Source organism: Ixodes scapularis, unplaced genomic scaffold (assembly GCF_016920785.2).
Source record: "Ixodes scapularis isolate PalLabHiFi unplaced genomic scaffold, ASM1692078v2 PGA_scaffold2__306_contigs__length_199485367, whole genome shotgun sequence".
NCBI lineage: Eukaryota > Metazoa > Arthropoda > Arachnida > Ixodida > Ixodidae > Ixodes > Ixodes scapularis.
In genome coordinates this window covers 180,774,619-181,034,885 of record NW_024609857.1, presented here as the reverse complement: position 1 = coordinate 181,034,885, position 260,267 = coordinate 180,774,619, and the positions used below count along the sequence as shown (strand labels likewise).

The window sequence follows — 260,267 nt, the reverse complement described above, 5'->3', positions numbered from 1 at the left end:
GCACGGCACGGGAACTACCAGCTTCAAGGCAGCCTTCCGGTGCGCCGCACAACCGAAGTGAGCCCTCGGTCATTTGATCGAAGCTGCACCACGATTGCACACCGCCAAGCACGACTCACGAAATTTCCGTCGCTAAACTGTGTATCCAAATATATTGCACATGCTTCACTGCAAACCTCGAAGATTCCGATGGTCAACGAGAGCACAGAAACGTCGCCTTAAATTTTATCCTAGCAGTATCCGAATCAATCCGAGGTCCGAGCAACGTAGGTCAGATTGTCTCTTCCGTGTCAATATCCCGGTCGGTCACCATCGAAATGCACACCGTTTCTCCGTATTTTCACGTTATACCTACGTCAAACACAACGCTGAACTCTGAACTCGCTTTCGACCGGCCTCATGTGACGGCTTCCGCGTCTGAAATCAACTCGCCGAGACGAACGACAACCAACAAAGCATCCGACAAGCTCCGGCCCCGCTGGGGCCAGCCGCTGCATGGGCGCTGCCATCTTTCCTGTGACGTCACGTATTTCGTTTTGTCATGTGACGTGTGATCAAATTTGCGTACAATGGCAGCCTCCTTATGGGGGTCACTTTCGAGTGCAGACCGGAACCTCGGTTTATCGCTCTAAGCCCCTCTACCTCGTTGCTCGTCGGCCTGGTTTAATCTCGACTTCCTTTTCCAAAAATGCAGCCGTCCATTTGAGATATCGCCTTACTAGTAGTGTTGTAGGGATTGTAGCGTCCCGCCTACATCTCCAGCACTGTTTTTTTGAAATCCAAATTACGGTCCACAATCCCTTTGAAGAACACAACTGTGATGATTTAATGAATGAAGATGATGTAATAATTTTGACTAAAGAGAGTGACCACAAGTGTACAATGAAAGAATCATTAACAATGATGAAACCTAGAAATCTATTTGTGCCTCCCCTGTGTTTTGCCATCGAGTGCAAAAAGTTTCTTGGCCTATATTCTTGTTAGAAACAGGTGGGATGCGTCCGTCTGTCTTTTCTAAATCTTGATGTTGTGCATATTTTTTATTTCCTAGGTTGAAAGCTCAAGGCATTCCCTGTTGTTTGTTCAATCACATTTACCCAAATGTTAGTAGGTTTCTTTTTTATGTTTACTGTCCTTGGGTATGTCAGGGGTTGTGAACAGTAAAACGCTGTAAGGCCCAAGATGGAATTCCCTTTGTAATGTGGTGGCAAGCAGAGGAGAAATTGAAAAGACTTACTTCATGTCTTCCCCTACGTTTTCTTTTTTGGGTCGCCTATTCATTTTTTGCCCATTAATACTCAGCTGTGTTTGATACTTCTCTGCGTTTGTGTCATCCTTTAGAAAACCCGTCTTTAATAAATTATGTGTTTAGCCTGTTTAGCTAGCTTGCACCCTCGTTTTTGTTTCTGTTCATTAATAAATGACTTTAGGACTCAACTGCAAGCACGGTGTTAATGCATACTAATAAATAGCAGCATAGTTTTATTGACTAGTGCTGATGATTGGACTAGTTGGTAGCCAATTAGTGAAAAAAAATCATGAAGAATATGGAAACAGAGGATATGAACACAACACAGCGCCGTGTTGATCTCCTCCTTGTCCGTGCCATTCACATTCTATGTTTTTAATAACACATTTATTAATAATTTTCTGCTTGGTATCATCTGTATAGAGGTTCACTGTAACGACCCACCTGCTATTGCATTCACTTTAGGGCAGCTCCACCTTCATCATGGTGCCATCGTTCAGGAGGTGCAAGGCGAGTGTCATTCTCACTCTTAGTGGTTCAGTTCCCCAGGTTCCCATAGGTTTCAAGCTGCTAGCCAAACTGAGTCAGGCCTTCCAGCCCTGCAGGAAATGTCAATTCCACTCTTTTAGACGTAGGCACCCACATTTTGCGCGTACGTGAAAGAAGCTCTAACATAGAAGAAACAAAATGATTGGGCTTTTTTTAATGCATCCTTTTCTTTTGCTGAGAACATACATAAACGTTACACGCTATTGTACATTCAGTGGTGCGGCTTAATTTAGGAAGAGCACTTTTTTCATATAACTTTTATATAAAAAAAACTCAATATAATGGGTCGGGCATAAATGGTTGCTATGGACTGCCCTATACATTTACACATTGCCTGACATCATCAAAAGAGTAGAGTAACCTAGGGCTGCACTGCACCAATTACGACTTTGTAACCTATTAATAGTTTGCATTTATTTGTTTATTACTATTGGCTATTATTCTTTGACAGAAAAATAACCGGGCGAGCTGGTACGGTGGTAGCCTTTGAACTCCATCAAATATTCAGGTTTGACATTAGTTAATTTTTTCCGCCTTCTTTCATGTTTTTGCTTTTTCTAGCTGCTCTGATTTTTGTAAGGGCTTTCGCCACTACTAAAAAACGTGACATCTAAACTCCTTTTATTTCTTGCATCACACAATCGTAAACTTAAAAAGTGTGCCGGTTCGGTAAACGAGAAGAGACCTAATTTCCGAGGGTAAAAGCTCTAAAAACAACGGGCAAGAAAAAGAAACAAACAACACAGGGCGTTGTTTGTCCGTTCTTTTTAGCGCCTTCACCCTCGGAAATATGACGAAGAGACGGCGCGTCTCTACGGCACAGGCATTAGCTTATGCGAAAAATCATGCTGCATGCTCGCTCTTGTAACGTTTTTCTCGCTCCCGCTTTATGAAATAAATCGGTGGCGAGCGGCTGTTAGGACAAGACGTCAGAACTAGCACGACCTGTGATTAACACTTTGGGACGGCGACTGAATGCTTGAACTGCCGTCAGACAGCACTTGAACGCTCCGCACAAGCGTCGTCGGACGAGCTCCGCACAACGGCGCCCAGAACATGCCAACGGTTCCGCCGTAAGGGAATCTTACTCACACTGCGGAGCGAGCCACAGGTTTTGAAGATACGCTCTTTTCAAATAACGAAATAACACAGGGCAGAAGCATAGTTAAAATCAAGCATAGCTTAGCAAGCACACGGTACACGACAAAGTTTGAAACAGCAGCCCTTTTCGCAGAAACAAAAGAAAGTTGCTTACTGGCGTTTGCACGAGTCGTGCATGGGCGGTTCTGAACTTACGGGCGTTGGCAAGACGCAGCGTCTCCCAGCTCTCAGTCATCCATTGCTATTCTTGAACACGGTATTCGTAAGGAAGATATCTAAATTATCCACTAAAACGGCTAAAACGCAAAAAAAAGGAGATTTCCGAAGCCTCTGGAACTTGAACGACCATTCGACCGAGCCCAGCGGAAGCTGATTGCAATAGCGATGGTCTTGCGCACTCTTCAAGAGTTTCTTTTCCTTTTTATGTATTGTTATTTTTTTTCGAACGATACTAAGCAAATTATTGTTATATTAGTAACAATAAGAATGTCCTTAAAATAATAATGTAAAACATTACAAAAAGTGAGTAAATCTTAAATTATAGGTTGTTTCTTTTTTGTGTAAACCGAAACCGAAACTAACTTAAGCAAAGTTTCCTTCGTCGTAATTGTTTGCGTGTGTGTGCGTGCATGCGTGTGGGCGTCTTTCGTTGTGCGTGCGTGTGCGTCTGCGCGCGCACGTGGGTTTGCGCGTGTGCATGCGTGTGTACGTGCGTGCGCGCGTGTATGAATGCGACTGCGAGCGCGCAAGCGTCTGTTTGTGCGTTCTATTGCACTGCGCCCGCGAGAAATGGGATGTCCCTGGACACTGTTAAAACACTAACTTCTTGATTATTATTATTATTACTATTATTATTATTATTATTGGCTTTTGACGGACCCGCATTTGTATATATTGTATTTATATTTGTGCAATAAAATTATTATTATTATTATTATTATTATTATTATTAATATTCTTATTATTATTATTGCTTCACCCTTCCAGTTGTGCTCAATGCAATTGTGTTTCAATCCAGTCTGTCGATCACGTAAAATACTTGGGTGTACATTTCTGTTTTGATATGTCTTGGAACACACATATGTCATATATTTGTAGCAAATTACGGATTGTGTCTTGTATGCTTTATAATACAAAATTCTTTATGCCAGTCGATATCAGAATAATAAACGTCCACGCTCTTGCTTACAGTATCCTTCGATACGGTGCTACGGTGTTTGGCAACTGTTCGGGTCGTTGGCAGTCCAAAGTTAATTCTTTATTGAAAGGAATCCTGACAAGCGTTGCATACAATTCGAATTTTTCCAGCAACAGTGATAGTTTTCGAAGTCTTCAATTGCCTAATTTGCGTTCTCTTTTTATACAAACGTAGTGCTCCGTAGCTTTTGGAAAAATGAGTTTAAAACACCATTTCACTCTCCCCGAATACTTCGTCGCGTTCCTCGTTTTGTAGTGCCAGTTTGTTCGACCAGGTACGGTAAATGCACTCGGGATTACTACGTTCCGTGTTTGTTCAACGCCCTCCGTGACACTTTCATTTGCATTACATCACTGAAACAACTGAAGAAAGTACTCAAGTGCACCAACTTTGTTTTCATCTAGCATATCTTTGCTGTGTCTGCAAGCTTCGAGCTTGAACCGTAATTAGCTAAGTTAACTTTAACTTAGTTTCGCCTTTTGTTTATTTTCTATTTCCCCTTTTGCTTCGTTTTCGCTTAACACTTTTCGTGTTCTTTTTTTTTTCTAAGTGCTTTTTTCTTCTTTCGTGCTTTCTTTTTTTCTTTTAACGCTTTTGGCTTTTTTTTCTTGGTGCTTTTTTTCTTCTTCATGCTTTTTTGTATTTTATAGTTCGACTTTTTGTTTTACATTGTGGAATCATGATAATCGTCTTTTGAATTTTTTTATGGGCGCCATCATACAAGCCATCTGCAGGCTTTGATATGCCCGTATCTAGTACATGAATTCCAATTTGTGTGAAATAAATATAATATTATTATTATTATTATTATTATTATTATTGCGCAAGCGCATAGGTTATTCATTAGCCTACACACATTTGTGCTATGGCATAACTGTATTTGGCCATTGCTCGAGACTATGGCACAAAAAAGTGAACGGTATTTTAAGGGGAATTTTGAGAAATGTGTGCTATAGCATGAGTGTTTCCAATTTAGATTTATTTCACACTTTATTGATGCCGAACTTTCGATCTTTGTTCCTAGAGACGGTAGTGCTCAATTACAACTGGAAGACGACTTTAAATCTCCTCACCCCACCACGCGGCAATTACGGAAAGTTCCACTCTACGCCGTTCCAACATGTTATACAGGGCATGGGAAAAACATGCGTTCATTTTATGCCCCTCAAATTTTCAACGAGGTACCACCAAGTCTCTCGAACTTTAGTTCAAAAAAAAAAAAAAAGAAAACTTCAAAAAGAACTACGCAATATATTTATCAACGAAGAAACAAAGTGATCATTTTTTTGTAAATTTTTTATTGTTTCGCGCAGAAACTATCTTGTCTATCAATTATTGTTCTTTATTTGTATGTGAGTGGCACACTCTAACGTCTTGCTATACGAGTAACTACTTTAGCTTCTCTGCAATACACGTTCGTGTTCATTTTCTAATACTCTATTAATCTGCTTGACATGAACTTGATCCTTTAAAATATGACTTTTGATGAAGTGTGACTCTGAATTTGTGCTTTCTTATTGCCCTGTAGTTTTGTCTTTTTTTCTATTACTTTCTGAAACTCTCCTGTGAATCACGATAACCTTTAGGTTCAGTCCCACAAGCCCTTGTTGGCTTAGTCGAACCTGCCTTCTGCTGTTTTGAACTAACACAGCGTAAATAAATTAACTATTACTATTACTATTATTAGACTAAATGCTAAATTATTATTAATTATTATTTATTATTATTATTATTATTATTATTTTCCCACAAGTCATTCAACTGCCTCTGACAAACCCGTATTTCTCCCAAGTATGACATATGCAAAAAATAAAAATTATTATTATAATTATTAATATTATTATTATTATTATTGTTGAAACATAGTCCCGAGTCTTTAGACACAGGGCCCTAAACCTTTCTATAGCTGACTGTAGCTGTATCTATAAATTTCTAAGGCCGACTATGCAAAGCTACAGGGGGTGATAGCCTGCCATTGAATTTTCCATAGACGACCATAGGCCATTTTCGTGTGGGATGTCTCGGACTGGTTTATTATGGGATTTGCCTCTTTATGTGTGTGAGTTTTTGTGCATGTCACCATATTCTCAAATGAATATTTTACTCATGTTGACATGGTCATGTGACAGGTTCTAGCAGCATGTCATTAATATTTGTCAAACATTTTCACTATATTTTGATTTTATGTTGCCAGATACAAACTCGAGACTAACTGATTTTTTTACTGTACACGTCCATCAATTTGTAAAAAATGCTAGTACAGAGCATTTCACCCTACTTTCCAATTTCTGAGCATGGAGTGATTTGTAAGAAAATGAAATATGAACATATATAAAATTTTGTTTGCAAACATAAAAATTGTATGAAAAAGAGGCACTTTATTATCTGCTATGTGCATGAATTACAACTGACATTATAAAAAATTAGACTGCTAACAACTGTTGCTTTTCAAGCAGAAATCTTACCTGTACATTATGGACAGAGTCATATATAAGCTTTCCAAAACCATTTCACATATTTCATTTAGTTCCCTCTTCAACAGCCTTCTCAAATTCTTCACTAAATGTAGGTTGTAACACGAAACAGCACCCTTATGGTAAAATTATGAAATTGTATTCCTAGTTTTTAGGGTGTTAAAAGGGTGTAGCCGAGGGTGTAAGCTGCTACCACACCACTTTTACACCCTTAAAGGTGTAAAAACTTTTACTGTGTAATACGGCCGAGCATCACTGGCGTCAATCACCACGACAGCGTCAATAGCGTCAAGGCGTTGCCCACTACCCGCCAACAACCACGTTGTTAACAACAAAACCAGCGTTCTGCACATCTAGGTCGAGATGTTCATTTTCTTTTTAGAGTGCAGCTCTTAGGGGCCCGTTCCCGACTTGAGCGGCGTCGCCGTCGGCGTTGGCGTCGGCGTAACCAAGGTCATCCCAAGGTCACGCGACCCCCAAGGTCATCCCAAGGTCACGTGACCCCCAAGGTCACCCCAAGGTCACGTGACACCCAAAGTCACTAGACCCCCTGAAGTCACGTGACCCCCCCCCCCCCGAAGTCACGTGACACCCCCAGGTCACGTGACCACCCCAGGGTCACGTGACCCCCGCCGAGGTCACGTGACCTCCCCGATGTCATCGATGACGTCACCGGATCCCGCATCGTCATCGTCATCATCACTGATGACGTCATCAGTGATGATGACGATGACGATGCGGACGCCGGTGACGTCACTGATGACGTCATCAGTGATGATGACGATGACGATGCGGATGCCGGTGACGTCATCAGTGACGATGACGTCATCGGGGAGGTCACGTGACCTCGGCGGGCGTCACGTGACCTGGGGGTGTCACGTCACTTCAGGGGGGCATCCGCATCGTCATCGTCATCATCACAGATGACGTCATCAGTGACATCACTGATGACGTCATCAGTGATGATGACGATGACGATGCGGATGCCGGTGAGGTCATCAGTGACGTCACATGACGTCATCAGTGATGATGACGATGACGATGCGGATGCCGGTGACGTCATCGGGGAGGTCACGTGACCTCGGCGGGGGTCACGTGACCTGGGGGTGTCACGTGACTTCGGGGGGGGGCATCCGCATCGTCATCATCATCATCACAGATGACGTCATCAGTGACGTCACTGATGACGTCACCGACATCCGCATCGTCATCGTCATCATCGCTGATGACGTCATTGGAGTCCGCATCGTCATCGTCACTGATGACGTCATCAGTGACGTCACTGATGACATCATCGGCATGGTCACGTGACTCCCCAAGGTCACGTGACCCCCCCAGGTCACTTCACCCCCCAGTACCCTGCCCTCCTCCTCCTCAAGAGCTGCGCTCTAATTCGTTGCTACAGGGAGTTGTAAACGGCTTTCACTTTTTCTTTTAAGTATGGTTCGATTTTGAACGTTTCCGTTGCGGTTTTAACCGAAGCTGTTAGCTTTCCTTGGCTCAGGAAATCAATATCCTAGCACCTATAAAACATTACCGAGACTAGCTTAAGTTTAATCAATATATGAGAGACGTCTTGTTTAGGCTCTTCCAAAACACAAATCCTGAAATATCCAATCTTATCCGATTCAAGCACAAGCTGATCGGGAAGCGTGGCTAGCGTGGCGGTTTACTAAGCTGAGTGCATTGATACACCTATAGGTTTTTAGGGTAAAGAAGGGGGCTTATGGTCGGTGTACAAGTACACTGGCTGGGTAACGGAGGGTGCGTCTTCCAGGAAAGGGGAGCATGTGCGCCCGTTGCACCCGACTACAACTTTTTTTTCTTCGAGTTCAGTTGGGAAGTAAATATGTGGAGCACTAACCGAAAAATCGCGGATGTGGTATTCGCGCTAAGAGGGCCGCGCAGCGACAGAGCGGTATTGTTAGCGCGAAGATGACGTGGGCGCTTTTTTCGTATTTTATTTTCATAGAACAACGACGGGCACAATATTTTTCACTTCTGGTAATGTTCTAAATGAACATGTCACACGACAGCGCTAGTTAAGACAATAGCCTTTCAAGTCTAACGAAAAGAACTGAATAAAACGGTGATCGTTCGCTTGCGCTAACAGTGTTCGCGCGATGCACGCACTACAATCCTGCCAACCACTCAATTATGATACTTCTGTCGCTGCCCGTCGTCATGCCAAAGTTTCGTCAGCGTGATGAAAGTTAAGATTATGGGTGTCCCTTCGGCGAAACTGAAAATCAACACTTCTGGCCAGATATTAGCCGGCCGTGTTTATGTGTTCGGCGGCCAAGCTGAAAATCAGCACTTTTGGCCGAACACTTGCTGGCCGTGTTTATGTCCCCGGCGGCCAAGTTGAAAATCAGCACTTCTGGCCGAACACTTGCCGGCCATGTTTATGTCCACGGCGGCCAAGCTGGAAATGAGCACTTCTGGCCAAACACTCGCCGGCCGTGTTTATGTTTCCGGCGGCCAAGCTGAAAATCAGCACTTCTGGCCAAACACTCGCCGGCCGTGTTTATGTTTCCGGCGGCCAAGCTGAAAATCAGCACTTCTGGCCAAACACTCGCCGGCCGTGTTTATGTTTCCGGCGGCCAAGCTGAAAATCAGCACTTCTGGCCAAACACTCGCCGGCCGTGTTTATGTTTCCGGCGGTCAAGCTGAAAATCAGCACAGCTGGCCAAACACTCGCCGGCCGTGTTTATGTTTTCGGCAGCAAAGCTGAAAATCAGCACTACTGGCCAAACACTTGCCGGCCGTGTTTATGTTTACGGCGGCCAAGCTGAAAATCCGCACTTTTGGCCAAACACTTGCCGGCCGTGTTTATGTCCCCGGCGGCCAAGCTGAAAATGAGCACTTCTGGCCAAACACTCGCCGGCCGGGTTTATGTTTCCGGCGGCCAAGCTGAAAATCAGCACTTGTGGCCAAACACTCGCCGGCCGTGTTTATGTTTCCGGCGGTCAAGCTAAAAACAGCTAGTTTGTGGCCCAACTCTTGCCGGCCTTGTTTATGTCTCCGGTGGCCAAGCACTGAAAGTGGCCAAGCTGTCCAGACACTGGCCAACCGTCGGCCGATCGAAATTCACCTTCTGGTGCTGCTTGGGAATGCCGCCGACAGCGCTCAATTTTCCCTCCATGGTTAAAGCGTAAACTAAGTGTGCGACACAGCATCGACCAAACAGCACACCTCGACGTAACAATATTGGAAACAACATTTAAAGAGTGGAATAGAAGCCTCCAACCTCGCACATCGCAACTGTGCAGTTTCCTCTGGTTTGAAGCGGACGTTCGTTTATTCTGCCGTTTAATATGGACGGGACGATAGCCTCACATGCGCCAAGTTTTCAGTCACCAAGAGTTATACCTTTTTACACTAATGATGCTAAAATGGCCTAAATTAGTTGAGTCGCGTTTTTAGAGCTAATGAAAACGGCTAGGCGCTGTGGTTGGCCGCGAGATGCTCGCCTATTCAAACTCTCCAACACATGACTCTGTGATGCCCTACAGCTCCTGTGTAGGCTCCCTACGGGAGCCAGAGTTGCGTGTTCATCCCCGTAGCGCTGACTTTCCTGCACAGCCCGGAGATTCAACTCGAAAAACGGCGCCGCGCGCGCCGCCGCTCTTCTTTTTTTGGTGGATAACAGGAAAGGAGAAGGTGGCAAAAGCAGGGGAACATACGGCAGGGCGCGTGCAGCGTCGGCGAAGTTGCCGTATCGGTTGCTTTCCCGCAGGGCCTTTGGGGTTTGCTTTTCACGTGATCGATCTCGGCGAATAGCGGCGCGGCGGCACGTGAAAAACAGACGTGCAACTCTGGCTCCCTTTGGGAGCCTATAGAGGAACTGTCGGCTACCGTCCCGAAGCGCCATCTTCGTCACAACATCCGCATTGAAAATCGCCCTGCATAACCATACGTGCGAGCACGAGCATGTTGCTCTGCAGTTGAACAACGATTCATCGACAGATCGTTTTATTGATACGCGATGATTTATCGCCAGATTTCTTTATTAACAGATCGTTTGATCGACAAAACAGATTATTTTTTTTTCTGTAATGAGCCGCCTCAGACTGCGTCCACAAAGCGGCGAGTACATGTGGGATACACGCGTGACTACATGTCCCTACACCGCTCAATTCACTTAACGAGTGTCGATGGAACGTTAATGTCGACGAACGCGTATCCATGAAACATTAGTCCACAAAACACGTTTTTCGGCGAAACGATAGGGACCCGTTGCTCTGAACGACGCCAATTTTATACTCGCGATCTCGTGCCCATTTGCACTCTCGGAGAACCGGGCACCGCCACCGCGCACACATGACACAAATCGAAAAGCAGGGAAACTCTGCCATAAACAAGAGAAAAAGGAATGCACGTCTTCAACCGGCAGGCCCATGCCTTGCAAAACGCAGCATCGAACGAATGCATGTAAACGGTAGACTTACCTTTATCGGGCGGGTGCGCTTGGTTTGTTACTCGAGTTACTCGCTTATATTTGCCTACGTAAAGGCGACTATTAAAATACGTGCTCAAGCATAAAGTGGCCACTTTCCGAGAAGAGTGTCCAACCCTTAGTTTAATTAAAGACTTGAACGTGTTGGTGATCTACATTCACTTAAAACGAAAAGAACGAACGAAAAAAACCCTTAGTTTCCCTTTTGTGGTAGCTTCTCATTGGCTGGAATGTATATTAATGCCATGCGTGGGAGGAAGAACGGTGTCAATTATTGTTTCGGTGGCACCGATTACTTGAGGAACACTCGTATTGATCTTCCTCCCATTATTTTCATTTTAGGGAAAAATGTTTGTTGTTTTTTGTGTGGTTTATTCGCTATGTTTAAATAGTTTTGTTGCTTTGCAGTTGTCGAAGATGGGACTGATTTAGTAATTGCATTAAGCTTTAAAGGCAATGAGGTCATTGCCAAAGTTCTGTGTTTTTGCTTTCTATCCCCTTTTCCAACAGCAATCTTTTTGCTGTGAATAATCGTGTGTCATAATTACAGTTATAATAGTTTTTATGACACTGTGAGGAACTGCGGGAATTTCTATAGTACTTGCATTGCTTTTTTACGTTTTGATAAACCGGAATCGCGTGCTCTAAAAGCTCAAATGTGGGGGACACGCTACTACAGCTGTGATGAAGCACTCACGCATCTTTTTGCTGCAGATTATACTTCTGAGCATCGCCAGCAATGACGGGGCCCATATGCGGGACAAACCATAGGTCGCCACGAAATTGATTGTTCTCGAGCCAACCGCGGGAAAACAGTGGTTCCTGGGACCCATCTTGGTGGATTTCAAGTTGGGAGCATTTGGAGCCTGCCAGCACTGGTCTTCAGCTATGATGCCTCTACAGAAGCCGCTATCCCACGCCAGTCATTCGAGGCACGCTACCACAGCCATGAAGGAACGCTCGAACATCTTTTGCTGCAGGTTCGTTATTTGAATACTTTAACTTGCCGTCGTTCAAGCAACTACTGTCTGCTAGTGGTATCCTGCCCCAGTATTTGGTTGTGCCGTCTTCGTTGCGTGTGCTCTTTGTTTCAGGACGTCATGTCGGTAAGTTTGCACTGTGAAATAAATTAAATGAAATGTGGGCTAGAAAAGCCATGTTTTTGCTACAATAACTGCTACAAGCAGTTCTTTTGTAGTTTCCCCACTGATCATTACATTTTGTCTGTTAAAGCATGTAAACATTTGCCACATGTGCTTTCTCGCCTTTGAAACATTCTCAGATAAGGATATGGTTTGAAGTTCAACTGCATCATTGTTTACTTTTAGAATGCAACCCGCATCTCCAATGTTGAACACAAAGAGTTCCCCGCAGCGCCCATCTGCATCAGACTGGGCAAGCCTTTGTACATCTTTTGGCATATAGGATACAGCACCACTTATTTCAATCGAGGAGCCTACAAGTAGGCTCCTCGATTAGCCAATAATTGTACTTGGAGTGTGGTTCGGTACAAGGAAAATATTTTTTCTCCTAATGCTCACAAATCTGGTTCCCTCCATATTCAATTTTAAATAAGGGGCTCAGAAACGAAAGATCATAAATAATTTGATCTTCAAAAAAAAAAAAAAAAGACGGAAGTGACACATTATTTCTAAGTTCATAGTTCGCCATTTGCATCTCTGGTTTATTTCTATGGTACGTACTACACAACAAGTAATCACCCTGTGCCACCTACCTTATGTGAATGCTGAGGATGCTTGCTTTTCTTTAATAGTTGAAGGTAATCAAGATCCTTTTGTAACAAAGAGATGGACCGGATGAGGGAGCAGTTGTCGTTGTCACGAGCCAGAATTTCACCAGCTTCGCCATATCCTTGTGATTCTATCCTGATAGCCTGCAGTTATCTGATCTAATTAACTCTGTCATGCAACCGCATCTGGTAACTGTACTGCCAAATGTTCACACGACACCTTGGGCTGTCTTTTATATAGGGCTTTGCATGACCTGCATAGGCTATGCAAAAGTGGATCATATATTGCTCCCACCACACAATGCACCTGGAGGTGAGTTCTCTTTTAACGTTTTTTTTTCGCTCCCCTTCTCTGGTCAATACGCAAACTTATATTCATGTGGTGGTGCCATATGGTTTAAGTCGTCTTCTATGTTTTGTATTTTATTTTTAATTCCCGGTAGCAATTCTCCACTGAGAGTGATCCTTTTGTTTGCCGAGTCACTTCTATCCGTACCTGTTTTTTTTATGTTTCCTTTGTTGCGCATCAACAAGCCAAACTACAATTTTAGTATCCATGGACTTGTATCCTAATTATATTGACGAGTAGGATCACTTGTGGCTTTGTTTTGGTTGTTGGAGCACCATGAAAATTCACACTATGTTTCATTGGAGTTAATTCACCTCAAGTTCAAGTTCATTACCCTCAAGGGCATTCTCGTGGAATGTCCTTATATGGGGAAAACAAGAATTTCTAGCGGCAATAAAAACATACTAAATCGATTAAGCATTAATTTCACCTACACATAAACAATTGCTTATGCGTACGTGTAAAATAAAAAAAACAGCTGTAGAAATTATTTTAGAATTCAACTGGTTCTAGACTTTTCAGGAAGGGAAAAAATGAAATCTAAGCATGTAACTAAAGCCCTTTACATGTTACTATAAAACTGCCAAATTTTTTTTTAGCAAAGAACGCATTCGTTTCACATATAAATTCTAATTAGTTCCGGACCCTCGGATCCACTTATTCAGCGAGCCAGCCATGTTTGCAGGCGTCGGTGACGACATCTGCGTTGTCCCTTTAGTGTCCCTAGTCAGTCCCAAGAGGCAAGGCGGTGCCACTCGTTGATCTCTTGTATGCACTTCCAGGCATGGATCAGAAGGCGCCCAGGCGTCCTTCGTCCCAACGCTCCTTTATCCCACTTTTCCCACCCAAGTTTTCGGCAGTTGGAATATCTGGCACAGCTTGCTCCTTCGAATTCAACATCACTTTTGGAAGGAGATGGCAGAGGAAGAACGAGGTACTGAGCCTGGGTAACGGACATGCCTGGCGTGGCGAACGCGGGTAGAGAACAACGAAAGAGAGAGTGTTCAACATCTCAATCAGAGTCACGTGGTTTATGAACGAGCTGCCGTCGCCACCGTAGGAGTTGTGTCAAGGTATCCTGGTCACCAGATAAAAACGACGAACATTAAAAAAATATTTTTGAAATTATGGGAGTTTTAAATATTCTAAAATGTTTCGTGTATGTCCAATTAGCTATGGTGCTTTCATGTAACAAATACTCTATCTTGCCTAATTTCTGTGCCGGTGCCCCTTTCAAGTAATTTCATTTGGGTTTGCAGCTTTTTTAAATTGCACTGGCACCTGAAGTGCACTTGTAGCTCATAGTTTGCAGATATCGGGATGTTTAGTTTGTCATCGCATTCTATTCAGAACCTAACCACATTCCACATTTTTTTTTCAGGTTCTGTAGTTGTTCAGATGGACGTGATTGCCCTGGAAGTTGTGATGATTGCATTTCACATAAAAGCTAGAGGTGACCCACTAATTAATTCTCAAGAATAAAGGTATGCACGTGTTTTACTCCCTGCTGCATCTTGTGTGCACTTCCATGAAATTTCTTACTAACACGGTGTTCAAGCTCCTGTTTTATCTCTGGGAGGTGCACTTGGCAGTAACATCTGAAATTAACTTGTGACAGCAGGCTTGAAAAAACTCATTGAATGCGGCGACTCTATCTTCGAAAGCATTTTTCAAACTTCCCCTGTTAAAATGGCTTCGTATCATAAGTCACAAGGTGGTTTCACGGTTTAGTGTTCGCCAGAGTTAAGATGAGGCTCCTGCAATGCGCTTACATGTAACTCATAGTTTGCGGAAATTTCGTGGTTTATTCTGTCACCGCATTCTGTTCATAACCTAACCACATTCCACATCCTTTTTTTTTCGGGTTCTGTAATTCTTCATATAGACTTGATTGCTCAGGAAATTAGATATTGCATTCCACATGAAAGGTGGACGTGTCCCACTAATATTTTTTTGTTAAATAAAGGTATGAACATGCTTTACTTAATACTGTATCTTGTGTGCACTTCCTTGAAATTTCTTACACAGTGTTCAAGCAGTGTTAAACTCTGGGATGTGCAGCTGGCATTAACTCCTGAATGTAACTTGGGCCCACGGCCTAGCCACATTCCCTGGGCACTAGATATTTAATTTGAGTTGTTCCCGCATCAAAAATTATTTTACGTGGTGTCTGTAACTTGCAGCGGCAGAAAGCTGTAACTCTCAATTATTGAGCTGCACGTCATGCGTGTCGACGGGAATCGTTCCGACACTAAAAATTAGCTGGCGTGTTGCCCGCACCTTGCAGTAATGACCAGAGCCTGTTGAACTGCTAGCTGCAGTGATTTACCAAACAGACATCTCAGTAAGTAATAAATATTGCAGTAAAATGCTATATTTATTGTTTACTGAGGCGTCCGTTTTGTTAAGTCACTGCAGCTAGTAGTTCAAAAGGCTCTGGCCGTAGCTGCAAGGTGTGGACAACTCGTCAGCTGATCTTGTATGTAGGAACGATTCCTGTTGTCGCGCATCACGTATAGCTCAGTGATTGGGATCTACGGTTTTTTACCGTTTCAAGTTACGGACAAGACGGCAGCTGATTTTCGATTCCGGAACGATTTCCGTCGTTGCACATCACGTGCAGTTCAGTCATTAAGAGTTACGGCTTTCTGCCGTCGTAAGTTACAGACAACACGCCAGCCAATTTTTGATGCCGGAACAATTACCGTGTATGTGGATCACGAGCATGACAGTTACGGTTTTCTGCCATGCTTCTACGGGTCAAGTTACGGACAAAAACTGTAGGGCCTTATCATTGTCATGCACGTAATACCTAGTTAATGTTCTGATCGTGATGCCAGACAACGGAACTTGTACCGGCATCAAAAATTAACTGGCAATTTCTAGTAATTTGCCGGGTTTTTTTACTGTCTAGTCTTTGTCAGGTTAAGAGTAGGGTGGAATCTCCTCCAGGCCCCGTTCTACTTTAGCAGAGCGAGTGGTGGAAGGAGGCCGCGGCCTCTTCACCAATCCCTCTGCTAAAGTGCAAATAGGAGAGTGGAGCTTTTCCTGTACTCTTCACATGTGGCCTCCTACAGCGATTCCTTGGTAGATACAGCCAATCCATCTGCTTCATCATTCCCTGGAATCGCATCGCAACATGTTTTGGTATTTAATAAAGTTTAATGCCTTATACACGTTGAAGAGCTTAATTTATATTACCTCATACACGTTGAGCAATAAGATTGTTCGTAGGAATTCGTGGAGAAACAGAGAGTAGAAAACGTTGTGAATCGACAAGCAGGATAGCGTTCCTCAGATAGTTTTCCATATTGGGTTCAACAGCTAGTCAAATGCCATAAAGTTTCGCAGTAAAAAGGCTTGCTGCACTGTGAAGCTTTAGAGCTTTCGTGATTAGAGCAGAATATAACGCACAGCCAACAAATTACTTGGTGGATACCAAAAAAAAATGAATTGTAGAAAAATGTCAAAGGGCTATGTATTAAGCACAGCTCAGTTTCAGACGTTGCCTATGCTACTCTGTTCCGTTTTTCTTCTAATGTGTATTCTTCGCATTTTCTAACCCTCCTCAAGTGATTTAGTCAAACTTAAACCTTACACTAGTGATGGCCATACTTAATTTTTACTAGCCAAAAGGAAGTCACTGATGCGTCACATTATTAAAGTTCGCCTCCACCCCAACTCCCTCCAACAGATATGTGCCAAAGACGGCATCAGAGATCGTCTCTAGATTCAAGAAAACGGGTTATTTTTATTCCTCCTTTGAATTTTTAGTAGTAAACGGCGATTGCATCCTATTCCTGCACATATATCTTCAAAACGGCTCAGTTCAAATTGATTTCATCTGACTTTTTGCGAGACTTTCCGTTTCCTTCACCAATTGCGGAAGATCCTTGGGCTGGAGAATTCTCCTGGTCTCCTGATCCACGTCGCCCCAATGTTAGTCAAATTTTATTCGAGGGAGTGCTGAAACGCTGAGCGAACAGCAAATGTAACGACCGCAAACAGAAAGTCTTGTCACTTCTTGTGGAATTCGCCTATGAAAATCAGATATCCGTCATTGCATGACCTAACTTATATTTTTGTTACGGTATTTATATTGCAGCGCAGTATTAGGGCCATATGCCTTCAGAAGGCTCATGCAAAATAAGGATGAACATTTGAAGTCTTGGCTAACAATGTTTGAATGCAGAAAAACGCTGCCAACTAGATAATGGCATGCAGTAAGGCCCATTTCAGGCACACGTTAGTGAATCTGAAACCATTGAATATGCTCGAAAACTTCACTCTCAAAAGTGAAGTTTTGAGAGCCTAATATCTCCAGAATAGTTTTTTTAAGCTGCGTGCCTCACAATATGTTTTTTTTTTAGTTCGTGCGTTGGCGCATTACAAGGTGGCCATCCTAAGCAGTGGCAAGAAATGCCACCAACTGTCAAACCCACACAAGAGTGAGCAGCAGGTGTGGTGCAAAGCCATATAAAAAGAAGGCGTTTGTTAAGGCCCCCGGCCGCGCATTGAACGGCAGCTTTAGCTCTGAATATCTCTAGACCGTCAAACCACTTACTGAATGCAATGTGCATTCAATTAATTGAAAATATGTCGAGTTATTTTTATATATCGCAATATTGCTTTCAACAATGGCTGCACCTCCTGTTTCACTTGGCTGAATTTCGCTAAACAATGTGCTAGTAGTGTTCACATATCATAAAGTCAGGCTTTTTGGGAGATCGATACGGCCAAGCGTGTTAGTTCACCTGAAGTCTGAGCATATCGAACAAAAGTTTGGGCTGCAGAACCTACATACACTGGGTTTAATCTCCACGGATGCCTGATTAGATCTGGATGAGAAGCATGCTGGAGTGGTTTTGTATGTCACTACTGTGAGGCACGGGAACAACTTAAAATCTACAACACAAGGCATTGTCGCAAAACCTCACGGTACACCGACCTAATCATGTCCAAGCATTAGTGTTTGTTTGCTTTGCCTTCGAGCTCCGCCTTTCCTAGGTTTAGGTGTTCCTCCTGTGGTAGAATGTAAGTTTGTAAGTACGTTCAAAATGCTAAACAGGTCTCTTCATTGGCCATTCTTGATAGCATTCTTTGTCTATGTAGCAACTGAATTGAACTGTTGCGTTTGGTAACAGTTTCCCGGGAATTATACAAGTCCCTATTTCTACTATTACTATTTTAAGGTCGCTTCGTAAGGAGCCTTCTGAGCACCGTTATGTGTCAGACAAATAATAAAGCAATCTAAATACAGTATTCGCCTTAATATTTTGTGGTTTGATGGCTTATTTTATTATTTTATGGTATTATTTATGTACCAGATAGAAACAAAATTCCCGACGTTTTGAGGCCATTACGGTCTTTTTTCAGGGAGACTGTGAACTGGACGGTGACTGTACAACTTCCAGACCGTCGGTTCATGCAGAAATGAGGCCGATATGGGCATACAAATCACACAAATTATTTTGTATAATTACTGGAACATATAGATGAAGCTAATGGTCTAAATAAAAACAAATCTTCATTGTCCTTTCAGCAATCTGCAAGATTTTCTAAGTTGACCATCCTAAAGAGGAAGACTATATTATTTTTCTTTATTTTTTTTCTAGAATATTAGGTCAAACGTTGATGAACAACGTGCTTGCCTTTCGGTCATTAATACTAGATATTTCTGGATAATAATCTTGACTTCAGCTGCTGCCTCAGAATTTTTCCGCTCTCTGATTTTGGTAAAGAATTCATAAAGACGACGCCGCCGTAGAGATGCTTGTGGGTCGATGTTTGACCTGCGAACAACACAGTAATACCACAAGAACAAGTATAGTGAAAGAGCGTTCGGCTAAAATATGTTTGGCTACAAAACTGGGGCATAGTGTTAATCAACAACTTTTACTTTTTTCTATATTGTTTGCCTCAGAGTATTTACTTTTATGTCTCAAGATATATAAACACAAAATTAGTTCGGCCGCTTTTCTTGGGAGCACCTTAAAGAAGCACCTCCGGAAAAACTTTTTTTATTCGGGGAGGAGGGAGGGGGGGAGGAAGGTCAGCGGGAGAATCGGACAATCTTACGTGTTTGTTTGTTAAATATGACATGATATTCGGGCTTTCACATTCACCAGTTCTAAGAAAAAATTCACTAATGAAATAATTAACTTTATTACCACTGTTTCATATCAATATATATATATATATAGGGTGTTTTTTTGAGCTTAACATAATTTTTAAAAAGAAACCATGAGAGCTAGATTCATGTGGTCTGCGCAGGTGAGTTATACGGCCAGGGGGCCATAATAGAGGAGGATAATCGTAACCATGAGTGGGCTTATTAATTAAAATTCGTTAATTAACTTTTTAATTTATGAAAATACACATGTAGTTTCAATTAGAAACTTGCTCTGCTTCATTGAAAAACGCTAATCAGTAGTTTTCAGAAAGACTTTGAACGCGTGAGAAGCGTAGTTGTGCACTAAAGTTACCGATCGTGGAGCAGGTACAAGGCTGGGGCTAGATAAGAGACGGAAAAATCGCGCGGGTGCCTTATCGCAACCGCTAGCTTTGTACGTGCTCCACGAGTGGTAAATTTAGTGCACTACTACGCTTCTCACGCGCTCAAAGTCTTTATGAAAATGACGGACTTAGGGGTTTTCGATGACGCCCAGCAAGTTTCTAATTGAAACTATATGCCTATTTTCAATAGTTGAAAAGTTAATAAACAAATTTTAACTAATTAGCCGACTGAACGTTACGATTTTTCTCCTCCATTATGTCCCCCTCGCCGTATAACTCACCTGCGCAGACCGCATTAATCTAGCTTTCATGGTTTCTTTTTAAAAATTTTGTTAAGCTTGAAAATAGAAACACCCTGTATATATATATATATATATATATATATATATTTATTTATCTGGTGTGACCCTCGTCATCTTGTCCGGTCTAGTTGCTTCTCCCCCCCCCCCCTTTTTTTTTGTATTGTCCCCATGCTTGGTCATGCTTTCTCGTGACCTCCAAATGTTGTCCCCTCCCCTCCCCCTCTCTCTGTTTTAAGGATTTGGATAAAACGCGTCAGACATGAACTGTGTCGCCATTCCTGACGAAGGCAAGACTCTTGCCGAAACGTTGAAATAAACCTTCCGTGTTTTTGTTTCTCTGACTTGGGATTTTCAACTTTGTATATATATATATATATATATATATATATATATATATATATATATATATATATATATATATATATATATATATATATATATATATAACCAAAGTGGAGGAGCTCCAGGAAAGGCCTTGGTTTACTGCACCAACGCTTCAAGCGGGGACCGCTTTTCTTCAGGGTGGAATGGTTGTGAAATGTCCTCTTCTTCTTGTTAATGTTCGTGAGGAAGAGGAAGAGTTGCTATAAAGGGTATTAAAAATATTCGGAACAGGAGCAAAAAAATTATGGTAAATCTTTGAAATTAGTAATTATAAACAATGTTAATCAAAATCAATAAAACGAAATAAATTGATTTGTAGTATTTGCCGCAGTCTTTGTTACAGCTCTTAAGCACAATCAACCCCTTTTTGCTATATTTACATAGTTTTTCCATTCTCGTTCTAGCACCCGTGTTATTTTGGAGCGGCCAAGTTGACATTTTTTTTTAATTGCAGTCCACCTTGAGTTCTTTAAAAATTAAACAATGTTAAGCAATTTGTGTTATGGTAATAGGATCCATATATGTGAGCGTTCATATTCAATTAGCTTAAAGTAACGATTCCTCCCGGATACAAATGCGTATTATTATAAATAAACAATTATAGGGTGAATCGGCTACATAAAGAAAATCGGCAGCATACCTGCTACAAGCACTTTCAGTTCTTGTTCCAGACTGTCTAGGCTTCTTTCCTGGGTTTTCTTGACAACAACACAAGCGACCGGAGCCTCTCCGTACTTCGAACTGGGTATGCCGACCACAGCGGCTTCCAGAACCGCCTCGTGCGAGGTCAAGATTTCTTCCAACTCGGCAGGAGTTACAATGTTCCCCATACATTTTATCATCTGCTTGATCCGATCCACGATGTAGATCTGTCCATTACTGTCATAGTACCCAAGATCCCCTGCGAGGAAGTCCATAGGTTGCGACAATTATCTGAAGTGCATTGACTGCTGAGGTTCAAGGCAGACACATAACAAATGTAACAACCAGTTTCAATTTTGTCCGACATTGGGCTTTTTTTTTGGTTGCATTGTGAGAGGCGTTTTTTCTTTATAATTTATTTACTCGCACTATTTGATTTTTTTTTAATTACAAATGACAGTATATGATTTCAACAGATATTTTTTGAAATATTGAGCACCAACTTTTTCTACTGCGTAGTACTTTATACCCTGTATCCATCCTGCCTTGATGTTTTTTACTCCTTCATGCCATGATTCAAAACTATAGACCGGCAGTTTTCTTCTGAAAAATTTCTCTTGCTTTATTTCACATTTATTCTGCAAATTAAATATATATATATATATATATATATATATAGTCTATCGTTTTCGATATTAAACCATTTTTTGTCTTCTATTGTTTGATCACTACAAAAATAATATTGTTGGAAAGATGGCAATATTTCCTTTGATGCATTTAATTCAACGTGATGTCATTGACCGTCTCTTCACAGTTTACATTGGCAATTAATACTCGGACATTATACAGTTGAATTGAAATGTTCCTGAAATCGTTCGCATGCACATTGAATAAAAGCGACGAGCTTAAGGGGAGCAAAAGTAAAATAATCAAGTAACGTAAAGCATGATTTTATTTCATTATCAATAATTTCCTGAAATGCTTGGCTTGACGTTTAAAGGTTCAACGCACTCTGTTTCCTCGCATTTCTGAGGTAGCTTCTAATTTCATTATCATCATTTATTAAACCTTGAAGGCCCTTACCCAGGTAGCACACCATGTCGGCCGATACTGGGATTACGTCGGCCAGTACCGGGAGCTGTACGGCGGATCCCGGCCAGGGACGCCGGTGAGAAACCGACGCCGGCCGATATCGGGGACTCGTTGTCTAAACTGGCCAGCACCAGCCGGAAAGTTCCCGATACCGGCCGAAATCGTTTTCTTGCTGTAGTCACCGGCCAGTCTAGCCATGGAGTTTCCGGTGACTGGCCGACATCGTTTTCTTGCTGTAGTCACCGGCCAGTCTAGCCTTGGAGTTTCCGGTGACTGGCCGATATCGTTTTCTTGCTGTAGTCACCGGCCAGTCTAGCCATGGAGTTTCCGGTGACTGGCCGACATCGTTTTCTTGCTGTAGTCAGCGGCCAGTCCAGCCGTGGAGTGTCCGCTGACTGGCCGACATCGTTTTCTTTCTGTTATCACCGGCCAGTTCAGCCACTGAGTTTTCCGTGACTGGCCGACATCGTTTTTTCGCTGCTTTCACAGGCCATTCGAGCCATGCAAGTTTTGATATGTAACCGACATGGCTTTTTCGCTGATATGGAAACTATATGATGGTTACAAATGACCGTTAGGTTGGGTATGTCTTCAATATGCTAAAAGGTGACACCTAATATTATCCTTGGCCTAGTATTAACGCCGCGTCATCCTTAAACCACTTAACAAAGGCTTATTTCAGTTTTGTTAAAAAAGACGGGATCAAACATGGCTGTGGAATGAAAATTTAATTTGGTTTACATCTATTAATTTTTTAGAGAGCAGCTCTTAGGCGCCCGTTTCCGGCTTGAGCGGCATCGCCGTCGCAGTCGCCGTCGGCGTAACCGCGCGTTGCATTATGGGAAACGTCCCATAATGACGGCGTGTGTGACGTCACGAGGGTCCCGCGCGTTGCATTATGGGAAGCGTCCCATGATGCAACGCGCGGTCGGCGACGGCGACGCCAACATCGCCGTTGGCGTAACCGCGCGTTGGGTTATGGGAAACGTCCCACAATGCAACGCGCCGTCTCATTTGTGACCCGCGCATTCCATTATGGGAAGCGTCTCATGATGCAACGCGCGGGCCGGCGACGCCAACGTCGCCGTCGGCGTAACTACGCGTTGAGTCATGGGAAACGTCCTATAATGCAATGTGCAGTCGCATTCGTGACCCGCGCATTGCATTATGGGACGTTTCCTATAATGACGTCACAATTGACGTCACGTGTGACGTCACAAGGGTCCCGCACGTTGCATTATGAAAAAAGTCCAATGATGCAACGCGCGGGTCACTCGTGACCTGCGCGTTGCATCGTGGCGGCGAAACTTGCTTTCGATGAGTTGGGCATTTTTACTGCGGCACTGCGCTTCCACATGTTCCACGTGTAAGTCTCAGGGCTTACACCGGGTTTTAAAGAGCTTCTTCGACGAATGACTACGAACGAGTAGAAAACGTGTCTTCAGCATGTTGCCGCCAGCCTCCGCAACGCTCCAAAAACGCGATTTTTCAACATGCAAAATCGCCGATCGGTGGCTTCACTCTCGCGCTTCAGCTGCAGCGACCAAGCGGGGATGCGCGATCCAGCCCTTTGCCCAGGCAGATGCCGAGCGCTCCGCGCAAGCGGTCGTTGAGCGGTCGGCCTCAGTAAGCGATCCACCCAGTTGCACGCGCTGCCACCGCTTTCATAGCGTCTGCCCTCGCTTTTTAACAGTTTCGGTTCCCATTGCTATCTTGCTGAAAGCATGAAGTTCTGATCGGAACTTCATGCTTTGACAAAAATGTTGATTGTTACTACTTTATTAACGGTGACCCCGACGTTGAGGCAGTATTTATTTTTCCTTACAGTTATATAAACCCGATGAAGACAACTACAAGTGCTTTTGTACGAGCCGCAGGATGCAATAGGCCCTTTGCAAAAATCCCAAAAGCCCGCGCGCGCCGCGCTTCAAATAATGGGAGTCCTCGGTACGCCCCTCCTCCGGCTTCCACGTGGCATACGCGAGCAGGCACAGGTTACCACGGCAACAAAGCAGCCGAGTTGGGCCGTTGGTTGGGCGAGCGACGATCCGACGGCTGCCCCTTTCGTATCCCTCTCCTTTGTACCGGTTCTGTCGTCTGCTGCACCAACGCTTTGTCAAACCTGGTCGAAACCTGCCACGGTTGCGGTGCAAACTAGATGGATTTGGTGACACTTCAATACGTGAAGGTAAGTTCCGACGAATAACGTATTGGAATGAGTTCACCTGTCGCGATGCCTTTACGCTGCCACAGATACGGTACGCCGGCAACGACGTACGACTCGGCGGGATGGCTGCAACGGCTGCTGGCGGTAGCTGCCGGGACGCGCGCGCAGTCGCGGAGGCGCAACGAGAAAGCGCGTGCGCGTGATCTGTACCGAGGGTTCCCAAAATTTCCTGCCGTCGTGGCGCTGTACGTTTTGCAAAGGGTCTATTAAGCAATACCAAACACGTATGCCGTAAAGCGACCGTCATCTCGAAAGGCGAGTTCCATCTGAGGGGAATTTGTCGTATTGTCTTCTAGCCAACGACATACCTAGCTCTTCATCCGAATAGGTGCGCACAACGTCTTCGACGTAACGCCATATCTTGGGCCTCTTCGCTGGCAAGGCGAATGAGTCGGCGACTTCGCCGAGAACGGCTGCCTCGTCGTCACTCGAGCTGGAGCTAAGCTGGTATCTTCGTCGCTGTCGCTGATTTCGCTGCTACTGCGTTTTCTTAGACCTCCTGAAATTAACTGCAGCGATGTCAGCGCCGCAGTATGCTCGAGCCAGTCGGTTATGACAAGAGGAACGAAAGCAAGCACAGCAAGAGAGCCCACCCAGCAATCGAAACAAAAAAAACAGCGAAACTCCTTCATTCCCCCGCGGCAACGTTGATAACGAAACTGAAATGTTGCGAGTGGCTACAGATCGTACTCCCCCGAAAAAGGCTGCGCGGAGAACTACTCCGGGTCCGAGCGGTCTCTCCGAGGAAGACACAGTTCACAGTTCAGGCGGAACATTCGTTTCTTACATCTTTCTGCATGATCACAATCAAAACATCACGTGCACCCTATATTCAACCAGAAAGGGTCACTACATTTAACTCTTACGCGCTTATTAAAACCAGATCTGCTTCTCGCTACCACTGCTAGGGGATTCTATGGACTACTTCCATAAACCCCTGCGTGCAACACGGCGCGCATTGCTCTTTGGGAACTAGTTGGCCAGGGAGGAGAGTGGCATGGTTTCGGTTTCGATCGGCAGCGTGGACTATTAACGGCCGTTATCTCACGTTTTTTGGTCTCGAGAGCATCATTTTTGTCTCTAAACTAACCTAAATGGCCAGACCACGAATCTATAGCACAAGCCCGAGACGTATAGCTTGTCTTCACACAAGCTTGTTGTATTTTTGTACACTATCGAGCCTTTCTGTTTGCGTTTCGAGATATATGTGAACGAGCCAGTGCTGGGAATCTCGATGCTGCGTAGCTCGGGTATCTTGCTTGTGTACGATTCAACAAGCTGTAACGACCAATAAGTTTGCATACATCGAGCTCGCACCTTTACAGCTGGTCAGGAAGTTGTTTTTTTTTTTTGTTTTGTGCGTCCATAGACGAAATATTATTTTTTGCAACTACTGTTTTTCTTAATACGCCTGAGTACGTGAGGTAAAACTTGGAGGCGCCATTGAAAAGCTCAATTTGAACACACATCTTATCTCTTATCTGTACTGGCCCGCAGCACTGCACGAAGCTAAGTCCCCACCCGCTTGCATTCCACTAATATTCAACATCGCATACGCACATAAAATCTTTCTGCAATCATATAGGCACATTCCCACACACAAACCGTTTTAAGAAAGCAAAAGTCGAGCAATTGTGTGAGGAATGTCGCACCGTTCGCCGGAAGTGCGTCGGACGGGCGTGAACCTCTATGCGGTGTGCCAAAGGAACGAAATTATTCAAAGCGCATTTGACGGTTGCTAATGGGCGTAATATTTATATGTTTGCTTTCTTCCTGGCTGAGTAGGCGGAGATATTTTCAAACACACCGTTCAGACACAGATCTTGGGCGTCATTAAAAGCTCATCCAAAAGGCTTAGCGAAGAGTAGGAGACGCTTGTTAGAGCCTCTGTCGTAGCTAGCCGACCTCAGCGTTTGCGAAAACCTAATTTCCTATCAGCGTAAAATTTGAGTGGGCGATATATGATGACACGAGGAAGACATCATAGTAATTTGTGTGCAGTAATTTGTGTGCAAGGAAATTGCCCCAGTTTTCGTTTTGTTTTGTTCGAGAATGAATGTATTGTACATTCGTGAAAAGTCAGATAATCGAAAACTCAAGCGGCGCATTCGGTCACGGCGTGATAGCATGAAAGGAAGCTGCTCAATCGAAACCGAAACTGAGTGGCCAACTAGTTCCCAGAGGGCACTTCGTCGAAGCGTCGTGTATTTCTTCGTGCCCCCGTTTCTTTTTTTTTTTTTTTTTTTATAGAGTAGCACAGTAGCACAATTATATATTTGCGACTTCATGTTTAGACTAGAACAGACCTCATCCAGCATCGAGCCAGCTGTTGATGGACTTTGCTGGAAAGCCGATCCAGCATCCAATCCAAAGCCGGACAAGGTGAGCGAAAACAAATGGCGAGCGGGACGTTGGCGTGGTTTGCGGCATGGTTCAGGTACGGTGGCTCCAGGGTTGAAAAATTGTATGTGACCGTGGTGGAGAGTGAAAGCGCTGCATGTAAATCTATGCAAGGCAGAAGTCGCTTTAAGTTACCGCCTGTGCTTTGATTTTGATGTTCGTGTTCTGTCGGTTTCGTCGTATGTAGGCCTAGTAAACCGACTTCCGCTCAACAACGCTTTCTGGTGGTTGACTCGACGGTGTTGACGGCCCTTCGCCGTATCCCGACGATCGTTTCGTCGGCATGTCCCGCGAGACAGAGTAACCGTCAAGTAAGAGAAAGTACGAGCAGCAGGAAAGGGATGCGGCCGCGTATTATTTCGTAGTGGCGAGCGGCGGCACTTTTCTGTTTACGTTCGCGCACGTTTTTGCATCGGCTTCTGCCCGTTCGTAGTGTAGATGCCCTTTGCCTTTCGTTGCATCGCGCTGTTTCCACGCTTCGAGTCGCACCTTCGGGGCTCCCGGCCGAGTATGGACGAGTGTCGCGCCGCTAGCCCGGCGAGACGGCGATCGGTCGGCGTTGCCTCCGTGTGTTGCTGTAAGCGTTGAAGTAAAATTAAGGGGGGGGGGGGGGGGGATAGAGTCAATCGTGTACGCGCGCTAGGCGCATTTGTCACTGACTTGGGGTAGGGAGAGGGGAGAAAAGTGGGGGAGAAGATAGAAATAGAAGGAGTCGGGCGTCAGGAGCGTCGTCTCACCGTCCCGCTAGCTCGTCATCCCATCGTCGCGCTTAATCCGTGAGTGAGTGAGTGAGTGTGAGTGTGTGTGTGTGTGTGTGTGTGTGTGTGTGGGCGCGTGCGCGTGCGTGCGTGCGTGTGTGTGTGGGGGGGGGGGGGAGGGGGGGTTTAGCACTGGTGGCTGGCACCGCGCGGTGTCCGGTGATCAAGGCGGTCTCCGGGGGCGACCGCGCCGTGTTGGTGGAGGCATGCTAGCTCGCCGAGACGCTGCTGGCGGGGCATCGGTTTGTGCCGTCCGCGAGACGCTTGTCCGTTATTTTATTTATCCTTGCATCAGGTTTTAGATTATGACGGTAACCTTGCATTGTTTGCCATACTTCGCAAAGTCGTAACAATTTTTCTGCAGGCGACTCCTAGAGCCGCTCGTCAAATTTTGCGGCACGCAATACAACTTCTTCTTTTTTTTCGACTCAACATTTTTTTTTTTTGCATTATAACTTAGCGGTATATCGAAACTTTCTGCTCGTAGCGCAATCACACCAATGCTGAAAAATTCCGCACGTACTGGCTAACCGTCATCATCGTAAGCTCGGCTCGTTTTTCCGAGTTCACATCTAACAAAACTAGGTTCCTTCTATGAAAATACGGTGTACCGTTAAATACCGGGCAAGCGCGCACTCAAACTTTGGAAATAATCGCAAAAAAATGGGGGATGGGTGCTTGTCCGGTCGTCAATTTTACATATAAATGTACTGTGCGTATTTCCTCAGATCTCAAAAATTTGGTAATGGGCGCTTAATGTGGAATGGGCGGATGCACGGTATTCTATGGTATGTCCAGGCAGTTAGCGGCATCCTACGCCTTCGTAAGCACAACCGCGCGTTGTGCAGTCCACCACCGGCATGGCACAGGGCCCCGTCCTTACCTAGCGTGTCGTCTTATGCAAGGAATGTATACTTCGTTCGCCCCTAAGCTGAGACTAGAATCTCCGCCTTCAGTGCGAGCTCGCTGGCTTCTGCAGTGCTTTGGTTTTGCGTGCCTGCATGATCGCACTTGTGTTAGCAAGGGCAGAAAGCTTGCGTTGAAGGCGGAGCTTCTAGTCTCAGCTTAAAAATGAACGGAGTATAGTCGAAACGCCATTGCCATTGCTTGAAAAACTGGATGTAAATAAGCTATTTGCACGAAACCTCAATATCACGAAACCGTTGCAAGTAAAAAGCTACAAAGCATGGTGTAAACAGACCTTTACGCGAAATGAGCACCGTTTTTCTCTTTTACTGCTACTTTTATTATTTGGCGTTACCGGAATGCGACGCCGTCGTGTTTCATTGTGGCCGTGCATGGGGATATACCCATGAAGTTATTATAATATATGCTAAAGGTTGCGAAGACCTGACAGTGTGAAGTAACTTGAATGAACATCATGTCTGACCACGCCTTTTATTCTAGTGAGGAGGAGTACTGTTCATCGAAGAGAATGACGAAATAACGGTGGCGCCCGCCCCTCTGTTGTGGTTTGACGTGAGTATGAAACAACGGCGTGAGGCCAAGCAAAATTTTGGGGCGGACATCTTGTCTCGTGTGCAAGCGTACCAAGCACCAGACCCTGACTGGCCTTCGTTCAGAGCATCAAGTTTGCAGAAATGCAGTAAGTATTATTTTGTACTGTTCCTTTTCACCTAATGTCCTGATAATGTGCTAGCACACGTTTTTGATCTGCCCTCTGTTAGCATGCTTGACCAGATTAGCTTGCGTGCAGTTGCTCAATTTAGTTAGCTCCAAAATCTTCGTAGTGACACATGCACAATTACAGTGGTGACCGAGTCCTTCAATACGCTACTGGGCACAAAACGTTCTCGTAATGCTGTGGGAAAGCATTGCATGCTGCCAAGAACGGCCGTGGTGCTGTCCTACTCTGGAGAGGTTCGACGGACAGCGTAGAGGCTTGTTTTTAGGTGCAGCAAGTTCGCTTCGGCGCCGTGCTGTGCAGCTTCTGTTTGTACCTTGAAATGTTGTACTAATGGCCCGATTTTGGTGTTTTGTGAAATTGAGATCTCGGCAGGCTTGTACTGAGGGAGCTGACCTTTCTTTAACAGACACGTCGCCTGCTAACGTGGGTAAAGAGGGAGGGCTTGTCTGCCCTAGAGTGTCATTTCCTGCGGGAAACAAGATGCCGTTGCGTCGTCTGCTACCAGAATCGAAGAAAGGTGGATCATCTGTTACACGCTGTATGCTTCGAGTGAAACAATAGAAAAAAAGTTGCATTGGGAACTTCTGATATTTAACAAGGGGCGCAATTGATGACCTGTGCTTTACTTGGAAGTGCCAATTCATTCTAAAGCGTCATATGCCTAGGTGCGAGGTATCATGTGACCACAGAGCAGCCGCTTGCAGCCAATTTCGTTTTCTATACCAGGGCAAGTGTTCTTAACGGGATTCTCTCCCATTCTTAGACGGTTGATAGTTTAAAAAAAAGGCCGTCCTGAAAGCCCAGAAAATGGCAGTTCCAACAAGGGTACAGGCACCAAGCTAGGCCTAATAGGCACGGACCTATATATCAGATTTTTAAACTGGTGCTTATCGCAGCCAAGCGCAGCGCGTCTTGCATGCGTCGCCGACGAATCAGTATTGTTATTTCCTTTGATTGTCAAAAAACATCATAAAACTTTGTGGAAGCATTCATTTTGACCGTACCAGCCTAAACTGTGAAGTTCTGAAAATTGGGGCTGTGTCTCCTTTTCAGAAAGTTTATTTGATTAACACATTTTTTTTAATTAAATTTATAAATATTGCATACAAAAAATAATTTCTCTTAAATTTTTACAAAAAATTTGAAATACTCACTGTGTCTGGCAACCGTTCCAAAGCTACCCAAACCATCCGAAACACCTGAAGGTTCAAGCGTTCTTCTGAAACTTCCCGAAACCCAAGTTTCTGAAAAAGTTTCTTCGCATCATCAGTGCATAATGTTGATCAGCAAAATGGATAATGCTTTCTTATACTTTGGTTATCTTGCAGCCCTCGACGCTCAGCTGCTTAGGCCGTGATAGACCTGCACATCCAGAATGGGCACCTACAGCAGCAGAACAGGGAACTGCAAGTCTGTTGGGCAGGTGCTCGGGCACGTGGTGTCTTTCAAGCTCCAGGGAGAGCAGGCGAGGCCCGGGGAACAGGCGACGCCCCAGGAACTGGCCAGGCCTGAACCACCCGAGCTGTTCCTGATGCCTCTCCGCAACATGGAACAGCTTATGCTGCAGAAGCGCAGCTGAAGAACTTCACCAACAGGACACTGCCGGTATTTATGTGTCCTCTTTTTCACAATATTGACGGGCATAAGGCTACGATTCTTACTTTGTGGTTTAACTTGGGTTATCTGAAGATTTATGCAAATGGGGTTGGAATGTGGACTGAAGCCTTTTACCGTAATATTTCAAATGGATGCCCACCCAAACTATGTTTGAAGCACGGTCGGTGGCAAATTAAAAATAAGTAAGTTGCCCTACCTTCATTACGGGCGTTCTGTTATTTATAACAGCAGAGTGCATGCACAGCCAATGCACAATGGAAGGCTATTTATTGTAAGGGGTACCCTTAAACTGAACCGTGCGATAGAATTGTGTCAAGGTGACGCAACGCCAGTTGCACGTTTTGTAAGTCAGCTTTAGTAGCCTGCGTAAACTTTTTGCAATTGTTAAACTGCGTTTCATAGAGGCTACTGAAGGGAGAAATGATGGACGGTGGCCACCAAAAATTAAATATTTGTGCATCATTACATTTTTGAACAGTTCTTTCCACCCGAAGGTCGTGTAGACGAGAGGCCTTCATGTGCAACCTCATTGAACGGCATTTTATGTCTTTTTCAACTGCCGCTTCTTGAAATATTTTTAAGTAAAGCATTTCACAACGGGGGAAGTAAAATCGCCCAACATATATGCCTTTGGGTGCTTACAATATGTCGGCCATGCAAATAATCATAAATCATGCTGATTTGCTACGACACTTCTGCCCGTTTTATCCTTAGAAGTTAAATTCCGCACCTGCAACAACTCTCGCCGTGAGTATGTGTGCGGAGCACACACAAACCTGCCTGCGCGCTTTTTGTGTTTAATGCTTGCTTGACAGAAGGATCGAGATGCTGTAGTATATATTGGGCTTCTTTTGGTTTTGTTCCTGTTCTCACTTGAGGCTATAATCAAGAGATCTAAATATTTAGGGCAATAAATTCATTTGTGCTTTCGGCATCTGCTACAGAAGTAAAGGTACATGCTTGAAAATAACTTTTAGCCTGGTCTAAAATCGCTTTTGAGCGTGCCCACCATATGCGAATGCCCAAACAAATTTGTAAGGGGTTGCCAGATAAATCTTATTTAATTCCATCTTTACTTTACATTAGTAGTGCATTTCCAAAATGAGATGTTAGCCAGTCCTAACCGAAGGTCGCCCTATGAGAGGAAATCAAATTTTCCAAGGTGAAAGAGTGACTGTCATTTCATCCGCCACTTTATTCAGGAGGTGTGAGTGCATGCGTAGCTGTGTCTCCAGGCATAGCATACGGTAGTCGCACAAGCGATTATTACACGAGGCGAGCTTGAGCTGAGTAAGTTAGTTCATTGGCCTACAGGGCCACAACTGAGTCAGCACTAAACAAAAATATGGAAAGGTAACTACTCATACTGTGCTGCTGTTGCCATTTTTTGCAACTATGATGACGGTTTAGGTCAATTCCTGCCTTTTTATGCCTTTTTCAATTCCAGTCTTCGTAAAGTCGTAAAAATAGGTGATAAATTTGTAGGGTGACTAGCCGGCAGCTAGACTAAGCTTTAACAAAGTCAAGATGCGCAGGGTCTTGAATGCACTGTTTTCAGAACCACATACATTATTAAAATTACTGAGTGGATGCTGATGGGCAAAGAGGATCCATCAAAACGTTTGCACAATTTGAACGTTGCAACGATTTTGACTGACTAATGAGATTTAGCGGAGTATGGAGGGGAATATTTTAATCTTTGTGGTTTCGTCTAAGACAGGTAGAGATGCCATATATTCTAATATTATTTATTCTCTCTCTAGTAAATATTGTAACATTTTGATGCATGTATAGTGTGACTTGCTGCATTTACCTGGGCATTCACATTCTCTTACTTGAGACATGTTCATACCATTGTATCTGCATATAAATAACTTTATTGACATATTGAGAACACATTTTGTCTTTCTAGGAGGAGCAGCTCGTGTCTCTAGGAGACAGCAAGAACCTGCAGAAGGTGGTACGAGAGATGGTGGGACGCCTGTTCTCAAAGCAAGTCCAGGAGCAGTTCTCCGGCCCTTTTGGGCTACCAAGGAAAGTCAAGGTTCAAGGACGCCATGATGTGTAAGGTGGTCATCGGTAATGCATATTCTTTACTAGCTATTAAATTGATGGTATCTCTATTGGAGCTCAATAGACAAGCACAATCTTTGAAATATGTTGACAATTAAAGGGAAACTGAAACACTTTTTGACAAAAAAACGAGTTATAGGTGACTTCTGGCGTATTTTTGTCCTGTGAATCTGAATATCGCTTTCGTTTTCCCCGAAGGTGTAACTAGACGCGAGAAAACACGAAAAGCCTCAGAGCAGTCGTGACGTCGTACTAGGATCTTTGGGGCGCCAAGCACGTGTCGCTCGTGTGGGCGGCGCGTGCAATTGCAAGCTTGCCAGTTGTATTTTTCCACACTGATGCCAGTTGTGGCGTCTATTTCTGACCTTTTTACAAATACAATAGTTCACGTGCATAGGTTTGACAGGAGCTGAAGATGAGCGAGAGCAGAAATTCCGAAAACTCCCTGCATGACGTCACGCCCCGGGAAGGAGGGGCTTCAGCTGTACTTTAGAAATTAATTTCTGCAGCCTCCGTGCACCAGATTGAAAAAATGAACTCGATATTCGTGATCCTGGATGCCATATCAAGACGATTTCGGTATTCTTCCTCAAATACAGAACAGCTTCAGTTTCTTGTTAAGTCTTGCAATATGCAAAATTTAAGTCGTCAATTCCTGTCGTTATTTTTTTTTTTTTTTTAAATTTGACTTGCATTTTTTATTACGAATATCTCCTGTGTTACCATTCTCGGAACCTTCATACTGAAAAGCAGCGTCTTGAAGGAACTGTGGAAAAAGGTTTTTGTTGCTCTTGTCTTGTTATCCTGTTAGTTTCCAGGTTGAAAATCTAATGACGACCATTTAGAGGCCTTGGTCTGTAGAGTGTCAGTTGGGGAAGTTTTGCTCTTTTTTTAACCACTCATTTCTGCACCCCACCCCTTCTCGCCCCCCGCCCCGTCTCGCCCCCATTTCAGATTAATAGGATGTTGCGTGAAATAGCCATATGCCTCCATAGAATCTGCACCTTAGCGTGGTAGCCAAACCCACAATCTCCACCTCTGTGGTGCTCTCTTTCTGTCACCTTTGAATTGCAGGCTAAGTGAGGGACCTATATTTACACAAAGTAAATGCTCACAAACTGCAGTGTGTGAACAGCACCTTGTGTGTAGCTAATATGCAAGATATTGGCTTCCCCTATCCCTCAACTAATCTGTGTGATCTGACAATTCTCTTTACAGGTGCCATACAAAGTTGCACTCGTGCAGCGTGGACGCGGTGCAGAAGTGGCTGACGGGCAGGGAGTTGGGCAAGGGCAATAGAGTTAAAAAGACGGACACTCCACTGGTGGTTCCAACCGCCCTTGACGATGAGGGACACTCTGGCTGAGGAGCTAGCTGCTATGGATGCACGAGTCACAATAAAGAATGTCACGGTAAAAAAAAATTTGTATGTTCCCTTCTTGTACTAACCACAATATGCATCTGGGCGACAGATGAATGGGACATGTCGTCTCAACGAGTATACAATAATTGCCATGAGTATACTGTATACATGGAGAAAGTCAATTGTTCACACAGCATTGTTTCTTAAAATTGCACAAATACTAAACCGGCTTTTTTCAGTTCAAGTCCGAAAAACATGTTAAAAACGGTCAGCACCTATAAAAGATATGAAAACCAATAAAATAGTTTGGACTGAGAAATTTAGCATTTCCACATTTAAGTCAATTTGATCTACTGAGAAGTTAGCTGTTTAAAAATGCAGTAAAATGTCATTCCTGGGCTTTAAAGCCTGACACAGCTAGATTCTGCTGGTTCTATGGTGGGTACACTGAATGACGCATACGCTGGTGCTGATCCGCAATTTCGCAGGCAATGACCTGCAATTACGCTGGCACTGATCTGTTTTTACGCTGGGACTAATCCGCAATTGGACTGGCTCTGACCCGGAAACACGCTGGCACACTGATGGTTTCCTACCGCACCACCGGTTCCATGCCGGGGATCTGTGTCGGGAGCTCGCTGGGAACATCCCGTATTCCCGGCATCCCGGTTTCCCAATAAGTTCCCAGTACCGGCCGGATTCCGGCATTGGGCCCGGCCAATGTCGCCCCTTGGGGCGTTTCCGGTACTGGCCGGTATCGGTATCCCGGCAGGCCAATACCGCCCCATCCCCAACCCGGCGTGTTGTGCTACTTGGGTACGGGCATTACACAAGCTGGGGGCGTCGTGCTGAAGAAACATTATATAAAGGAACAAACAAAAAGTAAGTTACATGCTGGAGAACATTGATACATAATGCAGCAAAAACAGGAAAAAAATATAAACACTCAAAATATTTTTAAGGAAAAACAGCTGATTAAACATAAAATTGACAAATGAAACATTTCTATAAACACGAATTCACTTTACTATTAGTGCAAATGCAGATAGATGGTCAGTTGGGATATGAATGTGTTATGATCTGTCTGGGTTACGAAACTGTTAGGCGGGCTCGTCTGTTATTGTTAAAGGATAGGTGGAGTTAAGAAACGAACTAGCGAGGCGAAAATTGGACGAACTTCACAGACGTTATCCATTCGAGGAAATATGTGAGTAACTGGGAATAATAGTGAAGTTCTGATGTCATTGTTATGATAATAAATCTTGTGAAAAAGAGACAGGCGTGATCATTTTCTTCTGGGTGAGAGCAGATCAAGGTTAGCTTTCATTCGTAAAGAAGTAATGCTGATGTCTCGTGAGTAATCTGAAGAAATGAATCTCATTGCGCGATTTTTAAGTGCATTTATGTTTGTTATCTTTGAATGTTACCAAGGGGACCAGATGGATGATGCGCATTCAAGTTGCAATCTTACGAGCGTAGTGTAGGCTAGTCGTTTAACAAATGGTGATGCTAGTTTTAGATTCCATCGAAGATAGCCAAGCGAGTGGTTAGCATTAGACAGGACGTGTGTTATATGCGTGTTTCATGAGAGATCGTCAGATAAGTAAACGCCCAGATATTTGTAAGGTGGACACTTGGTAATTACCTGGCTGCTCATAGTGTAAGATAATGAGAGAGGACAATGAGCACGCGTGAAGGAAACGAGATTTGTTTTAGAAAAGTTAACTGGTCATTTTTCAGTGTTTACACCAGTCGGCTATTAGGTTGAGGTCAGCTTGTAGGGTTATGTTATCGTTCAGACTAGATACAGATAGGTAAATTACGCAGTCATCACCAAACAATCGAATACAGGATGTTATGTGATCAAGTAGGTTATTTACAAATGTTAAAAAAACCAGAGGGGCTCCGGATGATACTGGAGAATAAGCTGATGAGAGGTTGTTAATCACAGTAAGCTGAGTACGGTTGGTTAAAAACTGTCCTATCTATGATGTTAAGAGTGGATAAATGTCAAGTTCATTTAGCTTGAGCATCGGTAAATTATGAGATACCGTATTCAATACTTTAGAAAAATCAATGATATGGCGTCTGTCTCTATGTTATTATCGATGTTATGGAGCATTTCATGAAGAAGTTGTGCTAGTTGTGTTTCGCAAGAATATGATTGTCTGAACCCATGGTGGTTTGAAAAGAGGATGAGATTATTTTCGAAATGCTTCATGACATTTGAATATATTATGTGCTCAAGAAGCTTGCACGGCACACTGGTTAGAGATATAGGACGATAATTTGATGGTAAGGTTCGATCCCTCGATTTCTGTACGGGGACCACCCTGCCAATTTTACAACGTGTAGGAAGCTCGCCAGAAGACAAAGATTGTTGAAAGATAATTAACAGAAGACGAGCTGAGTGTAATTTAGTGTTTTTCAGTAATTTGGTGTGAATTCTGTCGTCCCTAGAACTGGACGACAACTGTAACCTTTCTATAGAGCTTGTGATACATAAATATGTTATTCCTAAGCATTTCTAAGACATCCCCATTTGTAGTATTGAGCCCACATCTCCTAAGGTTTTTTTTAAATTATTCCCGTATAATACAGTATTTCTTTAATACACCTAATTCTGGAGAATATTTGCCTACAAAACTCCGCGCTCTTGGATTGTTCAATTATATGTAAGGAGATATGCTCCTTCCATTCAGTGGCCTCCGCTGCGTCGGTGCATCAAAGTGTAGGATGGGGTACTTCCCTTAGTATCTCAATACCCGTACCTGGGGTACACTGCCCTAGTTTTTTCTGCACCTAAGCAGCAGGTGCACGTTAATCGAAAGACCATTTTATGCAGAACTCCGCTAGAACTGCAGATATGCGGTTCAAGTGTAAGGCCACCTTGCATACTGATTCAGTAAACATAAACGATTACTACGTTGTGTATGTCTTTTCAGCCTACGAAAATAGCACTGTATCTTACAGACACAAGGTTTGAAAATAGAAACGAATATCTGTAAGCGCAATACTCAAGTTACATTGAATTACCGAATGAGACTGGTTCACAAATGCTAGATCTCAACGCGTACTCGCACGGCGGACATGACAAGGCCGCGGTTAGGCCCATTATATAAATATAAAATTAAATAATTAAATATCACAAAGAGCATCCTCAAACTCACCCGTGCGAAGCCATCCGTCACTGCTCAGAACTTCTAGAGTAGCTTCCGGGCGACCGTAGTAGCCCTTCATAAGGGTTTTGCTGTGAACCACGAGCTCGCCTTTTTGGTAGGGGCCAAGAGAATCTCCGCTGAAGAGGTCGAGGATCTAGGTAGTTATTTTGAGTACGCTGATTATTAGTTCAGGTGACAACTCATTAAATATATAAAAAAGAGTGAACAACTCAAGAGACCCAAATTTCTTTCTTGAAGAGAGCCTCTATGCACTAGACACGGTGTGCGCTTCGCGTTTGATGATTGACAAACCATAGCAGAACAGAGATGCCTTTTTTCATACATTATGAAAGAAACAGTTCGTCTTTACCAGTTGCGCTGGTAAGACCGAGAAAAGTAACATGTCGTATATCGCAGGAAAAATATATTGTATACTTTATGGTGTCTAGAATGTATAGGTTGTTCCAGAGTGGTTTCTGTTTCATGATCATGAGCCACATCAAAGGCGGATACAAGGAAGGAAATATGAAAGCCCACATTTTCTTTTTGTTAAAGATAACACCAAATGGATGAGGAAAATATGAAGTTTACTTGCAACTATAGCATAATGGGAGCACAAAATTACACCACTCAACTCAAAACAAACCCATATTTTTTTTTGCTATGGAGACGTTTGGCACCATGCGATACCGCTTCGTCAGTGCAGATCACGGTTAGTCGTGGAATGTTCACTACCTGAAAAGATAAACAATAGACCGATCTCACCAGCCAGTTTGACTACGCCACCGCTGCCGCAATGCATCGAGGGAACTTTAGTCTTTCTGCGCGTGCGACAACCTCGCTGGAGCTCTGCGCGTGCAGGGCACGAACAGGCTCGTGCACGGCCGATTGCCTCCTGTGAACTAAAGTTATGGCTGCCTCGCGCATGCGCCAAACGCTTGGTGAGATCGGTCTATTAACCTAATGGAAGATGGAGGCGCTTTCCAGCTTTTCAGATACCTGAACTTCTAATCAAAAATGAAGGAACAGCCAGGTTTTTTTTTTATTTTGTGTTGCTAAGCGTAAATAAGACAGCTTTGACTATGATGAATTGTCGTCGGTCCTCATGACAAAGGCCTGTTCACTCATTCCCCACCACAGCACACAACTGCTGTTAGTCAGCGCTGGAAATAGTGCTTATCTTGTTGACGCAGCGCTGACTTCGCGCAAACAGAATAATGCATCACAGAGAATGGGTTGCTTCAATACTAGCTTAGGTTTAAGTAAGCTCTGCATCAACGCGATCTCTACTATTTATAGAGTGCTGCCATGTTGCGTCAATCGACTTTAAGCCCTCACTAATCGTTAAAGTGAATCAGAAGGGCGTCCAGTAATGACGCTTAAATTAACACTGAAATAATAAAAAAATATTTTAAAGCGCCTAGACAAAACACGTGTTTCAGAAGATAAATTCTCAATGCTTATGAGCAGAGCTCACCAGCCTAACCGTCCTTCACAGGAACAAAAACCCCTTCGCATGTCAAGTGCTGTAGGCCATGGACATTGAAGACACAGGAAAAAGGTTGCGTGAGTGTCTCGTCGATTAAGCTTCACGAAAAAGAACGACAATATTTGCGGATTGCCACACACACCTGAGTGTTAGGCGAAAAGTTTGTTGTACCGTGTTTAATGTGACGTACCCTACTGAAAAAAACCATTTGGCGCCCATATGAAAATAAACGGGTCCATACCGGTAACCGTTTAACCATACTGGTCACCAGTTTGTCAAAGGGGTCGCCCGTATGGCTCAAAGGGGTCCCCCGTATGAGCCATAACGGTCACCTATTTGGCAAAAGGGTCGCTCGTCTGGGCAAATGGGCGACTCGTTTGGGCAAAGTTGTCGCACGTTTGCTCAAACCGGCGACCATGTTGCAAACTGCACCGGTTTAATCAAACGGCTCTCCGGAGCCCGTTTGATATTGAACGTACAGATCGGCGGCGTGGGCACGCCTAGCGTTTCAGCCGTGGCAGCCAATGTTTTCCGGAAGGCTGGGAGCGCCGGTTCATCGATTTCAGATCGTCCGCGTAATGCAAGTAATTATATTTATATTTCAATTGCGCTGATTTTCGATTATACTGCAACTAAAACTAACACCTTTTTTTTTTTTTTTTTAACGTAAACGCGCGACGTTGGTGAGCCGATATTTTTGACAGACCTTTAATACTTTGTCCATCTTTGTTGCCTCAATTTACTTATTCAGCTCGAATCTCTCTCGCAGAAGACGCGACCGCGTGAAAGAATGTACGTCTAGACTCCGTTTCACTTTAATTCAAGACGCAGCGAAGGTAGCACGCGTACACGCGGCTGCAAGAACATCGAGCATTGCGAGAGCACGCCCGCCGTTGCAGCACTAAAACTACGAGCTTGCGCTGAGTTCTTTCTTCGCTCGGGCGCAAGCCGAGCTTCTGGCAGCCCCGCCGCCATTTCCAAAGTTCGAGCGCGCGCGCGCGCGCGCGTTGGTTCTTCGGGACTACAAAAACGCATCTCCCTGGAATGCCTGGGGAGAGGGAGAGGGGCTGTCCCGGTGGTCCCAGCGCCTTGACCGCGCCTCCTCCCTCCTCTCTTGTCACCCCTGTCACGTGACCCACAGCAGCGCGCGAGCTACACGCTGATAAGCATCGAGATCCGGAAGGGCGCGCCTTGCAGCCGCTTTTTTCTTTGTCTGCTAGTTGTCAGTTGCTGCTCGAAGTTCGCTCGTCCTACCTGCTTCACTCTGTCGCCTTACCCTGCGGTCTTATTGGGATGTCTCTGGACAACGTATTGGATGTGCACCAAAGCTATCAGTGTTCGAAAAGACCCACGTGTATGTCGGCAACGAGCGATTCTTCAAAGAAGTCGCAAATTCTCGCGGTTTGGTTGGGTTCGGCAAATGACAGCTTGTGCGCCGCATCGTGTTGAAACTTCCAAGGAGCCGTTCCCTCTCGTTTGTGTTTGTGTGGTTGTCCTGCTTTGACCGTGTCGACAAATATCACGGATTACCTCTTTCAAGTCCGCTATTGTTATGGTAAGTGCACTGCAACCTACGTGTTGGCAACGATTGACCGTTCTTCTACGCGTACTCTTCTAAATTATCTAAAGAATTATGCAGCGCCTATTCGCGCGGCAGCCAGGAGAATAATTTCCCCGAAAGTCTACCTGTATAGTGTTCACAGATCGCTTGCACGTTTGTACTTGTCTACAGAAGAGGTAATAAACTTCGAGGAGAATTGAAAACAATCTTTTGTGTCGGTTTTCCTGTCCACTTACAAGCACCTACGCGAGTGCATTTGTTCTACGTGTTTTCTCCATGTTATGAATACGTTTATGAGTTTCGGGACGTCTTAAATATGTTTAAGATAACCAACCTCCCAGACGATGCCCATTTAGGGCTAGCGCATAATTTGCCATTTCGAAGGGCACGTTCTAACGTGTGTTCACGTGCCAAGTCGAACGGGTACTCGTACCATACGGCACCCGTATCAAACGGGCACCTGTATCAAACCGGTACCGTTTCGAACGGGTACCGTTTCCAAACGGGTACCCGTATCCCATAATCACGTTTGATCCAAACGGATCGACAGGTTTGATTCAAACGGGCGACCAGTTTGCCACCCGTTTGAATTTCAAATGGTTTTTTTCAGTAGGGCCCTACTGAAAAAAACCATTTGAAATTCAAACGGGTGGCAAACTGGTCGCCCGTTTGAATCAAACCTGTCGATCCGTTTGGATCAAACGTGATTATGGGATACGGGTACCGGTTTGGAAACGGTACCCGTTCGAAACGGTACCCGTTTGATACAGGTGCCCGTTTGATACGGGTGCCGTATGGTACGAGTACCCGTTCGACATGGCACGTGACCACACGTTTGAACGTGCCCTTCGAAATGGCAAATTATGCGCTAGCCCTAAATGGGTATCGTCTGGGAGCTTGGTTATCTTAAACATATTTAAGACGTCCCGAAACTCATAAACGTATTTATAACATGGAGAAAACACGTAGAACAAATGCACTCGCGTAGGTGCTTGTAAGTGGACAGGAAAACCGACACAAAAGATTGTTTTCAATTCTCCTCGAAGTTTATTACCTCTTCTGTAGACAAGTACAAACGTGCAAGCGATCTGTAAACACTATGCAGGTAGACTTTCGGGGAAATTATTCTCCTGGCTGCCGCGCGAATAGGCGCTGCATAATTCTTTAGATAATTTAGAAGAGTACGCGTAGAAGAACGGTCAATCGTTGCCAACACGTAGGTTGCAGTGCACTTACCATAACAATAGCGGACTTGAAAGAGGTAATCCGTGATATTTGTCGACACGGTCAAATCAGGACAACCACACAAACACAAACGAGAGGGAACGGCTCCTGGGAAGTTTCAACACGATGCGGCGCACAAGCTGTCATTTGCCGAACCCAACCAAACCGCGAGAATTTGCGACTTCTTGCGAACCCAACCAAACCGCGAGAGACATCCCAATAAGACCGCAGGGTTAGGCGACAGATTGAAGCAGGTAGGACGAGCGAACTTCGAGCAGCAACTGACAACAAGCAGACAAAGAAAAAAGCGGCTGCAAGGCGCGCCCTTCCGGATCTCGATGCTTATCAGCGTGTAGCTGGCGCGCTGCTGTGGGTCACGTGACAGGGGTGACAAGAGAGGAGGGAGGGGGCGAGGTCAAGGCGCTGGGACCACCGGGACAGCCCTTCTCCCTCTCCCCAGGCATTCGAAGGAGATGCTTTTTTGTAGTCCCGAAGAACAAATGCGCGCGCGCGCGCGCGCTCGAACTTTGGAAATAGCGGCGGGGCTGCCAGAAGCTCGGCTTGCGCCCGAGCGAAGAAAGAACTCAGCGCAAGCTCGTAGTTTGAGTGCTGCAACGGCGGGTGTGCTCTCGCGATGCTCGATGTTCTTGCAGCCGCGTGTACGCGTGCTACCTTCGCTGCGTCTTGAATTAAAGTGAAACGGAGTCTAGACGTACATTCTTTCACGCGGTCGCGTCTTCTGCGAGAGAGATTCGAGCTGAATAAGTAAATTGAAGCAACAAAGATGGACAAAGTATTAAAGGTCTGTCAAAAATATCGGCTCACCAACGTCGCGCGTTTACGTAAAACAAAAAAAAAAAGTGTTAGTTTTAGTTGCAGAATAATCGAAAATCAGCGCAATTGAAATATAAATATAATTACTTGCATTACGCGGACGATCTGAAATCGATGAACCGGCGCTCCCAGCCTTCCGGAAAACATTGGCTGCCACGGCTGAAACGCTAGGCGTGCCCACGCCGCCGATCTGTACGTTCAATATCAAACGGGCTCCGGAGAGCCGTTTGATTAAACCGGTGCAGTTTGCAACATGGTCGCCGGTTTGAGCAAACGTGCGACAACTTTGCCCAAACGAGTCGCCCATTTGCCCAGACGAGCGACCCGTTTGCCAAATAGGTGACCGTTATGGCTCATACGGGGGACCCCTTTGAGCCATACGGGCGACCCCTTTGACAAACTGGTGACCAGTATGGTTAAACGGTTACCGGTATGGACCCGTTTATTTTCATATGGGCGCCAAATGGTTTTTTTCAGTAGGGAGCTGAAGCAATTAATTTCGGTCTGTCCGGTTGCAAAGTGGCATCCGACGATCGCAACTGCAAGGACAATTAAATTGCAACGCGCGGAGAAGCATAGATAGATCAGTTTATTTAGCGGTCTCAATTTCCACTCAGTAGATCACACGTGTTTGAAGCACACCTGGTAAGCGGAAAAAAAAGCGTTCAGCCACTCGAACTACGTCGTAAGAGGTTACTGTTTATCCGTTACCAACTGCGTTGTCAGTTTCTTACCTAAATAGGTGATTAATAAAACGTGTGCAAACAACATGCTAGATTACCAGAGCAAGCACCAACCTCTGCAACATTACAAAAACAAAAAAAGTAACGGGAAAAATTAAAGTGCAAACATTTTCCGAGCTTTGCAGAAAAGATGGGGTCCCCATCACAGATGAAAATCAAAAGAAATTTGGAACAGTCGCTAACAACGGCGAAAGAAACAGAAGTTAGCCAGACGATACAAAGATAAAAATCACCCAGCAAAGACATCCTTCATCGACGACGATCGCGCGGAGCGTCGATGGGAGCATTGAAAATTAGCTGGTGGTGGTCGCCGTCCGTGTTCAGTCCACAACATACAAAGCGGAAGCAACACGACGGAACTATTTAAGAAAAACAAAATACATTCACTCTCTTTTGATTTTGAGCTGCACGTTACATGTTAGTTTGTTTGCTTTCGCGGCGTTGGTAGGAACTAAGCACCAAACGGAGGAAAGGAATAACGTAGTCCAACTCACACTGCCCGGGAAATAAGAGTCGCACGCTGCAATCTGCTATGTGCTAGCAGTGTGTAACCTTCTTATGCTTTCGCATTTCTTTTCCGAATGACTTTTGCAAGTTGTTTGTTTGCTCGCTTGACGAAGCAGTTCAAAGGTACATTCAAGTAATTGTTGCCGCACATGTCCAGGCAGTCATTGCACACCGAGGCTTTGGTATGAGTGTCGATTAGCGCCTCAAGTGCCCCTTCAGCTGAACTCTTGTTTGTTTCATTATTTCAGTGAAATGTGTGTCGAAGGCTAAGTGGCGAGCTGCGTCGTATGGCGGCGTCATTTTCGCATGTGAGTATTTCTTGTTCTTCAACAAAATGTCTTTCGAGAGGTTCCATCCCAGGCAGCACCGAGTTCTGGGCCAAAACTTGGCTTGCGTCTGGCAGTTTAGCGCATTAAAAAGCCCGAAGAAGCCAAAGTAGTGCCAAACCTGACCTCCCTTGGCAACAGTCTGGGTATCTTGGCCCTAATTCGCCAAACAAGTGCCAAACTTAGGCTTCGCTGCCGGGTCGTTCGGCTGTCGTCTGGCATCTTCGGGCCTAAATCGCCTAAAAAATGCCAGATTTAGGCTTACTGCCCGGTAGTTCGGCAGATCTTTGGCATTTTTGGGCCAAAATCGCCAAACTAATGCCAAAGTTAGGCTTCACTTTTTGATAGTTCGGCTATGACCTGGCACATTCGGGCCAAAATCGCCACAGATGTGCCAGAGTTAGGCTTACTACCTTGTAGTTTGGCAGAGCATTGGCATTTTTGGGCCAAAATCGCCGAACTAATGCCAAAGTTAGGCTTCACTTTTAGACAGTTCGGCTGTCACCTGGCACATTCGGGCCAAAATCCCCACAAATGTGCCAGAGTTAGGCTTACTACCTTGTAGTTTGGTTGAGATCTGGCATCTTTGGGCCCAAGTCGCCAAACGAGCGCCCAAGTTAGGCTTCGCTTCCCGATAGTTTGGCTGTGATCTGGCAGCTGCGGGCCAAAGTTGCCAAACAAGTGCCAGAACTAGGCTTACTGCCTTGGAGTTCGGCTGATGAGGTATTTGATGTACGCGGGTGGTCTTCATCTTAATTAAATAGAAATCAAGTTTTATTCGGCTGGCAACTTTATCTTATTTTGGGTGTCTCTTGATTTCTGCAGTCCAAAGGTTGGCTGAATGTTTTGACGCGGCTGGAGCAGGGTTTGCAAACGCAAATTGTGCCAGATGTTGCACTCGCGCGTAGGTACACAAGCCAATATCGGGACGCGCCGTGAGACTGGATCGACATTATGGCGCGTTCACACCGGCGATGCGATCTAGTCGCGCCATAACTGTCATCGCAAAAGCGACCATCGCGGGCAAAAAGTGACGGGTTTTAAGCAGTCGCTTGCTGACCCGACTTTTTACGATGCACTCTAGTCGCGGAGAGGCCGAGCCAACCAACGGCGTTCGAAGCGAGAGTTTTTGAGAAGCGACTCGCCAACGAAGGCGTTGGACTAGCTCATCGCGCACGCCAAATTGACCAACTAATTACTTTTATTTATTTATTTTTTTTGCGATGCGATTTAGTTGGATCGCGCGGCTGCTTACATCCCCGGTGTGAATCCGCCTTTACAGAAAGTGCTGCCATTGAGCTAACACTGCGCAAGACGGATGTACGCACGCTTCCACAAGAGATATCATTATTAGGCGGCGCATTGCAAAAGCGAGCGTGGCTCTGTGCGTGTCTTCCATTGTGATTGAGCACTGGCGAATCCTAGCGATAACAAAGAGCGGAAACGACCGGGGCTCCGTGGCGCAGCTCCCGCATCACACTTGGGGAATGAAAATAAAATCCCGTAAATTGTACTATTTTAGCGTGATGATACTTTTTAAACATTAAAAGTGGAGACACAAAAGAAACGATACAGACAGGACAATCCGAACTTTAAAGGGATACTACAACGAAGTTTCGGTGCTCATTTTTTTGGTCTATATGTGTTCAAAAGAGCAGTATCACATGGAACATACCAATATCTTGTTTAAAAAGTCTCGAAAAGTAATATTAAAACGAATTAAACGATTAGCAAAAAGCACCTGGTGGATGTCGCTAACGCCTCGTGAGTCGTTTGTAATTCTCGTCTAGGAACCTTGACAGCTAGTGACGGAGGTTGTCTCGTCTTCGGCCACGACGAGAGAAGGGGGGAAGGAGGAACTCCCCTCTTCCCGAAAATCCCTTTTGTGTGTCGCAGAAGTCGATATTGTCCCCCTAGAAGATTATAGAAGATTAACCCGTCACTCAAAATTTGTACAAAAGCAGCCGCTTCGGTGGCTGGAACGACTAGGCCATCCTCTCTACGTCAGCCTCGCCGTAGCTTTGCTCGTCTTGAGACGACCTACGTCACGATTGCGTTGGATGTCACGTGCTCTAAGCTGGGCCTTCTCCGAGCGCTTGCCAGAGTGGGCCGTTTATAACGAAAAATACAGCTCCAGGATCAAAATACAAACATGCGATTGTGATTAACGGATATTATGGATCATCTTCAACCTATTTTTGAACACGACGGGAATATTTCGAATTTCGTTGAAGTATCCCTTTAAAGGCCGCTGTACAAACGGCACGTTCTACAGCGAAGAACCTTCTGTCCCGAAGCTGGGGGACGGGGAGGGAAAGGGGCTTCGTTGGGTGGAAAGAGCGTCTAGAGAATGGGATTAGCCTCGGGGCGAGCCATCCTCTCGAGAGGGAGTGGGGACGGAACAAAGCTGCCGTGGGGGTTCCGGCTAAAAGGTGGAAGAAAGTTAAGCTTGTCAAACGGCGACCTCGGATCCGAGGACGGGCACGTTAGAGAATTTGAAAAAAGCTGCTTGATTAGCCGGACGACCCAGTGCGGTCTACTGGTTGTAGAAGGTGACTCGGATGAAGAAAACTCGTTTTGCTCGAAAACTCTGAAAGCATTCTGGACGTGAACTCTTGCCAGAAATAAAAATGACACAAGCATGAAAAACTACGAAGCCAACTAAGCTTTCTCCTATGATGGGAGAATGCGTGAGCATTACAGGCAGAGTTATGTTGGCGCAACTTGCAATAAAGAAAGAAAAAAAAAAGTTATGTTGGCGCAACGGATAGCGCGCTAGTTTCACGATCAAGAGGGCCTAGCTTCGAAACCGGGGAGGGGATGGTTTTTTTTCTCGTGTTCTTTTATTTATTTCGTTTATTTTTTTTGTTTGGTCACGTGACAAGAAAAATCACATGAACAGAATTTTTTTTTGGCCACGTCGCCAGAGATTTTTTTTCTTATTTCTCCTTTCCTTCAGCCTTTCTTTCTTTTTTTTTCCTTTTTTTCGGTTTACGCTTTCTATCGCAAAACTCTTTGCACCCATTTTGCGTTACATTGGCGTTAGCCAAATCATTTTATTTATGGCAGGGAATTCTGCCGTACGTACCTTATGTTACTATTACCAACTCTGGCTTGCTATTTCTGCTATCCAAAGGACTGGACTGTGCCCTTGCTCCACGGTACGTTCCAAAACGTGACTTCATAATTGAAATTGAAGAGAAACTCAGACATGTGCACGATGTCACAGGGGTAAATCTCGCGAGAAGCCGCGTTGTCAGTGTTTTGAACAATGCGCAACCGGCCGGGTCAAATTTAGATCAGCAAGAACGCATTGCTCTTAATGAGTTGAAGTCAGACAGCTGCATTATGATTTTAAAGGCCGACAAAGGAAAACGAACCGTTGTGCTTGATAGGGATGACTACATGAAGAAGATGTATGAAGTTATAAATGACAGTCGCTATTTCGTGAGGCTATCAAGAGATCCCGCTGCTAAGTCCGAAAGAGAGTTAGTTGACCACCTTCGAGAGCTGAAAAAGAAAGGACGCATCAGTGACGACCTATACCGTCGTCTCTTCTGCTTTGAATCCGCGACAGCCAAAATGTATGGACTCCCCAAAATTCACAAACCGGGTTGCCCCCTACTCCCGATTGTATATGTTATTGGTTCATCCACTTACAGCCTTTCCAAATATCTGGTTATGATTCTGAGCCCTCTTACGGGAAACATTAAGTTTAGCGTCCGGAATTCCCGTGACTTTGTTGAACTTATACGCGCTCAGACCCTGCTATCGCACGAGGCTATGGTATCCTTTGATGTGATTTATTATTTACGAATGTCCCCAACGCCCTGGCGGTTTATGTCGCCCGTGACCGGTTGATGGCAGACCAGTCGTTGTCCACTCGCACAACCCTCCTTGTTGATGACGTTACACTCCTTTTGCGTTTTTGTCTCAACCAGTGTAATTTTAGTTTTAATGGGGACATATATCATCAGGTCAGCGGATGCCCTATGGGGAGTCCAGTTTCCGCAACCGTCTCGAATCTCGTCTTGGAATATGTTGAGGAAAAGGTAATGTCTGGCATTGATTTCTCCGTGAAGTTTTACCGTCGCTATGTCGATGACACTTTTCTAATAGTTAACAGAGAGAACGTAACCGATTTTCACCGCAATTTGAATAGTGTCCACCCCTCAATTCAGTTCACCTGCGAACATGAAACCGATAGTACCTTGCCGTTTCTGTATGTACGTGTCCATAGAACTAGTGAATCTTTCTTTAAAGGGATACTTCAACGAAATTTGAAATATTCCCGTCGTGTTCAAAAATAGGTTGAATATGATCCACAATATCCGTAAATGACAATCGCACGTTTGTATTTTGAGCCTGGTGGCTGTATTTTTCGTTATAAACGGCCCACTCTGGCAAGCGCCTGGAGAAGGCCCAGCGGAGACCACGTGACATCCAACGCAATCGTGACGTAGGTCGTCTCAAGACGAGCAAAGCTACGGCGAGGCTGACGTCGAGAGGATGGCCTAGTCGTTCCAGCCACCGAATCGGCTGCTTTTGTACGAATTCTGAGTGACGGGTTAATCTTCTGTAATCCTGTAGGGGGACAATAGCGACTTCTGCGACACACAAAAGGCATTCTCGGGAAGAGGGGAGTTCCTCCTGCCCCTCTTCTCTCGTCGTGGCCGGAGACGAGACAACCTCCGTCACTAGCTGTCAAGGTTCCTAGACGGGCATTAGAAGCGAGGCGTTTACTACATCCACCAGGTGCTCTTTGCTAATCGTTTAATTCGTTTTAAAAATCCTTTTCGTGTCTTTTTAAAGAAAATATTGGTATGTTCGATGTGATGTTGCTTTTTTGAACACATATAGACCAAAAAATGAGCGCCGAAATTTCGTTGTAGTATCCCTTTAAGATGGAGATATCCGTATATGGTAAACCATGTGACAGACAAAACTTTCTTGACTACCACTCTCATCACCCTACTCAACACAAAAGCTCAGTTGTAAGATCGTTGCCTTCATCGTTCAGAAACAGTCCCATCTAACTCAACACTTAGCGATCAAGAACTTAGCCATGTGCGGGAGGCTTTGAAGAAACGTAACTACCCCGACCGGTTTATCAATCGCGTTAAGAAACAAATGTCCCGTCGGCGCCCGGATCGAGCCGAACGAACACGTGACGTCGTGTGCATCCCTTACGTTAAGGGGGTTTCGGAGGCATTGGTACGCGCCCGTAGGCCGTTGGGGGTACGGACTGTATACAATCCCTACAGAACAGAAAAAAGTCAAAGTACAGGCTAGCTGGTGGAAGTCAACCATTTCGTCGTTTACCCTGAGACTGGGTTTTTTTAGAAGAGCAGAAGTAACAGAAAAAACAGACAGGTTTACCCCGAGTTTGAGACCTGTCTGTTTTTTCTGTTACTACTGCTCTTCTAAAAAACAGACAGGTTTACCCTGAGTTTGAGACCTGTCTGTTTTTTCTGTTACTTCTGCTCTTCTAAAAAAAACCCAGTCTCAGGGTAAACGACGAAATGGTTGACCTACAGAACAATTGCCAATGTTATCTCCAAGCCAAAAGACCCGACCCCGCCCGAGGCAGAAAGGGTCGTGATCTACCAGGTGCAGTGCAAGGAATGTGACGCTTCCTACATTGGAGAGACGGAACGAAAAAGAAAAACAAGACTAAAAGAACACGCACGGGATGTCGCCAATTCCACGAACGCCACTCGCTTCAAGTCCGAACTCGTCGACCATGCATGGACGTCAGGACACCAATTTGACTTTAACAAGGCGAGGGATAAAAGGTGGGGACCGAGGAAGCTGCTGGAATCTTGGTTCATCCAGAACAACAAACGCGGAAGTGATTCATCGCTGGTAAACAAGAACCGTGGCCCCCTGCCGGACGTGTACACAAACTTTATCCATAAATAGCCGAACTCTTTTGTGCGACTCTCACTCGCTCTGCGCTCTACTGAAGATGCCTCCCGCATGGGAGGCGAAACGTTTAATTAAATTGTTATTTTTGTTATGTCAAGCCGTTTTTGTTATTACATTTATTATGTCTTCGCCCGGCTTCTGGAGTATTTTTGCGCTCCTAATTTCACCGGCACGACAGCCATGGGAGGCCACTGCGAGCGAGTGGGGACAGAAATAATTGAGGCCTATCGGATGGCGACAAGCCCGAAAAACATAACCACCCCGTCCATTTCGCTCTCAAGAAAGGAGATTATCTTTCTGAGGCCCTCAATGGAAGCCGAACGCTGACTGACTAGGCAAGGCGACAAGGTCACCGGCAGAAGCGGCCTTTCCTTTTATGCGTTGTTGATTCCCCTTCGACCTCGCCTTTTGCAAATCCTCCCCACCTGCTTTTGTGTCTTCGTGTGGCTGCCAGCGAGCGCGACAGCCGCTTTAAGCAAATCAAAAGGGTGAAGCGAAACGCGTGACCCAGCGTGACCTCTCTACGTAGAACGCGTAGGACAAAAACGTTTGGACGAAAATTTTTCACCTGACTTTCTCTGTCACGCTCATGGGATTCCTGGGGCTGTAGTTTTTGCCGTTTGCCTAATTATAGAAATAAGCGGGCCACGTAGGTCCGGTTTTCGAACTGCTCTTCAATGTTCTGTTGCTTTCGTGCATTGCAGACGCGGCTGTATTTTTTCGTCGTAAACGGTCGGAATACGTCCATGCCGATTTTTCGGTAACAGCCATTCTTTGCACCGGAGTTCGTGGAATACTTGTGATGTGTTTGTTGGACACGCTTCGACAAAACTGCTCTTCGCCGACGACGAGACGTCAGTCCTCCAATCCTCGAATGTGTTTGTGGGGTGCCTGAGTTGGATTATGCATCTATCAAGGATTACATGATATCGCTCTTTTATTAGTAAGTGCACTGCAAGCATGATTCTGATAGTCGTCCTGCTTTCCTCTTAATCTCCGCGGTTTTTGTGTGATGAGTTTTGCTTGGCATGAGGACAGTGTTAATTGTATTTTATAATTTGCTTTTCGTTTTACAGAGAAGTGTGGCCTTTGTAAATATGTTGAAAATACACTGTGTTCAATGATAGTTGTTTAATAAACTTCTGGGAGCGATCGAAAAAAATTTGTTTGTCCGTATAAGTGATTGGATATGCAACAAATGACATGCAACGTACACATACTTGCACGACGTTCGGCCAATACGAAGCAGACGCATCGTAGAGTTTTCGCACAATATTGCGCGAACGCTAGGCCGGGGCGAAACAGCTGTACGGCAATACATATCGGGTATCAAACGGTGGTGCAAAACTGGACAGTTCAGCGATATTGGAACCGACTTTCGGCCTGCACTGGCACGATACTGCAAAGTACTGCCGTGCTGCTTGGGAACGGAGGTGATGACATCTTACCATCGTGTTTCCAACGCTTATTTAATTTATTTCTCTTCTGGGATGCGTGAAAGAGCACTTCTGTGACACACCAGAGATATTCGAAACTTGGGCAGGCCTTTCGGCTTTCTTTGCCGGCACTTATTTGGCACTTCAGTGGGTAGCCAGAGAAAAGCCAAACTTCGGCATGCCCCGAATCAACAAACTAAGATTTGCTGCGGTAGTTATGGCTCAAGTCTGGCACTTACTTTGGCACAGCTGTGGCGGTCCAGAGAAAAGCCAAACTCGGCGAGGGCGAAATGCCAAAATTAGGCGTTGCTTTGGTAGTTATGGCTCAAGTAGGGCACACTTCGGCACTCCTGTGGCGTACCAGAGAAACGCCAAACTTTGGCGTGTCCGAAATACCCAAATTAGGCGTTGCTCTGGCAGTTCTCGCTGAATTATGGCACTAACTTTGGCGCTCCCCTGGTGGACCAGAGAAACGCCAAACCTTGGCATGTCCCAAATACCGAAATTAGGCGTTGCTCTGGCAGCTATGGCTGAAGTATGGCACCAACTTTGGCGCTCCTCTGGCGGACCAGAGAAACGCCAAACCTTGGCACGTCCCAAATACCGAAATAAGGCGTTGCTCTGGCAGCTATGGCTGAAGTATGGCACCAACTTTGGCGCTCCTCTGGCGGACCAGAGAAACGCCAAACCTTGGCACGTCCCAAATACCGAAATTAGGCGATGCTCTGGCAGCTATGGCTCAAGTATGGCACCAACTTTGGCGCTCCTCTGGCGGACCAGAGAAACGCCAAACCTTGGCACGTCCCAAATATCGAAATTAGGCGTTGCTCTGGCAGCTATGGCTGAAGTATGGCACCAACTTTGGCGCTCCTCTGGCGGACCAGAGAAACGCCAAACCTTGGCACATCCCAAATACCGAAATTAGGCGTTGCTCTGGCAGCTATGGCTGAAGTATGGCACCAACTTTGGCGCTCCTCTGGCGGACCAGAGAAACGCCAAACCTTGGCACGTCCCAAATACCGAAATTAGGCGTTGCTCTGGCAGCTATGGCTGAAGTATGGCACCAACTTTGGCGCTCCTCTGGCGGACCAGAGAAACGCCAAACCTTGGCACGTCCCAAATACCGAAATTAGGCGTTGCTCTGGCAGCTACGGCTGAAGTATGGTACCAACTTTGGCGCTCCTCTGGCGGACCAGAGAAACGCCAAACCTTGGCACGTCCCAAATACTGAAATTAGGCGTTGCTCTGGCAGCTATGGCTGAAGTATGGCACCAACTTTGGCGCTCCTCTGGCGGACCAGAGAAACGTCAAACCTTGGCACGTCCCAAATACTGAAATTAGGCGTTGCTCTGGCAGCTATGGCTGAAGTATGGCACCAACTTTGGCGCTCCTCTGGCGGACCAGAGAAACGCCAAACCTTGGCACGTCCCAAATGCCGAAATGAGGCCTTGCTCTGCCCGTTATGGCTGAAGTATGGCACCAACTTTGGCGCTCCTCTGGCGGACCAGAGAAACGCCAAACCTTGGCATGCCCCGAATTCCCAGATTAGGATTTACTATGGCAGTTATGGCTCAAGTCTGGCACCAACTTTGGCGCTCCTCTGGCGTACCCGAGAAAAGCCAAACTTTGGCATGTCCCAAATACCGAAATTAGCCGTTACTCTGGCAGCTACGGCTGAAGTATGGCACCAACTTTTGCGCTCCTCTGGCGGACCAGAGAAACGCCAAACCTTGGCATGCCCCGCATTCCCAGTTTAGGATTTACTATGGCAGTTATGGCTCAAGTATGGCACCAACTTTGGCACTCCTCTGGCGTACCAGAGAAGAGTCAAACTTTGGCATGCCCTAGGATCGCCCAACTAAGGCTATACTTAGGCACCGTACTTTGGCACTGATGAGTGCCATGGCGCAAAAACCTAACTGCGGCAAAGTTGGGCCCTTATGTTTGCCAGACCTTTGCCCAAGTTGGGCATTCCTCTGGCGTGCTACCTGGGATGCTTCTGGTTGCAGCTGGAGTTTGCACGCATGATGAGATATTTAGCAGGCTGCCCACCCGGCTACATAAAACTGAGTGTTGAGTTGTGCGTCTGGTCTTTCGTCTGTGAAGTTTTCCGCCATCTCCGTGGAGTTGTCATAATCGCCTGTTGAGGCGTGAGTGTTAATTTTGCACTTCCAGTTTACTTTGAAGTTACTTAATTACTCACGTTTGTTCAGTCTTCAGAAAGGGGAAGAAGCACTTTCCGCCACATCGCAAAAACTTGTTTTTGCAGTGGTATGCAGCACATGGCATGCCTGCTATCTCCAAGTATGCGCTGGTGTATGCCCAAAGGCGGCCAGTTGATCAACAAACGATGACCCAAGTCAGACGTGACCGCGTACTCAATTAAAATCCGAATATAACGTGCTTCCACTTTTCAATACATTTATTAAGTATCGAAAGGTATATATGAATATTGCCGATTAGAAACTCAATCGAAGACGAGAATAGGAGGTTATTGCAGAAGGCAGTGAAAAAAAAAAAAAAAAGCAAAATGTTGCAGACGGCTTTCCAGATTTCCGGGCATAGCGTAGCAGACGAACCGACGGTAGTAAGTGACGAAGGGAAGGAGAGAAAGTAAAAACTAAGCCAAACATGGCAAGGCAAAATGCACGATAGTTCGAACGACAACTAAACACAAAAAAAGGCAAACAAACAAACAAGCAAACAAGCAAGCAAGCAAGCAAGCACGCCCGCCCGCCCGCACGCACACAGATAAAAGCACGAGGAATAAAGAACGTGGCGGCGTAGCTTCGCCTCAAACATAAGACGTAAGTAGATTCTGAAAAATGGAAGGCAGTGCACGACTGTCCAACGGGTGCCGGCCTTTATCGTAGAAGGTGCGAAAGACGTCAGTTGTCCCGCTGCTGACAATTGCAATTTCTGCACCGTATATACCGCCAGCGAAATCATTTTATTAGCGCTACAACGATCTCCTCTTCTTTTTTTTTTTTTTTTTTTTTTTGCACGCGCGATAAGTTAGTTTTTTTGTTACTACGCTTTTATTAGTTTCAGTAACAGTGCCAAATTTGCGTGTGTAAAATCAACTTCCTCCAGAGCATACTGGAATCATAGTAACATACGTGGTTCGAAATTGTCTTTTGCTTCTTCAACCGGAGACGTTCTTAGGGTGATTGGCCGGCTCGCCAATTGGACGAAACGGTTTTAAAGCTATACATTCATAAGAAATTGAAATTTAAACAGCAAAACGAATTGATTGATAAGAACAGTAAAGTTGAAACGTAGCTATCTTCTGAAAAATTTTGTACACTGCCCTTTTTCAAGAAACGGGGAGAACGTACACTGGTGTTTTGCCTGGCTTACGTACGTTTTGAAAGAGTGTTTTCTTTGGGAGAGCCAGAAAATGGCACTCGGAAAGCTGTAACATCTTTCCTACGCAAACAGAACGTCCTTCACTCATGATGTGGCACCTATCTTTTCTTTTTTTTTTTAACATTCAAAGCAGTGAATGCCCGTGACAATTGTTTTTCATTGGTCAACTCGCACGGAGATAGGCAAAACCAATGTTTTGCGTGGAATGCGTCTGCTAGTGGAGACTCCGAGCTCGACAGGTGCGCTGCGATCACTTTCGCCCGCGCTCCGCGGGACTTGCCAGTATTGGCTTACATGGTATTTGGTACTAGCCGAAGTGGCAGTTATTGAGGTTGCAAACCAATGCAAGCAGTGAGCTGGTACCGCGCTCGGCGTACGTCGATTTGCGTTCACTTGACTTTTTTTGTTGCGGCGTTCCTGCTCGCTCCCCGTGCCAGCAAAATCGTAGAGTTTCGTTATTCGCTGTATCTGTTATGTAGCGACGAGAAGAAAAGGGTGCTTACTGTATTGCACATAAGTGTGGAGCAGTCCGAGACGACGTGAGAAATGGCGGTGCGGAGACGATAGCAGACGGCAGACTCACAACCCGGCGATACCGAAACCTTAACTTTGCGTTGACAGTCTCCTGCTTCCAGAGTGCACCTTAGCCGCGAGGTGCTCCGCGTTTAGGCATATTGCCCATTTCGCCTGCTCTGCACTGTTTCACATGAAGGCGACGCCCACAAGGCTACTGAGAATGCAGACTCGATATGCCCTAAGCGTGCCATATATGGTGGCGCCAAGCCGAAATAGCAAACTACAGAAAGTAAGGAAAAGGGCGAAGGAAGGTCGAGACATCTTTTGGCTATACATTTGCTCGTCTCCGTTCGCTTCTGTAAGGAAGATAATAGTGTAGAGTAGGGGTGTCGCGAACTTTTGTCGAACCGGATTTTTAGGTCGAACTTTCGGGGTTCGACTAAGTCAAACCGGTTCGACGAAGCTTCGAAACTTTTTACCAGATTCGACCGGTTCGACTTTGCGGACAGTGTGGCCAGACCTTGATCGACACATGTCTAGGTTTGGAGAATTTATTTTTATGCAAATGGTTATTTGATTTTATGAACAGTTGGAATTAAAAGAAACCACTTCTAATCACTAAAGACATTAATAACTTAATTTTGTTTGTACTGTATTAACTGAAATAACCAACCAGCGGTGCCCTTAATTCATCCATTAGCCATTACCATCCAATCCGAAGCCAACTGGCCAGCCTGTCGCGCATGCGCACACGAGTCGAACCTCAATACAAGGTTCGTCGAAATTTCCACGAAAAGTTCGAAAAAGTCGAACCAGGTCGAACTCGAACCTCGGCCGGTTCGCGACACCCCTAGTGTAGAGCACTTCGAGACCAACAGGTGTCTGGGAGTGGAGAGAATTGAGTTGCTTTCGTGGCAACAGTGGACTACGCATTGCTGACAGCTCTCTGTCCACCCAAATGTAGCGCAAGAAGTCGGGATCAGATATCAAAGTTATACCTACAAGAATCAAATATTATATGTAAATACGACTCAAATATTTTCAGTAAGAAAATAGCAACGAACGCAGCTTGCGAATACGTGGAAGTGACTATCGTCTTACGTGGACACCAAACAACAGTTTTTCGTTAAACCTTTGAAAGACAGACAAACAGCATTTTAGCATTTTAAGTGGATAACGTTTAGATCTTTAAACCTGAGGAAGAAACCACAAATAGAATCTCACAAATCTCGTTTCGATCGTTAGCGCAAAATTCGGGCAAATTCTAGGTTTTCGGTCAAGGTTAATATTTTTCTTGCTATGTGAAAACCACGTTTTATTTGTGTATTTGTCGCAGACAGACACATGCTGTGTTTTTGTTATTGCTTGTCTTCTGACTTTATGTTGGTGCATGGATATACGGGTGTTCATATTTGATTCCAGAAACTATGAAGATTTATTAGTAAAAGCTGTTCAACTAACTGTTCTTTAAAAAAGAAAAACAAAATACGTGGTCAAAAAGGCTTAGGGTATAGAAGTGCGAGAAAGTTCCTTTGATCAGACATACTTTGACTTTGGAGCCAGCACAAGGAACGCCGACGTTGTCCAAGCGGATTTTTCCGGCAGGAGTGCAGCTTACAAGAGCAAATGTTTCAGTCAAGCCGTAGAAGTTTACGAACGAGTTAACGCCAAAGAACTCGCATATCTCTGTTCCTAGAGATTCGGCGAGCGCCGTCCCTCCGACCATGATCTTCTTCAGACCCACTGCTGGATGGTTGTTCGTTCTCGCTTCGTTGACAATCCCCCGTAGCAGCTCAGAAGTGGCAAAAATCACGGATATCTGAGGAATAAGATGTGTATTTCACTATATATTTATACTGTCGGGCTGCAGCCTATTGAAATTTGTGTTACTTTTCTTTTTTGTGAATGCTGTATGCTATTTTAGAATGACCTAGCATAGACACGTCTCTCTGACATAAACCACGACCAAACGTTTTGCCCAGCAGAATGTGTTCAATAAAATTTGAAAGAAACGTAAGAATATAGAGACTTTTATGTAATATAGATATTTTTATGAAAGGCTCCAATATTTTAGAGCGCAGCTCTTAGGGGCCCGTTTCCAGCCTGAGCGGTGTCGGCGTCGGCGTAACCGGGGGGGGGGGGGGGGGTCACGTAACCCCCAAGGTCATGTGACCCCCCCGAGGTCACGTGACCCCCCCCCTCCCCCGAGATCACGTGACCCCCCCCCCCCCCCGGGGTCACGTGACTACCCGCAGGTGACGTGACCCCCCTCAGTACATTTCCCTACTCCTCCTCAAGAGCTGAAAGGCTCCAATATTTTTGGTTTTACTAATGAAAGAGATATCTTTATGCGGTATTGTTGCGACCATTGGTGGGGCTTGAAGTGATTTACTGGAAAACCCGCAGCAATCTAGTTTCGCGGGCAAAATATATATGTCCTATTTTTTTTTTCTTTTGGTGTGGGGGGAGGCGTTAGGGGAGGGTTACCCTCACGAGGGTTATGAGGGTTACCCTCACGAGGATCAACAAGGGTACCATCACGAGGGTCACGAGGGTTACCGTCACGGGAGTCACGAGGGTTACCCTCACGAGCATCATGAGGATTACCCTCGCTTGGGTTACGAGAGTTAACCTCAAAAGGGGCACAAGGGTTACTCTCACGAAGTGACGAGGGTAACCTTCGTGACGTAAGACATGATGTCACGTGTAACGTCATTACAGAACGTGCGTGACGTATGACGTCACATGTTTCTTATTGGCGGAAATTTAGTATGAATATTGACAATCTTAGATGCGTGTAACGTCGCGTGACGTCACGCGCATCTAAAATTGCCAATATTCCCGCTAAGCATAGCGGAAAATATTTTCCGCTAAATTTGGCGGAAGAAAGTTTCCGCTAAGTTTACTCGAGTGACGCCACGTGTGACGTCACGAGGGTGAAATGTTCCGGCTAATTAAAAAAAAACAAATTCCCTGCTAAATTTAGCTGGGAAGGAAGAGGGGGGCATACCCTCCCCTCCGTACATCCCCTTCTCCTATGCAAGAGCTGCGCTCTAATTCGGCGTTAGAGAAAATTGTAAACGTCTTAAATTTTTTGCTTAGTCCTTTGCTTTCAACTTCCGAGACAATACCGGTGTGAGTGCCATGGATTTTCCAGTTTCCGTTTCTCCCCCTTCCCAGCAGTGTCAAATGTGCTTGGCCTAGGTTGTCTTACTTGATGTGTAGAGAGGTTCTCCAAGAAATCTTTGCACGATATGGAATGCTCCGTAACAATCAGCCTTACTCCCAGGCACACCCATATGGTGTCGATCACAAACCCGGAGACATGAGTGAAAGGATTCCAAGCAAGCATGACGTCATCTGCAGCTAAGACCCCTGAAGCCCTGTAACATGGCATAAAGCAAGTCAAAAAAACTTTGTAAGAGGTACGCAGGTTAAATAATCTCTGCTCATATAATAAAAATATATATTACATTGACTAATACAAGTGAAGGGCAGGGTCGTTTTTTAAGAAAAGGGCTACTTAAAAAAAAATGCAAGTTAGCTAATAGCAAAACACACGAAAAATTATATGTCTGGCTAATTTGAGGTGTGACACTGATCGGCCAGCATCACGCATCTGTCTTCCGCCAGGATAACTCGGTCAGCGTAGACAATTTTTGATAAAAAATAAGTACACGCTTCACACACCGCAGCCTCGTTATTTTGCATGCCTGAATAGGGATCTTCCTTCCGCTAAAAGTAGGACCGACGTCTCTCGGTCTGTCATATCGCTTCATCTGATGCCCATTCAACTGTCCTCTCTTGGGACAGAACCATCGGATTTGTCATTTCAGGTTATCAACAGACGGAGGCACTTTAAGTCTAGGTGCCCCAATGGCCGACTTCGGTGTGTATTCCACTCGTGTATTGAACTACTGAAAACTACATTTGAAAAATATCAGTGTGCAGCTCATTTTTCTCTAATAACATTCATTCTACTAATGGTCCGATTGTTTATTGGTATATGAGTGAAGTTATGTGTTAGTGGTGAGCTAGGTAGACTCAACTGCTAAAACTGCGTGCACCCTTTTTTACCCTGCAGTTTAATGACCGATTCAAGTGAATGTCCAATTTAACTGTTCAACCCTATTGATAATAGTACTTCAGCCCTGATGCGTTACGGGACCCTCTCAACGCTTCAAATCCCTTCATCCTTTTGAACCCCCTAGCCCTATAAACCACTTCTGCCCGTCAGACTTTCAAACCCCTTGCGCCCGTCAGAACCTTCATTCTTTCAGATCCACTCATCCCTTAAAATCTTTAGCCGCCCAAATGACTGTGAGGAATTGACATAAAATATAGTTTGAAACATCATTGCAAAGAATGATACTATAGCAGAACGTCGTGCACCTCAACCGGAATTGGCTATACGCACGACGCGGAGAGCTGATGCCATTTTGCCTATTGGTCACCCTTTTCGGAGGCGCGTGTATTACATGGGCGCGTGTGAAGCCCCCCTGGCCCCGCCCCCTCCCTCCCCCCTCCCCTCTTTCCGTTTCTATTGCCTGGGATGGACAGTCTGTGGATGGCTCATAAAAAAATATTAATTCAGCTGGCCACCCATATGCGCCGTTTCCCGGCGCCTCGCCGGCGGCCGAATATTCGCTGTCTCCCATTGCACCTCCACAAAGGGAGTCCCATACCAAGTCGTACAGCGACAAGACTTCGACGTTTGTTCGTTACTGTGGCAATCATAAAAAAAAAAACGTTCGTTAATACAACCGAATGTTTGACAAAAAAAGTATACCCGCCGCCTACCGGATTCGATCCTGGGTCCGCATAGTGTAAATCGATTATCTTACCAAAAGACCACGTTAGAGCTGTAGCACACTGTTTTTAAATTTGTTTTATACGAGACCCAACAATTTTGGCGTCGTGCGTATAGCTATTTCTAGTCAAGGTGCGCGACATCGTGGGTATAGACTTACTCCATTGGAAGTGATTTTCAGACATTGAGCTTTACATGCAAGTTGTAGCTTAAAAAGACGATAAGGAGCAACGCAATCGCTGAAACCCGGAGGCAACCAGCTGTAGACGAAAACGCTCAAACCGCATTAAGACTACCGAATTATTTATTGCAAAAAATATCTTTAAGGTACTCAAATTCCGCTGGGTAAATTTCTGAGACGTGGGGTAGTTCAACTAATAAAACCGACCAGGTGGATCGCACGGACCATTCACACTGTAAATAGCAAGTTTAGCGAAAACCACGAACACGCAACAACATCCGCCGCCGTCTCAAAATCCTGAGCACAATCACGGTTTCGTCCCCGGCGTCTTTTTCGCTCGCTTCGGAAACCCGACGGATGAAGAGGCGCAAGAAACACGCCACTGAGAGACCTTCATGATCCACACACCAAGCTGCTCTATAAGATATGTACCCACGCATGGGACGGGAAGCCGTTTTTCAGTTCGTTGCTATGCATTTAGTTTGCTCTCGTTGACGAAAAAAAAAAACAGAGCGAAAAGCTTCTGACAAATGCTGTATTTCGACTGACGAAAATCAGGTTATCTACAAACAAATACCAAAATGACTCCCCTCCCATTTTCCCCACACACTATATTTCCCTCGCGAGCAAGAACTTGGTGAAGAAAAACAGTGCAAGGGGTGCAAACATAGGAAAGCTGAAGGGGAGAGTAGCGGCCTTGTGTCCACAACAGCTTTTCTCGTGCGTGCTCTTTTCATCTTCGCTGATGCCGCGCCACGCCCGCGACGGCAAGGGACGGGGGAACGCCTCCTAAATTTCCGAAACTCGTCGTGGCCGCCTGAAGCTCTGCTGCTTTTCCTACGGGGGCGACTGACCAGCGGAGCTTCGCCCCGATGGTTATGGGTGACTGCGAACAGCCTTAAATAGGCCCATCGCACGGTTGCGGTTGGGAGCGTTTGGCAGCGTACGGTAGCGTCGCATTGCGAAACGGCCATCAGGCGCCAGGTCATCCCTGCTTCGTTTGAGGCGTGGCATCCAGTTTAAGAAGCAGCTTGCCGCGCCGCATGCAAAGCGCGGGTGTATGTCCTGGTTGCTTGTGATCGCGGCGCGTCCGGGCGCTCTCGGTCACAGCTAGGTCTAGGGGCGTTTAGCCTCTCCGTTATTTGTTGCGCTAAATTTATCGGGAAATGTTCATTTGTCTGTAGGCCCCGTGACGTCAAGATACATAACATAAATTTTCCCGTTAAACTTAGTAGGAAAACTGAATTGGTGCATAGGTCACATGTCGTACATTTTTTCCGTCAAATTTAGCGGGAAAACTGAATTGGTGCATACGTCACGTGATGTAAATATTTCCGCTAAATATAGCGGGGAAACGGAATTCGTATACGCTACCGCCGCGGCGAACAAACTCGTATCAGCTCTCGCTATAAAAACAGTTTTTAGCCAGCCACATACATTCAAGCACGGTAGCAGGAGACGTAAGCTTTGTGGGAGATTTCCACGGCTTTTGGGAGGCCCGTGGTTCCGGACGTGTACAGCATCACGACGACCTCCTCCGCTGTGTCAGCAGGCACTTGTGGCTTCAGACTAGCCTCCGAGTAGTCTTGGAACTCGAGCACATCAATGAAACCGGGTGCGCTTCCAACAGAAAACAGCGTCTGCAAAGACCAAAAGAGACCACTCGGTTGCCGCTTGGATTCTTGAGTGCAGCCTCTGCGATTAGGAATCAATGTTGTACATATCCCTTCAGACGAGACAATCTATGTAAAATTATTTAATAATTTCCTTTTTTTTTGGCGAAGTGTATGTAGTAAAATTTTCTACCCGCCGCTTCCTAAGATTGTGTATTTGTCTATAGATGAATCCTGAAACGTTTTGTACTGCTTCACATAAGTTCTTGATTGTACATCACACACAATATAAAATTAAACCTTGAGGCTGACGAAAAACTCAACGAACGAGCTTTTCAAGCTCAAGAAGTTTGAGTTGCACGAAAATAATAACGAATATATTGCCGCGTACATAAAGGAGAATGAACGCTTCTCCGTGCATCTATAAGTTTCGTTTTTATTCTTACCGCAAACGAAAGAGATAAGGAGGCCATATTGACCTTGCGTAGTCAGCTTCCCCCTAGCTAACTCCCGAAACTTCTAGGTTGAATCTTTGAGATGACTGGTTTAGGACATAAAGAGCCGAGCGTGGTAATTGGCGATTGATTCACTGATTCACTCTCACAATAGCCAGCTGTGACGCCGACGCACTGTCTTTCGCCGCTGCTCCCGTCAACGCTCGATGCTGCTGTCAGAGCTCGCGGCTGCTTCCTTGACATGTGTTCTTTATTTATTTTTCTCTGGCACTAATTCGCCGATTAAAGCTTCATTTTCGGTTCATTATTCATTGTATTGTCGCCTTTATCTGTATCGATATAAACAACTTTCTTTTGATCAACCGGAGTTCAGAAAAATAAAGTTCATAGCTACTGGTGGACTGGTTATTCGTATATTCAGTTTAAATGACGCGACGACGCGAATTGCACAATGGAGTAATCAAAGCAAGCTCGAATGCAATGACTATATTTTTTTATTTAGTTTCTCTTGTTTGAAATTGTGAAGAATCGCTCAGTTTCTCTTCAGCTAGAGTAATCATACTAAGCGCATTCTCGACATGCCTACACTACCGCGTTGTGCATACTTGTGAATTATTAAGGTAAAGACTCTGTACCATATTACATACATTATAGATGAAATGTAAGAAACAAACGAGCAAAAATAACATAACTTCACGCATGTTCTCATATTTTATAGAAATAAATATAAATTGAAGAAATCTTGATACATTATTTCTATAATTCACTCCACGTTATCTTATTCAGTACCTAGGAGATTTTGAATAGTGTCAGCCTCCATGCCCTGGCGAAAATTGCCGCGATTATTTTATTACCAGTACGTTTCCTTGATCCGCCAGCGAGCGAAAAGCATAGGGATATTAAAAAATATGATTCTCATTCTTATTAGATTTACGTCTGGCCCAAGCGAATGTCGTCTTCCAGGGACGTTTGCACAGTCGAGAGCCTAAATTATCTGTAAAAACGTATTCTAACTCAAATGAATACAGAAACAATGGAGTGTGTTGCCTTCGTTTCCGCTTACAACTTCAAGGTACCGGACCGAACCCGAGCTCGGAGAAACTGTGGCTGGCCTGCTGATATGAGCATATATTTTATTTATTTATTTATTTATTTATTTATTTATTTATTTATTTATTTATTCATTCATTCATTTATGTCTTTATTTATTTATTCATTTATTTATTCATTTGTTCATTTATTTCTGTATTTATTTATTTCAGTACCCTCAGGGAAAATTGGGCGGTATCGCGATACAAATGTATCGCGATAGTATTTCACAAATACATTTTGTATCTGTATTTCTGTATCGCGATACATTTTTTCACCTGTATCTGTATTCCTGTATCCGAATACATTTCGAATGTTTCTTTGTATCGCGATACAATCAGGATGAAATGTATTTCGTTACATCTCTTGAGAAGTGCTACCCGCCCCCCCCCCCCCCCCCCCCCCCCCCCCGCCACTTCCCCCAAAAAGAAAAATACAGGCCCGAACGTTTTTTTTTTTTTTTTTTTATTTCTGATGGCACCAGAGGTAAGGAGATGCTGGGGCATTGTTACTGGGCTGACCAACGTTCCTTCCGATTCTCCACACTATTTTTTTTATGCGCCCTCTTCTCTCTTCTGAGAAGTGTTGCGTAGTCGGGGACTCGAACCAGGTGGCGTGCCAGGAGTGGAGTCGGAGCATCTTCTGCCTCAGGTCCTTGGGTAGGGATTTCGGGAGCCATTCTATGCTGGCATCCAATGTCCCCTGCTAACCGTCTCTCTTGCCTTAGCGTACACAGTACACCCAGCCGGCAAAGCTGAGTCACATTCCGTTGCAACACGAGCCTGGCGGTGGTTGACTTCAAATAGTAGGATGACTCACGCACTGAAGTTCAACCCATATCCGAATGCATCTGCGGCTGCGCCCGAAATATTGCACGACTCAAGGGTACGTCATCAGTCGACGTGAACGTGACTCGCTGCTCTGGTGATCCGAAACCAAGGAAGGACGTAGACATGGCTTCGCTCTGCCGAACCAGACTTCGTACACTTGTGACTCGTCCAGAGCGCACTGTTTCTTGGAGAGCTCGTACCTGTGACGGCAATATCAGGTCGTAATCATCGAGGTCTCTGTTTGGATGACGCTAGGCGAAACTTGAGGACTGCAATCCATGCGTTGGTGGAAGAGGGTCAGCAGGAAAGACCCTCAAAACAGGGATGCCACCGTATCGTTTTTTGAACCGCAACTTAAGGTAAAACATGTGTTCCAGGATGCTTCAAGTGGTTCACTCTTCGCGAAAATTCCAATTGACACTGCCAGCACGATCTTCAACGAGGTCACCTACAATGAAAGCACAGGGTGTCACAAACGAAAATTAACAGTTTTTTTTTACCGCAAAAATAAACTTGGCATCGCTGAACGCTCCTTCTCCGTCCAAAAATAGTGCTAGATGTCACAACCAGATGCCAAAGTTTTAGCCCGATCCGATACCTTATTCAAAAGTCATAAGTGATTTTCTGAAACGTTCACTGGGAAAATGGCGGCCGACGGAGTTCTCGAATACATGGGGCTCTATGGCGCCACAAACCACTTATAAGTTATAACTTTTGAATGAGGTATCGGATCGCACTGAAATTTTGGCATCTGGTTGTGACCTCTAGCGCTACCTTTGGGCGGAGAATGAGCGTTCAGCGATGTCTAGTTTATTTTTGCGGTAAACAAATACCTGTATTTTTTGTGACACCCTGTATGTATTCTCCTTTCATACAACAGTGTAGGTAAAGTTTCATGTTCAAGGTCGCACCCGCAGATAAAGAATAGCAGTTCATTCCACTGTGACGTCATGTGATCAGTGTTGACAAGCGCGTCCTTATTGGAGAGGGGCGTGGTGACGTTTTGATGTTATTTAGAGTGACATAGAATGTGTTTAGAGGCTGAAATCGTTTCGCATAACTCGTCAGAAAGACAGGATATCAGGGAAGGGACCGCGGTCTATCTTTGATGGAGCTTTTTTTTTAGCCTATTGAAGACTCCTTGTCGTCCGAAACCACTGCCTTCACTGCAAAGTGCCAAGCCTACACACAGTAATTTCCGGATGAAAAACTTCCAATTCAAACTTCAAGCTTCATTTCAGTTAGCGCCTCAAACAAGTTTGAAAAATGTTTTGCAGTATCAAAATTTCTGTACCTGTATTTCTACTCTCTCTCAAATGTATTAGTGTATTTGTATTTCCAAAGACTTTCTGCCTCTATTTAAATAGTATCTCCGATACGTATCGCGATACATTTTTACAGATATATTTTAGTATCAGTATTTTATCTACTATTTTAATGTACCCCAAACTTGTGTTTCCAAATACATTTTTTGTATTTCTGCCCAACCCTGCCTGTGGCCAACTAGGACATTATAGAGGCGAAGTGCAAGATACAGTACAAACTTCAGTGAAAACAAAATCAGATGCAAACAATATATAACATGAGTGCTCAACGTATTATATACAAGCTGTTTGGTTATCGCAGTTTTCAACAAATCAGGTGACCCTATATACATTTTAAGTGCGGAAAGGTGCTTCCACACGGAAGACGTTCTGGGTTTGAAGGAGTCAATGTAGGCGTTGGTACGACGCCGATGAAATCCTACTTTGGATTGTTGGTCATGGCGAGCAGAGATATGCGGGGAGGAAGAAGTAACTTTTTTTTGAGTTGTGTTAGTGTAGTAATTTTGTGAAAAAAGATACAGACGAGAAACGTTGCGACACAAAGACACAAGAGGCAGGGACAAGTTAGTTTTCATAAACGAGGCACTCGCTTTACGGTCAAGGTAATTTATGACCGAAGAAAGCTGTTTTGGCTTTAGCGATAAGTATCGAATAGGTGTTTGCTGAACAGCGATAAGATACCCAATGTTTGTCACGGTTAGATTTGCTTGGCTGTTGAAATAGACGTTTATTTTTATTGGATCATCTTTTAAGGGTGACATTAAACCAGGGGGACGCGGTGTTTGAAGTGACAGATCTAAGCGGATTGAAGAAGCAAATGAGTGAGTTCACTTCACATTTAACATATTTCAGTTGTCGTCAACGGAGCTCCGATGAAAGCGGTGTAAAATTCATGAAGACATAGAGCTAACTGGTTGTTGATTATATCAAATGTAGTCTTATTATACTCAAAGTACTGCTTCATACTTTTATGGGAAGTGCGCACAGTTGCAAGTAGGTTGAAATGTAGCGTCGAGTGTTCACTGGTGCCTTTTAAATTTGTAATAGCAGCTATAAAATACAAAGTAGTAGTAAGAATAAGGTATAATGCATTGGAAGTTGAATTGGTTATTCACGTAGGCTCAGTCACAAACTGATATAAGCTAAAATCAGAACAAAAGTTAAGAACGTCTAAATAGGGCGAAAGGTTGCCAGCGGCAAGGGAAAAGCTCCGGACCAATCAATGTGCGGAAGGTTGAAATTGCCCAAGAGAAACAGTGGTGTCGGTGGGGATCAAGAAGAAATGGCATTCAAAACATCAAGTAAATCTTCCGAAACACTTGCAGGGCGGTCGGCGGTCGATAACATACGCACAGGATGACACTTTTATGTGCATAGTGTAGTCGCACACAAAGAAATTCGAGTGAGGCAGAAACATTTACATGAAAAGATTTAAGATATTCGTTCAGTGCTTGCAGATCCCCGCCCCTTCTTCTTGATGTTCTGTCACAACGATAAAAGTAAAAGTGCACGTCACACTTCCAGATCTCACTGTTGCGGACTGTAATAGAAAGCCAAGTTTCGATCAAAACTACAATATCTCTAGATGACGAATTTATTAGCGACGCCAAATCGTCACGGGTTCAAATGACATTTCGGATATTAGTAAGTAAAACTGGGATTTCACTAAGAAAATTAGCGAGGCCATCATGGTGACTATTTTGTTTTAATAATTATGATGATGCCTTGGAATTATTAGTAAATTTATCGTCGCGAATTGTGTTATTAGGAGTGTGGTCGGGTCGTAGTTCACGAGAGCAGTTACCGTTGGGACAATAGAAATATCACTAATTGTTTAGATATAACATTATATAGTGTAGTTTAAAAGGTTCGTTACTCGTCTTACCAAACTCAGTCAGTATTTGTCTGACATTGCGTGTTTCGATAAGTCTACGAAAATAAAATAAAAAATATATTAGTACCGCGAAATCGTTGTTTAGAAACGAACACTTGATGGCGCTAAAAACACGACCAAACTTATGTGCACGAAAAGCACTTTCAGAGGAAATGTCAAGGTGAAGCTTTGTTTTCAATCATTTCGCATAATTTTACTTCAAACATCAACCACGTTTTAATCCACGAATCGTGGATTCCATAAAAGAAAAAGATATCTCTACGAGAGCGGTCTTCTGATAGTGACACGCTAGCGCGAAAGTGGCGTTTTCTTTAACAAGAGAGTCGACGATTCGCCTTATGGCTTTTAATTCCTGGTGAACGGTGCCGACGTTGGATATATTTTGTTCTACGGTACTGAGTCTGCTGCAGAAATCGTTTGCCTTATTCTCAATTGACTGATGATTGTTTTTGATGACACCCATAGTGTCAAGAAGCAGGGATTGCCCTTTCTCGAGTGTAACTGAATGGGAACTCGGCCCCCGATGCAATAAATTCGTATCTGCCATTTGTTATTTTCACATCCTTAGGGTGACCGGAATCTAGCTCGATATCACCGGACACAACTGATCTCAGGCGCGATACAGAGAGACAAACACATCTTGTTAGATTAAAGCCTTGTTAGATTAAAGGGAAGGTGAAGCGGTTTTAAATATGAGGAAAAAATTAGTCGTCAGCCATCACGAATATCGTATTCGTTTGGTTATTTTCTGCGGAGATTAACCGGAAAAGCGCCTTCAAAGTAACGTTGAAGCAGGCCTCCCCGAAGCAGTGAGAAAAGGGAGAGTGGAGGAAGCCCGTCAGCCGACGTCACAAAAGGTCCGACCCCGCCGCGAATGGCTGCGCTTCCCTCGTGGGCTGCTCTACTGACTCTATGGGCCGTCGTCGTTCTGGCGCTCCATAGTGCTTGCTTTTATCCGTTTAACGGTCGTGCTATTAACTCGATCGCCTGACGTGTTGATTGTTCTCTTTTTTGTTCACGTCTTTTCAAAATTCTCGTGGCACCGAACCAACTTACTCGTGCTGTTGCACGATGCCGTGCTCATGCGTAGCGGTAAGCTTTCACGAACAGCGCTCGTCGCAGTTGTTCTTCCCGCTTAACGCCTCTTCCACTCCAACACCGAGGTTTTAAAGGGGTGGGTTCCCGCTATGCAAACAGACGAGTTTGAGCAAGTACACCGTTTTTTGTTCGAAGCGTGTTTCGGACGGCTCATGTGAAAACAATGTACTTATGATTTAGGGTCTGAAGAAGGCTCGTCTGAACCCGACACTCTGCCGACCATCTTTGGAGGTAAAAAGGAAATGCAGCGCATTAAAAGGCACACGCAAAGAGGAAACGAAACTAGGTGGCAATTTTAGGTTAACTGTTTTACAAAAAAAGCTATTACGTTATTAGAATTGTGCAGTGACCTGGAAAAGCCGCAATCACGTAGGCGTTTAGCGGACCTCTATTGGCTCTTTTGTGTTAACCGCCTTACATTAGTGTTTTAGTGTTGGTTTCTTGTATCGTTGAAGTGACCGACTCCGGGCCGGAAAATCCGGGAAACAAACAAAAACGATCTTGCGTAGCCCAAGATTGTTTTCTTTTGTTTTTAATCTACTCCGTTACCCAGTCACTTGGGAGGCAGGGCTTGTTCTAATAAGTGGTCATGCACTTCATCATGCGACTTTCACAGTGCAACATAATTGTCTTTTTGTTTTGTTCTTTACAGTTGCTGATATTATTCGAGGTAACATATTTTAAATGTAAACATAAATTTTGTTAAATTTTCCTTCCATATGTTCATATTCTCCTCAGGAGGGCTTTCTGGAGATACAAAGCAGGCGACATTCTGTTGTGAATTGAGTTCATCTTTTACAAGTTACGCAGTGTTTTCCGTATAACGTTTGTGTCATCCGATTGTTCTTTATGCCGTAGAAATGCGATCGGACGATGATATTTCTTGGTGGGGGTCTGATGCAGTCAACAAATCTGGGTAGATGTGAATGTAGAGGCCCAAGAAGCTTTGACGAATTCGACATCAAATTAAGGGCTGTCGGGCACACACATCCGCTTTTTTTTTAAAGCTGTAAAGGCGTAATAGTTTTTGGCAAACAAACTAAGCCTAGCATGGGGTACCGCTATCACAAGGGTGGGCCTTCTGCACAGTTACTCGCATAGTACGCAAGGACATGGCGGTAGCAAAACTGCTACCCTGTCTCATCACCCGTCTCATCTGAGGGGAAGCTCTCGCATAGCCCGAGGCCGATTATACTATCCCTTCAAACCACTTCAGCCTTGGTGAACAATGCAGCCTGCACGCTCACTTGTCCAGCAGCCAGCAAGCACAAAGGCCGATGTGTGCCGAATTCTTGTCCTGTGACGACTGTTCTGGAGAGGGTCACGCTAATCCGGCTTGACGCGCCCCGTCAATAGCACTCCGCTTATTGTCACCATTTTACGTTACAATAAGTAGCAGTCAGTACGTTCCTGAACGTATGAAGCCGGGAATGTCGCGTCCGCGCAAGCGGTTCCTCGTGTCTGCGCTCAATACACCGAGGGGTCATTTTTGATTTTTCTGTTTTGCTAACAGCTGGAACGCGTGCTTTGTCACATCAAGGGTCGTCTGGACACATTCTCTTTCGGACCCAGCGAAAGATTTCAAAAAATCCGAAGCCTAAGCCGATTTACAAGAGCAGAAGCCTCGGTGCCCGGCTACTTCCGCAAGCGAATGAGCAAGCGAGAATCGAGATGGTCCTCTTATGACGTAGTGGCGCGTCACGCGTCGCTAGCCAATGGCGTGCAGCTGCAGCGATCGCTTCTGTTTTCTTCGCTTTTTTCGCTTTTGGTGATTACTTTGGGTCCAACGGTTGCGATATTGGGACTCAGTAGGCACGAACACGTCAGAATCAACCATTAACTCTCTTTTGCGAAACGCTCTCCAGCTTCCCTTTCATTGTAACCCGGTTGCTACTGAAATTTGTAGTGCGAAGGTTGAAGCTCGACTGAAGGGGTCCTCAAACAAATGAAAAAAATTATTTCGCATCTAGAATTTCATGCAGTTCACATCATCGCTTTATTGCGAAAAGCTTTCCCGTGCCGATCTTCATCATTCCAACAATATACATGTCAAATGTCGACCGCACTTACCTTAATGGTTAACGGCATGGTAATTTTGAGTATACTAGGAGCTGTATCCTTGTCTGTAAGAATGTAATCACATTCACTGTCTTGAATTGTGTATATTACTTCTCCTGAAAAGAAAAGAAAACGCTAGACATATAAAAATCTGGCTCGCATTGGCAATTTGCTTACAAATACGACCGCCATTCATATAGTTCAAGTGACTAATTGACACTCACTTGCAACGTAGGATGTCTTCGCCATAACAAGTGTCCCTCCTACGAATACAACCGCCAGTCCTGCGGCTATATTTTCGATGGTGTTACGGACATGGGTGCATACCCTCGAGCCAGGCTTCAAGCCATGGTGTTGAAATCCAACAGCGTACTTTCGTATCTTCTTCAAGAGATCATTGGCGGTAATGGTCTGCTGAGAATCAACCTGGAAAGAAGATTACGGCTTATATTGGGCCTTTGTGAAATGCAAAGGCTGCGGCATAAGTTTTGCCTTAAAGCATTCATGTCCAGGCCGGTCGACTTAGAGCATCCAGGTCGTTTTTGTACATTCCAAAAAAAGACGTACAATTAGTATTCCCTTCGCGTCGATTCTGCCTTCAAGATTGATGCTGTTTGCCTGACTCGCTTGACCTGTAATTGAATTCCTAGTTTATGTGGCGCTTTATTTTCAGTGACATACAATGTTTCTCTGTTTTACACAACAGCTTTTGGTATGGAGGGACACTTTCCCAACGATGACAAAGAACGAACAAAGAATGCTTTGGACGGAACGGACACCCTTGGGTTCGTTCCCACCAACGAGATAGGGGGCCTTGGAGCGATAAAGTGGGAGATGAAAGTGACCTCCATTACGCCGACGACGTGTTGCCCAATTTTGACCACTAGACACATGACCTTATTGTTTAACGCCTAGATTTTAACTACGTTCCGTGCACAAATAGTTCCTTGTTGATCATTAACAAAAGCACCGACGAGAAAACTGATGCATCGTTTGTTTTAAGTTCAAAAGGTCGTTTTACGACAAAAACTCTGGCAGCTTCGCAATGCCTCCACTAGATGCCGTCAGCAGCGGTGCTGTACTTTGGTTTTTTATCGGAGCTAGACTCTGATCTCTGGGGCTAAACAGTATTGAAAAAATAGTTTATCATGTTTTTTTTACAGCGATCGCAACACAAATATCGACTCAGTTTCACAACTGCACACTGTCACGTGTCTAGTTGTCAAAATTCTACAACATGGCGGCTGCCAAGTAGGGGTCACTTTTGCCTGGTGAAAGGGATACCAGTTTATCGCTCTAAGCCCCTCTACCTGTTGGTTTCCACCGACCGCGGCCTCTGCTTTCTGCTTGTTGGCACCCTGGCGGCTCCCCAGCCCAGTTGCCAGACTGCAGGGCACAGGTGGCGAACTTTCCCGCGGGGCAGCGAAATTAAGCCGGCCACGCGGACATTGCGTGTGCTGCCTTGATAAGGTGGGTCAAAGGCGGCGCACAGGCAGCCGCTGGCTGGACTCAAGCCCCGGCGGTGCTCGTTGGTTTTCTGTTAGTCTTCTTCATCGTCTCATTGATGTTCAATTAAATGTAGTTTCTTGTTCTTTAAACCGCTGGCTCCGTGTTATTTCTCCGGGTCGGGTATGCAGCAAGGCAAAACGACAAAATGTTTTACTGGGGATTTTCTAGTTTGGCGGACTTCAGCCGGTATGTCGCCTCCTCTGCTCCCTCCCTCCATGTTTCCATACGACTTTTTTCCGTCAAGAAAACGGCACGAACCGTAAGTGTAATTTGAAGGCACGGTACCCAACTGCCATCAGATGCAAGGCGTATATGACTGTAGCATGATTATTAGCGCAGTCTTATTGCATTCAATACTGTTTTAATTTTCTTATTTTAACACCCTCAGGGCCCGGAGGACATTACAAAGGGGTGTGGGTATAAACAAAATAAATAGGAATACGCATAAAAAAGACCAAAGACCAACAATTCACTAGTACTGGGAAGCAAAAACACAAAATAAAACAACAGTTGAGCCAAATTGATCTTAAAAGGAGAAATTATTTGAGACAACTTGAATTAAATTATATTTACTAAGGATGCTGAAAGGCGGTTCCAATCAACGTGCGTTTTAGGAATGAAGGAGTCAATGTACGCCGAGGTTTTGCAGCGAGGTAGGCCTATTTTAAAGTGAGGATCGACGCTCCCCGATCTAAAATATGGACCGAGAAACGTGAGTCGTTATTTGAAGCAATATAATAATACATTTTTGGAAAGAGACATAGTAAAATAAAAGGTAGTGGGAGCGGGGTTTCCATTGATGAAAACTATTCTTCGTTTCAGCTTCAATCTAAACACTCCCGAAGCTACGCATTGATTTGACAAATCAGACCGCGTCAAAATATCGCATTCATGGTCTTTTTCAAGCTTCAGCATGTGTCGCTCATCGCTGATCCAATCATAAACACAAAACGCCTTGTGAGCTGCGCTTTTGATGCTGCTGATTGGTTCGATTACCTCGTAGCGTCGGCTGCGCCTTGACATAAGAGGAAACGAAGTATAGCCGTGTGGTGATAGAACGGAGTTGGAAAGGTAACGAATAAAAGCTGCCATCAAGGTGTACACAAAGACGGCGTCGAATTAACTCCGGACACATTCAACAAAGCCTAGATTAATTGGTACTTGATGATTTCCGCCCTTTGCCTTAAAGTGAAGCGCACTTTACATTTTGTTCTAATTGATCCTTGCCAACGGTCATGTTTGTTATTCACAATTAGAGCCACACCCAGTTCACAGTGACCATTCAATGTATTTGGAAACGAGACACACTTTTACAAGTTTTTCTTTTAACTAACCTAAAGGTCCCGGTGTTTACAGTGTTTTAACAAATTCTCGAATTATTCTCAATTCGAGGCACTTACAATGTCGTTCTATTTTTACGTTCACAAGAAAGGCGTCGGTTACATACTTACAGCAATTATCTTGGTTGACCATTTCATCAAGCATTCCTGGATCATTTGGGAAGCATGACAGTCTCCGACGTCGAAGTCAGGAAATGGCGAGTGGATAACTCGTTCTAGAATGCAGGCTGCCATCCTAGGTTGTGGATTTTGAGGGCGTAAAAGAGACTCCAGTGCCCAACACAAGGGCGTTTTCCTCTAATAGAGACGGAATTGTATTTAAGTTTGTTGATGTCCCTTCCACATTACTGTGACCTGTCTCTGGGCGCGACGTTTGGACAACAATGGGAGGGGAAGATTGAACTCACAAAGCTCGAGTTGGAAAAACCATATAGTGGCGAGAACGCTGGATATATGCCAATCAAAAAGACGACACGCGATCCATAGCGCAGCCACAAGAGCACAGCTGCGCTGGCTGTTGTTTGCTTTACTTGTAAACCCTGACTGACTTCAGCCCACCTGTGGCTTTTGTTGTCACTCATGCGACTTTTTTTTTTCTGGCACGTATCTAACGTGTACTACGTGCAATGTGCTGTGACGCTGCCAACTGCAACAGAAATGAATATACGGGTACTTACGGGCGCATGTACGTGGGCACGAAGAAAAAGAAAAAACGGGCTCCATGGAGCGCTAAGGTTTATGGATTGCCCCAAGGTTTATTTCTTCACTAAGTGACTGCGACAGCATCAGCTAAATTGTTTAGGCTGTAATATTTCACTTGCGTATTTACACCCACGGACAACGTATTATACTTAAAAAGAGGTTGAAAGCGAGAGCTGTAAGTTTACTTGTAACTTGTTCTTTGACATTTTTAGCATGGCGTACTGAAGGACACTGGAAACGTACGAGACTGACAAGAGATTATGTATGAGAATAGATTGCAATTGTAACGCCATAAAAGCCTCCAGTTTTGTAACTTGCCCCCTCAACCCCAGTTGGTTCCCGACTGAGCAATACAAAGTCCCGCCTATACGAATGACAAGTTTCTACTCTGCATTTTGTAAGCAGAGTGGGCAAGAACATTAAAACATTATATATATATATATTAACTTAAGCTCGAATTTTGCTTGAGCGACGAACAGAAGCAACAAACATCGATAATCCTCAAGACAATGCAAAAAGCACGCCAAGCTGCCTTTGGCTCTTGGTGCTCGTGAAGTAAGCACGAGGGTTCGCAAGCCTTACAGAGATACCATTTTATGCATGCTGTACGAGTTTGAGGTTTGTCCGTGTCGGTTGCTTCCGTATGCCACTCAAGTGGGACCGGAGCATTATATGTTATTTCCCTAAAGTTACATAATTCAAGTATGTAACTCGTTTACAAGTTTTAGCCTAAGCAGATAGACGAGGACCCTATCTAACATTATATACTTTCTTACGCGAAGCTTAAACGTGTCTGCAAATAACACGATATCTACACACCTTGAAGGTTAACGGTCGTGGTAAATTGGTGATGGTGCCTAACAAAAGCCACAAGCACGCCACCTTGAGAATTATTGTTGTTGAATTATGTTTATTGATAAGATCAGTGGTTCGGCTGTGTTAGTGGGGTGGCCTGAGGCAGGAAACGGGGGAGGACCTGGGGGCTTAAGGGGTTAAAAGAAAGAATCATGTAAAAAAAAATAATTAAATGTGGGGATGGGTCCCCGTCTCCCTGATGTAGCCCATCAGGGAATCGAGGATTGCTTTCCTGTGCTGCGGTGTTCCTTGGGGTCGGGCCACTCCTCGAGCGTGGGCGGTCTTTCCTCTTCCCGAAGAGATTGAATCGCTTTCTTCCTCAGCCGTTCCAGGTCTGCACAGTCCCAGAGGAGGTGGCGTAGTGTGGCTGTGTTGTTTCCGGCGCAGGCATTGCATCTGGAGCCCTCGAGGTCGACGAGCCCTAAGGTCGCTTGTTTGGCCGGTGTGAATGCTGTTCCGGTCCTGTTCTGTCGGATTCGGACAGCTTCCCATCTGGTATAGCTCGTTGGTATGTTGTCTTCTTGTGACGGTAGCAACCCTCTGAGGTAGGCCTTCCTCGCCTGCCTGGCAAGCTCAGCCTGTTGTTCGGGGTCTACCGTGCGTTTCGTTTCAGATCGAGAGGTCGGGCCAGTCGCGGAGCTGTGAAATATTTATTCCGCTGCGGCCCTGTGTGCCCTCTCATTTCCGGGATTTTCCCGTGCCCGGGAAGCCATGTGATGATCAGGTAAATGCCCCATGTGCGAAGCTGCGACGCCACTTTCTTGTTTTTTTTTTTTATTGTTCGGCCCTTTTGTTTGCTGCTGCGTGTTGCGTTAATCGCTGCTTGCGAGTCTGTAAAAATTCTAGCGTGAGGTGCTGTCGAGCTCTTTCCTGCAATGTCCTCGGCCGCCGCCAATATCACCTTCAATTCGGTCTCCCTCACCGTCGTGCCAGACGGTAGTGATTCGGTTAGTGTCCTGCCTCTCCTGTCGCAACAGGCCGATGTCACTTTGTCACCGTTCTTTGAAGCGTCGGTGTACCGCACGTTTTCGTTTGGCGCACTCTTTTCGCACCATGCAGCGTGCATCTTTGCCGCTCTAGCACTCTTCCCTCGGTTGAGAACTTGAGGTAATGGCCAATAATCAGTTATCATCGAGTCCCGCCCCGGAGGTAGCGCCTCTTCTAATGGCGGCTTGTCCCTTGCCTTGTATCCCAGGTCTTGCAGGAACCTACATCCATGTTTAGTGCGCTCTAGCCTTTGAAACTGAGCGATTGCTTAGGTTTAGGCCCTGTATTTTATGTTGCTCATTTGTGCTTCCTTTTCTAGCATTTCGAGCCGCGAGCATTTGGAAAGGCCCGTGACTACTCGCCTGGATCGGTTGTTAAGTATCTCGAGTTTCTTCCACGGCGTCTGGTTGAGATTCAGTCAGTTACAACTCTACAGTGCTCATGACGTCAAAAGAGCCTCTCTGAAGATACGCAGAGCCTTCTCATCCGCTCCCCAGGAATTACTTGTTGTTTTCTTTATGAGCTTGATACTCTGAGCGCACGCCTTTTCCATCTCCGGGATCCATCTCGTGTTTCTTGAAGTCCAATCGAAGGTGACTCCAAAAATTCTGATATGTGACTTTTTACCGATTTCTTGTTCGTTCAGTTCTAGCCGTAATGAGAATCATATTCCTTTCCTGTGGTCTTTAGGGCGAGCGACCATCATATATTGCGTTTTCTCTGATGACGCTTCCACGCCCACCTCTACCAGGTAGATGGCTACTTCATCTATGCCCCGCTGCATCGTGTTTTCTTGTTCCCTCAGGGATCCCCCTCGGGTTCAGAGCGTCACATCCGCAGAAATAGTGAATCCCAGCCCTTGGATGACTCGAAGCCGAGCCGGGAGACCCGCCATTACCACAGTGGAAAGGGTCGGCGATAAAACTGCCCCCTGCGGCACTCTTCTTTTAATCGGCGTTTCTGGGTCCATAGTGCCTCCGATCTTCACCTGGAAACTCCTGTCTCGCAGGAAGTCCCGTATAAAGTTCAGAGTTCTTCCATAGATGCCGCATGCCTCCGTCTCCCGGACGACTGCCCACTGCGGCACTGAATCAAACGCCTTGCGTATGTCCAGGGCGACCACAAGCCGTGGGTCTTGTTTGTCTTTTTCCGCCAGCACCTCCTCATAAAGCAAGCTGAGGCTATCGTCCCTATTGGAAAGACCAGTTCAAACTGGTACCAGTTTGAAACTTGGTTATTGCTCCAGTTTGACCAGTTTCATAATGGTTGAACTGGTCAAGGTGGTTCGAACTGGTCACACTGGTTGAATGGTCATGGCGGTTGAACTGGTCATGATGGTTGAACTGGTCATGGTGGTTGAACTGGCTACACTGGTTAACTTATCACATTGGTTCGACAAAAAATATTTTCATTTGTTCACGCCACCACTGTGTTTTGGAGATCTTTATTACACACGAATGTTGGCACAATACGCCTACTACAAGCATCAGCTGAACATACATTGGGCACATACAAACTTTAATACAACAGCACACTAACCCGATCACTACTTCCGAGCTCTGCGTTTCATCTTTTATACAGGTTGTTTTGAACGTACGGAATTTCTCGGTGACCGCCTAATCAATAAAACATAGTCCCAGCATGTTGATTTTTTTCTAGCAATGTCATACCTTTGAGAGTACTTTGAATGGCTCAGGGGAGGAATCTCTCAGTAAAAAGTAAACGCTCGATCATGTCGTAGTTATTTGAAAGCCAATAATCAAAGTGAGAAAGCCAATAAAAAGTGAGAAAGAGGGGCCAAACTGGTAACCAGCTGGACCAGTTCGGCAAATCTGGTGACCAGTTCGGCCAATCTGGTGACTAGTTCGGCCAATCTGGTGACCAGGTCGGTCAATCTGGTGACCAGTTCGGCCAATCTGGTGATCGTGCGGTTAGACCAATAATAAGAATAATAAGAATAATGTCTTTTTTTTTATTCCTTCGAAAAAACACTTACAGTAACTGACCCACAAAAGCAAAAAAGATTGCTTGTCCGTGGGACCAGGCAGGCCAAAATCTTTGCAAATAAAATGAATAGAACAGAGTATTACAAGTAGCACTATCAATAAAAAAATGAAACAGAATTGTAAAACACAGCAATATTGGCGCCATGTAAATGAAACTTTTCTCCATATGAAAATCAAACAAATTGCTGAACAATGAAATACTAAAAAATTCTAAACACCGTACGACCTCACGTGAAACATACCATAATAATAAACAATTGAACATCAACATCGGATAACACAGAAATGACTCAGGAAAAAACACATAAACAAAAAGGAAATCAGATTTTATACTCTAGACACCACGTTTAAAGAGCTTTCTTTGCCGTTCGCATGGATGATATACTAAACAAATTATAGGGTATTTTATTGAAAAGGGAAGGGATATAATGCCGTTTTATTCTCTTTCCGTAGTTCGTAAATATTATGGGTATTACGTACCTTTCCGTGCATCTCGGATTTTTTTTTTTACCACAATGTTCGAGTTCTTATTGTAGTAATGCCGTGTTAATATTACATATTCATAAAGTTTAAAAAAAACATTATATTTAGTTTATTCATTTTCATATCTATTACTAGGTTATCATATCTGGTTCCGTACGCAACGTTACTCACAATCTGTTTAAGTAGTCGATCTATTCCTAGTTTTTTTTTTATTTCCTGTACATTGACCAAAAAGAGTAGTACCGTATCGCAAGATCGACCCTCCTAAGGCCATAAAAACAGTTTTACGAACATTTATAGCACAGACGCTCTTTAACCGGTATAGATAGGCTGATACTACGCACAGCCTTTCTTAAATAAATTCTATGTGAGGGTTCCATAAAATATGTTCTTCAAAAAATATGCCTAAGTACTTTACAGACTGTTCGTATGGAAGTGCTATACTTTTTGCAAGAGTTGCCTTGCCCTGAATTTAAATAAATGACCGTCGTATGGGGATTACGAAAACAGTTCTTATTTTAGTTCTTATTTTAGGTTTTCAAAACCTAAAATAAGAACTAATTACGGTACACAAAAAATATCCTACCAGATACCCGATCTTCTTAACAGAAATTATTGTGTATTCGAATTAGCCCAGACAATAGCGTCCGTGTTTCTTTTCAAAAAATACCTTACGGTATACTTCAATGTGCCTAGTGTGTATTCCTAGTATAGTTCACATCAAAATAGATTGTACATTTTTTGAGTGTCATATTTTTATCTTCTCAGATATTGTTTTATTTTTTATTTATGCTGTTTTTGATTGATTTCCTGTGCCCTGCTGCTGAGTGCTGTAAAGGGGGTTGGGGACCTAGTCAGGTGATTCGTTTTCGCCTTTTGTCCCAACCTCCCTGACAGTTGTGTCAAAAATAAAATAAACAAACAAACAAACATAAGTTTCGTTTTGTTGTTATTTACTGAAATAATATTGCCAGAAAACCACAGCAATAACATGTCCACGTCCTTTTGAAATATTGTAATTGCGTTTTCGTATATGGCATATGGTAATAGCAGAACCGTATCGTCTGCATATAAAAAGATTCTAGACTGTAGCGGCAAAAGACTTAACTCATTTAAGTAAACATTAATCAGCAACGGGCCCAAAGTGCACCGCACTTTGGGCCCGTTGTTGGTGCGGTGCACCAAGGTGCACCGCACTGAACCCGAGTTTTATCACTTACACAATTTTCTATTTTCACCAATTAAAATCTCAGTCAGGTAGTCATGGAAACAATCATGAACTGGTGCTTTAAAGCCCATTCCTTTAAGATTTTCTAAAAGTAACGTATGATCGATGCTATCGAGAGCTTTCGATAAATATAGGAAAAAGGCCAGAGCAATTTTATTGTTATTTAATGTGTCGTTGATGCAGTCCTAAAAAACCTCCAAAAGTGCTGTTGTGCTATTATTTTTTTTCAAAAGCCATACTGCGAATCAGTAATAAGAGGAAATTTTTCACAGAAGTTATTAATATTTATATGAACCCATTTTTCCACGATATGTGAAATTACTGGCAACATTGATATCGGTTGGTAACTCCCTAAATCCTTTTTATTATTGCCTTGATAAAAGGCCTAATAGCTGCAGCTTTTAGTTATTTTGGAAGTTTTCCTGTAGTAAGGGAACCGTTAATTATTTTCTGTAATACTTGTTTTAGGTTATCTATATTGCAACGTAAATCTCGCACGCGGATTTCGTCTATACCTGGTGACTTTATTATAGACATAGAAGTTATGAATGTTACAAGATCATCCTCACACATTGGAGGCAAGTATGCCGGGTGTTTTCCTGAACTTGGGATCGTAATTGTTTTGTTTCTACTGTTTTAATTTTCTCTCTTAAATTTTTAACGCCACTGATAAAAGAACTATTAAAAGAGTCCGCTAACATAGTGTAGTCATCAGCCTCAGGGAAATGCTTCTTGATTGTATAATCGTTAATATTTATTTTCGTCCTTCCAATAATTAACTGACTGACAAGATTCCATGTTGCCGCTGAGATTTTTACCGACTGGCTAAATTTGGTGAAGTAATGCTCCCTTTTTGCCAATCGAATTTTAGCTGTTCCTTTATTGCGCACTTTACAAAACTCCTTCTTTAAAAGCACGTCATCAGGTTTCAATTCACATCTCTTCCTGTCCTTAGTGTGACATGATTCTAAAATTTCTTCGGTAATCCACACATTTTCTGGTCTTCGCTGCCTGATTTTTATTTCCCTTTTCGATTTTTGATATACATTCTGAAGTATGTCTACTACAGTATTATATGCTGAAATGTGGTACAGGGATAGTAACAAATTCCAATCATATGCCCTAATTAAATGGTCAATTTTACTGTTATCTGAAATTATTCTCCACCCGTCACTTCCCACTAAACAGTCAGTCTGCCTTTCACCCCATATCAGCAATGCAGTAAAGTAATGAACCGCAACTTTTTCTTTGATGACGCCAGATAGCATATGCAAGTTACTGACTCTGGTAACTAAACGATCTGTACACGTTCTAGGAATTTTATCGCCATAATATTCATCTCTAGTGATGTCATGTATTACAATTTCTAGCCCAAAAGAAGAGAGAGTGTCAAGAGAACTCGTGACTTAGTATTTAGCCTCCTTGGAAACATCAATATTAATATCACCGGCGTGAACGAAATATTTAATGTTATTGTATTTACTAAATAAAGCGGACAATTCTTCGATGAACAGATTAACCTTGGAGCTCGTTGGCCTATACACAGCACAGACAACGTCAGAGAAGATGCTTTTGTGGATGGACACAACACATGCTTCTGAATGTTCCAATGAAATGTCAAGACTATCCGATATACACTTCTCAAGAAACATAATTAGTCCACCACCCTTTTTTTTCTCGGCATAGATAATATATAAAAAGGGCATCCAAGGTGAACGTTTTGCATACTGTTTCTTCTACATTAATCTCAGTTAAAATAAGCACGTCCAAGGAAGATAATCTTTCTGATAACAGCACCATAAGCTGATCCCAGTGTTTGTTTAAACTCCTCAAATTTATGTGCAGAAAGTTTAACTTTATTTCACCGAATTCCTCTTCCCTTGAGACTCGTTTTGTGGGCAAATCCCAGAGTTTAAAGGAACCAAACGAACTCTCCATGATTACCAAATTTTTTCTAAGTCACTTTCGTGCTCGATATGAATAACAGCTGAACCTTCCTTATGGCGTACAAAAATCTTCCGGTTTCTGGTCCACACAAACTTGTAGGAATTTTTTAGCACGGTTTTTAGCCTGCGATAACAAATTCCTGCTTCGCCTTGTCAAGTTTTTATTGATATAAATGTGTTCGTTCCTCAGTGCCACTCTTTTCTGAATCCAGATGTCTCTAATTTTTCTTTCCGTGAACTTAACCAACAAAGGAGTTGTTTCCCCTTCCTTAGCTCTAAGCATGTGAAGTGCCTCAACGACTTCATCTGTTATTGTAGTGAGTGCGCAGAATGGTTCATCTGTTAGTTCGGGAAATTGTAATTTTACGGCTATTTCCTTAATCACTTTCATTGCATCCTCATTTGGCTGCTGAGTGATTCCGTGAATTTCAACATTCTCTCGTCTAGAATATTGTTCAGCCTTGTCCACTGCGGTTTTCAGTTTCTTTATTTCCACATCCCTTTTGGCAATCTCTCCCTCCAATTCACTAGTCCCTTTCTACAGACCCTGAATTGGTTTTTTCAAGGCTACCCAGTCTTGAAAGTATCTCGTCCTGTTGCATGGAAAGACTGTTTAAGGATGTCTCTATCCCTTCAACGGTTTTGCCCTGATTATCAAGTTTCGCCATTATATCATATCCTTTGTTAGTTTGTGTTTCTAAGCGCTTTTCGACAGCCTGTAATTTGGCGCGAACGTCTGTTAGCCACTGGCCGATGACTTCATTTTGTTCTAGTAGTCTTTCAAACTTAGTTCCCTGTGGGCTTTGCTGAGCTAACTGTCCCACTCCTGTAGACGGGGGCTCCTGTGGGGGTGCTAATTGACGGCTGGAATGTACTTAGTTGGGGAAAGAACAATTCTCCAGCTCTAATCGCCATCCCTGCCTCGCTGATATTGAGTTAGAGGGCCAGGTTCTGCACAACGTTTCTTGTATTGCGTTTTGCTCCGTTCAGTTCCTTGTAAGTTCTCCAAGCTCTTCCCAGCCCGTTTCGTGCGTTAAAGGACCCGAAAGGGGTATTCCGCCTCTCGCGCCCGAGTTGTTTAGAGTACTGCCCCGCTTTCGCTGCGGCTCGTTTCAACATAATTTTAATATGTAGCGTCCTGTTCTTTTGGTACCACTGCAGTGCTTGTAGACGCCTGGCCCAGAGGTTTAGCAGGTGATTGTCTGGTGTAGGGCTCCAGCCTTTACTAGAACTTTGGTCTTCGCTGCGCTCAGAGCCATACGAATGCACTCCTCGACGTCTTGGCTGTCCTCTGTCTCAAGCAGCTCCCTAAAACCACTCCATTTCACTACTGGTCTTGGTTCTTTGCCACTGATGCGTTTTCCGTGGTGAATCTTCATTTCTACCGGAAAGTGATCACTGTCAAGGTTGTCTCTCCACGTTGACCAGTCGAGCACTAGGCTTGCAGTGGCGCAGGAGAGGTACGGGGTGGAGTCCTTTTGCCTACTGTGCGTTCTAATCCTTGCCTTGGCTCCCGCTCGTTGGGAAATGTAAGGCCCACAGTTTTCATTGCGTGTTTAACTTGCCGGCCTTTTCTCGTGCTGTTGGAGCACCCCCAATCTTTGGGTCGAGCGTTGAAGTCCCCGGCTATGACAATCGGGTCCCCTTCGGCTGCGGCTGTCTCTCGAATCTCAACCTCTGCACTGCACTTTTGGTTGAAAATGTGTAGCAATTCCATTGGACAATGCGGGTATGTTCTGTTCTGTGGTGGCCTGTCCTGTACTGCTAGAGGCGCTACTTCCCATGACGCAGCAATGCCAGCTCCTTCTTGATCTCTTTAATGACCTCGAAGATCATCTTGAAGCTAATATGTACCTCATTTTTGAGCTCATTCATTTCTTTTTCGGCGTCGAAGTCCGACGACAGCTGGCTTCGCGGTTGTCGTTGGGTAGGTTTCTCCCAGTCCCGTATTCATGTGGGAAGCTCGTCTTGATCGTTTTTCTCTGATGCCTTGGGTCGCTCCGTGGTGGACTTGGCATCTGCAGCGTAACCTTCTTAACGTTGCGCAGGAGGTTTGGGTGTCATCTTCTTCTTCTCTGGAATTCTTCTTTTTGGACAGTCGTTACTGGTGGCCGGATGTGGGCCGTCGCAGTTACGACATTTTGGTTCCCGGTCGCACTCGTCCATTTCTTCGTCGTGCACGTTCCCGCACCGACCGCACCTTTGTTCCTTGCGAGGGCAGACATCCGCCTTATGTCGGAGCTCGTGGCAGCTAAAGCACACGATCGGGCGCGGGCAGTGTTCTTTCACAATCATGATGGCTTGGCAGAAGACGACCCTCTTGGGCAGTTTGTTACCTTCGAAGGTAACTACCAGCGCACTAGTGCCTTTACCCATCAGTCGGGTGGCGATAATCCTTGCCTTGTCGCAGTTGATGTCTGCGAGCAGCGTCTCTGGTGTGTCTTCGCTGTTGTCCCCCGGGGGTATAAGACACCGGGGATCTTGTTCTTCTCCTTTGCTCTGTAGGGGCAAACTGTATACTGCTTGCCGTTTTTTTTCTATTGCCTTAAGCCGTAGCAGCTTTTCTGCCGTGCTTTCTTCTTGTGTAGTGAGCGTAAGAGTGTTGGTTTTCTACTGATACTGGATTTTGAAATTCTATTGGCTTTCGACTCCCGCCGTTTCCGAGGCTGGCCTTATGTCCCTGGCTTTGAAGCCATTTACTGCTTCCTTGTATACCGGCTTAAGGACCATGCTTAGGTAGTTTTACTCTCTAGCTTCTAGTCGATAAACATCCCAGCGGCTTTCTCCTCTGGTTCTTCGACCGACGTTAGCGAGCGTTTCCAGTGACGCCTGCTCTGGACTGGTGTTTAGGAGTTGTCCTACATAATTTTCGCCAAGGGGGCGGCTTCTGTCCTGTCAAGTTTAGCATTCTGGCTTTTTAGTGGCGTCTTTGTCAATTGTGCTGCTCGAGTTAGCATGGGATATTCTTGCCCAAGGCTTGAGTTCACCTTTTCTGCTGCGGCTGGTTGCGCGCCTTTTCCATGCTGTGCGCTAGCGAGGTAGGTCAAGATGCTTACTAAGGTCCTTCCGATATCTTTCCTCGCAACTCCAAATTCTTTCAATTTGCCGAGGGCATTCTGGTCCAGTATAACTTGAAGGCCTTCCGTGGATGGGCCCGCCGTGGTTGCGGTTGTCCCTGTAGCGGCAGCCTGAGGCAGCATTCCGCGCCTCGTATTTGACACGTTAGGTTTAGCAAGGTGTTCATAGTCTCGGGTTTTATATTCACCAAACTGCTCCTTCCCAGATCCAAAATCGAGGGTCGGAGGGTGACGAAGGGTTCCCCTTGATCCATGAGGCAGTTTCTCGGGGCGCGAGTGCCTTTTGAACTCGGCTTTATAAATATTTCTCGGCGGAGCCAACGCTATTAGAACTAACTCATTTCTGGAACTCCGCTCCGGGGGGGAGGGGGGGGGGGGGGAGTCTCTGCGTGGCGCCTGTTAGAGGACGCGAGCTCCGCATTAATACTCGCTATCATCGTCATTGACGGCGCCCTTGTGGCCGTTTCATCTGGCCTACTCAGCTTCCGGATGTTCGTGGCGCTTTTTCTGACAGTAGCAGGCGACTTTCAAATTGTTTCTGCTGCAGTTGGTAGTCATCGGCACATCTACTATACGCCTCGCAAGTGGGCTCATTTTCGTCTTCTGCGCATCAGAAAGGAGGTAGCGGTGACGTCAGAACGCCGAGCCCTGATTGGCTGATCGCGACCCCCTATCTCAACGTCGTCTGCTCCTTTGCAACGTCCTCTGCTCGCAACGTCGTCTGCGTCTGTCTTACCTTTCCTGCGACTTTCGGAGCGAAGTCGACTTCTCCTTTAAGAGAAGGCAGACAAAATAACTCGAGCGGTACGTTGTTTTTCTCAAACAACTAGCAGACGCGCATCAAGGAGGGAACTCAAAGGACTCACTGGCGAGGTGTCCCGAGGCGCCGAGGTTTGTTTGCTAAGAACCAAGAGTGAGCGTGTTAGTGTCCGCAAGTTCCCTCCAAAATTCTTTTTACCTCCTTTCGTGTGCGACGAGACTCCTCACTCTTTAACGGCGTCGGCGGGTTGGCGCAGTTAACGTCGTATGCTTTGCGTTTCCTGCGTCTGTTGGGAGATTCACCGCTTTTTCACCGGCGAGAGTCACCGTTGCCTCGGAAAACAAGGAGATGACAAGAGGAAGAGATTGACCTCTTAATCTAAAATTGTGGTCAGCGATCAAAGTATAAGACGGGAAGGGTTCACAAGGGTCGCGCGGGCATATTTCATTCAGCACGCCAGCCGGTAGTGTGCAGACGGTCGCCGAGTCGGAGTGCCTGCTAAGCCTATCTGCCGAGCTCGCTTGATCGTTGTCGGTGGAATCGTGGCCGTTGAAGCATTTCCCGGGTGTTTGTGGATCCAGCGTTCTTGTTTGTTGTGGTCTGTTTCAAGTAGTTTTTACTTTTTTCTTGCTGTTTGAAGTCGGGACGCGTGAGTAGCGCACGAGGAAATATCAACGTCGGTTGGTCGTTGCGACCGTGACGCTGTCGGCCATGCTGATTTGATCGTAAGAAGTGCGTAAGACGGCTTCGGAGCTGTCGTAGGATTTCGTCGTAACCTGCGCAAAGCTTACGATTTCGTGAACACAAATTTGTTATCAAGTTTTGCCTTACGCTTATTTTTGGCGTAAGATCGTTTTGTGAACCTGGCACTTTCGAAAATCGCAGGAAAGGTAAAACAGGTGCAGGCGACGTTGCGAGCAGACGACAATGCAAAGGAGCAGACGACGCTTAATAGGGGGTCGCGATCAGCCAATCAGGGCTCGGCGTTCTGACGTCACCGTTACCCCCTGCGCAAGGAGCAGACGAACTTGCCCTCCGCATTACAGTATGTACAAACATGCCCTGATTGTAGCCACCGGATTGTTGCGCCGACGAATTTGGGTTGTGCGAAACACTTCACGCTGTCAGCACAGCTAAGGCAGCAGCATTTTACAATAATGCAAAGCGTATGCCAAAACAGTCGTAGCGCGTTTCATGCTCAAATTGTAATTTTTACAGGGGAAAGAGCAAAAATGAACCAAAAACCATGCTGAACCTCGAGAGGAGTCGGGACTCGCAAGCAGCCGCGGAGCAGATGTAGAGGAAAACGTGTGGAACAATGCGCCGGCAGCGCCACCTAGCTGCGAAAAAAAAAATCGGACACCGTTTCGGACCCCCTCCAATGTACAGCGTCTATAGGAAGTTCCATAACTGAGTTGATCTAGTAACGGTGGGCGGAGCTAGGAAAAACAGGTCCGTTAGAACGAGCGCTTCGTCGTCGTCCCTCCCACCTCGAGCTGACTTGAGTGTGAAAAGGCACTTTGAAGGGACCATGAAATTAACTTTCGGCTTCAATAAATTGAAATTTTACTAATTGCATATCGTTTAGTGTGCCAAAACAAAAGTAGTGCACGAGCGTAGAAAGGCAAAGCCTGCTCTTCGGTACAAATATTTCAAGATATAGCGGATATTTTTCGTACCTCTTTTCCATCGAAAGCTCTCCGCCTTTTCGCAGTGATGAATTTGCGGTGCCCAAGCTATCAACCGAACCCAGCTCAACATTGGACATGATCACTGTGTAACTCGGACGTATAAGCTCGTCAACAATCAATCCGTCGACAAATATTTGAATTCACGTTTCGGACAATGAGTTCCACGACGGAACTTATCAAATGACAATAATGACGTTCATCGTGTGCCTAAAGAGCACCTTAGAAGCTTGCTGTCTGACTCGCGTGCCAGCAGTGATCACGCATATAATCTGTTTCATACCGCGACGGACTTCCTCTTTTATACCATAGCCCCTAATGTAAAATCAAGCCAGCAGTGACGTCATATGGCCCATGCATCCTGGTGTAAAATCAAGCCATCAGTGACGTCTGATGACGCCACATATCTGATACATCTTTCCCGTTTGAATTGGAGACGAAGTTCACAAGTTTACGGCACTTGATGAAAGCTTTCATCGTAGCTCAATCTCCCCGGGGGGTAACGCCGTCTAGCTGCCCTGCGGACCTGTTGTCCATGCTGTGGGGTGGTAGAGCTTGAGGCGGTCGGTGTGTTTATGGTGAAAATGGTGGTGACGGTTGGCTAGAAATCTCTGTGGGCTCGGCCATAGGAGTCTCCTCGTCGTCGTCATCGTCACGGTCTAGAACATATTATTCTGGTGTTGGCTTGAGATGCTGCCTCTTTCCTCGAAGTATTCTCTTGTGTTTCAACGGAAAGGCATTTGACCTTCTAGCACCTTAACGGAATACCTTTGCTTTAATTTTCCAGCCAGTCAGGGATGGAACTCTGACGATATCATTTGTCTGAAAAGCCTGCAAAAAACGCCCATCGTCATGTTGCTTGTGTTTCCCCAATTATGCTCCTGGCGTCTGTGCGAAGTCTGGCACGCGCGATCGCATGCTTTCGGTCTATAAGAAGAGCACCCGGATTACTGCCGTCTTCCAGTGGAGTGGTCCGATAATTAAGAACACCGAACCAGAAGTCTTCTTCAATTTCGGTTGTTTTCTTGAGAATGCGCTTGGCTATTTGGTCGCCCTTTTCGGCCAGTCTGTTAGAACGCCGGAAACGAGGACCCGATGTGGTAGGCTGGAGGTCGTAGTGAAAACAAGCGCTCTAAACTTTCTTGATGGAAGTGGGGGCTCATTATTTGAACAAACTTTGATGAAGACACCACGTCTTCCAATTGTGTAACATAATTTCACAATTGTAGTTTGTGCTGTAATGTCCTTAAGTAGATCGATCTCGAGAAAGTTTGTGTGTGTGTCATAAATATTCAAATATAGATCGCTTATGCACGCCAATAAATCTACCCTGACGCGAGTCTACAAATGGGAAGGGGTACTGCGCATTAGTAGTGCAATCGGTTGAGTGTAATCATGTCGCTTACTGATGTTACATTTATCGACTAACGACTCTATTTCCGAATATAGGCCGTGCCAAAAAACAAGGCTACCGAGCTTGAACTTTACATTTCGAAATGCCTTGAGAACCATCATGTATGCCCGTTAACATTTATGACCGTATTGATCGGAGACTAACTACCCGTCCTCCTTCAAACACAATGCCTTTGAGAACAGACAGGTCTGATCTGATGTCTCAAAAGACGCCGTCAAGCGTGTTGTTGTTAGTAATATCGGTAACCACTCCGTGCAGTACCAGACCTTGTGCAGTGGTTTTGTGAAGCCCCTTGGTAGCTGTTAAACACAGCCGGTTGAAAAGTACATTTTTCACGTGAATCTCGACTTTGTCCGCAGCATCTTCGATGCCTGTTGCTCATGGAGCTGTGGACAGCGTGGCAGCGAATACCACTTTCTGTCCTGTAAAAACTTGGAGGTTAAGTTATAAATTTTTAGGCGAAAAAAAAAAACAAAAAAACGCTGAAGACTGTGTGGCATGTCCCCTAACGCATTGCTTACAATATGAGTCACAAGCTTGTGATCAGTTTCGGCTGTAAAGTTGATGCGGTAAAGAAAGGCGTAAAATTTCTCGCAATCAAAGGTTCTAGCGAGGGCTTCCTTTTCAAATTGTGAATGTCAGTGCTCAGCATCGGTTAGCACTCGAGAAAGGCAAGCAGTTTATCGCCACCCTGCCGTGAAGTTGAAGCAACACCGAGCCTAGTCTAAATCTGGATGCATCCGAAGCCACCATGGGCTGCTTTGTCGGGTTGGAAATTGTCATCTGAAATTATTGCGACTAAAGTCACTAAATGATCTACGCTTTGAATATTGGCACTCTGTTCTTCGATAGTGTTGTGGGTGCCGCCATTTTGGTGCTTGTGCAGAGCAGACGTAACTGCCGATCGGCATACATCAAATGGGGCACCTCAATCAGCATTACACTAGGTGTTAGGAAGCTGATCCATTATCGCTCTGCTCTGTCACGAATTGTTTAAACATTAGTGGAAGACAGAAAACCATTTCTTGTGATTTCAGATAAAACTTCAAATAACTGCATGGCAACCATGATTTTAAGCGGCAAGATGGATAAGTGTCATTAGTGTGAAGCGCAGCTTATTTAGCGGCACTAGTTTCGACAACATTCTTTTTGCTCTTCGAAATTTTTTTGGTGAATATACCTGTGACAACACGTGCGGGGCCACGAAGACAGGATATTTAGGGAACCCTCGTTACAGATCACGCGATGTCTAGTTGCGCGACCGCGACGGAGCGTGAGTCGCGTCAACTACGGCCAGCATCCGTCGCAGTCGTCTGCCAACCCGCCCATCTGCCGGATCGTCGTACAACGTTGGGGGCATACCCTATTTGTGGCAGCGTAAAGGCATCGCCGACAGGCGCAGCTATTCACTTATTTGAATACTTTTTTGTTGCAACTTACATCCCGTGCTGCAGTCTTAACGAATTCACTTATTTTGCACCGCAGCCGTGGCAGGGTTTGACTAGATTCGACAAGGCGCTGGTGCAGCAGACAACAGAGCCGGTACGAAGGAGATGAATGAGAAAGGATAGCTTCGCAAGGTATCAAACGCAATACCCTCTTCCCCATTCCCGTGCGCTCGTCGCTCGTGCGATCAGTGCGACTCAGCTGCTCGAACGTTCTTGTCTTGGTAAACTATGCCTGCTCCCTTGTGTCACGTGGTACCAGGAGAAAAGAAAGTGGGAGGGGCGTAACGTGGACTCCTATTATTCGTCGCGCGGCGCGCGCGGGCCTTTGGAATTTCTGCAAAAGGTGCATTGTAAGTCATTCAAATATAACACCTTGTCTTATCCACCCTCTGAGCACACGTTTATATTCAGCTAGGTGAGGCAAGAACTTGCTGAAATATTTGATCATGCCTAGGAGACGCTGGACTGCTTTGTTGTCTTCATTCGCAGGCGTGTTTAACAAACTGCTTATTAACGCACGGCTGAGCTTGATGCATACTGAGCTGAAAACGTTCCCCAAAAAAACGGCTTCTGTTCGAGAAAGTTTGTATTTTTTTGGCATTGAACGTTAACTCGACTTGTTGAGTTGCCTGCAAGGTTTCCCTTAATCTAATGTCATGTTTCTGTTGGGTACAACCCTAAATCAAAATATCATCAATACACATGAACGTTTCCTCATTGCCTTTTGAAATACCTCAGGTTCCTATGAAATGTCAAAAGAAAAACGGAAGTAGCGGTATTGGCCAAATGGCGTAGCAAACGAGCAAATTTTGGATGTTTCTTCTCCTATAAGGAACTGAGAGAAACCTGATTTGACATATAAAGCCGTTAAAACTTCGCTTCTGCTAGTTCCGCCTCTATATCTTTTCTACGTGGTAGCTGATAGTGCTCACTATTGATGCTTTCATTTGCCCTTACTGGGTTCATGCATACCCACAGGCATCTATCTTTTTCTTCTTTTGAACGACTATGAACGACTACGAGCAGACTCACCCAGTCAGTCGGTTCGTCAACTCAATAGATAATCCCTGCATTCTTCATCCGCCCAAGTGCAGTGCGCAAGGTACATAGCGCCAAAGGTACTTGTCGAAAATACTGTAAAAATGGCTTGGCGTCTTCCCGAAAAACTATGTGGTAGGGCCACTTTACACATCCTGGTTCTTCAAACGTTTGGGGGAACTCGTCTGCAATAGATGATTTTGTATGGATGGTACACACACCTGAAACCAGCTTAAAGACCTCGTTGGCCCGGTCCTAAAAGTCCTTGGAGACTATTCTTCACAAGAAAAAAGTCGATGTAACCTCTTCTTATATTGATGTTGAACAGGAGTCGTGTCACGCCGAAGTGCTTTATCGGTTCACCGTCGTAAGTTCAAGGTGCAGCTTGACTGGGCTTCAAATCTAGTACTTGACGCTGTTGATGTACAGTGCGTTAGGCAGAGGGTTTTCCTAAAACCCAGTATCCACTTTCGCTTGATTATTCCTCCTCCAAAGGTTGGCGCGCTTACCATCTAATCTGTCTGACTTTTCAGCTTCTTGAGGCCATCATTCAGGATGCCAAAGTCATAATTACCACGAAGCTGTTCGCGGCATCCCGCTTTAATGTCCTCGCTCATGAAACAGTTCTTCGTGCACGCAAAGTGTCGTCAAGCGAGACAGCTAGCACGCTGCAAAATGATTAATTTTCCCGCAGACGTGGCCGGTTTTGGTAATGGCGAGACAGCATTGGGAATCATGAACAAAGTTACAATGACTGCAACGAGTTCTTTGCTTGACGCGCATCTCTCGGACATTTACTCTACTGACTGTATCGGACTGCATCTCATTTGGTTCTAATGCTTTACTCTGCTCTTTTGAAATTTCAGAAGCTTGGCAGATTTGTATCGCTCTGTCAAGCGTGAGATCGGTTTCTCGCAGAAGCTTCCTTCACAGTCTTTCGTTAAGAATTTCAATCACGATTTGGTCTCAAAGCATCGGATCTGAAACGCTCTCGAACTTGCATGACTGTATCTTGGTATTTAAACCTAAAAAGAACTGTTCCAAAGGCTCATCTTTTGAAACTGGAAGCGATGCAAGACCGTAGTTGCTTCTTATACAGACACTGCATCGCTTGGAGGCCCCGTCACCCTCAAGTTGACTGTCGTAGTATTCCCAGCACTTTGACTCAAGAAAATTGAAGCATCTCCTCCCTTAGTCGGCCTCTACGGGGCCGACTAAGGGAGGAGAACTGACAGCCATTTGCATTGCATTAGAGACGGTCGTCACTCAAGCCATCTACCTCCAAGGGAACCTCAGGATCATTACATATTCCTCGGAGGCGGTGAAAGAGTGTCGAGGCAAGAATACCCCTAGCGTACAAGTACGCAAAATTAAGAAGCTCGCCGCGACACTTAGGTCGAGGGGAATCACTATAAGAATCGAGTGGGTCCCTGGGCATGCAGGGATCCCAAGCATCGAAGAAGCCCATCAACTGGCACGCGACGCCCTTACTACCCCTTCCTTCCGCGGGACCGGAGACGAAACGCTTCCAATTTAAGATCCCCTATATGGCGTGACCGCTCGAGATCGAGCATCCTACGTTGATTGCCAGTCGCAAGTATATGACCCCGCCGAAGAAAGGGAGGGGATCAAAATTGAATACCTGGCGAAACTTGAAAAGCCCAGCCCCAACCGACACATCCCCTTCAACCTTCACGGGGATTTGGACGACGAGGGCAGATTCTGCTCACATAAGTGCGCACAGATATAACTCTATTACCCGCGGGACTCGTGTCGTGGAACACAGGCAAGTGTCTGGCTTTTGTTCGCAGTGCGACGTGAACGCTAGGGCGGACACATACAACCAAGTGTGAGTGCGCCCCAAGTATCATGCAGAAAGTGCGAAATTCCGATTTCAGAACATCGCCGCTCTGGAAGGCTGGACTCATCTACCTGGATATGAGAACCAACAACAAAAGATCCTGCGAAGTCTCCTTGACTTCCTCCACAAGGAAAAGCTGGACTATTTTATTTAGTGTAAATATGTTTTAAATTGTATGTCGGATGCAGCTTCGACTATTAGCCACCGATGCACTCTCACAACCATTTCCATGCTCGTGGTATCATAAACGCTCTTTAAACTGAAATGATCAGATTTGTGAAGTGCCACACAATGAATATTTCCTCGCTAGCCAAAATTAAATTTGGCATGACACACTGAGTGGGATGCAATGAAGACAGCTATGGTGGTCTTGCGATGCTGCTTGATGTACTTTTTTCACCTTCTATTTCCTGCAGTGGAGGGTGACGCTTCTATCCACTTATTGACAGAGGAACTGTATATGCTCCGCCTTGCGAACCAGAGTACCGAACTGGTGCTTCCAGGGTGGCCGAGTTGGATCCAAGGCCGCGCTGCGGGAAGCGACTGTCATTTCTGCAAGAGCCCCGGATGCGGGAGCTACGCGATAGTCTTCTGTTTTGTCTTCTTCCCAGACTCTGAAAACATGTTTTAAATTATCGCTCGCGTTACAAAACAACGCGATTGTATTGTATCCAGTGGCTAAACGTAATGTTGTGTGGTCAGGGAACCTTCCAGTTTGTTCTATTTTAGTGTAGCATGCATATTTCGCAAACGCAAAGCGAGAAACATGATCCACGCAAAACTCGACGCCTGCAAGGTCACTTTCCTGCAAAGAGGGCCGGATTCAACTCGGTGCACGTGACTGCTTCTCAGCCAGTACGGAGCTGGCTGCGAAAGAAAAAGGAACGCGATACCCTGGCTCTGCAAGTAGAGCCTGTACAGTAACTCTACTTATCGATGGCTATCCGCCCCGCTAAAACACACTACAGCTCCGCATGCTAAATTACTGAGTCACAAGCGCAAGCACCATCGTCACACCTCCCCCTTCTAGCCCACCGTAGCGCTATTGCCAACGTTGGCCAACAGAACTGAGGTAGCGCTGTGGTGAATGTGCCAACAGGCCTTTACGCAACAGGCGTGGGCACCACATACTTTAAAATGTGTCTTGAATGCCGGGCTTCATTTTTTCTAGAAGTTCGGCTGTTACGAAACCTTATGAATATTTCACACTATAGTAACTAAGAAGATGAGAGCGAAAAAATAAGAAGTTCTAGTTACTCCGACTCCAGCGCGAGCGTCCTACTTTCGGCAACGCTTAATGAATGGTTTACACAGAACCGTCTTATTACGTTATGAAACTTACGTATGCTTATTGCGAGATATGCCGCTAGTCTCCTGTACATTGGTCCTTTTTACAAAGCCTTGAAACTAGTTAAAGAATAGGGCTCGAGGTGCACTTAAGCACTTCTTATGAGTTGTGAATGCGAAACCATGTACAGTCGGGAGCAAGAGTTTGTGGGGCACGGGAGCGCCAGTACAGAAAAAACTGGCTGCGCCTCCTCACGGCGTGTTTCCGCTCTCGGGACTCACGCTTTGCGCATGCGCTTCCATTGTTGTTCGTGGTAATGTCTTTTTTGCTTGCTTCCGTTTGACACCCACGAGATAACAGGGACTGGCGCAAGGTGCCGCGAAATGTCATCTGTAGCATGCGCGAGTTCCGTCACCCATCACGGTGGCTGAGACAGACGCGCGGCATGACGGCTGTCATGGCGGCACCTTCCGCCGGTCCCGGTTATCTCGTGCACGTCGGGCGGAAGAGAGCAAAGAAGACATGACTTCGAGTACGAAAGGAAGCAAATTCTCGAAGCGTGAATCTTGAGAGCAGCCACGCGCCGTCAGAAGGCGCAACCAGTCATTTCGGCTGACGCTACTGCGCCCGCGAACTTTTGCCGACGACTGTACATCATATATCCTCTCCGCGTGCTGGCGCTGCGTGTTCGGCAAATGTAGAGTAACTGTATAGGCTCTGCTTGCAGAGCCAGAGTATCGCGTTCCTTTTCCTTTCGCCGCCATCTCCGCATTGGCGGAGGAGTGGTCACGTGGATAGAACTGGATCGATCTTCGTGCGGGAAAGCGGCCTTCCAAAGCACCGCTTCGGGGTAACATATTTTCCGCTTTGCGTTAAAAAAATACAGATCCTAGACTAAGCTCGAATGAACCGAAAGCTTCCTAAGTCATTGAACATTATGTGCGTCATTGGGTACAGTACAACCCTGTTTTTTTTTTATAACGCTAGTGATGTTTTAGGACATTCGTTTCCAATGTATGTGAAGCAGACGACACGGACGACGATCGCGATAAATTTTGCATGCGCGCGGAAAGAGCTCCCTGAAAATGACAGGCTGCAGTGTTACGAAGTGCACAAATCGAGCGGACAGCGGCAAGAGCTAATAATGGATTCCGATGGCGAGACACGAACTCCAAGAACTCTATTCGGGCGTCTCGAATTCGCGAAATGGCAAAACCTTTGGATAAAAAAGAAAAAAAAAAAGTTGTACACTATTTTAGCATGAAAGTGCGGGTACTCGACTTTTCTGATTCGCATATAATTGGGACGCACGAAGATAAAGCACAGCTCAGTCTACATTAAAACAAATAAACTGCCTGCTAAAAAAAAAAAAAAAAGAAGTTACAGGTTTAGCAGCGGCATTTGCTCTTCGATTAAACATAAGGGGAAAATAAGCAGGCCTGCGTTCTTTTGCGTCTTGCGATCGCTCGAGGCGAAAGGTCCTCCAAAAGTCGGGCAGACAGCGGGCTCACGGTGCTATATGCGTCCCGGCAACAGCGACTTGGTTACTTCATTTCACACGCGACCCGGGGAACCCGCGGGTGCGATTCTTGCAATCGAGAGGGAAACAGGAAACGATGGGAGAGCGATACGGTGCATGCGCGGCTTGTCGCCGCACGCCGCACTATTTTCCTTACGCAGCGCGCCGCAGCACGCCGCAGCACGCCGCCTCGCGTCTGTGCCTTCGTGTCCCCTGCGAAAACCGACCGTGGCTTCCCGCAGTGCTTGGCTTCAGAATGGCACCACTCTAGGCGAATGGGAGCCTCGTCGACGCGCGCCATTCAATGGACCGAAGTGTAAAATGTGCCGTTGGCTGGCTTTGCGCGTGGTTTCATAGCCGGGAACTGGCTAGACTTTGAGAAAGGATTTAAGGTGTCGGTTGGCGCGGTTTCAAAGCTGATGACGTCGGCTCGCTCTATAAGACAGTTAATTCTGTCGCATTAACAACTCTGAATGCGGAATAAAAAGCACAGATGTGCCGGTTGCTCGAGGTCGTATCTGGACTTAAGCGTGCATTAAGGCTGGTTCCCAAAGCTCCGTTTTGTTTGCGTTACGTTGCGTTACGAAAGCTAGCGTTGAAGTCACCGGTACATGTGTGCTTTATATTAAGTGTGGCTACCAGTTCAAGGAGATAACCTAACCCGAGGCACACGGGACACGAATGTTTCGGTGACTTACACCCACCGTAAGATGGCGTATGAAAACCGGGCTGTGTAAACCAGCCTTAGAGGGGCTGTGCAACCACATTCATATTAATGCTTTACACTTTACACGAGTTTACCGGCACTAGTGGGACCCAAATATACTCCCACGCAACGACACTAACCAAGACGCGTCTTCGGGGCGGTGGAACACCAGGGATAAAAACATGCCTTTTTTAGAGTGCAGCTCTTAGGCGCCCGTTTCCGGCTTGAGCAGTTTCGCCGTCGGTGTCGCCGTCGCCGTCGCCGTCGGCGTAACCGCGCGGTGCATTGTGGGTAAATTTCCCTGCTAAATTTAGCTGAAAAGCTTCCCGCTAAATCTAGCGGGAAAATTTCCCCGCTAAATCCAGGGGAGAACTTGCCGCTAAATCTAGCGGAAAAATTTCCTCGCTAAATCTAGTGGGAAAATTTACCCGCTAAATCTAGCGGACAAATTTCCCCGCTAAATCTAGCCGAAAAACTTTACGCTAAATCTAGGGGAACAATTTCCCCGCTGAATCTAGCGGAAAAAATTCCCCGCGAAACGTAGCGGGAAAATTTCCCCCACTAAATCTATCGGAAAAATTTCCCCGCTAAATCCCGCGGAAACATTTTCCCGCTAAATCAAGCGAAAAACTTTCTCTGCTAAATCTAACGAAAAAATTTTTCTGGGGGTCACGTGAACCCCCCCCCCCCCCCAAGTGTCACGTGACCCCTCCCCCAGCCCGAGATCACGAGATCTTCCCCCTCCGAGAACACGTGACCTTTAGTACCCTTCCCTCCTCCTCCTCAGGAGCTGCGCTCTAATTCGGCGTTACAGGGAGTTGTAAACGGCATTCATTTTTTCAGTTTCTTCGGAAAAGTTGAAGACGCAGCTGTGGGGACAACGTACCAATGGTGCCCAAGAAAAAGGCGGCTGTGCCATTGCGCGATTTTATGGCGCAATATTATATCCTAGAATATTTCTTCACGCATTGTGAAGTCAGAGGGAAAAATAGGCTGCTCCAGTGCAATTATGCAAGACCGGTATTGAATGATACTCCACCATCGATGATATTACTGTCGTCTTTCCTGTATGACACTTATTTTTCGGTACAGGCCTTAAATACAAATGTAGGAAATTTGAATCAAGCAATTAAAAAATCGAATGCCTATACCGTTCTTAAAGTTACCTCCCTATAAGAAAAAAAATAGCGGAAAGAAACAAGCAGCTTATTTTTAACCATTTTGTTCTTAGCCCGAGACTGAGGCAGGAAAAAAGGAAAGTTTCAAAGTAGAAGTGTTTGTTGCTTTGTGGAAAACGTCAAGGTCGTTTGACAATTGTGGTGGAAAGATGTGAGACCTTTGTTATCTTTTGGCTTTGGAGATCGAGAAGGTTCTGTGGTTAAGTTCGTGGAGTGTATATAACAAGGTGACCAAATAAACTTGTCTTTAGCTGTGTTAGAGACGTGTCTTCGACTGTTCATTTTTCTTCTACTTTGAAACTTTCCTTTTTTCCTGCCTCAGTCTCGGGTTATGAACAAAATGGTTAACATCCACCAGCTCGCCTGCGCAATCACTACATTATCAAAGCTTATTGTGCTTCCATCAAGATCCAACATATAATCCTATCGCCATACATGCAACCAAAACGGTTCCTGTATCTTGCCGACATGCGTATAATCGCTATACATGTAGCCACAATGATTTCTGTATTTTTCCGGCATGCTTATGAAATGCTACCATCGAGATTCCACTAAGAAGCCGTCATACATAAAATTATTATGCTTACCACTATTATGATCCTACTAACATGCCACAATAAGTGGACCACCGCAAATAAGCGACCACTTTGTTTACGGTTGAAAAGCAGGTATGTGCGGCTGGCGTTTAGCGTAATATTCCTGCGTCAGACGTTCCCGGTGATTTCCTTGCACCGAAGAACACCGGTCAGCTTTGCAAACGTTTGAGTTGTGGATACTACGGTATCCTCCACGATCCGTCTTCGCTGGTCAACGTGCTTCAGCCACTTCAAACCCAACGGTCAGCAAAGGCGCGGGCGAGTTGAAATTTAGTCGGAAAAGAGAGGTCCAGTTATTTTTTCTACGTCAGCGTGTTACCGAGAGCAGAGGAGCGCCTCTCGCTGCCGCAACCAAACGCAACCCCGCAACCGCCGACGGCGTCGGCGAAGGGCGAAACGTGAAGGGCTGTTTATACTCCATCATAACGTCAACAAGCGCACGCGCTCGTTCACGTTCGCTGACACTTTCTGCGAAAGGGGTGTCTATTCTCAACGTCAAGTTGAACGCGCGCAGCTCGACGCGCGACAGCGTAGCTTGCGACGGACTTGAAAATGCTCTCCGTTCAACGTTGGACGACGACGGCGCCGACGGAGGCTATCCCAGAAGCCCTCGAACGAGTACTTCATCTGGGAATCCGGTCGTAGGGGCGTCAGAGCCAGTCGGAGTGTGCGATATGCTGATTTCTGGGAACTGAACCTGTCGTTCTTGCCGTGTGTGCAGTTGCCGTGGTCCCATGTTTATGCGTGTGTTTAACGTTCGTGCGCTTAACTCGGCGAGTGTGTGCATGGACTGCTCTGATGATGCGCTATTCTGGATTCTCGGTAGGCCTATCGACCTAATGAGGGTGCCGGCAAAAGCTGGAAGCTCCATGACGCGCCAAAAACAGGGTTAATTAAAATTAGGGATGACCTAATATATGTGCTATTTATAATCATGTGCTAGTCGCACTCACCGGAAGTCGTCCCCGATCCAATAATCGTCGTCGAATGTACGAAAACAGTGGCACAGTAAAACCTCTGAACCATATAGCCGGACAGAAATTTTGAACTGGGCTGTCTCAGATCGTAAGCGGTCTCAGCTTGTAAACGATAGTAGCGGTACGCGATGACAATTGGACTGAATCCTGTATGGATTCTATGCGCTTTGCAAAGTGCATTACAATTTCGAACGCGTCCATTGCTTAATTTAGGCATCGTCCGCTCCCTTCAGTGCCCATGTCTTAAGTCAGCGTGAAAGTCTACTATGGTGATAGCACACCCGCTATCTGTCAGAAAGAGATCTCCGTGGAATATGGAGTACATCGATTTCATCGAAGCATTCTGCCGGAACCACCGAAGTCGCTTGGCACGATTCCGGCAAACCTGCGAAGCTGCTATGTTCGACGGACGCGATATCACTATTTTTTTTTTACATTTCTGTGAGATTTAGAAGAAAATAAATGCTGGTTTGTACTCGTTATCACCAGCATTCGCTTGTTCTTGAACTGCTAAACGCTACCCCGCATGGTTGTTTTGGAGCGTGACATGACAACACGAGGACGAACCACACTGACCGATTACACCTAGGTTAGGTGGCGCAAGCTACCGCCCATAGATAACCCGTAGAGACGATGCGGTTAGACACAAGTGCAAAGTGGGGCAGTTCGTCGGGGCGCGCTGGACAAGCGTTGGTCCACGCTGGACTTTTAACACCATCGGTCGGGCGCTTCTGGGCACGGCGTATTAGCCGACGAACGTCAGTCTGCGGCGGCCCGCGTTGGGGTCGTCCACGTTGGCCTTAAAGGACTCTAGGACTCGCAACGAATCGACGAGCGGAAGAGGGACTCGCGTTTTCGGAGCGACCTACCGATTCAAAATGGCCGCTGTTCGACGATGACAAGCCGACCAACGCCTCAGCCGACTGAGTTTTCCTACGGCCAGTCACAACTGTCACTGTTTAGCTGCAGAAATAACACGCGACACAGGCCTGGCGAAAATGTCCGTACCGTGAAGCCTGCGTCACAAATAACGAGGAAGACGTCCGCATTCGCCACAGTCACATACCTACCGGCCTCCTCGGAGCGGCGGGGCACGCACAGCGATCGTCATTGGTGGAGATCAAATTGCTGGTAAGACCAATGAACTAAAAGAGGTAACAAACCATCTCTTGCACGGTCGTTGCCTAATGTGTCGTTGATTTACTCTGCGCGAAACGCGAGAGGCATGCATTGTAAAAAGGTAAACAATCAGTGGCGGCAAAATGCACAGGCCTAACCTTGCGTCTGCCTCCGGATTTTTTGTCGTTCTTTTTCTCGTTCTTCCTCTTGCGATCATAGATGTCAGCGCTGACCATTCATCACACTCCAGTCCCGGTTTGGTATCCCTGACCTACGCGAGGTAGAAGCGTTCGAGCCGTCATAACCCCGCTTAAACAACCGACGCATCCGAACAGATCGAACTCGACGACCCGACCGGTCCGGCCACCTCGCCAACCACGCCGCGCATGCGCACTGCGGAGTTAAAGGAAATGACGTACGCGCTTATATCAACTTCTGCCAATATCTGCGGGATTCCATGGAGCGGTTGTGGCTTGATTTGGGGTGCTCCACTGGGCAAGCGCTGTCAGATATCTACGAGCGGAAGATTGACCAACTAGAGCCAGATCTGCGAGCGGAATGTCCACACTTCAAACGGAGCGCATCTGGAGCGCTAGAGATCTTCGAGCGGAATTCACCAATAGTTCAACCAGCGCGGCGCTGCCGGCTGGCCATACCCGACCCCGCGACGACTTCGAAGTTAGGCCAGGCTTACGAAGTCGTAGCCTTGGCTATTGCAATGTGGTCGCGGACCAAGTGAGAGAGAGGAGGAGGTGGAGGGGACAGTAGGGAGGGGACGCTCCACGATAGAAGGTGGAGCGTCCTCTCTAATTTTCATTGCCATTTAATAAAGACAGAGGAAGAAAGAAAGAAGGGGAAAGGTTTTTGAGGGGTACATAATGTATGAACCACGCCTGTCCCTAAGTGCGCAAGTAGTCGAATGAATACAGAGGATGGGAGGATAGATTAATACGGCTGGCTCATTTGAATCGGGCGTTACCTTCGCCACCTGGCCAGCGTTCAGCGGCGAATGGGTGGCCCTGGTGGCGTCCGCCCGTCTGCTTAGCTTTATCCTCTTGCTTTCTTGTACACCTTTTTATATACTGTAAACGACTCGGTTTTCGCGAGAACCTAATTTTTGCAAATTTCGCGAATCGCCTACAATTCGCGAAAAATGAGTCCCGTGAACAATTCTGGTAAAATATAAACACAGTGGAATCTACATTGAGTTCCCTCCGCGTCGCGAAAAATAGAACCCGAGAATTATTTCAAAACTTCAGCTTTGGCTTAAATCGCGAACATGGTTTTGTGAACATGGTAGCAGAAATGATTGCGTGTGCATTTTTTCCACCGTAGTGCTGCTTATACCTGTTTTCACGTCAAGAACCGTAGTAAAAAAAGTCCCTCTTCACGCGGAGCATTACTAATTTCCCTCTTTATCTTGATAATTAAGATATATGCAGGTGAATTTTAGATTGCATATATGCTATCTTGCCAAGACGCAAGCGTTTCGAACGCTAAAAGCATCGCTTTTTCCCCTGACAACCAAATCTCGTGAGAACTACTTCGCGCCGCGTATGAACAATGCGCAAAACTTGCTTTTTTCTTGTGGTGAAAATGGGTATAGTTGCCATTAACACAGGGACAGTGGGCTCGTCAAGCTACTAAGCGCAGCTTTTTTTTCAACCGCCCCTCCATCTGTATTTTTACTAGGTGAAAATAAACTTATTTGATTTTATTTGAATTATTTACATACCACGAGGTACAGCAATGAACACAAACATACAGATTATTACACTGATTTTATAGCATACAATTATTTACACACCAGACGGCACATAGAGACAGAAAAGAAAACTAGACATGTGGCCCACATAAATCCACACCATTACAAATAAATCTGGAAAACAAAAACACGAATCTGGTTAATTAGGCAGTGCGTTTGTTGCAAAATTCAAACTTAATTAAAAGTTACACACAAGGACGATGCTTTCTGCGGGCCAAAAGGGGCTATTTTGTTTTTCCTGCCGTTTTAAAAACGAATCATTATTCTCAGCTATGTCTTATCAACAAATAAAAAAAAGGGGAAGAAAAGCTGAAATCAATCGTATTTCAAGCTCTAGTCCTACTCAGCCAAATGTCAATAGCGTAAAAAGTAACGTTGAGACACGGCGTTGTTTTTCAAGCGCTTTTTTTATAATTACGATCGCCGAAAAATGAGCTGAACGGAGATAGCGTTTTTTCGTTCTCTTGTGGCCTTTTGGCTAATTGGTGTACGATGCCTATCTCTCCTACCTTAATTGAATAGTAATAACATATGCCAAGAACTCACGCTCACGAAACTTCGCAGTAGCGAAGTAAAGAACTTCGGAACCGAAACCATACCTTTTGGGAACAGCATCAGAGAAAAATATGGCGTCTTATTAAAAGTGTCGCATCATCTCGCAGAGCAGTACCTTCCAGGCAATATTCCCACCTCGTTTGTGACCAGACGCGTCACCGCGACTTTTTTCACACAAACCAAAACTAGCGGACCGACACTGCCAATCCAGCCGACCCATCGGCGCATCTGTAACCGACGACACAATGACCGTTCCTCCCGTAAGGCATTACCCTCGCTTCACAGTACGGACAGGCGACAAAGCGCCACTTTTTGCCGCGACCACTTTGTAGGGGTAGTTACATGTGCACGACGTTGCCGGCCTCTACGGTATTTTTTCGAGCGCCGGGAGCTGCGTTTGCCTGGTTAGGCCGAGGATCGTCACAAAACCGAAGACGTCTTTTCAAGAAGCGGTAAGCGAATCTCGTCCCCTTTTCGTTCTAGATTCAATTTATGCAGAAGGCGCTCCAATGTAAACTTGTGCGCCAAGTGCTCGTGAAAATTTTGAGCTAGTATAATTGTGCTTAATTACGTTTTTTTTTCATTTACCGAGTGTGTAAATTGAGCAAATGAACGCGGAGCCATGCTTGAAAACAATGTACGGTGTAAAATTCTACCTAAGCAACTTAAAAAAAAAGGAAAAAAAAAGGAAAGAAAGAAAACGATGGTAATGGCTGGATCCGAGGCTGGTCCCAATGCAGGTAAGCACTTTGAGCTCTTTTCTGAACTGCACGTAAGCAATTTAGCGAGGAACGGGACGAGCGACGGCGACAAGATACGAATGTCAGCGGCGAGCGACGGAGATTTCTTACTGTTGCTGGTTGCGTCGCTCGGATTTCGGATTTCAGAAAACGTCGCACATCGCTGGTCGCCTGCTCAATTCGCTTTCATAAGGTGTGTCTCGTCGCGCGGCTGACTCAGCGACAGGGGGTCCTCGTCGCTGTCGCTTGTCTCGTCGCTCGCCAAATCGCTTACATGAAGTACACCGCCCTACACTTTTGCGCACCGGGGCAGGAGGTGCATGTAAATCGAACGAAGCCTTTATACACCGCGAGTGTCCTCTTGACCAACACATACTAGCGATTGTTTACACCCTGTCAATTGCACTTATGCAAAACGGGGTCTGCTGATTCATCATATAAAACAACAATTTCTCTGTTTAATTAAAACACCTCACTCACCTAAAATTTCTGCTATCCTAGAGTTTATGGTTGTCGGCGTCAACTGTAATATGCTACGCTTTCAAGGTTAGAGTAGCTTCCCAAATGCTCGAACTCCGTCAAGGGTAGTTTTCCTAGACCGTGTAAATGAGATGCAGCGCTATAGTAAACCAGATGCTCCAACAACAGCGCTGGGCTGAAGCACTGTGGAAGCTGCTCTAGCCTTGACAGTGCAGCACAAAATAGTTGACTATGAGTTGAGCTAGTTTTGAGACTCCGTTGTACCAAAAGGTACGTCAAAACAAATCTGCCATCTTATAGGTAGTGCGAAAGAACCTCGCGTGCCTAACATAAAGAAGGGCGTTTTCTTGCATAGGCCATTTTTTTTCTTAAACCAGTACGTTCAGTCTCTTCAAAATGTTCACATCACGTGACACACGGAAGTTCTGTAAACCCCTTAATGCTCGCGAGCATTTAATTTTCGCAGATTTCGCAAATTGAAATGTCGAAAAAAAAAAGGCGCAGGAAAGTTTCAGTCCTTAAGGCTTTCAATGCGGCCTTTAAATTAGTGAAATTTAGTGGCCGCGATTATGTCCTCTGTGATCGATTCGATAAAAAGAGGGGCCATGAAGATGAGGGGTTTACTGTATATCAAAGAAACGACGAGGTCACTTTTGTTCGCATGCAAGAGTAAAACCAACCACAACTATTATGATGCCGTCACCTTGTCAGGCTATTTCTATCGACTGAATGATATGAATTTTATTTTAGTTCAATAAATGTTTTCGCCTGCACTTTGTAGGACGTTGTGTTCAACACTAACAACGCTTTTCCTCTAAAGTAGACACCATGGACGCGTGCAGCAGCACAACAGAGTTCATTTGCAGGCTGTACCGCTGTTTGAAGGAAAATTCGCACAATCAGGGAAGTCACGATTCAGTGGTCTACCTCGGGCGTGAACGAGATTTTCCCATTCTAAAACAATTTGACTAGAAATCAGGGGCTTCCAACAAATGTACTAGCATTGCGAAAAGGCCAGACAAGCCTTGTGAGTGCTTTGTTTTCTAGCCTGTCAGCCCTGAACCCACTCTAACATAGCATGTGTAGATGTTCCGATAGGCAGGAGCATCTATTTGTAAAATTGTGGATGGCAATACACATACACTGTTGTTGCCTTTATCCGAATTTTGTATTATGGTCAAAGGTGGACTGCATGTTTAAATAGTTTTCTCTTTATTAAAAATATATCATAGTACAAAATATATTAAGGCCAATGACAAAAAGAGAATGGCTGGGCGTCCTCCAGCATGCGCTTGTACTTTTCCGCTTTGGACGGATATGCTCACTCGAGTCTCATGAGACGCTGAAACGTCATGGAAGGTACCGGGCGGGCTGGTGGCGGAACAACTGAGATTCCTCCCTGCCTTTATCATCGTATCAATGAGCGTGTAACTTCTATAATCTAGCTCGACTTCACATAGACAGAGCTCAGGAGAATGGGCTTGGCGAGTGCCCTTACTGCATATGCATTTGTACTGCCGAGGCACTTTCTAAATCAAGTACCTTGTGTATCCTGCCTTCAAAAGCACATCTTTTGGGGGGGGGTGAGGAAGTAGTTCTAAGACATAGATTTGTTTGCATTGTCCTATTACGCATCGTGTCCTTTGACTAAATGCGGAGTCGACTCAGCCTGTTGAAAAATATTTTGCCAGCCGATAATTGTTTCGTATTTAATTATTATAGGATTTCCAGAGTCACCAGTCTCGATCCAAAATAGACCGTAAAAATCGACGCCTGCAGGTAGCAATCTAAGCTTTTCGTCATAGGTGTATTTCACACGTTGGTTTTTTATTGTAAGATTACAAAGCGTAGCTTCCTTTCTGTAAAAAAAATACGGCCAAGAAACGTGCCAGGGTCAACGGCGGGCGGCGACGCAGACGACAGAGTCGAGTGACGGGGCGCGTTTGGCGCTCGTACTGATAGACGGTGCTACCTCTTTATTCAGACTGCTCCCGACCACCGTGGTTTACAACGTATAGTCTTCTGCACTGACCTATAGTGCATTCATGCTGAAGCTGGGAGGGGTGCTCTGGCTATGAATAAAGAGATAAATATTTCTTGAAATCAAAACACTGTAGAAAGGACAAATGAATGATATTAGAGCCGTATCTTAGACTTTCTTTTGTTTGGATTATCTGTAATTTTCACTATATTTCACGTGAGTTATTTAATTATTTAGAGCACAGCTCTTATGCACCCGTTTCCGCGTTTTGCGGCGACGCCGTCAGCGTTGGCGTAACCATCCCGATAAATTTAGCGGGAAATCGAATTAATCTTGAGGTCACGTAACGTCAATTTTCCCGCAAAATTTAGTGGGGAAACTTAACCCTCTAAATTTAGCAGAGACCTTTTCACGCTAAATTTGGCGGGAAAAATTAGTCACTAAATTAAGTGGCAAAATTTTCCCGCTAAATTTCGGGAACAATTTTTTTTTTCGCTAAACTTAGCAGGAAATTCATTAATACTTTTCCCGCTATGTTTAGCAGGTACATTTTCGCGCTAAATTGTGTAAAAATCTCCCGCTAAATGGGAGGGGAGCAAGAGAGGAGAAAGAGAGGATAGGAAGGGGAAGGAAGGGCATACCCTCACCTCTGTACCCTCCCATCCTCCTCCTCTGGAGCTGATAAAAATTTCGCATTTAAAAAAAATGCTGAACGTCTTACAATTTTCATTTTATGTTTATTCAATTTTTATATTGCAGGTACGCTCGCGGCAAACATCTGGGTGGTGCTGACCCTCCACCCACAAGTCAGTAGCTACTAAGCGGCAAGAGGGGGAGTTTGGTCTGACAGCTCAAGGGACACCTTTGCTCAGATTTGAATTTAAAATTATCATCTTTCGAGCAAAGTTAAGCTTTTCTGCGTGTAGTTCCTCTAGAAATAAATACCTGCTACCAAATTTACCAAGTAACTACATTTTGCCACTGCTATACTTCATTTCACCTTAGGTCCGAGCGCGGCCGATGTTATGAGCCGAAAGGCCGATCAAACAGCGCAAAAAGCGTAACGTCATGGCGTGCTCTCTGCGCTTGATAGGCCAAGCCGGCGGAGGAGTACACACAGAGACACTGCAAATACCGGCTGGTCCTATCAACTGCAGAGAGCACGCCATGAGGTTGTGCCTCTTTCGCCGTTTGATTGGCCCTTCGGCTCATAACACCGGCCGCGCTCTGACCGAAGCTGAAACGAAGTATAGTAGTGCTCTTCGAGGACCTCGGACGAGAGCTTATTCGTGCGGAAACATCATGCTTGTTTAAAAGCACTCGCTGATGCAAGGACTCGCTGATATACAGCGTTCCAATGGAACGCTGGATGTCCGCGAGTCTCTCCCGCACGATGAAAGTGGGGGGAACCATACAGTCATATCGCATTAGGATATATTCTTCCGGGTACTTTTTGTGTATGCTTTACAATTTGTTGAAGAAAAGCCTTAAAAGCTACACTTACGCAGTTTCTGGAGGTAATATATACGGCCAGGGGGGTGTAGCCTAAAAGGCTAATTGTAATGATGAGTCGGCTTATTAAAGGCAAGCTGCAACACTTCTTAGGCTGATACTAGCGTAGTTTTATCCCATGAATCGGAATATCATGTTCGTTTTCTCCGAAAATATATCTAAACGCGATATATCACAAAAAACATTTGACCAGTAGTGGCGTCAGAAGAGGACCTTTTGGCCGCCAAGCGCGTGTCACTTGATAGCCGTGCGTCCAATCGCAAGCTTTCTAGGTATATTCTCCCGCAGCGGCACCGGTCGTGACGTTTTTTTATGCACTTTTTAAGAATAGCGTGTGCATGCATAGCTTTGATAGGCGCTGAAGAAGGGTGAAACCGGAGATTTGGACAGCTCCTTTTGTGACGTCACTCTCCGAGAAAAAAGCCTTCAGCGGTACTTTGAAAATGATACTATGCAGCCTCGATTCACCAAATTAAAAAAAAAAAAAAACAATAATAATAATTTTGATATTCGAGATCCTGGAGGCAAAATGAAGAATATTTAAATGTGTTTCCTTAAATACAAAACCGCTTCAGCTTCCTTTTATGTACATATTCCTGAAATTCTTAATTATTGAAAATAGACCCGTGGCTTCAATTAGAAACTTACTAAACATCATTGAAAAACACTAAATCAACTTTTTGTTATGAACACATAAGACAGGAGCAGCATCTGACGGATTTCTAAGAAAACGCTCAACCTGGACGAGTTTCTAGGATTCGGTTTCTTACCAGAGCGCGTCTCTGCACCTGCGATACTGCTGACCAGTGGCTGCAGTGCGAAGTCACCTCCCCGCCTCCCTCGCAGGATGGCAGGAAGTAGGGCGCACGTGTATTGGGCGCCTAAACCATTGGGGAGCAGGACCGCGGGCCCAGGGGTCTGCTCCGATAAGAAACGGAAACCTAGAAACGCGTCCAAATGAAGCGTTCTTTCAGAACGCGTAAAATGCTACCCCTGCGTTATAGCCTTCTAAAAAAAGTTAATTCGATGACCCTCAGCAAGTTTCTAATAGAAACCATATATTTATTTTCCCCACTTAAAAAGTTAATTAACTAATTTTACTTAATTATCGGGTCGATCGTTACGATTAGGCTCCTATACCACGTCCCCCTGGCCGTATGCTTTACCTCCACAAACTGCATAGGTGTAGCTTTCATGGCTTTTTTTAAACACATATGTAAAGCTTAGAAAATCACCCTGGATACCAGCGAAAAGGCGATATCAGAATGGCCATGTTGGTATCACATATTTCGGCTGGTGTAGGATATCCCATAATACGAAATGCTTGTATGGATTCATGCCCTACATCGACATGCAATATGTTGGTGTAGGATGTCCCATAATGCGATATGCATGTATGGCTCCGCCCGCCTCCATCGTTCCACGTGCCTAATCCAGTATGCTTGTACCGCCTTTTCGCTGGTATAAGATGTCCGATAATACGACATGGTTGTGTGGGGCTTTTTCCATCATCGTTCTATCATCGAGATTTTCCAATAGGGTAGCCCGCCTTGTCGACTTGAATGCAAGGCCCGTACCCGGCCCTGGCCCTTCATGAATGTAGCCCTGAGGTCCGAGCCCGTCCCGCGGGCTGGCTTGTGCCAGAGCAGATCTTTACCTACGACGCTGACGGCTCGCTGCTTTTTATGACTGGGAGGACACCGCCACCTCGCTTCGAGCAACGGAGTTGGCGCAATTACACCGCGCGCGCTTCGGGATCTCGGAGGCCATGCGCAAGTAGGCCATGGTCTCCGAGATCCCGAAGCGCGCGAACGCTTCTCCGGCAGTCCTCTTCCTGCGGAGAGGCGCTCTCAACCCAGTCATCGAATTCGCCGTTTCAGTTGTTTCAGCGAGGAGGAAGAGTCAATGAAGAAGTCTTGTTATGTCGACTTACTGCAGCCTCTACTTATAGATTTTTGAGTCTTGTAGTAGAACGATGAAGAGCTGGTGGCGGGATGTGAATGGACAGGTTGTAGTGCCTCGTTTTTTTAGATATTCATCTCGACATGTTCTGGCTAGCGCTACAAGCGCGGCTTTTGATATATTTCACTGCAATATTTCGCTCCTCACATAAAAAAAAAGAAAAAATTGGAATTTTTCAATATAAGAGATATCATGCTGTATCTTTTTATCTCAACACTTTTTTTTGTAGCTCTTAGGGCTTGAACATGAGAATGAATACTATATAGAGCAGTCCATGTTGCACTTTTTTACCTTTTATTATTTATTATGCAATTTCTGCGGATCACATTTTCGTGTTTGCTTCTACTAGACTCACCTCTAAGCCGGAGTTACTCTGCTTATACATCATACAAAAGACAGTTTACAGATATCTGTCTCCACGATATCCGTGGTTCGATTACCGCATCACAAGTGTCTCTTTGTAGTCGCTGCCATGCGGCATTGGAAGCGTAGATCTCGTGGTAACTCGCGTTTGAATCTGTTTGCAGACTATCTTTTGTATGATGTATAAGAAGTGTGACCCCGATTTTTGGGAAAAACATTATGGCGGTGAGATACGACCACATCGCAATGGTTTCGCGATATTTCTATAAAATTTGTGAAAATTGTAGGTGCTGAATTGTAGGTGTAGCAAAAACGTTGAGTTTTTGCTACACACCACCGTATCCCGTTATGAACCTTCTTATGTAACTTAATATATATTCAAACAAAATTCCAACCTTGTTATAACCTGGTTTATTCGGCATTCCAGCCTCATATATTTACCGATTCCAAGCCTTGAAATTTTAGATTAGACGCGGGCTACATTGCAAGGAATGACCATGGGACAACAAATTCTGGGATTCTATTAGAAAAGTTTGTTCGGAATGGCTGCACACACTTTTCTAATACAATCCCAGAATTTGTTGTCCCATGGTCATCCCTTGTAATGCAAATAAAACTCCAAAAAAAATTTAGCTTTGTAGAAAACAAGATATATATATATATATATATAAAAACAAGCATGCTGTACTGTTGGTGACTTTTTTACTTTTTTTAAATCCGCACGTTGTTTGACGTAGCTTTTCGATCCTGAGCACAAGGTTTGATACTACAAGCGTCAAGTCCTCGTGTCATCCTTCTTTTCATTTTGTTTTTATTATTTGTTAATTAAATTACGCAAGTCATATTGTGTTTGCCTGTACCATAAACATGTTTCCAACAGGCGGCCCGGCCCGGCCCGACGCTAATTTTCACAAAACAGCTGCCGCTTTATTTTAGCCGAGTATGAATAACTTACAAATTGTGCGGCATAACATCTCGCTTGCCACTGCTACACATAAGCTTATGACGGTACCCGATAGTCGAAGCTGGACGCATATTTTGTTTTCTGCTATTATTAATTGAACTAATCTGCAGGCCTAAGCAGTTTGTTAAAAAAAATCACCCCGATTGTTTTTTTTCTCCGACCAAACCCGCACGGAAGGACGGAAGAACCGAAATGTCAAGCTGCAGTAAACAAAACTATGTATAACAGTTGAAAAGGAACGGAAACGCTGTGAAGGTTTTGACAAAACAGACGCACAAAGTTCTAAATTGCCCACTCTCGCTGCGTAAAACCGAAGAAATAATACGAAAATTATCGCCGCCTTTCACAGTGGTTTGCGAGAAATTTTTCAGGAAAGGCACGCCTCAAGTGAACTTCTTCTGCCATATTGGGGATGCACACATTCGTACGTACAGACGGTTTACGCTGGCGAGGGTGCGCATTGTGATAGCGCGTATCTGTGTGTTAATGTTCATATCTCCCATAATCAAGAACGGCAGTTTGTTGAATTAATGAAGTGTTGTAGGTGTAGAAATAAGTAAAAGAACAGCCTTGTCTTCTACTGGTGGCGTGTACATCGTAAAAAAAAATGTTTTGTATCCGTAGGACCTGACACTAGACAGCTGCCTTTACTACTGACTGTTCTTTCGTGACAATAAATGGAATAGAAGCTTTCATATACACAAAAAAATACGGCCCCCACGCTTTTGCTCTCGATTTATGTTGGCAAAGTTGTATTTATAAAAAACAATGATGGTGCTTCACCTTCTCGCGACCATGTTTTGGTGAACAGTGCATCGAAACGCAGACAAAGTGAATCAACAAATCATATTAAGACCGTCTTGTTTTCTACTTGTACACCCAGTATTTAGATGAAATTCAGAAAAACCTTAGTTGTGGTATCTGAACATATCATAAAATGTTCACTAGTATATTTGTCGCGAGGCTCAGCCTCCATAAACAAAAAAGAAGTACCAAATACTGAACCAGGAATTCTTAGCTGCGTCGTTTTGTCTAAATACTGTATGCCACGCAAGGAACTTTTAGTATTTTCGAGCTTTCAGTCTCTTGTGCCAACACTTTCCAGCTCGCAGTCTAGACATATTTTCCCCTGACGTTTTGTTTTTGCGATACCGAGCATTTGTTTGTCTTGACGCGTAAGATGCTCATTGAGAAACACAGCGTTCTTGTTTCTGTGAAACCAAAAACCTCAGTAGTGATCCTTTTCCTTTTTGCTTTCATGAGGACGGCGTTTCTTTTTGTGCATGGCACGAAACATATTACGCAGTTTTTTGGATAGCCTGGTTTTCACGTTGGTACCCTGTGGCAGCTGTCGATATCAGCAGCTGGAATGGGTTATTTGAGTGCGTCACAAATTTTCGTTTTACGACGTCATAGAAATTGCTTTTGTGAGGCAATCCTTCTATCGCGAGGTTGTTTGAGCGCTGGCATTACTCCAGTTTTTCCATACAGGGATACAGGGTACAGGATCACACCTACAACTGAAGAGGTTGTTTTGCAATGTGCCGCCACGATGACACAGATTGCAGTACGTATCCACTACTGCGCAGCATTAAAAACAATTTGTGGCATGAGCAAGATATCTATAGAGTTTGGATGTATAAAATACGTTGTTGCTTAATGTTAATAAAACTTCTTTGCGTTTCCACCTCTTGCAGGCCAAGGCTGCACCGTTTCAAAATGGCCAGGATCATGTATCGGAATTCGGAAACACCACCGCGTACCAGAATCCATTGGCCCTCTTGCTGGCCAACAGGGCACTTGAGTAACTGGCGCGGGGCCAGCCCGCAGCGCCGGCCAAGACCGTAGCGCCGGCCGGGCACAGATAGTGATTAATTTTTAAGCAGACTAAGTAAGCATTTGAAGTATATTTTGTTTTCTTTATCCTTCTATAGTCACTGGCAGACGAAGAAATTCAAAGCGTGGCAAATCCCAGGCATCTTTTATCGCTTTGCTGCCAATGAGATAGCAGCAATCCACAATAAAACGCCAAATAAGAAATCGTAAATCAAGAATAATTCACCTTACCCTACATATCTTAAAACATGTCAGTGACAAAGTTACTTATAGTATATTCATTCATTTGAAATAGTATTAGTCCAAGTTAAGGACTCTGATAGGAGTGGTAATTACAAGCAGAATTGAGGTTAGTTATGTAGTGACCATGTGAACAATAGCGCCACACTCCATGGGTTGTTGCTTTGTAAGATATCATTATTGAACGGCTATGTTGCATTCCTCTACTTATGACTGAGCCACCGTTTGAAGAGAGGTTGATGTCATGTTGTCTAAAATCTATCCAACTATTGAGTTCCTGGAAACTTTGTTGATGCCTTTCAGGAAGTACCTTGCTTATAAAATGTTGTGTGTTCTATGTTTCGGCTCCGCTGACACGCGTCACGAAAAATGCCGTGAAATCTAAGTGGGAGGAAGAGCAGCAGCACACTTTTGACGAGCTCAAACGACGAGACCAAAGCCCTCCGATCCTCGGCCACTTCGCCCAGTCTGCTGAGACGGAAATTTACTCGGACGCCAGTAACACAGGACTGGGTGCGGCAATCGTCCAGAAATAGAGGGTAAAGTGCGAGGAATCGCCTTCGCAAGTCGGACGCTGGGAAGGGCGGAAAATAATTATTCCACGACGAAGGGAATGGCTCGCATCCGTCTGGACGCTAACTAAGTTCCACCCGTAGTTTTATGGGATACCTTTTAATGTGGTAACAGGCAACCACTCGCTCTGCTGGCTCGCGAACCTAAAAAAAAACCACCAGGATGCTTCGCGCGGTAGATTCTCTGACTCAAGAATTCGACATAACTGTGGTCAACAAGTCCGGCCGTGAGCAAGTTGACCGCAACTGTCTATCGAGGTAACCTGTCGAGTTGGCGCCCGAAAGCAATGACGACGACGACGGCGTCGACGAGGTTTTTCTTGGAGCAGTGACCGTCAGGGACATTGCAGCACTACGAAGAAACGATCCCGAGCTGCGCGCGCTCATCGAGCACCTGGAAGAAGAATGAAATGTAATTTCACAAGAATTTGCACGATCCCTGAGAACATTTACCGTTTGTCATGGTAAGCTCTACAAAGAAAACATCTGTGGCAACAACTTAACGCGAGTGCAAGTTTTCCCCACAAGATTCCAAGAGCAAATGTTCCAAGCCTGTCATGACGACCCTATGGCTAGACACCCGGTACAGCAGCGCGCTTGCAAGGATTCGCGAAAAGTACTACTGACCCAAACTCTCAAAGACCGTCCATCTCTACGTCCGATCATGACATGGTCGTCAAAGACACAAGGAACCACCGACTTTAAACCAGTGTTGTACGGAACGGCGTTCCAAAGAACGTAGCTCCTGGAACGCGTTCCTTTTAGGAGGAACGAAGAACGCCGCTGTTCCATTTGGCATCGGTGGAACTGGAACGGGAACGCGTTACATTTTTACTGGAACGGAAGTAACGGCGTTCCTTTTTTCGTCCAGCGGGGTAACTTTTATTTTATTTCTCACAGGGAAAGCATGAAAGTACAAAAACAATATCGTTACGAAGTGCAGGATCTCTTTAACTTTTTGGCTACTAATATTATGGATTATTCTGTGTGGTCCTCGCTTGCTAACAGTTTCGGGTGCAGCAGAGCTGGTGGGCATTGATACTTTTTTGAGTGCCCGAAACTGCGGTACAAAAAAAAGCTTTTAGTCGTAGGAAAAGACAAAGAAAGAGGGTTGTTCCAAACTCAGCTACTTTGGTTCCACGAATTCTCATACACCTAGAAATCTTATTCCGACTAGAGCCATTTTTGAACTTCAATAACGAGACCTACAATTACAACAAGATCACAGATTGCCAGATATCGGACTCGCCCTTTGTATCCCGAACATTATTCACTTAAAAGATACACAAAAATAAATAACCTTTATTCCTTCTCTTGTCCCCTACTTTCAAACTAAACAACAAATCCAACGTTCAGAACGAAGTATTTGTAGCTTTCAAGACTGACTTTCCAAAAGCCCTACCCTCTGCTTCACTTGCTCGTCTTGCGGACAGCAACATAGAGAAGCAACTGTTGTTAAGTTATAACACGGGACTCTGTCAAATTGATGCGTGTGAGGTTGTTGTAAAACGCTCGTGCAATCTTGGGTAAAATTACATTTGGCTCGTCAGAATTGTCCACTACAAACATGGACATGGTTAATAGCTGAGATTTTTAACATTAATATATCAACAATTGAAACCCTACTTCCGCGTGTTTTCTACTCCTGGTGCCCTTCCATCACGACATACAAACTCGTATGTTGACTATTAAAGGGATAGATAAAAAAAACTGGTTGATTGAACTAAATATGGTAATTAGCAAAAATACAAATGTAACGTATATGTAACGATACGTTCCATTTCTTAAACTGTGACGGGAACGAGTTTCTTTTTCAAAAAGTGAAAGCCGTTTACAACTCCCTGTAACGCCGAATTAGAGCGCAGCTCTTGAGGAGGAGGAGGGAAGGGTACTGGGGGGGGGGGGGGTCAAGTGACCTTGGGTGGGGGTCACGTGACCTAGGGGGTCACGTGACGATGACGATGCCGATGACGTCATCAGTAACGATGACGATGCGGATACCGGTGACGTCATCAGTGACGTCATGAGTGATGATGACGATGACGATGCGGATGCCGGTGACGTCATCAGTGACGTCACTGATGACGTCATCAGCGTTGATGACGATGACGATGCGGATGCCGGTGACGTCATCAGTGACGTCACTGATGAAGTCATCAGTGATGATGACAATGACGATGCGGATGCCGGTGACGTCATCAGTGATGATGACGATGACGATGCGGATGCCGGTGACGTCATCAGTGATGATGACGCTGACGATGCGGATGCCGATGACGTCATCAGTGACGTCACTGATGACGTCATCGGGGGTCACGTGACCCCGGGGGTCACGTGACTTGGGGAGCCACGTGACCTTGGGTGTCACGTGACTCTGGGGGAGGGGTCACGTGACCTTGCGGAGTCACGTGACCTTGGGTGTCACGTGACCTTGGGCGTCACGTGACCTTGGGATGACCTTGGGGGTCAAGTGACCTTGCGATGACCTTGGTTACGCCGACGGCGACGGCGACGGCGACGCCGACGCCGCTCAAGCCGGGAACGGGCCCCTAAGAGCTGCGCTCTAAAATGGAACTTGTAACGGGAACGCGTTCCAAAAATCAGAAGGAACGAGGAACGAGCTTCCGTTCCTTTTTTTTAGGAACGTGTACAACACTGCTTTAAACCACAAATTTAAAGAGTCCTGCTGGCTGCCAGCATGACATTTTAAACCGATCGCTGCGTCAAATGCGACCTTCCAGCAGATTGGATTGGATTTACTTGGTCCCTCTTTAACGTCCACGATTAGAAACCGCTCGATAATTGTCGCAACTGATTATCTCACACGGTACGCACAAACAAAAGCGCTTCTGTCGTGGACTGCTGTTAAATTTTCCAATTTTTTTGTTGAATCAGTCGTCCTCCGGCGTGGTACCCCCAAAGTGCGGATCACAGATCGAGGGTTGTCGTTTTAGGCGCAACTGACGCAGGAAATTCTTCAACTCCGCAACGCAAGCCACCGTCGAGCCACTGCGTACCACCCGCAGACCAACGGGCTGACGGAGCGGCTAAACAAAGCTCTTGCCGACAGGGTCTCGATGTACTACGTCGACGTGGAGCACAGAACGTGAAATAAATTTTTACCGTACGTCCCGTTTGCCTACAGCACTGCGGTTCAAGAGCCAACTGGCGTTACACCTTTCAAGACGGTGCATGGTCGGAAGCATGGTAACAACCGTGCTTGATGCGATGCTGCCCCAGGAGCCAGCGGACAATGGGAGCGACGACACCCATGTGGTTTCTCAGCGGGCCGAATTTCCGAATTTCGCCAGCTCGCCCGATTCCAGATTCCAGATCAGCAACGTGTCGACGGTGGCCGCTAGAACCTTCGTCGTCGGGGTGTTCACTTCCAGCCCGGAGACAAGGTCTCAATGTGGACACCCATCAGTCACCACAGCCTCAGCGAGAAACTGTGAAACGGTACTTCGGGCCGTAAAGGTGCTTCGTCGCCTTGCAAAGCTCAACTACGAAGGGGTGCCCCAGAGAATATTGCCACGAGCGTCGGCGAGCGACCGTGTGCGGTGCCGAGTGGTTACCGCGCTTGACTGTCGAACGGAAGGTCTAGGTTCGATTCCATTTGGTGGAATGCTCATTTATTTATTCATTCAACATTGCGTTCTCGTGAGTTCGAGAAGATTCTCGACTGATCAGCTCCGAATGTTCTCGTTGCCGAACGCTCTAGGCCGATTCTTCTAGAAGCCAACGCGCGTACATAAGGGGCTCCACGGGGCGCTTTGCAGTCAGTTTCGGCCCAGCGTTCGACTCTGCTGTCACGCGGACTTCGACGCCTGCAACGCTCTGTTGTTATCGTCTCTTTTTTTGTGTTATTTTTGGGCACAACTTTGCCCCATTAAACGTTTAGTTTCTTCAGCTATAATTGCCTCGTCACTTATCACTCGTGACAATATAAGCAGCATCACAAAGCTGACCACGACCCCAAGTTGTTCACGTCGTTCGACTCCAGCCATTCTGCACTCGATAAGTTTGAGATCTATTTAAGGTGCAGACGACGACGCAGTTTACGGATTGCTGTTTTATTTTTATTTTATTTTTCTTAAGGTTGCATGAGAACGATGCATATTTAAAGGATGTAGTTATGTCGCGTGCATGGCCGAGAAAAAACGCTTCTCCGTGCATCTGAAAGTTTCGCGTTTATTCTTATCCCGGACGTGGATGAGAAAGCCAGCGTAGCCTTGAATGGTCAGTTTCGTCAAAAGGTCTTACTTAAAAGCTTCCTACAAGTAGCGACATTCTTTTGTGGCACCGACTGCGTAACTGTGCAGGTTTTAAGAAACGAGTGGCGGTGCATAGCAGAAGACTAAAGTGCATGACGCAATTTGGTTCCAGCGAAATGAGCTTTGTCTTTTGTATTGCTTGTTGCCACTCCGAAAATCAATCATCAAGGGACTTTAATCTCGCGCTAGCTGACGCCGAATATTCTAGGTTGAAATTTCCAGATGATGGGTGTAGTAGATAAGGACCCGAGTGCGGTGTTGCCGATTCAAGCACTGATTCCCCCTCGCGATAACGAGCTGTCGCGCCAACGCATCGTCGCCTCCTGCTGCCGCCGTTGACGCTGGCTGCTGTATTCTCGACGCGTGTTCTTTAGTTTCTTGTTTCTAGCACACATTCGCAATTAAACCTTATTTTCAGTTAAGTATTCATTGTCTCGTCGCCTTCATCCGCGGCAATATATTGATTGGGCAACAGCCATGAAAGAAGGATTTATGCTAAAGCTAGTCACGTCTCAAGTTTGTCGAGTAGCCACAGCTAGTTTATATTCATTAGTGAAGAGCACCTTGTCGTGTGCGTGCAGATTTTTTTTTTTTTTTTTTGTTGAGGACTTAATAGGCTTGCGGTCTAGTCATGGGTTGCAACAGCAACTACATTTATCTTCTCTCAAGTACCTAAGCAAGAAACTTGATCTTCGTATTTCTTGCTGTTGCATAAATATTTGTCTTACTACCTTTAACGTTGTCTTGCATATAGTATGCGTTCATGTACGTTATTTGATATGCGTGGCAAAATGCAATCTAGAGACGGTGTGCTTTATAATGTGCTCAAATAAGGGAATTATTTTTGACGCAACATCGGTGATATATTTGTTTTCAGAGTGTCAAAAGAGTCAGAAGTCAGTTTGTTTTCAAAAGTAAAATATTGCTCTGCTCAAATAAGAATAATGCTCGACGCAACATTTATAATGTATATTTTGTAGGGACCCAGTGTTTCCACGGTGCACTGTTAGTTACCACTTAATTATTCCGAAACTGAGGAATTTCTCTGGGTAAATAAAAAGAATGTTCGGCGCGACATCGGTGTTATATATGCTATAATAGACCAGTTTTTACCTGGTGCACTGCTAGGCACACCTCAATTTGCTCGAGAATAACATATTATCTGGCTCAAAAAAGAACGTTTGATGCAACATCTGGGATGTGTCTTTATAACGGCTCAGTGTTCATGTGGTTTGCTACGCTAGTCATAGTTATTTTTTTTTTTTGAGATCGATCAACTGCTGCGCTCAAATCAGACAAGAGTATTTTTAGTAATATCTTTCATATGAATTTCAGAATGCCCAAGTATTTACATGGTGCTAATCTAGTCAGTGTTCAGTTTTACTTTCGATAATGAAATATTACATTTCATGCTATCACATAATCTTATTTTTATAGTTTTGCTTTTACATTTAAAAAAGCACGTTAATATCACTCCAGTTGTGCACTCTCTGTAGAGTTTACCTAACTGCCATTAATCTGAATATGTAGGAGCTCACATGTCTTTGATGTAGTGTCCAAAATGAGAAAGTAAAATTAAGCGGAAGTAATAATTGGACGATTTAAACCAAAGGTGAAATAAAAAAACGCCCAAAGCAGCAATATCCCTGGTTAAATCAACCACTAAGATATCGATCTCAGTAAAAAAGCGGCCTCTACAGGCGTTCTAAATTTCAGGTTACTGCCTCGTAGTGAAGCCCTTTTTTTCTAAATTATCCTTCTCGAGTACTGACTCATGCTGAGTCTCGATATACAAAAATTCAAAAGGAGACCATTGCTCTAACCTTTGGCCGCGACAGATATCGCGCCTTTGTCCCCGGCATCAAGTTCACAGCCGAAACTGAGGTAGGGGACGTGCCACCCAGACGTCAATGTTTTTTTTTTCCCTGCTAAATTATGATTTAAACTTTCAGTTTGTCTCATGAAAGGAACTGGTCTTGGCCAACACCCTGTCCAGAGCCACAACCGCTACAGGCGTTGAGAATGCTCGGGACGAAGTAGAGATTCACGTCACCAATCTACTTTTCGACAGGTTGTCTATAGCAATTGTTAAGAGGCTTCAAGAAGCCAATTCACACGAGCCGGTAATGCAGGATGTCGTTACCGCAATTTCTAGCAAAACACTTGACAGCGCTTCTTGATACGTGAGGTCAGTGTTGTCTGTTCTCAAAGGCATTGTGTTTAAAGAAGCCCAAATACTTAATTATTCGCCCATCAATGTGGTCAGCAATGTTAACGTGCATACATAATGGTCACCAAGGCATTTGAATATCTGAAGCTAAGGCTCGTAGCCTTGTTTCTTGGCCCAGAAATAGGAATTCATAAATAGAATTCATGATCGGTAAATGTAGCATCTGTTAGCTGCATGCTTACTCTCAAACGAGTAAACCACTCCTAATGCGCAAAACTCTTTGCCACCCATGGACCCGTGTTTGGAGTAGACCTATTTCCATACGCAACCGATCAATATTTGATTATTTATGAATCACACTGAGACTTAATCGAGATCGACCCTTTTTGGACACTACAGCGCAAACTGCAATTGAGAAATTAAGTTCGACATTTGCAAGACATGGTCTCCTCATCGAGGTTTTCTCAAATTGTTTACTCCGATTTCTTCCAATAGAGTTTGAAACATTTTTTTTTTCCTCTATGACTTCCAGCATTCCCCATCGAGTCTTCGTTTCCCACGTTCTAAAAAAACTGGCCGAAAATGGAGCCCAAATAGCCAAGCGCATTCTCAAGAAAAGAACCGAAATTGGAGAAGTCTTCGGGCTGGGTGTTCTTAATTGTAGGACCACTCCACTGGAAGATAGCAGTAATCCGGGTGCCCTTCTTATGAACCGAAGCCTGCAATCCCGCGTTCCAGACTTCGCACAGACGCCAGGAGCGCAAGCGAGAAAACACAAGCAACATAAAGGTGAGCATTGACTGCAGGATCACCTGCCAGGTAATATCGTCAGAGCTGCATTCCCGACTGGATGGATCATTAGAGTGAAGGTATTCCGTAAAGGTGCACTAAGGTCCTATGCCATTCTGTCGAAATACAGCCGAATGCTTATAAGGAACAAGCAGCATCTCAAGCCAACAGAAGTATAATTTTTTCTACAACGTGACGTAGACGATGACGGCGACGACGAAGCTCTACTGGCCAAGCACCCAGAGTCTCTTACCCCACGGTTACCGCTGTTGTCACTCCCAACAAACCAACCGACCGCCAGAAGCTGTACCACACCGCAGCATGGACAACAAGTCCGCAGACCAGCAAAACGGCGTAACCTCCCGAGAAAAAAGAGCTACGACGCAAGCTTTCATCAAATGGCGTGACCTTGTGAACATTGCCCCAACTTTAAAGGGGAAATATTTTTTTTCAGATATGTGGACGTCATAGTACGTGAGCGCTGGCTTGGTTTGACGCCAGGGAGTTTGGGTGTAAAAGAACAAAAAGAACAAGACCATCGCGGTATTAAACAGAATATATCTGGCAACTGATGCGTGACCACTGTTTGCGCGCGAGCCTGACTGCAAGTTTCCACCGTACTTTTTAGCAAACCATGGGACTTTTCATTCTTAAGTAAAGATAAGTGGGATCAGGACACTCATTCGCCACGAAGGCGAATTCAAGTATTCCTCGAGATATGGATTGTTGACGAGCGCATACGTCCGAGTTACACAGTGATCGTGTGCAATGCGTGGGCTGGGTTTGGCTGACGAGCTTGGGCACCGCGGATTCATAACAGCGAAAAGGCGGAGAGCTCTAGATGGGAAAAGGTACGAGAGAGTCTGGTGTTTTTGCAAATTTTCGTACCAAAATGCAGGCTTTAGGCTTTCTACGCTCTTGCACTAGTTTTAATCTGGCACGCTAAACGAGCAATTTGTGAAGTCCCCATACACCCGAGCCGGAAATTATTTTCATGGCCCCTTTAAACTGACACTTCTTTTACAAATCAGCTCCAGGTGGCGTGCTGGGGACTTGCATGAGGCATCATCAGAAATTTCCGAAGCCCATTAACCTTCAAGACGTGTAGATATTGTGCTATTCGCGGGAACGTATAAGTTTTGCCTAAGAGAAACTAAACAATTCAATAGGGTCCTCGTCCACCTGGATAGGCCGAAACTTGTACAAGGGTTACCGAATTCAATATTTCGATATCTTAGAGACGTCATTTTTATCCTCGCCTCGAAAAGGGTGCAATTATAATGGCTCTTGAAGACCGACGTTTTTCTTTGTGGAACTAAAATATAATGCTGGAGTCCGATTAGAACGGGAGAAAGAAACAACCGACACCGACAAACCTCAGCACGTGCAGCGTGCACGAAAGGGTATCTCTGGCAGACTTTGCGATCACTGGTGCTTAAGAGTTGCTAAACTGAAGGCCATTATTGTGTTACCGTTGCAATCTATTGTCATCCATACTACCTTGTCAGTCATGTACGTTTCTTTTTACCTTTTTTTAGTTCGACGTGCTAAAAAATGTCAGAGACCAAACTACAACTAAACTTACAGTTCTTTTCTTCATCCTCGTCTTTATGTATAATACGTTTTCCGTAGGTGTAAATACGAAAGGGAAATATTGTAATCTAAATAACTTATCTAATGCTGACCCAGTCACATAAAGGAAAAATAAACCTCGGGACAATTCATAAACCGGCAGTTTGATACTTTAGACCCATGTTACGGATAAAAAGAAGAACAGGACCTGGAATAGCCAAAAAAATGCGAGTATTTGACGAGCATTAGACAAAAACGCCGCCGTTTTTCGTCTAATGCTCGTCAAATTTTGAGGCGCTAGAGAAATGCAGCCTTCTGGCTTAAGTCCTTATTTTGAACTCTTTTTGTTCGCCTTCCGCCCATTGATAAGCATGCGGGAAGGGCCTTAGGACGCAGCTGGTATCGCTGCGCCGCAGCGTTCTTCTGCAACATAAAGTTCGTCTTCTTTCCTCGCCGTCACAATGACAACGAACGCCAAATGAATGGAAGCACGCACGGTACCGCCGCGTGAAGCCAGCAACAGCTGACGCCATTTTACGAACGCCGTCTGCTAGCCAAAGTCGAACGCGGTGTGTCAGCTCGACCGCCTCCGCCGATGCGCCACTGGCAAAGACGACGAAGCTGAGACACGCCGACGGTTATTGAGTGAGCAGCAGTACCGCGGGACGATTGCAACGGCGGCATTTATTGGGTTCAAAGGCGTGAAATAAGCAAGAAAAATTTAAAGGGCAGCTCTTAGGCACCCGTTTCGGGATTGAGCGACGTCGGTGCATTATGGGTAAATTTCCCGAAGGAACCCGAGCTCCTCCCGAAGGACCTCGGGTTCCTTCGGGAGGACCTCGGGAGAACCTCGGGTTCATTCGGGCGGACGACGGATTCCTTGAGGAGGACCTCGGAGGACCTAGGAAGGACCTTGGGTTCCTTCGGGAGAACCTCGGGAGAACCTCCGGTTGCTTCGAGAGGACCTCGGGAGGACACCTCGAGTACCTTCGGTGACCTCGGGGGGGGGGGGGGCGGCGGGGGGTCAGCTGACCCCCCTGAGGTTACGTGACCCCCTTCCGAGGTCACGTGACCCCCCAAGGTCACGTGATTCCCTTGAGGTCACAGACCCCTCCCCCCCCCCCCCCGAGAGCACGTGACACTCAGTACCCTTCCCTCCTCCTCCTCAAGAGCTGCGCTCTATAATTCGGCGTTACGGGGAGTTGTAAACGACTTTCATTTTGTATTTGAATCAGAACGCGCGACCTCTAAGTTGGGGACCACATACCTTCGCAGGGACTTTCCTGTGAACTTTTTACAGAGACACGAGGTGCCCCATTCGGAAAACAAGTCCGTTTGCAAAATATAGGGGCCCTGAAAAGGCCCGTTTAGACCGCTACCAGAACCTGTAATTAACGTAACGAGTCCTTGACAAGTGGTTGGCGCATAAGGCGTTTTATGCACGCAGGCGGGCGACGAACTCAGCGCAGCGGATCACTTGAAGTCACCGGGGCCGTCAGAATCCTCGTTCTTCGCACTATAGGAAAGTTCCCTGTCTGCGCCGGGGCTGCAGAGTTTGGCGGCAGCGGCGACGAACGACTGGAATCTATCAGTGTTTCCGCGCGCCTTCTCTTTCCTCCAAAACATGAACTTTGCAAGGTGACAAGTGAAATGGTGGCTCTCGCGCCGTCCAGATGAGAAAGAGTTTTTGGCGTGGGCCCAGGTGAGCACCACGGTATTGGTGTGCGCACCCGTGTTCGGGTCGACAAAGTGCAGCTTGTGGTTGACGGCGAGGTGCGTGAAGCGAGCGTCATCTGCAAACTTGCGATAGCCAGCCCAACAGTCAGTGATTATTCTTCTCTCAGGGCGGACTCACTCGGCTATTAGCCCTTGCAGGGTTTTAGCGTCACGGGTCTCCACGGGAACAAGAAAGCAGCACCGGCTGCCACGCTCCACACCGCCGAAAACTCACTGGCCAGGCCTTAAGTACCCGCTATGGTACTTTCGCCACTCGAACATACCCTCGTCTAGTTCTACAATCACGCCTTCGCCGCCAATCATTTATGAGTGCGTAAAGCCGGCATTTACCACAGCATCCCGACCAAGGCTCGTCCAATTAGTTATTGTCTTACTTGCGACACCATTCTCCCGCTGAATGACGCAGCACGGTAGGTTGTGGCACTAGAGGTCGATGATTTTCATGAGTTGGGAAAGCGTCAGGTGCGATCCCTCGAAAAAGAAACCGCTCCGTACCGAGACCTCGCCCTGGCACTGAAACTTGACCGGCTTCCTTTTGGGCACCTCACCAGTCATCCACACACCGCACCTACCCGAGTAGTCATCTACAGATTTAGCGCGGACTTGCAGCGTCATCGCAGCTTCGCACTCTGGGCACGCACGAGAACCTTGGAGCAGGCCCATGCCCTGTGGAAAATTATTTGCTTCAAGACAGTTTTTAATGGCGTCATGAAGGCGGCACAACTTAAACGCTATGGCACTGCGATGCTTGCCTCTGGCAGACTAGAGCGCGGAGGGGAACTGCCTGCTTCTTTGCATTCAACATTTTTATTTGATCCGCCACTTTATCCCTCGTGACACTATTCTAACGAACTCATTGGTTAATCGGTCGGACCACACCACCGCTTGACAAAACAAATGCCAATCGTTTGACCAGAACGGTTGCCAAGGTCGGCATCGTTACAAAGAAGAGTACAGTCGGGCCCAACAACAAAATGAAGTAAAAAGTGAATAAAAATTAAAAAAAAAAAACAATAAGAAGGGAGCCGTTATCGGGCGGCGTGTTCTTTGAAGAGAGGTGTTGCTCGCAGTGTTCCTTGTTTGTTTTCTTTTTTTGTGTTTTTACTCTAGAGGCTGCCACGACCCTTATTTGAAGCTGATTTGTTGACTCAATAACAAACAACGCGTTAACACGAAGGAGGGAGGGAGTCTTGGAGTCAAAATTTGATGTATTCTAAAAGAAAAGAAAAGTAAGAATGCACAATATATAGCGTATGCCCCAAGATCGTTATACTAAGCACTCGGTGAGGCCTCATGATGCCGCCGACGACCGTTAACTATTTATTTTGCTTCTTTAGATTTTTTATCGCGACGACTAGTCCACCGTGCCACAGAGTGTCCAGTGGACGTCCGGCAGTTTTTAATGATTATTATTATTTTCGATTGAAGGGCTCTCTTCCTATGCTGCTTCGTTCCTGGCGCCTTAAAATATTCTTCCTGTTTAGATTATAGGCGCGAAAAATTCACACTGACTAGGGCCTGAGTAACAACCCTGCATTACTCAGGCCCTAGTCCGTGTGGATTTTTCGCGCCTACAATCAAAAGAGAAAGAAAGACATACGCAGACATCACAGGCGCACGCACTCAAAGTTGGCCCAAAAGTTCAGTGCCCCCGACGCGTTTTTGTACCGATTTCCAAACGATACACTGATACCGCCAAGTGTTCTCCGGCCTAGGATTTTGGTAACATTAAATGGTCTCTTATGGCCGAGCAGTTGCAGAGTTCTGATAACTTCTCGTTGGGTGCTGTAATTCACGCAGGCACACAAAAGGTACTAATAACAAAGCTTAATAATTAGGCTAATTACTTTTGGACTATTTTTATTCACAAACCATTCCAACCATGAACTAAACTTTTTATTATTTTTATACGTGGCTCTAACTTTTTCTGCACATATTTTTATTGCGCCAGGAACGAAGATGAAGCGGCATAGGAAGAGTGCCCTTCAAACGACAATTATAATAATTATTAAAAACTGCCGGACCACCGCTGGAAACTCGGAGGCACGGTAAAGTATAGTGGCCATAAAAATCTAAAGAAACAAAATAAATAGCATAACGGTCGTCGGCGGCGTCATGAGGCCTCGCCAAGTGCGCAGTATAACGGACTTCGCATACGGTATATATTGTGCATTCTTACTTTTCTTTTAGACTACGTCAAATTCTGACGTCAAGACTCCTTCCATCCTTCGTTCCAACGCGTTGTTTGTTGAATTTACAAATCAGCTTCAAATAAGGGTCGTGGCAGCCTCTCGGGTAAAGAAATAAAAAAGAAAACAAACAAGAAACATTGGGAGCAACACCTCTCATCAAAGAACACGCCGCCCGTGAACGGCTCCCTTCTCATTTCTTTTATTTTTTATTCCTTTTGTTACTTAATTTTGTCTTTGGGTCCGACTGTTCACTTCTTTGTAGCGATGCCGACCGTGGTAACCCTTCTGGTCATACGATTGGCGTTTGTTTTGTCACGCGGTGGTGTGGTCCGACCGATTAACCAATGAGTTTGTTAGAATGGTGTCACGAGGTTTAAAATGGCGGATCAAATAAAAATAAGAAATGCAAAGAAGCGCGCAGTTTTCCTCGAAGCTTTATTCTGTCGGAGGCGAGCATCGCAGTGCAAAGGCGTTTAACTTGTGCCTTCATCATGACGCTTTCGAAGATTCTCTTGAAGCAATTAATTTTTTCAGGGCATGGGCCTGCTCCTGGGTTCTCGTGCGTGCCCAGAGTGCGAAGCTGCGATGACGCTGCAAGTCCGCGCTAAATCTACGGATGGCAACTCGTGGGGATGCTGTGTGTGGATGACTCGTGAGGTGCACAAGAGGAAGCCGGTCAAGTTTCAGTGCCGGGGCGAGGTCTCGGTACGGAGCGGTTTATTTTTCGAGGGATCGCACCTGACGCTTCCCCAACTCATGAAAATTATCTACCTCTGGTGCTAGAACCTACCGTGCGCCGTCATTCAGCGGGAGACTGATGTGGCAGGTAAGACAATAAATGATTGGGCGAGTTTTTGTCGGGAGGTCGTGGTAAATGACGTCTTTACGCATTGAGAGATGATTTGCGGCGAAGGCGTGACTGAAGAACTAGACGAGAGCATGTTCGGGCGGTGAAAGTACCATCGCGGGTATTTAAGGCCTGGCCAGTAGGTTTTCGGCGGTGTGGAGCGTGGCAGCCGGTGCAGCTTTCTTGTTCCCGTGAACACCCTTGAAGCTAAATCCCTGCAAGGGCTAATAGCCGAGTGGGTCCGGGAGCAAGAGTAATCACTGACTGTTGGGCTGGCTATCGCAGGCTTGCAGATGACGTGCGCTTCACGCACCTCACATTCAACCACAAACTGCACTTTGTCGACACGAACACTCGTGCGCACACCAATACGGCGGAGGACGCCTGGGCCCACGTGAAAAATCTCTTCCATTTGGACGGCGCGAGAGCCACCATTTCACTGGTCACCTGGCAAAGTTCAAGTTTTGGAGGAGAGAGAACGCGCGCGGAAACACTGATAGAATCCAGTCGTTCGTCGCCACGGCCGCCAAAACCTACAGCCCCGACGCAGACAGGGTCCTTCCCTATAGTGCGGAGGACGAGGATTTCGACAGCCCCGATGACTTCGAGTGATCCGCTGCGCTGAGCTCGTCGCCCGCCTGCGTGTATAAAAACGACCTATGCGCTAACCGCTTGTCAAGTGCTCATTACGTCAGTTATAGCTTCTGGTAGCGGTCTAAACGGCCCTTTTCAGGGCCCTTATATTTTGCAAACGGACCTGTTCTCTGAATGCGGCACCTCGTGTCTGTAAAAAGTTCACAGGAAAGACCCAGCAAAAGTATGTGGTCCCTAACTTGGAAATCGAGTGTTATGATTCAAATAAAAATTGTTCTTGCTTATTTTGCGCCTTTGATCCCAATAAATGCCGCCGTTGCAGCCGTTCTGCGGTGCTGTTGCTCAATCGCCGTCGGCGTGTCTCAGCTTCGTCGTCCTTGCCAGCGCCGCACCGGCGGAGGCGGTTGAGCTGACACAGCCCGTTCGGCTTTGGCTAGCAGACGCCGTTCGTAAAATGGAGTCAGCTGTTGCTGGTTTCACGCGGTTGTACCGTGCGTGCTTCATTCATTCGGCGTTCGTTGCCATTGTGACGGTGAGAAAGAACTTTATGTTGCAGAAGAGCGCTGCGGCGCAGCGATAGCAGGTGCGTTTTAAGGCCCTTCCCGCGTGTTTTTCAATGGGCGAAGGCGAACAAAAAGAGTTCAAAATAAGGACTTAACGCCGAATGCTGTATTTCTTCAGCGCCTCATAATATGACGAGCCTTGCACGAAAAGCAAGTTTTTAGACCAGAGATTGGAGATCGTTTTTTTTTTACAACAACAGGGCTCTAAAGTATCAATGTGCCGGTAAACCTTAGTGCTCATTAAGCCCCACTTTTGTTTTCTCTTTGCGCCCACGCACACGCGCTCGTAAGTACTCGTACATTAATTTCTATTCCAGTGGGAATCATCAAAGCGGGCGTCATTATTAACGAACGAATACAGTGCATGTAGTTTAAAGTTACGGGCCCGCAAAAAAAAAAAAAAAAGAGTTTTCGGAGAGATAACAAACGCCACAGGTGGTCTGAAGTGAGACACGTGTTCTAGGTCAAAAACAACCACAGTCATCGCAGGTGTGATCTTGTTTCTGCGCAGTGCATCACGTGTCGCAATTTTGGGTACTGTATATCCAGCGTTCTCGCCTTTAAATGCGTGTGTCAACTCAAGCTTTTTTAAACACATTATCGCTATTCTATTGGTGTACGAACCTCGTGCTCATGGACAGGTCGCAGTAATGTCGCATCGACAAAATTAAATAACGATTCCGTCTCAATAGGAAGAAAGCACCCTTACGCTGTTCACCGCACTCTTTTACGGCACCGAAATCCACAACCTAGGATGGCAGCCTGCATTCGAGAACGAGTGATCCACTCGCCATTTCCTGACTTTGACGTCAGAGACTGTCATGCTTCCCAAATGCTCCAGGAATGCTTGATGAAATTGTCGACCAAGGTAATTGCTGTAAGTATGGATCCGATGCGTTTCTTGTGTACGTACACCCGCCGGCAATATGAAGGTGAACACTTTACCTGGTTTCTTGCCTGTTTTACGGCTCCCTAAAGCTATATTAACTCTCAATGTCTCAAATGGTAAGTGGCTTGGGGGTCTAAATTTTCCGTTATAGCCCTCTTCTGGACCAGAGCTTGTTCCAAAACATGCAGGAGCGTCAAAAACATGAAGAGGGCTGTTCACTTTCATATCGCTCACGGGTGTACAAGTAGAAACACAATGTAAGTATCTCGAATTGAGAATAATTCGAGAATTCGTTGAAACACTGTAACCACCGGGACTTTCAAGTTACTTTTAAAAATGACTTGTTGAGATGTGACTCGTTCTGAAATATAGCGAATGGTCATTGCCAAATAGGTGTGGCTACAATTGTGAATAAAAACATGACCTTTGGAGAAGATCAATAAGAACAAAACGTTACGTGTGCTTCACTTTTAGGGAAAGGGAGGAAAGGGCCAAGTACTGTTTAATCCGGCTTTGTTGAATGTCACCGGAGTTTACTTGATGCCGTCCTTTGTGTTCACCTGGTGGCAGCTTTTACGTGTTACCTTCAAAACTCGGGTCTATCATCCCATGGCTATGCTTCGCTTCAGCTAAAGTCATGACGCAGTCGACTCTACAAAGTAGTTGAACCAATCAAGCAGCATCAAACGTGCAAGTCATTGGTCATTTTCCGTTTATAATTGGATCGACGATGAGCTAAAGATGCAAAAGCTTGACGAACACCATGATGGCCCGCTTTTGAGAGCGTCTGATTGTCCCTTCCGAGCGTAGCTTCGGCTGTGTTTGGACTGGAGGTGAAACGAAATATAATGCCTCACCAATGAAAACTAAGATAAGACTGCCTCTTATTCTATTACGCCAAAAGATATTACAGCCTTGTCCTTTTTACAAATATTTTCATTCTAGCGCTTCACCGGCTGGCGTACCTTTTCTCCGACCATCACTTATTTTACGGCTCGTTGATCATCAATTTAAAATAGGCTTACCTCACTAAAAATCCCCAACCATACATTGACTCCTTCATTCCTAGAACCTACTGTGACTCGAACCGCCTCCAGGCATTTTAGCTAACATAATTTATTTAAAGTTCCATGGGGTGATTTATTTTGTTAAAGCATAATTGGCTCAATTTTTTTTCAGCAGTGGTGCATTGTTGACCTTTGCTATTTTGTGTGTGTATTCTTGCTTATTCTGCTGTTTTTACCTACACCCCTCTGTAATATCCCCTGCACCCTGAAGATATCTATATAAATAAGTAAATAAAAAAGAATTGAATGCGATAAAACAGGGCTTATAATTATGCTACAGACATGCATGCACTGCATCCGACGACACATAGATAACGTCCCTTCAGTTTTCGCTGATAGTTCGTGCCGTCATCTCAGCGGGCAAACACTGTCTGGAAACATGGAGGTAGGAAGAAGAGGAGGTGATATACCGACTCAAGCCAGCCAAAGGAAAAAAAGTCTCATCTGAAGCAGAAAGTAAAGGTGGCGTCCGAGGGAATACACCCAAAGTTGTACGTTTCGTCCAATAACGTGTTTTGGTTTTGCTCGTTTTGGGCCATCGTTGGGGGCGTGTCTCTCCAGACCAGAAGTCTCCCCCGGATACACGTCTGGTGGCGTCATGTCACCTCCAGAAGCCTCCTACCTCCACTTCTGGAAACCGCAGTTTAGTAAAAGAGAAATATATATAGACGCTTTACACATGCGCCAGATTACATTCGTCATTGCTCACCTTCTCTTGCCTTATCCAGATGTTGAGTCTGTAAAGCCAGCGCTGACGAGATCCCACAAAAGCAAATGCTTGGGAGTAGGACAAGGTAGAATCTAAAAATGTCCATAACCTTTGCCGGCTCTGGTCATGACGAATTGAAGCAAACTTGACAGGAGGAAACAAAAATTGAAGGTCGGTTTTGGCGGCGCCCATGCACAGCTGCCGCAAAGCGTCTATACTACTGAAGTAGAAAGCGCAACATAAATTATGAATTCACTCGGAGGTCAGGCGAGTCAGGAAAAGAGTTTCAAGCCCGAAGGCAAAATTGTGGCGAAGCGAAAGTTAGTTGTGCACGATTTATGTAATATGAATGAAATGACCTGACGCTTTAAGTAGACTGATGTAGACATGAAAGGTTTGAGGCCGAACCTATGCCGCGGCCTTTGATTTTGCCAAGGCTAGTATACACCGGATCATTCATTCCAGGTTGATTCTCAGCAGACCCTTACCGCCAATGATCTCTTGAGGAAAATACGAAGGTACGCTGCTGGGTTTCAACACCATGGCTTGAAGCCTGGCTCAAGGGTATGCACCCATGTCCGGAACACAATCGATAATATAGCCGCAGGTTTGGCGGTTGTATTCGCTGGAGGGACACTTGTAATGGCAAAGACCTCCTACGTTGCAAGTAAGTGCCAATAAGTCACGAAAACGATATGAATGACTGTCGCAATTGTAAACTAACAACCAATGCGAGCCATAATTTTTAATTGTCTCTCTCTTTTTAGGGGAGTTATTATACACAATTCGAGACAGCGAATGTGAATACATTCTTACAGACAAAAATACAGCTCCAAATCTTCTCAAAATTACCATGCCGTCAACCATTAAGGTGAGTGTGGTCAACATTTTACATATATATTACTGGAATTATAATATTGGGAACGGAAAACTTTTGCGGTATTATCGCGGGTGCAGTGAACTGCAGTGAATTCCAGCGACGAGACTATAGTTTTGTTTGTTTGAGGACCCCTGTAGTCGAGCTTGATGCTTCGCGCTACGAATTTTAGTAACAATCAGGTAACTTTTAATCTAACAAGGCTGTCTAATTGTTTTTAATGTTCAATATTCAATGTGGTGCGTGCAACACTTAAAGGAGGCACGCCTCTCTTCGTTGGCAGCCAGAGCCAAATATGGCTCTGGCTGTGGCAACTTTTTGGCAGCGACACAAATAACAGCGTCCACATTACTTAATTCATATTGAAGCGCTGCCCACTCAGATTTTTTTCGAATCCTCGCAAAGTCTTGGTTGTTGTTGAGTCCAATGCGAGCAATGTTGCTCGATCTCCTACCAGAGTAAAGGTGTGGTACCTTGACCTTCATAAAAGTATCCATGTACAGCGTTACTATGTGTATGTTATCAAATTGACTAAAGTAGAAGTTTGGGATAGTTGGTATTTCATGATTAAAGATTAAAACAGCGCAAGGACACGGACAAGAACAAGAAGGTAGACAAACAAGACGGGTCGAATGATGTTATCACATCATTCGACCCGCCAGGGTTGCTGAGAGCTCGCGTTCGATGGGTTACCCTGCAGGTTTTAGCGGAAACGAAGGCACCACACAGCCATGTTTCTGTTAATCTAGGTTCAAATACGTTTTTTCAAAGTGTTTAGGCTCTTGGTTGTGCAAAAAGCACTACTAGACGACATTCAGGAGAGCCAGGAATGTATCAAATACGAATTTTAAACATAATTTTCATTATCAGATTGCTTTTCGCCAGCTGACGGACCTAGGAGACGTGCTGGAAATAAAATGATCGAGGCTGTTTTCGCCAGCGCGTGGATGGGATCGGTGTTATCAATGTGCACGCCTTGGCACCCTTCCAATTGCACTAGGCACTAAATAATTGAATGTAGAGTGACAACGTTAAAGTAAGGCACCAAGAATTAAACAATTTATATTTATTTATGTAAAATGTTAGAAGGTGCCTGAAGCTGCTGTGTTATTTTTTGCTCTGTCGTTTTTGACCTTCTATCTCTAATGCATTTATTATTTTATAACCTCGCTACCTTAATGATTTACGTATGTGCACGGCGTCGTGGTGTACACATAACTAAAATTCGCTTAGTATTATTACTCTAGTTGAACAGAAATTGAGCGATTCTAATGTACAACGGGTATCAATAGAAAATATATAAAAAAACGATAATAATTGCTTTGGAGCTCTTTTTAATTACTCACGAGTGCACTGCTCGTCCTGACGTCATATAAACTGCCGATCAGAATAAGTGCTCCACGCGTGCGTACCTATGGTCTTTATTTTTCTGAATTCCCGTTGATCAAAATAAATATGTTCATATTGTCACGGGTGAAGACGACAGACAATGAATAATACACTAGAAATAAAGGTTTAATCGGCGAACTGGTGTCAGAAACAAAACGAAAGTACATACATAGAGAAACCAGCAGCCAGCGTCGACGGCGGCAGCAGCGAGTGACTGTGAGCAGACGTGACAGCTGGATTTCAGGAGAGTGATTCAGTTAACTAATCTGTAATATCATGCTCGGCTCCTTATCTATTAAACTAATCATCTTAAGTATTTGCCCTTGAATGTTCGGGAGTTTGCTAGGGCGAGACTGGCTAGGCAAGTTCATTCTGGCATCCTTATCTCTTGCAATCGTGGCAGAATAAACACTAAACTTCTAAATGCACGAAGAAGCATTTCTTCTCGTGTCATGCACGCGGCTTTACTCCAACCTATAAAAGTGCATCGCCTCGATGCAGAGCGAAACAAAACAAGGCTAATCAAAAGGAACACTAAAAATGAATAGTTATCGGGAACGAAAAGAGTCCACAGTCCCATTGAAGTGTGGAATGGCTAGAATCGAACGTCGTGAAGTACCTCGGGTCGCGGTCGGCGCCCTCCTGACGACTCTGTTCCGTCTGGAAGCACATCGCAATTCAGGTCTCCAAGACGACGGAGCACAACGTAAGGTCGGAAGTAGCGCTTCTAGAGCTTCTTGCTGAGGCTGCGGAGTGGTATCGGGGTCCACACCCACGCCCTGTTTCCCGGTTGGGATGAACGTCACGTCGGCGGAGGTTGTACTTGCTGGCGTCGACACGTTGTTGGCCTTGAATCCGCTGCCGTGCTAGCTGGTGCGCCTCCTCTGGTCGTTGACTGATCACCTGGGCGTCTACGCTCCCGCCGTCAACTGGCTTATGGGGCACCATTGAGTAGAGCATCGACATCACTTTTCTTTCACGAACCAGCAAAAATGGTGTCACTCCGGTAGCCTCTTAAACTGCCGAGTTATAAGCAAACGTGTCGTTCGGCAACACTTCGTCACACGTCTTGTGCTGCACGTCGACATATATGGAAATCTGTAGGCGGGGGTCTTGTTGAGCCTGAGCCATTCCGTGGGCCCTTTTGTCTGCGAGTGGTACGCTCTCGTTCGTCGGTGGCTTCTGCGACTGAGATGAAGAACCTCCCAAGTCAGCTGAGCCGTAAATGCTGATATTGGCTTCATAATCAGGACTTTAGGGGCGCCCTGACGGTAAACGACGTACTGAATGAAGCACTTGGTGACTTCCAGAGCTTTTTCGAATAGGAGGGCTTTAGTCTCGGCGTATCGGGTAAGGTCGTCCGTCGTGACAACTATCCACCGATTTCACTGCGTCGACTTAGAGAATGGCCCGAGTAGATTCATTCCGATCTGCTGGAACGAGACGGTACTGGTGCAATCGATTGCAACAGTCTTGCGGGCTTCGTTGCTGGTTCCTTGCGTCGTTGAAGTTTGTGGCACGAGCTTGTGTACTGGTGGATGGCTTTTGGGAGGTTGGGCCAGTAGTATTTTACGGGTCGTGCCAGTGTCCTGCAGAAGTCAAAATGCCCTGTCATCGGGTCGTCGTGGGAGGTTTGATGATCACCTGTCGGAGACCGGCTGGAATTACCAGGAGCCACGTAGAATTGTTGTCCCCGAAGATCTCTTCGTAAATCACACCTTGTCTGACGTGGAAGCTTGCCAGGGCTCATGGGAACACACGTGAAACTATAGTTCTCCTCCTTCCATGTGTTGATCAGTGAGCGCAGTTCAGGTTCGTCTATTTGGAGTGCCACCATATCATCGATGTTGACCGCACAGAGAAAAATCTCATCATCGTCTTTGGTGCCGGCGGGAGTTGAATCGACGGGGTCCCTCGACCTATAGTAGCGTCCCTGTGCTTGAGGCCGGACTTGTACATCACGGACATGTCAAATTCTTGCAGTCGTATGGTCCATCGGGCAAGGCATCCTGACATATCCTTCATGTTCGCAAGCCAGCAGAACAGATGTTGGTGTACGACCACTCTGAACGGACTTCCGTACAAGTGGAGACGAAACTTGGTTATCACCAAGACGACCGCAATCTATGTTTTTGTCGTGGAGTAATTTCTCTCTGAGAGGGAGAGCGTCCGACTTTCGTAGGCGATAAATCCGTTCTGTGCCTTCCTCTACTTCTACCCGAACCGTGCCAACTCTCATATTATTGGCGTCTCTGTGGACCTCACTCTCGGCATGCTGGTAAAGATGTCCGAAGATCCGAGGCCTGGAGTCTTTGTATCAGCTCATCAAAAACACGCTGTTACTCCTGTTTGCAGGGAAAATATACGGTGTTTTTCGTAAGGTGGATGAGCGACGCAGAGATTTTTGCAAAAATCTCCTACGAAATACATGTTCTAACACCACGGTCTGAGAAATCTTCTCACTGCGCTCTTGTGCCGTGTTTGTGAAAATTCAGCCACAACGCGTATCTTCTCTGAGTAGGAACAAACACCTTCGTTGCTTATGACGTGGCCTAATGGCTACAGTTCTCTGTAAGCGAAACGACAATTCGAAGGCATGAGCGTCACTCATGTGGTCTTGATGGCTTGGAACATGGGGCAGAGTCATCGCAGATTCTCTTCAAAGGGGCTTAAGAAGACCACGACGTCGTGAAGGTAGACGAGACAACTCTGCCATTTCCCACCCTCCGGCACACCCTCCAGCACCCTCAAGGCATGCTGGAAAGTGGCTGGTGCCGTGCATGACCGAAAGGCATCGCCTTTCACTCTAAGTGTCCATCGGTCGTGACGAAGTCCGTCTCGTAACAATCACGCGCGCCGACTTCCATCTTTCAGTAGCCACTCTTCAGGTCAGTCAATCAGAAGTAACGGGCGTAGCGTAGTCCATCGAGTGCATCGTCGATGCGTGAAAGTGGATATCCGTCTCTCTTTGCCACAGCACTGAACCTTCTATAGTCCACGCAGAGTCTCAGCGTTCCGTCCTTCTTGTTTACCAGCACGACGGGGGAGGACCAGGGACTGTTTGAAGGCTGAATGATATCGTCCTCAAGCATCTCGGGAGCACGGTTTCGGATGATTTTTCGTTTTTTCACAGGTACACGGTACGGCGATTGTTGAATAGGAAGGGCCTGTTTATCTATAACCATGAGATGCATGGCAATCTTCGTTTGGCGCTCCTTTGATGACGTGGCAAAAGATTCGCTGTCTTGGACGAGAAGATCAGTCAGTTGTCGTCGTTCATTGGCTGGGAGGGTCGCGTCGATCTCAAGCTGCAAACACGGCGTTTGTTTGCACAGCAATGAAGGGGACTCATCGGAGCTGGAGGAGATTGCGGCTGAGTCCTGCATTCTCTCGACGTGGCCTACGACTGTGCCCTTTTTCAGGTCCTACGATCCGTTTCGGAAGTTCGGCACAAGAGCTTTGGTGCGACGGTCCTTGATATTCGTTACGGCCCTAGAGATGCATCTCTCCTCTTCCCATGAGTACTTGAACTTTGTCTTCAAACAGAGCTTTACCGCACATAGCTATTGTGATCCCGACCGGCAGAAAGACACTTGACCGCGGTGGCCAGTTCAGATGGTCGGCAAGCACTCGTTCCGCGGCTGATGTTGCGTCGCGATCTTCCGACGGAGGGATAGTTTTTCGCAGCATCAACCTGTTCCTTCCAAGGTCAATTAGGGCACCGTATTCACAGAGGAAGTCCATTGTAAGTGTGACATCTCTTGTATAGGCGAATTTCAATGGAAAGTTTTCCCGGTGGATGTCCATGTGAGCAATGTACCTTCCCATTGGTGCGATGAGACGTCCGCGTGCGGATCGTATTTGCATTCCGTACCATGCCGTCATCACTTTCAGAAGGCGACGGAAGAACTTCCCACTCAAAACGGAAGTCTGCTCCTGTGTCGATGACTGCCGTCGCGTCGTGGTCGTCGAGAATAAAGTCGACGGTTATTCGACACCGCGGCAATAGGGTCGTTTCAGTCTGTCGTGTCGCTAGTGTAAGAAAGAGCCTTCCGACGTTTGAGGAGGGTATTTGCTTCGTACGCCCTTGCCCCTACCACCTCCCAGTATCGCCACGCGTAGCTTCCCGGCAAAGCAAGGCAGACGGGCTTTCACGGCAGGTCCTAAAAAGAGGCGATTTAGGGTATCGCTCTGAAGGCGAGCTATTTATGCTTCTCGGGGAGAAATCTCAGGAGATATCGAGCGGCGAAGGTAGTACTCGATTATCCGACGTCGCTCCCCAAGGCATGGTCGAGGGTGATTGGGCGCAAACCCTAGCATGCCCAGCTTGCTGTGGGGCATCGCCTGTAAACATGGTCGCCTTCTCTGCAATTTTTGTAGAGCGGGCGTCGGTCGGCCGTTCGCCAGAGGTTGGTTTTTCTTGGGGTTGGGTCGCTCTGGGCGGGCGTAATGGACATGTTCTCCCTAGCACCGAGAATACTGCGGCGTTCGATTGTCCCTTCGAGATTGCGCCTGGTGTTGGCAGGTAGCATTGGGCGGTCGTCGGGCCACGGCGGCGTAGCTCAGCGTCGGCTCTTCTCGCGCCACCATGGTGACGGAAACCCCTGGTTGGAGCGTCGGAAGAACTTCTTGTCAGACAGCCTCGGTGATGGAAAGGGAAAGCGGAGGACTTGCCGCAGGCAGCAGCTCTCCGAGAGTTGCTGCCTGCGGACTCTGAACGACGTCGCGGACAACCTCTGTGATGTCCCGGATACTGTCGTCAATGCCGTCGCTAAGCAGCCTCGAGGCAGCGACGCCTGGATCTCATTTGTTGTAGGAGGCGCGTGCTTGGAAGGCGCGTTCCAGGTTCGTTTCTTGCGCGAACAAAGATTCGTCTGTTTCCGGGTGGTTGCGGACGATGCCCCAAAGATGTCATCTCCCGCCACACGCATGAATACCTGCAACGTCTTGCCGTCTGTGGCTTCTGAGTCGGCACGTGATCTCAGGCATCTTCAAAGAAGCTGGTGGCGCTTTTGTGCGGGGCTTGCATCCTCGTTCGAAAGAGGTCATCGGCTTTCTTCCGTCGGTGCTAACTGCAAACATCCGTCAAAGCTCTGTTTTCAGGTGGTTCCATGGCATATATAAAGTTTAATGATCCTCGAACCAGTGCCACACGCGCTGTGCACTCGAGAGGAAAGTAGAAGTCTTGTAGGCTCTGTTCAGGCGTCCACCCATTGCGCTCAGCCACCCGTTTGTACTGATTGATCAAGCCCTCAATGTTTTTGTAGATGTCACCGTGGAAAGAAGCAGGCATCCGAAGTGCGATAGGCATAACGACAACGGAGGGAACGTTCGAAGCCGGTGGCGTCATTGTCTTGTCATTTGGCTTGGAATGAAGTACAACGCACCTCCACCAGGAATGCCACAGATGAAGGCGACGAAATGCTGAAGAATGAACTTAAAATACTGGTTTAATTAGCGAACTTGCGCCAGAAACAAAAGGGAAAGACACAGTCGAGATAGCAGCAGCGAGCATCGACGGCTGCAGCAGGGAGAGATGGTGCGTCGACGTGACAGCTAGCTATCTCGAGAGTGAATTAGTGAATGAATGAGCATTGCTGCGCTCGGCTCCTTATCTGCTTAACTCGCCATCTCGAAGATTTGACCTAGAATGTTTGCGAGTAAGTAACTGACTCGCCAAGGTCCTTCTGGCCTCCTTATCTCTTGCACTCGAAGTAAGAATAATCATGAAACGTCTAGATGCTCGGAGAAACGTTTAATCTTGCTCACGCACGCGGCAATGTATTCGTCCTTATAATTTACGAGTAAGTTACATTTACCTTGCACTTCAAAAGTTTCTCAGCCTTTTCTCGGGCATGACAGACATCGTTCGTTGAGGTTTCTCGCCAACCCCATGGTTTTTTTTTTATTTTGTGTGTTGATGTACAAACAAGAACACCTGTGAATCAGCACAAAACGTTTCAGGCTTTATCTATAGGCGAATAAGCAATCTTAGTAACCGAAATGTAGCAAATATTTCTTATATTCTTCGCCATAAAAAACGATATTATTAATTAATTTCACACATATTGGTTTGCCTGAAGGGATCTGTACAACCTTGGTTCCTAACCGTTGAGCCTGCACTCACGAACCGTACCAGGAACCGAATGGTCGCTTTTTGACTTCGCAGAAGCTGTTTTCTGTTGGAAGAGCACCCGGTTTCATTGACGTCCTCGAATTCCAAGACCACTCGGAGGCTAGTCTCGAGCCCCAAGTGCCTGCTGACACAACGGAGGAGGTCGTCGTGATGCTGTACACGTCAGGAACCACGGGTCTCCCAAAAGCCGTGCAAATGTCCCATAAAGCTTACGTCTCCTGCTACCGTGCACTAATGTACGTTGTTTGTTGAACAAGTGTTTTTAATGCGATAGCTGTCACGGGCTCATGCCCCCGATTTCGCGAAGGCGTGAGCGTATACGTATTTAGTTTGCCGAAAAGCGTTTCCCAAAATATTTACGTAACGTGAAGTATGCACCAATTCAGTTTCCCCGCTACATTCAGGGAAAACATTCATGTCACGTGACCTAAGAAACAATTCAGTTTCCCCACTGAGTTTTGCAGAAAAATTTATGTCACGTGGCCTGTCGTTACGGGACAGGCGAATTCAAGTTCCCTACTTAAGTTTACTGAACCTTTACTTCGCGTAACGTATTCACTTATTCAGTTTCCCCGCTAAGTTTGGCGGAAAAGTTTAGCGACGATATAATGATAGTTATCGACATATTGTCAAATAAGCAGCACACGTAGCGCTGTCTCAACACATCACGCCCCCATGATCGTCTCTCAATATTTATTTTATAAGATTAAAAAGCGGTAAAAAATATGTGCACTGTTCCCTATTGAAAATTGGTCCCTGAGGCAAACTAGGGTTCCTGAGATGTTTTGACGTTCCGATCGAACATGTTTGACGGGTTTGAAATGTCCGGCAAAGATTTGTAAGGGGACTGACATACCTTTTAAGTATTCCCAAGGGTTGCGATATACCTGTCTGAGATCTCTGAGAAACACGTGGGGTCTGTCCCGATCCTTTCCGTGAAACCACGGCACCCATCAAGACCATTTAAGCGGGTCTGTGAGACAAATCACGTGATCCTTCATGATATAGGCGTCAGGAAAGCCGCTTGGTCATTTTGTGAGTTAAGTTGAACAAAACGTGTTTATTTCATGCCATGCATGGCTGCTGTTTCTCTTGAGCATCAGCAGCGGCGGGGAGAGGCTAAAAGCCCCTACGCGCCCTACCGCGCCGCGTTCGCAAGCCACCAGGACCAAGACCTGGGCCTCGCATGCCGTGCACCAAGCTGCTTCTTAAAGTGGATGTCACGCCTCATACGAAGCAGGGACGACCCGGGGGCTGAAACCCATTTCACAATGCAACGCTTCCAAACGCTATCAAACGCTCACAACCGCAACCGTGCGATCGACCTATTAAAGTAAGTTCGCAGTCACCGATAACCATCTTGGCAACAAGTCCGCTGGTTCTTCGCCCGCGTAGGAGAAGCTGCAGAGGTTCGGGCGGCCGCGACGAGGTTTGGAAATTCAAGAGTTGTTCCCCCGTCTCTTCCTGTCGTGGGCCTGGCGCGGCGTCAGTGAGCAGGAAAAGGGAGCGCACTAGAAAAACCTTTTTGGAGAGGAGGTCCCTCATCTCTACTTCAGGGTTCCTTGTTTCCGCCCCTTGCACTGTTTTTCTTCGCTAAGTTCTCGCTCACGAGGGAGAGACGGTGCGTGGAGCAAATCGGAGGGGGACGTTTTGATACTTGTTTCTAGAAAACCTGTTTTAGAGCGCAGCTTCCTATTTCCCGTTTGAGCTACGCCGTCGGCTTGTAAAACCTTTGGCGAAATTAACGATATATCTTTTTTTTTATAATTATCACAGTAAAAAACAAATGTCAACCAAACGTCGCTATACTACCCGTTATGGGGCTTCCTTTCCGGAGGTGCAATGGGGGACAGTGGAGACTCAGCGACAGGCGGGGCGCTCCGGAGTGGTGTTTCCGGGTCAGGTGGTATAAACGAGGGGTCGGGTGGATTAGCGCGTGTCCCAGTAATTAACGTGCCGTCCACCACTGCGCCTCTGAAAAGGGCGACCTAACTGGCATGAGTTCTCCGTGTCGTGCGTATCGCCATTTCCGGTCGAGGTGCACCACGTCGTGCGTACAGCTTCACTCTTTCAGTAACGTTTTCAACTGTATTTTTCGTCAAGGCTTCACTGTCATTGGGGTGTCTAAATGATTGAAGAGATGAGGGGGTCATAAATGCTGAAGGTTTTGACGGACTGAATGTGTTTTAAGGTCTGACGGTCTGAAGGGGATTGTAGGGCTGAGGGGTTCAATGGACTGAAGGGGCTTGAAGCGTTGATAGCGTCGCGTAACATATCATGACTGAAGTATTATTTCCAATAGGGTTGAACAGGTAAATTCGGCGTTTCACGCCTATCATTCATTGAACTGTAGAACAAAAAAGGATGCACACAGCTTTTAGTAATTCAGCCTACCTAACTCACCACTTGCACATCACTTCACTCATACATCAACACTCAATGGGAATATTCGTAGAACGAATTTCACTACAGAAAAATAAGTTTCACGCTGGTATTATAAAATATAGTTTTTAGTAGTTCAATAAACGAAAGGCTTGCACACTTAAGTCGGCCACTCTGGAACCGCGAATTAGTGTGCCTTCGTCCTCTGATATCATAAAACGTCAAAGTCGAGGGTCCTGTTGCAAGAATGGACCGTTGAATGGGCATAAGATGAAGTCGTATGAGAGACCGAGATACATTGGCCCTCTATTAACGGAAGGTGCATAGATATTCAGGCGCAGCATAGATATTCAGGCGCACTAAATAACAAGTTTGTGGTAGTGAAGAATGTATTTATTTTAATCAGAGAATTGCCTGCACTGACCGAGTTCTCCTTGTCGTAGATAGATTCGTGATGCTGGCCGATGCGCAACGCACCCTAGAAGAGCCAGGCATTCCATTTTTTTGTTTCTTTTGTTATTGTCTCCATTTTTCACTTTGAATTGGCCTTTTTCTTAGGAACCGGCACTACCCGTCACTTGTATTAGACAGCGTAATAGAAACTTGATTGTTTTCATTAAATGAACATAGAGAACAATTACGTAGTCCTAGCTCTATTTCCCCACCTAAGAGAAGCGTTCGATACAATTGATCACGGTTGTTATTAAATAAATTAACAAAAATGGGCTTCAGAGGACCTTTTCTTCATTTTTATTAATTACTTCCATAACCGTACACACCGTGTACGCAGAGGAGGAAGCATAAGTGAACCCTTGTCGGTTACTTCCTGCGTACCGCAGGGGTCTATCTCTGCTATTAACATTTATATAAATGACTTAGATAAATTGTCTCTAAGTTCTCAGTTATACCAATATGCGGACGACACTGCAATTGTATTGGCCCATAAAAATTACGAAGATGCAGTTTCCGTTTTCCAAAGTGATATAAACAAATTAGTAGACTGGTTCTCCTGGAATTAAGCATTTGTAAACAAAACCAAGACCAACTTAATGTGCTTCCGGACACATCAAAAAAGAGTGAACCTTAAACGTCCGGTCTATCTGCATTATACCGACTGTGATTCTTGCGACTGCTCTCCGCTCGTATATGCGACCGAAACAACATATTTAAGAATAACTTTTGATGAGTGCCTAAGATGGAGTGCACGTACACGTCGATATTCTAGTAAAGCGCCTACGAATGGTTTTAGCGTTTATGTACAGACTAAGAAATCTCTATAATATTTCACTTAAGAAAAAAGTGTACAAAGCACTAGGAGTCTCCGTCTTGCGTTACGGAATCACTGTTCACAATATGGAACCTGTTCTGCCCACCGGAAGAAAAAAATAGACTAATATTTAGAATTGCAGATAGTATTGCCTATGGCTCGAAATTTGAAACTCTTGATAGGGGTGAACAATTGTCCTCTCAACAAATATTGCAGGTAGAGGAATTAAGGAAATACGTAGTTTTAATGAAGTATCATTATACCGACGATTTCAAGTATAGTGTCAAAAGACAAAAACATCTGAGACATTCTGAAAACGTTTTTGATTTTTATGGTATACACAAATTACGGGAGGCGTTTAAGGAAATGTTATATTCCATTCTACTTTAATAAACTTCCGGAAGAATTTTTCGACCCGCCGTCTCTGAAAGACGCGAAACAGAAATTAATGGAGTGGTGCTCTCGTCATATTTAGGTGTATACATACTGTTCCTTCTTTTGGTGTCCAATTTGCCTGTGTTAACTATGTATAGCCTGTTTTTGGCAAAAATGTTTGTGTCACGATTGTTTTAATTATTTTGAGCACTCTCTTAGGTTGCCACGGTCACGCACACAAGCGCTCGCGCGCTTATGCGGGCCTTCGATCAAAAGTATGTACAAGAATTGCTGAATAAACAATTTATTATTAATGTTATAAATTATTAAACCTACGAATGTCTTCCAAAATTTGGTTGGCTGTTATTGTGCCATGTTACAGGGCTTCAGGGGTTTTCGCTGAAGATGACATCATGCTTGCTTGGAATCCCTTCACTCACGTCTCCGGGTTTGTGATCGACAGCATCTGCCTGTGCCTGGGAGTAAGGGTGATAATTACGGAGCATTCCATATCGTGCAAAGATTTCTTGGAGAGCCTCTCTACACATCAAGTAAGACAATTTTGGTCAAGCACGTTTGTCACTGCCGGGAAGGGGTGAAAGCGACAACTGAAAAATTTAAGGCACTCACACCGGTATTTTCTCTAAAGATGGGAGAAAAGAGGTTAGCAAAAAATAGCGCAATTATTTAGATGGGCGAAAGCTGCCAGAGTTTGTTCTTGCAGAAAATAAATTAAAATAAAATTAACATTTTTTTGTTTGCAAGCGGAACTGATTGCTTCGGGTCTTCCAGTGGATCACTTCTAGCCCCACCAATGTTCGCAACGATAACGAATAAAAAATTGTCTCTTTCAACAGTGAAACTAAAATTCTTATAGCTTTTCATAATAATATGTATATTACATCAAAGTCTCCGTTTTTCTATCTTTACTTTTCTATTGAATTATGTTGAACGCGTTCTACTGGACAAAACGTTAATTCGTGGTTTACGTCAGATCGACGTATCTGCGCCATGTCATTCTAAAATAACCGGCAGCATTTACAAACAAACAAAGAAAAAACAAACTTCTATGGACTGCATCTTGACAACATAAATGTATAGTTAACCACTCGCCTCATTCCCCAGATATCCGTGATTTTCGCCACTTCTGAAATGCTACGAGGGATTGTGAACGAAGCGAGAACGAACAACTATCCAGCAGTGAGCCTGAAGAAAATCATAGTCGGAGGGACGATGACCGGCGAATCGCTAGGAACAGAGATATGCGAGTTCTTTGGTGTGAACTCGTTCGTAAACTTCTACGGCTTGACTGAAACCTTTGCTCTTATAAGCTGCACTCCTGCCGGAAAAATCCTCATGGATAACGTCGGCGTTCCTTGTGCTGGCACCAAAGTCCAAGTATGTATGAACAAAAAATTTTTCGCACTACTATACCCTAAGCGTTCTTTATCACGCTTTTTTTTTTTCAAAGACACAATTAGGCAAACCGCCTTTAGTAATGGATCCTCCTAGTTTTCGGAGACAAATAGGAACACCCTTATATCCATGGACCAAAAAACAGTCAGAAGATGCGCAATAATGCAAACAAGGCAAAAAAAAAAAAAAGAATGTATGGCGTCTGCGACAAAAACAAGAACGTGGTTTTCACATCGTAAGACTAATATTACCCATAGCGGAAAGCCCAACATTTGCCTGATTTTCCCTCTAACGATCGAGAGCTGATTCATAAGAATAATATCTTATCGTTACCGAATTAAAATGCTAAAACACTGTGCGTTTGTTTTTCGAAATTCAAATGAGAAATTATAGTCCGATCTCCGAGTAAGAGTATGCTCAATTCCATGCATTAGCAGGCTGCGTTGGCTCTTCTATTTCTATTGAAAATATTTCAATCGTATTTACACATATTATTTGATTCTGGTTGATATGACTTTGATATCTGATCCCGACTTCTTGTGCTGCATTTCGGCTGACACTGAACGTTCTGCAATGCGTAGTGCATTGTTGCCACCAAAGCAACTGGATTCTCTCTCCTCCCACACACGCGATAGTCTAAAAGTTCTTTACTTTATTATTTTTCTTACAGATTCCAACAGAGACGAGCAAAGACATAACTAAATGATGTCTTGCCCTTTGTTCTTTTCTACACTTTCCGTAATAGAATCTTTCGGCCTAGCACCCACAAGTAAGCGACGATAAGAGAATATCGACTCTGCATTCTCGGTAGTCTTGTGGGTGTTGCCATCTTGTGGAACATTGCAGAGCAGGCGAAATGGGTGATATGCAAGATAGCGGAGGCCCTAGCGGTTCAGGTGCGCTCTGGTAACAAGAGACTGTCAACAGTTAATTTCGTTTCGGGTTCGTTGGGTTGTGTATATGTCGTCTGCTATCGTCTCCACACCATCACTGCTCAGGTTGTCGTGGATTGCTCCACACTTACGCGCGATGCAGTAAGTACCCATTCCTTCCAATCGGTAGATATCAAACACGGCCAATAACGAAACAATTACGATTTTTCTGGGACGGGGACTGAGCAAAAACGCCGCAACGGAAAAGGCAAGTGAACGACGTACACCGAACGATACACGACGTACGCCGAACGCGCTACCAGCTCACTGCGTGCATCGATTTGCAACCTGGAGAATGGTCGCTGAGACTAGCACTCCAGTCTTATAGCACCCTTGCGTTGCCGATCGTTATTTTAAATCAAGCCAAGGCGGTACGAGACGAACCTCCCTGTACGAGAATGCGTTCAAGGGCAAACATGCACCTCTTGCTACGTCTCTTTGAAACAAATTTGCCTACGTGATAGAGCAAATCACAATAGAGGTTTTGATGTGCAATATCGTTCAATGTGGAGTTCGTTTAGGTATACGTATTTTAGCCCTAACACTTTGTGTTTTATGAAGTATGCGGTTATCGAATAGTTTCTCGGAAGCTGTTTCCCGTCCTGCAGGATAACAGCTTTTGTTCATTGATACCTCGAAAAAGTGCGAGTGCGACCCTAACGAATGTGTGAGGTTCCATCACTGGGAACAGGTGCCGATAAACTATCTGATAGTCGCAAACTTAATGAAACGCGAAGTGTTGGGGCTAAAAGGCGGATTCCCAAGACACCTGCACATTCAACTGTATCGTCACACCAACACAACGACTGTGCTTTTGTCATTCGCGTGGCCTCTTTCCTCACAGCGACTCATCAAAAGGTGCATGTTGGCGCTTGAACAAATTCTCGTACAGCGAGGTTCAAGAAGTACCGCGTTAGCCTGATCAAACATAGCGTTGGTGATCGGGTTAATTGAACATAAAAAGAAACACGAGAATAGAAAGAAAAGGACTGTACAATCACAACGGTGTCTAACAACTGACTTTTATTTTATCCTCTTCCGAACCTAGGCACTTACTTCTTCCTACGGCACATTAAACACGATACAAACAACACTTTCGGCTTACCACTCAACGGTGTGTGGCAATCCGTACATATAATAATTATTATTATTTTTATTTGCTCTTCGAAGCCGCGAAATCGCAGAAAGGCAACAGCGAGTACCATGGAGGCTCGCGGTGCCGCGTCCAGTGTTGCTCTTTTTTGTGAACCGTAATCGACGAGGTATTTCGCTTTCTTCAACGCCCAAGGCCTTCAACACTTTACGTGCGGAGGAGTTTTTGTTACTGTGAAGAGCGGTTATGCTTGTGAGCTCTGCCCAAGAGCATTGAGAATTTATATTCTGAAACACGTGTTCATCTAGGTCCTCTAAAATAAGTGTTGTTCTATTATTTCAGTGTAGATTTAAGTGTCATTACTGAAGGCACTTCTAATTCACTTGAAAGATTGGTTAGGGCTTAAAGTCGGATGACGGAACATCGCAGCACTGTATCAGTAGTACAGATTGCGTTGATGAAGAGCTCACTTGAGTTTAAACTAGTATTGATGCAGCCCATTCTCAGTGATGCATTCTTAACATTGTGCGCAGTCCTCGCTGCGCCAACAAGATAAGCACTATTTCCAGGGCTTACTAACAGCCGTAATGTGCTGTGGTGGTGAATGAGTGAACATGCTTTTATCAAGAGGCCGAACAACAATTAATCAGATTCAAAACATTTTTTTTCACGCTCAGCGACGCAAAATGAAGAACCTGGCTGTGCCTCCACCTTTGATATAATGTCAAGTATGTGAAAAGCCTGAAAGTCCTGCGCTCTCCCATTAGGTTATTTGTTTACCTTGTAAGGTCCTCTCCCACCTCGAACCGCGATCTGCACTGACAGAGTGGTGTCGCATGGTGCCACACGTCTACATGGCAAGAGAAATATGAGTTTGGCTCGAGCTCAGTAGTATTTTTTTTTCTGCTCTCATTATACTATAATAGCAAGTAAACTTCATACTTTTACTTATTTGCTCTTAACAAACAAACAGAAAAGTTGGCTTGGATACTTCCCTTTTTGTATCCGTGTTTGAAGTGGCTCATGATCATAAAACACGAACCACTCTTTAACAACCTAAACATTCCAGTTACCACAATGTATACAACATTTATGTCTTGCGAATTATGGCATCTTACTTTGCTGGTCCTTACCAGCGCATCTGGTAAAAACGACTGTTTCTTTCAAAATCTGTCGAGAGAGGCATCCATGTTTCTGCTAAAATTTGTCAAACATCCAACTGGAAAAACCTGCCGTATTTAGTGCCCAGGAGCTCCCTCCTTTATGGAAATTTGGGTCTCCTGCGTTGCTCACTTTGTTTCATACATTTAATGAGTTGTCGCCTGGACGAATATTCAGTCTAATCAAAATCACTACCTAGATCCTCGACCTCTTCAACGGAGATCCTCTCGGCCCCTATCAAAAAGGCGAGCTTGTGGTTCAGAGCAAAACTCTTATGAAGGGCTACTACGGTCGTCCGGAAGCTACTCAAGAAGTCCTGAGCAGTGATGGCTGGCTTCGCACGGGTAAGGTTGGGGAAGGTCTCTGTAATACTCAAATATAAATTTATCCAATGGGCCTAACCTAGGCCGTGAAGCGTCCCACGTGCGAGTGCGCATGGTGGTCTAGCATTGTAAATCAGTCACCTCCTCTAATCCTATGTTAGTTGAGTAGTGCGTTTACAGATATCTTTTTCTATTTTTAAACCCTTTGCGTGTAAGATACCATGCTATTTTGATAGGCTCACAAGGTGCACAAAACTTAGTATTCGTTCATTGTTTCTCAACCAATATTCAAGGCGGCCTTATAATTGAACCGTATGTCTGCAGTACGAGCGGATTTTTGCTCATCATAGGCTCTCTCGATTAACCTGCACCTCCTGCCTCGTTGCAGAACCATGTAGGGCAGTGTACCCCAGTTATGTGTATTGAGAAACTACAGGAAGTACACAACCCTATGCATTTCTGCTCCTGCGCAAGAGGGCAAGTAAATGGAAGAGGCGCATTTCCTTACGTAGAATAGAACCCATCTAGAACGCGGAGTTTTTGAGGCAAATATTTTCGGCAAATAAATGTGTTATAGAATGAATGTTTTACATTGGATAATTGAAAAAGTGGAGACATGTGGGTTGAAGATGACAAAGAGGGACATTTGAGAAATTGTTGGCAAAATAAAAACGAACTCATAAGTACAAGGAAACAGAATGCGTTGGAACTTCAAATGTCAAGCCAACCATTTTTAGATAATTGTCGATGAAGAAAAAATTGGTACTTCGAGGTTACAACATGATTATTTTATTTATGCTCCTCGGCATCTTTTCATTCGTACTCGATATGCATGCGACAGATGGTTGGAACATTTTAGTGATTTCAGTCATTTGGACCAAAGTCAAATGTTGAATGACCGAGTTTTATTTGCCAAATTACCTGTGAAGAAACGGTCAAGGATACATCATTTTGAAATAAATGCATTAGAGGAAAAATTGTCATCTTTTCAACAATATTTTTTCTGCGGTAATCTAACAACAAAGGGCAATAATTGTTTCACATTAAGACCAATTAATTTAACCTTCTTAATTTGCAGAATAAGTGCGAAATAAAGAAAGCGAAATTCTTGAACTATGTAAAATTTAAAAAAAAATTAAAACACCACGTCAGGGTGGTTACAGGGTATGCAGACCTACACAGTAGAAAAGGTACACGTTCAATATTTCAAGAAATATCTGTTTAAACCATTAATAGTAATTTCTCATTAAGAAAATAGATAGTGCGAGAAACTTATTTATAAAGAGAAAAGACTCTAACGATACGGAGCAAACACATCCAATGTCAGACGGAGCTAGGAATATAATTATATTTGAGAATGTCCCTGCATTGAAACTAGTGATTACGTTTCTCAAGTAACTGCCTTTACTTGTCGTAACATATGCAACTTATGCACTTCCTCGCAGGGGATCTTGGGTACTATGACAGTAATGGACAGATCTACTTCGTAGATCGGCTCAAGCAGATGATAAAATGTATGGGGAATATCGTAACTCCAGCCGAGTTGGAAGAAATCTTGACCTCGCACGAGGCGGTTCTCGAAGCCGCTGTGGTCGGCATACTCAGTTCGAAGTACGGGGAGGCTCCCGTCGCTTGTGTCGTTGTCAAGGGATCCCAGGAAGAAGGCCTAGAAAGTCTGGAACAAGAACTGAAAGAACTCGTAGCAGGTAGGCTGTCGATATTTTTCGTGTAGCCGATAACCCAATAAATATTTGTTTATAGTAATACGCATTTCTATCCGAGAGGAAGCGTTAGTTTGAGCTACTTGGACGTGGAAGCTAACAAATATGGATCAGATTATCATAAAAACGAACTTATTGGAAACATGCTATATCTTCGGTAAAAATATAAAAACTCAAGCTAGACTGCAAATAAAGCAACATAGTTTTAACTTGGCAGATATGAATGAGAACGCTGTTAGAACTATAACTGGAAAACTATGTATATAAATAACAAAATGATCCCATATAAATCCAGGTTGTTTACAAAAAGTGGACAAATTCGATATTGCGAAAACTACGCGTCGCAACACAAAGGCTCATTTCGTTTTGGTCCTGGGCCAGGGCCTATTTAGGAAAATTATCAAAGTCCGGGATAATTAGACTGTTTATTATTTTTCCGCAAGTAACTTTTTAACAATGCGTTTAAGGGCATGTTTTAAATTAGAAAATTGCTCAGAATCATTGAAAGACACTAAATCAACAAACTGCAGAACGATAAAGGCACGTGAAGTATTTTACGGCTTTCTGAAAAACCGCACCAGTTCGACGGGTTTTTAAGTTTCGGTTTGCCATTAGAGCGCATCTCGGCCCCGACGGCACTGCGTCCCGTGGAGAAATAGAGCAACCAACCTCTGCTGCGCTTTCCTCACGCAAAGCATCAGAGGCTGGTTGCACTATCTATCTCTCTCTCTCTCTATATATATATATATATATAAGTATATATATATATAGTGGGCATGGTGGCGTAAGAGCCAAGTGGCCGAAAGTGTATATATAACGAAGTGTAAAACTCACGGTGAAAAACAACAAACAGCGGAAAATTAATCGACAGTTTCGCCAAGAGACTCGGCTTCGTCAGGAGATGACGTTCAAGTGAGGGCATATCGCCGGGGCAAAAAAGATCAAAACTAGGAAAAAAAAGAGAAAGGGGGGGGGGGGGTGTACGCGTTTCCACATGGCAAACAAGTTGATCTGAGCCCTCTCCTCCTGCGGGGCGGCGAAATACAAAGTGCGCTTGAGCGCTCAGGACGGTGGCTACAATTGGCCGTGAACGGGCGACGTCTTCGTGGCTGATGACCCCTAACGAGCCAATGCATCCCTGGGACAGTCACCCCTGGGGTGCCGCGCGTTTTAAGAAAACCAAAAGCATGTTTGCCCCGTCTCCCAAGTAAAAAAAAAAAAAAGGGAGAAGATACGTGGTTGGGGAGGGGGAAGAGGGTACGTTTGGGAGATGTTAATGAAACATGAAACACGCGTGTAAGACAAAAGCACGGGAACAGCACGGTTCCCGTGCTTTTGCCGTGCTTTAATCACGTGGTCCAATCCCAGTCGAAAATACAGTACCACTATGAAAAGGTAGTCTAGGTTAATGCTCTTATTGATGCAAGTGTTCCTGGACTCTCATTTATTCCTTTTTCTATAGTATTGAATTTGTATATGAGGTATGACTCTCGCTGTTCGCGCTCCCGGTTAGATCTAAATCCAGATTCCAGTAATGTCACAGATAATTTATCGAAACAATGCTCTGGGAGACGGAGGTGCTTTGAAAGAGGGAGGCCAGGATTAGTTTTAGAGTGAGATCTGTGATTGTTAAAGCGTAGTCTAAACGCTGTCTCGGTCTGACCGTCCTATTGGATTTTGCATACTCTACACTCTAGCAAGTACACTACTTTGGAAATAGTTGCATGTCAGTTCCCCTTTAGTTTTCATTGAGTACTGCGAATACGTGCTCTTGGCTGTGCCTGTTTGCTGAATTTGTAGGCAGATTAAACACTGCGGTGTATTACAAGGCCTGCATTCGTTGTGTCGCGGTGTAGAGTTTAACCGAGAATTAACTAGCGTGTCTCTGATGTTGCGTGATCGTCTATAGATGACCCCCGGTGGGGAGGGAAAAGCGCGTTTGAGGCGGTCACTTTGCTCGAGCATCTTGTAGTGTCGTCTTAAAACATTATTTACGTTAGGATAGTTAGTGCTATAGGTGAGACACGGATTTGTGCGTTGTGTGTTGCTCTGTGGGGGACGGTCCTCCAGGAGATCGCTACGGTTCAACATTCTGGCTTTATCGATCGCATTATCAATTACACGAGGTGGATATTTTTGATGTGTCAACACGTTCTTGAGGTTTTGAGCGCTCGCGTCAAAATCATTTTTGTTTGAACAGATGCGTTTGAAACAGTGGGCCTGGCTATAGGGTATGCTGTTCTTGCAGTGACGTGGGTGGTCGCTCTTTTGTAATGAAGGTAATGTTGCCGATCTGTTGGCTTGCGATAAAGCTTTGTTGTTAATTTCCCATCCTCTATTGAAAGGGTCACGTCTAAGAAGTTAATGTCGGTTTGGGAGTAAGTGTGAGTGAAACGGATGTGTGGGTGGACAGCGTTGTAATTAACTATGAAGTCTTGCAGGTCCGCCTCGCTCTGTGTCCAGATAAAAAATATATCATCTATGAATCTTTTGTACAGCAGTGGTTTTAATCGGTAATCGCATAGACATTTTGACTCTAACTTCCCCATAAAGATGTTAGCATAACTAGGTGCCATCTTGGTGCCCATTGCGGTACCGCTAACCTGTCTAAAATATTAATTATTAAATTCAATTACATTTAGTTCTAAAACAAGCCTTGTTAGGGTCGCAATGACGTGACCATCTGGGCTCTCTGGTTTTCTTTGGGACTCGTACATATCTATTAACAAAAATATTCCGTCGTCGTGTGGAATGTTCGTGTACAATGAAGACACGTCCAAGGTTACAAGATATGATCCTTTCGGTATATGTAAATTTGATATATCCCTGAGGAAGTGGGTCGTGTCCTTGACATGCGAATCGAGGGTTGTAGGTATGTGCCGAATTAGGTCGTTTACATAGCCCGATGGAGGATCCGTTATAGTTCCTATCCCGGATATGATTGGACGGCCTGGATTACCACTTTTGTGAATTTTCGGAAGCATGTAAAAGCGACCGGGGGATGGTTGTTTTGCCTTCATTATATTATATTCATTAGCGGTAATCTCACCTCTGTGTACAAGTTGTTTGAGCTCTGACGTTACGATCTGAGTGTGGCGTTTTGTAGGGTCGCCTGGTAGACGCTCATAAAATTTCTGATCGTTTACTTGGCGGTACCCTTCCCCTACATAATCGTCAGTACTGAGAATCACAATCGCCCCTCCCTTGTCTGCAGGTTTTATTGTGATGTCTTTTCTAGTACTTAGTGATTTAAAAGAGGTTCTCTCGGATTTAGTTAGGTTGTCCCGTTTACCTTTGCACTTGTGGTACTCTCGCATGATATCCTTTTGTACAGCCGATATGTACAAGTCCACGCCGTTGTTGCGATGGGTCTTTGGAGTCCAATCGCTAGTTGGACGTGGCTGTGTGTTTTTGGAGTTGGACGGTTTATCTACAAAGTATTCCCGCAACCTTAAATTTCTGGCAAAGTTATCTAGGTCTCGGAGAACTTGGAACTCATTAATGTAACCAGTGGCAGGACAAAAGTTTAGTCCTTTCGATGGTCATCTGAGGTTCCTGTCACCGCCCTCCTACCCAAGAAACCACCGACGGTCGCCTCTCCACCCCTTTCGAGCGGTAGCGCCCACAAGGACGTCCTTTCCAGAAGAGGACTCTCCCTCCCCTGAAGTTCCTGCGATACGGTTCAGAGCCACGGAGCACCACACTCCACAACCGATGGCACAGTCTTTGACCTCGACTGCAATGACTTCCCCGCGCTCGCTGACAGTACGACGCCAAGAGCAGAGGTCCCGACTCCTCGGGGCTCAAGACCCTCCACAACACACCGCTACAACCTTCGGAGAACCGTCCCGCAAACTCGTCACCCAAACGAAGACTGACTTGTTCCCGGTGAGTCCAATTCCTTTCCAACAAACTACAGTACCACCTTCCTTAAAGTACGAAAATTAACTGACAAGCGAATTAGACATGAACTCCACAAATCAACTCTGCAAGTGTACCTGAATGCGGGGTTCCCCCCGAAGGGCATGTCACTGTCTCTCCCTCCGGCTATTACAAACCTTGATCGATGCGACTAATCGGAATGGGATTCCGTCCTTTTAGAAGCGTCACTTAAACTGGTAAAGATCGCAATCAGTCATAGTGATAAACAAGTAAAAAAATGTAACACCTCAATAACCACTATTATCCGATCGAACGACCCGCTTTCGACGCATGAAACAACCTCCTTACACGAATTTGAAAAAAAAAAAAACGCCGCGAGCTTGAAAGAATCAAGTCACGCAAACTCGATTGAGACAAAGTACCACACCCCATACAACCTCCATCCGTACCAAACCAAAACGATGCCGGTATTCAGCCAAACACTAGAATTACAGACTGCATGCGCCGAGACGAAAATAGCTCTTCAAATATTAACGAGGCGAGTGGTACATGCACTATCGTTAATTTGTCTGGAATTCCCCTATCAGCCGAAGAAGAAAAAGCTATTTCTAAAAGACGAAACTTTTGCCCTGCCACTGGTTACATTGATGAGTTCCAAGTTCTCCGAGACCTAGATAACTTTGCCAGAAATTTAAGGTTGCGGGAATACTTTGTAGATAAACCGTCTAACTCCAAAAACACACAGCCACGTCCAACTAGCGATTGGACTCCAAAGACTCATCGGAACAACAGCCTGGACTTGTACATATCAGCTGTACAAAAGGATATTATGCGAGAGTACCACAAGTGCAAAGGGAGACGGGACAACCTAACTAAATCCGAGAGAACCTCTTTGAAATCACTAAGTACTAGAAAAGACATCACAATAAAACCTGCAGACAAGGGAGGGGCGATTGTGATTCTCAGTACTGACGATTATGTACGGGAAGGGTACCGCCAACTAAACGATCAGAAATTTTATGAGCGTCTTCCAGGCGACCCTACAAAACGCCACACTCAGATCGTAACGTCAGAGCTCAAACAACTTGTACACAGAGGTGAGATTACCGCTAATGAATATAATATAATAAAGCCAAAACAACCATCCCCCGCTCGCTTTTACATGCTTCCGAAAATTCACAAAAGTGGTAATCCAGGCCGTCCTATCATGTCCGCGATAGGAACAATAACGGAACCTCCATCGGGCTATGTAGATTCGGCACATACCTACAACCCTCGATTCGCATGTCAAGGACACGACCCACTTCCTCAGGGATATATCAAATTTACATATACCGAAAGGATCATATCTTGTAACCTTGGACGTGTCTTCATTGTACACGAACATTCCACACGACGACGGAACATCTTCGTTATAGATATGTACGAGTCCCAAAGACAACCAGAGAGCCCAGATGGTCACGTCATTGCGACCCTAACAAGGCTTGTTTTAGAACTAAATGTATTTGAATTTAATAATGAATATTTTAGACCGGTTAGCGGTACCGCAATGGCACCCAGTTATGCTAACATCTTTATAGGGAAGTTAGAGTCAAAATTTCTATGCGATTACCCATTAAAACCACTACTGCACAACAGATTCATAGATGATATATTTTTTTATCTGGACATACAGCGAGGCGGACCTGCAAGACTTCATAGTTAATTACAACGCTGTCCACCCACACATCCGTTTCACTCACACTTACTCCCAAACGACATTAACTTCTTAGACGTGACCCTTTCAATAGAGGATGGGAAATTAACAACAAAGCTTTATCGCAAGCCAACAGATCGGCAACATTACCTTCATTACAAAAGAGCGACCACCCACGTCTCTGCAAGAACAGCATACCCTGTAGCCAGGCCCACCGTTTCAAACGCATCTGTTCAAACAAAAATGATTTGGACGCGAGCGCTCAAAACCTCAAGAACGTATTGACACATCAAAAATATCAACCTCGTGTAATTGATAATGCGATCGATAAAGCCAGAATGTTGAACCGCAGCGATCTCCTGGAGGACCGTCCCCCAGAGAGCAACACACAACGCACAAATCCGTGTCTCACCTATAGTACTCACTATCCTAACGTAAATAATGTTTTAAGACGACACTACAACATGCTCGAGCAAAGTGACCGCCTCAAACGCGCTTTTCCCTCCCCACCGGGCGTCATCTATAGACGATTACGCAACAACAGAGACACGCTAGTTGATTTTCGGTTAAACTCTAAACCGCGACACAACGAATGCAGGCCTTGTAATACACCGCAGTGTTTAATCTGCCTACAAATTCTACAAACAGACACAGCCAAGAGCACGGATTCGCTGTACTCAATGAAAACTAAAGGGGAACTGACATGCAACTCTTCAAACGTGGTGTACTTGCCAGCGTGTAGAGTATGCAAAATGCAATACGTCGGACAGACCGAGACAGCGTTTAGACTACGCTTTAAAAACCCCAGATCTCACTCTAACACTAGTCCATGCCTCCCTCTTTCAAAGCACCTCCGTCTCCCAGAGCATTCTTTCGATAAATTATCTGTGACATTACTGGAATCTGTATTTAGATCTAACCGGAAGCGCGAACAGCGAGAGTCATACCTCATATACAAATTCAATGCTATAGCAAAAGGAATAAATTAGAGTCCAGGAACACTTGCATCAATAAGAGCATTAACCTAGACTACCCTTTCATAGTGGTACTGTATTTTCGACTGGAATTGAACCACGTGATCAAAGCACGGCAAAAGCACGGGAACCGTGCTGTTCCCGTGCTTCTGTCTTACACGCGTGTTTCATGTTTCTTTAACATCTCCCAAACGTACCCTCTTCCCCCTCCCTAACCTCGTATCCTCTCCCTTTTTTTTTTTTTTTTAGTTGGGAGACGGGGCAAACATGCTTTTGGTTTTCTTGAAACGCGCGGCACCCCAGGGGTGACTGTCCCGGGGATGCATTGGCTCGTTAGGGGCCATCAGCCAAGAAGAGGTCGCCCGTTCAAGGCCAATTGTAGCCACCGTCCTGAGCGCTCAAGCGCACTTTGTATTTCGCCGCCCCGCCGGAGGAGAGGCCTCAGGTCAACTTGTTTGCCATGTGGAAACGCGTACACCGCGCCCCCCCCCCCCCTTTCTCTTTTTTTTTTTTTCTAGTTTTGATCTTTTTTGCCCAGGCGATATGCCCTCACTTGAACGTCATCTCCTGACGAAGTCGAGTCTCTTCGCGAAACTGTCGATTAAACTTCCGCTGTTTGTTGTTTTTCACCGTGAGTTTTTCACTTCGTTATATATATATATATATATATATATATATATATATATATATATATATATATATATATATATATATATATATATATATATATATATAAGAAAGTTAAGTGTTTAATTAAGAACGGTTTCGCTTTCCAGTGGTAGATGTCAAATTTGAATATAATGTAATAATTACAGAAATAATCAGTGTGTACCACTCCACGGCTCTACCTTCCGCCTCCTTTACCAAATTTAAAATATTTTGTCACATGTCCATGTTGATCACACCAAAACACCGCGAACCCACAAGGTGCGTACAAATAAAAGATATTGTCACGAATGACAATTGATGAGGCTATAATCATAATTTATTTTTCCTTGAGGGGCCGTGGGGCATTATACAAGGGGGTGGCAATAGAACAAAAACAAATAGAACAGTAAACACAAATACCTGAAGAAGCTAAACGTTTAATGGGGCGAACTTGTGCCCAAAATAAAAAAGGGAACCGAAGAAAGAAGAGCGCCACGGGCCTTGAAGTCGGCGTGACAGAAGAATCGAACGCTGGAGTGAAACGGACTGCGGTTTGCCACGCGGAGCCTATTTTTGTAAACACGTTGGCTTCTGGAACATTCGGCGTTGAAGGTTCGGTGCGGAGAACATTCTAACCTCGTGTCATCAAGACGGTTCTCGAATTTACGAGAACATCACTGCGTCAAGAAAAATGCGTAGACGCGGCCAGGAATCGAACCCTGGCCTTCTGCGTGAAAGACACACGCGAGAACCGTTATGCCACGAACGCGCTTCCTACTTGGTGAGCTGCGCCGGCGGCAGTTTACCGGAACGCTAACACAACAATCCCGCCAAGCATTGCCTTCCCTCCCCAATCTATAAACTACGAAAGTAAGTAATCTATCGGCCTCGATTTTTTTTTTTTTTTTTTTACATTTAACGGGAGTTTGATGGTGCCTAGGAGGGCGACAAAGTTCACTCAAGATTTTTCAACCTCTAGAAGAGAAGGCGCACCGGCTCTTTTTTAAGCGTTGATTTTGTGTTTCTATAACATGAGAAGAATAAAATGCTCATGAACAAACGATATTGGGGAGGAGGACAGACCGTGACGCCCCAAGCGGTTAACCTAACAACTACACGGATGGGGACAACAAATACAATGACGCAGCGTTCGGCCGACATAACCGAACGCGGCGTCAGCGTTCGGCTGGAGTTCGTGTTCTCCGGCGAGGGGGAGGAGGGGCTCTTTTGTTTCCACTCGGCCTGCGTGAACAATGCAGCATGCACGATCCCAGCTCATCACAAAAGCTGAAGTGGGTCAAGCTCGCATTCTCTGAGGATAAATCCGGCACTTAACGTCGCTTCGTCGATTGTTAGTATGTTTTTTATTAAACTGCGCCCCGCGCTCTATTGTAGAAGATGACATGGCCATGCCCATAAGGCCTGTCGGCATGTGCACAGGCCTTGTGTTGAGTAAACACCAAGCGTGGGGAAACCAAACGGGTCAGAGCGCCCCCTATAGTTCGATCTCCTGCCCAATACATAAAGAGAAGCTATTTGTTATTACGAGGCACCCGTTTTCCGCGGCAGATATTTAGCCGAACGTTATTTCACAATCCTTGTTGGTGTGTTGTTACTGTGTTGCTCGCAGGTCAAACATCGACCCACAAGCACCTGTACGGCGGCGTGGTCTTTATGAATTCTCTACCAAAATCTGAAAGCGGAAAAATTCTGAGGCAGGAGCTGAAGTCAAGGATATTGTCCGGGAATGACTAGTGTTATTGACCGAAAAGCCAGCAAGTTTTTTTTTTTTTTTTTTTATCAAAGTTTGACATGAGATTCGAGAGAAAATAAAGGAAAAACTATTCTTCGTCTCTAGCAAAGTCCATTTCTTGGAGAAGGTTGCAGATCGCTGAAAAGTTCAATAAATATATTTTTGTTTTTTAAATTTAGATTATTAGTTTTACCTATATGTTGCAGTAATTATACTGATTAATGTCTGGGGTCTTTGTGTCCATATCGGCCTAAATTTCACATAGAACGACGGGCTAGAATTTATACAAGCACCGTCCACCTTGCATTCGCCCGTGACCAAGATAATGCCAACACGTCGAAATTTTTGTTTCTATCTGCTATATGAAGAATTCCAGAATATAATAAAATCAGCTATCGAACAACAGACAATAATATATTTTACAGTATTTAGACAGCATTATTACTATAAAGACACATTACAGTGATCAGAAGGTTCCTTACAAAGCGACCTGAAAATGGCATATACAATAAACATGCACAGTTCCCAGGAAGCTGTTTCCAAGGGCAATAATTTAATTCAGTTAATTCGGGAAACAATGAATGCAATCAAGATTTTTCTCATGAAAATACCTGTCCAGCATTTTAAACGAACTTCCGAACTTAGATAGTTCAATAGGAAAGGTAACCAAATACAATAAAAGGGTAATCTCGATTTAAAGACCGAAAAAAACATTAATGTTTAGGCAGCATAAGGTCGGTGTGCCGTGAGGTGTGGCAAAAATGCTTTATACATTAAATTTTACGTTGTTCCCGTGCGTTACAGTAGAGGGACACAAAAGTACGCCAGCATGCTTCTCATTCAGATATAATCAAGCATGGGTGGAGTTTAAACCAAGTGTATATAGGCTCTCCAGCCCGAACTTTTGCTCCACATGCTCCGACTTCAGGTGAACTAACAGGCTTGTTTCTGTTGATCCCCCAAAAAGCTTGAATTTATGATGTGTGAACATTAGTATGACATTGTTTCCCAAAATTGTGCCAGATCAAACGGAGGTACTGCCATTATGGCAAAAAAATAAAGATAGAAAAAAATCACTCGACTGAATTTTAATTAAATGCTTGTACCTTGCATTTAGTACGTGGCTTGAGTGTCAAGGGATGCCCAGACGTAGGGCTGCCGTCTGATGCGCGGCCTGTGGTCTTGAACAGCTACCTCATTTTTATATGACTTCGCACCAGATTTGCTGCTCTGCTTGGTATGTGTCTGGCGTTGAGGGGTATCTTCTGGCACTTTTGTCCCGAAAATGTAGAACGAGCCAACGACCCCCATACCGCTACATCTTCGCCATCTCTGCGACGACCGGAAGTGTGGAAGCCGGAAGTTAGAAAAGCCGCGGCAGTGGAAGCCACTGGACGGAAGCTTTACGTTTCGGTTTCGCATTTCTCCGACGCCGGCCACGGTGGCGGCCTGGTGGGTTTTCGGCTGGTTGCGACGACGAGACTCGGAGTCACGAAAAGAAGCCGAGTTGGCAGGGTACGAGTCACGGCCCACGATACGAGCAACGGGCCGTTTGTCTATGTCGACCGGCGATGCGGCATCCGCTGCTTGGTGTCACGATCGGCTTGTTGCCGTGCACGTTGGCGTTGATATGCGGTACAGCTGGTGCGGCCGTCGAAAGCTTGTGGTGCATATCATTCGAGACTAGTCGCCCCAAGGCGTCGCCGTGAAGAGTTGACCGAGAAATTTGTGTGAGCTCAACGTCGGTCTATAGCCTCGTTTACATGAAAGCCACTTCAACGCATTGACTCCACTTGTTCTTCGAGCGAAGCTGACGCGGCAACGTTTCCATGAATGGGCACCAGGACCTACACGAAGGTGGCGCCACACCGTGCCAGAGCTCGAAGTTATGCAGTTCCGCCACCAGCCGTACCACGTTTTCCGGTGCATCGCACGTGGAGGCCTTTCGACGCGTTCAGTGAACGTAAAGATCGTGCCCGCTGTCTTCGGTGCTGTGGAAGAAGTTACGAGACGGAAGAATCATCAAAACCCAAGCGTTTAGGGCTCCAGGCCGGGCCGCTGGGATACTCTGAACCGGAGGCGACGTGTGTGCGCAAGCTTTGAGGACGCCTCCGCGCTTCACCGCGCCAGACCTCGCCGATCGCGACCGGGCCAACCGGACCCCGAGTCTGAAAGGCGCCTGCGGAGCCAAGAACGGCACCGAGGTAGGAGCTGCTAGTTCTGCGCTACCAAGCAGTGCTCTACAGTGCTCGGAGCTCTCGGCGTCGTTCGTGCTGGCGCCGAAGCCTTTCGGACCCCTTCGGACGCGCAAGTCGTACTTCGCCAGGCTTGGGCAGGGGCGCCCTCACCGAGCAGCTCCGTTATATTCCGCTTACTTATGATCGCAATAAAAGCTCGCGTTTGTTCTTGGGAAAAAATTGCGGGACCACTCTCCGCGCCGCTGACGAGGTTGGCCGCCGCCATGTTCTCAGCTGTTCACTCGCTCCTACAGCGAGCGCCTCCCCACAATTCTTCCCGTTCCAAAATGCGATGCGACCTCCGTTTACATTGGATGAATGAATGCGCACTCGCCATCTCGATCCACCTCGGTCTAGCGACTTGAATGCTATGCGCATTCTTTGCGCATTATGCCGTTTACATGACCGCATTTAATGCGACAACTAGATTCTGTTATGATGTCATGAGGCTGTCTGATCTTAGAAGAAGAGGACATCCATTGAGCACGCTCGCAGAGTGTGGCACGCGCTGTTGCGTTTGGAACTGACGAGCAATCGCCATAGCTGCTGCTATGATCCCGTATGTTACATAATAAACAGTTTGCTTATACCATCCTCCTGAGCTTAACCAGCAACGTAACAGATTCGATGCGACTAAGTCGCAATCATGTAAACGCGTTCTGTTTCGACGTATGGTATATGTAACGATACCGGTGGTAAACGATGGACGTTTAGTTGGAAGATGTCGGTCTTCTTTCTGCCTGTATGCTTTGTTATACCGGTGGTCCTGTGGTATAAGCGTTTGCGTGGAAAGATGGCGGTCGCCTATGTCATCGGACGCAAAATCATACCACCCACCCCGAATCATATCGGCAAGCAAACTGGCTGCCTGTATAAACGGACGCGGAGTCATAGCGGTGCCGGCGTCTCCAAGAATGCAGAACGCGAAACCAAAATAGCTGCACCATAATAACAAGAAATTATTATGGTGTCATACCAGAACTGTATAAGCAGCAGGTATGTTTCTTGTACGGTTTTGCAATAGGGTTTTGGAAGCCAGCTTCTCATCGGACGTGCGAATTCCTTTACGGCTTATCACACGCCACAAGTACTCGAGCTGGTCTTAGAAGAACACGCACTTTTCGCGCTTGATGCGAACACCCCGTTCATCGAACCTCTTGAACACCTCCCCCAGGCTTTCAAGGTGCTCCTCTTGAGTCTTGCCCGGAATTAGCACATCGTCCAACTAGCAAGTCACTCCAGGGATGCCCTTCAGCATGTTGTCCACGATTCATACCAGCTGGGTGTGGAAACGGTGTTCTTCCAACACTATCCCGCTTGAGCCGCGACAAGTTGATGGCCCTATTTGACGAGAAACAGGACGAATTGGACTCGTACCATTAAAGACTCGAGCGGGTTGCCACAAGTCAGCAGTGGCAGCAAGTGTGTGATGGAGGTGATCCTATGTTTAACCAGAGACGCGTCAGACGCAGAGTGTTGCACACCAACTCAATACTTGGATTTTTCCACACTGAAAATCGTCATTCTCCAGCGTTTCCGCTGCACAAGAGAATGGTATATGGACATCTTTCGGAATGCTAAACCCGTACAAGGTGAAACCGGAAGGCACTCTTCCGCCCGCTGATCCGTGTTTTGTTTTACCCGTGGCTCCAGATGACAGGACGGGACAAAGCCTTTGAGGTTTTACGAGGTAAAAATATAATCGGAATAACTTCTGAACTGTTGCCATCCCATTTTATAGGGCACGACACTGCCGTCTTTTGAAGGCAGTTTAGGAGCTATTTGGAGTCGCAAGTTCACAGCCATGTGTAAAAAAAAACAACAAGGAATGATGCTTGAGGAAGCCGGAGATCCTATAAAGAGTCAGGGTTAATGACGCAACTCAGTGACTGAAATAAAAAAATATATGTTTCTTTCTCAGCGAAGCTGAGCTTAATGCGGCTAATTGTTGGACCAACACACAATCACCTAGACAACTGATTTGCCGGTACTGTAAAAAGCCTGGGCATATAGCCTAACACAACCAGCAAATACTTACATTCTATCTCCAGGCATCGTGTCTAATAACTTACCCAGTTTCGTTGAGTCTAGAAACACTGAGCAGGCTGAAGAACTCGTGACGGGGAGCAAATCTTCAGCGGCCATGTGTCCGGTCAGCACACGATATGAATTTCGTTGGGGAGGTCTTAATTATTCAAGGGAAGTTGGGTGACCCACACATCACAGTCTAGACAGGCAGCGGGTGCAATAGTGTGATAGTCCTTGTCTTTCTCGACAATTTCACAAGTACGGCCAGCCATACTTTCTATTAGACGAGAGCGGAAAAAATCGAGAGGCGGAAATATTTGTTGGCATAAAATTATACACAGGTAAAGAAAGTGAACGCCAAAGGTACGTCGAACCCCTTGTACGACTTCATTCTAGCAAAATGTTGACGGGGTAAGTAAGAATAACAGCAAACACTGAATGAACAGTCGATTGAGCTGTAGATAATGAGACGGGGTGTAGGACTCCATAAACTGGATAGTTGCCCGACATATAACACTAATATCTAAATGCAACATCAGCACTGCGACGAATTGGGAGACAGGAAGAAATGATCCTGTCTGTTTGCGAGAGTGGTTCAAGCTCCGAGAGAATTAAAAGCTGAGCAGCCACGTACATCACCGCAATCTTCTAATCTGAATGGAGAGATAATTATTGACGCAAAATTGATCGAGCAGTCTTTAAAGAAGTATTTTAAAGCGGATTGTGCAAAATGTGTGTAACCGATGTGTTGCGAACCTAAATTTACAGTGGTAAATAATATGTTTTTCCGGAGCAATCAGCTGTCATCGCGCCCACTTTACAGGATGCTGGTCATCACTCGAACTTTCAGACGAACTTGAAAGCATGTCATGAAGGAAACATGGCCGTACATCAGGGAATCGAATGGGTGGCTATCAGATATACGTAGGAGTTTTACTGGCCGGGTCTGTACGGGGACGTAAAGCGGTTTTTAAAGTTTCGCGACGCCTACCAAAGAACAGTCCCGAAATATCAGGTGAGAAAAGTGTCCCTGAGTAAGTTACTATTAATCAAAATACGATTTGAACGGGTCAAAATAGATATAATTGCCCGCTTTCTCCAAGCTCTGAGAAAAGAATCTGATATATCTTAACCATGGGTGATTTTCGAACGCGATACGCTGATGCCGCTGCGGTACGTAGTATCGAAGATAACAAGTGGCGGAGGGACTTGTAAAAATATTTTGCGAGCGGGCCTTCGGCGTAAAATTTTGAGCAACGAGGGATCATTTTTCACCTCTGCTCTAATATAAGAAGTGACAGAGACTAGGGGGATCGCTAACCGTTGTAGGCTAGCGCACGCCAGCTCAGTGCACGTGGAGAGAAAGCTCGCGCTGCCCAGGATCCTGGGCTCAATCCCCATCCCTGCCCGTTTCAATCTAGATGGGCATTGTACCGCTGTGCGGTTGTGTATTACACCTGCGTGATGCACGTTAAAGACCCCAGGCTAGCGGTTGTACTGCACTGATTAAATTTCTCATCTACAACTGGGAGACTCGTCGCCTGTTAAGACAGACCATGTTCTAGTGTTTATAAATATACAAACAACCCATTTTTTCGGGAGTGACAGAGCTTTTGGCACTAAAACAACTAAACACAAAACCTCAACACCATATGGTCAATGGGCTCGTGGAAAGATTCAACAAAACCTTAGAAAAACAAGAAGATCGCTCGAGTAGAAATCCAAAAACTCCGTCTCCGTTATTTAAAGCACCTTGCCTATCCCCCTGATCGGTTCAGCAAAGGTTCTTTAGGTGTTCTTGACGATTGATGTGTCATCGCTGGGTGTCGCTCTCGTTGAAGCACCTCGGGACCTCCGGCAATTCTGCTCGCTCTGACCTTGCTGGAAAACCACCGTCCACTCAGACGCTTTAAAGAATAAAGTTGATTGAATGAAAAAATATAAAGACTTTCAACTACGCAAGGGTACAAAAGTAATGACGTGCAGTATATCGGCGCACGTTTTGCTGGAGCGTGGTAAGTCCTTCTCCTTCCGCTCCCGAATCTACACTAACCCATCCCCGCGTGTAGGAATCAAAGCAGGCAAAAAACAGCTCAAGAAAACCACGAACAAGGTTCCAATCTGACATACAAGGGACTGTGGAGTTCGAAGGGTCACCTGCGAGAAACGGGACGCACCCCGCAATTTGGTCATAAACCACTCCGACGCTCGTCGGGCTCAAAATTGACCAGACAGCGTTGCGAGTTGCACCTATCGCCGTACACGGAACGTCTCCGCAATTGGCAGATGTCGCTTCCACAGGAACCGCTCTCCGGCATTTCGCTATTTAAAAAAAAAATTGGACGTTTAACGAAAATAGTATGGTAGTATACCTACACCTTACAGGTTCTAGGCAAGTTCACGATATTGTTTTGGATAAAACTTTGCATTTTCTTCGTCTGAGTACACCGCCAGAGCTCCGGCGCTTTTTACTCTTGCCAAAGTACAGTTGTCCTAAGCCCCGTCATAATTCTGACGCACCAATGTTTGACAAAACCCCCAAGGATGCAGGCCCTGACAACTCGAGGCAAAAAAATTCCGAATTAAGGGACACATATACCCAGAACGCCTTTTGCACTTCGCTCCCCGTAAGGAATGCAAGGAAGCCTGACCAGTGAGCACTATGGCAGTATGTTGCTCATTTGGATGGACAAGAAGAAAGAGCTCCCAGGTTTCCACTTGACAGCACGGCAGGACGGACATTAATTTTTTTACCCAGTAGAAAGACGACTAGGAACATGCTCAAGGCAAGCTCCAAAGTAGAAGGCCTCACAGTTATTTACTTTCGAAAAGCCTGCGAAATTACTCAGCAAAATGATTATCTGATACTAACAAAAACAAAAGTGTGGAACTGCCTTTTATATGGCATCAAACAGGTTAGACTGAACAGCATATTAAACCCTATTGCCGTAGACACAAGAAACAGGAACTCCACTGCATCATCGCTACAACAAATTTCGTTTTGCGGAATTGATGTCCAAGAATTACGAGCCTCGTTCCCATAGATCCGCCGTGGAAATTCTTCATAATATCAATAAAACAATTTCCCAAAAAGAACTCCAGACCAAACTGCACACTACACTAGGCGTCACCAAGTAGGATGCCTCAGTCACTCTCAGACAATACTGATCATGTTGGCCTCCACACGACCTCCCGTATATATATATATATATATATATATATGCTTGGTAAGATCCAACACCGTGCGAACATGATCACTGAACATCCAGTGTAGTGCCGGAAATACGGACATCTCGGTTACGTCGGCGTTGTTTGTTTTGAACAGCCCGAACAGAACACGTTACGGCGTTTTGTGAATCAACAAAAACACAATGCTTAAATTGTGGTAAAGAACATTAGACAAGCTCGAAACTTTTTGAAGTTTTTAGTTCTGAAAAGCCACTACACCGGTACCGGCGAGCTAACAACATTGACCTAAAAACTAAAAGATTGGTTTCCGGATATCAAACAAACAAGATGGTCCCGTAAGGTTTCTGAATACTAGCAACATAAAACAGATTCTTTCATCTCGAAGAAGAAACATCGACAAGCCTTAATTCTCCTCCATCTACAGAGGTTCAACAAGTCGAAAGAAAACCCCCGAGAACAAAACCTGGCCCAGTCCACCAGTCCGAGGACTCTGGAAAGGGAACCGCAACTCATACAATTGACCAGTGCTCCGGTTCTACCAGGTCAGTTGGATGAAAGGTCTACTGAAAGGTTTATGTTTGTTTTCGTTAGCAGATCAATACCGGATTGCATCAGTTGTGCCGAGAGTTCTCAGGAGCGTGAAAGTAAAGCACTACCCGACTAGACGTTTGTAAAAATGTCGACAAATGCGTGGAATCTAGATGTTAAGGCAGGCGTGCCTTTATCCTATTTATTTATTTATTTATTTCAAATACCCTCAAGGTAATAATACATTGAAAAGGAGGGTGGACATTAAAATATTAATTACAATGTGCATACGATAGTTAGAGCCCTCTTAAACAAAACAATATCAGCAATCTTAGCTATTGAGGTGGGAAGGTGGTTCCAATTGGATGATGTTTGGGGAATAAACAATATTGAAACAACGAAGTTGTAAAATTTAACATACAAACTTTATGACTATGATCAATGCGAGCAGAGATGTGGAATAGCCGGATAATTAGTTTACGACGAAGGTCAGCATTTTGATTAAATATTTTATGGAAAACACAAAATAGAGAGAACGAAGGATATGTAAAGGATTTCTTTTTAATAGTCAATCTACACAGAATCACTCGTTGAGTCTACAGCTCTACTGTAGACTCATCCAGTGCTGATATTGTGGTTTTTAACCGAAACGTGGGTTTCCTCTTGTGTTAAAAATTCCGAAATATATTGTTGTGAAAAATGTTTCAAGATTTATCCTTGCGATAAAGGTGAAAGGACTGGTGGTGGTGTGTTAATCGCAATTGCAAGTCATATTGAATTGTTTTGTGTGCGCCTGATTAACGAATTGGAAATAACATGGGTTTGTTTGCATTCGAATCCCCAGAAACTTATTTTAGGTGTATGCTACCGTCCGCCATCTAACAATCATTCCTTCGTTACCAGTCTTCATGACGCAATAAACTCATTATTAATGCGCTTTCCTTCCGTTCCAATCATTCTTTTGGGTGAGTTTAACTACCCAAATATAGTCTGGACTGGCTTGCATGCTTAGTCAGCCACTTTCATCAGACGCGGCTGACTTCATAAACTTGTATAACGATTTCAGCTTCAGTCAATTGATGACTCTTCCTACTAGAATTATCCATACAACAGCCAACATATTGAATCTAATTTTAACTGCGTCACCTTTTTTAACATCTTCAATTAGCACCATGCCGGGCATAAGTGATCATGCATTAATACATTTTGTGATCGATGTTCCTGTTAGAAATGCTCCAAAAAATCCCAAAAAATACGCGACTATGCTAAAGGTAACTTCGAGACCATTAACAATGTAATCTTTCTTTTCCTTGATGATTACTTCCCGCTCTTTTCGGAACGTTTAATTCATGAAAACTGGGAGTTGTTTAAAATGTAGGTTGTGCATCTTACTAGTACATATATACCTTTGCGCAATATTTCCGTTTTCCCGCGATTATTATGGTTTAACACCACATTAAAAAGGCTTTCTAACGAGAAAAAACAAAAATTTCGAGCAGCTAAATTTTCAAATGTTGAGTCTAAATGGTCTGCACACCATATTGCTGCCAATAATTATAAAAGTGCTATTGAAAATGCGAAGGCTACTTATTTTAATGTAACTCTACCATCACTTTTAACAAACAACCCAAAGCAGTTTTGGAATGTAATTAATCGAAATGAAAAATCGTCAATATCATTGTTTAGTTTTGAAAATGCTGTGCCTTTTAGTGAGTGTGCCCTTAATTTGAACTCCGCCTTTGTCGTTTCATTTTCAGACGTTAACGTGTCATCTTTACCTTCATTTCAACATACTGGATTTGTTCCTATGTTCCCGGTTGCTATTGATGCTTGTGGAATTGTTAATGTAATCGATAATTTAAACAATATCGTGTTCTTCGGGAGTAGATGCTATTAATTCAAAATTCCTAAAAAGTACCAAAGATATTCTTCTATGAAACTTTCTAAGCTATTTAATCAGTTTTTTAATTGTAGGTGTTTTCCTGACGACTGGAAGGTGGGAAAGGTGATGCCAATACACAAAACGGGTGATCAACATTCTGCTTCTAATTACCGCCCCATATCACTAACGAGAATCCCTTGCAAAATTGTTGAGCACGTCATTTTTTCACAATTAGTAAACTTCTTGGAGTCGAATAACTTCTTTTTTCCCGCCCAACACGGTTCTCATAAGTCATTTTTGTGTGAAACCCAGCCACTAACCTTCACTAACGACCTTCACCTTATACTTGATCGAAGTTCCCAAACTGACCGCATATTCCTCCATTTCGCTAAAGCATTTGATAAGGTATTACATAGTCTACTACTTTATAAACTAAGCAGACTCAGTATTGATTCCGGTACATTATCTTGGATTCACGTCTTCCTAACTAACCGGTCTCAGTTTGTATTTGCGAATGACACGTCTTCTCCTTCAGCTTCTGTGGCGTCCGTGGTGCCGCAGGGGTCTGTACTGGGTCCTCTTCTTTTCCTTATATACGTCAATGACTTACTTCTCCTGTGTTTCATCTTCAATTAGCTTTTATGCTGACGACTGTGTTATATATCATGAAGTGACTAACAAATACACTGTTTCTCCTTTTCAGTGTGACCTTGACCGTGTATCTGAATGGTGTGACTTATGGTGTATGCAGCTTAACACTAACAAATGTAAGGTAATGAGGGTTTCTTGGCTTCACAGTGATGTCTCTTGTTATTACCTTGACCATACTCCTTTACAACAAGTAACAACCTACAAATATTTGGGAGTTCATATTTGATCCAATCTGTCCTGGGAAACTCATATTCAATAAGTAACAACTTCAAGTAACGCCAATCGTATGCTCGGTTTTATAAAACGAAATTTTTCACCAGCCCCCTTATCGCTTAAACTACTTCTTTACAAAACGCTTGTTCGCACCAAACTAGAATATGCCTCTTCAATTTGGGACCCCGGTACTGACGTATTAACATCTGCAGTTGAAGCAATTCAAAATAGATCCGCCTGATTCATATTTAATAATTATCACCGCACTGCCAGCGTAACGTTCATGAAATCAAGTTTGAACCTGCCTAATCTTGCATCGCGTAGAGAAGTTTTCCGTTTGTGCCTGTTTCACAAAATCTACTATCATAATCATACTTTGCGTGACAAGTTATTTGCGTCTCCTTTTTACATATCACCACGTCTCGATCATCGACACAAGATGGGCGTACCTTCATGTAACACTGCTACTTTTCACAATTCATTCATACCCCGAACCACAGTGTTGTAGAACCACCTTCCAGCGTCTGTGGTATCAATATCTGACAGCGTTGCTTTCAAAAAGCGCCTTAAGAATGTTCACAGTTCAGCGTTTCACTAATATGTACATATTGTTTTGCATTCATATGTTGTTATTTATTGTATGTTGTTGAATTCTACTGATGTAACCCGCTCCCCTCTGTAATGCCTTCGGGCCCTGAGGGAACTTTAAAAAAAAAATAAACAAAACATAAATGCGTTTGTACGACTTCAAAATTATTCCTAACGAAGCGGAGAGTGAATATTGTTTGTGCAATTCACATGGTTCGCTTCACTAGAATCACAACCGATATTTGCGTCTAATTATGCGCCTAAATGAGGTGTTCGCGTAAATTAGTATCTGAAAGAAGGGAAATGGCTGGACCTCCTATCCACACGTTATCTTGATCACATATAACAACCTGCGTAATGACTGATGTCTCATGACTCATGTCTTTAATGGACGGGACCTGATTTATATCCGTGATTAGGAAATACATGCACAGCTTCCGAGCAATCAATTACGTTTCTAGTTCGCGGAGGAAATTTTTGCGGCGACCTCTATTTTGAAAGTCACGACGGTTTGAATACCAGACTCAGATGAGAACATGTGTTGCGAAGTCATTTTAAGGCCCTTGTTGATACCCTATCTTGTGGCACAGTTGAGATGTCATTTTAATTGATTTTAGTATGGAAATGCATGAAGCTTTGTTGAGAACGAGAAAAAAAATGAAAGCCGTTTACAACTCCCTGTATTGCCGAATTAGAGCGCAGCTCTTGAGGAGGAGGAAGGGAAGGGTACGGAGGGGAAGGTATATCCTTCCTACCTCCTCCTCACCTGCTCATCCTGTCTGCTACTCCTCCCTCCGAGCGGCGTCGCCGTCTCCTCACGAGCGTCATGTGACCTTTGAGGGGCAAGTGACCTCCCGGGGAATTACTTCATTGTGATGACGTCATCAGTAACGTCACCAGTGAAGTCACTTGTGACATCAACAGGGACGTCACGTAACGTCATCAGTGACGATGACGTAATCATCACTAATGACGTCATCGTCATCGTCACTGATGCCGTCATCGTCACCGTCCCCGATGACGCCATCAATGGCGTCGCCAGTGACGTCACGCGTCCCGCAATGCACCGCGCAGTTACGCCGACGGCGACGCCACTCAAGCCGAAAACGGGCGCCTAAGAGCTGCTCTCTAAAACAGCGACGGTACCTTCGTTTGGAGCTTCTTGGCGTTTCCGTTACGACGCGTGGATTTTACTAAAGCCGCGAATACTCGGCGACTAGAGTCTAGCAAAGTCAACGCTGACGTTACGCAGCGTTTATTGTACAGGGGGTAGTATACGTGGCGATTATAATCTAGCAGTAATTATTTCATGTAAAAATGTTTTGGAGGAATTCTCGTTGACAGATTTGTCAAGAGGAAAACAAGCAAAGTGATAACCGCTTAAGCTCGGCTCAATCAATGATAAATTTATGCACGCCCACAATTTATTTAGGGTGGAGAATAAAAATCAAGAAGATATAAATTATGATTTAAAAAGTGATTTATATACCAGTTCTGCTATATTCATTTAAATTAAGCCTTCACAACCACTCTTATCCAACGGAGAAAAAGAGTCACACGACTCCTTCCTGGTAATCCCCGTGACTCTGTAACAAGACTTGTGAGGACCCTCCTTTTATGAAGAGTCCCCCGAATCTAACGCAAAAGTGTCATGGGAGTGTATGAGCGACTCTCCGAAAGATAGTCAGTGCTCACTCTCACTTTGTCTGGAGTATAGCAGCCCTAGTCAAGTATCCGTCTGTTGAACAAAGGGAGGCATTGTGATCGTTAGGAGACTTCTTGCCGCCTGCGAGGTTCAATTTGAATTTCCCTAAAAAACGGATAGTAACACCAACTTTGTCAGAGTGAAAAAGTTGAAGTGGAAACTTCGATTCCATCTAAAAGAAGCGGTAGCATCAATTGTCTGCAAGTGTAAACGTCGAGATAAGAACTGATATCTTACAATTTCCTGTAATGAAACATAGAAAAATGAAAGATGATGGTCTTAACGATGCTGAACTGAATGCTGCTCTAAAATTTATCATGAAACACAACAGAAGCTTTCAGGACAACATTGTTTTGTTACACTGGAATTCGCACACAACAAAAAAAGTAAAAGTTTTTTTTTTAATCGGCAGCTTAACTTTCTATTAGCTTGACTATATCTATCACTTACAATAGGTTGTATATCTTTTTTATCGCATGTCTGGATTATTGGCAAGAGCTGGTGTGAACGAGCATGTTCTGTTGCTTCATGCCTGCTTTGAGTGGACAGGTAAGTGGCATTAAATTGCAGGAATCTTCAAATTTAACAATAAAGATAGCTGTTTTGTCTCAGTTCCTATCACTGCCATATGTGCAAGTACAACTTTATGAGCCCTACCTTGCAGGTACTGCAAAACAAACCACAATTATTTAAAACAATTACTCTATTAGAAACTAATGTAATACATATTGGCTCAAAAGCCTGATTCGGCTTATCAGAGGTGTTTTATCACAATAACTAAACAAATAACTTCATAAGAAATAATACTAATACACAAAACTGGTATAACTATTAGACAAGAACGAAACTAAATTACAATGACAAGGTTTGTGAAGGATTGCTTTGCCTGCTTGCTGTTGAGGATTAAATTAGAATAAAAAAATGACGTTTCCTAAAAGCGTTGTTTGCGTACTTGCTGTTTTTTCAAAGCTTTGTTTTTCTTTATGCAATTTCTTCTTTTATGGTTTGGATCCTAAGATCAACAGATGCACAAAAAAAACAGAAATCTAACTCAAGTTTTGATACACAATGGAACACGCAAACCTTTGTAATATATATAGCTCGAATATTCACCAAATACATATGGAAAACATTAAAACAGTAACCGTTATTGGTAATTCTTTTTCCCTGTTCTAGGAATTTGCTCCGAGTGCTGTCACAACTTTCACAGCTCTTGCCGAAATCTTTGTAGTTTTTTACCCATGAGGTGCTCAAGCACAAAAAGTGTGCTTCATCGATTCCCCTTCACATACTGACCTTTCTACACAAAGTACATGGCTAGTACCCGAGAGATTCCTGTTGAAAAGTTCAGGACGTCGATTCATAGGTCCTCGCAGACAACGCACATGCTGCCAGATGTCCATGGGTGCTTTCCAGTGAAATATAACGTCGGGTTCCCGAAAGTCTTTCCTGAGTCCTGGGGAAAAAAAAGCCGATGATAAGAAATAAGTTCTGGAAGTAAGACGAAGTTGTAGGTGAGCAAAGTAAAATTGTGGAGGACATGCTAAGTGCCCACAGTGTCATAGATGGAAAGTCCATGCAGCAGAGTGAAGGCAAGTGAGGCAGACGCCCATTGATGCCTTTCTATATTTCGCTTTCCCCAATTCCCACTTGATTCTGAAGTGTTTCATACGGTGGAACCAGCGCATCAGGTTGTCTACCAAATTACTGAATTCAAATTCCTTGACTTTTCTAGAATTTCCGTAGACTATTTTGATAAAAACTTCCTGCCGACTTCTGGGTATAAGAATCATAATTCAGAAACGTTGTTCAGCCCAGTCGTTTCCATGCGCAACCGTCAAGCTTTGTTCCGTATCGCCAATACACTTTTAGTAATAAATTTCCCTGATGAAGCCAACTTTTTCACGATTTCCCTGAGAATTTCAGGTTGGTAGACACCTTGATGTTGTAATAGGTTACAAATGGACACCAAAAATGCAGACCACTGCATTCAAAACTATTTCAGCCATAAGAAGGAACCTCAAATATTCCTATGGAGAGAGATAGAGAGTGCAGGGGAGGAGAGGCTGCTGCTGCTATTGTCTACTTTTTCTTTTAAAATAATATCAATTTAAGGGTGAAAGAGAACGTAAGTAATAAATCAGTAAGTGCACCGTGAGGACTTGAAGCACAAGGGGCAGGGTCCCCACTGAGGAAAGGAGGGAGGGTACCAAGTCTAGCTGTACCTTTAGTACAGCACTCTCGATATGCTAGGTGCTAGGCAAGACTGGGACTTATCTACTGAGAGTGTCTAGTACAGTCAAAGAAAGCATTATAAAATTCTTTGCTGGGAAAGCTGCTTCGTGGCTGCAATGAAAAAAAGAGTACATTAAGACAGGGACAAGGATGGAAGGGAAGACTTTTTTTCTGAATAAACTAGTTGGTACTGAGCGCTTGTTTCTTCCTTTCACGTCCCCATCTTATTGTGCTCCCTTTTTAGTTGTAACGAAAGCAAGCCACGATGGAATTCAGAGAGGGCTTAAAGCTTGCTTTAACATCTGTGTGCCCGTGAGGGAACGCTTCATGTACAAGGCCTACTACAAGGTAGTAATGATCACAATTTTTCATCTGAGTTACAAAATAATGTATCTCTGCATTACAAAGTATTCTATAATTTTTCGTGTGATGTACCGATATAGACATCTTTTGCATGCAGAAATGGCGGGACACTAAAACTAATAATAATTTGTTTATTATATACTTCTGAGGTTTGGCAGGAAAGAACCGCCTTCGAACATGAGCCCGATTCTGGTCTTTTCGTTTGTTTTAAGTCATGGCCAAGTACTCCTAATAAAATATATAAATAACCAGTTGAGAAGACAGCGGATGATACTAATCTTACTTGGTCTCCAGCTTTAAAAAATATATGCTTACAGATTGGCATAGTGGAGACACCCTTTCAAACAGATGTATCTGAAACAACCATAGTTACATGCGATTTTCTTTAGCATCAGCAGATACATCGACCACGCAAACGGCACGGCTTTCCTCGTTCTTGTCCCTTCCCCTATCTTGTTTTCTTTTGCGAAGATCGGCATTGATAAGAATATCGTAAGCCTTGAAGACAGCAAACGGAGCTTGTTAGTGGTTGTCTGCACCCATTTAATCACAACAGTCTAACCCTCTTTTTTTAAGAATGCAAACAAAAAGATGCTCTCCCCTTAAAAAAAAAAAAGGAGCAAAGTCGATTAGAGTATGACTATAGCACCTCTATATTCACAAAGCCTGTCAGTTCGACGACGGAGTCATAGAGTGTCTGGTCACAGATTTGGAACGTGAGGATTTTGTAGCACAGAGCATTAAAGAGCCATTCCTCGGGGAACCTGGACGTCAGCACCCAGGTTTTGCAGTAGCGAGGACCCCGAAACATGCTTTTTTCGTGTTTCGCGTCCGCTGCCGCGAGACTCTTCTCCATCGTATGCCACTCCACCATTTCCATTTCGGCAACCGCTTCTCGTGGCAATCTGCCAGGTTTCGTCAGTATAAAGGAGGCTATGGTACGACATATGCTTGTGCTCTGTAGTGGGGCGCCATCCTGCTGCGTAACATTTGGGCAGCCCCTTAGTCCACAGAACTCTGAGAATGTAGAGGTGATCTATCCTCCCAGTGACATTATCTGGAGCTCGCAAATTTCAGTGCTGCATTGGATTGTTTACAGAAAGGCATGCAAGTGAGTCATGTTTTTTGTTTTTTTTTATCTGCAAAACTTTCAAATGGCCCAATTGTTTACCTCGGCAAAAACTGCTCGGTTCGGGGCACATCTACGCAGGCGGCAAGGCGTTGACACCAAGAGATCCCGTTCTCTTTCCCTCGCTGGCTCTTATGGTACCCTTGTCTCCGTCGACTGAAAGGAAAGTCTCTTCAGTGTCGTGCATACTTGAGCCTCCACTGAAGCAAAAATGATTCCATATGAATCTACTTGCCATTAAAGACAAAAGTTCACTTCTTGACTCTTATTTTCTACCCACCTAATACAATGGTTTGTTAACAGGAACACCACCGTTAACTAGAAAACTCATTCGTAATGCAGGTCCTCCGTAGTAATGAATCATGTTCAAGGTCTAATTAAACAACAAGCATGGGCACTAAAGACACCCTCCTACATGGGTGAGTATTAGTGGACCCGATTCGGCTAACATTTGTGAGGCCTAACTTGACAACATAATAAATGACATTGTTTTTGGTTACATCATTTTTTTACATGCCTTGTCATTAGTTCTGACCTTGGACTGGTTTTGAGCGCACCAATATAATGTTTGTAAGTTTGCCATGGAAACCACGAAGTTATTTCAAAACTAAATTGCAAGCTTTAGAATAAAATAACAAAATAAGTTATACAGATGCACGAATATAATTACTATTGTCTATGCCCGCACCTGCTGGCACCCGTTTCCAGAAAAATCAACAATACAAATACACTGGCGCCATCAATTGGGTAGCAGTGTAAACTTGGCGGTCCGGCATATTTACTAATTCTCCTGCGGATTATTCTTTCTTTCTTGGCTCGAAACACTTTTGTCAACGTTATAAACACGCCTTTCTTATAAGTATTACGCACGTTTGACCTCGGGAATCCCGCGAAACCTTCCTCTTGTAAAATGCTGTTCCAGGGTCACCGCATAGGTGGCGCCAGAATACCAGTGTGCACCCTGGTCCAAAGAACTTTTAAGAAGTTTTAACAGATCTCGTCTCTCTCGGTCGTACTCGGTTGCAAGGGTGTGAACGGGCCTTAAGACTCAAGTGTTTGCCAACTGTGTTCATTTTCTTTAATCTTGAAAAGTGCTTCCAAGATAGCAGTGCCCAGGCATCCTCCCGAAGTTGCTGGTGCATGCTTGGGAAACCCTCGAAAGCTTCTGCCGTTGACTTCGGAAACCTGTGGACGCACACATACTGCGGTTCCATCCTCCGTCAGGGCTACCCGCTTGTGCTTGCACAGCTTTCGCAGTTAGTTCATCCAGAGGCGAGACGAGGTATAGTAGCATTTGCACATTCAAGATAGCAAGACCCACCACATGTCTGCTCCGAGCGGCATGATGATGATACCCAAGAGCTTATTTTGCGTATGGTCTATAAAACCTATATAATGAACCATGCTGAACCTGCCAATCGCTACATAGTTTAGAGCCGGGAAAGCGGACATGCAGCAAGGCTCGCACCTGCAATTGCATCCACTTTGGCAAGTGTAATGGGCTTTCTTCCCACGGCGCCATACTTTGTCACGCCTGGAAGGTTGGCCTGTCACACTCCTATTGACCAGGTCCTCGCCCTTTTAGAGGCACCAAGACAACAAGATCAGCAGCGCGAGTCGAACTTGGCCTTACCTATGGCTCAGTCCAATTTTTCTTCTGGTAGGGAAATTCCGCCTCGGAGGTAACGCTGCAAGTGTAAACATATTCATAAATAAACAGGTGCTCAAGCGAGTTCTAGTACAGGTATAGTACCTGGACGTATTCCCCACTGGTGCAATTGCCATCCTGTTCCTCCCATGTATTAAGAGTTGTCCCAAGGAAGCAACAATGCGGTTACGAAACCGAAAGTGTCATGATGTCGAAAGTCTGCAGTTGCTCTTCAAACCTTTGGTGAATAAGACAAGCAGGCACAAGTGCCGCTGTCGTCATGGCGTCCCAACTTGTGACTGTAAAGTGACTGTGAACTGTCGATGCACCGAAAAGAATGGTGCGGCAAACACACCGGATGGCTAACCCCGCCTAAAACCCCTTGATGAGTTTGTGCTAGTTTCGTAAGTCGCATCAAAGCGCCTGAGCAGGAGGCCCGTGCAGGACTTGGATGCAAATGGCAGTGTAGCCCTGAAATGAGAGGCAGTTGGAAGTGAGTGGCAGCACGGCACTCAATGGTGGCACGTGTCTCTCGCTTTCAGACAATTAAGGATGGACCGCATGTAAGCGATTTAGTGAGCAACGAGACGAGCATCGGACACAGCGACGGAGATTTCTCACTGTCGCTTGTAACGCTGCTCGGTTCTTGAATTACTAGAAAACGTCGCTCATCACATTGGTCGCTTGCTCCTGTCGCTTTCATGCAGTGTGCTTCGTCGTGCGGCTGAGCGATAGCACAAATGGTCGCCATCGCTTGTCTCGTCACTCCCTTCATGGTTGTTTGCGCTTGCAAAATTGTGAAGTGTGAATTTTATGTAGGACTTTGTCCATGCCGGCTCTCAGACTGCTGGCAGAACTTTGGGTTTGAGTGAAATACGACCACATGGTTTCTCACTTTGCTTATGTACTGAGGAGGAAAGCTGACGAGGAAGTAGTTGAAACCTCAGTTCATGATCTCTTCAAGAAAGTTGTTCAAAACACCTCGTTTTCTGTTTTTTTTTTTTTTTGGCTGTCTACAGTGCCGTCCGACGGCACTCCACCCGCGCCTACAAGTGCCGTTCGGAAAAAAAGTGGAACCTCACGTGTATCCCTGGGCAACTCGTTAACCAACGCCCCGCATAGATTCATGCCGCCTCGCGGCAACAGTATGCGGCTGCTAATTACAAAACTACTAACCTACTTGGCCCCGTTGCACATGACGCTTCGCAGCGTCCAGCCCATCTGTCCCATACCGAGCCCCGCTGTCCCCCATGTACCTCCAGAAAGGGGCGCCCATACCATTTTGTTAAAGGGGCCCTGCAATCATATTAAAGCGCCTACCTTTTTTTCTTTTTTTTCTTTTTTTTTTGTTTTTGCGGTTCCACGTTTCTTAGGGCTCAGGCAAGCCAGCGGGCACGGAAAGAGTAACTAAATATCAGTGAGCCATATTTTAACCGGAAGACGCGGAGACCTCCTCCACCAACGGGGGCGACCCCCGTTTCCGAATGCTCGCAATATGTGACGTCTTTGGTCCTCGGCTTACTACTGGTCAGAGCCGCTAAAAGATTGTTTTTAAGTCGAAATACACAATATAAGTGTCACGAACCGTTTCAACTATGCATCAAAGTTGCTTTTCTTCGGTAATTTAGATCAGAAAAGAAACAAATGCAGTTTATAAAGTACGGGAACAAGAAAAGACTCGTCGACAAACCCGCCACCAAGCGGCGGTTTTCCACCACCAAGTGGCGGCGTACATCCGCCACCAAGCGGCTGATGTACGCGGCGGCGCTGCGGTCGTATACCGGCTTGAGGATCTGACCGGTTCCGAGCGTTCCAAAGGATTTCGGCGCGGGTTTGCCTTGCGATTTGGCCATTTGGCGGTATGGCAGCGCGAAGTGGCTCCCGTTCTGAACTGATCTTTACACCGTGTTTGCTGTCGTTTGTGGGCAATGAAGTGTTATACCAAATTAGTCCTTAATCGCGCAGAAAATGCAACGCGAGCCGCCCTGGCCGCCCGCTTCACACAGCGCATCCACACGTGCTTTAGTGGCGCCCTCTCGAGCCGTCAACACGGAGTGCGGCGGCCGTGAACGCTCGCTGGGCTCATTACTCCTCCTCTAGCTCGCGGCCACTCAAGCCGGGACCTACGACGTAATGAAGGAGGTTAGTTTTTGCTTGTTTTGTAATTCTAAATTGCCTATAACTTTTAAAATAAAGCTAAATTTGGGAAAAGAAAAGCTTCTTTAAGTTACTACGTTCAGTGCTGTCAAGTGCGGTGCAAATAAGAAACAGACAAAAAGTTGTTGCAGGGCCCCTTTAGAGGCTAACTGCAAAGAAAAAATATATATATTTTTTTAAACAGCCTAATTGGCACAATCATGTAAAAACAATTTTTCCGCGAGAAAAATAAATTTTTACAGCAATATTTATTGCCCGAGACTGATTTCAGTTTGCGGCTATTTCGCCCGTTTTAAATCGCGCGCCACGAAGTTGGGATTCCGTGACGTTAATTCCAATCGGCTCTCATTGGCTAAGAGTTTGATTGACAGCTTAGATCTTGGTTGTTTAACATTTGTTATTTGTTGCAATTTCCTTTTGAGCGGCATTTTTTTACGTTTAAAGAATAACCCATGTGATAAGAGTTATTATTCTTTACAAAAGGTTTACAAGACGGCGACTTCCGCTTGGATTCATATCATAACAAGCAAAAGCTTCGCGATTCTTTCATGGCCGCCGAAGTCTCTGATCCCGCCTGTCTCGCCTACCTCGACTAATCGTTTCGGCGAAGTGATCAGTGTTTCGTGCTGACCCAGGTGCTTGAGTGAGACTTCTCGAAGTGAAGTAGTATGTGTTTAGCAGCTGTCGCATGTGTTAGTGATAGGAAACGACGCGGGGTTTTGGCTTTCATAGCGCGGTTCTTTCATTTTCCTCTTTGCTAGCTTAGCGTGCTTTTTTGTGTTTGTTTTGCTTGTTTGCGCGTGCAAATGCTGACTTTTCGGAGATGTCAGATGCGTGATACCGACAGTGAGCCTTCCAGCAGCCATGTCGCCCCGAAAGGAATGCTATTTGGCTGGAGGCAATCAGGCGTTCGCGTAGCGACAAACGTGTCCAGTTACGTTCTCGTCATATCGCTCCGGTGCCAATCTCGATGGCTCCGGTGCCAATCTCGATGGCCTCCATCGAGATTGGCACCGGGCGCACCTAACGTCCACAACTAGACACACAAAATAAAAAAAGCACCATGTTCACTACGTAGAAAGTGGTCTCAGTTCATGCATCTGTAGACAGGTACGAAATCTTGCCCAAATTTATTCTCACCGCACGACGAGCGCAACACCTCGCTGTGCACACGCAGTCCAACAACACGAAACATAAAAACGGCAGATTAAGGGGAACATTTCGGAGTCCAGTGTTCAATTAAAATTACGTAATTTATTTGAAAACGCCCGCAGCTTTTTACTCACGGTATGCGTCCGGAATCTTCCACATTTTGAAACAGAACAAAGGAAGATTTACTTTTAAAAACGCTCGCTGCGTCCTCCCGGGCCAGTTTTACTGGATCAGTTGACGACGACGGGATTGCACCCGTTGTACGTCAACCCCGCATAACACACATAGCACCGCATTACACACACCACGAACGTTTCAGCTCTGTCGCATCGCCGTGTTGCACCAAACAGAACGAGATCGCCGAAACCAACGCAGCGCTGTCGTGAACCTTGGCTTGTGGTTGCGCACTGGTGGATTCTGTGACTCCCTTCGCTTTCAAAGCACGCACGAAGATTACGAACGATCTTTCCGTCTTCCGGGAACATCACAGGGGCACTTCTCCCGGTCACGTCTTCGCTACATGTGCTCGCTAACCGCGTCAAACCAAAACAATACCAACAATACCGCGGCCTGGCGTAGTTGCCAGATCTTGCCGGAAGTCGAGACGCTGCGTCGTTCAACTCCGCAACGCAAGGAGAGTGAGGGGCGGGGCGTACTCCTCTTCCGCGGGGGTCGAAAGAGCGGGAGTTTCAAATGTGGAGAGGTTCTGACTCTACTAAATTACGTCCTGTGGCGTAAATATTGACAAAAAAAAATCTTTTTTTTTTTTGCGGAACATTTGTTTTGTGACATGCTTGTCCCAATTAGGCTGTTCAAAAACAAAAACAAAAAAACTTTATTTTCTTTGCAGTTACCCTTTAAAGGGATACTTCAACCAAATTAGAAATATTCCCGTCGTGTTCTAAAATAGGTTGAATATGATCCACAATATCCGTAAATGACAATCGCACGTTTGTATTTTGATCGTGGTGGCGGTATTTTTCGTTATAAACGGCCCACTCTGGCAAGCGCTCGGAGAAGGCCCAGCTTAGAGTACGTGACATCCAACGCAATCATGACGTAGGCCGTCTCAAGACGAGCAAAGCTGCGGCGAGGCTGACGTCGAGAGGATGGCCTAGTCGTTCCAGCCACCGAAGCGGCTGCTTTTGTACGAATTTTGAGTGACGGGTTAATCTTCTATAATCTTCTAGGGGGACAATAGCGACTTCTGCGACACACAAAAGGGATTCTCGGGAAGAGGGGAGTTCCTCCTTCCCCCCTTCTCTCGTCGTGGCCGGAGACGAGACAACCTCCGTCACTAGGTTTCAATGTTCCTAGACGAGCATTACAAACGAGGCGTTACCGACATCCACCAGGTGCTCTTTGCTAATCGTTCAATTCGTTTTAAAATTCCTTTTCGAGACTTTTTTAACAAGATATTGGTATGTTCCATGTGATACTGCTCTTTTGAACACATATAGACCAAAAAAAATGAGCGCCAAAATTTCGTTGTGTATCCCTTTAAAGGGGTGCTCCACAGGTTCTTTCATTGTCTCCGATTTGCTTGAAATTTTGCTAAACTAACCAACATCGCGAAAATAGTATCCCAAATATTAGGGCAAAATATTGTTTTTTTGCGAAGTTATTGAATTTACAGTTTTGGTCCTCACGGTGTTTTTTAAGCTCGAAATCTCTACTGGCAACAATGAAAAAGTGACGTCAGTGGAACGCAGGGGTTCAGTCTTTGGGCTGTAGATTTTGTTTTAAACTGATTCGAAGCAGTTTCATGGTGTCAAATGAATGCTTGGGAAGCTCGCTGCAGTACCCGCGCTCCAGCACGGAACAAATGATTGGCATATTCTATTGATTGGCTGCTTCCTCGACTGGCAAGCCTGCCTGCCAGTGACGTCACGGCACTGAAAAGTGCGCGTATATTTGAATGTTGGTTCTTGCATCATTTTCATTTGCCGATTTCACAATACCTATTATGAATTTCGCGATTCTAAATAGCATGCCGTAGAGAGTAAAGGCCGCAGAGTCAGAAAATATAGTTAGTTGAGGCAGCTCGAAAAATCGGTGGAGTACCGCTTTAAAGGGATACTCCACCGATTTTTTGAGCTACCTCAACTAACTGTATTTTCTGACTCTCCGGTCTTTACTCTCTACGGCATGCTATTTAGAATCGCGAAATTCATAATAGGTATTGTGAAATCGGCAAATGAAAATGATGCAAAAACCAAAATTCAAATATACGCGCACTTTTCAGTGCCGTGACGTCAGTGGCAGGCAGGCTTGCCAGTCGAGCAAGTAGTCAAAAAATAGAATATGCCAATCATTTATTCCGTGCTGGAGCGCGGGTACTGCAGCGAGCTTCCCAAGCATTCATTTGACACCATGAAACTGCTTCAAATCAGTTAAAAAAAAATCTACAGCCCAAAGAGTGAACCCCTGCCTTCCACTGACGTCACTTTTTCATTGTTCCCAGTAGAGGCTTCAAGCTTGAAAAACACGGTGAGGACCAAAACTGTAAATTCATTAACTTCGCGAAAAAACAATATTTTGACCTAATATTTGGGATACTATTTTCACGATGTTTGTTGGTTAGTTTAGCAAAATTTCAAGCAAATCGGAGACAACGAAAAAACAGTGGAGTACCCTTTAAGCAAAGTTTCGTCGACAACATCCGTTTTTTTTCCCCAGTGTTAATGGTAAAAAAGCAATTCGTAAATATCGCCAAATGCCTCGACGAAACAAAATGTTCGAGAAAAAGAATAAAAAAATTAAGCCCACACCGTGGATCGAACCCGGGTCCGGTGCCTATGAGCTGAGCTACGCTACAAGTTCCATTAAGCTACGCTACAACTTCGAAAAACTCATTTTGACAATTCGCTTTACATAATATATTCGGACGGCACTTGAAGACGTGAGTGGAGTGCCATTGCACGGCACATGAACGTCCTGCAAGAGTGCCGTCGGACGGTACTCGACACTACATTATATATATATATATATATATATATATATATATATATATATATATATATATATATATATATATATATATATATATATATATATCAGGGTGTCGAACCGGAACTGAACCGAACCAAAAACCGGAACCGAACCGGTATTTTTCCGGAACTGAACCCGAACCCGAACCGTTATATTGTTATCGCGATGAACCCGAACCGGAACTGAACCGGAAAAAAAAAATAACGGCTACCGGCTGATGTCAAAACGGTTCGGCCACGCGCTGTTGACAATGAATGTTCTATCAATGCCATTTGTTTTTTAAGTGCCTCAACTGACACACACCTCGCTTACATATTTTTCTTCTCCACTCAGTCTTAGGAATATAAACGCTGCATCCATGAATCTTGACAAACGCTGCATCCATGAATCTTGACAAACACTGCATCCATGAATCTTGACATAGGAACCAGTACTGCACTGGTCGCGGCTTGCACGGAAGAAAACAAATTGGAAAACTGTGCACAAAAAAAAAAATCGCCGTCACGGGATTTTATTTTCCCACAATCTCGTAAATCCTAAATGCTGCTGTGTGCTCATTTCATAACACGTTTCTAGAACGCGCGGGTTCTAGAAGCTTGCTTCCATCGGAATGAGAAAAGAAAAGGCTGTGGAGTTTGATAATGCGTAAACGTCGGTGAGGTAACCTTTGAGTGCACATAAAGAAACCATTCCTGGTAGAAATCCCTGAGCCTTACACTAAGATGTATCCCGTTTCGTATGTGCTGATTTCAGATGTTTTATTTGTAATTTATTTTGATGTTGCAATTTGTCATTTATAATTTCCGAACCGGTTCGCGGATCGAATTAATCGAAAAGGAACTGAACCAGAACAAAATTAATTTACCTGAACCTGAACCGTAACCGAACCCGTATTTTTTTCGGTTCGACACACTGATATATGTATATGTAAACATTTATACTTATTTAATACGCGTTTTTTCCCACAATCTTGGCAATAAACTACAGCCAGAGGGCTAGCAAATAAGTGCAACTTATACAGCATTTTGTATAAAACTTTCGTGCCCTAGTCAAAAAAGACCTCTTTATACTCTTCGCAAGCAACATCATTAGGTTAGGATTAAGATTTTAATGGCGCAGCGGCAACGGTGGCCATAATGCGCCAAACAAAATGTGTTTTAAAGATAGAATGAAACAGATGCTAGGCTACAGAAACTTTTCATAACTTGTGTAGATAAAGCAACATCATCAATGCAAAGAACGGAACCAGAATTCGAACACCCTCACTGAAAGCAAACAGGGTGAAAATACGAGCGCCAGCACGTAATGGGTACCTTTAGCAGTCATGGGTTCCTCGAAACACCAGCCTAGTTAGGTGGCACCAAGGCGCCACTCGATTTGTAGAACTCGTCTTGTCCACCGATCCACGAGATAAAGCTCCCGATACACTTACGAAGTCCCGTCCCCCCCTCCGCCTTCGGTGGGACCTTCTCCTCTGTGTGTGTTTCCGCAATCTGACTGCTCGCTCACTGACAGGTCGGTTGCGGGATTTCCTTGGGAAAAGCTCGAAGGTCATCCAATGCGCAAAGCACGTGTGCGACAAGGAGCCCCACACGTTCGCCTTCATGCTTCCTGCACACACACACAAGGACACTTCACAAACGCTCCGAAAAGAAAGCACTGAAAAAGTCAAACGAATAGGCGAGTACTCACCAAGTTGACTCAAACCCACAGCTGGTTCCATGGGCACGCCAGCACCTGGGACACTTTTTATTTATCGAAGAACGTTCTTCGGTGTTTTTTGGAAAGCCCACAGGCCTGAAACCGCCCGAAAGTTTGCAGCTTGCTTTGTTTTTGTTTTTGGTTACAATGGTGATGGCGATGCGGCGACGTTCGCTGGTTCCGCCGACAGTGGTTTCGACGAAACTCATTTGACGAAACGTGAATGTTCCTGTTTTAGAACTCTTAAACGTAAAAAAAAAAAAAAAAACTTTTTAACATTTGTCTAATTCTCTGTAATGAAGTATGTTGGTTGTGAACTAAACTGAACCTCGGCCTGTCTCAGTTTCGTTGTGTACTCAACTGTAGCTTGGCCTCAACGTTATTAGAACAACTCAGTTATGAAACTTCCCATAGACGCTGTACATTGAGGGGGGTCCGAAACCGTGTCCGATTTTTTTGCAGCTAGGTGGCGCTGCCGGCGCATTTTTCAAAGCGTTTTCGTCTGCTACTGCTCCGGGAATGCTTCCGAGTCCCGACTCCTCTCGAGGTTCAGCATGGTTTTTGGTTAATTTTTGTCCTTTCGCCAGTAAAAATTACAATTGAAGCACGAAAAGCGCTACGAAAGTTTTGGCATACGCTTTGCATTACTGTAAAAAGCTGCTGTCTTCGATGTGCTGACAGCGCGAAGCGTTTCGAACAACCGAATTTTGTCGGCATAACAATCCGGAGGCTACAATCAGAGCAAGTTTGTACGTACTGTAATTGTAGATGTGCCGATGACTACCAACTGTAGCGGAAACAATTTGAAGGTCGTCTGCTACTCTCAGAAAAAGCGCCACGAACAACTGTAAGCTCAGTAGGCCTGATGCAACGGCCATGTACGATCTCGATGGCAACGACCACAAGCGCGCCGTCAATGATGATGATAGCGAGTCTAACAGGCGCCACGCAAAGGGACCCCCTCCGGAGCGGAGTTCCAGAACTGAGTTGGTTCTAATAACGTTGGCTTGGCCTGGCTGAGCTTGGTTTTATTTCAACATGGCGGCGACAATCGTTCTCCGTGCGTGCTGTGTCGTGCTCAACCTTATTTTCTGTGCATTTGTTGTCTTGTTACCCACCTTCTGCAATCCGCATCAGCCGCGAGCATGCTGTCGAAGTATTGTGTGCCCGCCGGAAAGAATATCCAGTCTTCTCGGAAGCAAAGCTGCTGCTAGGGCTGCTTGGATCGTGGCTTAGACGTCGTCGGCTCCCACGAACCGCGTCCGCGAGCCTCACGTCGTTTGCTTGGTTCCCTTACGTTTCCGGCGATAAATCCCAAATGCTTTGCCTTGGCTTCATCCCTACAGGACCTAGCTGGTGAAAAACAATTTAGGACAACGCGGCGTCTTTGGAATGCGATTACTACGATCAGTGGCTCTTAAAACCTCAGTGGCCCCCTTCAATCGTGAGTTCTCTCTGTGTGTGTAGGCGTTTTAAAGAGAGTTCTTCGGTGTGAACGCTCTTACCTTCACAGTGTGCAAACTCTTCGAATGGTTATTTTACGGGTGGCGCTGCGAGACGCGAGCCTTCGGCGTTGCTTCAACTCGCAGTGTGGTGGTGTGGTTCTCGAAATGGGCACTTACTTATACTCCTTTTCATACATAGCTTGCAAAGCTGCCAAAGGCACTGAAGTGGTACGCATCAAAATACAGAAACAAAAGTGTTCCTCCGCGCGTTTCGTGGACGAGTGGTAACGCTGCTCTGGCGATACCGACGTCTTGGCGGCAGTGGTTTGAACCCACTAGACGCGCAAAGTTTTTTTTTCCTTCTCTTTTAGACATACTTTTTGTGCAAAATTGTGCGCATTGTCGAGCTGCATATTTCAATTCCTCCTTTCTTCTTGCTTTTTATTTATAAGTCGGCGAGAGGCCACATTTCTACCATCTGCTTTGCCGCTTTGCAAGTGTTATTTGCCTCCAGCACCGAGTTATATTTTTCTTTCGTGCAGCGTGGAATTAGGAATCTCACTGATAGCAGCCTTGTCCCAAAATTTATAATAGGACGTTAATCGACAATAGTTGTGGCCTGAACAGTTTATTTTGAAATAGCTGTCAAGGGTAGGAATCCCCCTCTCGGGGAACTTGCTATGCACCTTGAGGCGAATGGCGTTGTGTGTGAATTCGGCATGCTTGACAGTCCCCGTGCTCGAAACTTCTACGTGGCGAGGTCTTCGCTTCGGGGACACCAGCTTGCCAGATAGACACTGCGCCTTGTACTTCGCGATTGTACGGGCGCACACTCCGGTGTTGTTACTGACCGTCTCCAGGTTTTCACGACCGACTTCTCCGGGAAATGCGTCCTTGTACTCGCGTACACGTTGGCGATTACCTGCCTGCACTCTTTCAAGGTCTGCGCACAACGAATCTTCGAAAATATCCGAGCAGGAGATGTACTTGAGCTTGCTGCGTAAGACGCTATCTTCTCAGAAGCAGCCAGTGCCACACAACTCGAAAACCCGCAGCGGCTGCCGCACGGACGAAAACGAAAACAGTTCAAAGTAGTTTACATTATGTTTTCCTTTTTATTGGAAACAATGTGTGCTCCGTCGAAGTCATAACGCTACTATCAGTTACTAGCTCCAAGGGGGCACATTTTTTACTTCTTTGAAAGTGTTTTTGCAGGGGACGCACTATTTTATGGGGTGAACGTAGACACGGTCGGCGATGCAAACCGGTGTGCTAGCTTTGACTGCGTTGCATGCTATGTATGAAACGGAGGATAGTATTGAATAAGCTGCAGCACCTTCACTCCCTCCCAGAGACGCACCACACGACAGATGTAGAAATATGTCAAATGCAGACGCAGGGATTCGGTTTCGAATAATAAGCACGACGCGAAACTTGTTGAATCTCGTATAAAACGAATTCTCAAAACGAGTACTCGCAGGTGTAGCTATGTTGAAAGATGCCCGCTTCATACGGAGCGAACCCAAATTCGATACAAAAAATAAACATACGTGTTTTGTTTGTGTTTTTTTTTAGAATTATTTTTGAGAAAAATTAATATCGACGAAACATCGTGTATATTTTTTTCCTTCCTTTTTAATTTTTTTTTGTGCGATTATTATTGAAAACAAGTGAAAGCCGTTTACAACTCCCTGTAACGCCGAATTGGAGCGCACCTCTTGAGGAGGAGGAGGGAAGGGTATTGAGGGAGGGTAGACCGCTCCTCCTTTTCCTCCTCCTCCCCCCATTCTTTAATATGCTCCCGGGGGTCACGTGACCTCGGGGGGGGGGGGGGGGGGGTGTCACGTGACTTCGGGGGGGAGGGGGGGTCACGTGACCTCGGGGAGAGGGGCCACGTGACCTCGGGGTCTCACGTGACCTTGGGCTGACCTCGGGAGGGGTCAGGTGACCTTGGGAGGGGTCACATGACCTCGTGGTTACGTGACGTTGGGGGTCACATGACCTGGGAGGGTCACAGGACCTTGGGGTGACCTTGGGGGTCACGTGACCTTGGGGTGACCTTGGTTATGCCGACGCCGTCGGCGATGCCGTCGGCGTCGCCGGAAACGGGCGTCTTAGAGCTGCGATCTAAAATAATGTTGTCGACGAAGCTATGAACTAAATGGTATGGGACTCATTTTGTAGGGGAGCATAGGGAAACGGCGGGGCTTGGGTTGCCGGCTGGACGCCGCGAAGCAGCATTCGTACTTTTTTTTTCGGTAGGGCAAATGCTGCTGACCTGTGACTCCCGTTGAGAAGGGGAAGAGTCAAAACAGAGTCACACGAATCATTGACTCTCTAAGAGAGTCGTGAAGTGTCAAAGGGAGTCATGGAAGCATCGACTCCCTTTGGACTCCTTTTTCTTAAAGAGTGTATTACAAGCAATAGTATTGCTGACAATGAACTACAAAACCCACAGGGTCTCTTGTGTTATCCCTAAGACGACTTGAACGCGAAAGCCCAAGCATAAATGTAAACGTGATAGCGAACCTCCAAAAACAGCGCGCTCTGTGACGACGCACTTCTGGTGCCGTTTTATTGGCTCACTCAGATCGTTGCGTCGGCTGTGGTCCCGGTGACAGCGAACCTGCGACGACAGCGCACTCTCTGACGACGCACTTTAGGCACCATTTCATTGGCTCACTCGGATCGTGGCGTCGGCTGCAACTGCGCCAACTTTCGCGCGCTCTACAATATAATGTCACGCCGGACAGCAAGTTTCCCAAACGGACCCCTTTACACTCCGTTTCATTTTAAAGATGTGCAACAATTTCTGGACTTCGGTCAAAAAGTTGTGGAAGTTGCCCTTTGACACTTAGGTAGAGAACAGAAAACCGATTTTGTCTGCGTGTCCTAGTTGTTGTGTAAAAAGAGAGATAGATATTGGCATTTCTGACAACCCTCAACTCACTCCCAGTCTTCAGGGTCACCCTGGTCGCACTCCTAGTGACGTATTTCGGGGTGCCGTGTAGCTTCCCGTGTGCTATCTCGGAGGACGCTTCCTCTTCTGTTGACATTAGCAGCCGTCAGGCTGCAGCTTAAAGTCGAGTGAGGTCACGTAAGCTTCTCGCCGTAGTTTCTTCGGCTGCCACTCGCGGCTGCAGGTAGAGGAAAAAGCTCGACTTCCTTTGTGATTGTGCAGCGGAGTCTCGAAATTTTTTTAGCAAAATAGATGTTGTCACTATCCTCCAGGACACGAGAAACAACGAAAATATGACGAGATGCCAATTATATTCATCTTAACATTCTTGCACCCGCCTTTAAAGAGGCCCTGCAAGGATATATAAGCGTCTACTTTTTTGCAGTTTACACGTCTCTTGGGGTTTGGGCAAGCCAGCGGGCATGAAAGGAGTGACTAAATATCAGTGCGTCATAATTTAACCGGACGACGCGGAAACCTTTCCACCTACGGAGGCCACCAGCGGCGCTGAAAGCGCTCGAAATGTGAAGTCTTTGGTCTTGGGCATACTACAGGTGAGACCAGCTTAAAAGCTTCTTTTTAGTCGAAATACAAAATATAAGTGGTGCGAACCGTTTCAATTACTTCTAAAAGTAATTTTTCTTCAGCATTTTAGATTGTAAAAGAAACAAATGCAGTTTATAATCTGCGGAAACAAGAAATGACCCGTCGACATACCCACCACCAAGCGGTGGAAAAGGCGGCGCATACTAGAAAGCTGTAGCGGGATCAGGCGCCGACGAGCGGCAAGCCTAGTAGGGTCCCGGATGTATGTGGCGGCGCTGCGGTCGTATACGCGCTCAAGAATCCGACCGGTTCTGAGCAATTCGAACGCCTTCGGCGAGAAGTTTTGTCTTGCTGTTTGGACGCTGGGCGGTATGCAGCGCGAAGTGGCTCCCGTTCTGAGCTGATATTTACTCCGCGTTTGCTGTCGTTCGTGGCCAATGTAGTGTCATGCTAAATTAGTGTTTAACCGCAGAGCAAATGCAATGCGAGCCGCCCTAGTTGCCCGGTTCACACAGCCTATCTGGAATATGCTTTAGTGGCGCCCTTTCGAGCAGTCGACATAAAGTCATAAGGAAGTTTTTTTTTTTTTTTGCTTGTTTTTGTAATTTTAATTTGCCTATAACTTTGAAACTAAAGCGAAATTCGAGAAAAGAAAAGTTTCATTAAGCTACTACGTTCAGTGCGCTCAGGTTCACTGCGAACTAAAAACCAGTAAAGAAGTCCTTGCAGGGCCCCTTTAAAGGTGCCCTGCAGCAACATCTTGAGTATTTTTTAATATGCACCGAACCTGAGTGCACTGAACGTAGCAACTTAATGAAAGTTTGCTTTTCTCGGATTCCGCTTTATTTATAAAGTTATAGTCTAATTAGAATTACAAAAACAAGCAAAAAATAATCTCTTTCATGGCGTCGTAGGTCCTGGCTTAAGTGGCCGTGAACTAGAGGAGGGGTAGTGAGCTCGTCGAGCGCTCACGGCTGCCGCACTCCGTGTCAACGGCTCGAGAGGGCGACACTAAAGCATGTGTTGGATAGGCTGTATGAAGCGGGCGGCACGGGCGGCTCGCATTGCATTTGATGCGCCATTAAATACTAGTTCGGCATAACACTTCATTGGCCACAACCGACAGCAAATACGGGGTAAAGATCAATTCAGAACGAGAGCCACTTCGCACTGCCATTCCGCTAAAGGGCCGAATCGCCAGCCAAGCCTGCGCCGAAAGCCTTCGGAACGCTCGGAACTAGTCGGATCCTCGAGCCGGTATTGGGGAGGAGGACAGACCGTTACGCCCCAAGCGGTTAACTTATCAACTACACGGATGGGGACAACAAACACATTGACGCAGCGCTCGGCCGACATAACCGAACGCGGCGTCAGCGTTCGACTGGAGTTCGTGTTCTCCGGCGAGGGGGAGGAGGGGCTCTTTTGTTGCCACGACGGCCTGCATGAACAATGCAGCATGCACGATCCCAGCTTAGCACAAAAGCCGAAGTGGGTCAAGCTCGCATTCTGATAAGATAGATCCGGCACTTAACGTCGCTTCGTCGATTGTTAGTATTTTTTACATCGAACTGTGCCCCGCGCTCTATTGTAGAAGATGACATAGCCATGCCCATAAGGCCTGTTGGCATGTGTACAGGCCTTGTGTTGAGTAAACACCGAGCGTGGGGAAAACAAACGGGTCAGAGCGCCCCCTATAGTTCGATCTCCTGCCCAATAGGATCGCAGCGGCGCCGCGTAGATTCTGGACCTTTCTACGCTCGCCGTTCGTCGGGGCCTTATACCCCTTGCCCTTTCTAGTATGCGCCGTTTTTTCCGCCGCTTGGTGGCGGGTATGTCGACGGGTCATTTTCTGTTTCCGTACTTTATAAACTACATTTCTTTCTTTTCTGATCTAAAATACTGAATAAAAACTACTTTCACACATAGTTGAGACGGTTCGCGCCACTTATATTTTGTATCTCGACAAAAAAAAAAAATGCTTTTAGCGGCCTTAACCAGTAGTAAGCGCAGGACCAAATACGTCACATTTCCCGCGCTTTCGGCAACGCGGGTCGCCCTCGTAGGTGGAGGCGGTTTCCGCGTCGTCCGGTTAAAATAAGACGCACTGATATTTAGTTACTCTCTTCGTGCCCGCTGGCTTGCCCGAGCTCCAAGAGACGTGAAAACGGCAAAAAAAGGTAGACGCTTAAATATGATTGCAGGGCCCCTTTCACTGGGAACGAGGCCAAAGCTACAAGCACGAGAATGTGGCTTTGCACAATGCTTGCTCTGGACGAGTACGCGTGCTTGGCAGGAACGCTGAAAGCCTGTAGCTTCTGCTATGCTCACAATTAGCTGAGTGTTTACTTCCTCTCAGCTTAAATCCAGATACAGCCGAGGCTACAAGCGCGAGCATGTGGCCCTGAACAGGAGGGAGCGAGCATGCTTGGCAGGTACTGCACTGAAGTCAGGAACGGGTGCCTGTAGCATCGGCTGCGTCTGGAGTTAAGCTGAAACAAATTAAGTATACACTTTTTCCACAAGGGCGCAGCCATCATGAATGTCATCACTTCTGGGTTAAGTGCTAAAACATCGTTTTATCTCTACACGCCGCTAGAAGGTATTCACGAAGAAAGCGTGATTGTCACACCCTCTTCCTGTGTCTTACCTCTATTTTCTCGCAAATATCTGGTTGATATTGATGCATAACCGTAGACATGGGCTGAATTGATATAACCGTAGACATGGGCTTGCTGTCGAACAAGTTACTTTATTCATGAGCGCAGCATTTTATATAGAGCGGATATGACGTCACGGTCAAGCGCGGCTTCCTTGATGAGACCGATACGCTTATCAGCACGCTAGAAGATTCCTTCCCCCTTACACCAAACAGGTCATATCCTAAAGTCTTTAGTTTGAAAACGGTCCGGTGGTTTGGATGCACGAGAACTTTGCCTAAGCGGTTGCTTTTCCGCTTTCGCAAACGACTTCGATGTTGTTGCAGTCGATGGCTTTGTCGAACCTTGTACTTGGGTGGCGGCTGCAGGTGGGTCCGGCGCTGTGGGGTTAGGCGTCGTATCAGCCGTCGACATCGAGGCGGTTGCCCTGGTTGCTGGTGTTGGCAATTGTGCAGGGCAGGTAACGGGTAACGGGCTCGGTAGATCCTCAACCTTTGCGCTTTCCGGGCCTGCAACAGGTTCCGCGTGTCGAGGCCGCATGTGGTGGGCGTGCGTGAAGCGAAGCTGGTTGAGCACCTTGAGAACGTACGTCTCAGCACTCACTACCTGAGACACGATTGCTTCTTCCCAGGAGACACGTTCGACGCGCAGTGTTTTTCACAAAAACACGGTCACCCACATCGATCAAAACTTCAGCACCACGCGACACATCGCATTGTTATTTCACACGAGCTTGCTTGCTTCGCATGCCCTCAGCGAAATCAGATTTAAGCGATGGAGGTTTTGAGTATGGCACTTCAAAAAACGTTCAGCGGGCGACTTCCCAGTCACGCTGCTCACTGCGTTGCTATAGTACATCAGAAGTCTATCAATATATTTCTGCAGCGAACACTGCCTACCGGTTGCTTCACTTTCGAGCACTTGCTTGAGCAAGGCTCGTTTCGCAGTTTGAACAGCGCGTTCGGCTGCACCGTTTGAGGCAGCGTGATAAGGCGGCGTGCGAATGTGTTTAACGCCGTTTGCACTCATGAAGTCAGCGAACTCAGCTGACGTGAATTGTAGTCCTTTGTCGCTCACTAGTACTTCGGGGAAGCCGGAAGCAGGAAGCGCTCCCCGAAGCCTTTCGATGGTTTTAGATTTAGATGTAGAAGTCACCACCCAGACGTAGATCCATTTTGAAAATTAATCGATACCCAACAAAAATACATTTGTACCCTTTGAAGCAAAATCTACATGTACGCGAGACCAACATTTGGAAGGATAGTTCCAGGGATGAAGTAATACCGGGCGGCGGCAGGCTGAACTGCTTGACAGATTTGAAATTTCTTTACATGCTGCTCTATAGCCAAATCGAATCCCAGCCACCACACAAAACTACGTGCAAGCATCTTCATGCGGCTTGCTCCGGGATCTTCCTCGTGCAGCAAGTTCAGTCCGCGATTTGTCAGCTATTTTAAAATCACTACTCGGGCGCCCCAAGTGACGCAACCTTGTTTGAGACAAAGCTCATCGCGGCGCACATAGTAGGGCCTGAGTTCCTGGGCCTGTTGACTCGGCCAGCCGTTAAGAGTAAACTCTGTTCCAAGGCAACACGTATGTGGAGACCATGCAGAAAGCTCGTGTCAACATGTTCGTGCCCAGAACCAGAAGTAACTTTATTCTCTCAAAAATAACCTACGAAGCCGCCCCCACGGTGGCACAGGGTTGCCTGCGGCAATCACGTACGCGAGGGTTGCGCCCTCTACAACATCAAACTGCGTTTTGAAAACTTCTCGATCTCCTCAACGCTTAGAGGAAGATATTGAAAAACAGAAATGAAATCGACAAGTTCGTCTGCGACGACGGATTGAGGCAATTCGGACAGAGCATCAGCCACTTCCATGTTCTTTCCTCAGCGATAGTTGAGCCGGAATCGGTATGCTGCGAGGACCATAGCCTAACGCTGCGTACGAGCTGCTGTCGAGGTTGGCGTAGGCTGATCTGGATCAAGGATGCATAGCAGCGGCTGATGATTAGTGTAGAGTGTGAACTCTCGGTCGAACAGATAACGATGAAACTTTTTTTCAGGTCGAAGAATAACGCCGAAGCATCTCGCTCACACTGAGCGGACTTTTTCCCGGCTGACTTTAACGTTCTCGGGGCAAAAGCAATTGGCCGTTCTTCACCGTCAGCAGTCTCGTGAAAGAAAACTGCGTTAATGTCCTGCAAGGACGCGTCACACATCATGCCTATTGGCTTGTTAACGTCATAAAATATCAGCACCTTGCTGCACGTCAACAACTTTTTATTGTTAACAAATGCCTCGCTGCATTCCTTTGTCCGCGACAATTTTTTGTATTTTTTAAAAGACGATAAAGCGGCTCTACCAATGTTTAACAATTTCTTAGGAACTTCTAATAAAAATGCAGCCTCCCAAGGTACGCCTTCAACACCATGGCGGTGGTGGGCTCTGGCGCTGCCATAATCGTCCTTACCTTTGTCTCAGGGGATAAATTTCATCTGCGGTCACCGTGTGACACCAGTATCCACGGATTTTTGTAACACGCGGTACTTATCTGCATTCAGTGTGATGTTGTACTCACGCAATGTTTTTAAGTCACGCTGGAGTGTCCCTTGGCAGCCTGCCGTGTCAGATCCTGCCACAATCACTACGCCAATGTGGCATCGGACGTGCAGAATGTCTTTAAGCACTTCGTCGATCATGAGCTGAAAGATCGCTGGTGCACTAGCCACACCTTACGAAAGGCGTTGCAATTAAAAAAAGAAACCAAGCTGGTGTTAACTGTCCAATAAGGTCTGAACTCTGGAGAGAGTGGCACCTGCTGATACGCCGCCGAAAGGTTAAGTTCACGGAATTCCTTGCCCGCCGCGATGGCCAAATACGAGTCCTGTGGTCTGGGAAGCGGGCAGTGATCCGTTTACAAGACAGGGTTTATAGTTACTTTATAGTCCACACAGTTTGAGTCGACTGTCCTTTTTTCGGACGACGACAAGTGGTGTCGCCCAGCAACTATGTGCTCCTTGTCGAAGCATTCCTCTTTCTACCATGATGATCAGCTCCTTTTCAACTAGCTCTCACATAGCGACTAGAGCAGGTCTAGCACGACTAAAAACAAGGACCGACCCTGACTTCAAACTTATTCATGATCCCCAGCGTCTTTGAGAAAACTGAAGGGTACTTCCTTTGCAATTCTTCAGCCCGGTCATCCGTGGTAACCTGGCCCATCTCATGCCAGTTAAATTTTTGGGCGGTCTAGCCAATCTCACCCGAGCAGCACTGGACGCCTCTTTTCGTTGTTCTTGACAACCACTACGGGCAAAGTAATTGTTTGACCTTTGTGCGCCAAAGCGACGTTACACTGTCTTTTGAGCTGAACGGGCTCTGCTGTGCACGTGCAGAGGGACAGTTCAGCCGGTTCGCATTTCACATGCGAAAAAGAGAACTCATACAGGTTCTCTGGAACAATTTTGACGGCCGCTCCAGTATCGATTCGCTTCACTTCATAACACGACTGATTCGAATTTACTAAATGTTACACGTCATGATTCGCGTCTTTGTTAGAACATCCTCGAGCATTCGCGTTTTCCGAAATCACGTTTGTGTTTGGACACATGGACAGATGGCGCGACCCACGAGGACGACAACTATGCCGGGCGACGTCATCATCGCCGGGGCTGCCTGTCCCCCTTGCCGGCCCGAAAAGCTGGCAACTTTCGCTGTTGACCAAGATGGCGTCAGCTGTCCTCCCGCTACCTGGTTCCGTCTCCAACCCTGGAAAACTGGAGCTGGGGAATTGGTGTGATACTACAAAAACTTCGAGTGTCATTCCTCGACACTCCGCCGTCACGGCGATCGTGCTAAAGCCCCAACCTGCCGATTTCCGTCCCGATGCCTGGACCCGCCCGCAAGCCACCGGCACGTGACATACATATAATGCAGCACTGCGAGTTGACGCTTGTGCCGACGCCGACGATGGGGCGCGTTGACGGGAGACTTTCCTTGACTTTCCTGCACTTCGGCCGGGATATCGTCCTGCCCCTGCGCCATGGTGAGCTACGGATTTACTTCAACACCGGGAGCGTCACTGAAGACATTTTTGTTTGTTAACTGCGTAATGTGGGGTGGGTACCGGACGCAGTAGTTTTGTTTTTGTTTCTTTTCTTTTGTTTGAGAGTCAATAGGCCAATTTTGTTTCTAGTCCTACCTTGGACTTAAGGGGGGACGAGTGTGGGAACCACGTTGCCCACGTCTCCCTATCAAGGCCTAGTACGCGCAGGCCGCGGGCACCGCTATTGTGGCGGCTTCCCGGATACGAGGTGAGCCCGCATTTCTCGAAGAGGGCGCTGTCTTCCTTGCCCTTTTGGGTGAATGTGCCTCTGGCGCACCCTTGGGAATGACTGTGGACGCGACCCATCTGTGGGACAAACCACACCATCCACCCCTCGAGCGTCAATTTCCCGTAGGCTAAAGAAGCCGGCCGCGAACGGGGGCCAACACTCTCTCGTCGTGGGAGGCCGTGGTATCGGAGCCTCTTTCTTTTTTAGCTTCCCCCTCCCCACGAGTCCGCCTAGTACGGTAGCGTGGGACCCCTCTAGGTGAATCTGTCTGACAAGACAGCGCCGACTTTTTCCGTTCTTTTTATTTATTAGTTTATGCCAATGGGCAAAGTGTGATGGTGAAACGCTGATAAAACAAATCACTCATCGGACCTCCAGTGTTACTACGTTGTACCCCCTCAAAGACGAAACCCAGAAATTCGAGACCGCTATATTGCTTGGGGAGGGAGATGGGGTGGGGGGAGGGGCGGTCGACTGGTACTTTACGTAAAATCTTCGATACCTTCACTGCTTTTACAAGCGTTTTCTCCTCAGTACACACCCTCTGGGAAAAGGGAAAAGATACTTTCACAACATCTATTACGTTCGAACATTTTCAGCCTTGAATGCAAGAGTACGAGTTCCCTCCGACGCCGAGGACGAGGATGTGGAGAAGATCCTGCTTACACTCGAACTCTCATAATAAAAACAGGTATACCTTTTTGCGGAAGATGCACGGTCTGGACGTGGTGGACGATAAATTCGTGCGTTGACAACAGCAAATCGCAAGAACCACACATAAATGGCTGCACCTCATTCTCTGTTATTTCGAACGCCTTCCACCAAAGCACACGGAAACACGAGCTTTGACCGCTGTGGGCGCTGAAAGCGGACGACCAGCAGACGGCGAAGAGATCACGTGACGTATTTACCCGAGTTGATCAGGCGTTACCCACCGATCGAGGAGGGTAGCGTGAGTAATTACACCGGAGTAAACAATCCGCTTCTGGTACGCAAGTAAGTTTTGAAACGCCCAGGTACGAAACCTTTACTCCGTTACTCCGGAATCGGATGGAGTAAATTTTGCAACGCAGCCAAAGATGAAGGGCCCCAGCGATGAAGCGGCGTTTTTAAAATTAAACTGCTCATTTCTTGAAAAGAAATGTGTTAGAGATGAATTGTGGCACATTTTTATCCCGTGATTCTGAATATCAAATTTGTTTTGTGAATATAGAACTTGACGTGGGGGGGGGGGGGGGGGGGGGGGGGAACTCTAAGAACCTCCGATTAGTTGTGACGTCATACAAGGTAGCACCTTTGGGCCGCCGTGCCCGTGTCGCTCGTATGGGCAGGGCGTGCGATTGCAAGCTTGCCAGGTATAGTTTTCCGCACTGACACCAGTCGTGACGTCTTTTTCTGACCTATTTTGAAAATAGCAGGAGTGCGCGGGCATAGCTTAGAAGGCGCTGAAGATTCGCCGCGTGAGCAGAGATTACAAAAACTCCTAGTATGACGTCAGGTCACATAAAGAAGGGGCTTCGGTGGTACTCCGCATATTAATTTGTGCAGCCTCCATGCACCAAATTGAAAAATAATCGCGATATTCGTGATCCTGGAGGCTGAATGAAGGCTCTTAAAGTGTTCTTTCTTTTTTTAAAATATAGAACCGGTAAGGGCGCCGGTTGCGCAAACTCCGTTCAGGTATAGTTCGGTCGCGTTAGCTCGTAAGTGCCAGCAAATGAAGTTGACGTGACTTGACGCTCCTGACGTCGTTTTCGACGTCATCCTACACTGTAAAAAAAAAACCGTAAGTTAACAGCCTTTTTCAAACCTGGAAAGCGCCGTGAGAGGCGCGCACGGGCAAAACGCCCTAGAGGCGACATGACGGCACGAGTCCGTAAATGTACGGCTTCACATATTTCTTAGTTCAGGTCTGTGATCCCTTTTCTTTCAAGTAAAAACAGATAACACACGCCACGTTTGCTCTAGAGATAGTTTTCTTGTTGGCAGATGTCTCATGTTACGTGCCATTCGAGCCAATGCTAAAATCTCTTTCGAACGGCGGAGGGAGACCCACCCGAAGGCCGGCGCACTCAGCTCGCGGACGACGACAACCGAGCGAGGAGCGCCGCCCATCACGTGATGTTCACTTCCCGGTCCGCACGCTTGCTCGCGCGTGAACCACCACGGTTGGATACGGCGGCAGCACTCTTCGTCGTCGCGGCGATCATCTTTCACCATTCAACCGGACTAAGAAGGTAAGCTAGCTCATTTTCGCATGCGCCTTGCGAGATAACCGAAGTGCAGAAGGAATCAAAGACGCGTTACTTAACGCAATGGCGCAGGCTGAGTGAGAAAACGCGCCATATTTTTTGCTTTAGCGTCCCGACTCAGTTGCGCGAGGGAAACCTATCCACGCATCAGACTCGACTCGATGGACGTGTGCAGGCGCAGGGCTCATCGCCATGAGTGTTTGGTTTGCTCTGGGCTGAGTGGGCTCTCCCGAACTTCTGTTCGTACCTTTTTTGCTTTCGGGCGCCGTTACCCTTTCGCTTTCGGGCGCGGTAAGAACCGGAGAAATCAGAATTTAACATGAAAGACTGAATCGCGCTCGTTGAATAATCATAATGAGCGCTGTCGCGTAATGAATTTAAGGGTATGTCGTGTTTTCTCTAGTTTATACACTGACGTTTAGGTCAATTGCTGGATCGCGTACCCCCGCTTGATCGCTGCCGCCCGAGTGCGGCCACCGGACGGCAATCTTGCATGTTGAGAAAGCGCGTTTTTGGAGCGTTGCGGAGGCTGGCGGCAGCGTGCTGAAGACACGGTTTCTACTGGTTCGTCCTCATTCACCGAAGAAGTTCTTTAAAACTCTATGTAAGACGTGAGACTTGCCTTGAGAACACGTGACAATTTTACGGAAGCGCAGTGCAGCAGAACAAAGGCACAACTCGTCGAACGCAAGTTTCGCCGGTCTCGCGGCATGTTCAAAGCTTCCTTGGCACCCCGAAGCGCTGCGTCTCTATGCCTTCGCACGCTTGGATGCCGGTCAAGAATCGACACCGTGTGAATGTGTTTTGCGATTGCAATGTGCCTGTAGCTGTATGTGCCTCTGGAGCAGCGGTTTACTTTACTCTGACGACTGTATTTGTAACTAAGTGGCGAGGAAAGAAGGGGGAAAGGTACTTCTTTTTTTTTTTTGTTAGACGGTTTAGAGAATACCGCGCAGAACAGCTCCTCATCAATGATCAGCGGTCTCTCATTATCAACCTACTTATTTTCACTTTACGTTTGAGCACGGCTCGCCTAATTGTGATTGGTCAACAGACTGCACACGACCATATGGACCGCGCTTCAAAAATCTTCATTCTCGCCGTCTTGTATTTTTGCGTTCGAAACCCTCCTTGCTCTACAGCGTTGCTCTATTTGTGCTGCTATGTGATCTATTAGAGTAGATTTGGAACACAGCCATGGTTATTAGTGCATAAGAGCAACTGTACAGATTGCTTTCCCCCCTTTATTCATAGCAACTCGCCTGAACATCTGGATGCTCCAGAACTCTTTAGCCGATATAAGATGCAAAGACATCTATGCCCGACACACCTGCAAAACTTTTTCGCGGCACCAATTCTTGATCGGTATCCTAGCGTGTGAACGCACAGACTCAGCGCTTTGGCATGCTTTGATCATGCCGCAAGACCGTCGAAACTTGCTTTCGACGAGTTCTGCCTTTCTCTTGCGGCACCGTGCTTCCGTAAAAATTCACACGTTACTCGCTTATATTTGCCTATGTAAAAGAGACTATTAAAATATATGCTCAAGCAGAAAGTGGCCACTTTCCAAGTAGAGTGTCCAACCCTTAGTTTCCCTTTTGTAGTAGCTTCTCCTTGGCTGGAACGATTATTGATGCCTTTCGTGGGAGGAAGAGCGGTGTCAATCATTGTTTCGGTGGCACCGATTACTTGAGGAACACTCGTATGAATCTTCCTCCCATTATTTTCATTTTAGGGAAAAATGCTTGTTGTGACGTGTGGTTTATTCGCAATGTTGAAATAGTTTTGTTGCTTTGCAGTTGTCGAAGGTGGGACTGATTTAGTTATTGCATCAAGCTTTAAAGGCAATGAGGTCATTGCCAAAGTTCTGTGTTTTTGCTTTCTATCCCCTTTTCCAACAGCAATCTTTTTGTTGTGAATAATTGTGTTCATAATTGCAGTTATAATAGTTTTTATGACACTGTGAGGAACTGCGGGATTTCCTATAGTACTTGCATCGCTTTTTACAATGTAACAAACCGGAATCGCCTGCTCCAAAAGCTCGAATGTGGGGGACACGCTACCACAGCCGTGATGAAGCACTCACGCATCTTTTTGCTGCAGATTATACTTCTGAGCAATGCCAGCAATGACGGGGCCCATATGCTGGACGAACCACAGGACGCCACGAAATTGATTGTTCTCGAGCCGACCGCGGGAAAACAGTGGTTCCTGGGACCCATCTTGGTGGATTTCAAGTTGGGAGCTTTAGGAGCCTGCCAGCACTGGTCTTCAGCTACAATGCCTCTACAGAGGCCGCTATCCCACGCCAGTCATTCGAGGCACGCTACCACAGCCATGAAGGAACGCTCGGACATCTTTTTGCTGCAGGTTCGTTATTTGAATACTTTAACTTGCCGTCGTTCAAGCATCTATTGTCTGCTAGTGGTATCCTGCCCCGGTGCTTGGTCGTGCTGTTTTCGTTGCGTGTGGTCTTGGTTTCGGGACGTCATGTCCTTAAGTTTGCAGTGTGAAATAAATGAAAAATGTGCTACAAAAGCCATGTTTTTGCTGCAGAAGCTGCTACAAGCAGTTCTTTTGTAAGCGTCACCACTGATGATTACATTTTTTCTGTTACTGCATGGAAACATTAGCCACTTGTGCTTTCTTGCCTTTGAGACATGCTCAGATAATTATATGGTTTGAAGTTAAACTGGGGGGGGGGGGGGGGGGGTGCGGGGCTTCATTGTTTACTTTTAGAATGTAACACGCATCTCCAATGTTCAACTCAAAGAGTTTCCCGCAGCGTCCATCTGCATCAAATTGGGCAAGCCTTTGTGCATCTTTTGGCATGCAGGATACAACACTACTTTATTTCAATTGTAGGCTACTCTATTACCGTAAAATACCAGGCAAACGCCCACTCATAATTTAGAGATAATAGCGAAAAAATGGGGAATGGGCGCTTGCCTGGTCATCAATTTTACATATAAATGTACTGTGCATATTTTCTCAGATCTTAGAAATTTGGATATCGGCGCTTAATGTGAAATGGGCGGATGCATGGTATTCGACGGTAGCTAAGAGTTGTACTTGGAGTGTCGTTCGGTACAAGGAAAATAGTTTTTCTTCACATGTTCACAAATCTAGCGTGCGAAGGCACAGAGAGTCAGCGCTTCGCCATGCCAAGGAAGCTTTGATCATGCCGCAAGACCGTCGAAACTTGCTTCCGACGAGTTCTGCCTTTTTCGGGCTTACAAAGTGTTTTAAAAAACATTTTTGGCGAATGACGAGAAACAAGTAGAAAACGTGTCTTCAGCACGCTGCGGCCAGCCTTCGCAACGCTCCAAAAACACGATTGTTCGACATGCCAGATTGCCGTCTGGTGGCCGCACTAGCGGAGCGGGCATGCGCGATTGAACAATTGTCATAGAGATCGGTGAGTTTATGTGTAAAAAAAGTTCTTGTCTATGGCAGTTTGTTTTGAGGTGGGCCAATAATATCCACTAGAGGGCTGGATGGCGCATTGAGCGAACAGGTACGAAGCCACCGGAAGTAAGCAGCTTGTCCCTGAAGTGAGCGCTTGAAAGGCTTTCCCACTCTTACGAGCGGTGGTCCAAACAGTGTCCAAGGCGCTTGATTTGATTTTGTTTTAACAATAGAGCCTGCTTGTCGCGCAATAACGTTCATGCAGGCCCGAGAAGTCTTCTTGGAAGCCATTTCATGTCTGAGAATTTCGATATTCTAGTTAAGTGTACACTCCCCAATTTCAAGTGCCTCATTCTCAGGATTGATTACTAAAAGGGATTATTAAAACCCACGTAAAAATGCAAAAAAAGCATGAACCAAAACATTAACTAAATCCACTATAAAACCCAGCAAACACTCGACTTCTGGGACAAGCATCGAACTTCCGATGGCTTCACTCGTGCCCGACTCCGAGCTAGGCTAAGCGCCTTCCAGCCCCCTATATTAGAGATCAGTGAGGTAGGCCTACCACGCGAACAATGGTTGTGCGTGCATGACGTCGGTGGTACCATGGGACGGCACCACCGACGTCATTAGATGCTAGAGAGCCTCAAGAGTGCATTGAACTTAAACCATGGAGTGTGTTCGCAATTTAATGGCGGCGTTAAAGATGGCGGATTGTACAGTTTTCTGCGTCTAAAAAATGCTTAACCTATTCGAACAAAAATGGTGTCTATAGAAAAGTGTTATTTCATTATTCGCGTAAAATCTTCAAGCATCTGTTTATAACCGGATTTACGTTGAAAGACTACACGTAGCCCCGTAACCAGCAGTAAAATTTCGCAATTTAATGGCGCCCATAAACACATGCCTTGATCTAGCAGTTGAACACAATCTTACTTGAGGCTCTTAATTAGATGCTGGCTGGAAGCAGATGACGACATGCTAAATGCTTCGGCTGCTATGATTCATTAAATACTTTCAGCAGATATAATGTATTACCGTTCGATAACAAATAGGACTGAGGTACACAAACCACTTTCGTCCCAGGGTCAGCTTCCATAGACGAAAACAATTTTTTTCTTTCATGAAATTGAGGAACCCCAAGTTACTCGCTTATATTTGCCTACGTAAAAGCGACTATTAAAATATATGCTTAAGCAAAAAGTGGCCACTTTCCAAGAAGAGTGTCCAACCATTATTTTCTCTTTTGTAGTAGCTTGTCCTTGGCTGGAACGATTATTGATGCCTTGTGTGGGGGGAAGAGCGGTGTCAATCATTGTTTCGGTGGCACCGATTACTTGAGAAACACTCATATGAATCAATCTTCCTCCCATTATTTTCATTTTAGGGAAAAATGCTTGTTGTGACGTGTGGCTTATTTGCTATGTTTAAATAGTGTTGTTGCTTTGCAGTTGTCGAAGATGGGACTGATTTAGTTATTGCATCAAGCTTTAAAGGCAATGAGGTCATTGCCAAAGTTCTGTGTTTTTGCTTTCTATCCCCTTTTCCAACAGCAATCTTTTTGCTGTGAATAATTGTGTGTCATAATTGCAGTTATAATAGTTTTTATGACACTGTGAGGAACTGCGGGAATTTTTATAGTACTTGCATCCCTTTTTACAATGTGATAAACCGGAATCGCCTGCTCCAAAAGCTCAAATGTGGGGGACACGCTACCACAGCCGTGATGAAGCGCTCACTCATCTTTTTGCTGCAGACTATACTTCTGAGAATCGCCAGCAATGGCGGGGCCCATATGCTGGACGAACCACAGGACGCCACGAAATTGATTGTTCTCGAGCCAACCACGGGAAAACAGTGGTTCCTGGGACCCATCTTGGTGGATTTCAAGTTGGGAGCATTAGGAGCCTGCCAGCACTGGTCTTCAGCTACGATGCCTCTACAGAAGCCGCTATCCCACGCCAGTCATTCGAGGCACGCTACCACAGCCATGAAGGAACGCTCGGACATCTTTTTGCTGCAGGTTCGTTATTTGAATACTTTAACTTGCCGTCGTTCAAGCAACTATTGTCTGCTAGTGGTATCCTGCCCCGGTGCTTGGTTGTGCTGTTTTCGTTGTGTGTGGTCTTGGTTTCGGGACGTCATGTCCTTAAGTTTGCAGTGTGAAATAAATGAAATATGTGCTACAAAAGCCATGTTTTTGCTGCAGAAGCTGCTACAAGCAGTTCTTTTGTAAGCTTCACCACTGATGATTACATTTTGTCTGTTAATGCATGGAAACATTATCCACTTGTGTTTTCTTGCTTTTGAAACATGCTCAGATAATTATAGGGTTTGGAGTTGAACTGGGGGGGGGGGGGCTTCATTGTTTACTTTTAGAATGTAACACGAATCTCCAATGTTCAACTCAAAGAGCTTCCCGCAGCGTCCATCTGCATCACACTGGGCAAGCATTTGTGCATCTTTTGGTATGCAGGATACAACACTACTTTAGTTCAATTGTAGGCTACTGTATTACCGTAAAATACCAGGGAAGCGCCCACTCAAAATTTAGAGATAATCACGAAAAATGGGGAATGGGCGCTTGCCTGGTCATCAATTTTACATATAAATGTACTGTGCATATATTCTCAGATCTTAAAATTTTGGGTATCGGCGCTTAATGTGGAATGGACGGATGCACGGTATTCTACGGTAGCTAAGAGTTGTACTTGGAGTGTCGTTCGGTACAAGGAAAATAGTTTTTCTTCATATGTTCACAAATCTGGTTCTCTCCATTTTCAATTATATATAAGTGGCACAGATAAGAAAGATTTTAAATAATTTGATTCCCCAAGAAACAGAAAAAAAGACAAGTTACACATTATTTCTAAGCTCACAGTTCACCATTTGCGTCTCTGCTTTATTTCTATGGTACATACTACACAACAAGTAATCACCCTGTGCCACCTACCTTATCTGAATGCTGAGGATGTTTGCTTTTGTTTATTGGTTGAAGGTAATCAAGATCCTTTTTTAACAAAGTGATGGACCGGTTGAGGAAGCAGTTGTGGTCGTCACGAGCCAAAATTTCACCAGCTTCCACATATCCTTGCGATTGTATCCTGATAGCCTGCAGTTGTCTGATCTTATTGAACTCGGTCATGCAACCGCATCTGGTAACTGTACTGCCAAATGTTCACACGACACCGAGGGCTGTCTTTGATATAGGGCTTTGCTTGACCTGCATAGGCTATGCGAAAGTGGATCACATATTGTTCCCACCATACAATGCACCTTTTTTGGTGTTTTTTTTGCTCCCCATCTCTGTTCAATACACAAACTGATATCCATGGGGGGTAGGTGGTGCCATATGAATTAAGTTATCTTCTATGTTTTGTTTTATCTGTAATTCCTGGTAGCAACCGCCACTGAGAGATCCTTTTGTTTGCCGATTTACTTTTATCCGTACCTGTTTTTTATCTTTCCTTTGTGACTTATCAACATGCCAGTCTACAATTTTAGTCACCATGCATTTTCATCCTAATTATATTGACGAGTAGGATCACTTGTGGCTCTGTTTTGGTTGTTGGAGTACCATAAAAATCCACGTTATGCTTCATGGGAGTTACTTCAGCTCAAGTTCAAGTTCATTACCTTAAGGGCATTCTCGTGGAATGCATTAGGGGAGGGAACAAGAATTTGTAGCAGCAATAACAACATTCTAAATAGATTAAGCATTAATTTCACGTAACATAAACAATTGTTTATGTGTGCGTGTAAAACAAATCAACAGCTTTAGGTATTATTTTAGCATTCAACTGGTTCTAGACTTTTCAGGAAAGGAAAAAATGAAATCTAAGTATGTCACCGAAGCCCATTACATGTCACTATAAAACTGCCAAATTTGTTTATCGAAGAATGCATTAGTTTCACACAAGAAATTCTAATTAGTTGCGGGGCCCTCAGGTCCACCTACTCAGCGAACCAGCCATGTTTTCAGGCCTTGGTGACGACATCTGCCTTGTCCCTTTAGTGTCCCTAGTCAGTCCCAAGCTGCGGGGGCGGTGCCACTCGTTGATCTCTTGTATGCACTTCCAGGCGTGGATCAGAAGGCGCCCAGGCGTCCCTCGCCTCAACTAAGCTCCTTTGTCCCACTTTTCCCTCCCAAGGTTTGGGAAGTTGGAATATCTGGCACAGCTTGCTTCTTCAAATTCAACGTCACTTATTAAGGGAGACGGAAGAAGAAGAAAGAGGTACAGAGCCTGAGTAACGGACAGGCGTGGCATGGCGAACGCGGGTAGAGAATAAAGAAAGAGAGAATCTTTAAGGTCTCAATCAGAGTCACGTGGTTTATCGACGAGCTGCCGTCGCCACAGTAGGAGTTGTGTCAAGGTATCCTGGTCCCCAGATAAAAATGATGAACATTAAAAAAAAATAATTTGGTAAATAATGGAGTTTTAAATATTCTGAAATGTTTCGTGTATGTCCAATAGGTGTTGTCATGTAACACATACTCTAACTTGCCGAATTTCTGTGTCCCTGCCCCTTTCAAGTAGTTTCATTTGGGGTTTAGAGCTTTCTTAAATCACATTGGCACCTGAAGTGCACTACGTGTAACTCATAGTTTGCAGATATCGGGAGGTTTAGTTTGTCATCGCATTCTATTCAGAACCTAACCACATCCCACATTTTTTCCTTTTTTTGTTTTCCACGTTCTGTAGTTGTTCATATGGACTTGATTGCTCTGGAAGTTATGATGATTGCCTTCCACATGAAGGCTGGACGTGACCCACTAATTAATTCTCAAGAATAAAGGTATGCACGTGTTTTACTCCCTGCTGCATCTTGTGTGCACTTCCTCGAAATTTCTTACTAACACGGTGTTCAAGCACCTGTTTATCTCTGGGAGGTGCACTTCCTTAAATCACACTGGCACCTGCAGTCCACTTACGTGTAACTCATAGCTTGCAGATATCGGGAGGTTCAGTTTGTCATCGCATTCTATTCAGACCCTAACCACATTCCACATTTTATTTCGAGGTTCTGTAGTTTTTCAAATGGACTTGATTGCTCTGGAAGATATGAAGATTGCTTTCCACATGAAAGGTTTACATGACCCATGAATTAATTTTCAAGAATAAAGGTATGCACGTGTTTTACTTACTACTGCATCTTGTGTGCACTTCCTCGAAATTTCTTACTAACATGGTTTTCAAGCACCTGTTTATGTCTGGGACGTGCACTTGGCAGTAACATCTGAAATTAACTTACGACAGCAGGCTTGAAGAAACTCTGTGAATGCGGCAAACTTTATCTTCGAAGGCATTTTTCAAACTTACCTTGCTAAAATAATTTCGTAGCATAAGTCACAAGTTGGTTTCACTGTCTAACGTCTGCCAGAATTAAGCTGAGGTTCCTGCACTGCATTTATGTGCAGCGCTTAAAGTCTGGGTCGTCTCAGGGGGTCTCGGACCCCCACTGACTTTAAAGGATGGCCTGAGACCCTCCTCCACAGCCCCAGCATTAGTGAAATCAAAATCATATCTTGCAATAAAATAGGTTGTTTTCAGGAATGTGACATTTGGAGATTAGCAATTTGAGGGTTGCAGGTATGGTGCGGACAGAGTCAGCAGTCGGTTTTATTTTATGTGCATCTAATACATTTCGTCAACCCCCCCCCCCCCTCCCGCCCTCCTGCCTTCTTGTAGGGACCCCCCTCAACTTACGGGAGACTTCAAGCACTGCTTATGTGTAACTCATAGTTTGCAGCAAATGGGAGGTTCGTTCTGTCATCACATTCTGTTCAGAACCTAATCACATACCACATTGTTTTGTTTTGTTCTCCAGGTTTGGTAGTTCTCCATATGAACTTGATTGCTCAGGAAGTTAGAGATTGCTTTCCACGTGAAAGCTGGCCATGGCCCACTAATTATCTTAAGAATAAAGGTATGAACATATTTTACTGTGTACTGCATCTTATGTGCACTTGCTTGAAATTTCTTACTAACATGGTGTTTAATTATCTCTGGATGCACAGTTGGCTGTAACTTCTGAAATTAACTTGTGACAACAAACTTGAAGTAACGTATTGGATGCGAATTTTCTGTCTTCAAAGGAATTTTTCTAACTTCCTTTGTTAAAATGGTTTCTTATCATAAGTTACAAGTTGGTTTCACTGTAGTGTTTGCCAGAGTTAAGACGAGGCTCCTGCAATGCGCTTACATGTAACTCATAGTTTGCTGAAATTAAGAGGTTTATTGTGTCATTGCATTCTGTTCGTAACCTAATCACATTCCACATTTTTTGTTTTTGTTTTCCAGGTCCTGTAGTTCCCCATGTGGACTTGATTGCTCTGGAAGTTAGATTGCCTTCCAAATGAAAGCTGGACGTGGCCCACTAATTATTTCTCAAGAATAAAGGTATGAACGTGTTTCACTTCATACTGCATTTTACGTGCACTTGCTTGAAATTTCTTACTAACACGTAGTCTTGTGCGAATAGATGATTTTGAGTTAGAAGCAAATAGAGGAATTGGATGAATATTTTCGATTTGAATATTGAATAGTTTTTCCATGCTTTTTACTATCATGGCATAATTCTTAGACGAAAACCCAGCTAAACTTGTGAACGTTGATCCACTTGTTTGTTTATAAGCTAATTTTAATCTATCTATATTTATGAACTGTGACTTCAGAAGTTCTGATGTCATGGAATGGCAAGTAAACGATGAATTTGACACAAAATGAATCCTATAGAGATGCCCAATTGAGTGAATTTACTAATCTTGCTATATAAAATAATCTTTCGTTAATTTGAGTTAAAAAATGAAAGCTGTTTACGACTCCCTGTGACGCCGGATAAGAGCGAAGCTCTTGAGGAGGAGGATGGAAGGGTACTGAGGGATAGGTGACTCCCTGAGGTCGCGTGACCTCGTCAGGTCACGGGACTTCAGGGGGGTGACCCTCGTGAGGGTAACTCTCCCCTTAGCGAAAACTAATACGTTTGAAATATACCACATTCTAACTTGAGTGTATTTGAATTACAATTCATAATTGTAAGTACACGAAAAATATACCGAAAATATAAACTTCTTTTTTTGTTACTTAGTACTAAAATATACTTCTAAAAATCATTTTAAAATACCTTTACTTAAACTACATTTGAAGTTCCCTTCATGCGTTTTGAAATATGTAAATACTAAATTAATAGGCACAAAATACCTTTCACATATATTTCTTGAAATATTTATTTAATTCATGCAAAATATACTCCAAGCCTAAAAAAATGGAGCGATCAAGAATACGTGCAGAATACTCTTAAAATACCTGAAAATCGTAAATACTGTTGTGTTATACTCTAAGTACCTTTTGACTGCAATACTTTGGTAGTTTGACTTAAACTACCAAAATATTTAAAAGCTCCCCTTCTGAAGTTCACTTCAAGCAGATATGGAGTACACTGAAGCGCCTAAATACATTTGATTAGTTTGGCAATTGAGTTGCGCAGCACCGCACTGATAAATCAGCCCAGTTTATGTTATTGTTTCATTTTTTCTATCAAGAACACACCTGATCAGTTCCTTGCACACCCATCACAAACGGGGTTCGGGAACTACAACCACAACATTTGCTGATGCTGGAAAGCTTCAGCAGGTGCTGTGAACAGATACGTTTGGCATGGTTTTGTTAGCACAATGTTAGTTCACTGAACGTGTATACTCACCATTGTACGTGATGTGAATAGTGACTTTAATACAGTGACATTAACTACCATATTAAATAGTCAACTACTAAAAAGGAAAGGCAAAACAACTACTGTAAAATATTTATTTTTCGCAGGCTCAATATTTCGCGATATAGGTCAAAGTTGGAGTTTTGGAATAATTCGCAAATTCTAATTTTTGCAGCGCGCTGGGATCGCAATATAGATTTTAATGTTTTTACATTTTGCCGGAATTGTTCACGGGACCCATTTTTCGGAATTGTAGGCGATTCGCCAACTTTGCGAGAACACGAAAATAAAGTCGTTTACAGTATTTTAAAGTGAAGAAACTGCCTTGATTCGTTTCGCCCTGAGTGGTGCTACGCAGAGAAGCAATAACATGTATTTCATGAGCCGTTTGTGTGGATATTGTTTTAGGGACTGTGCCGAATTGTTATTAGTTGTACCAATGCCTTTTAGTAAGAGATATCGTCCACGAACTTCAAAACACTGTTTCTCCCTTGACAGACTCCCGAGGAGAAGATCGGATACTCGTAACCTTAATAAGCGCAGAGGTGGTCACCGAAAAAAATATTACCTTCAATATGTAGGCTATATAAGGCTCTAGAGCAGTCAACGGGACTGTGAATGAGCTCTTCAGTGTGTCATGGTGTTTGTGTTTGTGTTCGTTTCTAATGTGGCTTTGTGAGATGTATTTAGTAGTGCCTTCAAATACCACAGGGACACCATTTGCTGACAAAATCGAAAATAAAAAAGAATTGTGTAACCGGTTTTTAATCCACAAATGGCATCTTGAGTGTGAAGGAATAATATTTTTGGTATATCTAAAATATTTTTTGATTAATATTTATAATGCATTTTGAATACATTACGCGCGTATTTCGAATGCGGCCAAAATAATACAGAATAAATACAAAATGAATATTCGTACTAAATATATTTCAACTTCGTTTGAAGTACGGCCTCTTTTTGCTAAGGGTCATAACCCTCTTGACCCTAGTGAGGGTGATCCTCGTGAGAGTAACCGTCGTGAGAGTAACCCTTTCGAGGCTAACTAATTGTCGCAACCCTTGTGAGGGTAACGCTTGTGACCCTCGTGAGGATAACCCTTGTGACCCTAACCCTCATAACCCTCACGAGGGTAACCTTCGTGACGTCATTATGGGAACTTCCCATAATGCAAAGCGCGATTACGGCGACGCCGCTCAAGCCGGAAACGGGCGCCTAAGAGCTGTGCTCTAAAAGAATGAATCGCGCATGAGGAACGCAGGTTGTAAGGGCATCTCTGCCCAGAGTGTCGAACCGATAATTTTATCGGTTCGGTTCGGGTTCGGGTTCACGGCTTTCGGTTCAGTTCCGGTTCAGTTCCGGGGCGCAAAAAATAACGGTTCAAACCGGTTCGAACCGGTTCGAACCGGTTTGAACCGCTAAGTGGAGAATATATTTTCCGCGTTCTTCTGTCAATAGGCACTATTTAGACCGTGAAACTAACTACTGTAAACGGTCTGATTTTTGCGAGGACCTATTTTGAGAATTTTGCGAATCACCTACAATTCGCGAAAAATGGGTCCCGCAAACAATTTCGGTAAAATGTAAACACACTGAAATTTATATTAAGATTCCACCGCGTCGAGCAAATTACAACCCGCGAATTATTCGAAAACTTCAGCTTTGACCTAAATCGCGAAATATTGAGCCCACGAAAAATAAGTCGTTTACAGTATATAGTTTTCTTTTTTTTATCGTTTCTTCAATACAGTTTTATTTTCAGGTAACAAAATTATAAAATTCTGTTATTTATTCCTACACAACAAGAAAATAAAATCTACATTAACATACAAAACGTCGTGTTTATACGACTCAACATCCCTTCGTTCACCAGAGTCACATACATTGTACCTGAATCGAAATGTTTTCGCGAAGTGAAATAGGTTGCCTAAAATACCCGTGATTGGTACAAATTTGTATCGCAGTATCAGATGTTGAATCGTGGTTTTGCCTTTGAACTAAGGAATTAATTACAGTGAATAAAATCATGAAATGGGCACCTCGTTGTCATATATACCATAAAATGTGTTTTACGGGATACGTTTCACAATATATATATAGATATATATATAAATGATGACGAGACGACTGAGCTTAAGGCAATATAATTTTCAAAATGTCACGAAAGTCACGGGACAAGTCCTTCCAGTCTATAGTTTATAGAAACACTAAGCGACGATCGCAATGCTTTTTTTTTCTAACTAGCATTGTTTGCTCTCAGCACCATGATGCGGGCGACGAATCATGCGAAGAGGAGTGGCTGAAATTGTTCACTCTAATCTATGAGCACCTTCGTACTGAGATCGAATCTGACTTAAAACAGTGCTTACCCATGTTAACATTTTCTTATATTGGATAAACTGGCATAGCCTGGATGGTGAGGTTTGCTCTTGACAAAATGCCGGTCAATTTAATTTGCAAATAAGCATCACCCTCGGTAATTGGTGATTTTTGTTAAATAGAACAAAATGGTATTTCATGCTCTACTCAATTCGGAAGCTACTTAATCGGACACTTTCTGAGAGTTTAAGTGTGCAATCGTCATAGTTCTACCATTCGTTCCAGTCAAAAAAGGCGATGATAAAAACACATAAAAAACACGATAATAAACTTCTATATATTTGAGAAGTTATATATGCGTGAGGAACACACAGTTATTTAAATTAGCTTCAAAATAAAAAAAAAGTATTTAAAGCTTTTCCAAGTCACCTATAACGTGTCCATATAGGATAAAAGCGCCGAAAACATTTGCAGAACATCTTTCAGATAATTTAAAGGTGCATTTACTTATATATCTTTGAGGTGAGGATCTTCTATTTATGCTGCCAAATCTTCAGACGGGAATTAAGTATATTTTTATTATCATCGATAAATTTGACTTTATGAAGCTCACATAACCGCCTGAAACTGACACGGAAGGACGATACTCGAAAATACGCCACCTGTTGAGGCTTCGGCAACGTGCTTTTGTTAGCTGTTTTGCAGTGTAAAATACTGGGTTGCAGGGTATGCCAAAAAAAAAAAAAAACACTGTGGTCACATGTCTGGGTTGCAGGGTATGCCAAAAAAAAAAAAAAAACTTGGTCACAATATATCGGAAGGCAAATACACGAAATGGGCAGAAATAAGGAGATGTCACACAATCTTTTCTAAATAATCCCTAACACAACGCTTTACTGCAAAAAGAGATGCATAGAAATGCATAAAATGATATTCCTAATTAAACATAGATTCCGCGTAGGGCAAACGAAGCTTTTTAGAATCCTAATATAAATCCCTTTTGGGCATCAGCTTGCCTCAGCTCGAAACGTCGCGAGATACTACCTCGGGAGGCTAATGTTATCTTAGGTTTTACGTGCACTTGTTTTGGGACCTTACTTCACGACTCTGTTCTTTATCAGTCATGTGCTCCAGCATTTCATTAGGCTGCCGTATATCATCGCGAGACTGCTATAATTAATACACAACTTTACACCTTGGACGTCTACTGCTGGTGTTGCGAACGTCGCACTTCACCAGAAAGCTGAAGTATTTAACATGGTCTGAACGTGACGTAATCGCACTAGATACTGGTTGTCATTGCGAGTTGTTCTTGCTGAGAAAATCAAATCCGGTGGGGAAAAATGCACGCTGCAAACGTTTAGCGCTCAGTGCAAGCTGTGTATTTGAGAGGCACACATTTTTCTTGTTGGTGCATCGTCGTTATGGCACGGCGCGAGTATCTGGCATGACGAAAACGTGCTTTCTGGCAAGAGTGTTTTTACAAATAAAAGTTGTACCAACTACCCATCTGTCACTATCGTTTCCAGGCCACGCTTTCTAGTCTGCGCCGAAAATGCGGGGCAGAGGAATCTTTACGACCCAGTGTGCTTTAAAACTACCCCCCACCCCACTCCCTTTTCTTTTAGTTGCTCCTCAAGATACTTTTTATTCCTCAGGGATTGCCTGCTCCGTATTCAGTGGTGTTCACTCGACAATTATATTTGTGTCACTTGTTAACAGTAATTCTTCCTTGCTTTTACTTTGCACCACACTGTGAAGTTTAAACAAAATACAGGGCGGTCGAAACTTGGAGAACTTGAGAACGACACTCCTGTGAGACTTAGAGCTGCTACCAACGTTCGGCTATCCCCGCGAGGCCAATAGGATCTTTCTTCTCCGGTATCCCTCCCGTACACACTAATAGTTCCATGTAACGTCAGACTAATACGTCACATTTAGATCCTTTAACACTTCTGTTCTCGGTACAACTTTCTGAGGCAGTTCAGCAATAACGAAAACATGTTTGGGAGCCTCAATGGTGTACATACATGTAAAATGAGTCGTGCAGCATTTTTTTTTACCTTAAGTTCAATAAATACTGCTAAGATGTAATCCCTGACGTTGATAACTTGCAAAAGCATCCATTAGTTTGCCCCTCCGCAAAATGGCAGACAGTTGAAAGACAGAAATGAAACAGCTTTCCCCTCCTCAACTCGCAATTAGAACTATCAGAATAATTAAAAAGCGCAACAGGACAACGGACACAGAAGGAGACACAGACACAGCGCTGTGTCTTGTGTCTCCTTCTGTGTCCGTTGTCCAATTGCGCTTTTTAATTATTATGAATCACCAACTCGCCCAACTTTCTACTCTCGTCAGAACTATCAACCACGTGATCTGATCCTAATATATACACCGTCAGCGTTTATCATAGTCATACGCAAGGTTGGCAAAGCAGAGAGCATGGGCTGATCTTCAGATATAGTTTTAGTTGGGCTATAATGCCCGAGCCCCACTAAAGCGACAAACAGAAACAAACGACAGCAACTAGCCTTAAACCAGAGTATTTCCCGATATGACAGGCATTGTAGAATAAAGAAGGCTATGCTCAAACACGAGTATCATGCACACGATGGTACCATTTGCAGGCTTGTAAACGCTCGTGCTAACTTCGCGAGCACCGAACAACTCAAAGCCGTATAAAGGTACCATCGCGAACATGTTGCATGTGTCTGAGGCTTGTCGCTGTCGTTTGTTTCTGTTTCTAGCTCTAGTGGGACTCGGGCCCATCATAATCTTTGAGTTGAACACGAGCCGTTACCCAAATGTTTGGCGATGATGGCTGTCATGAACCAGAGCACTCAACTCGGGATCAAGACAATCGGGTACATCATGGTGTCACGTGACTCTCAGTGCGAAGTTGTGATGTCATGTGACGTCACGGTATCAACAACGTTAATAGATCTAGCGACGTCCTCAATTTGAATCGACTTAACGCGGTGAGTCACGTGATGTCACGGGGTTACGTGATGTGACATTACTTAACAGCATGTCTTGACATCATGACGTCACGTGACGATGTGACACATGGCTACTCATAGTGCCAATAAGGAAGCGCCGCAAAAAACCAGGATTTATTATACATTGCAATTCTGTATATGACGATTTGATCAATACGTAGTGGAATACACGTCCCAACTTTTTTATTCCCAAATAACAAATTTGTAATACTAACAAAAAAAAATACCGTGAACCGTTTTGAACCGGTTACCGTTATACTTTTTTCCGGTTCAGTTCCGGTTCAGTTCCAAGATGGCGGCAAAGATTTTGGTTCGGTTCAGTTCCGGTTTAGCTAAAAATAACGGTTCTGTTCCGGTTTTCGGTTCGGTTCGGTTCCGGTTCGACACCCTGTCTCTGCCTAACATAGTATATACCCTTGCATACAGTGAGTTTAATTTTGAAACTTTTACTACAAAGTAGATATGCACAGTCACAAATTTTCCATTTATTTTCAATGTATGCTTTTCTTCCAAACACGCAATTGTGATAATTCTACTTTCCCAAGTGTTTATTGTGGCGGGTTATCCTGTTGAGTGCGCTTCTTACCGAGCATTGTTGCACTGCAGAGAAGCAACACCCGCGGAGCTCGCTTGCGCAGGTATTGCTTCTCCGCAGTGCAACGTTGCTCGGTAAGAAGCGCACTCAACGGGACTAGCCCGTTGCAACCAATACTTCGAAAAACACGAAGAGCACAGTTCTTCTCAAAGCGAATATAGAATAGTGTATTATTTGAAACTACAGTTCGAAATTCCGAATATTCGCACAACCCCACTAACACGGTGTTTAATTATTTCTGGAAGCACAGCTGGCAGTAACTTCTGAAATTAACTCGTGACAACAAACTTGAAGTAATTTATTGGACGCGGAAATTCTGTCTTCAAAGGAATTTTTCTAACTTCCCTTGTTAAAATGGTTTCATATCACAAGTCACAAGTTGGTTTCACTGTTTAGTGCCCGCCAGAGTTCAGGTGACGCTCCTTCAATGTCCTTACATGTAACTCATAGTTTGCGAAAATTGGGAGGTTTATTCTGTCATCACATTCTGTTCATAACCTAACCACATTCCACATTTTTTGTTTTGTTTTCCAGGTTCTGTAATTCTTCCTATGGACTTGATTGCTCAGAAAATCAGAGATTGCCTTCCACAGGAAAGCTGGACATGCCCACTAATTATTTCTTAAGAATAAAGGTATGAACATGTTTTACTTAATACTGTATCTTGTGTGCACTTCCTCGAAATTTCTAAAACCGTGTTTAAGCAGCTGTTAATCTCTGGGATGCGCAGCTGGCATTAACTCCTGAAAGAACTTGGAACCGCAGCCTAGTCACATTCCCTGGGCACTAGATATTTAATTTGAATTGTTCCCGCATCAAAAATTAGTTCATGTGTTGTCTGTAACTTGCAGCGGCAGAAAGCTGTAACTCTCAATCACTGAGCTGCACATCATGAGTGACGACGGGAATGGTTCCGACATTGAAAATTAGCTGGCGTGTTGTCCGCACATTGCAGCAATGGCCAGAGCCTGTTAAAATGTTAGCTGCAGTGATTTAACAAAACCGATATCTCAGTGAACAATAAATGAGCAGTAAAATGCTATATTTATTGTTCACTTAGACATCCCTTTTGCTAAGTCACTGCAGCTAGCAGTTCAACAGGCTGTGGCCGTCGCTGCAAGGTGTGGACAACACACGTGCTAATTTTGTATGCAGGAACGATTCCTGTTTTCGCAGATCACGTGCAGCTCAGTGATTGAGATTTACGGTTTTTTGCGTTGCAAGTTACGGACAACACGCCAGCTAATTTTCGATGCCGGAACGATTTCAGTCGTTGCACATCACGTGCAGCTCAGTCATTAACTGTTACGGTTTTTTGCTTTCGCAAGTTACGGACAACACGCCAGCTAATTTTCGATGCCGGAACAATTCCCGTATCTGTGGATCACGTGCATGAGTGTTACGGTTTTCTGCCATGCTTCTACGGGTCAAGTTACGGGCAAAAACCGTAGGGCCTCATTACTGTCATGCACGTAATACCTAGTTAATGCTGTGACCGTTATGCAATGCAACGGAAATTGTACCGGCATCAAAAATTAACTGGCAATTTCTGTAATTTAACGGGATTTTTTTTAGAGTGTAGAGGAAATCCTAGACGTCGTACTTGATGTCATCTTCTAGAACGTCGTCCGCGACGTCGTCCTTAAGCTCGTCCCTAAGGTCGTCTTATAGGTCATTCTAGACGTCGTTCTTACGTCGTCCTCTAGGATTTTGCCGTCCTCTAGGCTAGGGTATTTTCCTAGACGTTATCCTAGACGCCGTCCTTGATTTCGTCTTCCACGTCGTCCTTGAGGTTATCCTGGAGGTGTTCCTCGACGTCGTCCACGACGACGCTCTAGACGCTGTCCCAGAGGTCGTCGTAAAGGTCGTTCTAGAGCACGTCTCAGACGTCTTGGATGTCGTTCTTGACGTTCTTCTATATCACGTCGTTCTCGACGTCGTCCTAGAGGACATCCTAGACGTCGTACTTGATGTCATCCTCTAAAACGTCGTCCTCGACGTCGTCCTTAAGCTCGTCCTTAAGGTCGTCCTTAAGGTCATTCTAGACGTCGTTCTTTACGTCGTCCTCTAGGATTTCGCCGTCCACTAGGGCATTGTCCTAGACGTTATCCTAGACGCCGTCCTTGATTTCGTCTTCGACGTCGTCCCTGAGGTCATGCTGGTGGCCGTCCTCGACGTCGCGCACGACGTCGCTCTAGACGTCGTCCCAGAGGTCGTCATAAAGGTCGTGCTGGAGCACGTCTTAGACGTCGTTCTTGACGTCCTTCTATAGGACGTCGTTCTCGACGTCGTCCTAGATGCCGTCTTTGATTTCGTCCTCGAGATCGTCCTAGTGGTGATCCTAGAGGTCGTTCGTCATGTCATCCTCTACTACGTCATCCTCGACGTGGTCCTCGACACTATCCTTCACGTCGTCCTCGACGTCGTCCAACAGACCTTTGCAGAAATAGCTTTCTGGCCGCCGCCGTTTTGCAACTCAGGCCAGAAAATTTTGCCCCCCGCCAGATCTGTAGAAAACTGGTCAGCGTGACTACTCACTTGCATTGTGCATTCGGAGTTCGCCTGCTTTTCTTGGAAGTTTCTACCTTATTGCCCGGTTCATTATGCTTATCCTTCCTGTGTATCTTCCACTTTGAGAACCAGGGAATACCAGGACCCGTAGCCTGATCGGCCTTGGCCGGAAAACAAAGGAAGATAGCGAACGTCAAGCAGCCCACGACGCTTGGTCGTTCGACGTCCTTCGAGAATTATTTTCGTCAAGATAATCTCCGAAACTTCTTCCCAGTTATGTTCCCGGTCTTCGCTATAAATAGTTGATGAGGCCAGGGGTATGGGGACGGAATAGACACGTTTGTTTACTTGCTCGGTGTTGTGCAAAAAAAAAGCAACTCCTTTGAAAACGTTTCAAAAGACCAGCCGGGTTTCCTCCGATCGTTATGAAGTCACTCCTCGGCACCGTATATGGGATATGCTGTGATATATGAGATCTTTCTTAAATAAATCTTTTTGGGATAACGCTGCACCAAGGAGTGCTAACAACGTCTTGCTCGGTTGATGAGATTCGTTGAATTTCATGTTGAGCGGAGAATACCTAAGCATTTCGCCCATTCTATGTGAACAGATATTTTCGACAGTTAACATGTTTGTAGATTGACAGAGCTGAGTGTATGTCGTTGTAAAGTATCAAGATAGAATGAAACAAATATTTAATTGCATTTCTTCCGTTGCGCATAGGCTAAAAATCTTTTTATACTTTGTTTGTTTTTGTTTCCAAAAAACAGTACTATTCTTTCTTAAAAACTCCGAGAAATTCTATTCGGCATACAACACGAGAGAAACAATAAAAGGTGGCACTTCAGACGCCACCAGTGCCCGAAATTGCGCCTACGCGGGCTGCCACAACCCACTGACGAGAAAACCCACAACACAGCGCCGTCGGGCAAAACTGACGCACATTTCCAAAACCAGAGACGCGCACTGTAAATGGCTTCGTTCGAGACTGTCGCTGGAAAGGTCCATTGGCGCCGTGCGCAATCTAAAGCGTCGCTGTGGTCGGCCTGCCACGACCCTCCGAATGTAGACTATGAAGTCAGCAAAGGATTTTCTCATCGACAGAAATTAGTTGAATGTAAGAAGTTGAAATTTGACGGTGCTTGCAGCGTTGCTTTGAGAGCGCAGTGATTTGAAGCTTCTACCACGCTAATTACATACACCATCGAACGTGCAGTTCGCAAGGTAATGACGTCAGAAGAGGGAACAATAGGAGGGCGCCACCAAAACATCTCGCCGCTAATAGACGATTGCAAGCAAGGCCACTGGCCGCCGCCATGTCTCTGCTCGTGTGGAAAAGGCTACGCAACAGATATTTTGCTATAATACCCAAGCTTCAAGGACAATGCAGGGATTGGTGTTCAACGTGCCGCACGTGCTGGCCTCAGCAGTAGTACATTTTCTAAAGCAAACACCTAAAACAAATGACATATTCCACGCGCGTTCGTCGACGTTTAATTTTGGTTATTTACCTCGAATATTTTGTGCAGGAAATGCGAGCGCGTGTGGCGTGTGGATCACCAATCTCTGCATTCTCCTTGATGCTTGGGTAATATAGCAAATGGTCTATTTTAAGCTAGCCAAAGCTATGTTCATGCGCAAGCTGCACGTGCTTGCACTCATGGCGTATTAGTTGGGCGCCATGCTTGAAATTGCCTGTACTCTGTTCACATTTAAGCTGAGACTAGAAGCTCCGCATTCAGCGCGAGCCCTCTGGCTTAAGCGGTGCTTTGGTTGCGCCTGCCTGCGCGTACCCACTTCTCTCAGCAAGGGCAGAAAGCTCGCGCTGAAGGCGAAGCTTCAAGTCTCAGCTTAGGGGTGAACGAAGTTTAGATGTCATCCTTGAGGTCGCCCCAGAAGTCGTCCTTGACGTAGGCCTAGGCACCGTCCATGACATCGTCCTCGATATGTTTACGATATATTACAACCATTTCATCAGAGTATCGAGTTTTCCTATTTGTTTTTGAAAACGGTGTTGCCTTAAATCTACCGCATTTCATTCCATTCAATGGAAGGAACAAGACTGTCCGCATTTTTTAAAATAATTTTACTGATAAAACAGTTAGAACCGCGGGGCCTCAGACACAATGTGTAGCAAACAAAAACATGATATGCCAACTCTGGCATCAGCGAATAAATTCAGCGGCGCTTTTTCCGTTAGGGGCCTCACATGGCGGATTATTTCATCGAACGCCACCTGATTCACGTGAGCCACGCAGTTCTATTTGCGGGCTTATATTGGGCTAATACTTGCGAAAAGTGAGACGCTGGCTTGAAAAGAAAAGCGACACATCTTCCGGCTAGAGTAGCAGAAGGCAAATAAAGTAATAAGGCCAAGATGTTGAAGAGGAGAACGATATGGGTAGCTCTTCCGCAGCCTCCAGTACGTAGAGCACAACAGACCCGTGCTTCCCCGGGTATGAACAAACATCTGCCGAGCAGTGAGAAACACCAAGGCAATTTGCTGACTCGTTGCTTTAGCTCGGGGGTCTCCAAACTTTTCGGCTAAGGGGTCGGATGGAGGCTCTGTCTCTGTTTCGAGGGCCGGAAATATAAATGGGCAAATGAAAATGAGGAAAATCTAAATAAATAATCCTAGATATCTAAGCATTTAAATATACAATATTTAAAGTTAGAGTAAACATGAAACAAAAAGATTCTAAGGTGGATGTATGCATTCACTTTCTAATGGAATTTAATAATTTAGCTGCTTATGACATCACAGAATAATTGGAGCCCAGAAAACACACCAGCATAAACCAGAGCGCATAGGAACTTTGGCACGTTCACACAGGGCAGAAGACTAGTGAGAACGATAGAAGTTACGCTGACAATATTTAATAGCTACGACACCAGTCCACCAAGAACAATATAAATAGGGGCGTAAATTATTTTTAACGTACTTAGTTACCCAAATATGGAACAGGGGATTAGGAGTGTAGATTCTGCTAATGAAAATGCCCAATTACTAATATGACCACAGGACACGCCTTACGGTAGGCAGTTTTCTCTCGTTTTCTGGTAACTTCGCCTACGCGGTTGGTGCGCATCGCGGCGCCGTTTTACACGCGCTTATTTTTTCGCCAGTAGCAGCGGGCGTGCTGGAAGCGGGCCATGGGCCGGGCTCCATTGGGAGGACTGCAGCCAGCCACGGGCCGGTCGGAAGACCTCCGCGGGCCAGATTTGGCCCCCGGGCCGGGGTTTGGAGACCCTGCTTTAGCTTGACGAGTATTCACGCTTTCTTTCAATGAATGGAACCCTTTGACTCGTGTAGCAAATAAGGCTGCTGATGGCTAGCATAGTTAACGCGTTGCGCAGCACCAGTGGTCGTTGAACATGATCATGACAACGCTCTGGATATTTCGAATTATGTTTGCTCTGGGAGGTTATGTTTTACTGAAATGCGAAGAGACGCCAACTAAAGCTGCTGAAGCTAGTAAATGCCAACCACGCTTTGCACCGGTGTAACGATCCATCAAGACGAGAAAGTTGGGAAGAGCATGTGCACTCATAAACTTTGCCTCGTGGAGTAAAAAGCCTTATAATGAGTCGAAAACGCATTTATCAACTGGTTTGGGAAAATAAGTGACGGGATGGTACTTGTAGTATGTAAGAAACACGGCACTAACTCGTAAAGTTTTCGTTAATATTATAACTAGACCGCCAAAGTTACGATTTATTGTGGCTGATATGACAGTTTCCTGTATTGTCAAGTCGTGAGCGCACCCATCGTGCAGAGCAGCAGGTTCGGGATAGAAGCGATCACGCTCACCTGGGAAGTGCCCAAAACGCGTCAGTGGAATAAAAAATGGAGACAAACACATAGCCTTCCCCCAAAAATTGTGCAGGTCTGTTCAATTGAATTACCCAGTGGCTTGCGGCAAAAAGTTTTGACAATGCGGTTCATATTTTTTGAAGGATAGTGATGTGTCACACCTTAAAATTAATCGAGACACTTTTTTGGTTTCACATATAATTGTGGAACTAGATAAACATCACCTGACCACCTGAGAATAAATAGCTAGGTATCCTACTCTGTCAAATGCTAATTCTCCACATGCAAAACACATGTTCAGAAACAAAAATTATTGATCTATAGGGGCCATCAGCTTTTATGACATTATTTTTTGAACTCATAAAGCATTTTCTCTAGTTAAAATTTGAATGTTTAATATATAATTGAGTTAGGTAACATTAAACTTTCTTTTAAAATAAAATTTATGTTCCACGTTTAACTACTTCCTTTGGTGGTCAATAATGACCCCACTATTCTGTTATGTAGTATTGACGCTCGATGATACATCTTACTGTGAACTTGCATACATCCGTATTCTGATATTGCTTCGGGCATTGAGAGAATTACATTCGCCTTTTGTATTTAATAAATTTTGAATTGGTGTTTGTTTTCATAGAAGCGGATTTCTGTTGAAAAGTTTAGAACAATATCTGCATTTTGCAATCAGAAAGGCTGTCGTCGTTTCTTGAAGTGGATTTACATGCAGCGGGGATGTAGACAGTAATTACAATAAATAACACATCTATATTCGGTTCATTGAGGTATCAGCAAGCGTCAACCGTTACATAAACACAGCTAAGCAAGAGGCATATGAAGGAACGCAGAAAATAGACCGTAGACAAAAAACAAAAACAAAAAAAGAGGGCTCGTGTGGCCAGTTGTCGTGCGAGCAGTCTGGCACATTAGACCGACCTCACCAGCCAGTTTGACTACGGCCCCGCTATCGCAAATCGGCGAGGGAATTTTAATCTTTCTGCACGTGCCCGAGCATCGCGGTAAATTGAACATGAAGAGCACGAGACGGCAGGAGCCGTGTCCGGCACTGCCACCATCCTTTTGTGAACTAAAGTTATGGCGGCTTTCCCCATGTTTCAAACGCTTGGTGAGATCTGTCTATTAGTTTCTTCAAAGCTTGCCAAGGCCGCGGACCTGTCACGAGCCTCGCCAAACCTTAAAAAAGCGTGAGTAGAGCGAGCTTAAAATCTTGATGAACGTGTTACGACAGGTCCGCGGACCTATTTCATAACCTTTGCAGTCGTGATACACTAAAATTTCCTAGGTCCGCGGACCCGTCTTTGGACGTCCGTCTGTGGTACGCAGACCAACTCTTCAGGTTTGCGTGCTTTGCTTGCCTGGATCATGTCGGATTTCGAACCGTAGGATGGGTGGCGTCACACAAATTTCGTAGGAAGTTTTGTCAAGCAGAAATTCGTAGTGTTATTACATCTTAAAGCTGCTTCCAATCTGCGTCCTTGCACGCACCATGAACATCTTTTTGGGGCACTGACATCGTGCCAATAGTTTTCGTTTTGCACACCAGTAAAAAGTACAGTGGTAAACAAAATAGGTAAAATATGTTTTGAAGGCGTTAGATTTATAGGGTAAGTGGTGCTCTTAGTTAAGGTGGTGCCTAGGGCAGGATTTCGTATGGAAACAAACTACGTCATTTTGTGACACTGCGCGCGTTTCTCTTCAGCACCACACGAATGCAAATCCTTTGCGCTCAATTGTTTTGGTCACCAAGAGAGCGAATGCGCCCTATTCTGTCCTTTTTACTCCTCCTCGTTGCGGGATCTCTTTTTGCTTCACCTGTCGCTGCTCCTCTTTTTCTCCTGTTCCTGCGTGCTGGGTTCGTAGTTCATTCAGCGGCGCACTCGGCTTCCACGCAGGTTATCAAAGTTCAATTCCTGGCACCGGTTGCTGTTTTTTTTTAAGATCGTTTAGCGGTAACGGACTGACCGACCTACACATTTTGTGCTGACACGGCACCTCAGATTGGCAGGCCTTATAAAGGGACCGCTTAAATTTCGACTTGGGGGAAGTAAAGCAAGAGTGCAAGCACATTCAAGGAAACTGGTTTAATACTGACGTGAGAACCATTACACTCTTAGAAAAAAAGGGGTATATTCGTACACCCATTGTCCCATACAAGACACCCCAAAACTTCAGCTCGACGTAAAGAGCGCTGACGTCGAACTGACGGCCGCAATTTTTTGCAAGGGGTTTGGGAAAGGTGATATATACCCCAATAAACAGCTAAAGTACCTATCAAAGACTACAAAAACAAAAACCAAAAAAACCACTGAGGTTATGCGGTAGGGGCCAGAAAACACCGACTACTTTTTGTGGTCTGTAACATACACTCTCAACAAAAAGGTAGTCGTAGGGTACTACATTTGGTGTAGTCATAAGCCGTCACAGATATCGCTACCCCCCCCCCCCCCTTAGTAATACTAACGACCCCATGGGTAGTCACACGGCATGCAGTCAACAGGTAGTCACAGTGAGCACCCCCAGAAGCAACATGGCAGCTGGCAAGCGACAGTGAAGCAATACGAGTAAGGTCTAGCGAGCTGGACTGCTTTTTGCTGAAATACGATTCTCAAGTGCGTACACCCGTTCGCTGCCTTCTGTGAGCACTAAAGCACTGCAAAACGCGCCTCGAAGCACCAACACCGCACCTATTCCGACTAGGGGCGGCGATGTGAGGGGGGGGGGGGGGGGGGGGCATTGAGGGGGTTTCTTCGCGACTGCTTTCGCGCGGCCAGCTGCATTTACTTCGCGGCCAGAAAACACTCCAAAGAAGGAAACGTATAGCGACAAGTTAAATGATGTCTTTATTGAAAAGTTTTCGGTTGATAGCGGCGAGGCCAGGCATCACCGATTCAAGCGGCGTCGGTTCCGATCGTTCAACGCTCCTGCTCACCTGTTAGCATTTGTTATCCACTTTCAAGACCCTGGTAATCCCCACCGCGTCTGTGCACGCACTATTCACCACACGGAACACCCATTCAACTGGCTATGGGACTGATCCCACTGGGACGAGAGGCCGTGAACCGAACCTTCCGTGGCTGCTCCGTGGAACCATGCAGAGCCGTATATGTAGAGAGTTTGGTCAATGGGAGGCGCGGAGAGAGCCAGGGTGTGCACCAGACTCGGAAAGGGGGCTTGGCATGCTCTCTTGACCAACCAGAAGCCGGAAAGAATCCCCTAGCGGTGGTAGCGAGAAACAGTTCTGATCAAAGATCTATGTTCGTAAACGGTTTTAATAAGCGCGTAAGAATGAAGTGTAGTAACTCTTTGTGGTTGAAAATAGGGTGCCCGTGTTGTTTTGATCATGATCATGCAGAAAGATGTAGGAAACGAATGCGCCGCTCAACTCTATTTTGCTCGGACAGAGTGTGACCGCTCAGACGGCAGATTCCCGGCCCTCGGCACTTGGCGTGCAGATTATGTCGATCGCTCCGCTAGTCGCACTCTTCCACCATCGTTTTTGATGAGCGTGATTGAAAACCACGTGTACCATATTTTCAGTCATTGAGAGTTACTCTATTGCAGTTATCAGGTTTGTTTCTCGCGACAACCGCCAGGGTATTATTTCCGGCTTCTGGTTGGTAACATTCCAATTTTTGAAGACGCCCTGGAACACGCCCAGCCCGGTTTCAGCCAATGGCGCCTCCTCATTTGTCTCTTATACTTCCCAAAATATGGCCAAACTCTCTAAATATACGTCTCTGGAGCCATGGAGCGCCTCCATGCTTTTCACGTTTTATACATCAACGCATTCAGAAACAGTACAAGATACAACATCACATATTGACACTCTACATTCCTATACACACGTCTAGTTGACACCACCAGCTTATATACTGCTGTATTTTATGTGACCGATTAGGATGGTGACCACTGTCATATTTTGCATAACTACGAAAAGACTGTGCAAGATTTAGCCGTATATATTCTTTTCCTCTACTGCCCTTAGGAAAGCGCTCGTATCTCTAATGTAGGGCCATTGCAGAAGTGAACTGCAGGTTATAAATAAATTTGAATAGTTGCTACATGTCACATTTTGAACAGTTTCGTTTTCTCGCTTGCCTACACTTCAAGTATACAGAAGCCTGTTTAATTAATTGTATTAATTATCGAAACCAATTTCTGCAATGACAACTTTCTGAACAGACTGATGCATTTTCTTTTCTCTTTTTACATATCCAGACTGACTTTAGCGGCGGTTGGGTACACGTTGAGAACACTGAGCACGCGCACGTGATTTTAGCGAAGCCCGTCCGCCGGTTCTCCCCGAAGCGTTATTTCAGTTTTCTTCTTTTCGCTAAATATCCGTTCTATGCGCTCGCGCTCGCGCCAAAAGGACAGTGCAGAATTGCTGCTTTCGGGCCTGTGCTTTCACCTGCAACGGACGCGAAATACCTATGCTAAATTATCTAAATCCTGGTTGAGACAGTAGTGTTTGACTGCGTGCGTCTGACTGCGTTGCGGCAGCAAGAAATCAGGACATCCCTGCTGCTTATATCGCGTGCCAAGATAATTCCTTGAATTGGATTCCACGCTTCATACGAAGCACAGACGTGCCGGTGAGTGGCTTTCGGTTCTAGACGCAACGTTGTCAAACGCTAGTGTCTGAACCGGCCTTGCTTGAAGAATTTTTTTATCGAGTATGCTCGATGAATTGTGCCAAATGAACCAGAGAAGGCGAATCATGTACCTCGAGACAGAGAAATAGTGAAATACACGGACATGATCCCAGATATCTGTGTACGTTCGTCCTGTCCGGCCTCAGTCGTGGTGTTCAATGCTTCATACTTCACTGCACTTGAAAGCAAAAAAATTGGGTACGACAGGCGCGCAAGTTCGGCGGAACCGAGGAGGCCAGTTGCAACTGATCTGCACGCAGAACTGACCGATCACACCTTTTTTGAGAGCACGCTCTTTATTGAACCGCACAATAAAAGACGACGAGAGTATCTCGTCCGGCGAACATTCAAGTCAACTCACGCCTGTGCGTAGCTTCCCGTGCTTTTCTAGAGATTTGGTTAAATTCCTCGAGCACGACGCCAGCTGCCAGCTGTTTACTGCTGTACATGGTAAAACCCGCGACGAAACCAAAAAGGACAACCGCAATACTTTTTATCTGCCTCGGGTTTTAGCAGGTGCCTACCAAGGTTGCCTGTACTTGTTTGTTTTCTGCCAGTTTAGGCGAGCTGAGCCACACGCTTGTTTTCGACCGGTTCAAATTTGAATAAATGATAACCAACGAAAAAAGAAAACAAGTTTCAAGTACTTTTTGAGATTTTTGAAGTGACTTTTACTATTGAACGACTGCATCCACTTGAATGTTCAATTCAAGAGTTTATAAAACGTGACTACCCTATGCTTGTCACCTTCTAACAGTGTGCTAACTCTCAATGGCTCGAGCCCAGTGGGTAGTTAAGTAAGCCTGTGGGGTAGTTACAGCCGTCAAAACGCACGATGACGAGGGGGGTGCTCACTTTTTCTTAGAGTGTAGGCACTGACAGTCGCCAAAAGAACTCGCTAAATAGGAGCATCGTTCGTTCCCCCAACTCAAAGCCAAAACAAGCGGTCCAGTGGCAAGGTGCCTATCTTATAACGCCAACGTTAATCATAACCACCCGCTGTGCTGGCTAGTTAGAAAACGCCTGCTGACCTCCAGGCACTGTTTGAGTTTGGGCATTCTCCTCACCGCTGCAGTTGGACACGGGCCACCACCCCCAGTGTCCGCCGACGCAATGAATGTTTCGCACCTCGAGTTACGAGTTACGAGGAACTGTGTGAGCACTCGAAGTCGAGTACTCACGCAGTTCTTGTATCCAGTCCATAAGCCGCAATCGACTACCGTCAGGCAGGTGGTTTCGATCTTTGAATTACGTCATCAAGCTTTGCGAAGGCAAGACTCAAAGAAACAGTCCCCTTTTATCCTCGCCAGATCACCGCGACGAAGAGACGTCCGAACAAGCTGGGGTTCATGCGAGTATACGTGGGCCAGAATAGGCCCAGCAAGCCTTTCAAAAGTCATAAACGTTCCGATTCGATATCGTCATTCATTTATAATACCGATCATTTGTAACACGCGCAAACCTAAGTGCAACAAGCGGAACGAGTTCGTTTGGACCATGGTGGCGTTGTAGTCGGTTTGCCTTGCTGCATACCCGACCCGGAGGAATAAACACGGACCCAGCGGCTTCAAGAACAAGAAAATATCATTAATTGGACGTGGACGACACGATGAAGAATAATAACAGAAAACCAGACAGCACCGGCGGTGCCTGAGTCCAGCCAGCGACTCCCTGTGCGCCGCCTCTGATCCACCTCATCAAGGCGGCGCACGCGATGTGGGCGTGGCCGACTTGACTCCGCCGCCACGCAGGAAAGTTCGCTACCTGTGCCCCGCAGTCGGGCAACTGGGCTGGGGAACCGCCAGGGTGCCCACAACGTGTAGTCTGAAGTAAATCAATCCACTTCTTGCACTTACTTTTGAGCACACAAGGAAAAATGGTGCATTGCGTCCGCAGTGTGAACAGAGCATTACTTTGGTCAGTCATTGCGCTTGGGATCTTTGTGTTGTCTGTCCCGTTTTTTTTCCACTTAAACTTTCAGAAAAAAATAGTATATTCTTACAGCCCTTGTCCCATATATAACATTCCAAAACTTCAGTTCAGCGTACAGAGCGCTGACGTGGGACCGACGATTCCAACTTTCACGAGCGGCTTAGCAGCCGAGTGGTAAAACTTAATAAAACAGCTTATGTACACTTTAAGAAAAAGTGAGCACCCCCCCTAGTCATCATGCGTTTTGACGGCTGTAACTACCCCCCAGGCTTACTTAACTACACACTGGGCTCGAGCCATTGAGCGTTACCACCTTGTTGACATCTGACAAGCATGGGGTAGTCATGTTTTATAAACTCTTGAATTGAACATTCAAGTGTACGCAGTCGTTCAATAGTAAGAGGCAGTTCAAAAATCACAAAAAGTATTTGAAACTTGTTTTCTTTGTGCGTTGGTTACCATTTATTCAGATTTCAACCGGTCGAAACAGGCGTGTGGCTCAGTTCGCCTAAACTGGCAGAGAACAAACATTGCCAAAGAGTACAGGCAACCTTTGTAGGCACCTACTAGAACCCGAGGCAGATAAAAAGTATCGCGGTTGTCCTTTTTGGTCCCGTCGCGGGTTTTACCATGTACTGCTAGTAAACAGTTGGCAGCTGGCGTCGTGCTGGAGGAATTTAACCAAATCTCTAGAAAAGCGCAGGAAGCTGCGCACAGGCGTGAGTTGACTGGAATGTTCGCCGGACGGATAGTCTTGTCGTCTTTTATTGTGCGGTTCAGTAAAGAGCGTGCTCTCATTAAAGGGGTGATCGGTCAGTTCTGCGTGCAGATCAGTTCCAAATGACCTCCTCGGTTCCGCCGAACTTGCACGCCTGTCATACACAATTTTTTTTTGCTTTCAAGTGCAGTGAAGTATGAAGCATTGAACACCACGATTGAGGCCGGACAGGACGAACGTACTCAGATATCTGGGATTATGCTCGTGTATTTCAGTATTTCTCTGTCTTGGGATATATGATTCGCATTCACTGGTTCATTTGGCACATTTCAGCGAGCATACTCGATAAAAAATGCTTCAAACAAGTGTGTGTCATCCAAAGTGGAGTATCTTGAAGGGGAGTAGGATTTCAGGCCTTTCGGCACGCGTTCCTTTTACCTATATAAAAGATTCCAAGTAAATTTCCAAAATTAAGGCGTTGGCAAACATACACGTGCTATTTAATTTTTTTTTTTTTTTTACAAAAGGTACTGCTGGAGAAGCCAGCAGGTGCAGCGCAGAGAACTATGTTCTCGGCGTTCTTTGATGCTAGAGGCCGATTCAGACACTTGCGTTTGGATGCGTTTGACAGTGTAGCGTGCTTGGTTTTGTGTAACTACATTTATATTTACAATATTTACAAATGGTTAGTTGCGATGCAGGAGCGAGCCATCGTAGAACGTCCGTGCACCACGTCACCCCGAATCTCACTGACTCTCGTGGCACCCGCCACGAATCGCGTGGCGCCGAAACACACCGATCTCGCTGTCGTTCTCGTCCTTGTAGCTCGGGGGCTACAGGTGCCCCCCCTTGGACAAGTGGCTGCGGCCACTTGAGGTGAGTTTGTTTGGTGGTCTGTGGGTATTGGTGGGTTAACCTGATGCTTGGACGTTGGTGAATCGAAGGGAGAGAAGAAAGACGGTTTGAGTCTGTCAATTGTGACGGTTTCGCGTTTACCTCGAAGCAAGAGGGTATAGTATTTTGGTGATTTTTCCAGGACAGGAAATGGTCCATCGTAGAGGTTTTGCAGGGGCTTCCGCGGTGCGTCCTTCCTGATGAAGACGTGTGTAGCCTCAATCAGCGCAGGATGTTGGAAAACCTTCGGTTGCGTTTGTTGGCGTGATGGAACTGGGCGAAGCGTTGACATTGCTTGCCTTAACTTGTGGACGAAGGAGGGGGGATCCACGCTGTCTGGTATGGTAGGCGGCTCGATCATGTCCGCAGGCAGGCGTAGCGGAGCACCGTAGACGAGCTCAGCCACCGTACTCCCCAGGTCAGGTTTGAGCGTCGAACGCAACCCAAGCAGCACAATGGGCAAGTTGTCGACCCAAGCATCGGGAGACAACTGCGTGCGAAGTGCTGATTTTAGCTGCCTATGAAGGCGTTCCACGAGGCCATTTGCTGCAGGATGGTAAGCTGTTGTGCGCGTACGGGAGCAGCCGAGGAGGGACATGAGTTGACGAAATAGAGCGGACTCAAATTGGCGTCCTCGATCGGTCGTCACCGTGGAAGGTACTCCGAAACGGCTTACCCAGGTAAATAGGAAAGCTCTGGCGACCGTCTCGGCCGTTATGTTCTCGAGCGGGTAAACTTCAGGCCATCGGGAGAAACGGTCGACGCACGTCAATAAATAGGTGAAACCGCGTGATGGGGGCAAAGGTCCGACGATGTCCACGTGCACCTGCTCGAAACTAAGTGACGGAAGTGGAAAGGCTCCGAGCGGTGTTCGTGCGTGTCGCTGTACTTTGCAACGTTGGCAGGCAAGACAGGAACGTACCCAATCACGAACGTTGGCCTTGACTTTGGGCCAGACAAAACGGTTCGTAATCACTTCCTGCGTTGCGTGGACACCAGGATGGCAAAGCGAATGTAGCGACGTAAACACAGCACGACGTAAGTTTTCTGGAACGTAAGGTCGTGGTGTTCCCGTGGACTTGTCGCAGACGAGGGTGACACCGTGATCGGGGAAAAATACGTCCTCAAATATCAGTGAAGTGCCGGCTTCGCGAATGGTTGGAAGCTCGTCGTCATCTCTTTGGGCCTCTGAAAGCTCAGAATAGGTAAACTGCGTCTTCTCTGTAGCAATGACTTGAGGTCCAAACGAGACAGTGTATCGGCAGCGGTGTTGTCTTTTCCTTTCACGTGGCGCAGGTTGGTGGTGAACTCTGCGATAAAGGAGAGGTGACGGCACTCTCGCGGGGAATGGTTCTGACTGGGCGACTGAATAGCATGAACGAGCGGCTTGTGATCTGTCGCGATGAAAAATTGGCGTCCCTCTAGGAAATGTCGGAAATGCTTTACAGCCAAGTAGGTAGCCAGCAATTCTCTACCAAAAGTGCTGTAGCGTTTTTCAGTGTCTTGCAGCTTTCGTGAGAAAAAAGAGATGGGAGACCAAATGTTGTCGATCTTTTGCTCCAAGACGGCGCCAACAGCAGCGCTGGAAGCATCGACCATCAGGCAAGTCAGTGCTTCAGGTGAAGGATGTACAAGCAAGGTGGCGTCCGCGAGTTCTTTCTTAACCTTGTCGAAAGCAAATGCTGCCTCAGGGGGCCAAGCAAGGGGTGACTTCTCTGCGGTGGAACTGCAGAGTAGGGCTTCCAGGGGGTGTAGCAACACTGCGCACTGTGGCACAAAACGCCTGTAAAAATTGACAAGGCCAAGGAATCGTCGTAGAGCGCGCTTTGTTGTTGGAGGTGGACAGTCCAAAATAACCTGAACTTTTTCTGGAAGCGGTTTGATTCCTTGACTGTTAATTTTGTGGCCAAGAAATTCAAGTTCGGTTGCTCCGAACTGGCACTTGTCGGTGTTGATTACAATTCCATGATCGTGGAGGCTACCGAAGACTTGCTCCAAGTGGACCTTGTGCTCATCCGGGTTCGCACTGGCAATGAGAAGGTCGTCCAGGTAAGCAAAGCAGAAGGGGAGACCACGGATGACTTCGTCGATGAAACGTTGGAACGTTTGGGCCGCATTACGAAGCCCAAATGGCATCCGAACGTATTCAAAGAGGCCAAAAGGTGTTGTTATGGCGGTCTTCGGTATGTCGGATGGCTCAACGGGGATCTGATGGTATGCCTTGATGAGGTCGATTTTGGAATATATTGTCGTGCCCGTCAGAAACGATGTACAGTCCTGGACATTTGGGATGGGGTAGCGGCCCGGCACTGTTGCGGCGTTGAGGGCGCGGTAGTCACCACAGGGGCGCCAGTCGCCAGACGTTTTGGGCACCATGTGAAGGGCGGATGACTAGGGACTGGATGAGGGTCGGACAATACCTAGTTGAAGCATATGCTCGAATTCTTCACGAGCGACGCGCAGCTTGTCAGGTCCAAGGCGACGTGGTCGGCAATGAACTGGCGGTCCGGTCGTGAGAATGTGATGCGTTACATCGTGCTTCGGCGTCTCCTCGAAGTTTCTTGGCTTTGTCAGATCGGGATACTTCTGCAGGATTCGGGTGAACTCGTTTGCGGGCGGCTTCACGAAAGTTGGGCTAAGCGTTGGAGCCCGCGATAGGACTCCCGAGACGTATATCTTGGTGTTTGAATCGATCAGTCGTTTGTTCTTCATGTCTACGAGGAGATTGAAGTTTCGCAAGAAATCGGCACCGACGATCGCGTGCTCTACGTCAGCTACCCAGAACAACCACTGAAACCGACGTCTGAGACCGAGGTCTAGGGTCAGTGATTTTTGTCCATAGGTAGCAATGAGGGAAGCGTTGACGGCTTGCAGCGAAGGTGTTTGGGTACGATTTCTGCGGTCGAAAGTAGAGGCAGGGATGACACTTACTTCTGCACCTGTGTCGACCAGGAAACGTGTGCCGCTGATCTTGTCGCGAACGTGGAAAAGGCGGCTAGTAGGCTGGTATGGGTCGCTGGCCGCCACTAGCGACCGCCCATCCCGTTTCCCTGGTCCCAGGAACAGGGAGCCCGACAGTGGCGGGCTTCAGAGCCAAACTGTCGGTGGCATCGGCACAGCGACTTTGTAGAAGGCGGGGGAGATGGTGAGGGTTGACGGGAGCTGTCGCGACCAAAGCGTTGGCCTGCACGGTCTCGCGAGCGCCGTCCCGTCGACCGAGCACGTTGGGAGGATTCTCGTCGAAGCACGGACACCCCTGCCGTCAGTTTCTCCATGGCCTTCCGGAGTTCGGCGATGTCCGAAGTAAGGTCGGAAGTTCGCTGTGTTGCGCCGATGGTAGGGCTGTTGACCTCCATGATTCGGTCAGCTAGCTCGGCGAGTTCCAGGAGTGGAAGACTGTGGGCCACAGCTAAGCCGACGCGAACGGGAGACGAGAGCCGCTGTAAGAAAAGCTCTCGAAGGATGGCTCCGTCGAGGGAGGCCGCCTTGTCGCCTAGCAAGTGTTGTAGGTGACGCAAGAACTGAGATGGGCGACGGTCACCCAGTTCTTCAGCGCTAAGGAGCTGCTGGAGGCGTCGCTGCTCTGAAGCGACGAGGCGACTGACGAGAGCCTCCTTGAGTGTGTCATACGGAGTGTCGCCGAGCGGCGAGAGGAGGATGTCTCTAACCTCGGTGGCGGCTTGGGGTGGGAGGGCGTCGATCAGGAGCTCGTGCTGCCTTATCTGGGAGGTTATTCGGTGCAGGCGGAACTTGTTCTCCACCTGCACGAACCAGAGTGCTGGATCTTCTGCCCAGAACTTAGGAAGAGTCAGGACAGTGGTAGCTCCAATGGCGAGGGGGACGTCTTGGTCAGCTCCTGTAGCCATGGCGGCGGATGTCCGGGTCACCAGAAATGTAGCGTGCTTGGTTTTGTGTAACTACATTTATATTTACAATATTTACAAATGGTTAGTTGCGATGCAGGAGCGGGCCATCGTAGAACGTCCGTGCACCACGTCACCCCGAATCTCACTGACTCTCGTGGCACCCGCCACGAATCGCGTGGCGCCGAAACACACCGATCTCGCTGTCGTTCTCGTCCTTGTAGCTCGGGGGCTACAACAGCTTTGCGTCGAGAACCGAAAGCGACTCACCAGCACATCTCTGCTTCGTATGAAGCGTGGAATCCAATTCAAGGAATCGTCTCTGCACGCGATATAAACAGCAGGGATATCCTGGTTTCTCGATGCCGGAACGCAGTCAAACGCAACTGTCTGAACCAGGCTTCAGATAATTTAGGATACGTATTTCGCGTTCTCTGTAGGCAACGTTACTAAAACACTCAGTTGGAAAACTCCCATAGAGACAGCTTTGAAAAAGTGGCGCCAATCTGTCTCCGAGCACCGAAGTAATGACGAACACAACGCCACCATTTCTCCCGCAGCGGCCACTCGAGGAACTGCACGTGACTTCTATTTTGGCTTTAAGAACAGATACAGCGGAAGAGGTTACAGGGGTGCCACCCCCGTCTCCCCGGCGGACGCGCCGCATCGAAATACCGAAGTTAAAATGCATCTAGGTCGGGACGCGCTACCTGAAAGTACCGCTGAGGCATGGTTGTATAAGAACAATATTAATTGTGCTGCAAAACCCTGCATACTAAAGATTTTAAAAACATAACGCGCCCCTCTTTTTGTACTAAACTCCAATAAATTTCATACAAAAAGAGTCTTTTCCGTTTGTTTTTACGCAAAAACAGGCTTTCAAAAAGCTGAAGGTGACCACAGTACAGACAAACGATAAAGAGTGGCGCTGTTGTCACATTTAGCTCGGTCTCGGTGGACGCCAGCGGTCCAGGTTTCGACGGCGAGTTTCCCAACTGAGTGTTTTAGTAACGTTGTCTGTAGGTGAAGGCACGGGCCCAAAAAATACAATTCTCCACTGTCCTCTTGGCGCAAGCGCGAGCGGATAGAACGTATATTTGAAAGACACGCGCTTGAGCAGAAACGATTGTAGCGAAAAGAAGAAAACTGAAACAACGCTTCGGGGAGGATTGGCGGATGTGCTTCGCTAGAATCACCTGCGCGTGCTCAGTGTACTCAACATTTACTCAACCGCCGCTGAAGTCATTCGGATATGTAAAACAAGAAAAGAAAATGCATCAGCGTGTTCAGAAAGTTGTGATTGGAGAAATTGGTTTCGATAATTAATACAAATACTGAAACAGGCATCTGTATTCTTGAAGTGTAGGCAAGCGAGAAAACGAAACTGATCAAAACGTGACGTGTAGCGACTATTCAATTTGATTTATAACTTGCAGTTCACTTTTGCAATAGATTACATTAGAGATACGAGTGCTTCCCTAAGGGCAGTAGAGGAAAATATTATATACGGACAAATCTTGCACAGTCTTTTCGGGTTTATGCAAATTATGACAGTGGTCACCATTCTAATCGGTAACAGAAAATACAGCAGTATATAAGCTGGTGGTGTCGACTAGTCGTGTGTCTAGGAATGTAGAGTGCCAATATCTCATGTTCTACCTTGCGCTGTTTGTGTACACGGTGATGTATAATATTAGATGGTGTCTGTATGTCCCGTATGAGTGAAGTGTGGCGTGGTATATGTACATACGGCATTGTCTGGCGAGGCGCTGAGAGGAAGGACTGTTGGTTTCTTTTTTCTTAGTTTGAGCGCTGTCCGTTAAGTGGCGCGTGTCGCCGCCCAATTCAAGGAGTCACGCGTTTATGTCTACTTATTTGAGTGAAAAACATGGAGGCGTTCCATGGCTCCACGTAGCAGCCACAAAGGGATCGCTCTGGTTCGGTTCTCGGCCTCTCGTCCAAATGGGATCAGTCCCATAGCCAGTTGAATGGGTGTTCCGTGCAGTGAATAGCGCGAAGTGCGTGCACAGACGCGGTGAGGATTACCAGGGACTTGAAAGTGGATAACGAATGCTAGCAGGTGAGCAGGAGCGTTGAACGATCGGAATCGACGCCGCTTAAATCGGTGATGCTTCGCCTCGCCGTGTCAACCGAAAACGCCGGATCACTTGCAGCAAGCACAGCAAGCAGATGCTCTGTTCAATAAAGACATCATTCCATTTGTCGCTGTTTTGTTTCCTTCTTTGAATGTTTTCTCGCCGCGAAGTAAATGCAGCCAGCCTCGCGAAAGCAATCGCGGACACACCCCCTCGAATGCGCCCCCCCCCCCCCACCCCCTCACATCGTCGCCCTTACTCGTATTAGGTGCGGTGCCGGTGCTTCGAGGCGCGTTTCGGAGTGCTTTGTGCGCACGGAAGGCAGCGAACGGGCGTACGCACATGAGAATCGTATTTTAGCAAAAAGCAGTCCAGCTCGCTAGGCCTTACTCGTATTGCTCCACTGTCGCTTGCCAGCCGCCATGTTGCTCTTGGGGGTGCTCACTGTGATTACCTGCTGATTGCGTGCCGTGTGACTGCCCATGGGGTTGTTAGTATAAGGAAGGGGGGGGGGGGGGTAGCGATATCTGTGACGGCTTCTGACTACCCCAAGTGTAGTACCCTACGACAAACCCTTTTGTTGAGAGTGTAGAAAAAAAAACTAAGACACGTTTATTCAGGTATTAACATTTGGGAGCGATTCGAAGTAGTTTTAGCGAAAGTAGAAAAATCGTTTCATGACCACTTTAATTCCACACGCAGCCGACTCTACGAGGTAACAAGGAGTTTTTGTATATAGCTTTTGCCGTCCCTCAGCGCTCTCCGGAACCCGCTAGGATACCCGAAACTCTATAGTCAAGGCCATCAACGCGCAGGCGCGGTAGCGGCTTCTTTGTTGCGCAGGGCTTATCGTTTGGGGGGGGGGGGGGGGGGGGGGGGGGGGGATGCGGTCTACGAAAACTCCCTAGCAAATGACTAGGCCATTTCTGTTTATGCTTTGTTCGGTTCAGCAATGATGGAACTTGTAAAGAAACATGACGAACATCAGGATCGTAACCATTGTTTTGTTTAACCCGAGACTGGGGTATTTCGGAAAAGGGACGAGAAGAAAAGAGGCCACAAGGAGGCGACGTCTCAAACACAGCTAAGGATTTTATTCCATCGTATGCACTTTTATACACACCACGTCCACACACCACCAAACAAGTCGACCAATGACAACATAACACCCGGAATACACTAAGCCAAACATAGGCCCAAAACATTACAAAAGAAAAATCTTTCAGCCAGACAAAAGGACAAGATAAGCCTCCGACTACACAAAGTCAACAAAGAACCGTTAAAAGGTTTTTGCAAACCTGCAAACACACGGAACCAAAGGGAAAGAGGGCATACAAGACCTAATTACACAAAGCCAAGCAACAAACCATTAAACTAGCCGGTACTTAGACACCGTAAAGCAAAAAAAGAAAAATTGCAATTGGTCATTCTAACCCTCACTACACATTGAAGGAAAGCGGAAGAGGGTAACCATGTACCAAAATACACAAAGGGGAGAATGCAAAAGTTCCAACCTCAACTACACACTTGAAAGAAGTAACAAGGAATACCAGAACAAACAATATGTCCTGCACCTGTACTGCATCTTTGTAGGCAGCGCACAAAGTGCTGAATAGCTAAAAAAAAACTAAAAAAAAACGGGGGGTTTACATTTTGAGGAATTTTCTTCAGCTTTCTCCTATATGCATTGATGGCTGGCTAATACAATTTCCCATCGACTTAATTCGGACTGTTTCCTTCACTACCCTTTTTATCTCATTTTCCTCTCGATGTATTACCTCCGTTTCCGACCAGAACACCTTACAATTGTTGCACTGAGACACGTGCTTGGCGATCTCCGAGTTCGGTGCCCCTTTTTTTTACATTTCTTTTATGCTCGGTCAGTCTGTCATTCACGCACCGCGAAGTTTGCCCCACATATCTAAAACCACATAGTAAGGGTATCTCATAGACTACACCTCCTTTGCAAGCCACTGACCTGTCCTGATGTTGCCTTCTGCATTCCTTTGGAGGTGCAAAGAATGGAGTCATCCTGTTTAATTTGTAATCAGATGAAACCACTACGTCAACTCCAAATCTGTGAGCACTCGCTTTAAGGTTATGCGAAACACTGTGGTAGTACGGGACTACGGCAACCTTTTTACTTCTTTCTCTCGTTGTTCCATTTCTCTCGCCGAAACTTGGGGAGAGCTGCCTCGTGATGAAAACTTTATCATAACCCGCATCCTCTAACCTCACCCACTGCCTTTTGAGGGCTTGGCCTACATAATGAAGACATAGAGCGTTTCCGATTATTGATTTGACCACCCCAGCCTTTACAGTCTTTGAATGGCAGCTTCTTCTACTTAAAACTGGCTTTGCCGATTCTTTTCCATACTCCCAACACACAACTTTTTGCACGTGAATACGTAAATCTAAAAACTGCAAAACTCCTGTGTCTGGCCCTTCAACAGTAAAGCTAAGTTCCGGTGCTGAGGCTCTCACCAGACTCTCTATTGCTCCCGTATCCTTCCCATGAAAGCTCATGACCACAATGTCATCAACATACCTTCTCACTAAAACTTCACCCGACCCCCAAACTGCCAGCCTTTCCGAGATCGCGTTATCCAAAGAGTTTAAATAAATTTCTGCCTAAATAGGTGCCACCGCAGACCCAATACACACACCCTTCTTTTGAATCCACATGCGTTCCTTGAACTCCACTACCGTGGCTTTAAGATAAAGATCCAGGATCGCTAAAAAACTATCGACCGGAATCCCCGTACCTGATTGAAATTTTACCAAATTACGCTCCAAAGCCTCTCTAACCCTACTCATCAACAGCTGTTTTTCAAGAGAATAGTACAGATCTTTAATGTCCATCGAGATCAACGAGCATTGCCTCCCATGGTGAGCATCTAAAATCTGAACAAAATCGTCTGAGTTTCTTAACGAAAGAAAGTTTTCCAATCTAGCGAAGTCTAAACCTTTTTGAAGAAACTTCGAAACCATGCTCTGCCACGTTCCGTTCTCATTAATAACCGTGCGGAACGGCATTTCCGGCTTGTGGTCCTTTAAGAAGAATTTTAAACTTAAAGTGCTTCTCGGCTGATTCAGGACTTTCCTGGCTAAGGTCTCTAAACCCTCGTCTTTAAGTGTAGCTGAGATGTCCTTCCTTAATTGTCCCAACTTGCCTTGCCATGCCATGAATACCGAGTCCAATGCCTCTGTTGACTTTTTTTCAAAAACCGCCAATGATAGGACGGCAAACATACCGCTCTTATCGGTCTGTAACAATTCCAGTGATCTAGATTTAAAGTCCTTTCTTACTTCCGTGATAGCCTGAAAATTCCTCCTGTCTTTTTTATACGAATCATCCACAACTCTTTCCATTCTACTGACCGCGAAGTCCACAAAAGCAACCCTTTCGTCTAACCCTACTTTTCTAGCAATTGTCTGGATCGCGGAAAAAACATCTACTCTCGACGGTTTTACATTTACACAAAACTTCGGTCCTCCTCTCAACAATTCCTCCGTCCTCTCTGTAAATGCGACTTTACAAGGATTCACAATACCGCACCTCCGAGCCCCAGCGGATTGGTCACCATTCACAAAACTACAACTATTTCCAAACCGAACATTCGACCTTTTTACAGCGTCCAACACTAATCTTCGTCGCACATACCAGTTTCGTTTAAAATGCTGTCTTCTTCCTGTGTCCCACAGTCGAAACCTCTGGTGGTTCCTGTAACCCTCTCCGAGTAGAATCGTCCAAAGCCGAACCGATGCCCTTTTCAGCTCAAGCACCCTGGCACTTGTGGCATCCCTGTACGCCTTGATGATCTTCTTTTTACAGCTCCAGGGAATCCGGGTCGCCGAAAGATGCCCGAAGAGCCCAGGGTCCACGTGACGCTTTCTCAGAGAGATCCCGAAGAACGCCATGTCTGCCTGTAGGACGGCAAGGCGGTGTCCCAAAATGTCCAAAAACGTGTACGCTTGTACCAGTAGCGTAGTCGGTGGTGGGGAAAACGTGGGTCCATACGAAAAAGGGAATAAGCCTGCTTCTGGGATTGATAGTGAAAAAATTGTAAGGGTGCAGGCGAGCTGGTGGAAGTTAACCATAGTTTTGTTTAACCCGAGACTGGGGTATTTCGGAAAAGGGACGAGAAGAAAAGAGGCCACAAGGAGGCGACGTCTCAAACACAGCTAAGGATTTTATTCCATCGTATGCACTTTTATACACACCACGTCCACACACCACCAACCAAGTTTACCAATGACAACATAACACCCGGAATACACTAAGCCAAACATAGGCCCAAAACATTACAAAACAAAAATCTTTCAGCCAGACAAAAGGACAAGATAAGCCTCCGACTACACAAAGTCAACAAAGAACCGTTAAAAGGTTTTTTCAAACCTGCAAACACACGGAACCAAAGGGAAAGAGGGCATACAAGACCTAATTACACAAAGCCAAGCAAGAAACCATTAAACTAGCCGGTACTTAGACACCGTAAAGCAAAAAAAAAAATAAAGAAAAACCGCAATTGGTCAGTTTAACCCGCACTACACATTGAAGGAAAGCGGAAGAGGGTAACCATGAACCAAAATACACAAAGGGGAGAATGCAAAAGTTCCAACCTCAACTACACACTTGAAAGAAGTAACAAGGAATACCAGAACAACCAATATGTCCTGCACCTGTACTGTATCTTTGTAGGCAGCGCACAAAGTGCTGGATAGCTAAAAAAAAACAGAAAAAAATGGGGGGTTTACATCTTGAGGAATTTTCTTGAGCTTTCTCCTATATGCATTGATGGCTGGCTAATACAATTTCCCATCGACTTAATTCGGACTGTTTCCTTCACTACCCTTTTTATCTCATTTTCCTCTCGATGTATTACCTCCGTTTCCGACCAAAACACCTTACAATTGTTGCACTCAGACACGTGCTTGGCGATCTCCGAGTTCGGTGCCCCGTTTTTTACATTTCTTTTATGCTCGGTCAGTCTGTCATTCACGCACCGCGAAGTTTGCCCCACATACCTAAAACCACATGCTAAGGGTATCTCATAGACTACACCTTCTTTGCAAGTTTGCAAGCCACTGACCTGTCCTGATGTTGCCTTCTGCATTCCTTTGGAGGTGCAAAGAATGGAGTCATCCTGTTTAATTTGTAATCAGATGAAAACACTACGTCAACTCCAAATCTGTGAGCACTCGCTTTAAGGTTATGCGAAACACTGTGGTAGTACGGGACTACGGCAACCTTTTTACTTCTTTCTCTCGTTGTTCCATTTCTCTCGCCGAAACTTGGGGAGAGCTGCCTTGTGATGAAAACTTTATCATAACCCGCATCCTCTAACCTCACCCACTGCCTTTTGAGGGCTTGGCCTACATAATGAAGACATGACTTCTTTAGAGCGTTTCCGATTATTGATTTGACCACCCCAGCCTTCACAGTCTTTGAATGGCAGCTTCTAGTACTTAAAACTGGCTTTGCCGATTCTTTTCCGTACTCCCAGCACACTCCTTCTTGCACGTGAATACGTAAATCTAAAAACTGCAAAACTCCTCTGTCTGGCCCTTCAACAGTAAAGGTAAGTTCCGGTGCTGAGGCTCTCACCAGACTCTCTATTGCTCCCGTATCCTTCCCATGAAAGCTCATGACCACAATGTCATCAACATACCTTCTCACTAAAACTTCACCCGACCCCCAAACTGCCAGCCTTTCCGAGATCGCGTTATCCAAAGAGTTTAAATAAATTTCTGCCAAAATAGGTGCCACCGCAGACCCAATACACACACCCTTCTTTTGAATCCACATGCGTTCCTTGAACTCCACTACCGTGGCTTTAAGATAAAGATCCAGGATCGCTAAAAAACTATCGACCGGAATCCCCGCACCTGATTGAAATTTTACCAAATTACGCTCCAAACCCTACTCATCAACAGCTGTTTTTCAAGAGAATAGTACAGATCTTTAATGTCCATCGAGATTAACGAGCATTGCCTCCCATGGTGAGCATCTAAAATCTGAACAAAATCGTCTGAGTTTCTTAACGAAAGACTGTTTTCCAATCTAGCGAAGTCTAAACCTTTTTGAAGAAACTTCGAAACCATGCTCTGCCACGTTCCGTTATCATTAATAACCGTGCGGAACGGCATTTCCGGCTTGTGGTCCTTTAAGAAGAATGTTAAACTTAAAGTGCTTCTCGGCTGATTCAGGACTTTCCTGGCTAAGGTCTCTAAACCCTCGTCTTTAAGTGTAGCTGAGATGTCCTTCCTTAACTTTCCCAACTTGCCTTGCCATGCCATGAATACCGAGTCCAATGCCTCTGTTGACTTTTTTTCAAAAACTGCCAATGGTAGGACGGCAAAAATACCGCTCTTATCGGTCTGTAACAATTCCAGTGATCTAGATTTAAAATCCTTTCTTACTTCCGTGATAGCCTGAAAATTCCTCCTGTTTTTTTATACAAATCATCCACAACTCTTTCCATTCTACTGACCGCGTAGTCCACAAAAGCAACCCTTTCGTCTAACCCTACTTTTCTAGCAATTGTCTGGATCGCGGAAAAAACATCTACTCTCGACGGTTTTACATTTACACAAAACTTCGGTCCTCCTCTCAACAATTCCTCCGTCCTCTCTGTAAATGCGACTTTACAAGGATTCACAATACCGCACCTCCGAGCCCCAGCGGATTGGTCACCATTCACAAAACTACAACTATTTCCAAACCCAACATTCGACCTTTTTACAGCGTCCAACACTAATTTCGTCGCACATACCAGTTTCGTTCAAAATGCTGTCTTCTTCCTGTGTCCCACAGTCGAAACCTCTGGTGGTTCCTGTAACCCTCTCCGAGTAGAATCGTCCAAAGCCGAACCGATGCCCTGTTCAGCTCAAGCACCCTGCCACTTGTGGCATCCCTGTACGCCTTGATGATCTTCTTTTTGCAGCTCCAGGGAATCCGGGTCGCCGAAAGATGTCCGAAGAGCCCAGGGTCCACGTGACGCTTTCTCAGAGAGATCCCGAAGAACGCCATGTCTGCCTGTAGGACGGCAAGGCGGCGTCCCAAAATGTCCAAAATCGTGTACGCTTGTACCAGTAGCGTAGTCGGTGGTGGGGAAAACGTGGGTCCATACGAAAAGGGGAATAAGCCTGCTTCTGGGATTGATAGTGAAAAAATTGTAAGGGTGCAGGCGAGCTGGTGGAAGTTAACCATAGTTTTGTTTAACCCGAGACTGGGGTATTTCGGAAAAGGGACGAGAAGAAAAGAGGCCACAAGGAGGCGACGTCTCAAACACAGCTAAGGATTTTGTTCCATCGTATCCACTTTTATACGCACCACGTCCACACACCACCAACCAAGTCGACCAATTTCAACATAACACCCGGAGTACACTAAGCCAAACATAGGCCCAAAACATTACAAAAGAAAAATCTTTCAGCCAGACAAAAGAACAAGATAAGCCTCCGACTACACAAAGTCAACAAAGAACCGTTAAAAGGTTTTTTCAAACCTGCAAACACACGGAATTAAAGGGAAAGAGGGCATACAAGACCTAATTACACAAAGCCAAGCAAGAAACCATTAAACTAGCCGGTACTTAGACACCGTAAAGCAAAAAAAAAAAAGAAGAACCGCAATTGGTCATTCTAACCCGCACTACACATTGAAGGAAAGCGGAAGAGGGTAACCATGAACCAAAATACACAAAGGGGAGAATGCAAAAGTTCCAACCTCAACTACACACTTGAAAGAAGTAACAAGGAATACCAGAACAAACAATATGTCCTGCACCTGTACTGCATCTTTGTAGGCAGCGCACAAAGTGCTGGATAGCTAAAAAAAAAAAACGGGTGGTTTACATTTTGAGGAATTTTCTTGAGCTTTCTCCTATATACATTGATGGCTGGCTAATACAATTTCCCATCGACTTAATTCTGACTCTCTCCTTCACTACCCTTTTTATCTCATTTTCCTCTCGATGTATTACCTCCGTTTCCGACCAAAACACCTTACAATTATTGCACTCAGACACGTGCTTGGCGATCTCCGAGTTCGGTGCCCCGTTTTTTACATTTCTTTTATGCTCGGTCAGTCCGTCATTCACGCACCGCGAAGTTTGCCCCACATATCTAAAACCACATGCTAAGGGTATCGCATAGACTACAACTCCTTTGCAAGCCACTGACCTGTCCTGATGTTGCCTTCTGCATTCCTTTGGAGGTGCAAAGAATGGAGTCATCCTGTTTAATTTGTAATCAGATGAAAACACTACGTCAACTCCACTACGTCAACTCTACGTTACAGGAACCACCAGAGGTTTCGACTGTGGTACACAGGAAGAAGACAGCATTTTGAACGAAACTGGTATGTGCGACGAAGATTAGTGTTGGACGCTGTAAAAAGGTCGAATGTTGGGTTTGGAAATAGTTGTAGTTTTGTGAATGGTGACCAATCCGCTGGGGCTCGGAGGTGCGGTATTGTGAATCCTTGTAAAGTCGCAATTACAGAGAGGACGGAGCAATTGTTGAGAGGAGGACCGAAGTTTTGTGTAAATGTAAAACCGTCGAGAGTAGATGTTTTTTCCGCGATCCAGATTATTGCTAGAAAAGTAGGGTTAGACGAAAGGGTTGCTTTTGTGGACTACGCGGTCAGTAGAATGGAAAGAGTTGTGGATGATTCGTATAAAAAAGACAGGAGGAATTTTCAGGCTATCACAGAAATAAGAAAGGACTTTAAATCTAGATCACTGGAATTGTTACAGACCGATAAGAGCGGTATGTTTGCCGTCCTACCATTGGCGGTTTTTGAAAAAAAGTCAACAGAGGCATTGGACTCGGTATTCATGGCATGGCAAGGCAAGTTGGGAAAATTAAGGAAGGACATCTCAGCTACACTTAAAGACGAGGGTTTGGAGACCTTAGCCAGGAAAGTCCTGAATCAGCCGAGAAGCACTTTAAGTTTAAAATTCTTCTTAAAGGACCACAAGCCGGAAATGCCGTTCCGCACGGTTATTAATGAGAGCGGAGCGTGGCAGAGCATGGTTTCGAAGTTTCTTCAAAAAGGTTTAGACTTCGCTAGATTGGAAAACAGTCTTTCGTTAAGAAACTCAGACGATTTTGTTCAGATTTTAGATGCTCACCATGGGAGGCAATGCTCGTTGATCTCGATGGACATTAAAGATCTGTACTATTGTACTCTTGAAAAACAGCTGTTGATGAGTAGGGTTAGAGAGGCTTTGGAGCGTAATTTGGCAAAATTTCAATCAGGTACGGGGATTCCGGTCGATAGTTTTTTAGCGATCCTGGATCTTTATCTTAAAGCCACGGTAGTGGAGTTCAAGGAACGCATGTGGATTCAAAAGAAGGGTGTGTGTATCGGGTCTGCGGTGGGACCTATTTTGGCAGAAATTTATTTAAACTCTTTGGATAACGCGATCTCGGAAAGGCTGGCAGTTTGGGGGTCGGGTGAAGTTTTAGTGAGAAGGTATGTTGATGACATTGTGGTCATGAGCTTTCATGGGAAGGATACGGGAGCAATAGAGAGTCTGGTGAGAGCCTCAGCACCGGAACTTACCTTTACTGTTGAAGGGCCAGACAGAGGAGTTTTGCAGTTTTTAGATTTACGTATTCACGTGCAAGAAGGAGTGTGCTGGGAGTACGGAAAAGAATCGGCAAAGCCAGTTTTAAGTACTAGAAGCTGCCATTCAAAGACTGTGAAGGCTGGGGTGGTCAAATCAATAATCGGAAACGCTCTAAAGATGTCATGTCTTCATTATGTAGGCCAAGCCCTCAAAAGGCAGTGGGTGAGGTTAGAGGATGCGGGTTATGATACATTTCATCACGAGGCAGCTCTCCCCAAGTTTCGGCGAGAGAAATGGAACAACGAGAGAAAGAAGTAAAAAGGTTGCCGTAGTCCCGTACTACCACAGTGTTTCGCATAACCTTAAAGCGAGTGCTCACAGATTTGGAGTTGACGTAGTGTTTTCATCTGATTACAAATTAAACAGGATGACTCCATTCTTTGCACCTCCAAAGGAATGCAGAAGGCAACATCAGGACAGGTCAGTGGCTTGCAAAGGAGGTGTAGTCTATGAGATACCCTTAGCATGTGGTTTTAGATACGTGGGGCAAACTTCGCGGTGCGTGAATGACAGACTGACCGAGCATAAAAGAAATGTAAAAAACGGGGCACCGAACTCGAAGATCGCCAAGTACGTGTCTGAGTGCAACAATTGTAAGGTGTTTTGATCGGAAACGGAGGTAATACATCGAGAGGAAAATGACCCTACTGAAAAAAACCATTTGGCGCCCATATGAAAATAAACGGGTCCATACCGGTAACCGTTTAACCATACTGGTCGCCAATTTGTCAAAGGGGTCGCCCGTATGGCTCAAAGGGGTCCCCCGTATGAGCCATAACGGTCACCTATTTGGCAAACGGGTCGCTCGTCTGGGCAAATGGGCGACTCGTTTGGGCAAAGTTGTCGCACGTTTGCTCAAACCGGCGACCATGTTGCAAACTGCACCGGTTTAATCAAACGGCTCTCCGGAGCCCGTTTGATATTGAACGTACAGATCGGCGGCGTGGGCACGCCTAGCGTTTCAGCCGTGGCAGCGAATGTTTTCCGGAAGGCTGGGAGCGCCGGTTCATCGATTTCAGATCGTCCGCGTAATGCAAGTAATTATATTTATATTTCAATTGCGCTGATTTTCGATCATATTGCTACTAAAACTAACACCTTTTTTTTTTTGTTTTACGTAAACGCGCGACGTTGGTGAGCCGATATTTTTGACAGACCTTTAATACTTTGTCCATCTTTGTTGCCTCAATTTACTTATTCAGCTCGAATCTCTCTCGCAGAAGACGCGACCGCGTGAAAGAATGTACGTCTAGATTCCGTTTCACTTTAATTCAAGACGCAGCGAAGGTAGCACGCGCACACGCGGCTGCAAGAACATCGAGCATTGCGAGAGCACGCCCGCCGTTGCAGCACTCAAACTACGAGCTTGCGCTGAGTTCTTTCTTCGCTCGGGCGCAAGCCGAGCTACTTACTGGCAGCCCCGCCGCCATTTCCAAAGTTCGAGCGCGCGCGCGCGCGCGCGTTTGTTCTTCGGGACTACAAAAACGCATCTCCCTGGAATGCCTGGGGAGAGGGAGAGGGGCTGTCCCGGTGGTCCCAGGGCCTTGACCTCGCCCCCTCCCTCCTCTCTTGTCACCCCTGTCACGTGACCCACAGCAGCGCGCGGGCTACACGCTGATAAGCATCGAGATCCGGAAGGGCGCGCCTTGCAGACGCTTTTTTCTTTGTCTGCTTGTTGTCAGTTGCCGCTCGAAGTTCGCACGTCCTACCTGCTTCAATCTGTCGCCTTACCCTGCGGTCTTATTGGGATGTCTCTCGACAACGTATTGGATGTGCATCAAAGCTATCAGTGTTCGAAAAGACCCACGTGTATGTCGGCAACCAGCGATTCTTCAAACAAGTCGCGACTTCTCGCGGTTTGGTTGGGTTCGGCAAATGACAGCTTGTGCGCCGCATCGTGTTGAAACTTCCAAGGAGCCGTTCCCTCTCGTTTGTGTTTGTGTGGTTGTCCTGCTTTGACCGTGTCGACAAATATCACGGATTACCTCTTTCAAGTCCGCTATTGTTATGGTAAGTGCACTGCAACCTACGTGTTGGCAACGATTGACCGTTCTTCTACGCGTACTCTTCTAAATTATCTAAAAAATTATTCAGCGCCTATTCGCGCGGCAGCCAGGAGAATAATTTCCCCGAAAGCCTACCTGTATAGTGTTCACAGATCGCTTTCATGCTTGTACTTGTCTACAGAAGAGGTAATAAACTTCGAGGAGAATTGAAAACAATCTTTTGTGTCGGTTTTCCTGTCCACTTACAAGCACCTACGCGAGTGCATTTGTTCTACGTGTTTTCTCCATGTTACAAATACGTTTATGAGTTTCGGGACGTCTTAAATATGTTTAAGATAACCAACCTCCCAGACGATACCCATTTAGGGCTAGCACATAATTTGCCATTTCGAAGGACACGTTCAAACGTGTGGTCACGTGCCATGTCGAACGGGTACTCGTACAATACGGCACCCGTATCAAACGGGTACCGTTTCGAACAGGTACCGTTTCCAAACGGGTACCCGTATCCCATAATCACGTTTGATCCAAACGGATCGACAGGTTTGATTAAAACGGGCGACCAGTTTGCCACCCGTTTGAATTTCAAATGGTTTTTTTCAGTAGGGGAGATAAAAAGGGTAGTGAAGGAAACAGCCCGAATTAAGTCAATGGGAAATTGTATTAGCCAGCCATCAATGCATTTAGGAGAAAGCTCAAGAAAATTCCTCAAGATGTAAACCCCCCGTTTTTTGTTTTTTTTTTCTTTTTTTTTTTTTAGCTATCCAGCACTTTGTGCGCTGCCTACAAAGATGCAGTACAGGTGCACGACATATTGTTTGTTCTGGTATTCCTTGTTACTTCTTTCAAGTGTGTAGTTGAGGTTGGAACTTTTGCATTCTCCCCTTTGTGTATTTTGGTTCATGGTTACCCTCTTCCGCTTTCCTTCAATGTGTAGTGCGGGTTAGAATGACCAATTGCGTTTTTTTTTTTTTTGCTTTACGGTGTCTAAGTACCGGCTAGTTTAATGGTTTGTTGCTTGGCTTTGTGTAATTAGGTCTTGTATGCCCTCTTTCCCTTTGGTTCCGTGTGTTTGCAGGTTTGAAAAAACCTTTTAACGGTTCTTTGTTGACTTTGTGTAGTCGGAGGCTTATCTTGTCCTTTTGTCTGGCTGAAAGATTTTTCTTTTGTAATGTTTTGGGCCTATGTTTGGCTTAGTGTATTCCGGGTGTTATGTTGTCATTGGTCGACTTGGTTGGTGGTGTGTGGACGTGGTGTGTATAAAAGTGCACACGATGGAATAAAATTTTTAGCTGTGTTTGAGACGTCGCCTCCTTGTGGCCTCTTTTCTTCTCGTCCCTTTTCCGAAATACCCCAGTCTCGGGTTAAACAAAACTATGGTTAACTTCCACCAGCTCGCCTGCACCCTTACAATTTTTTCAGGATGGTAGGCGTTCACACTCTCTGATTGTTTGCATCACCATGTAGCGTCGGCTGCGTCTGTACTGAAGAGGACGCGAAGTATAGTTGCCATGATTTCAAGCAGGATCTTGCAGGACGTTACCGCGATTCGACGCACACATCGCCTTGTGCATTTTAATTAATTTTGTTTTGCAAACTTATTTTTTTTGTTAGTTGTGAAAACAATAATAATATCACAAGTTAAAACTATCTTTATTTTCCAACAAACACAAGGTTGGAGAATGCCCGATCTTTACATGATGCGCAACAATGGGATTCGAAATACATAAAGTATATATAAAATTGTATTTCTTAGACTGCACGCGCTAGAACTTATGCATGGCTGTACGGCATTTGAATGTTCGCAATTTCAGAACCCGGCGTGCCGTCTCCACACCCCACCACCCGTGTGTTCCTGGATTCGGAAAGCGAGCAAACCACACGTCATACGCACGGATCTGGAACTCAAGCCGATACCTTCCTTTACTTTATGGACCGTGCGCGTATAATCTGAACGGGGTGAGAAGATCGGAGATCGCGCTGGGGACGCCAGAGAGCCTAGCTGGAAATATTAGTGGGTTGACGCAAATCTCTTTGTCTCAACTCGTCCTGCGAAGGCGTTCGAACACGTTCGATTGCGACCTCCGAAAGCCGGAGGCCAGCGTTCGGCGTTCAAGCGCGTTCGTAGAGTGAGTAGAGATAAAGAGCCCTAGGCTATGCGCTTACCCATCAATCATTTCATTCAGAGTGCGGCTTACTGGCCTCCTCGCGCGCTCGCAATTCCTCCTCTAAACGTCATCACTACTAGATCAACTCAGCGCCCCCTAGGTAACCCGGATGAGCACCATCGTCTCCAACATCGCCTGCTTCAGTGGCTTTGTACGAGATAATGAGACAGCCGCTCACACCGAGTGTCTGTAGCGGGCAATGAAATTAGACGCTTACGGTGGAGCGTCGAATGCTTGCGCGAACATGCCTTACGGCTGTGCGAAGGGCTGCAAAGCAAATTAGCGCAGTTTTCAGTGCGCAATACGGTGTTGTTTCGTTCGTGTGGAGACCTCCGTTCCCGCAAAGAAAGCGTTCATAATGTGAGTTGTTTATAATAACGAGACAAAAATGCACGTATTTCGGCAGTTTGTCCTGGAAAATGATGTCAGTATAGTAAGGTATCCATAATAACGGGGTTCATATTACCGAGACATGGCTTTACCAGTTTTTGCCTTCCCGATGTAGGAACCACAAAGGCAGCAGTAGTTACAAGCACTTCCGAAGGACAGTGTTGTATCCCAGCGTTCAATATTGCACAAGAGCATCGTAATGCTCATGCTGACACAAATGGCAGGAGGAGCGTTCGTCGAAAATCTCGTTTCAAACTGAAGGAGTAATGGGCGAAGTTCTGCCAAACAAAATAAAGAACGAGCGCCGAAGCAGCAGAAAAGCTGGTGCAATTCGGAACAGCAAGCGAGAGTGAGAGTGACTCGACAAGGTCACAAATACCTTTTTAAATACCTTGAGGCGGCATCTCGAAAATTCGTGCCAGAAGTTTTGAGCATTGAGCCCTCGGGGTGAGAATGAACAGGCGCTTTCGAGAAAAAGACAGTAGGTAGAAATGATCAAAGTTACGTCCAGATTAAGAATAAATATGAATCTTCTAGAAGTCCATGACCGAGCGTTGTTTCCTCGGTTTCGCGTGGCAATAGCCAGCCGGAAATAGCCAGGAGGCGCCAGAAGAGTGAGGGCCCACTGTTATACCTTGTCACGGTATAACTTGACAGGGTGAACAATAAGACCCACATTGCGTGCCGACGGAATCGATATGCGCTACATATGCGAGCAACATGCACACATATTGGAGCATGATGCATCGAAAAGCCTGATTCTTCATCGCTGTAGGAGCGCACTGCGGTGATGAATAGTTATGTTCCGATTGTCCCGCCAGGGCATACGCAGTATTTTTTTATTCTGGCACTAGGCCTAAGCAGCTCCACCAGAGTAAAAGCTCACTTTTGAACAATGCAGCCGCCACTTCCAGGCAAACCCAATGTTTTTTTCATCAGTCGCCAGATAGTTCCAAACCAAACAGTAGTACAGGTTGCATATACACCAACTCATGTTTACAAACAAACCGGAGCGCCCCTAGCGGACGCCACCGGCGCCGCGCATGCGCGGTGGATGGTGGGCAAGAAGCCCGCCGTCGCCCATAAACAAACCATTGAGTTGCGTTGTTGTCGGCGTCGGTGGGAGTCCCCGGGCTCTTTTTTTGCGTTGGAATTGTTGATGCTACGTCCTCCTAACAATGTCTGACTACTTGAGCGGCTTCAGCAAAACTAACGAGGCAAAACTTTGCGTGAATAATGTGACGTGCGCCGATTCATTTCACGTGGACGCCGCAGAATGGGCCCTTAAGCCTGACTCCCACGATGAGATTCTGCTCGCTGTTTTCAGACGCGACGTTGCTCGGACTGCAAAAGCGTGGACCGTAGCTGAGATGGTGGACGTCGATACTGAAAACCGCAAGCAGGATCGGGCATTACAAGTCGGTGATGGCCACTGGTAACAATAATGATAAACATCTTCTTGTATCTGTTTACACTTAGCCTACTTACCCCAACCAACCTTCAAAAGTGTTTTGAGGCCTGCATTTAGTTCTTATCGCAATTACCGGGTCAACGCTTGGTTTCCGGGCCGCTGTCGTTTGAACGAGCTGACGACAAAAAGCAGCCAAGTTTGAAAGAGCAGACGACAGTTCGAACGCATGCGTAATGGGGTACGGGCAAGAAGCACCGCCGTCCCGCGTCAACAAACCACTCGAATGTCACGTTGTCGGCGTCTGTGTGAGTCTGCCTACTCTTTTTCGCGTTGGAATTGTCGATTCTACGTCCTCATCGCAATGTCTTACCACTTTAATCGCTTAAGCGAAATTATCAAGGCTCGTTACGCCGCTAAACTTTCCGTAAAAAATTTGACGTGCGGCGATTAATTCGCATGAACGCCGCAGAATGGACGCCAAAACCATGATGAGATTCTTCCAGCTATTTTCGGTAGCGACGTCGCTCGTGTTGCAAAAGTGTAGAAGGTAGCAGAGATGATCGACGTCGATACTGAAAATCGGAAGCGGGAACAGACCAAGCGCAACAAGTCGGTCATGACCACCGGTGCCAATGATCAACATCTTGTATCTACTGTTTACACCGAGCCTACTTAAGTCTTTTGAGGCCTGCAATTACTTTTTATTGCAATCACGGAGTGAAAGTTTGGTCTACGGGCCGCTTTTGTTTGAACGAGCAGACGACAAAAAGCAGACAAGTTTGAAAGAGTAGACGAAAGTTCGAACGATCAGGCGGCCGTGAGAATTTGAAGACGCACTGAACCCGTGGGTGGTCCGGACAACTTGGCGGTTTTTCTCGCTCATGTTGGAACAAAGCAAATACATCTGGCGCCCACAAAGTGTTGCCCTCACACGCAATCGTAGTTCGACAGCGTCTGGTTTGCCCTTTTCACGGCTACTATCCACGTTCTCGGACAAACGGAGGGGGCAGAAACACATGAAAACTGATCTTCAAGCCTTTCCAGACTTTCTTGGTACAGCCCCCATCGCAGCATTTTGACGAGAAGACAGGTTTTTTGTCTCGTTTCTTCCAAAGGAACACAGGAACGCATGTCTGGCACAGCGACTTCTGCCCACCGCCCCAGACCGGAAGTGCGTCCGTCGCGCCACCACCGCGGCGTGACGTAGGAGAGTTGAGTTGGTGTATACGCATATTTCACCGCCGTTTTGAGAACTGCATTGTTCTACGTCACAACTGCTTACGTGGAGGAGAAATAGTGAATTACCAGGACAAACGGGTTTCATGTGGTGTAAGGGAACGTGTCATGGAGTCGAGATAAGATCTCAAATCAAAGAGATATCCGCGTTTTGTACGCAACTTTACAACCAGGTAGATAAGAAACTTGGTACGTGCAATTTTAACCAGAGATGTGCCTTCTCAAGCGTAAGAAACAGTGATGTAGGAACGGGCATGTTTATTTGCCGGCGCATTTTACGTAGCATGCTCAAACGCGAATGAGAAAGCAATCACTCCAACCTTTCACTCTGGGACTTGTGAAAGACGTTTGTCCAGAGCCTGACTGGAGATTTTACATTTTAACTTCAAACAAATAAATAAAAACACACTCCAGTGAATCGATACACTTAACCGAACTTTCATTTTTTTTCTATTCAACATAGCTGGCAGAATACCCTGCAACTAAACATACTACAGAATTGTGAATTTCACTGTTGTTTACCAAATGGAAGTGTAGTTCCCTATTGTTTGTTATTGTTTTTAATTATTGTTATTGTTTTTAATTATTTAGAGCTCTGAAAAAAATTATTGGTTCTAAACCTCAGTTTTGAGCAGTGCTTGAGTTACACGTTATTTTTTTACATTTATAAACAGTGCAATCGAGACCCGTAGAAACATGTTGCAACCTCAATATGTCAGTACTGCTTATAATAATCCGATTTGGTTTTGCAAATATGACTTATGTCCCCTGAGCATAACTAGGAAAGTAATGCCTGACCAGTAACTGCTTATTTTGATATGCTTATTGATCACATCAAGTTTTAGTGTAAACTTTACCCAGGTAACAAAAATAACAATCACATTACACAGTTAAATCCACTATCTTCATTAGGTGTGTGCAGCAAGAAAGGTTTATCGTCCCATCAACACAGTACACTGATACCAGAACTGGAAGTCCTCCAGGCCCCTCTTGACAGTCCGAGGCGTTTGAAGCATGTTGTTCCAACCGTTTTCCTCTGCACCAGGAATACAATTTGTCGTGCACAACGTGGCAAGCAGGGGAAGTAGAAACTTCGACAAGCAATCGTAAGTCGCGGTTGTACCGGCGAATGTGTCGTGGTGGTTTTCGTAGCTGTGTACGCAGCCGACGCAGATTTCGAAACAGGCATTTACTCGGCAAGCTGCAGCTTATGGCGTTACGCCGGCGCTTGAAATATTTTGAGTGCAGGCGAGCACAAGCTGCATGAAACGGCACAGTTATTGGGAAATGCCGCCAAATTACTCAATGAACACAGGAATGACTAGCTAACTGCTCTGAATTCCTGCCAGTGATGTTTCTACACATTCCATAGCATTCCAAGTCTCGTTTCTGGAATTCGCTTGATGATCAGTACCTAGTCCTGGTATGATGTATTAAGGATGGCATAATCCGGAGCGATATCGGCTCAAAAATAAAAGAAAAAGAAACGGTTCCTACCGTGTTGTAGAACTGGTCTCGGCCTGTGACGGGTGTCTCAAGCTTCAAATGGACTCGGTTGCTCATAGAACATGTCCTAGACGCGATCAAGATCCAAGGCAGCCGTTTTGCCACTGAACGACCAGCCTACAATACATACCGCAGCAAATGTGGAGTGCACAGAAAAACCAAGCGCGATCCGAAAAACAAACCAAGCTTCATAATTCTAGTTTCGCTTTAATCGCTGTGACGTAGTTCTGACATGGCCCATACTCTCGTCAAGGTTCGAGGTGTTTGCCGATTGGCGCGGATCGGGGATCCACTAATCATGACATCATGCACATGCCTTGTCATCCAGGTAGTATTGGTCTACATCTGATAACCGGCCTTCAGCAAGTGATATTTGCGTTCCGAGGAACTTTGGCTGAACGTGCACGCTCCGACCACACGAGACACTCATTCGATTGACCTCCACCTCCTGCCTCAGCTGCACTTGGTGCACACTGCCGTATTCGATATAAGAGTGCAAGCTGCCTGAAAACACAACCAGAAGTAGAGTGCACTGCGTTTTTCTGAAGCGCGCTACATTTTTTCTGCACTGTTTGCAAGATCGTGCGGGTAAATCGAGTGAGCCCGCTAAACGCTGGTTCATACATCACCTTTGTCTTCCCTTACGAAATATAAAAGGGTCGGTCAACAATTTTTGTACTTTGCACGAATACCGCTTAGAACGAATCCCTGACGTTTATGACCAATGGAACACGCGTTCGTTTTTCTCCCCACGGAATGAACGTCAAAAAGCATACTAAAGTAATATGAGCAATGTTCACACTCTCAACTCGCAGCCAGAACAAGCGGCCACGTGATCTGAAGCCGATTATATACAGCCAATAGCTGAGCGACGTTTGGTAACTTCCATTTCCTTAGGACATATTGTTTCACTGTTGACAAACGACGACAATAAGCTGCAAGCATGTGCAAACAAAATTCTGAAACCTCTTGATTGTAGTTCTCAGAACCATTCTTAGACAGGCCTGCTGATGTGGGGCGAAAGCTCGCGCTGCAAAACCCAGGGATCCTGGGTTTAAACCAACTCCTGACCGTTTCGACCTCGACAAGGATCGTACTAGCGTGCGGTCGTGTATCCCTAGTAACCTGTAGCGAACCGGTGCCGTGCTCGGCGTACCGCACTACCTGAGCCCCTGAAGCATGCTTTTAAGCACGCGCCCGGGAGGTACAATGACCGCGGGGCGCGCGGATAAAAGCATGATTCAAAGGCTCCAGTAGTACGGTACGCGGAGCACGGCAACGGTTTGCTAAGGGTCCCTACTACTGCGTGATGTACGTTAAAAATCCCAGGCTTGCGGTTGTATTGCACTGGCTAAATTTCTCATCTACAGCTGGGAGACTCGTCGCCCGTTGAGGCAGACCAAGTTCTAGGCTGTATGAACACACATACAACCCATTATTTTTTTTTAATAAGTATACTCGTTCGAATTTTATCAGCAATGCTTGAAGGCAGAAAAAACGCAGGAGGGTGACTCCTGCCAACGAGATGGTGACGTGCGGTGAAACGCATATCAGGCACACGTTAGTGTATCTGAAAAAATAAATATGCTCGATAAACCTCATTGTTAAAAGTTTAGTTCCTAGAGCCTATTTTTTTCCAGCATGGAGTTTCATGCTGTGTGCCTCACAGTATATTTGTTTTTCCGTCTATTCTCAAACACGAGTGGGCACGGTGCTTTGGTGCATCACAAGGTGCACTTAGACAGCGCTAACTGTCTGGCCAGTCTTCGGCCACTCATCCTCTGGCCATTCATTTTTGTCTGACCAGTGTCCGGCCAGAGATGTTCAGAAGATGCTCCGACATGGTCATTTGGCCAAGTGAAAGTAGAACAGCCAAAATCTGGCCAAAGAGAGGCCGAAAGATGGCCGGACACTCAAAATGTGACTGGCCAAAGGACGGCCGCCTTGTGGCCGTTCATTGGCTGGTTTTAATTGGCTATCCTCTGGCCGCTCAGCCTCGGCCGCTGTTAAGCCGTTCAACTCTGGCCCTATTGTGGCCGTTCAACTTTGGCCAGATGAAGGCCGTCTTTCTCGGGCCGAATTACGGCCGTTCAACGTTTTCCGTATAAAGGCCGTTCAGCTTTGGCCAGATGAAGGCCATCGTACTCTGGCCGAATTAAGGCCGCGCACATTTGGCCAGGTTGAGGCCGTTCAGCTTTGGCAAGATTATGGTCGTCCTACTCAATAAAAATCACTCACCTTTGGCCAGATTGAGATCTTTCATCATTGACCAGGTTATGGCTATGCAACCATGGCCAAAGTAAGGCCATTTTGTTTCGGCCAGAACCAGGCTGTCGAGCGTTTGCCGGTGAGGCCGATTTCATAAGCAAAACCATGCGTAGGATATTTCAATCGAGACCAGACTCAGGTCATTCATCTTTGACCAGAGTCCAGAAATCTAAAGGCCTAGTCTCTGGTCAAAGTTGAGCAACCATTTGGCTAAAGAACAGCTATGCCTTTTTAGCCAGAGCCAGTTCTTTCTAGAGGAAGCCTAGAAATAAAGCTGAAAAACGGCTTTGATACTTCCACTTATTTCTTTTATTTTTCCTTTTTTATGTGTTCCTTGGGACGTAAGCGGCAGTTCATGTTTGTAAACAGTAAAAGTTTCTACTGAGAAGGTGTCTACTCTAAGAAGCATGCTTCCAGAGCACTGACAAATAGAACAGCGATCCCATGTAATCCGTGATCGATGCCTAATCCGATTCGGGCAGCACAGAACGGTTCACAAACACAATGTCGAGGATGAAGGCGGTCACTCACAATCACCGGAAGTCTTGCGGTTGCCGATGAGGAGCTCTTTATCGAAAGGCGTCCAACAGACACAGCACAATAATTCCATGGAGTTCGAAGAAATAAACGGCCATTCCCGAAAATTTGGCATGGTTGCATTCCGACCTTTCACGACGAAAACTCACGGTTGCGACTGGAACGCACAAAAATCAGGGGAACACTGGCGGGCGCTTTTTGGAAACCGGACCTTCGTTGCCCCTACATCTAACCATAACCTGGCTTACGGCAAAAACTACGGCCCCAGTGAGCCCGTCAGAGCGAGTCACATGACAAATTTTAGTCCAAGCGTTTTTGTCCCACGGAGAGCGGTCACGTGTTTCGCACCACCCCTCTCATTTGCTGGAAGCGGCCTTCGCACTCACTCACAGCCACACGAAGACACAAAAGAAGGTGTAGAGGCTTATCAGAAGACGAGGTCAGAGGGGGTTGGACAAAGCAATCAATCTTTCTCTGCTGCTTTGAGTGGCCGCCTGCACTACCCAGGGAGGGTCGCAAAATGTGGCTCGTCAGGACTTGCTTTGCGTAGTACAGATTTGAGTGCCCGAAACTGCCACTCAAGTAGAAGCGTGCCTGCTTTAGTGCGGGCCACGATATTATAAAATGAGTACAGAAAACAAATTCGATCGCAGTCGAAGCACGAGTCAAAGCTGAGAAGCTGAGACAATGATACCTGATGATTGCCAGGCATCTTTTTGTCTCTGGTAGCCGAGCAGAAATAATGCATCAGTGGCCACACGCTTTCGGATCAGCTTTTGAACACATGTGGCTTCAAGAAAAGAGAGTGCCCTGTGGCCAGATGCTTGGCAGACATTTTTTGCCTCTGATAGCTGAGCAGAAATATTGCAATAGTGATAAAATGGTAAGCGTGCTGGCGAGCTGATGAATGTTAACCATGTTGAATGTTGATTAGTGGCCTCACACTTTCGGATACTTTTTTGAAGACCAGGAGAAAAAAAAAAGTACTCTGTGTCCAGATGCTTGCCAGATATCTTTTTGTCTCTGGCAGCTGAGGAGGACTAACGCACCAGTTCCCACACACTTTCCTATCATCTTTTAAACACCTGTGGTCAGAAGAAAAGAGAGTGCTCTCTGGCCAGATACTTGCCAGGCATCTTTTTATCTCTGGCAGCTGAGCAGAAATATTGCATCAGTGGCCACATACTGTCAGATCCTTTGAACTCCTGTGGCCAGAAGAAAACAGTGTGCGCTGGTGCCAGATGCTTGCAAGACATCTTTTTGTCTCTGGTAGCCGAGTAGAAATGATACAACAGTGGCCATACACTTACGGATAATCTTTCGAACACCGGTGGCCAAAAGAAAAGTGAGTGCTTTGTGGCCAGATGCATGCCGGTCTTTTTGTTTATCACCGGCGGCCAGAGAAAAACTGAGTTGTCTGTGGCCAGATGCTTGCCAATAGTTTTTTATCACCAGTGGCCAAAAGAAAACAGTTGTTTCTTGTCATACGCATGCCGGTGATCTTTTGATCTCTGGGGGCCAGTGCCGAACTGGCCGGAGAGTGGCCAAAGGTTGGCCAGACACACAACACATTTTTCGTGCTGCCTGGGTGGCCATCCTACGCAGTAGCAGAAAATACTACCCACCGCCAGACTCATGCAAGGCAAAGCAGCAAATATGGTGCAGTCATATAAAAAGGAGGCGGCTGTTAACTGTTTGAAAATGCTACAAGCCATCTTCGCATGGCTATTCTTGGTTGAAATATGTTTTTCTTTATCAACTGAATTGAATTGTTGCCCTTGGTAAAAGCTTTTTCAAAATTATGCATTCCTATTGTGCTTACAAAGCGATTGAGGTCGCTTTGCAAGGGACCTTCGCATCACTGTAATGTGTCAGACCAGTATTAATGCGGTCTAAATACAGTACCCTATTTTATAGTTTGTTGTGTTATCATTCATTTTATTTTTATGGTATTCTTCATGTAACAGATGGAAATGAAAATCCCAATGTTACGGGGCCAACACAGTCTCTTGGTCACGGCTGACTGTGAGATGGACGGTGTTCGTACAAATTCCATCCCGTCGGTTCATGTACGAATGGGTCCAATATGGACACACAAATCCCATGCCTTATTGAGTATAATTTATAGAACATATACATAAAGCTAATGATCTAAATAAAAAAAATTGTTATGCTCCTTTCAGTGATCTACAACATTGTCAAACAAGTTCACTGTACAAGACACGAAGAATATTTTATTTTCATTTAT

General features: G+C 45.4%; 2 protein-coding genes and 2 pseudogenes across 2 annotated transcripts; 2 read left to right on the top strand and 2 right to left on the bottom strand.

Annotated features, from left to right (window-relative positions):
• Nucleotides 1-18,796: 18,796 nt before the first annotated feature.
• Nucleotides 18,797-131,239, bottom strand: LOC115326026 (luciferin 4-monooxygenase). The gene is given in 10 exon segments (XM_042291635.1): nt 18,797-18,921; nt 20,972-21,232; nt 37,322-37,466; nt 56,792-57,064; nt 58,460-58,628; nt 61,674-61,978; nt 70,611-70,714; nt 70,823-71,024; nt 71,166-71,230; nt 131,185-131,239. Coding segments are annotated over 10 exon segments (1,704 nt in total).
• A 99-nt stretch (nt 131,240-131,338) lies between these two features.
• LOC115326027 (4-coumarate--CoA ligase 1-like) lies at nt 131,339-158,723 on the top strand. The gene is made up of 8 exons (XM_042291634.1): nt 131,339-131,363; nt 131,464-131,567; nt 139,102-139,334; nt 143,505-143,673; nt 144,248-144,520; nt 147,924-148,068; nt 149,493-149,753; nt 158,599-158,723. The coding sequence occupies exons 1-8, from the start codon at nt 131,339-131,341 to the stop codon at nt 158,721-158,723; spliced, it is 1,335 nt and encodes a 444-aa protein (XP_042147568.1).
• Nucleotides 158,724-238,502: 79,779 nt separating this feature from the next.
• LOC120850254 lies at nt 238,503-243,889 on the bottom strand (annotated as a pseudogene).
• Nucleotides 243,890-243,923: 34 nt separating this feature from the next.
• On the top strand, nt 243,924-249,222 carry LOC115326028 (annotated as a pseudogene).
• The last annotated feature ends 11,045 nt before the right edge of the window (nt 249,223-260,267 follow it).

Bases quoted from the DNA above. Each gene is read 5' to 3' on its own strand.
- LOC115326027 (XM_042291634.1), top strand. From the start codon at position 131,339: ATGGCAAAGACCTCCTACGTTGCAA. The intron at 139,335-143,504 runs GTACGTTGTTTG...GCCATGTTACAG, and splicing joins TCCTGCTACCGTGCACTAAT to GGCTTCAGGGGTTTTCGCTG. The intron at 149,754-158,598 runs GTAGGCTGTCGA...TGTTGCTCGCAG, and splicing joins ACTGAAAGAACTCGTAGCAG to GTCAAACATCGACCCACAAG.